The sequence below is a fragment of the Theropithecus gelada genome, chromosome 14, assembly GCF_003255815.1.
Source record: "Theropithecus gelada isolate Dixy chromosome 14, Tgel_1.0, whole genome shotgun sequence".
Classification (NCBI taxonomy): Eukaryota; Metazoa; Chordata; class Mammalia; order Primates; family Cercopithecidae; genus Theropithecus; species Theropithecus gelada.
This window is the reverse complement of record NC_037682.1, coordinates 116,779,264-117,067,621: the sequence shown is the minus strand read 5'-3', so window position 1 is coordinate 117,067,621 and position 288,358 is coordinate 116,779,264. Positions and strand designations below refer to the sequence as shown.

At 40.6% G+C, this 288,358-nt stretch overlaps 7 protein-coding genes, 1 long non-coding RNA gene and 2 pseudogenes across 22 annotated transcripts; 3 read left to right on the top strand and 7 right to left on the bottom strand.

The window, feature by feature from the left end:
- Window positions 1-19,298: 19,298 nt before the first annotated feature.
- PATE3 (prostate and testis expressed 3) lies at window positions 19,299-22,851 on the bottom strand. The gene is made up of 3 exons (XM_025358149.1): window positions 22,768-22,851; window positions 21,394-21,516; window positions 19,299-20,416 (listed from the first exon to the last, which is right to left on the bottom strand). The coding sequence occupies exons 1-3, from the start codon at window positions 22,814-22,816 to the stop codon at window positions 20,292-20,294; spliced, it is 297 nt and encodes a 98-aa protein (XP_025213934.1). The 5' UTR covers window positions 22,817-22,851; the 3' UTR covers window positions 19,299-20,291.
- A 16,033-nt stretch (window positions 22,852-38,884) lies between these two features.
- PATE2 (prostate and testis expressed 2) lies at window positions 38,885-40,425 on the top strand. The gene is made up of 4 exons (XM_025358277.1): window positions 38,885-38,936; window positions 39,083-39,106; window positions 39,688-39,816; window positions 40,172-40,425. Exons 1-4 carry the CDS (start codon window positions 38,885-38,887, stop codon window positions 40,306-40,308), a joined length of 342 nt encoding a protein of 113 aa, XP_025214062.1. The 3' UTR covers window positions 40,309-40,425.
- Window positions 40,426-71,893: 31,468 nt separating this feature from the next.
- Window positions 71,894-75,474, bottom strand: PATE1 (prostate and testis expressed 1). 2 transcript variants are annotated; one of them, XM_025357765.1, is made up of 5 exons: window positions 75,417-75,474; window positions 75,077-75,112; window positions 74,338-74,373; window positions 73,929-74,051; window positions 71,894-73,145 (listed from the first exon to the last, which is right to left on the bottom strand). In XM_025357765.1, exons 1-5 carry the CDS (start codon window positions 75,466-75,468, stop codon window positions 73,012-73,014), a joined length of 381 nt encoding a protein of 126 aa, XP_025213550.1. In that variant the 5' UTR covers window positions 75,469-75,474; the 3' UTR covers window positions 71,894-73,011. The 2 variants fall into 2 exon arrangements, with proteins under 2 accessions (XP_025213550.1, XP_025213551.1); XM_025357766.1 differs by lacking the exon at window positions 74,338-74,373 and having other exon boundaries at window positions 72,790-73,145; window positions 75,417-75,470.
- Window positions 75,475-147,918: 72,444 nt separating this feature from the next.
- Window positions 147,919-156,850, top strand: ACRV1 (acrosomal vesicle protein 1). Of its 6 annotated transcripts, none has more exons than XM_025356526.1 (6): window positions 147,919-148,315; window positions 150,753-150,821; window positions 151,032-151,211; window positions 151,272-151,313; window positions 152,647-152,766; window positions 156,466-156,850. In XM_025356526.1, the coding sequence occupies exons 1-6, from the start codon at window positions 148,264-148,266 to the stop codon at window positions 156,588-156,590; spliced, it is 588 nt and encodes a 195-aa protein (XP_025212311.1). In that variant the 5' UTR covers window positions 147,919-148,263; the 3' UTR covers window positions 156,591-156,850. The 6 variants fall into 6 exon arrangements, with proteins under 6 accessions (XP_025212311.1, XP_025212310.1, XP_025212309.1 ...); XM_025356525.1 differs by having other exon boundaries at window positions 151,032-151,226; XM_025356524.1 differs by having other exon boundaries at window positions 150,753-150,825; window positions 150,973-151,211.
- On the bottom strand, window positions 152,871-205,958 carry CHEK1 (checkpoint kinase 1). Of its 3 annotated transcripts, none has more exons than XM_025356511.1 (13): window positions 205,374-205,958; window positions 204,551-204,633; window positions 202,131-202,195; window positions 201,967-202,036; window positions 197,800-197,988; window positions 195,531-195,635; window positions 193,196-193,291; window positions 188,413-188,521; window positions 188,046-188,223; window positions 187,701-187,832; window positions 178,123-178,224; window positions 176,623-176,745; window positions 152,871-153,197 (listed from the first exon to the last, which is right to left on the bottom strand). In XM_025356511.1, the coding sequence occupies exons 2-12, from the start codon at window positions 204,555-204,557 to the stop codon at window positions 176,650-176,652; spliced, it is 1,149 nt and encodes a 382-aa protein (XP_025212296.1). In that variant the 5' UTR covers window positions 204,558-204,633; window positions 205,374-205,958; the 3' UTR covers window positions 152,871-153,197; window positions 176,623-176,649. The 3 variants fall into 3 exon arrangements, with proteins under 3 accessions (XP_025212296.1, XP_025212295.1, XP_025212294.1); XM_025356510.1 differs by lacking the exon at window positions 152,871-153,197 and adding an exon at window positions 203,569-203,792 and having other exon boundaries at window positions 176,226-176,745; window positions 205,374-205,774; XM_025356509.1 differs by lacking the exons at window positions 152,871-153,197; window positions 178,123-178,224; window positions 205,374-205,958 and adding an exon at window positions 203,569-203,792 and having other exon boundaries at window positions 176,414-176,745; window positions 204,551-205,032.
- On the bottom strand, window positions 182,435-182,571 carry LOC112607535 (annotated as a pseudogene).
- Window positions 205,959-211,786: 5,828 nt separating the features above from the next.
- On the bottom strand, window positions 211,787-241,440 carry STT3A (STT3A, catalytic subunit of the oligosaccharyltransferase complex). 2 transcript variants are annotated; one of them, XM_025356506.1, is made up of 18 exons: window positions 241,317-241,440; window positions 238,203-238,325; window positions 237,065-237,125; window positions 232,078-232,199; window positions 231,545-231,690; window positions 230,257-230,347; window positions 228,479-228,585; window positions 227,752-227,916; window positions 225,620-225,800; window positions 223,708-223,863; window positions 221,810-221,901; window positions 220,679-220,834; window positions 220,245-220,433; window positions 219,220-219,336; window positions 219,000-219,102; window positions 214,888-215,076; window positions 213,015-213,130; window positions 211,787-212,367 (listed from the first exon to the last, which is right to left on the bottom strand). In XM_025356506.1, the coding sequence occupies exons 2-18, from the start codon at window positions 238,288-238,290 to the stop codon at window positions 212,329-212,331; spliced, it is 2,118 nt and encodes a 705-aa protein (XP_025212291.1). In that variant the 5' UTR covers window positions 238,291-238,325; window positions 241,317-241,440; the 3' UTR covers window positions 211,787-212,328. The 2 variants fall into 2 exon arrangements, with proteins under 2 accessions (XP_025212291.1, XP_025212292.1); XM_025356507.1 differs by lacking the exon at window positions 238,203-238,325 and having other exon boundaries at window positions 212,087-212,367; window positions 241,317-241,368.
- A 226-nt stretch (window positions 241,441-241,666) lies between these two features.
- On the top strand, window positions 241,667-273,379 carry LOC112606281. The gene is made up of 4 exons (XR_003115622.1): window positions 241,667-241,816; window positions 260,784-260,902; window positions 263,841-263,992; window positions 273,369-273,379. It is a non-coding gene; the product is annotated as an uncharacterized LOC112606281 (long non-coding RNA).
- Window positions 249,341-265,042, bottom strand: EI24 (EI24, autophagy associated transmembrane protein). 6 transcript variants are annotated; one of them, XM_025356519.1, is made up of 11 exons: window positions 264,700-264,992; window positions 264,092-264,173; window positions 261,776-261,886; window positions 258,951-259,096; window positions 258,015-258,075; window positions 256,782-256,848; window positions 256,046-256,170; window positions 255,241-255,360; window positions 254,106-254,217; window positions 251,912-251,986; window positions 249,341-250,487 (listed from the first exon to the last, which is right to left on the bottom strand). In XM_025356519.1, exons 3-11 carry the CDS (start codon window positions 261,815-261,817, stop codon window positions 250,447-250,449), a joined length of 789 nt encoding a protein of 262 aa, XP_025212304.1. In that variant the 5' UTR covers window positions 261,818-261,886; window positions 264,092-264,173; window positions 264,700-264,992; the 3' UTR covers window positions 249,341-250,446. The 6 variants fall into 6 exon arrangements, with proteins under 6 accessions (XP_025212304.1, XP_025212300.1, XP_025212301.1 ...); XM_025356515.1 differs by lacking the exon at window positions 264,092-264,173 and adding an exon at window positions 253,005-253,116 and having other exon boundaries at window positions 264,700-264,886; XM_025356516.1 differs by lacking the exon at window positions 264,092-264,173 and adding an exon at window positions 253,005-253,116 and having other exon boundaries at window positions 264,696-264,817.
- LOC112607445 lies at window positions 259,552-259,651 on the bottom strand (annotated as a pseudogene).
- Window positions 273,380-288,358: the final 14,979 nt, after the last annotated feature.

The window sequence follows — 288,358 nt, the reverse complement described above, 5'->3', positions numbered from 1 at the left end:
TGCCACAGTGAAGGAGACATTCTTGAGTTCTCTACACATTGTCCCCTCCCCACTCAATACTCCAGTGTATTCTTTCCTGCCTAGACTTGGGAGGGTCCCTGACTTCTTTGGGGGTCATAGCTGTTACCCAATCAAGGGAGTAAGGTCCCCTGACAGAGGCCAGGACTAGTGTCAACTTTCTTCTCATGAGGTTTGCACCACTTCGATATAAATGTTTCCGGGTGGGAAGAGACTTCCGAAGCTGAATCACTTTCCCTAGTGCTGTTCTTTAAAGTGCCTCTCTTTTTCAGGGGTTCGATTTTGCAATTCCTGTGAACGCTTTGATGGATCCATTTGCCACGGTGGCATGAAAAGTTGCTGGAAGTTTAATTTATATTCGAAAAACAGGAGTTGTGCCACAGATCACTATTACTTTAGTGATCTCACTACAGGTAGGTGGGGGGTGGTGTTACAGAGAGACACAAAATATCACCAGTGGTGCCCACAATGCTTGGAGCCAAGTTGTGGAGGGAATCTGGAATCATGGGAGAGGGTGGGAAGTGGGATTCACCATACACAGACCTGGGTACGGGGGCCTGTGTGGGAGGCAGATGTCTTCTGCCTGGTCATGGCTAGAGAGACACAGACAAAATGCAGACACAGTCTGGGGGCTTAGTCCAGTCTACAGAAAACTGAGGAGGTATTGGAGAGAGGTCATTGCTAGGAAGGTGATGAAATGTGGCAAACTGACCACATTTGCCTTTCTTCCCTTTAGGGAGGTATCTGTTCCGTTATACAACACTGTCTTGCAGGCCCTGTGATGAGGGAATGTTCCAAGTATTCCACGACCTTCTGAGAGAAACGACTTGCTGCATTAATGAAAACAGGTGTAATACTGGCAGAGATAATTTAGATATTACGAGGGTTCTTGGAGCAGAGCCTCAGGATGCAATAGTGTATGATTCATAAAATTATGAATGATTAAGGTTGTTAGACTATATCTCCTTGTAGCCTTGGCCCTTTTTTTTACCCAATGGTAATACCATCATCTTACATTTTCCCCCAAACCACTCTCTTCTCTATTCCAGCATATCTACCTATGGAAGCTCTGTCTTTCCAGTGTCCCTGTTTCCATTAACAGGCAAAAGGGTAAATATCTAGCTCAGAGAAACCTCAACTCTGCCTTCTGGTTGGATTCCTCGGTCTTTGCTACCTGGTACCACCTGGCAGTCTCCACTTGCCCTTAAGTTCTGATGCTACACCTGGCCTGAAGTTAGAATTCTAAAGTATTTTGCAAAGGAAGCAAAGTAGTTTTGATGGTAGAGCTTCTGGGGGAAGATCAGGAGAAAGCAGATTGGATAAAAATAGGGAGAAAGTTACCAGAAATTTTGGGAGAATGATTTGAGAGGAGAGTAGGAAAGTATTTGATGCGGGGGGCGGTTGGAGGTAGGGCTTATATTAAGAAGGGGCTTGGGAAAGTCAATGTGAAATTAGAAAGCATTAGAAACTCTGACTTATGTGAAAGAAATTAGTCAATGTACTAGACGTGAGAGTCACAGTGCTTGTCACCATTTTTGGGAAACTACTGCACAGCTACTCCTGACAACACGGCTTAAGCTACAAAGTTTTAATCATCTTTCCTTGATCACACTTGGCTGAGTGTTTTCCAGTTACTCTGTCTCTTAGCATGTGCTGTTGTTTGAATATCCCCCTCCAAAATTCATGTTGAAATTCCATTGCTAATGTAACGATATTGGAATGTGGGGCACTTAAGAGGTGCTGAGCTCGTGAATGGATGGATGCTGTTATCATGAGGGTGGGTTAGTTATTGCAGGAGTGGGCTCCTGCTAAAAAGGATGAGTTTGGCCTGATTTCTTCTCTCTGTCTTGTGTTCTTGCTTGATCTTCTGCCATGTTATGATGCAGTGAGAAGGCCCTTATCAGAGGCCAGCATCGTGTTCTTGGAATTTTCAGACTCCAGGACCATGAGCTGAATAAATTTCTGTTCACTGTAAATTACCCAGTTCTGTTGTAGTGATAGAAAATGAATTAAGACAGCATGTGAGGGATGCCCAGTCCTCAAAAATATTCAAATATCACCTTGTATTCTACATATCCATTGATAAAAGCTGATTGTTTTTAATCTATTGGCACAGCCCTGTAACAAAAAATGTTAAGGAGAGATAAGACTTTCAGATCATCACTGTAGTTTTCTTAACAAAAATAAGTTATGAAACAACAATAATCGCTGAATTGTTATTGGTTGACTTTAGTTTTATATTTTAAAAACGATTTTAGCCATCCTATGTATTAGAATCTACAGGCACTATGATATGTATTTTTTAGCTTATAATTATATACACACATATGTAATATTATCCCAAGGTTAGTCTCATCCCTATTGATATCCAGGATTATGACTGCTTATTAGTTTGTGTAATGTTATATTTACATAAGTAGAATTAAATATTTAAATCTACAAATAAATTTAAACATATTTTAAATATGTGTATGATGGGATTTCTCCCAAATTTTATAATATTAGAATGAATACTATACATTAACATCTTGAGAAATAGAAAGTAGATTCTTTCATGCAGGGTTGATTAATTAGTTTAAATGGACAGAATGAAGATGCTGGCAGTAGGTTCTAAAAAAGCAATGATTCATGGCATTTACTGGCTCTGAGCCCAACTCAGCACCAGAGTTCCCTAGAAATTGCAGTCCTTGTGTCCTAGACTGCCTTTCAGTTTTACCTAGGACCCCGAAGCACTTTGGCTTGCAGTGTGGCAAGGCTTGCTGAGAAACTTAAGTTCTAGCTGCTGGGATGGGTGATTCCCCTCTGGCTATGGCTGGTCCAAATTGTTCCCTCTGTACACAAGTACTGGCTAAGCCCAGCATGGCTTTACTCTCCTCTGTGACAGGACAGCACTGAGTTCAATGCCAAGTCCCCCAGTTGCTGTGATCTCACTCCCCCAAGTGCACAGCGTCTCTGTGCCAAGTGGCCACTGCCAGAGGATGGGAGAATGGTGGTTTCAGCAATTCAAGACTATCTCTTCTATGCTATTTAATGCCTTTTTCAGTGATATAAAGTTAAAACCAGGTACCGTGATTGTTCGAACAACCTGATTTTTGGTTCTTGTGATGGTGTTTTTCTGTGTGTATGTAGTTGTTAAAATTTGGTGATCCTACTAGAGGAACAAATGGTGTAGGCTTCTTTTCTACCATCTTGCTCTGTCCTTCTCTGTGTATAATTTAAATGATCCGTGATTAAGTGAAAAATTTATTTTTATTTTTCTTAATTTTTTTTCTCTTGGCCAGGCCTGGTGTCTCATGCCTATAATCCCAGCATTTTGGGAGGCCAAGGCAGGTGAATTGCTTGAGTTCAGGAGTTAAAGACCAGCCTGAATAATATGATGAAGCCCCGTCTCTACAAAAAATACAAAAATTAACTGGGCATGATGGCATGCACTGTAGTCCCAGCTGCTTGAGAGGCTGAGGTGGAGGGATAGCTTGAGCCCAGGAGATTGAGTCTGCAGTGAGTTGTGATTGTACTACTGCACTCCAGCCTGGGTGACAGTGAGACACCATCTCAAACATTTGTGTGTGTGTGTGTGTGTGTGTGTGTGGATTTATGGATACAAGTGCAGTTATGTCACATGAAATATATTAGTCTGGGCTTTTAGTGTACTATTTGCTTATATATTGTGGTTTTAATGCAGATTTGTTGGGGCAGGGTAACCTGCCCCCGGCCCTCGGTCAGGGAAAACAGCTCCCAGTTGCTGTGAACAGCAACTGAAAAGAGGCTGTGAGTCATGAAGGCTGAAGTTGACTGCCTTAGAATTCTTGGGTTAATTTTGAAAGGCTTTGCTTAGAACTATCAATATAGTACTCTGAACTTTCAGTTAGGACATATTGGAGGCAGCAGTATAGTTTATGAAGCTCTATAAATCCTTTTGCAAAAACACGTAACACTAGGATAGCAAAGGGAACATGCCATAGACAAAATAAGGGTCCACCAGGGTTCCCTAAGCCTTGGATATCTCAGATATATGGGAATATGTCACTAAAATTCCTTTCACAAAATAGAACTTGATCCTTAGGAAGAAAGGAACTGTTAGTAGAAACAAAATTCAGCAGGGTTTAAAGACTGAGATTATCAGAGAACATGAATATATATATATATATATATATATACACACACACATATATTTTTTTTTTTTTGTGAGATGGAATCTAGCTCTGTCGCCCAGGCTGGAGTGCAGTGGCATAATCTTGGCTCACTGCAAGCTCCACTTCCTGGGTTCATGCCATTCTCCTGCCTTAGCCTCAAAAGGAGCTGGGACTACAGGCACTTGCCACCATGCCTGGCTAATTTTTTTGTATTTTTGGTAGACATGGGGTTTCACTGTGTTAGTCAGGATGGTGTGGATCTCCTGACTGCATGATCCGCCCACCTCAGCCTCCCAAAGTGCTGGGATTACAGACGTGAGCCACCGCGCCTGGCCAAGAATATAATGTTTCTGTATGTACACGTATTCTGTAGTTTTGAACATGGAGTGGACATAGAGCAGTAACACCACAATAGCAATGGGCACACCTAACACCTGTATTTTGGTTTCTAAATATCCTTTCCCATTAAGAAGAAGTAGGTAGCGCTCCTTGCAGGGAAAATACAAAATGAGCCTGGAATATTTAGGCCAGGGCTGAAATAAGTAAGTGTTCAAAGAATGATAGCAAAGGTGAAAGGGTATTGAATCAAGCTTAAAGGGACTCTCACTGGCCAAATTGAACATCAAACTAAATGTCATAATGATCAATATGACTCATTGAACAAAATAGGAATGATGAGTTTGTACTTATGTAATCAAATAAGTAGATAAGGAGAGGAAAAAACTTTTCCTTATAGTAGATTGCCAGATAATAAATTAGATTCCTTCTAATAAACATTGAAGGAGTATTGAAGTTGGAAAATCACCATCTGACAAAAATGCTAAGAAATAATTCATCAATTCAGGCAAAAATGCTAAGATTATCACTAACTTATTAGTGTTAACAGATGATAAAACTAGTAGGTGATAAAACTTGTTGATGAAAATGGAAAGATACTGGGACATTCACAAAGTCTGAGAACCTCACCAGAAAATAGTTAGCAATTACAAAGGGAAAATAAGTAATTTTATAGAAGAGAAATCATTTTAATTGTAATTAATTAACATCACTAGTAAAGAGATAAGATTATGTGCTCCTAGATAGAATGCACTGAGAACACAGCACCACTTTTGTGAAATTTTTGTCAAAGATCTATAATCTGTATCTAATCATGTAGACACATTGTGCAGGCCCAATTTGAGGGAAATTATATAAAATACCAGCTTATAATTTTAAAAGTATTAAAGCCATGAAAATAAGACTGTGAACCTATTCCAGATTAGAGGAGACTAAAGAGACACTGCAAATAAATGCAATATCATGATCCTAGATTGAATTATTTTGCTATGAAAAATATTACTGGGAAATTGATAAAACTTGGATGAGGTCTGTGGATTACATGATAGTTATTTGTCAATACTAATTTTGTGACTGTGATGATTGTATTATAGTTATAAGAAAAAAAATCTCTGTTTTTAGGAAACACATAGGAAAGAGTTCAGAAATGAGGCATCATATTAACTTGTATCAGTAACAAGTAGTTCAGAAAAGAGACATTCTTTGTAGTACTAGAAACAGTAGCTCTTCAATCAAACTATAATCAATCTAAAGTATATGATTTAGCTTAGAGTTTGGTTGTATTAAATACAATTTGAGAAAATATATGTAGAAAAACTTAGAATGGAGATGGCTAGAAAACAAACAAACAAAAACACTCTAAGAGATATGTTTGAAAATACTTGTAGAAAACATTTCAGAAATGAATACTGTTACTTCTGGCTTTTGGTTATAATGTGGTGAGTTGTTGGAAACAATGCATGCCTTTGAAATAACTAGAAAGATGGATAAAATAATAGTCAAATATTTATTATTGTTATGTTTTTGAGACAGAGTCTCACTCTGTCACCCAGGCTGGAGTGAGGTGGCATGATCTCGGCTCGCTGCAACTTTTGCCTCCAGGGTTCAAACGATTCTCCTGCCTCAGCCTCCTGAGTAGCTGAGATTACAGGCACACGCCACCATGCCCAGCTAATTTTTTGTACAAATGGTCAAATATTTTAAAATGATATGAGAGGTGTGTGGATTCAGAATGAAAGGAAACTCAAATTCCAAAAGGAAGACCCCCTTCTTAGGTGAGCAGAGACGAACAGGAACTTTAAAGATATCTGCCAAGACTTTTCACAGTTGACAGAAGAACAAGTTTGCCATAGACAGAGAGACTTTTTGAACTTAAACCAACCAAAGCTTCAAAATAGTCCTGACCCTGCTCAAATGTGATGTGATCTTGGTGATAAATTCCTCCATGTATCTGCTTCACAAAGAAAGAGTGTGCTCTCTCTAGGGGAAGATAATGCTTTCTACAATGTTGGGAATATAATAAAAATTTATGTGACGTATGAAGAAGCAGGAAAAAATAGGTGATAGAAGCAGACCAGATGTTGAAATTATGGCATAATGACTTCAAAATAACTATTAAGATATATTAAATGAGAGAAAAAGATGGGCAAGATGAAAATATAAATAATTTTAACAAAGAAATAGAATGTATTAAAAAGGACCTAATGGAAAAGTGACTAGCTAGATGACCATATAGGATCCTTAAATGATCACCACTTGCAGAAACATCAATTTAAACAACTATCCATCCATGAAAACACCTTGACAAGAGCTAAGGAATTCAGGTGAGAGATTATAGAACCTTAGTGGAGTACACAAATAGAAAAGATGGATTGAAGAGAGTGGGAAGAATAGTCTCACATTACCCATATCACTTCTCCCCCAAGCCCAGGCAGTACAACATGGAGAGAGATACCATCTGCATGGGGTAAAGAGAGTGAAATAAACACCCAATATCACTGCAGACCCTGTATGAGCCACTCCCCATACCCCATGAATGCCAGTATCAGGCTCTCCATGGCTTCAGGCTCTGGGCCAGCCTCCATGGACCTAGGCTCCAGGTTTGCACCCACAGAGTCAACCATCAGTCTGTCCCCCAACATCCAGACTATAGACTTTCCCTTGTGGCCTCAGGGCTCAGACTATTCCCTGCAGGCCCAGATTCCAGGCCATCACCTGCAACTCCATGCTCCAGGTTTGCCCCAATGCCATATTAGCCCCTGTGGACTCAGGTTCTATACAAGCTCCCACAGGCCCCGGCTCCAGGTCCACTCCAATGCCAGGCTGACTCCTATAGCCCTAGTTTCCAGTGGCACCAAGTTCTAGGCCTGCTTCAGTGGATCCAGGGTCTAAGGCCACTTGAGGAGACCTCAGCACTGGACTGGTCCACATGAATCCAGTCTCCAGGATCATCCTTCCAGACCAGATTTCAAGATGATACCTTCAGATCAGAACCTAGATCCACCACTATGGGCTTAGGCTTTATGCCCACTCCAGTGCTAGAATAGCCTCTGACCCAGGCACCAGGCATGCCCCAGTGGACCCTGGCATAAGGCCAGTGGACTCAGGACAAGGCCAATTCCTGTGGACCCAGGCACCTGACTCACCTCATTGTTAGGCCAGCCCTCTTAGAACCAGGCACCAAGATCTTCTACTTGGTAACCCAGGCACCAGCCTGGCACCAAGATCTTCCACTTGCTAACCTAGGCACCAACCAGCTCTCCTAAGGACTCATGTAATAAGTCTGCTCATAGACCCTGCCTGGCAGCATACCTAGAATCCTTGTATGTGTTAACTGAGCCAGTCTGTAAAGACTGGAAGAAGTGCATACTTCTTCAAATGCACAGACACCAACATAAGTCCACAAGAATCATGAAAGATAATAATAATAATAACACCAGCAAAGGCAAAACATGAAGTGTCAGTATATGACCCTAAAGTAATGGAGATCTATGAACTGCCTGACAAAGAATTTAAAATCATTATCTTTAAAAAACTGAGTTACAAGAGAACACAGAACTAAACAAAATCAGGAAAACCCAGTACAGGAACAAGATGAGAATTTCAACAGAGATAAAACCATGAAAAAGAACCAAACACAAATTCTAGAAATGAAGAATAAAATGACTGAAATAAGAAGTTGAATTGGGAGCTTCAATAGCAGACTCAATCAAGCTGAATAAATAATTGGTAATCTTGAAGACAGGTCATTTGAAATTACCTAATCAGAAAAACAAAAAGAAACAGGAATTTAAAAGAATGCAGAAAGCCTACAGGACATATAAGACACTGGCAAGGAAATTAATTCACATGTTATGGGAGTCCTAGAAAGCAGAGCAAAAGGAAAAGACAGAAAGCCTTTTTTTTTTTTTTAAAGAAATAATGATAGAAGCTGGGTGTGGTGGCTCATGCCTGTAATCCCAGCACTTTGGGAGGCCGAGGTGGGCAGATCATGAGGTCAGGAGATCAAGACCATCCTAGCTAATATGGTAGTGAAACCCCATCTCTACTAAAAATACAAAAAATAAGCCAGGCATGGTGGCAGGCGCCTGTAGTGCCAGCTATTTGGGAGGCTGAGGCAGGAGAATGGTGTGAACCTGGGAGGTGGAGCTTGCAGTGAGCCAAGATCATGCCACTGCACTCCAGCCTGGGCTACACAGTGAGACTCTGTCTCAAGAAAAAAAAAAAAAGATAATGATAGAAAGCTTCACAAATCTGAAGAATTAAATGAACATCAGATCCACAAATTCCAAAGAGCTGTGATAAATACAAAAAACCTTCTATGACCACATTGTAATCAAATTCTCAAGTCAAAGACAAAGAAAATTTTGAAAGCATTCAGAGAAAATCAACTCATCACATAGAAGGGATCCTTTGTAAGACTATTAATGATTTCTCAGCACAAAACTTGCAGGCCAGGAGAGAATGGGATGATATATTTAAAATGCTGAAAGAAAAAAAAAAATACTTGTCAACCAAACATACTATATTCAGCAAAACTGTCCTTCAGAAATGAAGGAGACATAAAGACTTCCCCAGAAACAAAAGCTGTAAGAGTTTATCACCACTAGACCTGCCTTAGAAAAAGTGCTAAAGAGAGTGCCTTAAATTGAAAGAGAAGGATACTAACATCATAAAAACATATGAGAGTATAAATCTCACTATAAAGGTAAGAATATAGTCAAATTCAGAATACTTTAATACTGTATTGGTAGTGCATAAATCACTTTGAACTCTAGTAAAAAGTTAAAAGACAATGACATTAAAAACAACTATAACTATAATAATTTGTTAATTAGTAAACAATGTATAAAAGATGTAAATTGTGCATCAATAAAATATAATGTGAGGGAAGAAGAAGATAAAATGTAGAGCTTTTGTATGCAGCTAGTTCAGATTTAATCTGATTAAAATAGACTGTTCTAATGATAAAATGTTTTATGTAAGTCTTGTGGTAACCAGAAAGAAAAAGTCTGTAGTAGATTCACACACACACACACACACACACACACACACACACACAGATAAAGGGATCAAGGCATATCACTGCAAAAAATCATCACATCATGAAGAAAGATAGGAAGATAGTACAATATGATGTTTGGATATATGTATAAATTGTGAAATGGTTAAATCAAATTAACTAACTTACCTGCCTCATATACTTGTTATGTTTTGTCATTAAAACATTTAAGGTCTACTTTTAGCAATTTGTAAGTATAAAATACATTATTATTAACAATAGTTACCATGCTGTACAATAGATCTCTGGAATTTATTCATCTTGTCTGACTGACATGTTGTAACTCTTTGATGTTTCCTGAAGCCAAGATTCCCCACACAGACTGTGATTACACAATCCAAAGACAGAGTGAGGTCTCTGTGCAAAAAAAATGACTGTAGAATTTGTGCATGGGATTTCTCTCAGATCTCCCAGTGTTTGTCTGCACTGTTTCCTTTGCTGCAGTGTCTTTTATCTTTAAATAAAGACCTTATTAAGTATGCTCTATGAATTTATATGTTCCACAGAGAATAAGTGTGTTCTATGAAGTCTGGTGATTCTTTCAAATATCTGAACTTGAGAAACCTTCGCAATGCCTCAAAGAAATACTTGATAACTTCCAAAAATAGAATTAACATAAGCAATATTCACTTACTACAGTGTGATAAACTAGTTGCTAAAAACCAATCCAACAAAGCACTGCAAGCTGGAAATGTAGCAACATACTGTTTAGTAACTGTTACGTAAACAGAAAAATTTAAGACAAAAATGCAGAACTTCTTAATAGCAAGTATAGGGAAACATAAAATATCAGAAATTGTAAAATATAGCCAAGGCATTTTTCAGAGAAAAATTCATAGTATTAAATATACATAAAAAGAAAAGGAAAAGAAACAACCAATACACCCGACTCAAAATAGTAGACAAAAAAACCCAAAGAAATAAGAAAGAAGAAAAGGCATAGCAAAGTAGAAACTAAAATCTATAAAAAGCAAGAAAGAAACTACATCATATTACCAGAGAAAGTCACCTTCACTAGGGGAACACAGAAAGGCAATAAAGAATAAGAGGAGACCAAAAAGCAACCAGAAAACAAATAACAAAATGGCAGGAATAAGTCCTTATCAATAATAACATTGACTGTAAATGGACTAAACTCTCTGATCAAAAGACATACACTGGCTGAATGGATGAAAATACAAGACTCATTGATCTGTTGCCTGCAGGAAACACACTTCACCTACAAAGACACACATAGACTGAAAACGAAGAGATGAAAAAAGATATTCCATGCCAATGAAAACCAAAAAAGAACAGGAGTTGCTGTACTTATATAAGACAAAATACATTTCCAGATAAAAACTAGCAGAGGCAAAGAAGAAGTGATATCATTATATCACTGTATAATGATAAAGAGGTCAAGTCCACAAGAGGTTATAATAATTTTAAATATTTATACACCCAACACTGGAGCACTCAGATATATAAAGGAAATATTATTAGAGTTAAAGAGAGAGATAGACTTCAATACAGTAATAACTACAGACTTTAACACCCCACTTTCAGAGCTGGATGGATCTTCCAGATAGAAAATCAACAAAGAAACGTAAGACTTAATCTGCACTACAGATCAATGAATCTAGTAAATATTAACAGAACATTTCATCCAAGAGTTGGAGAATACACATTGATCTTAGCACATGGATCATTCTCATCATACATTAGGTCACAACACAAGTTGTAAAACATTTTATAGAAATGAAATAATAGCAAGCATCTTCTCTGACCACAATGGAATAAAACTAGAAATCAGTAAGAAGAGGAAAGTTGGAAACTATACAAATACATGGAAATTAAACAATATGCTCCTGAATTGCACCTAAATGACCAGTGGGTCAATGAAGAAATTAAAAAGAAAATTGAAAAATTTCTTGAGACAAATAGAATGGAAGCACAATATACCAAAACCTATGAGATATAGCAAAAGCAGTACTAAGACAGACGTTTACAACTCTAAGTGCCTACATTTAAAAAACCTTCAAATGAACAAACTAACAATTCATATTAAAGAATTAGAAAAACAAGAGCAAACCAAACCCAAAATTAGCAGAAGAAGAGAATTAATAAAGACCAGAGTAGAAATAAATGAAATTGAAATTAAAAAATACAAAGGATTCATGAAACAAAAAGTTGTTTTTTTGAAAAGTTAAACAAAATTCACAAGCCTTTAGCCAGACTAAGAAAAAAGAGAGAAGATTCAAATAAATAAAATTGGAAATGAAAAAGGAGACATTAGAACTTATACTGCAGAAAATGAAAGGATAAGGGTCATCAGTGGCTAACAGGAGTAACCATATGCCAATAAATTGGAAACTCTAGAAGAAATGGACAAATTCCTAGATACATACAACCAACCAAATTGAATCAGAAAAAATCCAAAACCTGAACAGACCAATAATAAGTAATGAGATCAAAGTAATAACACAAAGTCTCCCAGTAAAGTAAGGAATAAGACCCAATATTTTTACTACTGAATTCTGTCAAACATTTAAAGAACTAATACCAATTCTACTCAAACTATTCCAAAAATTAGAGGAGGAGGGAATACATCCAAACTCATTCTATGAGGCCAGTATTATCCTGATGCCAAACCAGAGAAAGACATATCAGAAAAACAAAACTACTGGCTCACATATCTGATGAATATTTATATAAAAAAAAACTTCAAGAAAATACTAACAAACTGAATTCAACAACACATTAAAATACCATTGATCATGACTGATATGATTTGGCTGTGTCTCCATCCAAATCTCATCTTGAATTGTAGTTCCCATAATCACCATGTGTCGTGGGAGGTACCCAGTGGGAGGTAATTGAATCATGGGGGCAGTTACCTCCATGCTATTCTCATGATAGTGAGTGAGTTATCCTGAGGTCTGATGGTTTTATAAGGGGATTTTTCCCCACTTCAGTCTGCACTTCTCCTTGTTGCCACCAAGTGAAGAAGGAGAAGAACATGTTTGCTTCCCCTTATGCCATGATTGTAAGTTTCCTGAGGCCGATCAGCCCTGCAGAATTGTGAGTCAGTTAAATCTCTTTCCTTTGTAAATTACCCAGTCTCAGGTATGTCTTTATTAGCAGCATGAGAACAGACTAACACAGTAAATTGGTACCAGGTAGTGAGGCATTGCTGTAAAGATACCCAAAAATGTGGAAGTGACTTTGGAATTGGGTAACAGGCAGAGGTTAGAACAGTTTAGAGGGCTCAGAAGAAGGCAGGAAAATGTGGGAAAGTTTGGAACTTCCTAGAGACTTAGAGGACTCAGAAGGCAGGAAGATGTGGGAAAGTCTGGAACTTCCTAGAGACTTGTTAAATAGCTTTGATCAAAATGCTGATAGGGATATGGACAATAAAGTCCAGGCTGAGGTAGTCTCAGATGGAGATGAGGAACTTGTGGGAACTGAAGTAAAAGTCACTCTTGCTATGCAAAGAGACTGGCAGCATTTTGCCCTTGCCCTAGAGATCTATGGAACTTGGAAGTTCAGAGAGATGATTTAGGGCATCTGGCTGAAGAAATTCCTAAGTGGCAAACCATTCAAGAGGAAGCAGAGCATAAAAGTTTGGAAAATTGGCAGCCTGATAATGTAATAAAAAAAAAATTCTGGGGAGAAATTCAATCTGGCTGCAGAAATTTGCATAAGTAATAAGAAACCAAAAGGTAATCTCCAAGACAAAGGGAAAAATGTCTCTAGGGCATGTCAGAACCCTTCATGGCAGCCCCTCCCATCACAGGCCCAGAGGCTTAGGAGGGAAAAATAGTTTTCTGGGGTGAGTCTAGGGACCCCTGCTGTGTGCACTGCATCCCAGCTGCTCCAGTTGTGACTAAAGGGGACAAGTTACAGCTCAGGCCATGGCTTCAGAGGGTTCAAGCTCTAAGCCTTGGTAGCTTCCACGTGGTGTTGGTCTGGCAGGTGCACAGAAGTCAAGAATTGAGGTTTGGGATCCTCTGCCTAGATATCAGAGAATCTATGGAAACACCTGATGTCCAGGCAGAGGTGTGTTGCAGGGGTGGAGCCCTCATGGGGAACCTCTGCTAGGGCAGTGCAGAGGGGAAATATGGGTTTGGAGCCACAACACAGAGTCCCTACCTGGGCACTGCCTAATGGAGCTGTGAGAAGAAGGCCACCATTCTTCAGACTCCAGAATGGTAGATCCATTGACAGCTTGCACCATACGCCTGGAAAAGTCACAGACACTCGACACCAGCCTGTGAAAGCTACTGGGAGGGGGGCTATACCCTGCAATGCCACAGGGTCAGAGCTGCCTAAGGCCTTGGGAGCCAACCTCTTGCATCAGCGTGGCCTGGATGTGAGACACGGAGTCAAAGGAGATCGTTTTGGAACTTTAAGGTTTAATGCCTGCCCTATTGGCTTTCAGATTTGCATGAGTCCCGCAGCCACTGTGTTTTGGCCAGTTTCTCCCAAATAATAGTGGTTTTGAGGAAACTCAAAGAAATTCAAGATAACAGAGAGAAGAAATTCAAAATTCTATTAGACATCTTTAACAAAGAGACAGAAATAATTTAAAAGAATCAATTAGAAGTTCTAGAGTTGAAAAATGCAATGGACATTCTACAGAATGCATCAGAGTCTGTTAATAGCAGAATTGATCAAACAGAAGAAAGAATAAGTAATCTTGAAGACAAGCTATTTGAAAATTCACAGTCAGAGGAGACAAAAGAAGAAAAGAATAAGAAAGAAGGATTTCTGCATTAATTCCTATACCTTCTTTAAAGTCAGAATAGGTATCTTAGTTACTGACAGTTTTCAGGTTTTTTTCTCCCTTGGTGATGATATGTCATTCCGTCAGTGAAAAAATATTTTTCTCCCAGGGGTAAGAAAGGTATCCTAGTAATACATTATCTTCAATCGTTAAACAGTAACAGTCTTGACACTTATCTTAAAACCACCCATCTCTTATAACCAGAAAGGTTATCTTAGACTGTCCTTCACATTATACTTTACTTACTGCCTTGTAAGAATAAGAGTTGCTCACTGTGTTTATTTGCTGTCCTTCATATTCTCCATTGCACTGTTGGTGTATAATGTTAAAAAGAATTTCATTGAATATTATTTGAAGTATTACGAAAGGCAGCTTGCTTTTTAATCTATGCATCTTTGGGTTTTTTGAAGAAGAAATTTAATTCTTTGGTGTAAAAAGGAACTGTTAAAAGAGTTGGAAACTCTGCACCTGTGTATTTATATTTTTTAGCAATAAAGCAGCATGGGCTGAGAATGCAAAAACAACAACAACAACAACAACAACAACAAACAAAGAATGAAGCATGCCTATAAGATGTAGAAGACAACCTCAAAAGGGCAAATCTAAGAGTTATTGACCTTAAAGAGGAGGTAGAAAAAGAGACAGTGATAGAAAGTTTATTGAAATGGATAATATCAGAGAACTTCCCAAACATAGAGAGAGAGATTAATATTCAAATACAAGAAGACAATAGAACAGTAAACAGATTTAACCCAAATTCCCAAAGGTCAAGGATAAAGCATGAATCTTAAAAGCAGTAAGAGAAAATAAATCACATACAATGGAGTTCTAATATGTCTGGATGCAGACTTTAATATGTCCTGGATGCAGACCAGGACAGAGTCCTGGAGCATGAAATATATAAAGCAAATGTTATTAGAGCTAAAGAGAAATATCTCAATAAAATCATAGCTGAATACTTCAACATCCCTCTTTCAGCATTGGACAGATCATCAAAACAGAAAGAAACATCAGACTTTATCTGCACTATAGAACAAATGGATCTAATGGATATTTATGAAATATATCATCCAACAGGTGCAGAATACACATTCTTCTCAGCACATGAATCATTCTCAAGGATCCGTCCTATGGCAGGTCACAAAACAAGTCTTAAAACATTCAAAAAAGTTGAAATAATGCCAAACATCTTCTCTGAGCAAAAAGGAATAAAACTAGAAATCAGTAACAAGAGGAATTTTGAAAAGTATACAAACACATGGAAATTAAATAATATACTTCCAAATGACCAGTGGGTCAATGAAAAAAATTGAGAAATTGAGAAATGTCTTGAAACAAATAATAGACAACATACCAAAACCTATGGAATACAGTGAAAGCAGTACTAAGAGGTGAACTTATAGCTATACGTGCCTACATCAAAAAAGAAAAAAAAAACTTCAAATAGATGACCTAATGATGCATCTTAAAGAACTAGAAAAGCAAGAGCAAATCAAACTCAAAATTAGTAGATGAAAAGAAATAATGATCAGAGCAGAAATAAATGAATTTGAAATGATGAAAAACAATACAAGAGATCAATGAAACCAAAAGTTGATTTCTTTAAAAAGATAAACAAAATTGACAAACCTTTATCCAGACTAAGAAAAAAAGAGGGAAGACCCAAATAATTAAAACTAGAGATGAAATAGGAGACATTACAACTGATACCACAGAAATTCCAAGGATCATTAGTTGGTACTATGAGCAATTATATGCCAATAAACTGGAAAATCTAGAATAAATGAATGAATTCCTATGCACATATAACTTGCAAAGATTCAAACATGAAGAAATTCAAAACCTGAAGAGACCAGTAAAAAGTAACAAGACCAAAACAGTAGTTGAAAGTCACTCAGTTAAAAAAAGCCCAGGACTTGATGGTTGCACTGCTGAGTTCTACCAAACATTTAAAGAACTAATGTCAAATCTACTCAAACTATTCTGAGAAATAGAAGAGAAGGGAATGCTTTCAAACTTGTTCAATGAAACCAATATTACCTGATACCAGAACCAGACAAAGACACATCAAAAAAAGAAAACTGTGGGTAAATATCACTGATGAATATTGGTGCAAAATCCCAAACAAAATACTAGCAAACCTAAGTCAAGAATACATTAAAAGGATCATTCATCATGACCAAGTGAGATTTGTACTAGGGATGCAAGGATGCTTCAACATATGCAAATCAATCAATGTGATACACCATATCAACAGAAAGAAGGACAAAAAAGCATATGATATTTTCAACTGATGCTAAAAAGCATTTAATACAGTTCAACATCCCTTCATGTTCAAAGCCCTCAAAAAACTGTGTATAGAATGAACATACCTCAACATAATAAAAACCATATATGACAGACCCACAGTTAATATCATAAAAAATGAAAATAAAACCTGAAAACCTTTCCTCTTAGATCTAGAATGCCCATTTCACCTGTTATTCAACATAGTACTGGAATTTCTAGCTAGAGCAATTAGACAAGAGAGGAAAATAAAGGGCATCCAAATTGGAAAGGAAGAATTCAAATTGTCCTTGTTTGCAGATGATATGATCTTGTAGTAGGAAAAACCTAAACACTCCACCAAAAAATAGAACTGATAAACACACTCAATAAAGTTGCAGAATACAAAATTGACATTCAAAAATTAGTAACATTTATGTATGCCAATAGCAACCATTCTGGGAAAGGAACCAAGAAAGAAATCCAATTTATGATAGCCACAGAAAAAATTAAATACTTAGGTATGAACTTAAACAAAGAAGTAAAATATCTCTACAACAAAAAACTATAAAACACTGATGAAAGAAATCGAAGAAGACATTAAAAAATTAAATTATATTTCATGTTCATGGATTATAAGAATCAATAGTGTTAAAATGTCCATACTACCCAAAACATTCTACAGATTCAATGCAATTTTTATCAAAATCCCAATGACATTCTTTACCAAAATAGAAAATACTAAAATTTACATGGAATCACAGAAGACCCAGAATATCCAAAGGTATTCTGAACAAAAAGAACAAAACTGGAGGAATCACATTACCTGACTTCAAATTATAGTACAGAGATATAGTCACCATAACAGCATAGTACTGGCATAAAAACAGACACATAGACCTAGAACAGAATAGAACAGAATACATAGAACACATAGAACAGAATAGAGAATTCAGAAACAAATCCACACACATACAGCAAACTTATTTTTGACAAAGATGCCAAGAGCATACACTGGGGAAAAGACAGACTCCTCAATAAATGGCACTGGGAAAACTGGATATCCATATGCAAAAGAATGAAACTTGACCACTACCTCTCACCATAGACACAAATCATATCAAAATGGATTAAAGACTTGAACCATTAAATGAATGTAAGGAAACTTTTAGGAAATTCTCCAGGACATTGTTGTGGTCAAAAATTTCTTAGGCAATACCATATACGCGCAGATAATCAAAGGAAAAATGGACAAATGGGATAACATCAATGTAAACTTCTGCATATCAAAGGAAACAATATTAACAAAGTGAAGAGACAACCCACAGAATGGGAGAAAATATTTCCAAACTACCCATCTGACAAGAGAATAATGACCGGGATATATAAAGAGCTCAAACAACTTTATAGGAAGAAATCTAATAATCCAGTCAAAAATGGGCAAAAGATTGGAATAGACATTTCTCAGAAGAAGACACGCAAATGGAAAACAGACATATGAAAGTGTTCTGAACATCATTTATCATCAGAGAAATGCAAATCAAAACTACAATGAGATACTTTATCCCAGTTAAAATGACTTATATCCAAAAGACAGACAGTAACAAATGCTGGCATGGATGTGGAGAAAAGGGAACCCTCACACACTGTTGATGGGAATGTAAATTAGTACAACCACTATGGAGAACAGTTTGGAGGTTTCTCAAGAAACTAAAAATAGAGCCACCATATGATCCAGCAGTCCTACTGCTGGGTATAAACTTAAAAGAGAGAAAATCAGCACATTGAAGAGATATCTGCACTCTTTGTTGCAGCACTCTTCCCAATAGCCGAAATTTGGAAGCAAGCTAACTTTCCATCAATAGATAAATGGATAGAGAACATGTGGTAAATATACACAAGTGAGTACTATTCAGCCATAAAAAAAAGTGAGATCCAGTCATTTGCAACAATGACAACAATGGATGGACTAGAGGTCATTCTGTTAAGTGAAATAAGTCAGGCACAGAAAGACAAACATCACATGTTCTCACTTATTTGTAGGATCTAAAAATCAAAACAATTGAATTCATCATGAACATAGAGATTAGAAGGATGGTTACTAGAGGTTTGGAATGATAGTGGGGGGTTGGAGGGGAGGTCGTGATGGTTATTGGGTACAAAAAATAGAATGAATGAATGATATTTAGTATTTGATAGCACAACAGGCAACTAGAGTTAATAATAACTTAATTGTGCATTTAAAAATAACGAAAAGAATATAATTAAATTGTTTGTAACACAAAGGATAAATGCTTGAGGGGATGGACACCCCATTCTCCATGATGTGATTATTGTGCTTTGCATGCCTTTGTGAGAATATCTCATGTACCCCATAAATATGTACACCAACTATGTACCTACTAAAATTAAACATTTAAAAATTAAAACAGTATTATGGTGAGTAAAAGAAGCCAGGTTTAAGTGAATAGTTTCTGTGTGATTTCATTTATAATAAGTTCCAGAACAGTCATAATTGTTTCATGAATATAGAAGTGCAATGCTCATTACCAATCCCAAGCAAGGACTCCCACTTTCTGGAGAATAACAGGAATCAGCACTCTGCCCATCGGCAGAAACAGGAGTTCCACTATATTTTGGGCTACTATTTAGTTCCATCATGCTTTAGTTACCTATTTGTCTGAGTTCGATGAGACAGAACACACTGACACACAACAAGTTATGTGAAGTCTGTTTATTACTTAAAGATGGGCAGCAAACAACCGACAAATCTCTTTGAGCCAGGCCCCCAAGTCTCAAGAAAGCTGTATAGGGTAGATGGTATTTTGACTATGTTTGCCTCCTTTTGCTGAGGGATCCTGAAAGGCAGCCCACCCTAGGTTATATGCCTCAGGTGTCATCTGACACATGGGGCAAAGCTTCAAAGGACCTCCTGCTTCTACAGGGAGAGTTTGTGTCGCAGTGGGGAGGTGATAATGGAGGTGGGAGGTGATAGTAAAGGTGAATGGCAAAGGAGGAAAGGAAGAGAGAAGGTTTAGGAATGGGAGGGGAAGAAATGAGAGTTCTGATGCACCTTGAATGTACATCTCGATAGGAGTAGTAGCGGCTGTGTGAGAGCTCAGTGAACGTCACAGAGGCCAGGAAGTCCCTTGTTTGCTATCTGCTAATAACAGTGTAAGGATGTAGTTTGTAAATGCCAGGAAAATCACAATGGCTGAGTTTGAAGTGGGCACTGCCTGCTGGTAGAAATAACTTGGTGTCCATAGAGAAAAATCTTCAGTATCTGTCATCCATTTTATTGCTATTTCTGCTTAATCATTCTCCTGACATGGGAATTTTAGATAAAAATGTTGTGAATTTTTAGCTGAAGGCTTTCTGATGTACCTGAACTAGTTAAGCCAATTAGGATTCTAGAATGTCCCTGCTTTAAATTTTACTGTACAGGAACTCTTGGGGCAGGTTTCTTGGAGTATGGCAATGCCAATATTCCCGATAACAGGAGAAATCCATTGTTCAGAACCACTATTCTCTGACTGAGGGAGAAGCCAAGCTGAAGACACCAGAAAGGATGACACTAGCTTAGTCTTCTTAGGTTAATGAGAGGGCAGGGGTATTGTCAGGACAGACACGGAAGGAAAGCAAGGGCTTCAGAGTGTGAAGGATGAGCAACATTGGGGACGTTCCAAAACGAGACCTCAGGAGGGCAAATATCTTAGAGTTGGAAGTTACAGTAATTGTGGTTGCAGCATGTATGAACATAAGTCCGATTCCCAAGATCAAATGTCATGTCTCTGCAGAATTTCTGACACACCATGTATGATATCTGCAGAGTATTGCCTAAAATAGGAAAAGAACCACAGAAAATAAGCATTTGATTTAAGCTCTCCAAGGTGAGTAAAACCCAGCACTAGTTCTGTTGGTGAAAATTTAATCAGGCATCAGGGTAAGTTGAGGGATGGCTTCCCAGCTTATACTCCCTAAAAGCGCCCAGGCAGGGAGATACAGAGGTCACTGGTCAGCTGCAGGGGTTGTTTGCCTGAGGTCCCTGAAAATCCTCAACTCTGTGTAGCTGCTTCATTTTTCTCTCTTGCTAGATTAGCAACTAGTGATTTAGTGTCTTCAAAGTCAAAATCAGTTTGGTCATTAACCAGCCCCTCTTCATCCTCTCCTTCCACCACTCTTCTCAGCCTTTGGTAATCATCACTCTAGTCTCTACCTCCATGACATTAACTTATTTTTTAGCTCCTATACATGAGTGAGAACATGTGATATTTGTCTTTCTGTGCCTGGCTTATTTCGTTTAATATTATGACCTCGAGGCTTACCTGTGTTTCTGCAAAGGACAGAATTTCATTTATTTTTATGGTTGAATAATATTCTATTGTGTGTATATACCATATTTTCTTTATTGTATGTTTCAAAATAGCTAGAGGAGAACATATGGAATGTCCTCAATACAAAGAAATGATAAATGTTTGAGTTGATTAATATCCCTATTACCCTGATTTGATCATTACACATTGAAGGCTTGTATAAAAATATCACATGTACTCATAAATATGAACAATTGTTATGTGTCAATTACCCAAAAAAAAAATCTGGTTGGTCAATTTTCTTGGAAATATAGAATCCCAACTTCTCCCTCCTGTCTCATTGACTGAAATCATCTTCTGTCTGTATGCACAGGGACCTGTGCTACCATCTGTGCTCAGGGGCACTCTGCACTGGTTCCTCTCTTGAGATGTGAAATTGCTGAAGCACTATCCTAAGGATTCTAAGACTCTTACAATACCTTCCTTGACCCTCTAACTTACCCTGGTAGATCTTTAAGAGCATGCATGCCTCGTCCTTCTGAGCAGTACAGGCACCAAAGCCTCTTCTGCAGCGGTCTGTCCGTGTGCGAAGGTGGCATGTTATGCACCGAAGTGATGTCACTGCTGGAGAGAGCACAGAGATGGTGTGAGACCAGGCAAAAGTGGGGACTTGGGATGGAGCTGGAAATATTTGATGGAGGTGGGGAATGAATAGTGGAGGTGGCAGGCAGATGAAGAGCTCCTGGTTGGGGTATTTAGGCAGTAAACAGCTGGAGCTCTTATGAACTCCTCATTTCAGAGTTTTAATAAAAAGAAAATGTCACCATATGAATAAAAGGATTCTGATCCCAACTTTAGCCCTTTTAACCCGGATAACTTTAAGCAAAAAGTTTGCTTCCACGTCACTGATTTCTCTAGCTTAAAAATGGTGCTATGAATGCTAGCCTGGCCTATTAGAGATATGGGTGTGATAAGGAGGGTTAGGGCTTTAAAATATTTCATCCAAGCTATTGTTACTATTACTGGGTTTCTAACATTTGCCATTGTTTTGTGTTGTATATTGCTGCTTGGATATCGTTAGGTGATATATTCTGTTATTTTGAGCTTCAATCTGAATCTACATAAAGGCATCATCAATAGTAGTACCACAAGTGACACTTTTATGAGGTTCTGTGGGGTGAGCTATTCAAAATACAGGTTCAGTTTAAAAAAAAATCCCTGGTCCACCTGAATGAGAAAAGAAAGCAATGATTGAGCATCCCATTTGGGCCATGTTCTCTCAAGTTGCATCTGATTTAATCCTCACAAAAGCCTTGTAAGCAGGCACCATTGTCCCTATTTCTTGAATGAGCAACCAAAGGTACAGAGAGTTCGAGACTGTGACCACAAACCATGAAAAAAATCTGTCTGATTCCAGAGCATTCAGTACTTCCTCTCATAGAGTTACTTGTTGTAATATAAAGTCTCTGAAAAGGGTATGAAAAGCCATTGTTCAGTCCTAAAATAAACTGAAAATTATTCATTATAGACTGACAGCTCCCTCAACAAATGGGATATAGGTTTACAAATAAAAAGGATGCCCTAAGGAAAATCTTGCCAGGGCTTGGGACTATGGGGAATGAATGGTAGGGACCGAGAGAGAAAGTGGGTTAAAAAGGCAGGACAGAGGCCTGCCCACCTGGAGGAGAATGGCAGGAGGTTGAAAAGGATGGAAGAGTTGGCAGGGAAGGCAAAGGAGCATTCTGGAGGCTGGCTTCCCCTGGCTCATAAAAGTGGCCAAAGCTCAGCCCTGCATGGACACATGCTACACCTGTAGTTTCCCTGGAGCTCCCTAGATCCTGTCTCTCAAGTATACCCCTCAGGTCCGGGACTCACCCACAATGAGGCAGCAAAGGGGGAAGAGGAACAAGAAGTATTTGTTCATCCTGACCCGGAAATCTCTTGTGCAGGAAAAAGACGCTAGGGGCTGTAAGCACAGGTCTGTAGGCTCCAGAGAGGAAACCTTCTTCTTCATCATAGGCTAGTAATTATTCATGCCTGGGGAGAGCCAGTCACACAAGGTTTCCTCTTGGAGCTCAAGTTCATTGGCTGTCCTCCTCACAGCAGAGAATAAAGAAAATTAATAAATGTTGAGGTTTGCATGGAGCTAACCTTTGAAAAAACATACAGTTTTGATATTATTATTCTTATCCCAATTTCACAGAGGAGGAAACAGGTTTGTTGAGGTTCCAGAAGCTTATCCCCGGTCACATATCCAGTGACTGATAGTGCTGGTACTCGAAGTATGACTTCCTAATTCTAGAGTCCACACGTTTCACCACCATGATTCAGTGCCTCTCTGAGATTTATTCATGCATTCAACAAATATTTGTTGAGAAATTGTATATGCCAGCACAGTTACATGAGCGACACCAAGCAATGAATAAGGCAGACAAGCTCACCTGGCTCCTCACATTATGAGTAAGAAACCAGAGAGTGAGAGAGGACAAGATATATAGTCTGTGACCAAGCTTGACCTTCCACCTAGAACGTTTGATTCTCAGTCCCGAACTTTTACTTACAAGAAATCTGTCCTTCAAGGCCAGGGACTATTTACTTTGTGGAGCCATTAAATCCTCTCTAGAATTATTCCATGACTTGATCTTTAGCAAATTTATATTTTGAATCTGGCTAGTTTTTTGTTCATAATTTAAATGTCTGTCTTTATGAAAGCTAACTCAGTTAAGATTCGCTATGGGTAAAGTACTAGAAAACCATGGCCACTCCTGGCATTCTAAGTCTCCTAAACCACCAGCCAATGGCTGATGGCACTTGGTTAGAGATACTAGAAATATTCCATACTAAACTGCTTTAACATGTTCTTTAGTTGTAGGAACAATATCATTGAAACATATTGAGTCTGACATTTTTTAGACATCAGATGAAGATTGGGTAAAATATGATCTTTTATTAAGTGTCACAAAATTTACAATGTTTCTTCTCTATGAACAAACAGAGTATGGAGCCCACCTTTGCCTAAGAAGAGATCAAGAAGTCTTAGAGACTTACACAAGAGGGAACTGGTTCCTTTGAAAGAATTGATTCCAGAATGGAGAGTAAGGTTGTGAGGCCTTTGGATCTAGTTTTCTACTCTGCCATGTTTTAAAAGAGGGTGTTGAACACTGGATAGCATTTTTCAGAACATTCCCAGGCTTATCAAGAAGACAAACTTCTGAGCCTTTGGAGCCTGGGCTTACCAAGTTATTAGGGCATTTCATTTGTCACTTGTTTTCTCTGCTTTATCCTCTATTTAAAAATTACCTGCTGGGTATAATGTTCACTCTTCAGGTGTTGGATACGCTAGATACCCAAACTTCACCATTCGATGATCTGTCCATATCATAAGCCTGTGTATGTACTCCCTGAATCTATAAAAATAAAAATTAAACATAAGAAAATAAAGAGAAGGAGCAGTACTAGAATCAGAGCAAAAGAAGCAGACATTCTGCTTAAACTGAAGTGGATTTGCAGTTTCTTTTCTTCAAGTTTCTCCTTGGCAGATGCCTTCTGAAAGGCCAATTGTGTTTTGAATCTCCATTGTATCAATTATTTCCAGTTAAGATTGTAGAATTTTGCAACTCTACCCAAATGTTGGAGTCCTCTGACCTACTTCTCAGCCTCCCACAGTACCTCATCCATCACATTTTCTCTTGAAAACAACTTCTTTCTTCATTTATCATGGGGTAGGGGAGAGAAGGTGTTAGAACCTATTAATAGAGGTAGTGTGGCACAATGGAAACAGCATTTTCCTGAGAGTCTGGAGACCTGTGCCTGATCACTAGATAACTCATTGTGTCTTTAGCAAATTGTTTATCTGTAATATCAGGTTTTAATCATTTTAAGGACCCTTTAGAACTTTAACATTCTGTGGTTCCATGACATACATCATGAAGATGGGTAGCAGGTTCTGTTATTCTGAAGTTCCTAGCACTCTGCTTGGCACATGATACCACTGTCTGTGATGCCACTGCCATTGGCCACAGCACCCAAATTGATGTGCCCCCATGCCTAGAAGGCCCTCCACTCTGAATAGATGCTATTTGTTCTGCTCTGAGGAGAGGAACCAGAACATCGTGTCTTCGTGTTCATGGTCTTTCTTGGCTCTCTTGGCTCCAGGGTGGGTGGCTGAGATCTTCGTGATATCACAGATGAACAGTCCGGTGAACTTGTCTTTCTCACTGCTGCCTTTTATTTTAGGGGAATAGAATTGGCATAGAGTCAGGGATCAGGCTACTTTGTTCATGGGTTCCCAGGGGCAGCATTGGTTTTTCAGAGTGTATATGAGGAACAGAGTAGGAGATAATGGCCCTTTAAAAATATCTGGTGGAGGAGTGCCTACTTGCAGGGCCCAGGAAAAACACCTAGAGTATACATCTAGCCCTTCCTACCTCCAGTTGCTGGTGGAGAGAGAGGTGAAGGAAAAAGAAACAAAACCAGCGTGTATTGAATGCTTACTATGTGCCACGCACAAGGCTGGGCCCTTCTACATAGATTGTCTCATGGAGCCCTGGTGACAACATGGTGATGAAGTGTGTATCAAGGAGCAAAGCTGGGATTCAAACCTAGATCAGTGTCACTAAAATTCACGTTTCATTCACCATATTGCTGTTAATATGATGCTTCAGATGAAAAATCACAATGAATAATAAAAAGTTGCAAAAAGCTCTTTTAGAACATTTATGAACTGATTTTATACATGCAAGTATCAGATTATTTTTAGCTCCTTACCTCCATTCCTGAGCAAGGTTTACCAGTATAGGTCTAGTGTCCTCTTAGTTTCATGAATTCCATGAACTCTGATAGATAAATGTATATTTTTATTTTTTATTAACTTCTAATTGATGTGAATAATTTCTTTTTCTACTGAATATTGTCAACAAACTGTGAGTATTAGCAGTGCCTGAGACTTTGTTACCAACAGAAATAAGTGAAAGATCAGGAATTAAATGATTTCATTTGCATCTTTGAACTTGTTAGGACACAAAGGTCATCCTGGTTTTATTTCTGTGAAAACATTCTTGTGAATGGAAGTGTGAGGCCAAATAAAATGAAAGAGCATCTTATTTCTGCATGTGCTAGAAATGCATTCAGGATGTGGGTTATTTTCCTGATAAGAAAGCTCAATTAAAAAAAAAATGGCACACTTTGAAATGCAGTTTTGCTATTTTTACAAAACCCTTTTCTTGTGGCTTCTCATACATTTTACCAGCTTGCTAAATGAAAGATGCTCCACGCGATGAGCAAATTTTAGTAATCTATGTTAGAAACGGTTTGTGGATTGCAACAAAGGGACAATTTATTACTCATTTTCCTTCTCAAACAGAATAGTTGATTTTTTTATTATATACTTTAAGTTCTAGGGTACATGTGCACAACGTGCAGGTTTGTTACATATGTATATGTGTTCCATGTTGGTGTGCTGCACCCGTTAACTCGTCATTTACATTAGGTACATCTCCTAATGCTATCTTTCACCCCTCCCCCCTCCCCACAATAGGCCCCAGTGTGTGATGTTCCCCTTCCTGTGTCCAAGTGATCTTATTGTTCAATTCCCACCTATGAGTGAGAACATACAGTGTTTGGTTTTCTGTTCTTGCGATAGTTTGCTGAGAATGATGGTTTCCAGCTGCATCCATGTCCCTACAAAGGACATGAACTCATCCTTTTTTATGGCTGCATAGTATTCCATGGTGTATATATGCCACATTTTCTTAATCCAGTCTATCATTGATGGACATTTGGGTTGGTTCCAAGTCTTTGCTATTGTGAATAGTGCCCCAGTAAACATATGTGTGCATGTGTCTTTATAGCAGCATGATTTACAATCCTTTGGGTATATACTCAGTAATGGGATGGCTGGGTCAAATGGTATTTCTAGTTCTAGATCCTTGAGGAATCGCCACACTGTCTTCCACAATGGTTGAACTAGTTTACAGTCCCACCAACGTGTAAAAGTGTTCCTATTTCTCCACATCCTCTCCAGCACCTGTTGTTTCCTGACTTTTTAATGATTGCCATTCTAACTGTTGTGAGATGGTATCTCACTGTGGTTTTGATTTACATTTCTCTGATGGCCAGTGATGATGAGCATTTTTTCATGTGTCTGTTGGCTGCATAAATGTCTTCTTTTGAGAAGTGTCTGTTCATATCCTTTGCCCACTTTTTGATGGGATTGTTTGATTTTTTTCTTGTAAATTTGTTTAAGTTCTTTGTAGATTCTGGATATTAGCCCTTTGGTTGATATTTCTTCTAAAAATTTGAAGCAAAAAAAAGAAAAAAGAAAGCAATAAAATTTTTTTTAAAAATTTGAAGCAGTTGGCTGTTATTGAAAAGTCAAAAAACAACAGATGTTGGTGAGGGTGTGGAGAAGGAAACACTTTTACATAGTTGGTGGGAATGCAAATAAGTACAACATCTATGGAAAAGAGTATGAGTATTTCTCAAAGAACTAAAAAACAGAACTACCATTTGATCCAGCAATCCCACTATTGCCTAGTGATAGAGCCATAGTATTGGTGGTGATGCTGCTGTAAACAAACCTATTGCATTGCCAGTCATATAAACATATAGCACATATAATTATGTATGATGCATAATAGTTGATAATAAATGATTGTTACTGTTTTATGCATTTACTACACAGGCTTTCCATTCTTATTTTAGAGTGTACACATTTTACTTATAAAACAAAAAAGTTAGCTGTGAAACAGCTCCAGGCAGTCCCTTCAGGAGGTTTTCCAGAAGGTGGCATTGTTTTCATGCTCTGTGTATGTTCATGTCCCTGAAGACCTTCCAGTGGGACAAGATGTGGAGGTGGAAGACCTCTTGATGATATTGATGTGACACTGATGATCATGACCCTATGTAGGCCTAGGCTAATATGTATGTTTGTGTGCAAATGTGGTTTGCAAATATTTTCTCCCTGTATCTTGCCTTTTCATCCTCTTCAAGAGTTTAAAAAGTAAAAAAAATTAAAAACAGAAAAAAGGTTATAGAATAAGGTTATGAAGAAAGAAAAATATTTTTCTACAGTTGTAAAATCTATTTGTGTTTTAAACTGTTATTACAAGAGTCAAAAAGTTAGAAAAGTTAAAAAGTTTATAAAGTTAAAAAGTTATAGTAAGCTAAGGTTAATTTATTATTGAAGAAAGAATTTTTTTAAAATAAATGTACTGTAGTGTTCATAAAGTCTACAGCAGTGAATGGTAATGTCCTAGGCCTTCACATTCATTCACCACAGAGTAATTTCCAGTCCTTCAAGCTGGCATTTGTGGCAAGTGTCCTAAACAGGTGTACCATTTATCTTTTATAGCATATTTTTTCCTGTACCTTTTATATGTTTAGATACACAGACACTTAGCATTGTGCAATTGTCTACAGCATTTGATTCAATAGTGTGTGGTACAGTTTTGAGCCTAGGAGCAGTAGGCGCTACCGTATAGCCTAGGTGTGTAGTAGGCCGTACCATCTAGGTGTAAGTACACTCTATGATGTTTGCGCAAGGACAAAATCATCTATTGACATACTTCTTAGAACATACCCTTGTTGTTAAGCTATGTATGACTCTACTTCTTTCACATCTGTATATCTTCTTCAGTGAAATGCCTCTTCATGTCTCTTGTCCATTTTATAATTGGCTTATTTGTTCTTTCACTGTTGAGTCTTGAGAGTTCTTTATATATTCTAGATGCAAGTCCTTTGTTAGATACACAAAGGTTTGCAATGTTTTCTTCCCTTGTATCTTGTCTTTTCAACCTCTTCAAAGGGTATTCACAGAGAAAGGTTTTTAGTTTTGAGGAGGCCCAGTTAATCGGTGTTTTCTTCTATAAATTATGTTTTTGATTTCAAGTCTAAGAACTCTTTGACTAGCTCTAGATCCTGAAGTTTTTTTCCTATTTAAAAAAAAGGTTTTATGGCTTTTGTGTTTTACTTTTACAGGACATGTTTAATTAAAAAGTCCATTTCCTTAGTAATTGTAGGGCTATTCAAATTATCTATTTCATATTGGATGACTTGTGATAGTTGTGTTTTTCAAGGAATTTGTTCCATTTAGTCTAAATTATCAGATTTATGTGTATAGAATTGTTTTTGCTTTTCTCTTATTATTGTTTTGATGTCTGCAAGGTCTATTGTTATATTCCCTGTTTCGTACTGATATTGGTTAGTTGTATCTTCTCCTATGTTTTAATTTGTTAGTCTCTGATATAGTTTGGATACTTGTCCTCACCAAAATCTGATGTCAAAATGTAACCCCAAGTGTTGGAGATGACACCTCATTGGATGGATTTGTACCCAAGGTTTAAAATAAGCCATACCCTGTTTCTTGCAGTTCAATAGTTCTATATGTAACTTCCAACGAGTACCGCATAATAGAACTTTAATTACTGATAATTGCTTGGTGGCAAATGTGTGTCTTATATTAGAAACATTGCTTGAGAAGGCAGGATTCTTTCTATCAACCTTGGTTTAACCTGTGGGAATATCACTCACAGAATTGGTAGATATACTCAAGAAGTATATTGGGCCATGCAAGAAAATATACAAATCAAGGCTTTTGACGTTAATAACAAGTCACTAATGATGATTATATATTAGGTTTTGTGATGTAAGAATAAATCTGCCTTGGTTCCTGACACAGAGCTCCTAGTCTCTTGGAATTTTCTTGGTGACAGGCAAATCTTTTGTTCTAGTGAGGTGACTCTTGGTGGACTCCTGGATGCAGGCTGCTCACCAGAAAGACAAAGCCATGATTAGAAGCTTGGAACTTCCTCCAGAGATGGGAAGGGTACTGGAGATTGAGTTAAAAATTGATTGTCCCTGTATCATGAAGCATCCATAAACATTCCTAAACTATGGGGCTCAGAGCTTTCAGGTTGGCAAATGCATCCACATACTGGAAGAGTGGCGTGCCCTAACTTCATGAGTCACAAGATTCTGTGCTCAAGACCCTTCTGGACCTCACCGTATGTACTTCAACATATACATGCTGTTCATCTGTTTCTTTATAATAAACCTGTAAATGTAAGTATAGTGTTTCCATGAGTTCTAAAAGAATGTTTGCAGAGTAGTAAACATGAAGGAGTTGTGAGAATTCTTGATTTGTAGCCAAGTTGGACAGAAATGTGGGTTCCCTGGGCACCCAGTACTTGTAACTACGGTCTGAATTTGGGGGCAGTCTTGTGGGACTGAACCCTTAACCTGTGGTGTCTGCATTAAATCTGGGTAGTGTCAGAATTGAATTAAATTGTAGGACATCTAGTTGATGTCTGCAGAAAACTGGGGAATTGCTTGATATAGCAAACTCACAAATTTGGTGTCAGAAGTGTTGCAAGTAGAGAAGCAGGTTTTCTTTTAGCTATCGACTGGAAAAAGTAAAATAAAACTGAAGAATAGCTTTTAAATCATAAGGCTCTCAGAAAAATAACCTACCAAAACTAATCAATTTGTAATGTTGTTACGTATGTTGATTAAGAATAAATTTTTTGTATGATGAATTCTTATGTATGGCTAGCTAATCAATACTCTGCTTTGACTCTGCAAACTGCTATGGTATTTTCCAGTGCTAGTCACCTAAAGCTAATATGCTTAACATTTTAAAAATTCATTATATTATAACATTAATTAATTTTCCATTATGTAAACTGTTTTGAACATGCTGGATATACAGAAAATGAAAAACAGCTCAAAGAGAAATTAACACTGCAATGCAAACTGTACAGAAAATCTGGCAGTATAAAGGAGTATCAAAGGAGGATTGATAATCAGGAAACTGAATTTATTCTAACCTTACTGGTGAATGTTGAAAGATGTGACCAATCATATGTGCAAGATACACTGTCAAGGGCAACTATAGGAAGCACTTATAAAGAATTATGAAGAGTCAGAGTAGCCTGATAAAGAATCATGAAAAACGGGATGTCAGTGTAAAATCAATGTAACTACTGATGCAAACTGAATGTCTGTTGTTTATGGTTGCATAACAGCTGGTGACTTTAATCAGATAAACAGAGCTGAAAATTGGCTTTAGCCAATTGCTGGCTACTGGCAGGCATTTGGGGTATTTGCTTTGCTCAATAATAAAATCAGCTAATTCTATACTTATGAATTGGCATGCTCCTTTGAGTCTTTATTTAGTTTCTATCTAACAGTGAACAGTGGAGGAATCCAAGAGATAGCCCTGAGAGTGAGGCCAAGGTCTGATGCAACTAACCTGTCACAAGTAGGCAGGGCCAATGCCCCATGTAAAGTGGCTTCCTCTGCTGTGAGACAAATAGGTTGGGACATTTTTTGGCAGGAGTTAAGAAGTCTGGCACGCAATGGTAGCTTCTACATCAGAAATATAATTCTTCACTTTGTGTTTAGTCCATAATGGTGGATACATTGTCATGTCCAGTGCAATGATTTAGGTGACAATGGTGACAATTTTATCAGCAACTGGACTCCAGTTGGTCTCACCAGGGAATGAGCCCTTACCATGGGCATTTACATGAGTGAAGCAAATGGTCTAATTTGTTTTGCATCCTCACAAAAGGGTATCTTTAATCTGCTAGTCTCTAGTCTTCCAAGTAGCAGACAAGGTTGCTTGGATATTGTCAACAGCCAATGTTAAGTAAAAATTCAACAAGGATCTTTAAGAAAAGTATTGGCCAGAGTTATGAACAGACCCTTGAGTTTTGCCCACTGAGCAGAGAAACCACATATACGTTGAGTTTTGCATAGCTGGGATGGATACCACTGGGTTTCAGCTTGGAAAATCTCCATACTGATTTCCACAAAGGTTGTACTAAATTTACATTCTCAGTGACTCAGGCCCGTGCAATTACAGAAAGCTCTGTAAATTAAGGGATCCATTGAGCCAGTAGGTTCACTTCGGGTGGTAGAGGAGGGGGATGGCTGCTACCTTTACATCAAAGCTGAGATGTTATTCAGGCCAGGCCACCTGCATTCCTGAATGTACAATTTCCTTTGCTTGTTGAGGGTTTTGGGCCCTGGCCACCTGGTTGGTTATTGAGTCTGAGTTTTCCCACCCCAAAAAGGAAATAGCAGTCCAGAATGTTACAAGGCTTTCTTGGGTCAGGCATTCAATTTTATTTTTTGTTTTCCTCTTTTAAAAAAAAATTATTTTTATAGGTTTAAGGGGTACAGGTACAGATTTCTTACATGCATATATTGTGTAGAGGTGGAGTCTGGGCTTTTAGTGAACCCATCACCCAAATAGTGAACTTAGAAGTGAGAACATGTGGTATTTAACTTTGTTTCTAAGTTATTTCACTTAGGATAATGGGATCGAGTTCCATCCATGTTGCTACAATTAACAAAATTTCATTATTTTTTATGGCTGAGTAGTAGTCCACGGTATGTATGTACCATATTTTCTTTATCCAATTATCTGTTAGTGGACACTTAGGTTGATTCCATATCCTTGGTATTGTGAATGGTGCTGTGGTAAACATATAAGTGCAGGTGTCTTTTTGATGCAATAATTTCTTTCCCTTAGAGTATGTATCCAGTAGTGGGATTGCTGGATCATATGGTAGTTCTATTTTTAGTTTTTTGAGAAATCTCCATACCGTTTTCCACAAAGGCTGTACTAATTTACATTCCCAACCAACAGTGTATAAGCATTCCCTTTTCTCCAAATTCTTGCCAACATCTGTTGTTTCTCAACTTTTCAATAAAAAGTTTTAATTTTTTTGTGGGTACATCACAGGTGTATATATTTATGGAGCATATGAAATGTTTTTATACAGGTATACAATGCATAATAATCACATCAGGGTAAATGAGGTATCCGCTACTTCAAGCATTTATCCTTTCTTTGTGTTACAAATAACCCAATTACACTCTTTCAGTTATTTTAAAATATACAGTAAATTATTGTCAACCCGTTGTGCCATCAAAGACTAGATCTTATTTATTCTACCTAAACATATTTTTGTTCCCGTTGGCTATCCCTACTTCTTCTCTGACTTTTTAATAGTAGTCATTCTCACTGGTGTAAGATGGTATCTCATTGTGGTCTTAAATTGCATTTCTCTGATGATTATCAATGTTGAGCAGTTTTTCATGTTTGTTGATCAATTGTATGTCTTCTTTTGAATAGTGTCTGTTCATGTCCTTTGTCCACTTTTTAATGGGGTTGTTTTTCTCTTGTTGAGTTGCTTGAGTTCCTTATAGATACTGGATATTAGCCCTTTGTTGGAAATTTTTTTCATTCTATAGGTTGTCTGTTTACTCTCTTGATTGTTGCTTTTGCTGTTCAGAAGCTTTTTAGTTTAATAAGTCCCATTTGTTTATTTCTGTTTTCATTGCATTTATTTTTGAAGACTTGGTCATAAATTTCTTGCCTAGACAAATGTCCAGAAGGGTTTTTCCTAGGTTTTCTTCTAGGATTTTATAGTTTCAGGTCTTACGTTTAAGTCTTTAATCCATCTTGTGTTACTTTTCATGTATGATGAGAGGTAGAGGTCCAGTTTGATTCTTCTGCATCTGGCTAGCCAATTTTCCCAGAACAATTTATTGAATAGAGTGTCCTTTCCCTAGTGCATATTTTTGGTGACTTCTTCAAAGATCCATTGGTTATAGGTCTGTGGCTTTACTTCCGGGTTCTCTATTCTGTTCCATTGACCTATGTGTCTATTTTTATATCAGTACCATGCTATTTTGGTAACTATAGCTTTGTAGTATAGTTTGAAGTCAGGTAATGTGATGCCTCTGGTTTTGTTCTTTTTGCTTAGGATTGCTTTGGCTATCTGAGCCCTTTTTTGGTTCTGTATAAATTTTAGGATTGCTTTTTCTAATTCTGTGAAAGATGGCATTGGTAATGTGATAGGAATTGTGCTGCTTTGGGAAAATGGTCATTTTAATGATATTGATTCTTCCTAGGCATTCCATTTTCATGAAAGCTTAATAGCATGTCAATAGATACTTTTCAAAAGGCATGTAGCTTTGTCAGGGAGGTGACACCAATGAATGTCTCTGGGTGGAGGTTGTCTATTGGTTCCTAGAGTCTCCGGGTGACAAAATCAGCAGTCACAGAGGTGTGCAGCTAGAAGAGGTCATTAGGATTATGGGGCCCTCCAGGTAAAAAGTGAGACACAGCTGGCCCTACAGCTTCCAACGCAGCTGTAGGGGTTCCTGTAGCTGTTGTTTGGATTCCACTGCAAGTTTTGCCTAGACTCTATCCTTTGAATTTTTTTCCCTACAGGAAGAAGAGCAAATTGTTTAATGCAGACTTCTGGGGTTACAATAGCTACAAGGAGTTTGTTATTCTCAGGGGTGTAGAATACGCAAGGAGGAGGAGAAAGCTGCCTTGGAGGGATAACTGGAGAAGTGGAAGGCTTTTTGTCCCCTGTGGCACTTTGCCTCACCCACACAGGCCTCCCAGCATCTGAGGCTCTTTCTTTTTGTCTCCACATGAGCTGCCATAGTTTGTCCTGTAATTCTTGGTGCTTTCTGCTAATACAGTTATGTATTGCTGTGTAACCAATTTCTCAAACCTTAATGACTTGAAAAAGTAAAATTTATTATTTTCTGTTGGTCAGAATCTGAGTGTGTTTTAGCTGGGTCCTTTGGTTCAGTGTCTCTCCCAGATTGTAATCAAGTTGTTGGTTAGGACATAGTTCTTTCATGGCTCAACTGGGAAAGAATCTGCTTCCAATCTCAGTCACATAGCAGTTGGCAGGATTCAGTGATTCAGGGTTGTTGGAATGTGTTGTTAGGTCCTGGACTCCAGATAAGAACCATATCCCTGGATGATGCTTGGATTTCGGCCTGGTGAGACCCTGAGCAGAAAATCTAGTTATACTGTGTCCAACCTTCTGAATTATAGAAACTGTGAAATAATAAAATATGTGTTGCTTTAAGCCACTACACTTATAGTAATTTTCTATGCAACAGTAGAAAACTAATACAAGCAGATAACACGCGGGGGTTCCCTTACCTCCCACGAGTTTGGGTGCAAGCACTTGCTACTGGATTCCAGGATGTCTTCTATTATCTCTTAGTCCTGTCATGTGGGAGCCCTTGTCCTTTACCTTCCAGAGAGATGGTGTCTGTCATTATCTCATCTTCATCTCTCAAACTGTTAAGGACTATTAAGGGTCTGGATTTTATCCTACTTGCAAGCTACCAAGCTAGCCTGTTATTGTTTGATGGATGCTGGTGGAAGAAACAAAACCCCTGGGTTAAAAACAAAAAGGCCAGGTGCAGTGGCTCTGCTTATAATCCCAGCATATTGGGAGGCTGAGGTAAGCGGATCACTTGAGGCCAGGCCAACATGGCAAAACCCCATCTCTACTAAAAATACAAAAAATTAGCTGGGCGTGGTGGTGCATGCCTTTAATCCCAGCTGCTTGGGAGGCTGAGGCAGGAGGATCGCTTAAGCCTGGGAGGTGGAGGTTGCAGTGAGAGGTTGCACCACTGCTTTCCAGCCTGGGTGACAGAGCAAGGCTCTGTCTCAAAAACAAACAAACATACAAACAAAACCAAAACAAACTAACAACAACAACCAAAAACAAAGGATTTTAGCACTCACAGCAAAAGCAGAAGCCAGCGCTTCATGTTGATTTGCAGTACTCCTCTGGTTCCCTGAGTCTCATGGTGGGAAATATATGAGGCCCAGGTCAATGCTGTCACACTGTGGGTTTGTGGTGAAGCTTAGGAACACTATACTAGAGGAATCTACCAGTTGTATACTAAGTGGAATCAACCCTACTCTTTGTTACCACATTCTTCAAGGTTCCTCACTGCAAACATAACCCTGAGATATGGCCTGGGTGAAAAGCAGCCAGAGCCTCACATTTTTGGCATCCCCAGCAAGAACGTGCAGTGATGCTCTGGGCCCATGGTGCACTGCTCTCCCATACAAAAAAAGAAGCATGAGAGCAAATAATGAAATATTAAATTAAGAGAAAGAGAAAGTGAAAAAGAAGAAAAATTTAAAATCTAAAATAAATGAATAATGAAATTTAAAGACATAAAAAGTGAGTTTTTTAAAATAAAAAAGATTCACTATACAAATGATAGAAGCTCTTGAAAAAAAAGAAAAAGAACAGACAAGTATTAAAAATTAATAACCATAATAAAACTTTTCTGAAGAACAGAAACTTCCCATTGAAACAGCACACTGTGTACCTGAGAATACTGACAGAGTGATCAAAACAAACACGTGGCCTTGTAAAGTTAGTGAACTTAAAAAAAATCCTTTGAGCTTTTAAGTCAAAAGGTCGTACAACTTATAAGGGACAGAAAATTACTTTCAAGTGTAAAGAACATAAAGTTTTTTGACATACCAGAATTTCAGAATTATTATTTTTATAATTTCTTTCTGAACAATGAATCAAGAAAAAGTACTTCAGATAGACAAAATGACTAGCGAGACCTCAACATAGGACTGATGGTCAAGTTTAAATATAAACTTACTAGTAGAACAAAGACTAAGTAAAGATTAAAAGGCAGAGAGTGTAGTATGTAGTGACCATAGAGTTGGATAATTAGATATTGTATAACCATAAAAAAATGCAGGTGGTAGTGGTTGAGAAAATAAAGAGCATAGACAAAATTTTACAACTATTTTAGTAACCACCATTAGTGACGGTATTGTTATGCTGAGGCTTGTAGGTGTTCAATGTGGGATAAAGCAAATGATTGATTATAGGGCATTCTAATTCTATTGAATTCTAATTTCATTCTATCCTGTATATTCCATGTTATAATTCATATACATGTAATATTCTGTCTTACATCTTATATACCATATATATCATTCTAATTCTGTTCTAATTCTGTGTCCTTGAGAAGTAGAATTCTCAGTGTAAAACAAAAGAGGTACAGTTGTAATATAAAGTTAAAACTTTGCAGTCTTGAATTTCAATTGAAAATATCAACAGGAACTCACAAGGTATTTGTCATCTATTCATCTATCTACTTTTTTCCCTGAAGAATCCTAGAAACAAGGCCAAATGTGCAAGAAAATTCTTATGCAGTTACTGGGCCAAGATGACAATTTCTTTATAATTTTGAGAGCTATTGTCTAATTTTATTCTGTACTGATATATGAAGTTACAGACCTATCAGCAGTGTATGACAGTGCTTGTTTTACTCCAATCTTGCCAACACAGTTGTGTTATCAAATTCTGATTATTGTCAATCTGTTAAGTAAAACTAATATCTGAATTTAGTTTTAATGTACATGACTAAAATTAGGAGTAAGGGTCACCATATTTCATGTGTTTAAGAAGCATTTTTGGTTTTTTTGTTCTGTGAACTATGACGTTATTATTGACTGCCTCCCTCCCCTTTGAATTGTTAGTCCTTTAAAAATCACTTTCTGGAATATCTTTGTATAATAGGGAGATTAGCCCTTAGTCTGAGATACGAGTTGCAAATATTTTTAATGGTTTATTTGTTATTTGGGCTTTGCTTATGGATTTCCATTTATGTAGAAGACTTTTTAAAAATATAAGTAATCATTTTTTTAATGGTTCTATGTTTTGAGCCATATATAGAAAAGTAACCCTCACCCTAGACTATAGAAACTCCTTCCATTTTATTTTCTGGCACTTCACTGTTTATTTATACCCTCCAGGTGGACAGCAAGTCCAGGATATTAAACACAGTCTCACTGATTTTCTTTGTAAATCTGCCTAAGTAGCATAGCATTTTCCTGTGAAATGTGAAACACTCGCTACCTACTATCTTGGAACCCTTGCTGGAATGTAGAAAGTCTCATTTCTCATCTTTATTATAGTTCAAAAAACCAATCTAATAAAGTTGGATGCTCTGTGGAGAATGGACTGGAGGGATGCAAGGCAGGATATGGGAAGAACATTATTGATTCCTCTCACAAATATTTGTTGGGCATTTCCTTTGTTCCCAGCCTCTAGATGCCAAGTGTGCCATGATAAATCAAAGGAACTCCTTGCTTTGTTCTAGTGGAGGAGTAAAAAAGTGAGCCAATAGGAATGTAAGATCAGCTAATGAGAATTGCTATAAAACATAAAACAGGGGAAAGGGTAGGAAATGAAGGCTGTCATTTTCTAGAGATTGAGCAGAAAATGCTGCTCTGTCTGAGGGGGTGACATTTGAGCAAAGACCTGAGTGAGCAAGTGAAAAGCGGAGAGAAAGGGGATTGGAGAGGAGGCCATTGCTCATAATGAGGAAGCCGTTGATGGCTATGATAAAAACTCTGGATTTTCTTTCAAAGGTAATAAAAAGTCATCAGAGGGTTTTCAGCAGGGGTGTGGCATCTATGACTTGTTCTCTGACTGCTTTATGAAGAAATGATTGTGAAGGGGCAGGGGAGAAGCATGGAGGCCAAAAATAAGGCCATTGCTTTGTCCAGGCTAGACAGGATTATAGATTGGATTATGGTAATGGCAGTGGCGACAGAGAGTAATAAACCCATGTGAGAAGTTAGTAGGTAAAATGGATAAGACTTGCTGTTAGATTGCTCAATGAGGATGAAACACAAGAAGCTGTAAAGAATGCCTCCCAGATGTACTAAAATCTGCAACATTGTGAGGAGGGACTGGGCAAGACTGAATAACTAACTGTTGGGTGCTATGTTCACTACCCAGGTGATGGGATCATTCGTACCCCAAACCTCAGCATCAAGCTGTATACTACTGTAACGATCCTGCACATGTACCCCCTGAATCTAAAATGAGAAGTTGAAAATACTTTTTTAAACTCTGCAATATTGAAGTAGGAGCAGGTCTGGTAAATCAGGGACATTACAATTTCATTTTCATTAGAGGATTTGCACAAAATCAAAGTGAGTACCCTCTTTAGAATGCTGTGCAGCAATCAGATATGGTGGTTTGGCTCTGGGAACATTGTCATACTATCTGTCCCTGAAATTTTATGACTATATAATTTAGATGACTAGCTCAGATCACGAAAGAACAACTCGCTCCTTCCAGAGGAAGCTGCACCCGACAGAAGCTCCAGGATGCTTGTTCTCTTTCTGCTGAGCACAATCTTTCTGCTCTGCCCATATTGGGGTAAGTCCTGGAGACAGAGGGGAAGCTGGTGGTTGGTTAAGAGATGGACAGATGCTGGGGGAAGAGGAAGTTTTCAAAATTGGCTCTTGGGGCAGTGGCAAATGTATGTGAGATTATAACAAGGAAGGTTTTTCTTCTTTTCACAGGTGAACTTCATGACCGTGTAGAAGGTACAATCATGGCTTGTCTGAAGTCCTTGGTAAACAGGACTTCAGACAAGTTTACCTGTTTACCTTGGTAAACAGGTGATTTATGACATATTTAGGAGCAAACCTTCCCTTCATCTTCAGAGAGCCCTGTAAACCATTCTTATTATAGAATCCTAGGGGTTTCGCTTCCTGCCAGACCTGTTTTGTCCATTTCTTAGAGTAAGGAGGCTAAGATCCACTTTACTTTCTTTTACCTATTACTCGGCAAAATCATCAGGCTAGATAAGGGGTTCATTACTGGAGGTCCATGGATAAATTTCATGAGAACCTCCCGAAGTCGTATACAGTATTTGATTTATGTTTGCACAGGTTATCTTTCACAAGATTTTTTTAATTGGAGAAAATGTGTACAAATGTATTAATGTGTACATGGGGAGGACCACAGCATGATGATCCCTGTCTTTCTCAAGATTACCAGGAGTCCATGGTCCAAAAAATGTTAGGAACCACTAGGCAAGAGTAAGTTCCTGTAGTGAAGCCCCCAGCCCCAGAGAATGTTCTCAAGACTGCATCCTCTAAGCACCTCTTTTTGTATCTGACAGCGACTGAAATAATGTGTTATAAATGTAAAAAATATCATCTCGGGTTATGCTATGATGTCATGTCATCCTGCTCCCTGAAGCCTAAACAGTCCTGTGCAGTTGAGAACTTTTACGTCCTTACAGTTACAGGTAATGTGGAGTATAGAGTGACTGGAAAATCACCACCACCATCCCTGAGAAACAGTGGTGTTCTTTTGCCCTCAGAGTGAGTGGGTGAATGGGATGGATGAGTATGGGGTGGTCATGAGGGGATGGCAAAGACAGACTTTTCCTTAAGACCATATTGGGTGAAAAAGAGGCTGATGTCCCTTACCTGGCAGGGAATAAAATCTACTCTCTGGGTCAGCAATGAACAGACTCAGCTTTGGAACTCATTTGGGCCTAGAGAAAGGTTAGTGAGGACACAAAAACAGATTACTCCTAAGAATGCAGTGAAAGGAAATGAGGTCATTATGATCATATTTCCTCTTTTTTACCTCCTCAGGGCAGAGCCTGTATCATTATTCAAAACTGTCGTGTATGACCAACTGTGAGGAAATCAACTTCTTGGGGTTCTCGAAGAGGGCAGAGCTCATCTGTTGTAATCATAGTAACTACTGCAACCTCCCTGAGGGAGTTTAGCTCTGTGTATCTCCTGGATTTGGGGTTCTTTTTCAACCACTACCCTTTTTTTCCTCTTCCCTGAACCTGAATTTTGCTCTCTTCTTCTATGCAATGGTAGAGAGTGAGAAAGCCAGCAGAGCCTAGTGATGATGGAGCCCTAGACTCACTCTTTGCACATCCCTGTCACTCACAGGTGGGAGGGGTTTTGCTCTCCTTACGTGATACTGCCATGAATAAGCTCAGACTTAGTCATTTGTTATCTCCTGTATGAAAATGTGAACACTTGGGCCATAATAATCTCTAATTTGTACTGAGATTTCTGTGAGTATCCTGTATCCTCATCTACACTCTTCTCTCAGTTGGAATTCTCTTTGGATTAGCCCCGACACTTTCTAGCACTGTCTTTTTTTGCCCATGGGTTCTGGAGAAGGCTAACCCCAGCTTCCCAGTGTGTTGGCGGCATGGGCCAAGTCTTTCTCTGATAGAGCTCTTGGGGGAACCTCAGGGCAGAAAAAAAACCTGAACAGACAGGGATAAGGCATTAGAGAAAATTTCAGGGGGCATTTCAATTGGTAAAAACTAAGATCTGAGAGATAACTTGCTGTGGGTAGAATTGGCTTGAATTATCATTGCCCTGGCTGGCCAGGCAGCCTTGGGCACATGGTTGAACTAGGTGATTAGATTGGGAACAGAGTGTTTTTTTAAGGATGGCTAGTCAGGTTCTTCTCATGGGACTGAGAAAACAAAATGCTGATAATGTGGCAGGTGGCATGGTAGTTGAAGATAATAGGATGTAAATAGATACCATGAGGTAGCGTTCAAGTAACAGAGTGCCCTGTGTAAGAGGAAGTTATGAGTATGCAGAAAGTGTGAGAAAGGTAGCATATAGGGGTAACAGTGGTGGGAAGAGAAGCAGGCAGACACAGAGAGAAACAGATAGGAAGAGAAACTAAGTAGCATTGATGTTGAAGCACACCTGTGGCCAACGTGGCACGTTTTCCTTGGATACACACTAACCCTGGTGTTTCTGTCCTTATGAGGCTGACTGCAGTTCTTGGTCCTGGTCTTCCATGAGCTTCTTTCTCTTATATTATGCCACATAAAATTCTTACAATGAACCAACCAACCTTCTATCTGAGTAGTCTGGTATACCCTATCTTTGTCTACGTCTGAGAATATAATGCTTTCTGAGGAATTCTCAATTTGGATTTTGAAGAGTCAGGATGAAAGATATATGAAGACAGCTGTTTCACGGTAGACAAGCAAACTAGAAAAGCTAACGTAACATTAATATTTTAAGTTTGAGTTATGGGCTCTGGTTGTGTAAGAGCTCTCTCCCCATTGAATCATGGAGATGGTAGAAGTCAGTCTAGAAAAAGAAAAGAAAATATTGTTTAGCTTTGGTTTTCAAAATAGACTTTAAAAATATTTTTGAATCGATGTTAAACAAAGCCAAAGTTTGGTTTTGTGGAGCACGCAGAGTGTTTTAATTATAAAATCTTTATGTTTCAAGAGCACACTTTGGCATTCTCAGCATTATAGCGTTGAATTTGTCTTTATGTAGTGGATGATTTGGATTTGAATTTGGTGGCTTCCAAAATCCCCTTTGCTGATAAGTGCACCCAGTTGCATCATGTGTTGGCTTATGACAACTCACAGTTACTGACTTCTTTGGAGATTTCTCTCTACTAAATATTAATAGAAGCAGCCTTGCCCAGATGCTAAACTCACAACCTGCATATGGGCCTCAGCAAATGAATGGCTGGCCCCTTGTATTAAGGTAGAACTAAGTCTGTGGTGCAGTTTGTACCCCAGAGCTTTTTCACGGGATCCAACTAAAGCTAGTCTTCAGCTGAGACCATGTTTTTGTTAGTAATTCCCCCCTCACTTCCCTTCATTCCCTTATTCTCTAAGTTTTAAGCTGATGAGACCAAGTGTTTTGTCTCACTGTGAACAGAGCTCTAAAACAAAATGAGTTCAAGTTAGAAAACGAAGTTACATTTTGGCACTTCCAAGTAATAGTGTGTGTAGTGTCTAAACTAACTCTTCCTGAGTCAGGATAATCTTTCTTCTTAGGCTTCCTTACCGACTAGATAACATTTCTCTAACCTTGGAGAATATTTTCTGTGCCTTACCCTATCTTCGGATATTCTTCCCAGTTCCATTTTCTAACCTGATCAAACAAACGTAGCAAAAGTTAGGTGAAAATTTCTTTACCCACATGATAAAACACCAAGAATTTATCCTCTGATATGCACATGTTCTTCTTTCATATATATATATATAATTCTACAGATAATTGTTTCTTCAGATATCTTTTTAAAGGACAATGCTTTGGCTAACGATCTGTTACTTTGTAATTGACTGGTAAATAACTCACACAACCTTACCTATTAAACCAAAATAAATTTCACGTGTATTACGCATGTAAATGTAATAAAGAAAAGCTTGCTTTTTGTTGTGGCTATCATTATTTGAACTTGTAGTTATGTGCTAGGCACACGTCAAGCATTTTTAAGATATGATCTCATGTAACCTTAACTTCCCATAAAGTAGCTGTTATTACAAGACAGTTCAATAGATGAGAAACTTGAAGAACAGACTGGTTAAGTAACTTGTCAAATGTCACACAATTAAGCTTTCTAGTTACTATTGCTACATAACAAATTGTTGTGTTCACTAGTGCCATGGATCAGGAATTAAGAAAGTATACAGTAGGTTTGTCTGTGTGCTGTGATGTCTAAGGCCTCAACTGGGAAGACTCCAAGACTGAAAGTGATGAAAGAGCTAGAAACTGAAATCATTTGGAGGTGTCTCCACTCACATGTCTTTGGAGTTGATGGTAGTATAAGTTGTGATGTCACCTGGGGCTCTTGTCAGAACACCTACATGGAGACTCTGCATGCAGCCCAGGCCCCTTCACCGCATAGGAGTCCCAAACTTCTTGCATGGTAGCTTAAGGCTCTAAAGGTAAATGTATAGCTGACAAGAGAGGAATTGCGTCTCATTTTAGGGCCTAACCTTGGAAGTCATGCTTCATCACTTCTGCCATGTTCTATTGATTACAAGTGAGTTACAAGCCTGGCCAGATTCTAAATCTAATCTTTTGATTAGAGAGTAGTAAAATTGTAGAAGATCTTGTGGTATGGGAGCTATTGTTGCAGCCATCTCTGAAAAATACAATATGTTACAGCTAGTTAATGGCAAAGCTGGAATCTGATCCAGTATCTGTGTAATTCCAAAGTGCTCTCATTCTGTGTCCACTCTTATATTAGCAATATTTATAAATATTTATGTAATTTAATGGTAAACAAGGTTTTCTAACTATGACAGCCATCACAAAACAGGACAAGATCAACAGATTTGACTGCATACAAAAATAAATACTTAGTGAGTCAAAACCATCAAAAAAAGAAGATAAATTACTTCATGGAAAAAATATTTTTAATAAATAAGGCCGATAAATGGTTGACCTCCTTAGTATACCAATAGCACGTTCATATAAATTAAAACAAGATTAACTCTCCAACTAAAAAATAAACAAAGATGTTAACAAGTAATTCACAGAAGAAATATACATTGTTAGTGCATATGATAATATCCAATCTTATTTTTAATTTTGGAAAAGCAAGTTAAGTAAACAAAAAAATTTTAGCTTCTCATTATGATATTGCCAAAGATGAAAATGTACACTGTTGATAGGAATATAAGTGGTTTTCTGAAAGCAAATAAGAAAATAGCAGTATTTGTAAGAACTGGCATATATTTGGATCCAAAATTCTTACTACAAACTTAATTTTGGGGAAAGAATGAGGCAAAGTTAAAAAAAAATAAACACATGAAGAAGTTTCACAGCAGTGTTGGTAATGAAAGTGAAAAGGTAGAAATAACCAAAATTACTTAAATCAAACAAGATACATCCATATGCTGAAATACATCCATAGGAAGTGATGATAGTGTCATTGTGAAATTATCGACATGAAAGCATCCTAAAATATATTCAGTGAAAAAAAGAAAATTTTGAAATTCTGTTTTTATTCAAAACTTACTGTTTATCTCTCATCTGTCATCACGTCACTTCTCTTTCTCGCTCAATCTATAAACTTTTAAAATAACTTCAATTTTACCAGTGGAAAATTCCGGGTTTTGGAAACTGGCATCATGCTGTTTTCTGGCACATATATTTTTCCTCATAGAAATAAAACTGTGGACAAAGTCTCAGAAATTCAATATAAAAAGGCCTTGCAATAATCCACATGTTGGAATTGGTAGACAAGGAATTTAAAACAGCTACTATAAATATTCTCAGGGACTGAAAAAAAAGATAACTATGAATGGATAGAGAGGAAATCTCAACAGAGAGTTGGAAAGTATAGACCGACTTGAGAAAATTCTCAAAAAAATAGCAAATTAAATACATAATTGTATTAAAAATTATGCACCATGACCAAGTGGGATTAATTTATGGTATGCAAGATTGGTTCAACATTTAAAAATTGACAAATGTAATCCACCACAACGTGAAACTAAAGGAAAAAAATCATGATCATATCAAATGACGCAGAAAAGGCACTAAAAACATTCAACATCCCTTCATGATAAAAACCCTGAGACAGGTAGAAATACAGGAGAACTTCCTCTATTTGATAAAGAGCAACTATAAAAATACCCACAACTAACACTGTACTTAACAATGAAAACTGGACACTTTCCTCCTAAGATCAAGAACAGAGCAAGGATGTCCTCTCTCACCAGTTCTATCGAACATCATACCAGAAGTCTTAGCTTCTAAAGGAAGGGCAGACATTAGAGAAAGAAATGCAAATCAAAACCACAATGAGATACCATCTCACACCAGTTAGAATGACGATCATTAAAAAGTCAGGAAACAACAGGTGCTGGAGAGGATGTGGAGAAATAGGAACGCTTCTACACTGTTGGTGGGAGTGTAAATTAGTTCATCCCTTGTGGAAGACAGTGTGGTGATTCCTCAAGGACCTAGTACCGGAAATACCATTTGACCCAGGATTCCCATTACTGGGTATATACCCAAAGGATTATAAATCATTCCACTATAAAGACACATGGATACATGTTTATTGCAGTGCTATTTACAATAGCAAAGACTTGGAACCAACCCAAATACTTACCAATGATAGACTGGATAAAGAAAATGGGGCACATATACACCATGGAATACTAGGCAGCCATAAAAAGGAATGAGTCCATGTCCTTCGCAGGGACATGGATGAAGCTGGAAACCATCATTCTCAGCAAACTAACACAGGAACAGAAAATCAAACACTGCATGTTCTCACTCATAAGTGGGAGTTGAACAATGAGAACACGTGGACACAGGGAGGGGAACATCACACACCAGGGCCTGTCGGAGGGTGGGGGCAAGGGGACAAATACTTAATGCATGTTGGGCTTAAAACCTAGATGATGGGTTGATGGGCGCGGCAAACCACCATGGCACATGTATACCTATGTAACAAACCTGCACGTTCTTTCGTGTATCCCAGAACTTAAAGTAAAATAAAAAAATAATAAAAATAAAAGGCCAGAAAAATTGGCCAAAAAATCTGAACAGAAAAAGATATACACGTAGTAAATAAGCATATGAAAATATGCTTAACATCATATCTCACTAGGGAATTGCAAATTAAAACAACAATATTATGCAACTATACATTTTAAATGTTCAAAATCAAAAATATAAAAATAAAAAAACCCTAACAGTAGCAATTTTTGTCAAGGATATAGAGCAATAGGAAATCTCACCTGTTGCTGGCAGGAATGCAAAATGGTAATGTTGTATTGGAAGACAGTTGGTAGTTTCTTAGAAAGGTGATTATACTCTTGCTATGTCATTCAGTAATCATGCCTTTAGATATTTACTCAACCAATTTGAACAGTTCTGCCCACACAGAAACCTGCACACAAATGTTAAAATCATATTTATTCATAATTGCCTGAGACAAGAAGTAACAAAGATACCCATCAATAGGTGAATGGATATGTAATCTATGGTACATCCAAACAGTGGGATGCTACTCAATGATGAAAAGAAATGATCTATCAAGCTATGAAGGACATGGATACATTTTAATTGAATATTGCTAAGTTAACGAAGCCAGTCTGAGAAGGCTATGTACAGATGCTCCTCAACTTATGATGGGGTTACATCCTGTTATAACAATTGTAAATTGAAAATATTGTGAACTGAAAATGCATTTAAAACACTTAACCTACCAAACATCGTAGCTTAGCCTAGCCTACCTTAAATGTGTTCAGAACATTTATATTAGCCTATAGTTGGGCAAAAGCATCTAACACAAAGCCAATTTTATAATAAATTGTTGAATATCTCATGTAATTTATTGACCACTGTACTGAAAGTAAAAAACAGAATGGTTGTATGGGTACTAAAAGTATGGCCTTTACTGAATGCTTATTGCTTTCATACATCTTAAAGTTTAAAAAAAAATTGTAAGTCAAATCATTGTAAGTCTGGGAACATGTGTACTCTGATTCCAATTTTGTAACATTTTGGAAAAGACCAAAGTATAGGGTTGGTGAAAATATCAGTGACTGCCAGTGGATTAAGAGGAAAAAAGGGATTGAATAGGTAAAGTATAAAAGATTTTTTAGGGTGATGAAACTATTCTGTATGATACCATACCAGTAAATACATGACACTATGCACTCGTCAAACCCCATAGAACTTTACTGCACAAAGAATGAACCAATGTATGAGAATTTTAAAAAATCATTTAGGAAGTCAGGGGATTTCAGGAAGGAATACAGAATGTGACAAAAATGATTTAACTGTTACAAATGTGTGAAACAATCTCTCTGAGTTGGGTTGGGGGAAAACTTTCTGATCTGAGTAACTTTGTAAATGACTGGAGCCTATAAGCTTAAAGGCAAAAGAAAATGTATGCAAGCTCTGCACTCTAGTTGGTAAAGTCGTTTTCCCCAAGGTTATAGGTTAATAATTCTGATACTGCTATACAGATACACTGTAATTGAACTCCTAAGCAAATGAATGGGGGCTGGTGGAAGCCAGGTTTCTCACTGTTGGAGTTAGAAGTTACAGATAAGCAACAGAAAAATGCTAGAATGATCCACGAGGTAATGAATTAGACATCAGCATGAATTCATATTTAGTTACATAATATGCATATAAATGAAATAGAAATATGTATAAATATGTATATTTATGAGTTATTATACACACATATATTTCCTTGCTCTGTCAAATGAGGGCTTGGGTACAGTGACAGAAATAGTAATGAGAGCCCCTAGCACCCAGACTGTGGTGTCTAATACCATTCTCAAAAAAAAAAAAAAAAAAAAGAAACCAGAGGTCCTTGGAAAAATGGCTGATTGTAGGACTGGGGCAGGAAATTAAATGATGGGATAGATCAGAGGGAAATAGAACAAACTGAGAGATCTCCCAATGGCCCAAACTGGATCAATTTGAATGACAAAATAAATAAGCCTAAAGGTTAAGATACATTAGCATGAATACAAGATAAATGCATAAATAAATGATAGAAAAAAATAGGAGAGAATAAACAAATATTTTATGCAGAATATGAAATTATTTAGAGACTCTACCCTCAATGAGGTATAAAATAACCCCTTAAGTGTGGGCGGTGCAGTGACTCCTTTCTAAAAAGTATAGTATGAAAAGGGGGTAAAAGGAATAACTTTACAGTAGAGAAGCCTAATAGATTCTCAGCTGAATGATCAAGGCTGAGTTATAAGTTATATGATAAACTATGTAAATAATACCCTAGTATGATTTAGTCTTCCTCCCAAGAATGCATACTTCAGTATAATTATTAGAAAAGTATCAGACAAATACAAAACCTCTCATCAGTACCCTTCAGAATACTCAAAGTCATAAAAAAAACAATGAATTTTTCAGAAACCATAGTAATCTAGAGGGGCCTAAGGAGACATGACAATTAAATGTAATATTGTATCCTTCAATAGAAAAAAGACATTGGGTATAAGTCAAAAAATATGAATAAAATATTGACTGTAGTTAATAATAATGTGTCAATATTGATTCATTAATCATGACAACAGTATTATAGTCATGTAAGATGTTAACGATGGTGGGGGCTAGAGGACTTGGTGTAGGTATGTGCTATCTTCACAATATCTTCTCTGTGCTATCTTCACAATTTGTGAATCTAAAAATGTTATAGAATTTAAAAAGCTAAAAGTGAATGAGAAGTTAGAAATATTTTTAAAAATTGCTGAACCTTGATTTCAATGATTCCATTACTCAAACTTCACATATATATTTCTTTGAGCCAGAATCAGCTGTTTTCTTTTTTAAATCTGCATCTGATTTTTTTTTCTAATATAATTCTTTATTTTACAAATGTCCTATCCTCTTGTATCTTTATGATACTCGTGGTTTTGGCTTGCTTTCGACCCACCTTGATTTCATGACATGTTTACAATTTTGTCCCTGCTCATAATGGGTTATTTTCTGATACTCCAGTTGAAATTCCTGGGAGAAATGATCTGATTGTCCCAGCTCATTATTTGTTATACTTTCGTACATCCATTGCTAGTCTATACATTTGTCTGCACTTGCGTCAGGTGCCTGCTGTAGTGCGAAAGGCCATATGGTCGTGTCATGCAGGACATGGCTACACAGGGGCTGTGGCCCTCACAGATCCCTTTGGAAGGAGGCTTGGAAGACACAAGCAAGGATGGTCGAGACTAGCTGTCTCCTTTCCTTCTGTGTGTAGCCATCCTCTGCTTTATCTAGCAGCCATTGTTATAACTTTAACACATTATGAATTTGTTCTTATTTCTTACAAAGTTACATAAAAATGTACTCTCTCACTGTTCTCCATGTTATTAACTCCCTATTGAATTATGGCTAAGCAGTCAGCTACTGACAGCACAGCCCTTAAGAAACTTTGCTTCTTTCCTGCTAACAACTCATGGCTGCACTCTTCTGAGCATTGCTCTCAGACAGGAGGAGCTTCTCACCTGAAATGACTGGGAGGTTTGCCCTCTCTCCAAGGGTGCCCCACAGCCAACAGTTGACTGATATGTGCAAATAAAAGGGAAGTTAACTTGCACAAGTTCGAGCTGGGTATAGTGTCATTTATGTTTCAGACTTATCTTTTGGACAAAGCCTGACTTCACCTGAAGCATATCTTCTTCAAGCATCACCCCATTGTACCCTGTTTGCCTCATTCCCTTATAGTTTTCTCCTGAGAGCACTTCCTCACTGCGTCATTTGCACCAGAATCCTCTTCTCAGGTTCTGCTTCTGTGGAACCTGGCCAAAGACAGTTGGTAACAGGAGTGGTCACAAAAAGCAGGCCGTAATAAGGAATATTCCATTGGATTGTTCAACTGGCTAAATGTCAATGAGTACCCTGTGGTGGTAGGTGGAGTACTGACATTGCTGATATGTGGTAGCAGTGTGATTGTTAAAACTTTCAACTGTGGTGACCTTGGACTTAGAAGAGGTGGAAGAAGATGCATTTGCTTGTGGGTATCTCTGCCTCCTGGGAAATACAGAGATGACAGTGATGATAAGGACTGTGGCATTGGACGGCTGTTGCTAAGCACGACTGGAGCACCAAAGACAGAAAATGGCAGGCTCATATTTATTAATCCAATTTAGACCAAAGTGAGTCGGAGGCCTTTCTTGGCAGCATTTAGAAATACCTTTACTTCTTGCAGCTGATAATGAGGCATGGCATTCAACTCTCAGGATTGGATAACTTTATACAGAATGAAATTCTTAGCCCAGACAAGCCTCCTGAGCCAAAGTCAGGGCCCTCATAAGGAAGGAGTGTGACTCTGAGACTTGGGATAATGGGAATATCTGGATTAGTATACTTAACTCCTTAAGCCCTGAAATTCTTCTTTTGTCCCAATGACCATGCAAGAAGATAGCAGTCTTTTTGCTAGAACAGCATAGAAAGACCACAAAAATGTCTTACGGGATAATGCTTGACTTTCCCAGGATCTGCCTGTACTTTCTCTGCTGGCAACCAGAGCAATGAATTGGGTCAAAGCTCATCATAGACCAACTGGGGAAGTGCTGCTCTTTTTCAGGGAGGAGATCGGTTTGACACTGAAGGAGCTGAAGAGTCTAGCTAACATATTCTGGCTAAAACTAGGAGAACATACTCGGAAGTAAATCCTGAGGGTGCTGGATTGATAAGGATGGAATATGAAACCAAATAAGGGAGAAAGGGTGGCACTTTCCCATGATAAGTGCACTGGAGACTGATTGTTACTGATCCACCGATGGATGGCTCTTGAGACGCTGGAAAAAGTGTCAGCCCACATTAAATAAAGTAGAAATGCAAAAACTGCCTTGTCAGATTGTGGAAGAAGGGAACAAAAAGCTCATAGAATTCAGCATGTTAGAGTAAATCACTTAAGTAAGTTTGGAAGCATTACTTGCTGCCCTGTATCAAGGAAGTAAAAATCTGCAGGTGAAGGATTTGTCAGCATAATTGAGAAGATCACTAGTGACTTTCTTCTGTAGGTTGGAGCTGATGGAAAGAGGTGCTGCCACAGAATTGGGCTCCGTAAGAATGGGGAAGATAGGATCGCGAGCTAGGAAGAGCCAGGTGTCAGCATTTAATCATCAGATTCAAGGTGGGCAAAATTTCTGTAATGGGTAGCAAGACTGGATGGTAGCCATAGAATCCTGGCCCTTAGAACTCTACAGAGATAACGAATAAAACATGGTTTTCTTAGGAACAAGTTGTGTGCTCCTCTGAAAGTAGTGCTTAATACATATGATCAAAAGAAATAAAAAAATGAATGAGCAGAATATAGGCTTCAACTGTCGAATGACAAGTCACAATCCCTTGGCTAGTTTTCATACCTGAGCCAGTTCTCAGACCCAGGAACATTAAACCAATGACCATTATATGGTGTAGTGCCCCCGACAGATAGAAACGTGACTTTGGAAACATTGCAACAAGTTTGGAGATCCATTTGGGAAACGACTTGGGGGATTTGTGTTTGCTGCCCTGCAGCTTGACATTGTGTGCCTCTAGATGTCCTGATATCCAGAAGAGAAACCCTTTCATCAGGTGACTCAGTAGGTGTCTCACAAAACTTAAAGCTATGGCTGCCTCCTGGACAATTTGAGCTCCTTGTGCCGGTAGACTAACAGACAGAAAGCAGTTACTATGCTGGAAGGAGTAATTAGTCCTGAACATCACAAGAAGGTAGACTGCTACTATATATGAAGGCAGGAAGGCGTATATTTGGTGTTCAGACAAACATATTCATAAACATGTCCCACTGGGTCATCTTTTGTTATTCTCCTGCCCAGTGTGAAATGTGAATAGGAAAGTACAACACCATAGTCTCGTAAGTTCATACAGACCAGGAGCTCAGACCCCTCAAGGATAAAGGTCTGGGTTATCCCACCTGTCAAGCCACGTAGACCAGCAGAAGTGAGAGTGGTGTGGGTGAGGAGGGAGATAATAAATATACCTTATGTCCCCTTGACCAACCGCAGCAGTGGGGAGTAGTTCTTCCTATTAAAACATTTTCAAGAAATTTTGGCTAATATGGGGAAACTGCCTTGATAGATTAGTTTTTACTGTGAGAAACAAGTTGATCTCAGTGAATAAGGTATAGACTCTAATAGATGCAGTTGGAGCCCTGTCCAGGTCCTCTTTACTTGGCAGTGCTATAAATATTAGCTACTAATAGCTACCAGTGACACCCTTCTCTTGAGAATTGCTCTTGGATTAGGGGAGCCACCTCACCTAGAAATGCCTCTTGTTGTGGGTGACACACAAAAAATGACTGATACAGGGACACAAGAGGATGCCCCTTTGCCTAGAGATGGGATGAGCTTGTGCTATCAGTTATCCTCTGGCAAGCTCTGTGGGATGAGTCTGATGCTTCAGCTGAAACCACGTGTGTGCCCGGTTTCTCCGCCTGCCCTCCCTGCTTTCTTTACTCCTTTACAAGTTATTCCTGAAAGTGCTTTTTCAGTGAATCACTTGCACTAGAATTCGTATCTCAGATTCCACTTCTAGGTAACCAAACCTAAGATACTCATCATACTTTCAGTTAAACAGTCGAGCCCACGGGTCAAATCTCCCTCATTATGTGTTGGTCCTGTAACTCCTGAAAACACCTGTTTCAGTACTTTGCGGCATCCACCTTGGGCAGCACACCTTCTTCTATATTACCTGCGTGTCTCAAGGTTTTAGCCAGTCTTGAGAAACATGTTGGTACTCTTTGGGTTCAAATAGGAAACAGATGGCACGTTCAATAAGCATTTCGACAAGTTTTTTTTATGAAGGGCCTGATCACACAGGGTTATGCAGGGAATAAGGGAACCACAAGGAGAGTTCAGGGATCTGGAGCAAGAGGAGGTTGGATTTTCACCACCCTCAACCTAAAGGGATGAGGTGGAAAGGATGTTGCTGGGACTGGGAAGAAAGTGTGTTGAGCAGCGACTTCTTGTTGGGAGCATAGCCAGCCCGAAGCCAAGTCCTACAGCGGGAACCAGGAGACCAAAACCTGTGACCACGCACTATTCCCACTGGTCATTCAAACAGAGTCCAGAGGCTTTGGGGACCCAGTGATATAAGCCATATTTGATATGGGGCAGAGAGCAGGCTGGAGAAGGTAGGGAATGGGTGTGAAAGGGGTAAATGCAGGAAAGCCAGCACGCCCAGCACACCCCACCCGTTTTGCCTCTGAGCATCCATTCTTCTTCACCTGGGTGAAAGAAAGCACAAATTCTCATTACAATCATATGCTTGAGAGGTGATAGCAATTCATCATTCTGTCACCAAAAAGACCACGAAGCAGCCACCATCAGGGCTCTTGCTATAAAGCCGTGGAGTTCAAGGAAGGCAAATGAAATGACTAAACAATGTAAAAATCTTTGCTGCAGCCTCCACTTCCTTAACTGGCTGGGATGTCTGAGCTGACAGTCAAAGTGGCCCTCTTACACTTCCCACCCCATGCTCTTACTTCTGTAGCATCTTAGCTGGGCGGGGTTCTCCACCTGGGGGCATACCCTGGAGGATTGGATGCTTGTTCATTTGTCTTATTGCATCGTTACAGTTTTCTAATGAACAGGACTATTAGGCAAAGGAGTAATAAAAGGTGTCCCAGTGAATTCTCCGATTTTCAAATATTGTCTTTCTTGCCCCCATTGTGTAATAGAAACTTCAATTATTGTAATCAGAATAAATTCCTCAGTCAGTACAGTGACCTTTCTCTCCACCTATCAGACACAAATGGTTGAGAAATTTTGACATTCTGCTATCTTTACTCACTCATCCCCCCCTTCCCATTCTCTCTTTCTAACATAGAGCCACTCAGGCTTCATAGACTAATGGGCTGAGAGATCCCCTCTAAATCATGGGGCTATTTTTTGATATGTGTGTCTCAGGCTCAGTTGTTGATATAATAGGTGAAAGATAAAAGGAGTTTGGAAAAATCCCTTCTCAAAATAATTCCCCAACTTAAGAGGCTGCAATCATGTTGCATCATCAGATTTTAAATTTCAAACCCTGTTTATTACTGTATTATTTTAGGGTTTTTTTTTTTTTTTCTGTACCCAATCTTGTTTCACTCCTGAACAGAGAGATACCCAGGTTATACTAGCATCAGGATGGCTACTGTAAGACACAAAAGAGAAAAATCACATCAAAAATAAAATAAACCTTTCCTGTTACAACTTCTCGCAGTCTCAGAGGCCTCTAAGGTCCTGCCCGCAGGCCCTTGGCTGCTTGGCCGGACCTACTTCAGCACCTCCCGACAAGGCTGAGCTTGGGTTCAGAATGCCAACTTGAGAGTCTTCTTATCTTTCCTGCAAACTGAGAACTTAACTCTGATTTTTTTTTTTAATCTTGCTCAAATCCTAGCTAAGGGGCCTGGAGAATCTGCCCTACAAACCGTGAAGTCTCACCAGAGGGATTTGATTTCACCCTGTATAATGTGGCCTGCTTTCCGACCTGACTCTGGCACATCACATAACAAGGAAGGAAATCAAAATAGTTTCACCCCAAATATATTTTCTTGCCATATCTTGAAATTACCCTGCAACAAGGTGTTTCTTTTGGGAATAATCCATTTTCTATAGGGAATCCGCTTTCCCCCACTTTTTCTTTCTTTCAAGACCCAGGAAATAATCATCTAAGTACCCTTTTAAGCCCACAAGAAACATTTTACAACCTACTCCCTCTGAAGTCTGCTGAGAGCTTCCTCAGCACAGTAAAACCTGCTCCCCACAACCCTCTCTCTTAGCTGAAACATTTCCTTTCTGTTGATCTCAGGTCTTTAGATAAACTTAACCAATTGTCAACCAGAACATTTTTAAATCTACCTATAAGCTGGAAGCCCCCACCTCAAGCCGTCCTGCCTTTTGAGAACAAACTAATGTATTTCTTAAATGTTTTTGATTGAAGTCTCATGTCTCCCTAAAATGCATAAAACCAAGCTGCACCCCGACCACCTTGGGCACATGTTCTCAGGACCTCCTGAGGACAGCATCATGGGCCATGGTCACTCATAATGGGCTCAGAATAAATCTCTTCAAATATTTTACAGAGTTTGAGTCTTTTTGTTATAAAACCAACATAGTATTTCTTCTCTCTTCTTCTTGTTGAATTAACTGTGTTAACAGTGAGAATTTTCCAGGAACTCTTTTGTATCTCATGAAATGTAAGCTTCTACAATAATGTTTCACTGTTAAAAACCTTGGACGTCTTCTCCAGTGGGTCCTGAATCTCCAAACCGGGCTCCCCATGTTTCCCGTTTCCAAATTACTGCCTCTGCAATAACTCATTTAACCTCTTCATATAAGTAAAGATTTTTTTTTTCCTACTGAGGTGGTCAGAAAGTGAATATGTTTTCTCTAATACTATCTATGAAATCAGGTTTCTATTCCCAGGCTGATAAATGTTGGCCATCTACCCCAAGGCATTAGCTGCTTTGAACCCACAGGAAGGATCTAGGGCCAGACCTACAGGCTCTTTCTTATGCTTGGCTGCTCCTCTGCCCCAAAGGAGGATAAGCCTGTACGTTTCAGTGGTTTGATCCAGCAGCAGTTCAAAATACTCCTCTTCGAATTCAGTTTCTACACTTCCTGAAAACTCCCCCTTCAAAGCACTCTTCTTGCAAGCACATTTGAGGGAAAAGATTAGTCTTATTTTGCTCATGATTCACTTCAGTGCTATAACTGCACATCTCATTTCCATCACGAGCCCTGGTTCATTTACAACAGGTCACTCTCTGGGACTCAACAACTGTCCTTCTTGATATAATAAAATTTATTATGATTATAATTTTAATATTAAATAGATAACGAGCACTTTCTTGTGCCAAGTGCTGACCTAAGCCATTTATGCACATTATCCCATTTTATTTTTTCTACAACCTCATGAAGCATAGAGAGGTCAAGTTACTTTCTCAAAGTCTCATAAGTGGCAGAGCTGGAAACTGTAGGGAGTTTTATCCCAAATATGATGCTGCTGCCGTGACATGGGTCTCAGTAAAGAATTTAACTAGGAGGGCCCAGCTTCTCTATTTCCAACAGTACTATCATTCAGGGATGTATAAATGTATCAGACTTACTGAGCAGCTGGCAAAGGTAGAACTAAAATGCAAACTACACATTCAATATGACTCCACAGTCCGATGGAAAGAGAAGGAAAGTGAAATCTATCTCAGGTGATCCTCTTGTGGATATAACCCAGGTCCTAGCTTAGTTCCTCTATCCCCAAGTCTCTGAATCTTTATGCAAAACACCATTGTTTTCACTTATCTCTTTTGTTGTAAGTAGTATTCTCAGTACCTCAAGCCACTTCTCAATACCTAGCAGGTGGCAGGCATCCAATACACACTTGTTGAAGGAATGAACCCAGGAATAAGGTAAGGTCTGTCCACTTCCCAGAAGTCTGAGAGTGGTACTCAGTAACCCGTGGAATTTTACTTCCAAAGCAAGGAATTGATAAACATTGCTGCAGGTTTGGGGGGGCATGTTATTCAGGAGGACAGGCTAGCATGGGCTTTAGCTCTCCAAATTGTGCAAGGAGCAAGGATTGGTTCAGCTCTTGGACTCCTGTTCCTCTTAAGAGCTTCCCAGCAATACAAGGTGAGACAATGCCTCTTCCATCATGGGGTATCCAGTTGGAAACTGGCTTATCCCAAATGCAAACATCAATTTACAGAGATAAATATTTTGCTGAGTAAATTAGAACCTAATATAAGCCCATCAACCGTGAGGATGAAATTTGCATTAACAGGCTTAATTATTCATCCTCCTGCTTCAAGCCCTGCGCAGAGGTTCAGGGGCATAAGAATGAGACCATGGGTCCTACACTTTTAAGCAGCAAAACCTCTGTAATTTGATACTCAATGATTGACTTCACAAAGTCTGAGCTGAAGTTTTGAATCTACTACCTTTTTTTTTTCTTTTTTTTGGCATTGGGAAGACTACTATTTTAGACAGGAGATTTCTATGTCATTCTCTCTGTTTGAATAGGGATAGCAAGAGGATCACATTTTATTACATCCCCCAAGTAAACGAGGAATCAGCGAGGTGGTTGTGTATGTGTTGCTACATATGCAGGGGAAGGGGGTGGCAGGATGGTCGTTCTTCCAGATGCATACAATTTTGTGAAACACAGTGCAATGGTTTCTAGGTCATTTCCTTATCTGATGCATTGGAAACCTCCCTCAGAGTGCCTGCTTTAAATTCAGACAATTGAGTGTCTAAATGATAAGAAACTTCTCATCTTAAATGGCCTCCGCATAGAGGTAAAGGAACTGTTCTTAGCCAGTTCTCTACCTCTTCTATCCCACAGCTAGGATTCAGTGAGGAAGTGACTTCATTGAACAAGATAGCAAAGGCACTGCTAGTAAAAGAGGGCAGGAAAAGAGAGGCAGAGGCAGCAATGGCAGCAGCATGTGAAACCCTTGGAGGTCAAGCAGTAGAAATCTTGATAGCAGTTAAAGAATTTCCTGATTATCAGTAATCATTAAGATCATCAGTATGGTAGATAATCAGTAAGGCAGTATCAGGCACTGCTTTGCCTTCCCTTCCTCTGAGCATGACGTTCTCTATCATTCTCTTGCCTGGTTCCTGGTTCCTTCCACTCATTGTGGTGTAAGTAAAGGAGTTCTTGACCTTATCTAATAGAGTGTTATCTGTGAGTTTACATCATCTGGGGCCTCAGGAAACAACTGAGTGATAAATTTCCTGTCACAATGTGTTACAGCTTGGGAAATTTTGTCTGACTTGGACTTGGGTGCAGAATAGGTTATATCCCAAGAACATTGACCAGTCCCTCAAGGCTTTCTCCTTCCTTTTTCCCACAACCTCCTCACTCCTCAACAACCTACAGAAGACTACCTTTTCCTAGAAGTTTGGAACAGCTACAACGACACTTCTGAGTTGCCAGCAAATCTTCAAGAGTTGGGAACTCTAGAAAAGGGGAAGAGACACTAGGAGAGGCTCTCTAGACATTTCACCTGAGCTTCTTGGAATCTCTATGCATTCTCTAGATCTATTTCCTCAGTCTGTGGCAACGCAGAATTGTACATCAGAGTCTAGTTTCACTGAATCTCAACAGTAAAGCTCAGTGAATGTCCTAATTGCTCACCCACCAAGAAAAACCAGATAGTCTGCTCTGAACCTGAGCCTCTGACCCCAAAGGACATCTAGAAGAAACTGTTCTTGATCTCCTGCCCACTCCAACATGCAAGCCAAATCTAAGCCTTAGTGGTAGTTGACCTTTATCAGGCCGCTCCTGAAGCCACCCGACTGCCAGGCTCTTTCCCTTCCCATACCAGAGCATCAGCTGTAGACCCTAGCTCACTGCCCTCCCTGGGCACGTGACCTCTGAGAGTGGCTCTTGAAGCCTAAAGTTTCTGACATCTACCCTGGCTAGGGGATCAAAGCTACTGTTGAAAACAAGAAAAAAGAATGTATTCAACGATCTGTCATCAGCCATAGCATACAACACTTTTAATTTTGGCAGACGGGGTGAGCGTCTGCCTGGATCACCCTTGGTCTGGGAATATAGAGATAATGGATCCCACAATATCATGTTGGGTAGCACCACTTCCTATTCTTCCTGAATCACTTTTATAATAAATTTTTGTGAACCAAAGGTCAATACTGTCACTCTCATGTGCCTTATACAAAGGCTTTCTCAGGCAGGGGAGGACAGGCAGAGGTCACAGCTAGGGAGCTGCAGCATCCAGTCCCTCCTCTCCAGCCTGACTTGTCAGTGTCCCAGCAGCCTGCAGTGGGAAGGGCAAGTGAGGAGATCTGCTGAAGCTGCAGCCGTGGAAACAGCTCCAGAACTGCTATTTGGTGGTGACTTGCAGGAATCCCCCATCCCTATGCTTGTCACTCCCAAAGGTGGTGTGCTACCATCACACTGAGGGTGTGGAACGCAGGAGGCTGGCAAGCTGAAATAAGGCTGGAGGGAGAGACTCAGAAGAAAGCCCTCTCACCCTCAGAGACTGACATCCTGGTGACTCAGGCGAGGCAAAGCCATAGGAGCAGGGCTATAGGGCTCCTTTCACCAAGCTCAGTAAGTTATGCCCTATGCCGGGCATGTGGCAGGAACTGAACTAATGAAAGGAAAGGACTCAGAATTCGTATCTGACCCCCAATTCATACTCCATGGTTCCCTCACCTACCAACATGGCCTGTGGCCTGATAACTGAAAGGGCATGAATCAGGGTCTTCCTCCACCTTTATTTGGGTTGATCTTTTAATTGAGTCTTGTTTCTTCTGTGTAAATTAAAGGCATCTTACTATATCACTTCTATGCCTAACTCCTCTATTTTGTGCATAATAGTGCCTTCCATGGTACCTTCAAGGCTGTCTGAGGCTAGAAAGTTTGGGGGGCAGTTAGGAGGAGGGTAAATGGGGCTTGGTCAGCAGGCTGATGTGGATTGGCTATACAGAAGGATATGAAGGGTCGGGAGTTTCTGGGGGTTTGGGGATTCAGGCAAGCAGTCAGAGCAAGGTCCTGGGGTTGCTCTGAGATGCTAGAGGAAGATCAGGTCTGAGGCAAGGACATGGATCTACCAATCCAGAAGCTCAATAAACTCCATGTAGGATTAACCCAAAGAAATCCGTACTAAGACACATTATAATCAAACTGTTGAAAGCCAAAGACAGAGACTCTTGAAAGCAGCAAGAGAAATGTAACTTGGCACACACACAAAAATCCTCTGTAACATTATCTGTGGATTTCTCATGAGAAACTTTGCAGGCAAGAAGACAGTGGGGTAGTATATTTAAAGAATGGAAAGAGAAAAAAACTGTCAGCTAAGAATTCTGTATCTGATAAAACTGTTATTCAAAAGTGAGGAAAAAAGTAAGAAATTCTCAGATAAATAAAAGCTGAGTGAGTTTATTACCACTAGACCTGCCATTCAATAAATTTTAAAAGAAGTTCCTCAAGTTGAAATAAAAGTATGCTAGAGAGTTACTTGAAGCCTTATGGAAATATGCTGATGTCTAGTAAAAACAAATACATGGGCAAATATCAAAACTGATATTATTATAATTTTGGATTGTAACTCCACTTTTTATTTTATACAGATGAAAAGAAAATGAGTAAAATAATTATAAATGATGTTAATTGGTACACAATACAGAAAGATATAATTTATGACATCAATAACATAAAGTGGCAGAACTATAAAGGAGTAGAGTTATTGTATGTGATTGAACTTGAATTGATATCAGTTTAAAAGCCTTTGGAATGGACCAACCAAAGACCACAGAATTGTAGCACTGTCAGTATGCAACACCAGCCTGAGAGAGTTGCAGGCATGAGACTCCAGTCTATGAAAGCTTCTGGGTATACTGAGCCCAGCAAAGCCATAGTGGAAGGGATGTTTGAGGCCTTGATAAACCAAACTCAGTGTGCCCAGAATGAAGTTAAAGGAGACTATTCTCCAACTTTAAGACTTAATAATTTCCCTGTTGGGTTTTGGACTTATTGGGGACCAGTGACCCCTTTCTTTCTTTGTATTTCTCCCCTTTGGAATGGGAATTTCTATACTATGCCTGTTCCAGTATTGTATTTTAGAAGCACATAACTTGTTAATCTCACAAGCTCACAGCTGAATGAGTATTTGCCTCTGGTTGGAGCATGCCTTGAGTCTCGTCCTTATCTGATTTAGGTGAGATTCTGGGTTTTAGCCTTTTGAGTTGGTGCTGGAACAAGTTAAGACTTTTGAGGCTATTAGGATGGAATGAATGTACTTTGTTTGTGAGAAGAACATAAATTTTGGGAGGGCCAGGGGCTGAATGCTATGGTTTGAATGTTTCCTCCAAACCCATGTTGAAATTTACTTGCCAATGTAACAGTATTGGAAGGTGAGGCCTCTAAAAGGTGATTAGATCATGAAGACACTACCCTCACGAATAGATTAATACCATTATCATGAAAGTTGATTAGTTATTGCAGGAATAGCCTCCTGTTAAAACGAATTAGTGTGCCTTAATTTCCTCTCTGTCTCACACACCCACTTTCTCACCATGTTATGCCGTTTATCATGATGTGACACAGCAAGAATGCCATCACCAGATGTGGCCCCTTGATCTTAGAATTCCCAGACTTGAGAACTGTGAGAAATAAGTTTTTTTAAAAAAGATATATTACTCAGGCTGTGGCCTTCCATTATACCAGCAGAAAACAAAGACAAACAGAACACAAAATAAATGGCAAAAGTAAATCCTTTCTATCTGTATTTTCTTTAAATGTAAAAAGATTAAACTCCCCAAATGAAAGACATAGATTAGCAGAATGAATTTTAAAAACAAGACCCAACCATGTGCTGTATATAAGACACTCACTTTAGATCCAAGAACATGCACAGGTTGAAAGGGAATGAATGGGAAAATATTCAATGCAAATAGTAATCAAAATAAGACAGAAGCAGCTATACTAATATCAGACAATATAGACTCTAAGCCAAAACATTTTTTTAATTTTAGTTTTTTATTTCAATAGGTTTATGGGGAACAGGTGGTGTTTGGTTACACGGATGAGTTCTTTAGTGATGATTTTTGAGATTTTGGTGCTCCCATCACTGAAGCAGAGTACACTGTACCCAGTGTGCAGTCTTTTATCCCTCACGCCCCTCCAGCCCTTACCCTCCCACCCTTACCATCCCACTCTGATGATAGTTTCTTTTGCTGTGCAGCAGCTCCTTAATTAGATCCCATTTGTCAATTTTAGCTTTTGTTTCAATTGCTTTTGGTGTTTTAGTCATGAAGTCTTTGCCCATGCCTATGTCCTGAATGGTATTGCCTAGGTTTTCTTCTAGGGTTTTTATGGTTTTAAGTCTTGCGTTTAAGTCTTTAATCCATCTTGATTTAATTTTTGTTTAAGGTGTAAGGACAGGGTCCAGTTTCTGTTTTCTGCATACAGCTAGCCAGTTTTCCCAGCACTATTTATTAAATAAAGAATCCTTTCCCCATTGTTTGTTTTTGTCAGGTTTGTCAAAGGTCAGATGGTTTTAGATGTGTGGTGTTATTTCTGAGGTCTCTGTTTGGTTCCATTGGTTTATATATCTGTTTTGGTACCAGTACCATGCTGTTTTGGTTACTGTAGCCTTGTAGCATAGTTTGAAGTCAGGTAGTGTGATGCCTCCAGCTTTGTTCTTATTGCTTAGGATTGTTTCAGCTATATGGGCTCTTTTTTAGTTCCACATGAAATTTAAAGTAATTTTTTCTAATTCTGTGAAGAAAGTCAATAGTAGCCTTGATGAGAATAGCATTGAATCTATAAGTTACTTTGGACAGTATGGCCATTTTCATGATATTGATTCTTCCTATCCATGAGCATAGAATGTTTTTCCATTTGTTTGTGTCCTCTCTTATTTCCTTGAGCAGTGGTTTGTAGTTCTCCTTGAAGAGGTCCTTCATATCCTTTGTAAGTTGTATTCCTAGGTATTTTATTCTCTTTGTAGCAATTGTGAATGGGAGTTCCTCATGATTTGGCTATCTCTCTATTATTGGTGTATAAGAATGCTTGTGATTTTTGCACATTGATTTTGTATCCTGAGACTTTGCTGAAGTTGCTTATCAGCTTAAGGAGTTTTGGGGCTGAGACAATGGGGTTTTCTAAATTTACAATCATGTCATCTGCAAACAGTGACAGTTTGACTTCCTCTCTTCCTATTTGAATACATTTTATTTCTTTCTCTTGCCTGATTGCCCTGGCCAGAACTTCCAACCCTATGTTTAATAGGAGTGGTGAGAGAGTGCATCCTTTTCTTGTGCCAGTTTTCAAAGGGAATGCTTCCAGTTTTTGCCCATTCAGTATGATATTGGCTATGGATCTGTCATAAATAGCTCTTATTATTTTGAGATATGTTCCATCAATACCCAGTTTATTGAGTGTTTTTAGCATAAAGCAGTGTTGAATTTTATTCTGGATTGAAAATTCTTTTCTTTAAGAATGTTGAATATTGGCCCCCACTCTCTTCTGGCTTGTAGGGTTTCTGCAGAGAGATCTGCTGTTAGTCTGATGGGCTTCCCTTTGTAGGTAACATGACCTTTCTCTGGCTGCTCTTAACATTTTTTCCTTCATTTCAACCTTGGTGAATCTGATAATTATGTGTTTGGGGGTTGCTCTTCTCCAGGAGTATCTTAATGGTGTTCTCTGCATTTCCTGAATTTGAATGTTGGCCTGTCTTGCTAGGTTGGGGATGTTCTCCTGGATAATATCCTGAAGTGTGTTTTCCACCTTGGTTCCATTCTCCCCATCACTTTCACATACACCAATCAATCATAGGTTTGGTCTTTTCATATAGTCCCATATTTCTTAGAGGCTTTGTTTGTTCTTTTTCATTCTGTTTCCTCTAATCTTGTCTTCACGCTTTATTTCATTAAGTTTATCTTCAATATCTTATATCCTTTCTTCCACTTGATCAATCTGGCTATTGATACTGTGTATGCTTCACAAAGTTCTTGTGCTGTGTTTTTCAGTTCCATCGGGTCATTTATGTCCTTCTCTAAACTGGCTATTATAGTCAGCAGTTTCTGTAACCTTTTGTCAAGGTTCTTAGCTTTTTCCATTGGGTTAGAACATGCTCCTTTAGCTTGGAGGAGTTTCTTATTACCCACCTTCTGAAGCCTACTTTTGTCAATTCATCAAATTCGTTCTCCATCCAGTTTTGTTCCCTTGCTGGTGAGGAGTTGTCATCCTTTGGAGGAGAAGAGGCATTCTGGTTTTTGGAATTTTCACCCTTTTTGCACTGGTTTTTCCTCTTCTTTGTGAATTTACCTACCTTTGCTCTTTGATGCTGATGACCTTTGGATAGGGCTTTTGCATGGGCGTCCTTTTTGTTGATGTTATTGCTTTCTGTTTGTTAGTTTTCCTGTAACACTCAGGCCCCTCTCTCCAGGTCTGCTGGAGTTTGCTGGAGGTCCACTCTAGACCCTGTTTGCCAGAGTATCACCAGCAGAAGCTGCAGAATAGCAAAGATTGCTGCCTGCTCCTTCCTCTGGAAGTTTTGTCCCAGGGGCAGCCACCAGATGCCAGCTAGAGCTCTCCAGTATAAGGTGTCTATCGACCCCTGGTGGGAGGTGTCTCCCAGTCAGGAGGCATGAGGGTCAAGGACGCACTTGAGGAGGCAGTCTGTCCCTCAGCAGAGCTCAAGCGCTGTGCTGGAGATCCACTGCTCTCTTCAGAGCCAGCAGGGAGGAACGTTTATGTCTGCTGAAGCTGCGCCCACAGCTGCCCCTTCCCCCAGGTGCTGTGTCCCAGGGAGATGGAAGTTTTATCTATAAGCTCCTTACTAGGGCTGCTGTATTTCTTTTAGAGATGCCCTGCCCAATGAGGAGGAATCTAGAGAGGCAGTCTAATCACAGTGGCTTTGCTGTACTGCAGTGGGTTCTGCCCAGTCCGAACTTCCTGGAGGCTTTGTTTACACTGTGAGGGAAAAACTGCCTACTCAAGCCTCAGTAATGGCAGATGCCCCTTCCCCCATCAAGCTTGAGCATCCCAGGTCAACTTCAGACTTCTGTGCTGACTGCCAAGACCAGCTTGGTCGTGGAGAACCCAACCCAGTGGCACCAGAGGAACTAAAGACACACACACAGAAATATAGAGTGTGGAGTGGGAAATCAGGAGGCTGATAGCCTTCAGAGCTGAGAGCCACGAACAGAGTTTTACCCACATATTTACTGACAGCAAGCCAATGATAAGCATTGTTTGTATAGATTATAGATTAACTAAAAGCATTCCTTATGGGAAACAAAGGGATGGGCTGAAACAAAGGGATGGGCTCTGGCTAGTTATCTGGAGCAGGAACATGTCCTTACGGCACAGATCCCTCGTGTTATTGTTTGTGGCTAGGAATGCCTTAATCAGTTTTCCACCCTGGGTGGGCCAGGTGTCCCTTGCCCTCATTTGGATAAACCCACAGCCTTCAGTGTGAGTTTCAGGTTCATCATGGCCATCATGAACATGTCACAGTGCTCCAGAGGTTTTGTTTATGGCCAGTTTTGGGGTCAGTTTATGGGCAGATTTGAGGGCCCGTTCCCAACAGCTGGCAGTGAGAATTTCAAGCCAGTGGATACTCAGCTTGCTGGGCTCTGCAGGGGTGAGACCACTAAGCCAGGGCTTCAGCCCCCTTTCCAGGGGAGTGAATGGTTCTGTCTTGCTGGGGTTCCAGGTGCCACTGAGGTACAAAAAAACACTCCTGCAGCTATCTCGGTGTCTGCCTAAACAGCAGCCCAATTTTGTGCTTGAAACCCAGGGCCATGGTAGTATAGGCACCCAAGGGAATCTCCTGGACTGTGGGTTGCAAAAACCTTGAAAAACTGTAGATCTGGGCCAGATAGCACAGTCCCTCAAAGCACAGTCCCTTATGGCTTCCCTTGGCTAGGGGAGGGAGTTCCCCAGCCCTTTGTGCTTCCTGGGTGAGGTGACACCCCACCCTGCTTCTGCTTGCCCTCCATGGGCTGCACCCACTGCCTAACCATTCCCAATGAGATGAACTGGGTACCTCAGTTGGAAATGCAGAAATCACCCACCTTCTGCGTTGGTCTTGCTGGGAGCTGCAGACTGGTGCTGTTCTTATTCGGCCATCTTGCCAGCCACCCAAAACATTTCTTTTCTAACCTGGAGTCAAACTCTTACAAGATTTTAATATTGCTAATAGGTGATAAATGCACTAATTTAAGGTAGACTATAAAACCTCAATTATGACTACTAAAAGAATTATTAAAGAATATATAATTTAAGAACTATTAGGGAATATAAATGAAAAAAGAAATATTAGATAAATCCAAAAGGATTAAAAAAGATAAGAATGAGAAAATATTCTACAACTGCATAAAGCATGTAGTATTTTCTGTTATAAAGCAGATTCTGGGCCGGGCGCGGTGGCTCAAGCCTGTAATCCCAGCACTTTGAGAGGCCGAGACGGGCGGATCACGAGGTCAGGAGATCGAGACCATCCTGGCTAACACGGTGAAACCCCGTCTCTACTAAAAAAAAATACAAAAAACTAGCCGGGCGAGGTGGCGGGCGCCTGTAGTCCCAGCTACTCGGGAGGCTGAGGCAGGAGAATGGCGCGAATTCAGGAGGCGGAGCTTGCAGTGAGCTGAGTTCCGGCCACTGCACTCCAGCCTGGGCTACAGAGCGGGACTCCGTCTCAAAAAAAAAAAAAAAAAAAAAAAAGCAGATTCTGATAAATAGGTACATTGAGAACATTCAAAAGTATCATTCTTATGTTCCTATCTAGGAAGAGAAGTGTGTAAAAATATATCTTCTCCTTAGGTTTTTTCCTTACTAAAAGGGTCTTTCAAATACCTAGACATCAAAGATTGTTGCAATCTTCTATGAAACTGGATATTTTGACTAATAATTTGCTACCCTAGAAATAACTCTTAAACATAACTATTTTTCTGAAGAATGTTCTGTGTTTCCTTGTTAAGGTACTTGAACTTTGGCATTTCATTCTCCCTTGATGCATAATTTCCTTGGTAGACGAATGGCCCTTTCTCACTGGATGTGCTTAAAGGCTTGTCGTTGTCTTTGGTATTCACACATTCAATGTGTGAATGTTTTCTCCTATTTCTCTAACTTGTATTCTATGAACTTTTTGTTCTCCCGTCATAGTCCAAAGTTAGTAGAAGGAAGGAAATAATAAAGATCAGAGCAGTAATGAATAAAATAGAGACCAGAAAAGACATAGAAAAAAATCAATAAAACTGAGTTTGTTTAAAAGACAAAAAAATCAACAAACCTTTGGCTAGAATAAGAAAAAGAGGAGAAAAATAAAGAAATAAAATTAGAAATGAAAGAGGAGACATTACAACTGATACTACAGCAATACAAAGGTTAGTAAGTGTCTGCTATAAACAGTTATACATTAGCATATTGGATAATTCAGAGGAAATGAATAATTTTCAGAAAAAATACAACCTCCTAGAATTGAATCATGAGGAAATAGAAAATATGAATAAACCAATGAGTGAGGAAATTGAATGAATAATAAAAAATCTCCCATCTAAGTCCTCTTCTTTCTTACTGTATTCTGGAAGATATCCTCATTCTGATCTTCCAACTGCCTATCTCTGTTCATCTTTTAAGATCTATTTTAATATTCCATCTATTTTGTTTTTTATTTTATTGATTATACTTTATATCAAATATTCCTACCTATCTCTTTTTGATGATTTTTGTTTCAACTTATACTTCTAATTATCTGTAAATTTATTTTCATTCTTGTTTTGAATTCCTACTTCTAATAATTTGGCTTCAGATAGTACATCCTGTTTAGTACACTAATTTAGTGGCTTTTTAAAGCATAATTGTACTCTTCAGTTTATAATTATTTTTTTGTCTGTGGATTTCTATTCCTCCAGGGTTATCAAAATCTCCACCTGAAAATGGATTTTAGAAAGGCCAGATCCTAGTCCAACAGTCTTGGACAACAGTCGTGAGTTCAAAGAGTGGGGAAGGAATTAGCCCTAAAGAGGTGGTTTCCAGGGACTATGAAATAGTCAGTAACTCCCGTTTGCATACGTATTACCAAACAACTGTTTTATTCGAGATTTACCGTTAAACCCTTAAAGGGAAGTAGCATTGGAATGAGGCAGTTTTACTAAATTGTAATGTACAACTCCGGGGCTTTGAAATGAACAGACTGATAACTTCTGACCTGACAATATTCCCTGCACTCTTGCCCCAAAAATATAGTCTGGGCCATGCCAATTTCTGTGTTGAAGTAACAGGTGATATAGTCCCACAGAGATGTAAAAGATAAGTGAGCACACAATTTAGACAGCTCCCTAATACGCTGAGGTTATGGCCAACAGTACCACCACCCGCGGACCCACCCTGGCACAAACACACTGCTTCAGACGACTGAACACCTCCAGCCAGAACTTCTCAAACTTCTCATGTTTTGTTGATTTATAGAAACCCAGTTTCAGAGCTTATCTAGGACTGACTTTAGAAGAGAGAGACAGAGATCATGCTATATCTTCATCTCTTGGGAGCCAAATAGCCTGCCTTCTGTTTTTTTGTTTTTTCAAGACAGAGTTTTGCTCTGTTGCCCGGGCTGGAGTGCAGTGGCATGATCTCGGCTCACTGCAACCTCCGCCTCCTGGGTTCAAGCAATTCTCCTGCGCTAGGCTCCTGGGTAGCTGGGACTACAAGCACGTGCCACCATGCGCAGCTAATTTTTGTATTTTCGGTAGAGATGGGGTTTCACCATGCTGGCTAGGCTGGTCTCGATCTCCTTACCTCAGGTGATCTGCCTGCCTCGGCCTCCCAAAGTGCTGGGATTACAGTCGTGAGCCACTGCACGTGGCCTGCCTTCTGTTCTTATAATCTCATAAGTCTGTGTATGAGGAGAGAGTTTACTATCCTCCAAAATAGAAAGCTGAATCCTTTTTTAAAAATTTTATTTATTATTATTACACTTTAAGTTCTAGGGTACATGTGCATAACATGCAGGTTAGATGTACCTTGAAACAGAACAAAACAAAACAAAACAAAGAACACATGGGCCACGATGATTTCTAAAGGGCTAAAGAGAATCACTGAATTCACGAGAAAAAAGAAACAACACTCAAAGGAAGGGGTCATGCAGGGAACTTCTTTACTCAGATGGTTTGCACCTCCTGTTCCCTTTACCTGGAAGGAAGGTGCTTTTGGTACATGGTTGCCCCCGACCGTCTCCCTCTTGCCCTGACCTAATAGGTTAGCCCACGGTTCTAAGCTTGAACGTAACTTTAGAAAGAGCTTTCCTAAGACCCCAGTTAGCATTGTCTTCTGTTTTTATCACCCTGTATTTTTTCCTACACCTGTTATAGTTATTTCTTAGTTATTTGTGCGTAATCATTAAGAGTAAAGACTTGAGACAAGCAGCCTAAGTTTGACTCTTGCCTCTGTCATTCTCTATTTAAATGACTTTGGCAAGTAATTTAATCTTCTCTAATCAGTTTCTCTAACAATGGGTCATCAAGTAATCATGATACCTGAGCTGCCCATCATGAACTGGGTTTTCTGGGTCATGAAGCCATAGATTGGGCGTGTTAGATAGCAATCTGCCACTAAGGAGAAGGCAACAAGAGAACAGGTTCAAGCCAGCCAGGATGGCACAAGTTAATTGCATGAGCAGGTAGTTCTGCTCCATTGCCTTCTCTCTTCTGTTGCACACCTGTGGCCTCTTAGTTTTCTGTTTAATAATGAACTGATTTGAGACAGGAGAAACTGGCATTTACAAATGGGTATTCTGGCAACAACTGGGAAGTGGACTCCCTAAGCATTAAACCACAATCAAGGGTGTCTCATCCATTTCGTCTGGACGGGTCTACATTAATTCATGGCTAGTTGCTAACAGCTTGACTTCTGTCATGGTTAGAATTTATTCTCACTGGAATAAACAGATATTCGTGCATACAGATGTTCCTGTTAATAATGCTTCTGCCACCATCATTAACTGTGGACTTAGGGAATGCTTTATTCTCCATCAATGTGTTTTAAACACAGAATTATTTCCACCCAAGAAACTTATTTCACCACAAAGAAGTAGAGCAATATGTTCATGCCCATGGAAATCATTTATCTTACCATGCACCCCATCATCAGAAGCAACCAGCCTGATGGAATAATGGAATGAATGGTCAGATGAAATCTCAATTTAGGCCGGGCGCGGTGGCTCAAGCCTGTAATCCCAGCACTTTGGGAGGCTAAGACGGGCGGATCACGAGGTCAGGAGATCGAGACCATCCTGGCTAACACGGTGAAACCCCGTCTCTATTAAGAAATACAAAAAACTAGCCGGGCGAGGTGGCGGGCGCCTGTAGTCCCAGCTACTCGGGAGGCTGAGGCCGGAGAATGGCGTGAACCTGGGAGGCGGAGCTTGCAGTGAGCTGAGATCCGGTCACTGCACTCCAGCCTGGGTAACAGAGCAAGACTCCGTCTCAAAAAAAAAAAGAAATCTCAATTTAACTATAAGTTGGGGGCAAACACTCTGAAAAGATTAGATTATATCTTAGAATGCAATATATGCTCAGAACCAGCAACTAATGTATAATTCTGCTTTTCCCATAGTCAGAGTACACAAGTCCAAGAATCAAGATGTAGAAGTGGGAATAAATTCTCCCATTCCTGCAACTGATTTTTGTTCATTTGGAAGTCTTAGTTACTAAGGGAGAAATGCTTCCACTATGGAACATAACAATACTTTAGTTGATTTGAATGCTAAGACCATTTTGGGATCCTGATGCCTCCATGCCACAATATAAGCATAGAGGTTATTCTACAGGCTGAGAAAACTGATCCCCATTATTAAAAGGGAATTGCATGGCTGTTGCACAATGAGGTAGAGATGACTGTGTCTGGAATACAGGAAATTCTCTGAAGTGCTACTTTATTCTTCCTGTCCAATTACAGTAAATATAAAGCTCTGAAACTGAAAAAACAAATCCAGGCCATTGAAAATGTGAACCTTTCAAGAATGAAGATTTTCATCATCCCACCAGATAGATAATGCTGACCCAGTGAGGTTCTAGTAGTGGAAAACAAAATATAGAATTGGTAGCAGAAGAAGGAAGTTATAAATATTGCTTGCAGCCTCATTAGCAGTTAAAAAAACAAACAAACACTGGGTACCTAGGCATATCTTTTTCCTTTCTTGTCATATTTTCTTCTTGTTTTCCTCTATCTCTTTGTTATTTTGCATAAAATTATTGATGGTAGTTGACAGGTGGAATTGATTGAATTTCAAGAGTATTTAACATTGCATGGAAATGAATATCAAGGATATCACTCTGAGATAGAGATGACTTTAGGACTCTTGTGTCCTTATTTAGAGAAAAAATAAGAGTATCTTTACTTGTATCCATACAAGTATGGATAATGCATCTCTTTAGGCAAAAGCAGGAAGTTGCCTTTCTTGTTTAATGGAGTCCAAACACATAAAAAGGTATGCACAGATGTTGAAAGGTCAAAGGCGTGATTGAACTGGTATTAAATGATTGTCTCTCAGTTTTAAGTTCACATTTCTATATTCTGCTTTATGATGGTGGTTTTTGCAAGCTAGATCCTTGTTAAATTCTGCCAATAGGGGGTGCTGGAGGGAGACTGGCAAGCTGGACAAGGGATGCATCTTTTCCTGTTTCTTCTTCCTCTCAACAGCTTTTTACCTGGGCAGTGGCAGTTGGCTTCAGAGCTACAGTTGGTTTTGTTCCATGGTTTTCCCCCAACACTTTCAGAACCAGCTTCCTGGTGCCCCACAGAGATACCAGCACCATCTGAACAGTTCCCCTTCCCTAAAGGTATGCATTTTATTTTCACGGAGGTCCTTTGTTCCTGAGATGTTTGGGTTCTGGTTCCAAGGGATCCCTCCCTCACACTTTTTAATTAATTAATTAATTAATTTTAGAGATGGGATCCTCCTTCATCACCCAGGCTGGAGTGCCACTGTACAATCATAGCTCACTGCAGCCTTGAATTCCTGGGCTCAAGAGATCCTCCAGCTGCACTTCCTTTCCCCACACTTCTAAGGTCTAATTAGTCTAATTACCTTAATTACCTTAGACCTTAGAAGTATGGACGTCCCACACTTTCCTTGTGTTTCCCTAGACCTACAGGTTTTAGGTGTTTCTTGCAGTTTCTGTCTTTGTTAACTCAATATCTCCTTTTGGCTTTTTGTGTCCTTTAATACCTGGTTAACCACTCTTAATTTTAAAGCCTCTGTAAAAAATAACTGGTGCTGTTTTTGGTTTCTGACTGACCCACATGGAGAGTAGTATGACTTTCAGATTTGTGTGAAGAGTAACTGAGTCAGAAGATAAAAAGTGTTTATAGCAATGCCTCTCATATAGTAATTGTCATATAAGTGGAAGCTATTATTATTATTTACTTAAGATCTGTCTTTCCCATTAGTTTAAGCTCCATGAGGATAGGGATTATGATGCTGTATACATACTAGGGTCTAGCAGTACCTGGAACATAGTAGGCTTTGAACATATGTTTGTTAAAGGAATTAGGAAGAGGTTGGAGGAGAGAGAAAGAAGGATACGCAATTTGGGTATAGAAGAAAGGTAGCTTTCTTTATATTTTTATTATTATTTTTATATAATATAATATAATTCATCACTCTTTCTGGGCTTCATTCCACAAGTTTCATTAGAAATCAGCCTCTACCCTTGTGAACATGTTCGGTCAAACTGCCATTTCTCTCCAGGGTGTTAGAATTATACAGAGTGGAAAGCTCAAGTGTGTGTGAGATGGAGGTAAGGGTGGGAGAGGCATCTGGGGTCATGGGGCATCTGTTCACACAAGTGGCTGATGCGATGTCTAGTGGCCAGACTCAAATGGCTTCCTCAGACCGCACAGTTCTCAGCTTCCTCCATGCCATGCTCTAGGCATGGGAATATTTGTGTTCCTGCTGGTGGTTCTGTCCCCTGGAAGTATCCTGCAGTTGTTCCCTGTCTAGAGGTTGATGCCTCCTTATGAGTTTGCCAGGGAAGCTGGATGCAGGTACTATCTCTAGAATCTCATAGACTTCTCCTGCTTTTATTCTCCAACCACTAGTCCCAAACAGATCTGATTCTAGAAGGCAGACAATCTTTCTCTGTTCATGGTTCTGGTGCAGCTTCCTTTCTATGTCCCAATCTTCTCCTCACCCTGGGATGAACATTCATGAACAAACTCCAAGAAGACTTGAGCCACTTCTTTTTATGTTGCTACTCCCCGTCCCTTCAGACCACAGTTATGTGCTTTCTTTGGAGTGGGATAAGCAAGATAACACAGAGAGAAAAAAATGTGAAAAATATTAAAATACCCTGCCACAGAAGGAAGGAAAGCAGCAGAGGAAAGACGAAGGGATTCTTTTTTGAAATTAAACTATCCTTTTCCTTCTTTTCTGAACAAACGGGCTATACAGTGAAAGCGCAAGGGTTTATGGCAACCTGCAGGATATATTGATCTTGTTCTTGCTCTCAAGGTTATTTATTTACTTATTTTAAGGGATGAGACAGAGACTAGAAAAGGAGAGGGACTTTCCTTTCATGTGCAGAAGATGGAGCCATGTCTTTGCAATCCTCTTCTGTAGTGTGCGTGTGTGTGTGTGAGAGAGATTTTTTTAATGAAAGTCATTGTGAAGAGGCTGAGGCAACAACCTCACCCAGAAATTGGAGTCACAGAAGAAGCATTAACTTCTAAAGGTCTTCATTGCACAGGTCGTGGCTCCTGCAGCAGCTGAAGCTCACAAAATAGACACTCCACTTTATGCCTTTCACGTCAGCACAGTTCTTCAGGCAGTCCTTGAAGGTTAACCAGGGACTACCGTCCCCTGTGGAAGGGATTAAAAACAGATCAGAAAGCCTGGCCATGAAACTTCTGCAAAAAAACTTTTCTCCAGACCACACCAACATATAGGGAGAATCTTGTGTAGTTCAAAGCTCCGTTATTCAAATGTAAAGAACTGGAAGATGTTGCAAGTTGGGGGTTTCCCAAAAGAAATGCAGCGATGGAGCAGTCTAAAATGATTACTGGGGGTAGGGCAGTAAGGAGAACAGTAATTCAGGGAATGCCAAAGCTGGGTGTTTCTCTTGAGACTCTTAACACTGATTTAAGTGAGGGTTATAAATGCCAAGAGACAATTTAGCACAAAGGGTGGAAAAAGAGAAATCATGATGTCTTGTCTTAACCATCCAGGGCAATTCAGCCACAGTCTACTGATGACGCTGGCGCTTCTATTTCCACAGTTTAGAACCAACTGTAAGGAAACCCAGACAGGCACAAGAGGCACAAGGACCAAAAGCCCCCTCCTCTCAACAACTCACTGTTACCCATTGGGCATAGATTATACCTATTCTGTCACCTCGATTTATTCTCCTCTGTTTTCTTCAGGCTTCTCAAAATACTAATTCCTTAGCTGTAGGCCCCCACCCTCCTTAGTGACCACTTCCATCTAATTTTCATTACGGTATATGATGCGGATGAAGGAATCAGCCATCCCAGGTGTGAGACTGTCTATAGTAAAAGTAAAGTAAGGTCTCCCCTTTCCCCTGTGGCTGATATGTCCCTGTCTACTTCCTCTACCCATTCTTCTTTTCCCCAACCCACAACTTACTTTTGGAAATCCTTCCAACCATGCAGGCCTCTTCTGTTCCTGCTGTGCATATTCCTCTTCCTCTGGAGCAGTTTTCTCCCGGGAACTGGAGGTGGCACATCCTACACTGAACAATTTCTGTCACTTGGCCGGAGAGTGGGGAGAGAGATTGAGAAACAATGGCACTACCACAAAAGAACCCCTCTCCCTTTTGGGGTTAGAAGTCTGCCTGGAGCCAGAGGACTTTGCCAGAGCCCATCAAGCGTGAACATCTTCCTCTGCGGAAATACGCTAAGCCACGAGAGTGACTGAGGTTTATGGTCTCAGGAATGTTAGCCTGAAAAATGGGAGGGGAAAGAAAGGTGGAGGAACAAGGAAAAGTGAAACAGTATCAAGACTGAGATGATCAGCGGGTCCTCTTCATACTTACGAGGAAATTCATATTCCACAGTAGCTATTTCATTGTCTGTACTGGCAAAGAGAAAGAAAACACATCTGAAATATGCCTGAGATTTACTCTTGTATTGGGTTGTTATAATCTGCCCTTCGGGGTCCATCCTGTACTCTTAAATTGGAGCCATTCCAGGACCTCTGTCCCCCTAATGACTAGTCACCTACTGGGCATCTCTGCACCTCTTCTCTCCTTCTAAATCTCTTCACCTCTTCGAGGCTTCTCAGATTCATCTAACCATTCCTATAGGATGCAGCACAGACCAGAAGGAGAAAGATAAGTGCACATGCTTTTTTGCTTCATTCCTTCTTTTTAATTGACTCTGTGTGGCACAGTTAAGGTAAGAGTCTTAATTGACTCTTACCTGTGGGTGCCTGGAATCTGACAATGGGGACAACCTGAAATTCCTGAAGTTGTCATGCTTTAGATTTGGCCAAGCAACACGTGAAAAGCCAACATTCCACTTCCTCCTTTCCCTTTTCCTTGCCCTTCACTGACACTCACTCCTGACCTTGTCCGTTGATGCTAATGTTATTTTGTCAAATCTAAAATCAGCTCCCATCCCAGCTGTGTCCTGCTGGAAGGGGTTGTTGAGTGTTGGAACTCAAGGTCTATTTCTATTTTTTTTTTTTTTTAGCCCCTGGTGCTCACCTCACCCCACCCATCTTTTCCTCCTCAGACCTGCCCCTTCTCATACCACTTATCTATTTCTACTCACCTGCAAATTTTCTCTTTAAAAATGATCCAGATACTGCTGTTGAAAAAAAAAAAAAGATACACTGTCTGCAGACTTCATTTTCCAAACCCCATCTCAAAGCTTCTGTGAAATCCACTCGATTCCTCTCTAATCTGCCTCTTTCCCCCCATAAAGGAAGGGAGAAGAGCTTTAGTTAAGGTCCTGGGGATACGACATACCCCGGGTAGAAGGCATAACATTAGAGCAGAAGCTCGTCATGTTTCTGTTACGATAGGACTTCCATGAGAAGGCCTCTGCCATGAGTGTTCTCACCTGTTCCTAAATTCAGGATTCTTACCAGCTGTCAACCCTAGGGACTCACCCCTAAAGCAGCAGAGCAGGATGGGGAGTTCCAGCAAGAGGGACTTGTCCATTTTGGAAAGAGGGAGGGCCAGGCTATAGCAGGAAGATTCAAGAGTGCCTATTTATACCCCTGCAAAGTTGGGCTTTCCTGCGAAAGGTTAGGGGTGGGGATGTTGTGGAAGCTCTTGGAAGGCATACGCTGCTCCTAGGGAAATCAATGTCTCTGTAATTTCTCTCCCTTGCAACTTGGTGGGAGAGGGAATGGCTAGGTCAATCCTGAATCTGATTTATTCCAGTTCTACCACTCAGGATTTTTGATGCCAGGTTCTATGGTCTTTTCACTATACCGTACTGTAAAAGAATGCAAAGATAAAAACTGGGCTGGATAGGTAGAATTGAGAGTCATCTACATCAAGACATTGATTAAAGCTGAGAGAATATGTAAGTATAAATCATTGGAATGCAGAAAGGCAAAAAGAAGGCTGAACGCAGACTTAGAAATACACACCTCTAGGAATACAGAGAAAGGTTAGGCTCAGAGGCATACAGAGGGTTCCCATGAGGAGAGTAAGGTTTCTCACTGTCAATCATCCTGGAAAGAAGCAGACCCTAGGGTAGAAAATGAAAGCGAGGAGGAAACTGTTTTCCTTTCTTGGGGCTTCCTCGTGGCTGCGACTTAGACTTTAGTTGGGAGAGAGAGATTTAAGACTACTTCATCTGGAGAAAGGTAAGCTGGTCCTTCTCACTCGATGGCAGGCCAGGGGATTGAACCCGTGGATTCTAAGAGGAGCCATATCTAGTATCTCATTTTCTTCAGTTGTTGCTATGCATTCAGTGCATTGTAATGAATGTTGCAGCTTAGTCTTCATTGTCATTGTAGAGAACCGACAGAAGAGCCTGTGCCCATGCTTAGGGCAAAGCATGTATTGCTAGGAGCATCTTCTCTATATGAGAAGAAGAGCAGCAACTGGAAGGAAGCAGGTTGCAGCAGGGCACGATGCAGGTCTACAGCCAAGTGGGATGGTGGTCTAAGCAAGATGTTGGCTGAAGTGGTTGGGGACAGCAAGAGTAATGTATAAAAGACTTTTGCATCCATCATATTTTGGAGGTTATTATCACATGTCAAAAGATCAAACTGGCATTTCCATGCACAGAGGAAGAGACTTATATACTAACTCCTGACCTGGCACTGACTGCGCTGATGAAGTTTTAAAATAACACCATGAAGTATTAATGTACTACATACACACTTGTGCACACATATGCACATGCGTACACACACATACACACATGCGTACACACACATACACACACACACACACCTGCATGCACACATGACAGCATCGATTTTTGTGTTCTGCGTATTCATGGACAGAAGTCTGCCTTTCCTTGCTCTCATTTCCCTGAACTTTAGCATCTTCCCTTGCATCTTTACATTCCTTTCTCTTGCCTTTTGAGATTTCCCCTCCTTTCCTTCCAGGAACCCCATAATTATTTGCCTAATGGCACCCATAAGAAAGGAGGAAATGTTCTCTTCTTCCGCCCTGTCAGAAACATCTCCTTACCTAATTACGCCTCTATAATGTTATTATAGCACTTCCCCTACAGCAGAAATCTCCTCCTCCCAGCCAGTGATTTGTACTGATCCACCTGTATTCCTTGCTTATATTTGAACTCCTTTATCGACTTACCCCTAACATCTCCTCAAATGTATGAATACTCCCTAGCCTCCTGGCCCTATACCTGATTTTCTTTTTTTTTTTTTTTGAGACGGAGTCTCGCTCTGCCGCCCAGGCTGGAGTGCAGTGGCCGGATCTCAGCTCACTGCAAGCTCCGCCTCCCAGGTTTACGCCATTCTCCTGCCTCAGCCTCCCGAGTAGCTGGGATTACAGGCGCCCGCCATCTCGCCCGGCTATTTTTTTTGTATTTTTTAGTAGAGACGGGGTTTCACCGTGTTCGCCAGGATGGTCTTGATCTCCTGACCTCGTGATCCACCCGTCTCGGCCTCCCAAAGTGCTGGGATTACAGGCTTGAGCCACCGCGCCCGGCCCTGATTTTCTTACTGAGTCTCACTCTGCTCCTTTTCTTTGTGATGCTAATCCTTTTACTTTTTGCCTTAAGGGACTCCCCACCACCAAATTCTTCTTATGTCATAAATTCCAGACCTGTGGCCAAAAAGTATTCAAGAATCCCTTTTGCCTTATTGTTTTGAACCCTATGGAACTTTGTAAAGCCCTTTATTCACGATCCCTCCTCTCTAGCACAGAGTTCGGGAGACTCAATTAGTCCAGAAGAGTAAGCCCTGGCTTATACCTCAACTCTGAGAGTGATGAGGTACTTAGTTTACGTCTCTGTGTGCGATTAGAAGATGTTTAGATTATGGCTGAGAACTTTTAGTTTGCATCTCCAATGTTATCCTGCAAATAAAAAAAAATGATGATTTTTGAATGGAAATTCACCTTCCAATCAGTTATTAATTTTAAAAGAAATAAATCTACGCTTCACAGGCGATACAGTAACACACTCTGAGTTTCACTGGTAACTGAGATGTTTTTACATAATAATCATTTGGAATATATTGACTGGGTTAGTGATGAATATCAGGATTTGAAGAAAGACATCTCAGCTTAGGCAGACCTTACATATGAGGAGGGTAAACCAGATGAACCACAGTTATGGTTCCACTGCAGCACCAGTGGCCAGGCTCCTGGAGTTTTCCTAATACCACAGGACTTACACTAGTAGTGTGCAGAGAGGGGCCAGTTCTTCTCTGTCAGGCTTTGAAGGAATGGTCAGATCAGAATAGCCTGTTCTTTTCCCTCAGGCAAGTGAACAGCATAGCTCTGGGTGACTTAAACTAGATGAAATCAGAGTCATTCTATCCTCTTGAGGGACATGAAAGATGGAGGAAATATTCAGACAATTTGGGCAGATCCAAGAAAGAGTTTCTAGGAGCCATTATGGCTCTGGGGAGCCTTTCTGTGTACGTTCTTTGCTACCATGAAACTTTCCATCTCTTAAGAATTTCTGTGAATCTCAGAATCTCTCAATATGTCGACAGTTCCCCAGATAATTTCTTTCTATTGTACTGGGGGTTGGAGAAGATATCCTGGACATTAAAGTGACCAGGGAGGCAGGTCTGGGATTCAAGAGTGAAGAAGTAACCAATAATTTATTTATCGTTCCTATTGTAGCTTGCAGATTACATAAAAGTCCTGGATTTTAATATTTTGTACCAACAAACCTAGCTATCCCCCTGAGAATTCTTTTTAAAGGTGACCTCAGCTGAGGAGAAATTAGGGACTCCTCCCCTACTTTGTATGGTAAATTCACAAGTATGTGAAGGCCACTCCCAGAGACTTCCTCTCAAAATGCCAGTGCACTCAAGGAGGCATGTAGCTACCAGTATTGGTGAGCTTACTACATACTTGCAAAGTGTCTTTCTGAGACAATAAAAATACTCTTTCTGTGTTTAGAGAGGCTATCTGTGGCCAGTTTGCCTAAGCAGTTTCTCCCTTGTTATTTCCTCAGTGTGTGTGTACATGTGCATAGGTGTGGGATTTTCATATTGGTGAAATATAATTTGCATACCAGAAAAGGCATAAGATTTAAATTAATATTTTGAACTATTTTAATTCAAATTGTGTAACTACAAACCAGGTCAGAAAGTTCAATATTGCTCAAACCACTGAAAACTCCCCATCCCAAGTGGTCCTCTCTAAATACATTGTTTTTTCCTCATCTGCTGGGAAACACTATTCTTTCTTTTATGAATTCTAACCATTGTTTTCTGTTGCAGTTTTACCACACTATATTTTTGCCTGTTTTATTATTTTTTGTATTTGAGATGGAGTCTCACTCTGTTGCCCAGGCTGGAATGCAGTGGCACGATCTTGGCTCACTGCAACCTCCACCTCTCGGGTTCAAGCAATTCTCCTGCCTCAGCACCCCCCACCCATGCCACCAGTAGCTGGGTTTACAGGTGCATGTCACCACACCCAGCTAATTTTTGTATTTTTAGTAGAGACAGGGTTTCACCGTGTTAGCCAAGCTGGTCTCGAATTCCTGACCTCAGGTGATCCACCCACCTCGGCCTCCCAAAGTTCAGGTATGAGACACCATGCCTGGCCACCTATTTTAAATATTGATGTAAATGGAATCATACAGTATGCATTCTAGGAATTATTCATGGTTTTGTATAAAGTTTTACTTTTTGCAATATATTATGGTATTTAGTTATATGAATATTATGATGGAGAACTTTCCAGTACTGATGGAAAACATCAGCCCAGAGATTCAAGAAGCCCAGAAAGCCCTAAGCAAGAAGAACAAAAAATGCAGCATGATAGTAAAATTTCAGAAAGTCAAAGAAAATCATAATATGTTAAAAGCAACCAGAGGACAAAGGACATAATACATTCCAAAGAACATTAGATTGACGGCTGAATTCTCAGTAAGAAGGAGGCTAGATGTTATGGGATGATATCTTTAATATGCCAACATATAATTGTATATCCAGAGAAAATATTCTTCTGTATTAAAGTGAAATAAACACATTATTAAGCAATAATAATGCCATTAACAAACTTGCACTTATTGGGACTAAGAACTATCAATAAATAATTGTTGAGTTGAATTGATATGTTAATTTGAATTAATCAAGACTGGAGGGCAGATCAGGTTCCAAGATGGCTGAATAAGAACAGCTCCAGGCTACAGCTCCCAATGTGAGTGACACAGAAAGTGGGTGATTTCTGCATTTCCAACAGGTACCAGGTTCATCTCACTGGGGCTTGTCGGACAGTGGGTGCAGGACAGTGGGTGCAGCCTACCGAGCGAGAGCCGAAGCAGGGCGAGGCATCACCTCACCTGGGAAGCACAAGGGGTAAGGGAATTCCCTTTCCTAGCCAAAGGAAACTGTGACACACAGAACCTGGAAAATCGGGTCACTCCCACCCTAATACTGTGCTTTTCCAAGGGTCTTAGCAAACAGCACACCAGAAGATTATATCCTGTACCTGGCTCGGAGGGTCCCATGCCCAAGGAGCCTCCCTCATTGCTAGCACAGCAGTCTGAGTTCTAACTGCAAGGTGGCAGCGAGGCTGGGGGAGGGGCGCCCGCCATTGCTGAAGCTTGAGTAGGTAAACAAAGCGGCCAGGAAGCTCGAAGGGGGTGGAGTCCACCGCAGCTCAAGGGGGCCTGCCTGCCTCTGTAGACTCCACCTCTGAGGACAGAGCATAGCCAAACAAAAGGCAGCAGAAACTTCTGCAGATTTAAATATCCCTGTCTGATAGCTTTGAAGAGAGTAGTGGTTCTCCCAGCATGGAGTTTGAGTTCTGAGAACGGACAGACTGCCTCCTCAAGTGGGTCTCTGACCCCTGAGTAGGGTAACTGGGAGGCACCCCCAGTAGGGGCAAATTGACACCTCACACGGCCAGGTACCCCTCTGAGACGAAGCTTCCAGAGGAACAATCAGGCAGCAGCATTTGCTGTTCAGCAACATTCATTTTTCTGCAGCCTCCACTGCTGATACCCAGGCAAACAGGGTCTGGAGTGAACTTCCAGCAAACTCCAACAGACCTGCAGCTGAGGGTCCTGACTCTTAGAAGGAACACTAACAAACAGAAAGGACATCCACACCAAAATCCCATGTGTACGTCACCATCACTAAAGAACAGAGGTAGATAAAACCACAAAGATGGGGAAAAAACAGAGCAGAAAAGCTGAAAATTCTAAAAGTCAGAGCGCCTCTCCCCCTCCAAAGGAACACAGCTCCTCGCCAGCAATGGAACAAAGCTGGATGGAGAATGACTTTGACGAGTTGAGAGAAGAAGGCTTCAGACGATCATACTTCTTCAAGCAAAAGGAGGAAGTTCGAACCCATCTCAAAGAAGCTAAAAACCTTGAAAAAAGATTAAATGAATGGCTAACTAGAATAACCAATGTAGGGAAGTCCTTAAATGACCTGATAGAGCTGAAAACCATGGTGCGAGAACTACGTGACAAATGCACAAGCTTCAGTAACTGATTCGATCAACTGGAAGAAAGGGTCTCAGTGATTGAAGATCAAATGAATGAAATGATGCGAGAAGAGAAGTTTAGAGAAAGAGTAAAAAGAAAGGAACAAATTCTCCAAGAAATATGGGACTATGTGAAAAGACCAAATCTACGTCTGATTGGTGTACCTAAAAGTGATGGGGAAAATGGAACTAAGTTGGAAAACACTCTGCAGGATATTATCCAGGAGAACTTCCCCAACCTAGCAAGGCAGGCCAACATTCAAATTCAGGAAATACAGAGAACGCCACAACCATACTCCTCAAGAAGAGCAAATCCAAGATACATAATTGTCAGATTCAGTAATGTTGAAATGAAGGAAAAAATGTTAAGGGCAGCCAGAGAGAAAGGTCGGGTTACCCACAAAGAGAAGCCCATCAGACTAACAGCGGATCTCTCAGCAGAAACTCTACAAGCCAGAAGAGAGTGGGGGCCAATATTCAACATTCTTAAAGAAAAGAATTTTCAACCCAGAATTTCATATCCAGCCAAACTAAGTTTCATAAGTGAAAGAGAAATAAAATTCTTTCCAGATAAGCAAATGCTGAGAGATTTTGTCACCACCAGGCCTGCCCTACAAGAGCTCCTGAAGGAAGCACTAAACATGGAAAGGAACAACCGGTACCAGCCACTGCAAAAACATGCCAAAATGTAAAGACCATCGATGCTAGGAAGAAACTGCATCAACTAACGAGCAAAATAACCAGCTAACATCATAATGACAGGATCAAATTCACACATAACAATATTAACCTTAAATGTAAATGGGCTAAATGCTCCAATTAAAAGACACAGACTGGCAAATTGGATAAAAAATCAAGACCCATCAGTGTGCTGTATTCAGGAGACCCGTCTCACGTGCGGAGACACATATACGCTCAAAATAAAGGGATGGAGGAAGGTCTACCAAGCAAATGGAAAACAAAAAAAGGCAGAGGTTGCAATCCTGGTCTCTGACAAAACAGACTTTAAACCAGCAATGATCAAAAGAAACAAAGAAGGCCATTACATAATGGTAAAGGGATCAATTCAACAGGAAGAGCTAACTATCCTAAATATATATGCACCCAATACAGGAGCACCCAAATTCATAAAGCAAGTCCTTAGAGACTTACAAAGAGACTTAGACTCCCACACAATAATAATGGGAGACTTTAACACCCTAATGTCAACATTAGACCAATCAACAAGACAGAAAGTTAACAAGGATATCCAGGAATTGAACTCAGCTCTGCACCAAGTGGAACTAATAGACAGCTACAGAACTCTCCACCCCAAATCAACAGAATATACATTCTTCTCAGCACCACATCGCACTTATTCCAAAACTGACCACGTAGTTGGAAGTAAAGCACTCCTCAGCAAATGTGAAAGAACAGAAATCATAACAAACTGTCTCTTAGACCACAGTGCAATCAAACTAGAACTCAGGATTAAGAAACTCAATCAAAACCACTCAACTACATGGAAACTGAACAACCTGCTCCTGAATGACTACTGGGTACATAACGAAATGAAGGCAGAAATAAAGATGTTCTTTGAAACCAATGAGAACAAAGATACAACATACCGGAATCTCTGGGACACATTTAAGGCAGTGTGTAGAGGGAAATTTATAACACTAAATGCCCACAAGAGAAAGCAGGAAAGATCTAAAATTGACACCATAACATCACAATTGAAAGAACTAGAGAAACAAGAGCAAACACATTCAAAAGCTAGCAGAAGGAAAGAAACAACTAAGATCAGAGCAGAACTAAAGGAGTTAGAGACACACAAAAAAAAACCCTTCAAAAAATCAATGAATCCAGGATCTGGTGTTTTGAAAAGATCAACAAAATTGATAGACCGTTAGCAAGACTAATAAAGAAGAAAAGAGAGAAGAATCAAATAGATGCAATAAAAAATGATAAAGGGGATATCACCATTGACCCCACAGAAATACAAACTACCATCAGAGAGTACTATAAACACCTCTATGCAAATAAACTAGAAAACCTAGAAGAAATGGATAAATTCCTGGACACATACACTCTCCCAAGACTAAACCAGGAAGAAGTTGAATCCCTGAATAGACTAATAACAGGCTCTGAAATTGAGGCAATAATTAATAGCCTACCAACCAAAAAAGTCCAGGACCAGACGGATTCACAGTCGAATTCTACCAGAGGTACAAGGAGGGGTTGGTACCATTCCTTCTGAAATGATTCCAATCAATAGAAAAAGAGGGAATCCTCCCTAATTCATTTTGAGGCCAACATCATCCTGATAACAAAGCCTGGCAGAGACACAACAGAAAAAGAGAATGTTAGACCAATATCCCTGATGAAAATTGATGCAAAAATCCTTAATAAAATACTGGCAAACTGAATCCAGCAGCACATCAAAAAGCTTATACACCACGATCAAGTGGGCTTCATCCCTGGGATGCAAGGCTGGTTCAACATACGCAAATCAATAAATGTAATCCAGCATATAAACAGAACCAAAGACAAAAACCACATGATTTTCTCAATAGATGCAGAAAAGGCCTTTGACAAAATTCAGCAGCCCTTCATGCTAAAAACTCTCAATACATTCGGTATTGATGGAATGTATCTCAAAATAATAAGAGCTATTTATGACAAACCCACAACCAATATCATACTGAATGGGCAAAAACTGGAAGCATTCCCTTTGAAAACTGGCACAAGACAGGGATGCCGTCTCTCTCCACTCCTGTTCAACATAGTGTTGGGAGTTCTGGCCAGGGCAATCAGGCAGGAGAAAGAAATAAAGGGTCTTCAATTAGGAAAAGAGGAAGTCAAATTGTCCCTGTTTGCAGATGACATGATTGTGTATTTAGAAAACCTCATTGTCTCAGCCCAAAATCTCCTTAAGCTGATAAGCAACTTCAGCAAAGTCTCAGGATACAAAATCAATGTGCAAAAAATCACAAGCATTCTTATACACCTATAACAGACAAACAGAGAGCCAAATCATGAGTGAACTCCCATTCACAATTGCTTCAAATAGAATAAAATACCTAGGAATCCAACTTATGAGGGATGTGAAGGACCTCTTCAAGGAGAACTACAAACCACTGCTCAACGAAATAAAAGAGGACACAAACAAATGGAAGAACATTCCATGCTCATGGATAGGAAGAATCAATATCGTGAAAACGACCATGCTGCCCAAGGTAAATTATAGATTCAATGCCATTCCCATTAAGCTACCAATGACTTTCTTCACAGAATTGGAAAAAACTACTTTAAAGTTCATATGGAACCAAAAAAGAGCCAACATTACCAACACAATCCTAAGCCAAAAGAACAAAGCTGGAGGCATCATGCTTCCTGACTTCAAACTATATTACAAGGCTATAGTAAACAAAACAGCATAGTACTGGTACCAAAACAGAGATATAGAACAATGGAACAGAACAGAGACCTCAGACATAATACCACACATCTACAACCATCTGATCTTTGACAAACCTGACAAAAACAAGAAATGGGGAAAGGATTCCCTATTTAATAAATAGTGCTGGGAAAACTGGCTAGTCATATATAGAAAGCTGTAACTGGATCCCTTCCTTACACCTTATACAAAAATTAATTCAAGATGGATTAGAGACTTAAATGTTAGACCTGAAACCATGAAAACCCTAGAAGAAAACCTAGGCAATACCATTCAGGACATAGGCATGGGCAAGGACTTCATGTCTAAAACACCAAAAGCAACGGCAATAAAAGCCAAAATTGACAAATGGGATCTAATTAAACTAAAAAGCTTCTGCACAGCAAAAGAAACTACCATCAGAGTGAACAGGAAACCTACAGAATGGGAGAAAATTTTTGCCATCTACTCATCTGACAAAGCACTAACATTCAGAACCTACAAAGAACTCAAACAAATTTACAAGAAAAAAAAACCATCAAAAAGTGGGCAAAGAATATGAACAGACACTTCTCAAAAGAAGACATTTATGCAGCCAACAGACACATGAAAAGATGCTCATCATCACTAGCCATCAGAGAAATGCAAATCAAAACCATAATGTGATACCATCTCACAACAGTTAGAATGGCAATCATTAAAGATTCAGGAAACAACAAGTGCTGGAGAGGATGTGGAGAAATAGGAACAAAAGACTTTCACACTGTTGGTGGGACTGTAAACTAGTTCAACCATTGTGGAAGACAGTGTGGTGATTCCTCAAGGATCTAGAACTAGAAATACCATTTGACCCAGCCATCCCATTACTGGGTATATACCCAAAGGATTATAAATCATGCTGCTATAAAGACACATGCACACATATGGTTATTGCGGCACTATTCACAATAGCAAAGACTTGGAACCAAACCAAATGTCCATCAATGACAGACTGGAGTAAGAAAATGTGGCACATATATACCATGGAATACTATGCAGCCATAATAAAGGATGAGTTCATGTCCTTTGTAGGGACATGGATGAAGCTGGAAACCATCATTCTCAGCAAATTATCGCAAGAACAGAAAACCAAATACTGCATGTTCTCACTCATAGATGGGAATTGAACAATGAGAACACTTTGACACAGGAAGGGGAACATCACACACTGGGGCCTGTCGTGGGGTGTGGGGAGGGATAGCATTAGGAGATGTACCTAATGTAAATGACGAGTTAATGGGTGCAGCACACCAACATGGCACATGTATACATATGTAATGAACCTGCACGTTGTGCATATGTACCCTAGAACTTAATGTATTATTTTAAAAAAAAGAAAAGAAAAATAGGTGAAGAATATGGACAGGCAATTCACACAAAGAGGAAATGCAAATAGATTTTAAGCATACAAAGATATTTTCAACCTCATTTTTAATAAAAATGTTAATTGAAACTTAAAAAAAAAAAAAAAGACTGGAGGACAAATGTATCCATTCAACAACTACTGTAGAGAAGAAAGAAAAGATTTCCAAAGTGATCTTCTTTGGTTCCTCAGGCCCACAGAGTCCCTACACTGCCAACCTCCTTAGTGCTTCAGCCTGGAGTTCACCAAACACAAACTCCAAGAATCTTCCTCCATGGCCAATCTTCCTGAATGCATGCGCATTAGTCCAGCTGTTCTGATTGAATCCAGAGGGACACAGATGTGTTATCTTTGGGCCAGCAGTACCTTTGGTACTTAAGAGGTTCATTAAAAAATCACCCAGAGACATCAAGGATGATGCACAAATTCAGTGCCAAATTCTACTAAGAGATCAATTAAAATGAAACCTAGAAGGTGACAATATGATTGAGGACATAGAGCTCATTCATGTCCACAGTGAGAACAGTAAAGGAAAGAAGGGGAAGCCAGATGAAAGGGAATAAAGAGTGAATTGTCTAGCAAAATACGTTAGAAAATAAAGTTCTAAAAACCATAGAGTGTAAAATAGATGAGGTAGCTAGGAATCAATCTAATGCAAGCTGTACAACTTCTCCAAGAAAATATCATAATTTAAAAAAACTAAGATCCAAAAAAACCAAACAAGTTATTACAGAAACTTTTGTTTTGAAATCGCAAGAAGTTACAAAAAATGGCTTCTATGTACCAGTTTTCCCAATGATAACATCTTCAATAACCAATACATTTTCTAAACCAGGAAATAGACCTTGGTACAATACTATTAACTATTAACTTATGGACCTTATTTGAGTTTCTTCAGTTTTTACACATACTTTTTTGGTGTATATTACTACGAAATTTTATCAGTTGTGTAGGTTTGTGTAAAATCGCTAAAGCAGGATACATAACTGTCCATCACCACATAAAGGGAACATTTAGTATGCAATCCTTTGGAAGTGGATTTTTTCATTTGGCATAATAGCCTTGAGAACCGTCCAATTGTTGCAAGTATCAATAGTTCATTCTTTTTATTGCTGAATAGTATTCCATTGTATGGATGTACCACACTTTGTTTACCCTTTTACCCTTAGAGGAATATCTGTGTTCTTTCTAGTTTGAGGATATTACAAAGAAAGTTACTATGAACATTTCTTTCTAGGTTTTTGTGGAAACATGTGTTTTCTTTCCTCTCAGGTAAAAACATTATACTGAGTGAAAGAATATACACACAAAAAGTGCTTGATTCTCTTTGTTTGAAATACTGTAGTAGTCAAAATTTATCTTAGTGACAGAAAGTAGAGGAGTGGTTACAAGGGATGGAAGGTAAGGTTTGATGTTGATTGCAAAGGGCATGAGGATGCTTTTTGAGATTATGGAAATGTCCTATATCTTGATTATGGTGGTGGTTACACAGTTGTACACACTGTCAAAACACAATGAAATCTACACTTAAATGTGTTCATTTTAATATATGTAATCTCTACCTCAGTAAAATTGTTTCAAAAATGTTTTGTGTATGAATCTAATAATTTTTCCTTGCATTGTTCATATATGTTTTAGGAAATTCTCCATATACATTTTGCACTTCTCAAATAAACTAAAAAGAGAAAGAATAAGTTGGGTGTTGGTAGCCACTCGTGCAGGGTCATGATGTTGCCTGTAGGTAATGAATTCTCACTGAGAAGAACTTCCAAGCCACAGAAAACATAAGTATTTTTTCCTTTTTTGATCTTGGAAGCTTAGGGAAGATTTTCAGTTTTGAGAAAAAAAAGAATGAGGTCACTTGAGTTCAAACTTCCGTCCTGTTAAAGCTTTGATTAGCATTCCATCCTCACATAGAGGGATTAAAATCACACTGTGGTGGCAATAACAAATGGCCGTGAAGAGTCAGCTTGCCTTTCAGTACTAGAGTGTTCATACAGTGCCGCTATAACTAGTGTGTGGAACAACAAACACCCATTAGACTGACAAAACATGGCATGTTCAAAGGGTAGCAGTGTCCCAGCCACTGACACCTCTAACTTATCATATATCTTTTAATTTTGTGCTCCTTTGCATTGAGAAATATCAAATACATATGAAGTACACAAAACATATGTACATTTAAAAAGCTATAAATAACATTTATGCAGTACTTACTAAGTCCGCTGTTATGTCTTTATTTTTATTTTTTGCTTAACGTTTTTTCTTGTTTTCAGTACATGTCAAAAAATTTTTATTATTCTTGAGTGTAATATCAAGAAACAAGCTTTTGCAATTTTATACACAACTATTTCTAATTACCTGTTGCTTATTTATGTGAAGTTGAAAACACGGTGTAATTTTTGATATTCTCTCTTCCTTCTCCTTCCTCACACTAATGTCTTATTAATATTATTTTAAATTGATGAATCATAATTGTATACATTTGTGGGGTTCAATGTGATGTTTTGATATATATATACAATGTGGGGTGATTAAATCAAGCGAATTAACATCACCTTGCTTACTTATTATTTTCTATAGTGAGACACTTGAGATTTACTCTCTTAGCTATTTTGAAATGTACAATGCATTATTGTTGCATATAGTCACCTTGCTGTGCAATAGATCTCAAAACTTATTCCTCCTATTTACCTGAAACTTTGTACCCGCTAATCAACAACTCCTCATTCCTTTCCTCCTCAGTGTGTCAGCCTCTGGTAACTATCATTCTACTCTCTACTTCTACGAGTTCAACTTTTTAAGATTTCACATACAATTGAGATCATGCGGTATTTGTCTTTCTGTGCCTGGCTTCCTTCATTTAGCATAACGTCCTTCAAATACATTCATGTTGTCACAAATGATAGAATTTTCTTCTTTTTTGTAAGGCTGAAGGGTATTCCATTGTGTATGTGTGTGTGCATGTGCATCACGGTTTCTTTGTCCATTCACCTTTCAATGGACAGTTAGGTTGATTTCCTAGTTCATCTACTGTGAATAATGCTGCAATAAACATGAAATTGCAGATATCTCTTTGAGAAACTGATTTCATTTCCTTTGAATATGTACCCAAAAGAGGGATTTCTGGAACATATGGTAGTTCTATTTTAATTTTATGAGTAACCGCCATAGTGTTTTCCATTATAAGGATACTAATTTATATTCCCACTAAGAGTGCACAAGGGTTCCCTTTTCTCCACACCCTCCCCAAAACTTACCTTTTGTCTTTTTGATAATAGCAATTCTAATAAAAGTGTGAGGTTATATCTCACTGTTGTTTTGATTTGTATTTCCCTGATGATTAGTGATATTGAGCATTTTTTCATAACTTTCTGGTTATTCGTATGTCTTCTTTTCAGAAATATCAATTCTGATCTTTTGCTCATTTTAATTAGGTTGTTTGTTTTCTTGCTATTAAGTTGGTTGAGTTTCTTTTAAATCTTGGATATTAACTCCTTGTCAGGTGTAAATGCTTTATAAATATTTTCTCCCATTTTGTAGATTGTCTAATTACTCTGTTGTTTCCTAGCAGTAAAGAAGCATTTTGATTTGATGCAGTCTCATTTGTCTATTTTTATTGCCTGTGCTTTTAGGATCATATACAAAAGTAATTGCCCAGACCAATGTCAAGAAGATTTTTTTCCTCTGTTTTCTTCTGGTAATTTTACAGTTTTAGGTCTTATGATTAAGTCTGATTTTAGGTCTTATGATTAAGCCACTCCCTTCCTTGCTTAGAAAACTTTTTCTCAACCTCACATCTTGGTATAAATGTTTGTTTTTCAGCACTCCCCCTCTGACCCAGTTCCTCCTTTGTGTTCCCATAGCTTAGTCTAGAGCCGTGATATGGATATAGTCAGCATTACCTTTGACTCCTTTTCCTCCCTTGTTCCACATTCAACCAGTGACAGAGTCTAGTCTATTGAGCATTCATCACATCACTACTATCATTCTCCTCTCCATTCCTGCTATTGCTGTTTTTGTTATGGCTTCTGTGTTGCTCACCTGGAGCCCATTCTTTTTTCAATATGTAAGCATTTGCTGAATTGAATCAATTAAAGTAGAGTCCTGTGAGCCTTGGGTTTGTGCAGGGCAAAAGGCAGAGAGCTCATTTGCTCTGCTCCTCTGAGTGCAGGAAGGAGAAGCTGGGATGCTGGAACTACTTGCAGGAATGAAAGAATAAGGCACTGGAAGCTGGAAGGAGATTTTTTCTAAGCACTAAACTTGAAAAAAGGCTCAAAGAAAAGAATAAAATGATGAAACTGCAGAAGGAAGTTTGTATAACTAAAACCAAGAAGAGGAGGCCCTGAAAGAAATATCTTCCCTGGCCATGACCTAAAGCGCCAAGGGAAGTTAGATTGAATCCCTGTTCTCAAGGACAGGCAAGAATGTAGTGAGTCTTTCTGGGAGCTTCTTGAAGCTCTAGACCGGGTGGGAGGCGGGTGTGGAGAGAGTAGTTCAGTAGTTCAGACAGTAGTCCTGATAAGCCCGGGACCATTGTTCCAGAAACAGCGTGGGTTCAGTGCATGGGGTTAGGGGAATAGAACATCATCTTCTTGGAGCCTTGAGCTGAGGTAGATTTTTATCATTAAAGTGAGATGGGCAGCAGATGAGAGGTGAAAAGCTCAGTCAGGTGAGAAGACGGAACAAGGCACTGGAACGATGCGGCACCAGAACTCTTGGCAGCATTTGGAGGGTGGTGGAGAAGAAAGAGTACTAGGACATTTAGAAGATGTAACAATACTAAGAAAAAAAAGCTCTTATAATTTCAAAGGCTGAATCTTGTGCCAAAATGATAAAAAATCAAAGGTTATAAAAGGACGCAGCCTTTTCTCCAAGTTTTAGATATTTTCTAAGGTTGTATGCTCACACACGCTGTAAGAAAGTGAAATTTTTGGTAACACTTCCACACTCCCTTCCCCATCCCAGAAAAGCTTCTCCCCGAAAGAGAGAGCTAGGATGCATGTCCAAAGGCACTCTTAAGGAAACTCTCCACTTGGGCACCACTGAAGTACCTGGGTCTCCACAGTTTTAAAATTGATGGAGTAGTGAAAATTTTAGTATCACAAGTACAGTTGGGGCATAATTTGAACTTTGATATGGGTTTTTTTTTTTTAATTGTCAAGTTATTTTTTGGTTCTCACTACTTGCCAGTCATTTACCATTCTGTCCCCTGTCCCACCTCCCACCATTCAGGGTCACCACTCTGGCTTTTTGAGGTGTTGGCATGGCAGCCCTCTTTTGGGCACTTCATTCATTCTGATGCCCTCTTGTCCTCCGAGCTGCTCCTCAGAAGACAATCAGCAGGCACAAATCTAACTCCATTCATTCAGGAGGATTCTTAGCAGGCAGCTCAGCCAGAGCATAGGCAACAATCTGAAAACCAGACATAAAGCACTGCACTTATGTGGCACAGCATCTATGCAGGCAGATGCATAAAAGTTGTACAAAACAACAATAACAACAACAATGTTAACTATAATAATACCTGATGGCTTGAATTTCAGGTTAAAAATTTTTCTTTATAGTACAAAAAACCTGAGGCTATATCATTTACATGACTTGCTCAGTCCTTGCCTTTTTTGCCCTATTATCTCTTCCAGTTACGTCATCACATAGCTCTAAATACCCTCTACAGGCTGATGACCCACACATCTTCATCTTCCTCTCTACTTCCTCTTCTGAGATCCAGACTGCCGTTTTTTTTAAATCTCCATACGAATATGCATTTCAAGCTTGTTCAAAAAGCCTGTTTCTCATCTGAAAATGGGGATAATAATGCTGTTATGATCTTTAAATAAGACATGTAAACTGTAGCGTAGTGCCTGACACATAATAAATGTCCAATACCTGGTCGCTATTTTATCATGATTACTGTCATTACATTTTATGGCTGGACCCAGATGCCACACAGCCTGATCCTCCACCCTCAGAGTCACCCTTTGTGTTAACAACTTCCACCCTTCAGCATTGTGTTTTCTAAGACAAAGTCCTAGAATGCTGAGATTCACACTAAACATGTCTTAAGTAACTTAGAATGCTCCCTGGGGGACCCTGAGTCAAATTTTTTTTTTTCTTTTAGTGGAGGGGAGAGTGCCGGAAGTTTCTGCTCAGCATCTTGCTGATGTCACCCCAGATCATGAATTACTTTATCAAATTTCTTTCTTAGCAATAGCAACAGCTTAAGAAAATGTCACTATTTTCTGGTGCCCAGAGGAAGCCCTAAGAGCTGGAAGAGGAAATAGTCCCTCTCATGTGGTGATCCTGATGTCTCCTGAGTTTCCGATTCACTGAGGGCTGGTGGACGCGGACACAGACCTAGAGCCCCGAGTTCAAAGGCAGTTGGTCAAGCCTCAGACTTGGACTTCTGAGAAGATTCCTGCTGAGTTACTTCTCTCCTGGCTAAAGAAGGTTGCATTTTCCCCACTCATCCTCTTCCTTCTCTGTTTCTCAGAGAGTCCGCCATAAATAGTATGAGGTAGGGAGAAATTTGATCTTGGGGTAGTGTCAGGCTGTGTCTGGGCAATAAACACTATTTCAAAGGTCCACATTCATTTCCAGTGTGCCCCTCGGTCTCAAATTATGTTTAAGACTGAGCAGGTTGTGAGGTGTGGTTACCCAGCACTGGGCTTGGAGTCCTGAAACCCTCAAGCCACACCTTCTCAGACCTCCGCTTCCTCATGCTGAAAATGACCACCACATTGCCTTCCTCACGGGCTTATGGTTGGGAAGAAGTGTACAACAAGATAGATAATGTACATACAATAACTTTTTATAAATGTTGGCTGTTGTTATCAAGCAGCTCCTGCATTGTCTCCTTACCGTTGTTCTGGTCTTTGGAATCCAGGAGTTTGAGCCCACTGAATTTTATCCAGTAGTCAGCCCTTTCCCTGTCATTCTAGGCCTTGCTTCCAGAGCCCCCAGTTCTTTCCCAGGAAATAAATGCTTGTGGAAACGACCAACTTCTAGCATATGGGGCGTGAGAGCAGTCCTTCCCTGGTTCTTACAGAAGAACAAAAGCTAGGAGTGGGGAGTGCGTATTGGCAATGAGGCTTAAAGAGGAAAGCTGTTCGAGGGGCTCAAAGGGGAAAGAGTAGTTGCAGGACACAAAAACAGAAGAGGTGTTTTTCCTCAAAAGGCAGAGTCCTAGGATAGGCCACTTCTTTTGCAAGTCTGCCTGATCTTATCCCTAGCATTTTCATCCCAACTTTCTTTTAGACAGGAAGTCAGGGTGCAAAGCCTTTTTACCACTACTGCCTTACCTATAACGTGGTATCCAGCATTGTGAAGAGCGTAAGCAGTAGAACCAGTTAGACTATGGCCCAAATCTCAGCTCTTTCATTTATTGTCTTAGTTTATTACTTATACATGGGGATAATATCACCTAATTCTCAAACTTGTAGGAGCTCATAGTATGGGCAAGGTGCCCCGACAGTGCCAGGTGAGGCTACAGCAAGCACTCAGCTCTTGGCTAAAACTGTAAATATGGTTCTGTCACCAGAACATAATCTTGTTACACAATTCTGCTTGATCCTGCTTCTCATGCTGCTGCCAGACAGTCACAGGCAATTTCCTAGCATGTTTCACATCCTGGAGTGGCCCTTTCTTCTGCCCTCGGTCCATTGTACACTGATTAGTAACATTAGATACATGCCAGGAACTATTGTAATGGCTTTACATAACATAACTCAATTACTCATCTGAACAACCTGATGGAGGTGATACTGTTCTCTCCATTTTACCACTGAGGGAATTGAACCTTAGAGAAGTTACTTGCTTGTCTAAGATTACAGAGCTATTAAGAGGGATTCAAAGGTGACATGCGTGGCTCATGAGGGGATCTTAACCAGTAAGCTGCAGGCCTCTCGCCTCCCCCTTTTAAAAAGCAAAGCAGGGTCATCCTTTGTACTTGAGTTTCCTTTGTATTTGAGTTTCCTTTGTATCCTGAGTTTTAGAATTGCTCTCACCAACAATTACATCCCTGGGTTTTTTGCACACTTTTCTGCCTCTATGGCTTTCCATGTAGAAAACAGTGCTCCAGAGTATCTCAATATTCAACTTACTGACATCTGCTCAGACATCAGAGAGTTATATATGTGCTTCAGAAAAAAAAAAAAGAGGAAATAGAAAAAATGCTGGAAGGGTCCCTGTTGTTTCTGAAACACTGAGCTGGGTGCTTTACATATGGCAGGTGCTGGCACAACAGTTAATAGCTAGGTGGATTGTTGAGACAGGCCCAAGTTCAAATCTTAGTTTTGCTCCCTAGTACTTTGACCTTGGCAGATCACTTAGCCTCAGTTTCCAAAACTGTAAAGTGGGTATAATGATACCTCTAGGAGAAAATATTCTAGTGTTAATTTCTCAGAGTTTTATTCAAAGACCTGCATCAGAATTAATGGAGGAATGACCTTGGCCATCCAGAACTAGAGGACATGTGGGACGGAAGCAGTATAACTTACTGTGATGCTCACACCAAGGGTCTTCTTGATCATAGCAGAATCTTTGGAAGAATTTTCACTAGAATACAGGACACTGACTTTTCAACTATGGCCCTTTACTAGAGCCACTAAAGGAGGGCAGAACTGATCATTTGCTAATCCCTTGAACTGTGGGAGAGGACTTATTTGACATACTATATCCATATGTGGGATATAGGGACAGTCTTAGAAAAAAATGATTTCTTGTTGTTTGAAAGATTACATTAGCCAAGAAAAGAGAAAAGGGGTACATTGAAAGGCCCCCAAGGTTCAACGTTGTTTTAGGTCCAGTCAATTTTCTGTTACTGTCCGTTTCTGTAACAGAATACCTGAATGGGGTAATTTATAATGGGGAAAGAGTAGTTGCAGGACACAAAAACACAAGAGGTGTTTTTCCTTAAAAGGCAGGGTCCTAGGATAAGCCACTTCTTTTGCAAGTCTGCATGCTCTTATCTCTAGCATTTTCATCCCAACTTTCTTTCAGAAATGTATTTCTCACAGGTAGAGGCAAGTGGTGAGAGCCTTCTTGCTGGTGGAAACTTTCTGAAGACTTCTGAAGCAGTGCAGGGTTTCACACGATGAGGGGGCTGAGTGTGCTAATGTGTTCACTCACTTCTCTCTTTCTCTTCTTATAAAGCCACCAGCTCCCTTCCCATGATAACCCATTTTGAACAGTGATCTCTTAAGGGGGCCACCTCTCAATACTGCCATATTGGGAATTAAGTTTCAACATGAATTTTAGAAGGAACATTCAAATCACAGCATTCCACCCCTGGCCCCCCAAAACTCATGTCCTTCTCACATACAAATACAGTCATTCCACCCTGACAGCCCTAAAGTCTTAACTCATTGCAGCACCAACTCAAAAGCCCAAAGTCCAAGGTCTAGCGTCTCATCCGTGAACCTGTAAAATCAGAACAAGTTATCTCCTTCCAAGATACAATGGTGAGACAAGCCTAGGATGTATATTCCCATTCCAAAATGGAGAAGTAGACAAGAAGAAAGGGGTAATAAACTCTAAGCAAGTCCGGAACCCAAGAGAGCAGACATTGGGTCTTAAGACTCCAGAATAGTCTTTTTCAATTCCATGTCTGGCAACCACTGCACACTGGTATGAGGATTGGGTTCTCAAGACCCCTGTGGCTTGTGACTGAACTCAGTCCACCCAGTTTTTGCAGGATGGCATTGCATGCTTGCAGCTCTGCAGTTCTAAAGTTTTGATGGCAGTCCTGCTCCAAAGCTCCATTAGATATTACCCAAGTGAAGACTCTTCGTGGTCATCTTGCTCCCATGGCTCCACTAGGCATTTCCTGAGGGACTCTCTGCAGCAGCTCCAACCCCACATTTCTGCTCAGCATTGCTGTAGTGGGGGCTTATCTGCAGTTGATCCTTGTCTGTGACAGGTCTCTGCCTGGGGGCCCAGACTTCTGACAATATCTTTTGAAATCTGTGTGGAGGCTGCAAAGCCTCTCCGCAGCTCTTCTCTTTCTGCAAGGCTGCAGAATTAGCACTACATGGACACCAGCAAGGTTTAGGACTTAGACCTTCTGGAGCTATGGCATGAGCCAGATCTGGGGCCGCCTGAGTCACGGCAGCTCCAGGAGCAGAGCCCTCATGATCCAATCACCTCTTAAACTCACCATCTTTCAGTACTGCCACACTGGGGAGGAAGTTTCCACATGAGTTTTGGAGAGGACATTCAAACCATAGAAAATGTCGATACTTCTTTCTAGGTGTGTGTTAGTAGTTGGGTCTTTTGAATTTCTGTCATTCTACAGAATAGATAATTGAGTGAAATTAACCTGGAATATTTTTTGTCTTAGTCAAAGATTTTTATTCTCTTTAGAAAATATTGATAACAATAATGACTATGCACTTACTCCGTTGTCAGTACTATAATACATTAAGTCCTTACAACACCAAACCATAATAAACAAACTCATATAGGTGCTTAGTATGGTACTTACTATGAGAGATGATGGGCAGTTCCTAAAGACTCTAACAACCAACGGTCCCCCCAAAAGAAATAAATATGCCTTAGGTAGATAGTGACTTTGTAGTTAAAAACCTCGCACACACACAAAAAATACAAATAAAAACCTTCTCATAGGGAAAGGCCGGATGACTTCACTGGTGAGCTCCATCAAATATTTAAGGAAGAAAAAATACCAATTCTATAAAAAGTCCTCCAGAACACTGAAGAGCAGTTATTTTCGCCATATCTCATTTTATAGGGCCAACATTACACTGATACAAAACTAGATAAAGACATTACAAGAGAAAAATCTAATCTGTGACATGGAAAGCCTGCAAATCTCTAGAACTTTGCACGCACCTTTCTCTTAGAGAATGCCACTCACCTTAATTTTTCTTAGCTAAGTCCTACAATTCCTTACATTATATCTTCTGTATAAGCTATTGTTCTCTCATCCTAGTCAATGGTGACTGATTTCTACTCTGAATTACCTTTAGTCTTGTTCGGTGGGCTATAGTGTGAAATTTTCTGAAATGAATTGGGTTCTATAGCTGTAGACTGCAGAATAGGCTTGAAGAGAGATGTTTTTAATTCATCTATGTAGAGGTGGAAATATTTGAAAAGAGAACAAACTAGAAAACTAGCAAAATAAGCTACTTTCAGCCTAGCTAAACATATTGAAGCTTAGACTTGGGTTGTGTCTACAGAAATGGTCCAAGCTGGGCATGGTAGCTCACGCCTGCAATTCCAGCACTTTGGGAGGCCAAGGCGGACGGATCACTTGAGGTCAGGAGTTCGAGACCAGCCTGGCCAACGTGGTGAAACCCTGTCTCCACTAAAAGTACAAAAATTAGCTGGGCATGGTGGTGCATGCTAGTAATCCCAGCTACTCAGGAGGCTGAGTCAGGAAAATTGCTTGAACCTGGGAAGCGGAGGTTGCAGTGAGCTGAGATCACGCCATTGCAGCTAGCCTGGGTGACAAGAGCGAAACTCCATCTCAAAGAAAAAAAAGAAAGAAATTGTTCAAAAATAATTTAGTCAAAAGACATGGGAAAGAAGAACAAGTGGACTTAATCAATGAGTATTAGAGCGAAGAGAAAATGATGCAGGAAGAAGAAAACATGTTGGGGTGTTTGCAACCTTTAAGATGCCTTCCTTTTGTGTAGGTGCCATGACTTCCTTAATACAATGTCTTTGTTTATATTTCCATAGGTAAAATTGAATGGTTGCAAATTGATTGCCAATTCTCTCCTTAATTTTTCATGCCTTCAACTTGTCCCAGCTGTGGATTGGTGAGTATACTGTTTTTAGATTCCCTATACTATTGCTGGTCACCACTAGGAACAATCTGTTATGGCTACATCTTGGGTCCCCTGTGCTGCACCTGTTTATGAATTTGTAGTCTCCAACTCCATTCTTATAAGGCATACTGAAACTCTGAGGTGAGCTTGTTCCTCATCTTCACCTGAATGGTCTCTCCCTTCATCAGCCCAGTGTTGTATGATATGGCTGAATCAGGAATCCCAACACAGCATGTGGTGTGCCATGCACTTGTGTGCCTGTGACATGAAGCTGTAACATCTTCCCTTGACGCTAGGGTTACCTCTTCCCTATACAAAATTCTTGATCAAGGCTGTGGGTTGACTTTGGAATAGGGAGAGGAAGCAGAACACCCACTCTCTTAGGCAGGGCTTCCCAATACAGGTAACTAAACTACAGCTTTTGTAGCCCAGCACACACCTCACAGGAAACTAGGGAGGAAATTGCAGCTTCACCTCCATCCCACATCCTGTTGGGTGCACCATCACTGAGCCCTTTCTGCAGCTGATTGCCTGCTGCCTCATTCTTTCCCTCTAGTACATATATGCTTTCTCCAGCATATATGTACCGGCTCCTGTTCTTCCTGCTCCCAGGAGCTCTCCTGGTTTTGTGCTGGTCTCCCATGAAGGGTGAGTCCCACAGTAGGGAGGCAAAGGGAGCAAGGTGATGGGGTCAGGGAGCAATGTTCTGAAAGTCCTGATCCTGAGGGGCTGGAGCTATAGGGCCAGTGTTTATTGAGTCCAGGTTCCTGAGTCTGTGGCTGGTGCAAATACCTTTCCCCACTATGGAGGACCTGCTGCTGGGGACCCTGCTGTTGCTGCTGCCCACCAAACTGTAACTACAGGAATGGTGTGAGGAGGGATGCTTGAAGGGAAGGGGTGATAAAACAAATAATTCAGCACCTATGGATGTGTAAATTGGAGAGCAATAACATGATTTTCTCTCAACAGGGGTTCAGGTCTTGGTAAGTAACTCTGAAGACAAATCCTCTTCTTTCCTTTCCCATGGATACTGGGTCTTCTTTCTCAGTCAAACTTGCCCAGTGCTACCAGCAATGAAATACCCAGCACAGTGTCCCCTTCAGAAACACAGCTACACGCTGTGCCTGTAAAGAGGAGGGGAGAGGGTGTCCTGGTAGTCCCATGATGCCTAAAACCAGATTCTCTGATAGACCTGGGCTCTGCTGAGATAAATCTAGAAGAGAAGGTCCTTGGAGGTCCCCAGAAGTCTGGCTAGGGAAATCTGGAAGGTCCAGGATAGCAAGCCAGATACCTTCATCAGTATTTCTCCTCTCTTCCCTGACTACCTGCCACCCCTGGTCTTATGCTATGGTTTTGACATAATATTCAGAACCTACAAGATCTATAATTTGCACCTCCTGTGGTGAATTTGTTGACAAGACCTGCAGAAAGAATCCAGGTTCCTGTCAATCCAAACATCCTGACTTTGCATGCCAGACCAAAGAGGTGTATATTCAACATTTCACTGGAGGTGAGTTAGGGGTAGGAGTAAGGGGAGGGATGGGAGACTGAGTTTTATCACTCGACCTGGGGGGGAAAAAGCGCTCCATCTGGAGTCAGAATTCTCCAGCGCCGCCAGCTCTGGCTTTACCTCAGAGCTTAATGGTCTTGAACATGTTACTTCCCTTCCTGGAGTTCCAATTTCTCATTTGTACAATGATTGGGTTTTAATAAGTGATCTCCTGATTCCCCACCGGTCTCTGATTTTCAGTGACTTATTTCCTAATACAGCATGGCTGAGACAGCTCCTTTGCTGTAAATGTGTTGGAGGTAGGGGTGAGTTGCCCCGGGGGAAGGCTGCTCCTTCCGTGGAAGGGTCTTCAAGTCTCAGCCTCTCCGTGAGGGGAGGGGAGGGAAGAGAAGGGCGGCTTACTCAGCCATATCCCCTGTCCCATCCCAGATCTAACCTGAAGCCTCTGTTACTCTCCTACTCTCTTCAGAATACGTGTACCAATATTCAGTCCTGGGCTGTCCAAAGAGATGTGTGGAATACATACGCTTTGCCAGGAGAGAGAAAAACGTGTTCTTCTGTTGTAATGGCAACTACTGCAATAGCTTGCCCGGAAAAGATAATGCTTCACTCAGTTCCATCCCCCTACAGAAATTTGCCTGAGATATTCAGCTGATTTGCAGAAACCTCCTTCTGACCACGTCCTGCCTGTTCCTTCCTGAACAAATATCAAGATCCAGAAATGCCTTCACTCTTAACCCCCGCTCACGCAGTCTTTTGAGAGCCGGGAAGCCAGGGAGAAATGAGTTGTGAATAAAGAAGGAAGGAGGTGGATTTTGAAATGCTGCCAGGGCCTGCGTCAGAGCCAATGGGAAAAGCATGCGACTTTGCTGCTCTGGCTGGGAGCCAAACCTCGAGTCCGGGGAGGGGGATGGGAAAGAGGAGCAGACTGTGCTGGAACGTCTACACCCCAAATGGGTAACAGTAACAACTCTAATGAATAGCATGACCATACACAAGGGGAATCACAGACTATTTTTATGGTTGATCAGATAAGAAGGACGGGACACCAAGTAGAGAATGGTCTGACAAAGTCCCTAAATTATTTCCTAAATCCTGTTAGGTCCCAGATACTCTAGGCCTGGGTATGTTCCAGAAATAGGGTGCCCTAACAAAAACGGCCTGGCTTTCCGCAAGGGGGTCCTCTGCCTTGGGGCTGGTTAGCATGGGGAGGTATGATGAGGAGAGGGGAAGGAAAAATTTCTGGTTATTGTAGTACTTAAGTATTAAGGAACACAAATTCTGAAGAGGATTGCTTGAGTTTGACCCTCTCGCCCCAACTACCTTTCCCTAGAGTTTGCCAAGTAACAAGACAGCTCTTCCCCAGAAGTGGATATTGGTCACATTTTTAGTATCAGTCACCCATAATTTACTGTTAGCTCTGTGAAAAGAGAAATCCTTCGATGCTCAACTGAAGTCATGTGTTCCTTTGACTCATGTTCAGCTAATATTTTGGCTGATTTTTTTTGAATGCCAGAAGCTAAACAACAAACACACAAAAAGCCAACACACACACACACACACACACACACACACCCATCTCTTCTAGTCTTTGCAGAAGTGGCTTTTCCACACTTGGAAATTGGCCTTTCCTTCCACACTTAGCTCGGCTTGTTCTGAGCCTAGGGGTCAACCCAAAGTGAAAGCTTAAGGTCTTCTTAGTTTTTTCTGAATGTGTGTTTTGCCTTGGTTATGTGTATATGCGTATGACTTTTGAAATTCACCTGCATATGTGCTTGCTTTTTTTTTTTTTTTTGGAGACAGAGTTTTACTCTTGTTGCCCAGGCTGGAGTGCAGCAGCGTGAACTCGGCTCGCTGCAACCTCTGCTTCTGGGGTTCAAGTGATTCTCCTGCCCCAGCCTCCAAAGTAGCTGGGATTACTGGCACTCACCACCATGCCCAGCTAATTGTTGTATTTTCAGTAGAGACGAGGTTTCACCACGTTGGCCAGGCTGGTCTTGAACTCCTGACCTCAGGTGATCCACCCGCCTGCTTCTTAATTTTCAAATTTTCCTAAGAATCACACTGCAGCATTTCCTCCAGGCCTTAAAGTCTTTTGTATGTCTCAACCTGTAATCGCTTGCCCCACAGGTCTGTGGGTGTTTAGTCTCCCTTGCAGTATTTAGAAGCATTGCCCACTGCTGTTCCTGCTGGTGTTCTGAGCTAGGTGAAACACATGTGAACAACTCACATCAGTCCTTCAGGTATCCCTCTGACAAGTTAGAATAAACGTACACAATAATTTGAAAATAAGGTTTTCGGCCGGGCGCGGTGGCTCAAGCCTGTAATCCCAGCACTTTGGGAGGCCGAGACGGGCGGATCACGAGGTCAGGAGATTGAGACCATCCTGGCTAACACGGTGAAACCCCGTCTCTACTAAAAAATACAAAAAACTAGCCGGGCGAGGTGGCGGGCTCCTGTAGTCCCAGCTACTCGGGAGGCTGAGGCAGGAGAATGGCACAAACCCGGGAGGCGGAGCTTGCAGTGAGCTGAGATCCGGCCACTGCACTCCAGCCTGGGCGACAGAGCGAGACTCCGTCTCAAAAAACAAAAACAAAAACAAAAAAAACCAGAAAATAAGGTTTTCTCTGGCTCAAGAGGGAACTGGGAACTGGCCTGTGCTGCTTCAAGACCCAGACGGCTGCCTCGCTGGGGAAGGGCTGGGAAAAGGGTGAGTAAAAATGCCACAAAATTTTTCTACCATTTTAAAGACTTTTTTGTTTTTGAGACAGCACCTCACTTTTGTTGCCCAGGCTGGAGTGTAGTGGCGTGATCACAGCTCACTGCAGCCTTGACTTCCTGGGCTCAGGTGATTCTTCCACCTCAGTCTCCCAAGTAGCTGGGACTATAGCCACACACCACCACGACCAGCTAATTTTTTGTATTTTTAGTAGAAACAGGGTCTCACCATGTTGCCCAGGCTGTTCTCAAACTCTTGGGCTCAAGTGATCCACCTGCCTCAGCCTCCCAAAGTACTGGGATTACAGGTGTGAGCCACCGCGCCTGGCCAGATTTTTTTTTTTTTTTTTCTCTTGATAGGGCATTTACTTGGTTTCTGTAAACCATTGACTATTTTCCAGAGCTCCAACATAGTTGGTTCTGACAAGTTATGCTTGTTTTTTTAATGATTCTGTAAACCAACAAGGGCTTAGAGCTTCCTAATTTGCCATTGTATAGATATCATTCGCTAAAACAAAGCCAGTTTAAACAATCAATAAATTTTTCAGCTAAATAACACAAGAAGTCCAACAGGATATAGGACCATAAGGACAGCTTCATCAGCATCTCTATTTTTCTGGGATTCTTCTAGGTCTGTTTTTATTTCTGAATGGGTTCAGACTTCTCTTTGCCTTCCTTCATCATAGCAAAATCTCTTTGGCAGTTCTGGGTCCCATACCTGAACCCTACAGCATCCAGAGGAAGAAATTCTCCATGTTCCTAGTTTGTCATCCAAACCCAGGGGATTAACTCTAATTCAGTGGTGCTTACACTTGGGTCTGTGACTTCAAAAGATCTGTAAATTTTCTGAAATCATAATGTAACTGTATTTCAGGTTCAGTTACTTGCCAGTTGCAGAGTCCAATTAACAAAAGCAAGGTCTGGTATAAAGAAAGTGACTTAGTATTCCAAATCCAGCTTAGGGAAAGAAGTATGGGATTCCTCCCTTAAGGGTGCTGCTTCAGTTTTGGGGCAAAAAGCAGGGGCTTTTAAAGAGGAGAACTTGACACGAATGGCATGCAGGGGCAGGGGCGCGCAGGTGGGGGTCTGCATGACTCACTTTGGTGCCTTATCTGCTGGGTGATTGAACTGGTGCCATCATGGGTAGAAGTAGGTTGTAAAGTGGCTGTTGTCTCAAGATACTCTCCAGGTAGGAGAGAGTTTCATAGCAGCCACGTTTTAGGTTGTAAATTGACTATTGTCTCTTGAAGTAATGTCCTGGTGGGAGAACTTTCTGCCTCTGGTGCTTTTAAGTAAGCAGCGGTTAGATAAACTTGCCCTGTAGGGGTGTCTAGTGAAGGCAAGAGAAAGGTTATAATTGCATTTCTAAAGAGATAAGTAGGAAATGGAGAACTGAAGAGAAGGAGGAAAGGGAAAAGAAGAAAAACAATAATTTAAAACCCTCATTCTCTTTAGGTTAGAAAAATGGGGGTGCCTGTTTACAATTAGAGTCTGATTAGTCCAGCTTGGGTCACATGCCTATCTCAAAACAAACTAGAAATCCAAAATGTGGTGATGCTTTGAGCCATGGTCTTTGTTTCTCCCGTGAAGACTGGAATGACATACCATACCTTACGTGGAATGACATGGGTCCTGGATATCAATCTGACATCACTGGGAAGAGAGAAGGGAAATCATTCCTGGGTCCTACAGAGTTGTCCACTGCATGCTCCTACATATTATCCAAATGGAGAAGTAGCCTGCTTGAGTTACTGTCCTGGATGAAATAAACAGTCACAGACAGAACCTCCATTTTTAAAGTGACCTTTGATAATCTCCATTCTGGCCAGTTTTCTGTTGAAGAACACCCTAACAGTTTCACAAATCTAGGACAATCTCAGTATGTACATAAAATGGAACCCTAAATTTGGAGAAAATAAAGAAGAAAAAAGTAAAAAAAGAATAAAGAAGAAAGCATATCACCCAACACTTAGCTTCAATCTCTCATAGCAGCTTTATCTTCTTATACTCCTTCTACCCTCCACACTTACCCCCTCATGTGTGTCAGCGCCTTAGCACATGTTAAAAAGTATGTTTGGCATTTCCTTCCGTTTTGCTATGACTGGTAGGTTTTTATTCCTTCTCTAAGATTCAGTTAAATATCAATCTTCTATGACCCCTTCTCCAGCTAATCCAAGTAAGCAGAATAATGGCATCCTTTGGGTTCCCCAAGCAGACTCTTCATTCCTCTGTTTGAGCACTTAATCTTATTGATATGTGATGATTCATTGTGATGGCATTTACCCCACTAGATAATCTAGGTTCAATCTCCTGTGTAATCACTGCAGTGTCTGGAACAAATTGGATGTTACATAACTGTTTATGTTAGTAATTGAATAAATTACAGTAACATGGCAGAGTTCCTGAGGCTGCTTTGACCTGGATGGGGGCATCATTCTTCAGCATCTTATACTTAGGTCTCTCAGCATTTTTCACATGGCTTGAAGCTATTTATTTAGTGTTCAAAATAAGTATTTATGAGCCTTGACTAATACATTTAATAAATAAATTATTAAATAAATAAGTGAGGGAGAAAAGACCAATCTCTTATGTAGAATTCTAAGTAATTTATGCTCAAGGGGAGGGAGCATAACTCTTCTCTGTTTAAGTGTGGGTGGCACATGGTGATTTTCTTCCAGAGAATACAGTGTGGAAAGGGTGGGGGAGTAATTTTTACAGTGGATAAACCTGATAAACACTACTTCAGCTGGGTGATCGAGGTCAACATCATCAGTGGTGAATCATGTTCATATTATGTACCTTTGACGTGACGTGATGAAAGCTGCACTTACCTCTGTGGTCTTCTTCCCCCAAACTCATAACCCTTGCCTAATCATGAAAAAAAAAACAAAACATGAAACAAAAAAGTCTAATCAGGAAAAAAAGAAAACTCCAATGGAGGAACATCCTACAAAATACTTGACAAGTATTCTTCAAAACTGTTAAGGTCATAAAAAACAAGTAAGGTCTGAGAAACTGTCACAAGCAAAGAGAAGCGTAAGGAGACATGACCACTATATTTAATGTAGTATCCTGGATGAGATTCTGGACTACAAAAATAAAGCCATCAGGTAAAAACTAAGGACATCCAAGTATACTACTAACTTTATTTCATAATGATGTACCAATATTGGTTCATAAATTGTAACAAATGTACTATGCTAATGTAAGATGTTTATAATAGTGAAAGCTGAGTGCAAGGTACATGGGAACTCTATGTATTATCTTCTTAATTTTTCTAAAATGTTCATATCTCTAAAAAAAAAATAGTTTGGTCAGGCATTGTGGCTCACACCTGTAGTCTTAGTTACTCAGTTGGCTGAGATGTAAGGATGGCTTGAATGGGGAAGGTGGAGGCTGCAGTGAGCCCAGATTATGCCACTGCACTCCAGCCTGGGTGAGAGAGTCATACCCTGTCTCAAAAAAAAAAAAAAAAAAGTTTCCACAAAGAAAAATTCTGGCTTCAGGGTGTCTTTTAATAAAAATGTGAGGAAAAAATGAAACAAATTTTTCAAAATCTTTCAAAAGTAAAATAAAGGGTCTACCTTCTAAGTTATTCTACAAGGCCAGCATTACCCCGACGTCAAACCAGATAATGACATTAGAGAAAAAAAATCTACAAACCAATATTTTATAATAAACATAAAAGTATTTATGTAGTTTGGTTAGTTTTTCTTCTAAAAGTGATCATATATTTTATATCTGTGGCAACAGTACCTTGTCAAAAAGCAAACCATGAGATACAAGCTTAGCGTACTTACCATGTACAAAATTCAGATTGTTGCAGCAAAACTAAAATAAAGAACACATAAAATTTACTGTCCCTATGTTGTTACCTGGGAAAATGTAAACACGAACCAAGGTTTATAAATAAAATTTGTCAATAATCTCACTAACAGATATTTTTTCTGAAATGCTACTTGTGAAATCCATAAAAATTTGAAATACTATGGAGATATATGTTAGTTCTATTCAGTTATTGTGAGTAAAACTGAAAGGCACCATATTTATCCAAAAATTATTATGATTATTATTATTTGACAGAGTCTCGTTCTGTCACCAGGTTGGAGTGCAGTGGTGTGATCTTGGCTCACTGCAACCTACACCTCCTGGGTTCAAGCGATTCTCCTGCCTCAGGCTCCCGAGTAGCTGGGACTGCAGGTGCTCAGCTAATTTTTGTATTTTTAGTAGAGATGGGGTTTCACCATGTTTCACCATGTTGGCCAGGATGGTCTTGATCTCTTGACCTTGTGATCTGCCCACCTCGGCCTCCCAAAGTGCTGGGATTACAGGCGTGAGCCACCGTGCCTGGCTCAAAGATTCTTAGTATTAGTTCAATTGTATATTTAGTGTATTCTGAACATAGAAGAATATTCTTCATTTACTTGTAATGACGTAATTACAAGTAGTTCCAAGTAATTGCAATTATTAATGTAATTTTGAGGTTATAACTATTTGAGATTATTTAACATTTTTCAGAAATTGAAGTGTAATCTTATACCTGCATCTAAGGAACAATGAACAAAGTGTTTTAAATTCCAAGTAATTTCCTTTAATGTCCATTTTACTAAAATATTATTCCCTTTAGAAAAAGGAATTCTTTCAAATTCCATGTGTTCTTTTCTTTAAAAAGGATATCTATTATTCATATTGTATTCTAAAGACATAAAATATTCTTGTTCTTAAAAATATTATTTTAATAAATTATATCTTCATTAAATAGGAGGTTAATTTAGTGATATCTGCATATAGCATATACATAAAGAAAAGAAGCATATACATAGTGTGAAACAGGCATGTTAAGTCAAATCAATAAGATGAAATGTAATATCTAAGAAGCCTAGAAGGAGATAGGAGAGTGCTTTCAAATTGAGCCCTCTTGGAATTTCAAAGGGCTACCTTGGTATGTACAGTCAAATCTCTGTATTTGTAGGGTCATGTTGCAGATTCGCTCAACTACAAATTGAAAATATTCAGAACAAAATAACAATACAACAAAAAATGATACAAACAAGAAACCAACACATCATAACTATTTGCATAGCATTTACATTGTATTAGGTATTATAAGTAATCTAGGGGATTTAAAGTATAAACTATGTAGGTTATATAGGTGACTTAAGCATCTGTGGATTTTGGTATTCATGCAGTGTCCTGAAACCAATCTCCCAGATACTGAGTGGGGACTGTACTATTTGCTTTCTAAAACATGTTCTGAGTTAACTTCTTTATCAAACACAATTCATGATTTTACATAACAGAAAACCATCATATTCTGGATTAAACATTTGGGGGATTTTTTTATCCGACAATTCTGGAAATCAAAGGGATAGAGGAGTTTAGAATTGGGTTAGTCCAGGAGCTCTGGGACTTCATTTTGCTGTGATTCTCTCAGCTCTGCTTTCATCCTGGAAAAAGAGCAGTCCTTCGACCTCTGTTCTTTAACAGTAGCGAAATGGCTACAGCAGCTGCAGAAAACGTCATCCAAGAAGGACTACCTTCATGCTGGAATTTTTCTCCCTTCAGATCAGCTTAAGTCCCATTCTCGTCTCTAAACAAATCTCTTGGCCAGAAGATGGATGACTGTCTATATCTTACTTCTTGTTCCACTTGTGGAGCCTGAGGTGGACTCAACCTCCCTGGAAACATATGGGGCTCTTGGGAAGAGTGAATGGAAATGGGGCCTATGAAAGCAATCAATAGGTGTCCAGTCAAATTCCACAGGGACTGTCATAGTCACTTCTCTGGGAAAAAAGACCTGTTAACAAGCCAATGTTCATAATCGAGAGGCATTATGAGGGAATCAACGGCTTTGCTTTAGGGCGGGGAGCATTCTTTCCTGTACATCCATATTCCTGGACAATGATTATCCCTCGTGTTTTCCAATATGTATGTGTAGTTCCATGTGCTACAGTTGAGCACTGTGGTGCATCAAAAACAAGTGTAACACACACATCACTGCAGGGGTGAAATGTCTTACAGAGAAACATCGTAACATCTGTCACCGAAGATATATATTCACTGGGGGAAATACTTCAGAGCTGTGCATGAGTTGGGAGCATAAATTGTTAGAAAGAAGGAGAGGAAAGGGGATACACATGGCCAAATCCTTCAAGACCTTATCCCAGCCTAACTGAGCAGGCTCATCTTCTGGACTCCCTCTACCATTTCTATCTGATTGACTCTTATCCACCTGCTGCCATCTGGTGAGTGAGCTTTAATATGCCTTACTGTCCTGGTACATGTTGTTTCCTAGGCTTATAATGCTCTTTCACTCCTTCTTGCTTTGTGGCTTCTGACTTCTTCAAAACCCAGTTAAATTACTGTTCTTTCTGGCCCCTGCCCCAACTGACCTGAGCATTCAGAATAACCCTCCTTTCTAGGTGGCAAGAGTAGCCACTTCCTTCCTCTAGAAAGGCATGCAATAGATTTATTATTTTTCACATAGGGAAGCTCCTTACACTCATCCCCTCAGTGCCTTGCACAAAGTAGATATTAAGTAACTGTATTTGGATGATTTGGTGAATTACAGTAAGATGACTGAGTTTCTGAAATCTACTGTGACTACTCAAAGGAGCTGCTCCTTTAGCTTCTCATACCTAAGTGCTCATATCTAGCACCATTTATGTGGGATTGCACGTACTTTCTTGATGTATGTCATTCTCTTTAGACTATCTCTTTCCCTTGAGACAGCTCAGAAGAAAATAGGTGATGTCTCATCTCCTGCTGTATTCTGAATGACCAACAGGGCCTAGTATGCACTTGGTATACATCAAAGCTTCTTGAGGGGATTGCTGAATGAGCATAACTGATCCCTTCACCCACAAAGTGAGAGGCAGCACAGTGTAATGTTTAAGCCAGTGACCTTTGGAGGCAGGCTTTTTGCTTTCCAAAATAACCACTGCCACTCACTAGCTGTGTGACCTTAGTTAGGCAAGTCAATTAGTTTCTTATGCTTCAATTTCCCAGGATCGCCACCTTGCACTCAAATCCTTTTGTCACTGTCTGTCATAGAGGAAAATACCATACTAAGATAAGCACTGTTTATGGGTTTTCTCTGTTTCTCAGCAATATCTTATTTTAACCTCCCACTACTCTGTTCCCACAAATAACTGTAGCAGGCACTTACGGAGCACACGGTAGGTTCCAGACACTCTTCTAAGCACTCTCATGGATTATCTCATGTAAACTCCATTACACTCTAAAGCAAGTGGTTTACATTAAGCTGATTTTATATTTAAGTAGGCTAAGCACAGGGTCAGGCTAATTTGCCAGAGCTTTCCCAGAAAATGTGTGCTTCATTTTGGACTTAAATTCAGGCAGTGTAAGCCAGAGCCTGTGATCTCAACTAGTGCACCATAGTACATGAATCCAAATTGATGTCTTGCCCCATTATCACTGACCACATATTTATAATGAACCCAAGAGTCCTCTCCACAGGCCCAGTGGGGGTCAACTTAATACACATTAAATGGTCTGGCCCTTTAATGTGTACCTCTAAGTTCTCCAGCTCTACTCACCAACCCCTTACTTCCAGATCTCCAATGATACTCTAAAATTTTTATTAAAATACATATTCAGTGGGAATAAGGAGCAATAGTGGTGAAAAAGAATATAGAAGATAACTAAAGAGAAGAAAATAGGGACAAAGGAAAAGAAGGAGAGAAGAGAGGAAGCCAGGGAGGGAGATAATGAGGCAGGATGAAGGGAAGGAAGAAAGAAAGAAAACAATCTAAAAAGCAAAGTAGAAAGGAAGGGAAGTGAGAAGTTAGGAGAAAAAAACTACTAGAGTAAAAGGTCTGGTTATGGAGAATGTAAAATGGAACAGGCACTTTGGAAATAGTTTGGCAGTTCCCCAAAATGTTAAGCATACCATTGCTGTATCACTCTGCAATTCCACTGCTAGGTATTTACTGAAGAGAGAGAGAGGGAAAAAACATGTCCACACAAACACTATTACGAAAATGTTCACAGGAGCATTATTCATTATAGACCCAAACTGAATATAACACAAATAACTATCAATGGATCAATGCATAAATAAAATACAATGGAATATTATTTGGCCATAAAAAAGAACTAACACCAACGTGGGTGAACCTTGAAAACATTTTGCTTAGTACAAGAAGCAAGTCACAAAATATCATGTAGTGTATGATTCCATCCATCTAAGGAGTCCAGAATAAGTAAATCTATAGAAACAGAAAGTAAATTAGTGAGTTCCTAGGTCTGGAGAGTTTGGAGAAAAATGGGATCTGGCTGCTAATGAATACAGGGTTTCACTGGGGGGAGAAAATGTTCTAAAATTGATTGTGGTGGTAGTTATATAACTCTGTGAATATACTAAAAACCATTGAATTGTAAATTTTAAATGGGTGAATCATATGATCTACAAATTGTATCTCAACAAAGCTTGCTAAAAATATCTCGCTTTCACCTTGGTTCAATAGTCTCTTCCTTTCTCAAAGTCTACAACATCCTTGTCCATTTGTCTGTGCTATCATCTTCCTTCTGCATCACAAAGGTATTTGTGAAACCCAGAAGCAGTTCTATACATACTAATGGCGGTAGCGGTTGCGAACAGGCTTAAGGAAATGTGTTGTGTGGCACATGGGCCAGACAAAGTCAAAGGAACTGACTTCCCCAGGTGATGCTTAAGGAACACTTTAGTCCAGGATAAATACGAACTTTGAAGAGGAGAACAGGGATAAGCGTGGGGAAAAGGAGGAGGTGCCAATACAATTTGACTCCAGTCTCACACTGTGTAATTGCATATGGCTTTGGGAAGGAATTGCAGAAATTCTGTGCTTTATAACAGGTTATCCACCGTATTATGCCTTTAGTCAGAGTCTCATCATTACGGCAACAGCTCCTCACATAGTCTCCATCCTCATTGGAATATTCCTGTGGAAGAGAAAAGCAGAAACAGGTTTGTTTCCCCCAAAACCAAGTCTGCAATGAGCTATGAATATTTTACAGGAAAGGGGATTTCCATAGAAGATACAACGCCATAAAGCAGCCCTGCTACCCTGAAGAAGCAACATCCTGTCATGGCTGCTTCTCCCAAGACTTCCTAATGCTAGGAAATTACACACTTGGAAGTGAGATGCGGTTCTAGAGATGGACAGCACAGCAACCCCTCCCTCTCAGCCAGACAGGCACCAAACACAGGCTGAAAACCTGAGTTCCAGGCTCAGCAGTAAAGAGTAGCAGTGTAGAGTGGTGAGCAACATCAAGTTCCTGCACTCAAGCAGCAGGGGTTAGGGAATGATGGCAATTAGAACACACCATGGTAGATGCTATGGGATGGACATGGCAGGGAGCCTGTGGGAGCGCAGGGAGAGAGGGTCATGTGGATAAGGAGAAGGGTCCAAGGAAGCTTTCAGGGCCGGTGATTCTAAGCCGAGACAGAAGTTTGATCAGCATTATGCAAGTGGAGCAGATGCCACCAGGACGCATTGTGAAAAAAAAAGCATGTGTAAAGATGCTAAGATTTAAGCACCTTTAGACCTGGAATAACACTGAGGGTAGGGCTCAGGTGACTCATGAAGAGGTCAGTACAATGGTGAGGAATAGTCCCAGTCCACTAGTCCCCCACTACCCTTGACTCAACTTTAGAGTTCCCCAAAATAGAATGACAACATCCAAGGCTCAGAACCTTTCTTTCTGATCTAGATTCACTCCCTGCATCCAGTATCCTGTCTTAAAGGAAGGTGGTTTGAGCCCTGAAAAAGAAAATTTCCACAATACTCCACCAGAAGCCCTGATCACAGAACACACTTACCGTGACTTAAAAAAGAATATATTTTAATAGACCCACAGAAACCATTAGGAACTTCGCATGTTCGCATCTTACTCCAGCAATTCCCATTTCTGTAGAATTCACATTCACTGCGCCGTATAGCTAATGCTGCAAGAAGAAAAACTGTTGAGTAGAGAAGGGAAGCATCACTCTGTTTGGTGCCTGTCTGGCCGAGAGGGAGGGGCTGCTGTGCCGTCCATCTCTAGAATCGCATCTCACTTCCAAGTGCGTAATTTCCTAGCATTAGAGACAGCAGAGATGTATTGGGAACTCCATCAATGTTCTGCCCTTGGGCTTAGTTCCAGACATTAATACATCTTAGAACCTCAGCCTGAGCAGGAGGAACTGGGGAGACACTTAATTCTTTCCTGGCAGGCAGCGAGACTCAACACCACCTTCAACTTACATTTTCTTGCTTGCTGCAGGAATTGCATATAAAATGGAGAGCAGAGAGCATTTCTATGGATATCAAAGCCTAGGCTGAAGCCTCGGGGGTGTGATTGAGACGGACAGTTCTGGCTGACCAGGAGCCCCTGCAGCCTTACTCTACAAATAACCATCATTTAGGGGGGTAAGTAAAGCTTACAGATCAAATTGGATCTCCAGTAAAGGCCAAGGGCTAAGGAAGGACCCAAGCGGAGTAAGAGAATTTAAGAAACAAGATGACCAGGGCTGCAGACTTGTGTGTGTGAAACTGGACCTCATTCCTCAGAGAACAGTTAGAGCTCACAGAATCCAAGCAGATAGGTTCTGCTTAAATATGCCAAGGTTAAGCCTAGGCCGATAAGTTAATCATTGCCAAACCATCTCTCAAAGACTGACCTTTTTTTTTTTTTTTTTGACAGTCTTGCTCTGTTGTCAGGCTGGAGTGCAGTGGCGCGATCTCGGCTCACTGCAACCTCTGCCTCCTGGGTTCAAGTGATTCCCCTGTCTCAGCATCCCAACTAGCTGGGACTACAGGCACGTGCCACCATGCCCAGCTAATTTTTTGTATTTTTAGGAGAGATGAGGTTTCACCATGTTGGCCAGGATGGTCTCGATCTCGTGACCTCGTGACCTGCCTGCCTCGGCCTCCCAAAGTACTGGGATTACAGGCTTGAGCCACCGCGGCCAGCCAGATTTACCAATTTTTATGCAGAACAGAAAGAGACCCAGCTTCAGTAGTTTTTCCATTCTGCCTCAGCTGATTCTTGAAGCTGATTCTGTAAGAGAGCATGTAGCATTGGAACTGCTTAGTGGTAGAGAATTGTCTGCTAAGATCAGCCTTCCAGCCACTTTATAATGCACTCAGCCAAGGATAGTGACCAGTAGGGACAAGAGAGGAAGGGAAAAGAACAAATGTAAACTTTCCACTCACCACAACACTTCAAATCCCTCCTCTGTTATCCATTATTTCCCTCCTGCCTGCCCTAGGACATTGCTCTAGGCTGCCACAACTACAGGTGACAAGGACGGTACTCTCAAGTTAACAAATTTTTGTGGACGGCACACTAAGTGCCTTGCTTACTGGGGCAAGTTATGCCTGGTGTTGAACATGAGATACAGAAGAAATATTCCTCCACTAAAGCAATTTTCCACTTAATCAGAGAGTGGGGAAAGATTGTAGATAAATCAAGATGAGATCACTACAGAGTCAAGCTGTGTTCCCCAGAGACTCTAGTACAAACAGGGTGATCCAAGCGGGATTTTCTCAACAATGTGGGGGTGAGTTACATCTTAAAAATGGTCAAATTTAAAGAATAGAAGATGGAATATCAAGAGAAGGTTAAATCCTCTGGAGATGATAGCAACTGGGATATAAAATGACCCTTTGAGCCACTACAGCAGTTCCCTACTTTAATCATCTTGCTGTTGATGCCTTGATTCTCTGGGATTGGACTTCTGGTTCCTCTTCCCCACAACTCATATGCATTTTCAGACTTGAGGATATGTCTCCATCTAGCTCTTTCTCGCTTTGCTAGAAGAATGAAGACTTAGTGACTCAACAGGGTGGTCCAGGGATAGGTAAGATATTTTGCACACTAGTGCCACTCCAATGTCTCTGGGATGTGCTGGCATTCTCTGACTTCTTTATCCACATCTATTCTCCAACATTGAAACCATGGACTCCTTTCTCCCAGCCTCCTGAAGCACTCTATTTCCTGTACTGATCACTCACTTGAGGGTAACTAGATAACTTGTACTGAAAAACGCCACCCACACTTAATGTCACAGAGCATTCCCTTCTCTCCCCCGATCAGCCCCTCAGGAAGAGTAACACTTCCCTAGGTACAAAAAGTCCTTTGTGGATGCAGGACTGTGACGGAGAGTGACTTCTGAGAGAACCCACACTAGGTCAAAGCTAACCTCAAAATTAAAAAAAGACTCCAGATGTGAAGAGTACATGGCTCAGGTACAGGCCTGTCAAGAAATATTGGACATGGTACAGACATTTAACAGGACTTTCTTGCCCTCCAGAGCCAAGGAATAAAATAAAAACTACCAAACACTATAAAAGTCTACTGAGATAACAAAAGCAGCACAAGCACTAAATACATTAAATAGCAAACTAGTCATATGTGAAGAGAATCAATTCACAGAGCATGGAAAAAAGAGAATAAAATTGAGACTCAGTTATAAGGGCCTAGATTTAAATCCTTGCCTTTCCATCATTTAGGACTGATTTTTCACTTTGAGATATTTTTAGAATAATAGGTTTTTGCTTACTTTAAAAAGGACTCTGAGTGCATGTTAAAAGTAGAATACAACTCCATGTCCACATGCAAAAAAAAAAAAAAAAAGAAAAGAAAAGACACAAACCTTACACTCTTCCTATTTAACTCAAAATGGATCATAGACCTAAATATAAAATGAAACACTATAAAATATTGGAAGATAACATAGAAGAAAATCTAGATGACATAGGGTTTGGCTATATAAAATGACTTTTTATATATAAGACCAAAGGCATAATACCTTAAAGAATAATTGATAAACTGGACTTCATTAAAATTAAAAATTTTTGCTCTGCAAGATACATTGTCAAGAGAATGAAAAGGTGAGCCATGGACTGGGAGAATATATTTGCAAAAGACATCTGATAAAGAATTGTTATCCAACATATACAAAGAAGTCTTAAAAATTAGCAATAAGGATACAACCTGATTTAAAAATGGACTAAAGACCTCAACAGGAACCTCACCAAAGAAGATATACAGATGGCAAAGATGCTCCATATCATATGTCACCAGGAAAATTTAAATTAAAACAAAAATGAGATTCCACTACACACCTATTAGAATGACCAAAATACAGAACAATGATAACAGCAAATGCTGGTGAAGACGTGGAGCAACAGGAACTCTCATTCATTGCTGGTGGGCATGGAAAATGGTATGAATGCTTTGGAAGAAAATTTGGTGGTGTCTTACAAAACAAAACATAATTTTATCGTATGACCCCAATGATTGTGTTCTTTTGTATTAACCCCAAAAAGTTAAAAATTTGCATCCACACAAAAACCTACCCAGGAATGTTTATAACAGCTTTATTCATGATTGCCAAAACTTGGAAACATGACGTCCTTCCATAGGCGAAGGAATAAATGAACTGTGGTAGATTCAGACAATGAAATATTTATTATTTAGTACTAAAAACAAATGAACAATCAAGCCACGAGAAGACATGGAGGAAACTTAAACGCATATTATTAATTCAAAGAAGCCAATCTGAAAAGACTACATACTGTATGATGTATGAAATGCCAAAACTATTGAGACAGTTAAGAGTCAAGAAGAGAGGGATAGATAGGTGAAGCAAAGGAAGCAAAGGGGAGTTTTGGGAAAGGAAAACTGCACTGTATGATACTATAATAGTAGATACACATTAGTCGAGATCCATAGAATGTACAGTGGCATTCTACAATGACACAGAATGTACAGTTCACCAAGAGTGAACTGTAATAGAAACCATGGACTTCGGGTGATAATGATGTGTCAACATAGGTTTATTGATTGTAACAAATGTACAACTCTGGGATGTTGGAAGTGGGGAGGCTATGCTTGTCTAGGGACAGAGGGTAAATGAAAATTCTCTGTACATGCTATTTAATTTTTGCTGTGAACCTAAAACTGCTCTAAAAATGAAAGCATATTTTTTAAATGCATGTAAATGGTCTAGGAACTGACATTAGCCAGATAGCAGACTAGGAAGCTCCACACCCTCATTCACCCACGAAAACATTAAAACATCAACAGCAACTAGAGACTAGCTAAAATAATTATATAAGAGCTCTGGAAAACAAAGACACATAGCAATCAAGTGAACACTCACTCAAGAAAAAACTACATTCAAATGGCAAAAATATCTGTGGTGTTTTCATTTGCTCTTGCTATTCTCTCCTCAACATGATGACATTGGGAGAAGCAGCCCAGTTTTCATTTCCTTCCCTCACCTGGAGAGAGCACAGCAGGCCTTACTCTGTTCGTATTTTTATGCTGGAAGGCAGCATGTCTAGGAACTAAGGCTGAAAACAGCCAAAGAAGGTAGTGGCGGTCACTTTTCATGATAGCGGCAAGGTGACTTTAGACCTATGGACATCTAGGGAAAGAGATTGTGGGTGAAAGAATATAATAGAACATTTAAATGCCCAGGAAAAAGCTGAGGGAGACTTTTTGGGAAATGAAAACATTAAAAGCAGCTGTGTATATAGAAGAATAGAAAAAAAAGCACATATACAAACCCAAGGAAGACACACGCCCAGAATAGATTTGAGGAAACCTTAAGTCTTCAACCCAGGTTTATACTAAGGATCAAAACATTCCCTGCTAATTACTAAATATCTTTCCTGTCGGTCTGCAAAGACCAAAGTGGCTGTTTTCTTAAAAGTCCGTTTTTTTAAATAACAGGGCATACAAAAAACCATGAAAACATGGCCCATTCAAGGGAAGAAAATAAGTCTCTAGAAGCTTTCCTTGAAGAAACACAGACATTGGGCTTAATAGAAGGACTTTAAAACATCTGTATTAAACGTGCTCGAAGAGGAAAAGGAAAACACAAGCAAAAAACTAAAAGAAATTGAGAAAAGTATACATAAACAAAACGACAATATTAAAAAGAAGAGAGAAAATATTAAAATATCCAAACAAAAATTGGAGCTGAAAAAAATGTCTAAATTGAAAACTTCACTGGGGAGGATCAAAAGAAAATTGAAACAGGCAGAAGATCAACAAACTTGAAGATAGGTCATTTTAAATCAATGAGTCTGGGGAGCAAAAGAATAAAGAAAAGTGAACTGAGGCTTAGAAACTTGTGAAAAATCATCAAGCAGACCAATATATGCATTATTGTAATCCCAAAAGAAGAAGAGAGAAAGAGACAAAGAGAGTACATTGAGAAATAATGTCTTAAAACTTCCTAAACTTGAGAAAATACGTTGTTCTACAAATCGAAGAAACTCAACAAACTCTAAATACACAAACCCAAAGAGAGACCCACACTAAGACACATTATAATCAGACAACCAGTACTGTCATGCATTGCTTAATGATTGGGAAGGGTTCTGAGAAATGTATTATTAGGTGATTTCATTGCCAGGAGAAGGTCATAGAGTTTACTTACACAAATCCAGATGGATATTCTGCTACACACCTAGGCTATATGGTATAGTCTATTGCTTCTAGGTTACAAACGTGTACTGCATGTTACTGTACTGAATGCTGTAGGCAATTATAACACAATGATAAGTATTTGTGTATCTGAACATAGAATAGGTACAGTAAAAAATACAATGCAAAAGATAAAAAATGGTACACTTATATAGGGCACTTACAATGAATGAAGCTTATGGGACTAGAAGTTGCTGTGAGTGGCTCACCAGTGATAGTGAATGAATGTGAAGGCCTAAGACATTACTGTATACTACTGTACTTTTTATAAACACTGCACACATAGGCAACGCTAAATTTATTTAAAAATTTTTCCTTCTTTAATAATAAATTAACTTTAGCTCATGGTGCTTTTTTAACTTAATAAACTTCATTTTTTTAACTTTCTGAACTTTTTGTAATAACATTTAGATTCAACATGAACTCATTGTACAGCTATACAAAAATATTTCTCTTATATCCTTATTCTCTAAGATTTTTTCTATTTTTAAACACTTTTGTTAGAAACTAAGGTACAAACACACACCTTGGCCTAGACCTACACAGGGTCATGATCATCAATATCACTTTCTTCCACTTCCACATCTTATTCCACTGAAAGTTCTTCGTGGGCAATAACATGCGTGGAGTCACCACCTCTTATGGTAACTACGCCTTCTTCTGAAGTACCTCCTGAAGGATCTACCTGACATTCTTGAGGAGGTGTCACTCTTTTCAAAAATATGTCCATGATGGTTTGCTTGCTTGTTTGTTTCGCCATAGATTTGCTTGTAAGCAGGTGGTGCATCATGAACATTCCTCCCTATTAATCAAAATCTTTCAGTTTTGGGATCCAATATTTCAAAATTTTTATAGGGCTTTTTGAGGTCTGCCATAGCTTCTACTAAACCTTTAACTGTGGATTTTGTGGGGAGTTCTTTTTCTTCTTCGGTACTTCTTTCTTTTGCCTCTTCTTCAGCTATTCATTTCTGTTTCAGTGCAATTATAACCTTGTGGGACCACTGTTGTATATGTGGTCCATTGTTTGCCAAAATGTCATTATGCAGAACATGAATGGATCTCTATGTCCAGAAAAACTATCCTTCAAGTTACTGTCTAGAGAACTTTCATTTCAACTCAAAAGACTACAGAATTTTTTACAGGTTAAGTCTAGTGCTAATGAATTCTATCAGCTTTCATCTGTCTGAGAATTACTTAATTTATCCCTTATTGTAAAGAACAGTTTTTCCAGATACAGAATTCTTGGTTGAAAGTTTATTTGAAATTTCAGTGTTGTTTTTTTTTTTTTTTTTGGTTTGGTTTGTTTTTGAGATGGAGTCTTGCTCTGTTGCCCAGGCTGGAGTGCAGTGGCGGAATCTCGGCTCACTGCAAACTCTGCCTCCTGGGTTCACGCCATTCTCCTGCTTCAGTCTCCTGAGCAGCTGGGACTACAGGCACCCGTCACCACGCCCGGTGAATTTTTTGTATTTTTAGTAGAGACAGGGTTTCACCGTGTTAGCCAGGATGGTCTCGATCTCCTGACCTCATGATCTGCCCGCCTTGGCCTCCCAAAGTGCTGGGATTACAGGCGTGAGCCTGCGCCCAGCCTTCAGCATTTTAAATATAACGTCTCACTGTCTTCTGGCCTGCAAGGTTTCTGCTGAGATAGTTGATGATAGTCTTATTGTGGATCCCTTTTGTGTGATAAATTACTTCCCTTGTGCTTTCAGGATTGTCTTTATTTTGACATTTTGATTCTCAGATTTGTAGATTCATGTCTTTCCTCAAATTTGGGGAGTTTCTGGCTATTATACTTCAAATAGTCAGCTTGACAGTGTCCCATAAGTCCCTTAGGCACTGGTCAGTTTTCTTTCTTTTAACTCCTCAGACTGAATAACTTCAAATTACCTATCTCCCTGATTGTTGATTTTTCTCTTTGTCCTCCTGAATCAGCAGTTGACTCCCTCCAGTGAATTTTTCAATTCAGTTAATGTATTTTTCAGCTCTGGCATTTCTATTTGATTCTTTATAACAATTTCTATCTCTTTGCTGATATTGTCATTTCATTCATACATTGTTTTTCTGATTTCTTTTAGTTCTTTGTCCATGCCTTCCATTAGCATTTTGAGCATATTTAAAACAATTTTTTAAAATATTTTTTTTCTAGCAAATCTAAGGCATATGCTTCCTCAGGGATGGTTTTTGGAGATGTATTACGTTCCTTTGAATGAACCATGTGTTGTAGACTGGATGTTTTTGTTTCCCCCATATTCATATGTTGAAATTCTACTCTCCAATATGACAATATTAGAAGGTGGGGCATTTGAGTAGTAAGTAGAATTAGGTAAGGTGATGAGAGTGGAGGCCTCATAAATGAGACTAGTGGTTTCCATCTTGCCTGAATTGACACGAAGATAAGGAACAGTGACATAGTTTGGATCTCAGGCTGGTGGGAGCAGCAGAAGGCAGTAGTGGTGTCATGGTGGTGAAAACTGCAGGGGACTATAGAACCAGGAATGCCTGAGGGCAAGAGAGTATGGGCAGAGGAATATGATAGAATATCCAAGCCCTTTAGAAGCTGGAATGAGACTCTTTGGAAAATTAAGACATTTAAAAGCAGCCTTAGATATGAGGGAAAATTTTTAAAATGTACACAACACATGGCTAGACAGGGCACATCTGGAAAATATCTGAGAAGGCCATGAGCCTCCACTCAGGGCTGATCCCAAGGTGTGGAGGACCACAAATTAGTTGTCTTTCACACCAATCTTCAAAGAGTAGGAGGGAGGGCCACTTTCTCAAATGCCCAATTTTCTTTTCTTTTTTTCGGAGACAGAGTCTCGCTCTGTTGCCCAGTCTGGAGTGCAGTGGTGCAATCTGGGCTCACTGGGTTCTGGAGGTTGGACGTCTGTTTTATTGGTTTTGCTTTCAAGACAGAGTCTTGCTTTGTCACCCAGGCTGGGGTGTAGTGGCGTGATCTCGGTTCACTGCAACCTCCGCCTCCCAGGTTCAAGCAATTCTCCTGCCTTAGCCTCCTGAGTAGCTGGGATTACAGGCCCCTGCCACCACACCTGGCTAATTTTTATATTTTTAGTAGAGACAGGGTTTCACCAAGTTGGCCAGGCTGGTCTCGAACTCCTGACCTCATGATCTGCCTGCCTTGGTCTCCCAAAGTGCGGGGATTACAGGCATGAGTCACGGCGCCCAACCTTGAATGTGACTTTTTCTTAACTTGGGTGTTTTCTTCATAGTTTTAGATCTTGAACTGGTTTCCAGATCTACTATGAAGATATTTTAGAGCATTGAGCAAAGTACCAGATTCGCTTATGGAGAAGTCATTTTTAGCGTATTATATATTCCCCGCAAAATATTAAAATGTTACAACTTTCAATTTATTTAAATTTGTTTTAAGTCCTATTTCATCTTTCACATAAAGTTCATTTTTAGATAGTTTTAAAAATTCTGAATATTTTTACTTGTATTATTATTTTTTATTTCACTGCTCTTGGCAAAACAAGAAAAGAATCAGAAAAGTTCTGATTCTTCACTTTGTATTCAACCTCTGTCTTGATTTTTTTTGGCATTCCAATGGACTTTCAGACTTTGAGAACTTTCAAATATATAATTATTACCTGCAATTCATGAGTCATTCTCCTCCTTTCCAATTTTTATACCTCTGATTTTTCTCTCCTGTGTATTTGTTTGGTTTGTTATGTTAGACAAGAATGGTTAGTGGCTTTAGACATTATTTTAATAGAAGGCATTGTGCTTAATGTTTAATTATCTTTAGGATAATTTCTAACTTTTTAAATAGTCTTCTAAATTTTATTTACTAACATATAATTTAATTTTTTTCATGTTTTAAAGAGGATTGACATTATTTTCATTTATGCTCCTTTGTCAAATAAATTGGACAACTTCCCATATTTACTAATCATATAAAAGGAGCTGACAAGCTTTTCCTGTAAAAGGGCAGGAGGCAAAGAGGCAAAATTGAAGTAAGTTACCAAATTTGGCAATATTTTATAGGTACACATATAATTAATTTCCACAAATTTTTTATTGATGAAATTCAAAATATAATAAACTCTGAGTATAAATTTTGTAATAAAAGTCTGCTACTAAGAAGAATAAAATTCTTTTGGGGAGTAACATTTCACTTATTTGGGGTTCAAAATTAGTATTCCCTATCATTCGAATTGATTGTAAATTTCATCTGTCAATGCTAATCTTTGATAATAAGATTTTATTTATTTTGTTTTTAAAAATATCTTTTCACTCAAGTACATGCTGCCAAATACTGATATTAATCCACAGCCATATGATTTTAATTGAGATATTTATTGTTTGCAATACATTTATAAATCTTTCTGTATACTTACTTTTTAGAATGTTACTGCATTATAGATTAATGAACTCCCAGTGCTTTTACTCAGTTAATCTCACGGGGCTCCCTAGGCAGCCAAGAGGTTTTGGAAAGGGGTGACCTCTTTCCAGCACCATGGCATCTGGCAAGAGATTATTACAAGATTACGTAAAATTTGTAAATGAGGAGTATGTTGTCGATATAACCCCAAAATTACTAACATTTTATGATGTCCTTAGTAAGTGTGTCCAAAAAGTCTCCTTGGAGGAGAATGACATCAGTGTCATGTCGTTCCTGCACTTGTGGGAAAAGGTGGATGTCGTTAAGATCTTGTCTGCAAAGGTAGAGCACTCAGCCTCTACTCAACAGGGTATGCTAAAATGCACAGAAAAGCAGCAACTCAGTTTGCCCCACCACTTACCAGTTTTGCCCTGCCCACTAATCAAGTCTGCGCCTTGGCACTTGGAGGGGAGCAACACATTGATTGCTCCCTTCAGAGGAGACTTTTATCAAGTTAGCTAGTCAGTCAGAAAATGGGAGCCCCAGGAGTCCATCTTCCTGGAATCTAGGCAAGTAACAGCTGAGAGCAGAACTCAGAGAAGACTCAGCTTTGAGTTCTTAATTTAGAATGGAAATCTATAGCAACACCTGACGAAGCAGTTACACCAAGTTCAAGTGTGTGCCAGCAGGTGGCAGCACCTTCCCAGGAGGCTTCTGCCTGCTGCTGAAACGAGTTTGTAAACCAAGAGCCGGCCCAGCAGCTTATCATTCCGTTCCATTCCATGTTTGGCAAATCTAGGGCAAACAACCCTACTCACTGTGCCAATTGTTTTGAAATGTAAGTTTTGTCATTATTCAGGAAAGTTGAGGCCAAAAAATTCGAAGATGGTTGCCCCCGAAAACATAGTTCGTTACTCAGTTTCTGAGAGGACGGAGCACGCCACAACCATGCAGGGACGCCTGGAGTAACACCACCAGGGACAGTCAGGAGGCAGAGCGCGCAAGGGGAACACATGGGTTAGAACCTGTTTTGTGGTTTTTATGGGAAGGAATGGGGGAAGGCAGGGTAAGCAGGTTTAGAATGGGCTGGTTTGTATACTTTCACAAAACGATGACATTGCCAGGCACATGACCCGAGAGTGATTAGGGCAGAGAAATAGAGGCCCAGGATGTACGATCTCGATACAGGAGGTGGTGGGGTGTGTGCACTCTGGACTGGCTGGTTTTCGTATAAACAGTGTGCTTGCAGGCGAGTCCTTTACTAGCCCTAGGAAGTGGCTAGCCCTGGGTGGGGGCAGTTTCTCCATGTTCAATAAGGCCCCCAATGTCAGAGCATCAGATTACAAAGACATGTTTAATACAGATTGAAACTAAGTTGGTATTCATTTGAACTGCGTTGTTATAAATTGAGATGTTATTATAATCCCCAAGAAAAACAGTAAGAAAACAACTAAATATATATATTTCCCTCTATATGTAAAAGACATGAGAACAGAAGTGATACACTAGAAAATATCTAGCACAAAAGAACACAGTAATTCAGAAATTTAATAACAAAAAAGAAATGAGGTAAATAGTAAACCAATAGGTAAATGGCAGAACTAAGACTTTTTTTAAAATCAGAAAGTACATTGAATTTAAAGTGATTAAATTATTTAATTAAAAGGTAGAAATTGGGAGAATTGATTTAAAAACCATGACCCAACTATATACTGTATACCAGAAACTCACTTTAGATCCAGTTACAAATAGGTTGAAAGTAAAAGGATGGAAAAAGTTATTCCGTGCAAACTGTAACCAAAACCGAGCTGGAGTGATTAAGAAGAGCCAAAATAGACATTCAGGTAATCATTGTTATGAGACAAAAAAGAACATTGCATAATGATAAAACTTTCCTCCTATTGAGAAGATATAACAGTTATGAAAATATATGACTAACAACAGACCCCAAAATTTTAAAGCAAAAACTGACAGAATTGTAGTGTAAAATAATAATAGTTGAGGACTTCCATATGCCACCCTTAGTTATACATAGAAGAACCAGACAAAACATAAACAACGGAAAGAGGGCCTTAACACACTGTAAAGCAACTAGATCAAACAGACATAGATAAAACACCACCCAACAACAGCAGCAAAAGTACTTTCTTCCCAAGCACACATGAGTATTCTCCATGATAGACTGTATGTTATACCACAAAACAACTCTCAGTCAATTTTAAAATACTGAAATCATACTAGTATCTTGTCTGACCACAAAGAAATCAATTTAGAAATCAATAAAAGAAGCAATTCTGAACAATTTACAAATATGTGTAAATTAAACAACATGCTCTTAAACAACCAAAGGGTCAAAGTAGAAATTACAAGGAAAATTAATAAATACTTTGAGATTAAATCATAACAAAAATACAATATATCAAAGCTTATGGGATGCAATGAAAGTAATGCATGGGGAAATTTATAACTATAAACATTTACTCTAAAAAAGAGAAAGAATTCAAATCAATAACCTATCCTTCTATCTCAAGGAAGTGTAAAACAGAAGAGTAAACTAAATTAAAGTCAGCAGATGAAAGAAAATAATAATGATTATGGTTCAGATAAATGAAACAGAGAATAGAAAAACCAAAGAGAGAATCAATGAAATCAAAAGTATGTACTTTGAAAATGTCAGTTATACTATAAGAGAAAATCACATTGGCACTGTGTCTGATTAGGCAGAAAACACCAGGATTCCTTAAGTGATCCTTGAGATGCTAATTGTTCTGCCTTGTGACATTTGCCACTGTGCCCTTTATTTTATTTTATTTTTTAATTTATTTTGGGATGGAGTCTCATCCTGTTGCCCAGGCTGGAGTGCAGTGGCACGATCTCGGCTCACTGCAACCGCCACCTCCCGGGTTCAAGCGATTCTTCTGCCTCAGCCTCCTGAGTAGCTGGGATTACAGGCATGCACCACCATGTCTGGCTAATTTTTGTATTTTTAGTAGAGACAGGGTTTCACCATGTTGGCCGGGGTGGTCTCAAACTCCTGACCTCAGGTGATCTGCCTGCCTCACCCTCCCAAAGTGCTGCGATTACGGTCATGAGCTACTGTGCCCAGCCCACTGCGCCCTTTACAATGATGTGGAAACCTCAGGTTTGTGGACAGCACAAGTGGAATGATATTTCGTGCTTCCCTCTGCCAGGCACATCAGCTTGGTGCTTTAGATGTCAGTCCAAGGCCTTGCTAGCTTCTTTCCTGCTGCACAGGGCAGAGTGTGTGTGCGTGGGAGCTGGAGCTCTTGCACTCCCCAGGTTCTCACCTCCATTTCCTCCACATGCAGTAGGTAAAAGAGGTCGGAGCCTGCAAGGTCTGCATTTTAAGGACTCACACATCGGGCTATCAGAAATTTACACACCTATTAGTTATTCTGTTTGTTCTAAAGGAAATGTGGGTATCTCTCAGGCCAGGAGTTAGTGACTAGTTTTCACTAGACAGCAGGTTAATATCTGGATCTCATTTTGTTTTTTAATTTAAAAAAGAGGATTAAAGGGAACTGATTAGGTTTGCTCAGTGTTTTAGCCTAATTCCAGGGCATGGAAGAGGGCTCTAGGTAGGAAATAAATGTTTTTCTTATGATTTGTAGCTCCCTACTGTGCCTGACTTGGTGCCTGTGTGAGGATTAAGCCCTTAGTCTGCGCATGCAATTATTCAAATGACAAGTTAAATTTGCTTTTGTAATAATGATAAAAGTTGTCATCTTCTCTTTTAAAAAAAAAATCAGTAAAATTGACAAAACTTTATCTAGACTGACAGATAAAAAGGGAGAAGACTCAAATTACTAAAACCAGAAATGAAGTTGGAAACCTATTACTGACCTTACAGAGATTTAAAAAAAAATGCTCGTGAGAAAATACAATAAACACACTAGACCAACCAGCGAGATAACCTAGATGAGATGAGTAAATTCCTGGGAACACATAAGCAACCAAAACTGACTCAAGAAGAAATAAAAATTCTGAATAAACTTATAACAGGTGAAGAGAATAAACCAAAACCCAAAATCTTTCAAAAAGAGAAACATAAAACCAAATGACTTCACTGGTGAAGTCTATCATACCTTTAAAAAATAATCACAGGCCACGCGCAGTGGCTCATGCCTGTAATCCCAGCACTTTGGGAGGCCAAGGCGGGCAGATCACCTGAGGTTAGGAGTTCAAGACCAGCCTGGATAACATGGTGAAACCCTGTCACTACCAAAAAAATACAAAAATTCGCTGGGCATGGTGGCGGGTGCCTGTAATCCCAGCTACTTGGGAGGCTGAGGCAGGAGAATCGCTTGAACCTGGAAGGTGAAAGGTGCAGTGAGCCAAGATCATGCCACTGCACTCCAGCCTGGGAGACAGAGTGAGATGCTGTCTCAAAAAGAAAAAAAAATAATTCACACCATTTCTTCTTAAATGCCTCAAAAAATGAAGGAAGGGAGACAACTCAGTTTATTGTATTAGAGCACATAATGGTAGATGTTATGAGATGGACATGGCACAGAGCCTGTGGAAGCATAGGCAGGGTTGTGGGTCATGTGGATAAGGAGAAAGGCCAAAGAAAGCTTTCAGGACAGGTGACTCTAAGCTGAGACACAAGTTTTAACAGCATGAGACAAGCAGAGCAGAGGCCACCAGGATGTAGTGTGAGAAAACAGCACATGTAAAGACCCAAGAGTTTAGAGCCTCTGGATCCTAAAACACAGAGACGTTAGGGTTCTCAGGAGGATAGAAAGGATAAGAAAGATTGTGGGGAACACCTCCGGGGCTACTCGGTCCCCTGCAACCCTGGACTCAATTTTAGGTTTCCTAATCATGATGACCCCATCACAGGACTCATCTCTGACCTGGATGGACTCCTTTGTACAGGCACCATGTCTTTAAAAAAGGTTTCTTAAGTCCTGATGGAAAAGGGAAATTTACCACAATTCTCCACTAGAACCCCCCTGGTTGCTGAACACACTTATGACTCAATGGCCAAGCAATGATTTTTTTATATGTATAGGATTCATCATCTTCAGTACAGCATGTCAGCATCTCATGCTGACATTTTGCTTTTTTTTTAAAACACACACACACACACACACACACACACACACACACACACACAAAACTACATATACTATACTGAAAAGCTAAGGCTGCAGGAAAAAAGACTGCTTTGACGGGAGAAATGAAGCATCACTGTCATTACCCAAAGAGAGCAGAGATCACCCTAACTGCCTGGGAAGCGTGCCAATGATCTGCCCTGGGAGGTTCCTGCCCCCTGCCCCCAGGTATTGACAGATAAGTCTTAGAACCACAAACTCAGCAGGAAGATAATCTAATTCTCTCCCTCCATTAGACAAGGGAACAACTGACTGTCAGACAGGGGGTCTGAACACTGTGCACAAAGCCAGATCTCCTATGGCTTTCCACTTGCATTTTCTTGCCCACTGCAATGATCAGCACATAAAACGGAGAACACAGAGCATTTTCTGGATTATCAGAGCCTAGACTGAAGCCCCAGGGATATAATCAGGGTGAATAGTTCTTAAGCTGACTAGGAGTCCTTGTATCCTCATTCCACAGATAAACCATAATTTAGGGACAAAATAAAGCTTAGAGGTCATGTCAGATCCCCAGTGGAGGCCAACAACTAGGGAAATGGAGTAAGAGGAATATGTGTAAAACTGGACCTCATTCCTCAGAGAGCAGTTAGAGCTCATAGAACCCAAAGAACTGGGGAAAATATAGGCTCTGCTTCAATCTATGTCAGTGTTAAACCCAGGCTGATTCATTAACCAACATCAAACCGCTTTCCAATGATTTGCCAATTTCTATGCACAGCAGAAAGAGACTTAACTTCAGCAGGTTTTTTATTCTGCCTTGGCTAATTCTCAAAACAGATTCTGTTACAGACCAGATAGCACCTTAGCTGGCAGGTCATGGAGCACTGGCTGCTAAAATCAGGCTCCCAACCATTTTACAATGTACTCAGCCAAGGGACAAGACAGCCAGATGTCAGATCTCAATCTAAGCGATTCACTTGTGTCAATGCTAGGATCCCTCCTCCATTATCCATTCCTCTTCTCTGCCTCTTCTCACCCTTCATTGCTCTAGGCTGCTACAACTGGATGTGAACTAAGGATAATCTCACCATTAGTGAATTTCTGTGGAAAGCACACTACACTATCTACCTCACTGGCATATGGTAAGACTGGATGTGTAAAAAGAAATAGGAAAGAAACATGCCCTTCTCTGTCAACTCTCTTACTAACAGGAGGGAAAAAATGATGATAGGCAATACAATGAGAACATCACTACAGAATCAAGATGTGTACACAACGGACTCCTACATGCACAGGCAGAGAGAAGGGAGGCTTTCTCAGTGTGGAGGAGCCTGGAAGATGATTAAGATTAAAGAAAAGAAAAAGTGTTTGAGTGGGAGTCGGACTTCACTGGAGAATAAAGATGGATTAGATTATGCCAGATGTGATAGACGCACCCCAGAGCTAAAGCAGTAGTTCCCTTACGATTTGTAACCTTTGTTAATTGAAACCATGGCACAAAAATTCAAGCTTGCTACTTCTTCCCAGGGCTATCTAGAATTAGAATTCTTGTCCTGCTCTCAGCCACTCTCAGATCTTCTGTGGGTCCTGGGGACTTGTCTTTATTCTGATCCTTTCTTATCTTCCCAGGAAAGTGAAGACTGAGTGAATGCCAGTGTGCACCAGGGTACAGATAAGAGACTTTACACATCATTGCTGCTCTAGTGTCCCCGGGACCACTGTTAGCTCCGTTTTCTTTATGTACCTCTGTTACTGGCTCAATCAAACCCTGAAGTCATTTATCTCCAATGCCATCTCTGATCACTCATCGGAGAGGAACTACATATGCTGAACAGATACCCATCACCTGAAGCCCTCAGAGCATTTCCTTTTGCAATCTTGATTAAACTCCTCTGGAAGATTAGCTCTCTCTTGAGCCCTAGATACTCTCTGTAGCTTCAGAGGTCAATGTTTATCTGAGTTCATGAAAGAAACAGGACTATGAGTAGGTAGGTTTCATATTATTGCTTCTGAGGGCAGCCAAACCCCAGCGTGGAAAAGGAATCTATCCATGAGGTGCCCATGGCCAAGTATACATCTGTTAGGGAACCTGGGATACAGCTCAGCCATTTGTCAAGACTTTCTTGCCTCGAAAGTAATGAAGTAAAAGACATTCAAGTATCCAAAGCATCTACTGTGTTCAATAGATGCTTTGGATGCTTGAATGTCTTTTACTTCATTACTTTTGCAGGCATTAAAACTTGCAATGACAAACTAGTCATGTGTGGAGCACATCAATTCACACAGCATGGAAGAGGCCAATGAATCTGATATTCAAAGTAATAAGGACCTAGGCTTCAATCCTTGCCTGTTCGTCATCGGAGAGTTCATCCAAAGCTCACCTTTGTTTTCAGATATTTTTAGTTGAAACTAACGTTCATTACACAAATAACTATATGTACGTTTAAAAAATACAGAATACTAAAAATAGTCTAAAATACCATGATCTTACCACTCAGAGAATACTATTGCAACATTCTTCTTAAATAAATGGGGATATAGATATAAAGATATAAATAAAGATTAAGTAAATGAGATCCTTTTAAGATGCCGTTGGATTCAGTTAGTCATGAAGTCTTCGTCCATGCCTGTGCCCTGAATGGTATTGCCTATATTTTCTTCTAGGGTTTTTATGGTTTTGGGGTTTGCATTTAAGTCGTTAATCCATCTTGAGTTAATTTTTGTATAAGATGCAAGGAAAGGGTCCAGTTTCTGTTTTCTGGATGTGGCTAGCCAATTTTCCCAGCACCATTTATTAAACACAGAATCCTTTCCCTACTGCTTGTTTTTGTCAGGTTTGCTGAAGATCAGATGGTTGTAGATGTGTGGTGTTATTTCTGAAGTCTCTGTTCTGTTCCATTGGTCTGTATATCTGTTTTGGTACCAGTACCATGCTGTTTTGTTTACTGTAGCCTTGTAGTATAGTTTGAAGTCAGGTAGTGTGATGCCTCTAGCTTTATTCTTTTCACTTAGGATTGTCTTGGCTATATGGGATCTTTTTTGGTTTCATATGAAATGTAAAGTAGTTTTTTCTAATTCTGCCAAGAAAGTCAATGGAAGCTTGATGGGAATAGCATTGAATCTATAAATTACTTAGGACAGTATGGCCATTTTCACAATATTGGTTCTTCCTATTCATGAGCATGGAATATTTTTCCATTTGTTTGTGTCCTCTCTTATTCTCTTGAGCAGTGGTTTGTAGTTCTCCTTGAAGAGGTTCTTAAAGTCCCTTGTAAGTTGTATTCCTAGGTATTTTATTCTCTTTGTGGCATTTGTGAATGGGAGTTCACTCATTATTTGGCTCTCTGCTTGTCTATTTTTGATGTATAGGAATGTTTGTGACTTTTGCACACTGATTTTGTATCCTGAGACTTTGCTGAGGTTGCTTATCAGCTTAAGGAGCTTTTGGGCTGAGATGATGGGGTTTTTAATATATACAATCATGTCGTCAACATGACAATTTGATCTCCTATCTTCCTATTTGAATATGCTTTATTTCTTTCTCTTGCCTGATTGCCATGGCCAGAACTTCCAATACTATGTTAAATAGGAGTGGTGAAAGAGGGCATCCTTGCTTGTCCTGGTTTTCACAGGGAATGCCTCCAGTTTTTGCCCATTCAGTATGATATTGGCTATGGGTTTGTCATAAATAGCTCTTACTATTTTGAGATATGTTCCATAAATACCTAGTTTATTGACAGTTTTTAGCATGAAGCAATGATGAATTTTATCAAAGGCCTTTTATGCAACTACTGAGATAATCATGTGGTTTCTGTCATTGGTTCTGCTTATGTGATGGATGACATTTATTGATTTGTGTATGTTGAACCCAACCTTGCATCCTAGGGATGATGCCAACTTGATCATGGTGGATAAGCTTTCTGATGTGCTGCTGGATTTGTTTTCTCACTATTTTATTGAGGATTTTCACATCGATATTCATCAGAAATATTGGTCTCAAATTTTCTTTGTTTGTTGTGTCTCTGCCAGGTTTTGGTATCAGGAAGATGCTGGCCTCATAAAATGAGTTAGGGTGGAGTCCCTCCTTTTCGATTGTTTGGAATCGTTTCAGAAGGAATGGTATCAGCTCCTCTTTGTACCTCTGGTAGAATTCGACTGTGAATCCATCTGTTCCTGTGCTTTTTTTTTTTTTTTTTTTTTTTTTTTGGCAGGCTATTAATTACTGCCTCAATTTCAGAACTTATTATTCGTCTATTCAGGGATTTGACTTCTTCCTGTTTTGGTCTTGGGAGGGTTTATGTGTCCAGGAATTTATCCATTTCTTCTAGATTTTCTAGTTTATTTACATAGAGGTGTTTATAGTATTCTCTGGTGGTAGTTTGTATTTCTGTGGGATCAGTGGTGATATACCCTTTATCATTTTTTATTGTCTATTTGATTCTTCTCTCTATTCTTCTTTATCAGTCTAGCTAGCAGTCTATCTATTTTGTTAATCTTTTAAAAAACCCAGCTCCTGGTTTCATTGATGTTTTGAAGGGTTTTTCATGTCTTTACCTTTTTCAGTTCTGCTCTGATCTTAGTTATTTCTTATCTTCTGCTAGCTTTTGAATTTGTTTGCTCTTACTTCTCTAGGTCTTTTAATTGTGATGTTAAGGCATCAATTTTAGATATTTCCCGCTTTCTGATGTGGCATTTAGTGCTACAAATTTTCCTCTTAACACTACTTTAGCTGTGTCTCAGGGATTCTGGTACATTGTCTCTTTGTTCTCATTGGTTTCAAATAACTTCTTTATTTCTGCCTTAATTTTTTATTTACGCAGTAGTCATTCAGGAGCAAGTTGCTCAATTTGCATGTAGTTGTGCGGTTTTGAGTGAATTTCTTAATCCTGAGTTCTAATTTGATTGCCCTGTGGTCTGAGAGATTGTTATGATTTTCTTTCTTTTGCATTTGCTGAGGAGTGTTTTACTTCCAATTATGTGGGCAATTTTAGAATAAATGCTATGTGGTCCTGAGAACAATGTATATTCTGTTGATTTGGGGTGGAGAGTTCTGTAGATGTCTATTAGGTCCACTTGGTCCAGAGCTGAGTTCAAGTCCTGAATATCCTTGTTTATTTTCTGTCTTGTTGATCTGTCTAATATTGACAGTGGGGTGTTAACATCTCCCACAATTATTGTGTGGGAGTGTAAGTCTCTTTGTAGGTCTCTAGGAACTTGTTTTATGAATTTGGGTGCTCCTGTATTGGGTGCATATATATTTACATAGTTAGCTCTTGTTGCATGGATCCCTTTACCATTATATAATGCCCTTCTTTGTCTTTTTTGATTTTGTTGGTTTAAAATCTGTTTTATCAGAGACTAGGATTACAACCCCTGCTTTTTTTTTCTTTCCATTTGCTTGGTAGATATTCGTCCATCCCTTTATTTTGAGCCTATGTATGTCTCTGCATGTGAGATGGGTCTCCTGAATACAGCACACCAATGGGTCTTGACTCTTTATCCAATTTGTCAGTCTGTGTCTTTTAATTGGGGCATTTAGTTCATTTACATGTAAGGTTAATATTGTTTTGTGTGAGTTTGATCCTGTCATCATGATGCTGGCTGGTTATTTTGCACATTAGTTGATGCAGTTTCTTCATAGTGTCATTGGTCTTTATATTTTGGTGTGTTTTTGCAGTGGCTGATACAGTTTTTCCTTTCTCTATTTAATGCTTCCTTCAGTAGCTCTTGTAAGGCAGGCCTGGTGGTGACAAAATCTCTCAGCATTTGCTTGTCTGTAAAAAATCTTGTTTCTTCTTCACTTATGAAGCTTAGTTTGGCTGGATATGAAATTCTGGGTTGAAAATTCTTTTAAGAATGTTGAATATTGGACCTCACTCTCTTCTGGCTTGTAGAGTTTCTGCAGAAAGATCCACTGTTAGTCTGATGGGCTTCCCTTTGTAGGTAATATGACCTTTCTCTGGCTGCTCTTAACATTTTTTCCTTCATTTCAACCTTGGTGAATCTGATAATTATGTGTTTGGGGGTTGCTCTTCTCCAGGAGTATCTTAATGGTGTTCTTTGCATTTCCTGAATTTGAATGTTGGCCTGTCTTGCTAGGTTGGGGATGTTCTCCTGGATAATATCCTGAAGTATGTTTTCCACCTTGGTTCCATTCTCCCCATCACTTTCACGTACACCAATCAATCATAGGTTTGGTCTTTTCATGTAGTCCCGTATTTCTTAGAGGCTTTGTTTGTACTTTTCCTTTTTCTTTAAAAATGTTGAATATTAGCCCCTACTCTCTTCTGGCTTGTAGGGTTTCTGCAGAGAGATCTGCTGTTAGTCTGATGGGTTTCCCTTAGTAGGTAACCTGACCTTTCTCTCAGACTGCCCTTAATATTTTTCCTTTGTTTCAACTTTGGAGAATCTGATGATTGTGTATCTTGGGGTTGCTCTTCTCAAGGAGTACCTTAGGGGTGTTTTCTGTACTTCTTGAATTTGAATATTGACCCATCTTGCTATGTTAGGGAAGTTCTCCTGGATAATATCCTGAAGTGTGTTTTCCAACTTGGTTCCATTCTCCCTGTCACTTTCAGGTATACCAATTAATCATAGATTTGGTCTTTTTACATAGTCCCATATTTTTTGGAGGCTTTGTTCCTTTTTTTTTCTTTTTTTTCTAATCTTGTCTTCATGCCTTATTTCAGTAAATTGATCTTCAATCTCTGATATCCTTTTTTCTCCTTGATCAATTCAGCTATTGATATTTGTATATGCTTCACAAAATTCTTGTGCTGTGTTTTTCAGCTCCATCAGGTCATTTATGTTCCTCTATAAACTGTTTATTCTAGTTAGCAGTTCCTGTAACCTTTTATCAAGGTTCTTAACTTCCTTGCATTGGGTTAGAACATGCCCCTTTAGCTCAGTTCGTTATTACCCACTTTCTGAAGCGTACTTCTGTCAATTTCAATCTCATTTTCCATCCAGTTTTGTGCCCTTGCTGGAGAGGAGTTGCAATCATTTGGAGGAGAAGAGGCATTCTGGATTTTTGAATTTTCAGCGTTTTTTCAGTAGTTTTTCCTCATCTTTGTGGATTTATCTATGTTTGATCTTTGCACTGATGACCTTTGGATGGGGTTTTTGTGTGGGGGTCCTTTATGCTGATGTTGATGTTGTTTCCTTCTGTTTGTTAGTTTTTCTTCTAACAGTCAGGCCCCTCTTCTGCCGGTCTGCTGGAGTTTGCTGGAGGTCCACTCCAGACCCTGTTCACCTGAGTATCACCAGTGGAGGCTGTAGAACAGCAAAAATTGCTGCCTGCTCCTTCCTCTGGAAGCTTTGCTCCAGACGGGCACCAGGCTGATGCCAGCTGGAGCTCTCCTGTATGAGGTGTCTGTTGACCCCTGTTGGAAGGTCTCTCCCAGTCAGGAGGCATGGGGGTCAGGGACCCACCTGAGGAGGCAGTCTGTCCCTTAGCAGAGCTGGTGTGCTGTGCTGGAAGAATCCCCCTTGTCAGGATCAGCTGCTCTCTTCAGAGCCAGCAGGCAGGAATGATTAAACCTGCTTTAGCTGCACCCATAGCCACCCCTTCCCCTACGTGCTCTGTCCCAGGAAAATGGGGGTTTTGTCTGTACACCCCTGACTGGGGTTGTTACCTTTCCTTCAGAGATGCCCCACCCAGTGAGAAGGAATCTAGAGAAGCAGTCCAGCCACAGCCACTTTGCAGGGCTGTGGTAAATTCCTCCCAGTCCAAACTTCCCAGCCTCCTTAGCACTGTCAGGGGAAAACCACCTACTCAAGCCTCAGTAATGGTAGACCCTCCTCCCCTCCACCAAGCTCAATCATCTCAGGTTGACTTCAGACTGCTGAATGGCAGCCAGAATTTCAAACCAGTGGTTCTTAGCCTACTGGGCTCCATGGGAGTGGGACCCACTGAGTGAGACCACCTGGCCCCCTGGCTTCAGCCCTCTTTCCAGGGGAGTGAATGGTTCTATCTTAAGAGCTAGGGTTCCAGGCGTCACTGGGATATGAAAAAAAACTCCTGCAGATAGCACGGTGTCTGCCTGAACAGATGCCAGGTTTTGTGCTTGAAACCCAGGGCCTTGGTGGTGTAGGCACACGGAAGAATCCCCTGATCTGCAGATTGTAAAAACTGTGGGAAAAGCATAGTAACCCAGCTGGGTAGCACGTCCCTATGGCTTCCCTTGGCTGGGGGAGGGAGGTCCCCCAGCTCCTTGCACTTCCTGGGTGAAGTGAAGCCCCACCCTGCTTCTGCTTGCGCTCCATGTGTTGGACCCACTGGCTAACCAATTCCAGTGAGATGAACCGGGCACCTCAGTTGGAAATGCAGAAATCATCTGCCTTCTGCGTTGGTCTCACTGGAAGCTGCAGATCAGAGCTGTTCCTATTTGGCCATCTTGGGCCCTCCTCCATAATATTTCTCTTTAATGATTGTTTTGAATATTTTTTAAAGCAACTTTTAATTTTACAGTAATTCTAAGTTTACAGAAAAATTTCAGACATAGCTCAGTTTCCTCATACTCCCCATTAGTGCCCCCTATTGTTAACAGCTTACATTAGAATGGTCTCTTTGTCCACAAAAAATGAACCAATTTTGATTTGTCTATTATTGGTAACTACACTCCACACCATATTCAAATTTCATTAGTGTCTTATTTAACATTGTCTGGAGGAGAACTTCCAGGGCAACACATTGTTTTTACTCATCATATCTCCTTACCCTCTTCTGGGCTGTGGCAGTTTCTCAGACTTTCTTGATGTGGTACTGTCCCCTTTCCCCTAGGGATGTAGCTTCCTGAGAGCCAAGTTGCAGTGTTTCTTATTTCCCTTCTGGATCTAGCCACCCAGCAGAGCTACCAGGCACCAGGCTGGTACTGGGGAGTGTCTGCAAAGAGTCATATGATGTGATCCATCTTCAGGTCTCTCAGCCATGGAGAAACCTCCTCCAGTGGAGGTAGCTGGGCAGTGAAGTGGACTCTGTGAGGGTCATTGGTTGTATTTTTGATAAGTGTACTGGTTTTGTGTTGGTTGGTCTCCAGCCAGAAGGTGGCACTTTCAAGAATGCATCAGCTGCATTTCATAGGGAGGATACCAGTTTGCCCTAGGGTTTCCTTTGGATAAGTATTCAGGTTTCTCAGATGGTGGATAGGACCATAGAGCTATCTTTTGTCTTCAGCTACCAGGGTCGGTAGAGAAAGACCATCAGGTGGGGGCAGAGTTAGGCATGTCTGAGCTCAGACTCTTCTGGGATGGGGCTTTCTATGGCTGCTGTGGGGTTTGGGGGTGACCAATGGAGTTATGTTTCCAGGGCAATTATAGCTGCCTCTGCTGTGCCACACAGGTCACCAGGAAAGTGGGGGAAAGCCTCCAGCCACAGGCCTCACTCAGCTTCCCTGCAGCCTGCAGCCTGAAAGGCCAGTTTCACTTCCACGGTGCCCCACCAACAGCACTAAGTTTATTTCCAGGCAGCCTCTGGGCAGGTCTGAGAACTTGCCCCAGGCTACAAGCCTCTCAACTGAGAAAGCAAGCTGTCCCAGTTCCTCAGCTGTCCCACGGAGCCTGCAGCAGCAATCTACCTTTTTCAAAGGGCCTGTGGATTCTCTCAGCTTTCCTGGTGCGTTCCTATGGTGGTTCATGGAGCAAAAGTTCACAATGTGGGTCTCCACCTACTATTGTGTCCAACCAAGTGGTTAGTCCTGCCTCTTATCTGCCGTTTTCCCTGAGTATCTAAAATGTTTAATTGTAGTAAAAAACACATAAAATTTACCATTGTAACCATTTTTAAATAAACAGTTCAGTAGTGTTTATTCATATTGTTGTACAGCTAATCTCCAGAACTTTTTGATCATCCAAAATTGAAACTCTATACCTAGTAAACAACAACACTCCTTTTGCCCTTTCCTAGCCCCAGCAACCATCATTTTATTAACACTTTCTGTTTTTGTGAGTTTGACTACTTTAGATATCTCATATAAGTAGAATCACAAAGTATTTGTCTTTTTGTGGCTGGTTTATTCCACTAGCATAATGCTACAGCTTGTGATAGGATTTCATTCCTTTTTAAGGCTGAATAAAATTATACAGGATATATAAACCCCATTTTGTTTATCCATCCATCTGTCGGTGGACACTCGGGTTGCTGCCTTCTTTTGGCTATTGTGAATATGCAGCTATGAATATGCATGTGCAAATATCTCTTCAAGACCCTGCTTCCAATTCTTTGGGATATACACCTAGAAGTGGAATTGTTGGATCATATGGTCATTCTATTTTTAATTTTTGAGGAAACGTTGCACTGATTTCCACAGCTGCTGCACCATTTCACATTTCCACCAACAGGGCACAAGAGTTCCCATCTCTCCACCTCCTCCCCCACGCTTGCTGTTTTCTGCCTTCTTGATAGTAACCATCCTAATGGCTGGGAGGTGATAAAAGGCAACTTAAAAAACAACAAAAAGCCCTCTCGGCCCTGCCTTCATCACCATGATCCATCTGTGGTTTCTTCTGGTGAGACCAGGCATAGGTAGACCCAGATAAATTGAGGCTGGAATATTTGCATTAGGATTATTATCATGGACACTGTCATGGTTATTACTGATATTTTAACATTTACTAACAAAGTTATGACTTAGGGCCTACCTCACAATGCCTCATCTAACCTGCTTTTCCTTTCATCTCCTATCTCATCTCAAATTTCCAGAAAAAAATCTATGGAAAATATTTAAATTTGACATTCTTAAAGAAAAGTACAGTTTTAGAACATTTTTCTAGTGAGTTAGGAAAAAATTTTAAACATAAGCCACAGAAAATGAATTAAATTCATTTTTGTTAGTTTTTTCAACAGAAATATAACATACTCCATTTACTTTGTTTTAAATATTAAATGGGAAACATAATAATTTTAAAATGCAAATAATAATTTCCATTTTTGCAAAATGAACTGCAGAAAGACAAAGAAAAAAATGGCTAATGGCAGAGACATGAAAAGAAAAAGAAACAGAAAGAAAGAGAGAGACGAGGGCCGGGCGCGGTGGCTCACGCCTGTAATCCCAGCACTTTGGGAGGCCGAGGCGGGTGGATCACAAGGTCAGGAGATCGAGACCACAGTGAAACCCCGTCTCTACTAAAAATACAAAAAATTAGCCAGGCGTGGTGGTGGGCACCTGTAGTCCCAGTTACTCGGGAGGCTGAGGCAGGAGAATGGCGTGAACCCGGGAGGCGGAGCTTGCAGTGAGCCGAGATCGCGCCACTGCACTCCAGCCTGGGCGGCAGAGCGAGACTCCGTCTCAAAAAAAAAAAAAAAAGAAAGAGATAGACAAAATTGCAGGATATATTAATTATAGAATGGGAGAAAAAGGTTATGCATTGAGAGAGATAACCAGATGATGACAAAGACTCCTACAGCCAAAACAAGAGAAATTTTACATTAAAGGAATGTGAAAAAATGAGAAGACACACCTTCTTTTGCTTAAAAACATATTAAACTCATTCTTTCTTAAAAACTTGACTCCACTCTCTCCATTCTTCCTACACTTCTTGGAAGAGCTGCGCTTACTCACCATTTCCTCCTGTCTCAGACTCTTCTTTCCTCATCCACTGAAATGCGGCTTCTGTCCCACTTCCCCAGTAAGGCTGCTCTACCCTGGACTCCACGTTGTCCGAGCAGAAAGTGATGCAGCTGAAGGCTGGCTCTCCTCCTACTTCTCTGACCACCACTCAACAATCTTTTGGAGAGAGATCTTCACTGCCTTTGTATTTGGGTGGTCGCTAGTGTCTATGATTCATCCACCCCCGTTCTCACTCAACTCATTGGAGACTTCTTTCCATCTCGTAACAGGCTGTCAGTAGGTTCTGGGTGTGTAGGTGGTATCTAAAGCTAATGATCCCACTGGTCTGCCCCAGGCCTTGATACCTTCCTGGACGTTAAGCTCTCTCTGTCCCTCTGCCAAGTGGACATGTTTTCCTGAGTTTTCCCCGACCCTTCTGCCTCCTGGTGTATGAAATGGAGCCTATCACCTTTCCGTGCCCTCTATAGTCACTTCTAAGTTGTTGGTACTGGAAACTGGGTAGTTAGTCAGTCAGATTAATGCAGGAATGGTGAGGGCTGAGGAGATGCAAGCGACACAGGGCTGCTGGAGATGAGCAGACGTGAATGAAGACGAGAATGAAGCGAGGGTTAATCCGCTTTGCATTGTTATAAAGGAATACCTGAGACGGGGTAATTTATAAGGAAAAAAGGTTTATTTTGGCTCATGGCTATACTGGCTGCACTAACATGGCACCAGCATCTGCTTGGCTTCTGGTGAGGCCTCAGAAAGCTTTTATTCACGGCAGAAGGCAAAGGAGGAGCAGGAGGGGCCACATGGTAAGAAACAGAGTAAGAAAGGAGAGGAGGTGCCAGTTTCTTTTAAACCACAGCTCTCATGTCAACTAATACAGTGAGAACTCACTCATTCCCATGAGGAGGATATCAAGCCATTCATGAGAAATCTGCTCCCATGACCCAAACATCAGGCCTCATCTCCAATATTGGGGATCACATTTCAACATGAAATTTGGAGGGGACAAACATTGAAACAACATCAGAGGATGAACTGAGAGTGTTTAGCACAAGAAGGATGGAGCCAGTAGCCCAAAGAGAAGTGAGGAGGGATACTTGGAGGGCACTCCAGGATCCTGCAGGCTCAGCAGGAGCACGTGGGGAGGGGGAGCGCACCAGAGATACTGGCACAGAAAGAGGTGAAGGGCATACCACCACTGCCAAGGAAGTGTTGGTCAGTCAGTCCTCATGGTCGTTAATTGTCCTTTATTTCTATTACAGAAGTGTTGATCTTTACAGCAAAAGGTTGAAACCTTCAGGTCCGTAAGATACATACGTGAAGGCACACATGTGTTTAAGCAGTCCAATTCCGTGTGATTATAGAACCACCCGCCTGGAAGACAGGCATTCACATTTAGTGCCAGATTTAGTGCCAGAAACAATACTTGTACCTCAAAGTGGGGGGACCTTCCCCATCCATGCCACGTCTGGTCCCCGAACGCATTCACCACCCAGCAAGGCTCTCTCAGACTGGCTCACAGCATTACCTCTCTCAGCAAAAACGAAGAAATCCCTGGTTCTGCATCCAGAGCCACGGTTCACAGTGCAGTTGCCCTTGCCTATTAGACAATGGCCCCTCTTAAAAAGCTTGCACACCATGCACATTGTGGCATCACCTGTGGAAAATAAACGTGAAGGCTGTGCCCAGGGCTGAATGGGCTGAGACCAAGGTGGGGTAGGCCACTATTAGGGCCCAGGAGTTCAAGGGCATTAATAACCCTAAGAACATCTCCCAGCATAATCTTAGAAGGTGGAAATGTTCCCATCAGATTTTGTCCATTAGTTCCTTAAGGAGCTGGAGATTTGGTACAGTGACATAATTTTATTGAAAATAAAAGAAAAGGGCCGGGCGCGGTGGCTCAAGCTGTAATCCCAGCACTTTGGGAGGCCGAGGCGGGTGGATCACGAGGTCAGGAGATCGAGACTATCCTGGCTAACATGGTGAAACCCCGTCTCTACTAAAAATACAAAAAACTAGCCGGGCGTGGTGGCGGGCACCTGTAGTTCCAGCTACTTGGGAGGCTGAGGTGGGAGAATGGCGTGAACCCGGGAGGCGGAGCTTGCAGTGAGCCGAGATCACGCCACTGCACTCCAGCCTGGGAGACACAGCGAGACTCCGTCTCAAAAAAAAAAAAAAAAGAAAAGAAAAGGTATCCATTTTACAGTAGTGCCATTGTGCAGAGCACAATCAGAGCTTCTACATACAACTTCTCTGAGGTTGATGATCTCTTGGAAAATGAAAGAGGCATAAAGACTGTGCTGGCTTCAAGGAAGGGAGGCATTCTCCCAAAATTTCCCACCACACCCTGCTAAAGAGGTATCTGACATCCAAACATATCTAAGTGAAACTTGCCATGGAAAGATTGTACAGGATATTTGCTATGGAAACATTGGTTTAGGATGAGCCCTCCAGTGACTTCTACCTACCAGACCACTGTCCCTAGGTTGCTTCTATATAGAAAGCCTTGAGCAATCATTGGCTCTGCCACATAATCCCAGCCAGACAGCCTCAAAGCCCCGTGTTCAGAAGCACAGGCCAGCCTTGACTTTCCCAAGTGAGTGAGACCTCGGGAAGAGGCCTGACCTCTTGCCCTGGTAGGAGTTGAGGTGGGGACAGCAGAGAGACGCCTCCAGTTCTTGTTGGTCAGCTCATCCCAGAATCTTGGTGTTGACCTCCTCCCCTGCTGGCCAGACCATCATCTTCAGCCTGCTCCCCAGCTCTCCTCGCCCCTGTCCTCACCTCCTGCCCCCGCCAGCCCAGAGCTCACTCCCACCTTGGAAGAACACAAGAGGAGAAACCCCCAGCAGCAGGAGCATGAGCAGGAACTTGTCCATCTCAGTCTAGGAGGCCAGAAAGACACAGCAGGTGGCTGGAACCAGGCAGCTAAGTGCTCAGGAAAGGCTAAGACAGGTTGCTTCAGTGCGCAGATGACAGCAGACTGGAGAGTCTGGACTGAGCTGCTCCCAGACTGTGGGCAGAAGCTTCCTTTTACACACTTGCCAGTGGGTGTCTCACCACTGCCCAGGCTCGGGAAAGATTTCCACAGAGCCAGCCCCTTTGGAGCTGCCAAGAATAAAGGACATCCCTGAAGCCCCTCCTGTTCCTCATAGGTGAAGTCCAGGTCTGTCACTTTTCTTTCGACCCTCTCTGTGTTTGAGCTTATGGTCAGGACCACAGCCCTCCCATTACTGAACTGGTTTTGGCAATGCTGGGAGTAGTCACAATAGCAAATACTTATTCAGTATTATCTATATAGCAGGATCTGCATCTGCTATTACCATTCAATATCTCACTTAAGATATGTCTTGAGTCTATCATAAACACATCAAGTACACAGCAAATGCTATGTAAACAACAAAAGTAACAGAGGCCTTACAGGTGATAGATTATTTTGCAAAGTAAGAAACAATTCCTGCTACTTTTGATACCCTTATTTTTCAGTCGCTGAAACACAGAGGTATTGGAAGCAAGCTGGGTTTATGTAGATAGAGGCTCTCACTTACTGCTCTAGCACTAGGCTGGAAGGCTCAGAATTTCCACACACAATACCTGTAGGGCCTGGACTAGGGTGTGACAGGTAAGACACTTAGAGTACAAAATACTTTTCACTTTTTTTAAATTACAATTTTCTACTGATATTCTCTAAAGTGTCTTTAGCTGATTCATCATGCTTGATAAAAACAGTCACGCCTCTAGATACTCAGCACTCCTGAGATCTAGCCAAGGAGAGGAAGAGCATGGAACAAGACCAGGGTTATTCAGCTTCGGTGCTGGAGAAAATAATCCAGGTGGGAGTGGCAGGCTCTCTGCTCCATTAGACAACCCTTCATGGGTTGACCTTAACAGTCAGATCTTCAGTGAACCAGAGCGCTCTGCACAGCATGTGCTGAGTGGGCAGAGCAGGCACTCAGAGGATACGTACTGGTAGGTAAAGGATGATACCACCTGTGAATTAATGCAGGATGGTCTGCTGGAGCAGAAAGCAGTGCTGGAGAGGAAGGGCCAAGAACCCCCATGCACCCATAGACAGAGAGCCTGCCTGCTGTCTACACCTTGGGTGCACAGCTGGGATGCACGAGCGCTCCCCTTCCCCATCCATGGAAGACAGGCTTGCACTGCAGCACTGGAGGAGTGGGGTGCATGAACAAGTGGTTCCATGTTGTACCCAGACCCCAAATTGACTCACTTTGCTGTGTTCCCCTGTTACCAGGATGCTCAGCACGCCTCGCACACAGTGGCTGAGGAATGCCAGGGGCGCTCATGATTCCCAGTCGTACGTCACCCTGTCATAATTGTGCCAGAAAAGGAGCTGTGGATGGTGTAGAAAACAATGGAGATGGGATACAAACAAATTATTGCAGATTCCAAAGAATAAATTTCTTGGACGCATCAACTTACTAACACCTCTCTGTGATTTTTGCAGACTTAAAGAATGTGTTATTAACAAATATAACACAAAATGTGATTTTGGAAAAAAAAAATATTATCAGCTGGAGAATACAGGAAGAGAGGTTGAGAAAAAGAAAATAAGGATCTGGTCAATTTTTCCACTGGAAATTTATGCTTATTGAACATCCTAATGGTGTTTCTTCTGGAAAACATAGTGGTGGTTCCTTTCCAATGGAACAATTTAACCTGGTATATCTGCTCTGTCCTGGCTGTTCGTTGTAAAATAAAATCCTGGGTTTATGCATTTCTGGGAGTTGGTTCCACTAGGAAACGTTTATGACAGCTATTGCATAAGAACATACATGGAGATGTTCAAAGACCAAAATTAGTTCCACTTATATATTAAATTTACCCTGAGAATCATGTGGGGCTGCGTCCCAGATTCACAAAGTTGGCAGAGACTTAGCTGTTCATCCTAATTCTTGCCTCTGTCCATGCTTCATGATTAAGCCCCTTTACCACCCCAAAGTGTCCCAGTCCCCAGGGTTTATCACAGGACCAACCTACTCAGAGGTCGCCAGGCACAATCTCTCTCCCACTGCAGGAACCCCCTCCTCTGACCACACCAGACAGGGAATGTCCAGACCCACCACAAGCTTCCAGGCCCACGCCAACCCCCACCGTATCTTCCGGTGATGTGTCTACAGTGAGACTCACAAGAGGAGTGCCCTGGCCAGAACACAAACTCCAGAATCTGACACGTCTGGATTTGAAGACTGGTGCCAGCTTTTTAAAATTTTGAGGCCCTGCCAGGTTACCTTATCAAGGAAAGAAGATAATAACAGTTCTTAAGTCCTAGAATGGATGTAAGGAAAAAATATACAAATATCTACACTGAAAATTAGGTTCTTAGCACAATATCTAACACAGTATAGTAATATAAGTCTTGGCTCCATTATTTGCATATGTTTCTTCCATTTCATTGCTGACAATATGAATTCCACTTAAGGAAAGTTGGATTTAATGTTGGAACTGGGAGGCACCACAGCTGACATGCAGTGACACCTGTTCTCTCTGCCTGTGCAGTTAGGCCCAGTCCGCAGTCCTAACTTCACCCCAACACATATACACACACACACACACACACGTGCGCGCGCGACAAATGCCTCCTTCCCCAGAGACATTTGTCCCCCACCCCAATGTTACACAAGGAGCATCGCTGTCTTTGCCCAAAGGCAAGTCAGGCCCCAGAGCCGCCATCTCCCACCACAGATTCCCTTCTCTCACTCCAGCCCAAGGACAAATCATAGCAGCCACAAAAAAGGGGTGGGGGATGCTACTTCGCAAGGGAATGAATGGGCTGCCCTCACCACTGGCCTTCCATCCACTTCCAAATTGCCGCCCTGGCTGTGCATCCCTTACGATATGTTCTCATGGGGACTTGGTGTCATCCTCCTCCTCAGTTATGCACACAGTATATTTGGATGGAAGAGCTGCTGATTCTGGAACCATCAGTATAAATCACCTGCATGCAGGTTATGACATCTGTCTGGCTTGTTCCACCCACTCCATGAGCACAATCACTCCCCCTACCGCTGCCTGGACCTCCACCATGCACACCACCACTAACCACTCTACCATGTTTCCCTGTGTCCTCTTGTCTGCACTGCTCAGAAGCCAGGATAGTGGGAGGTGGGTTCAGCGCATGGATGAGTGATGTAGACAGCAGGGAAGGATATGAATCTAGGGCAGAAAGCACTGGAAAAATCCAGACTCCAAGTCTTTGTGTCAGTTTCTCAGGTGACATCAGTGTACGGTTTCAAGGCCAAGCAGCCAGATCCCCCCACAGTGTCCCTCCCTCTATCCCTTTTGGCATCACCCCATGCTCCATGACCACCCCACACGTAGAGGCCCTGCACTGGGGAACACTCCCAGGAGCCCAGCTGATAGAGGGAGTTGCCAGGCAGCCCTGTTCACCCCCAGGAGCAGGGAGCAGTGCCGGAGCATTCCTGTCTATCACAGCACTGAGAATTGAGCTGCTCTGCCCATGCGTGGTCCCGTCACCTATCAGTGTTGGGTGAGGCTAAAGCTGGGCCATGGAGCTGGTCTCCTGCTGGGAAGACCTCATTTCCTGAGGGTGATAAACACGATGCTGGTGCTGGTGGCTCTGCTCTGGGTGGATAAGGAGATCTCTTACTGTCCAACCCACTCCATCCCAGAGCTGTTGTGATCTACAAGAGTTTGATGACAGTCAAGAAGATGGGCTGGTGTTATTGCTTTGACTCCTCAGGAATTTGGGACCAATCCAGGACCCACATTTCCACACAAGTCCTAACTTTTGACTACCCAAGAAAGAGTTGTTATTTAAAATAAACCCACTGCATGTTATTATATTGTATAAAATACATGCTGAAAAATGCATAGATAGACAGGGAGAGAAAGAGAGAGAGAGGACTAGGCCATGGTTGCCTAAAACGAAAGCAGAAGCATAAGCCATGCACCAAAGAAATAGATAAATTGGACATGATCAAAATTTAAGATGTTTTGCTTCAAAGGCATCATCAAGAAAGTAAAAAGACAATCTAAGAATGGAAGAAAATGTCTTCAAAATCATATATCTGATATAGGACTTGTATCTAGAATACATTATGAAAAATTTTCATTATTCAACAATTTAAAGCACAATTAAAATGGGCAAAGAGTTTGAACAGACATTTATCCAAAGAATATACAAGAATGGCCAAAAAGCACGTGAAATAATGCTCAGTATCATTAGCCACCAGAGATTTGCATATATATATATACACACACATATATGTGTGTGTGTGTGTGTGTGTGTGTGTATATATATATATATATTTTTTTTTTTTCTGAGATGGAGTCTCGCTGTGTTGCCCAGGCTGGAATGCAGTGGCATGATCTTGACTCACTGCAACACCTGCCTCCAGGGTTCAAGCGATTCTCCTGCCTCAGCCTCCCAGAGAAATGCATATTAAAACCCCAATGAGATACCACTTCACACCCACTAGGATGGCTATTACAAAAAATACAGGTAATAACAATGGTTAGCCAGGATGCGGAAACATTGAAACCCTCAGGCACTGCTGGTGAGAATGTAAAATGTTGCAGCCAATTTGAAAAACAGTCTGGACATTCCTCAGGAAATGTTAAAGAGTTACCAAATGACTTCGCAATTACACTCCTAGGTATACATGCAAGATACAGGAAAACTTTTATCCAAGATCTTGCTTTCTTCAACTGACCAAGAACCTTAATTCAGATTCTTTTCTATAGATTCTCTTACATGATTCTCTATAAATTCTCCTCTATGAGGCAGAGAGAGGCCCCAAAAGGCAATTCATTCATTCCTTCATTCAGGAAAAGCTTAGCAGGCATGCTGCTAGGTACTAGGACTACAACAATAATCAAGACAGGGTCTCTGCCTTTAAGCTTAGAGTCCAATGCGGGGTACAAACACGAAACAAATAATTATAACAGTGATAAAGTGTTAATCCAAACTGCATCACTTTGTAACTCCCCGCCCCACCACCATTTTGCAGACCTTGGCTAAAGTGAAGCATTCCACGGGGGTTTGGGCCCTTAGAAACAGCCTGTCCAACTGCCTGCCTGACTTTATCACCTTCTGCTGGGAAAAAGTCCAAGGAACATCAGCCTCATATTCTGTGGGAACAAGGGTCAAACTGCCTCATTATGGGAACATCTTACCAACATCTTCCCGGGCAGCAAGCCATATTGCCCAGACCCGTCCTGCTTATACCTACAAGTACCCCAGCCTGTAAGAAGCGGTGGGCACTGGCATTAAGCTAGTCCCCCACCTCTGTAGGTCTTATGCTAGACAGAAAGCCTGGATTTGATTTAGAGCTGCCACTCTCTCTTTCTTTAACCCTCACCTTCCTTTCAAAATGTAACAATAAGTACATCTATTCTAGATTTAGCATTCAGTGGTATATAAAACAAAGTTGTCCAAGAGAGCTGGGCAGAGAAGTGGTAAGAAATGGAAGCTACCAGATCTTTGAAACTCGATCCCCCATGAGTTCTAGTTTTACACCAAGTGGATGCCTCACTGCATCCATCTTCTCAGCTTGGTCACCCGTTTGGTAGAAGTTGCAGCTCGAAACACAGCTTTCTACTGTCTCTTGACTTCTTTACTCTGCCTGTATCTGTGTAAACTCTCCTCAGTTACCCATTTGAGATTGCCACCTGTTTCCTGCTAAAACCATGGCTGATAAAGGTCTGTATGAAAAGACTATTTACAGAAGTGGGCAAGGTTAAGGAAACAAAAAAAAAAAGAGGGAAGTTTGGGCATCCAGGTCTTAGCAACAGCAGGAAACCATTATCATCCCTAGGCCTAAGAGGGCAGGGGGAGAAAAACATATTACTATAGCATGGATGAGAGCTGGAGCCATGGAAGAGAGGACACCCAACAGAAGCTGTCATGTAGTCTCAGCCAGTGTCAACTGTGGCAGGAAGGGAATAGGAAGAACAAATATTCCAATCTCTCTCTCTTTCTCCCCATTCCTCCCTTCCCTCTTCCTCTCCCTCTCTCTTCTCCCCTCCAGTCCTGTATAAACCCAATCTGAAGCCGAATTCAGCTAGCATTCAGGTGATAAAGTCAACAGAGGTCAGCCTTCCAGGGTACAGATCAGAGCCAAGAAAGGCTGATTTAGAAAGCCAAACAGAAAATAATCAACAATCACACTTCATCATCAAAATCACTTTTAAAGAGAGTAGATATCTTTTAAACTTTATTACAAAAAAAATATGCTTTTTGGTAATACTTTTTTTTTTTTTTTTTTTTTTTAAAGATAGGGCACATAGCCCCAACACACCACCCTGCACACAGAAAATACTCATTGGTCTTCACTAGTGAAATAACCAATGGATTGCTAAGGGCCAACTTGCCTGAACAGGCTACAGAAGAATCTCAGAGCCCAACCCATTGTGAAGAAACATGTGCTACTTCTGAGGTTCTAGAATTCCCAGAAGCTCTGCTTCTGCACTGGGAGCTTTTGCTCGCAGTTTGCTTCATAGCTCTGTGAAGAAGCTGTGGCCCACACTAGGATCCCCTCTTTTCCTAAACCGAGATGAACATGTTTCTCTTACTAATGAGTCTTTATCTCCTTGGATCTGCCAGAGGTGAGTGTTCGATCTAGGCTTCAGGTAAATACAAAAGGGGTCTCCCTTAAGACATTTCAGGCCTTGAAGAAGGAAGACCAGTCTCTCAGTCATCCAAACCAATTTGAGTCAGAATCAAGAGCAGCTAAACAAGTCCAACTCTGAGAGCTCCTGAACCATTTGATTTCTCTAGTCACAGCTTTACAGTCAGAGGGTCCCACTGGCCTGGCACAGTCTTGTTTCTACTTATTTTAGCCACTCAACATTTATACCTGATGCTGCATGAGATGAAAGAATAGGCTTAGGGGTTCTGAAGAAGCCCAATGAAGGTCTGTCCCACCAATTAAATGTGAGGGATCCTTGTGTGGTTAATGTGCCAAGGAAAGACAGAGATGGGAAGATGTGATATGTTCAGAAAACAATCTCAGAACACGACAGAGCTATAGGCCAGAGACTTCATAAGTCTCTTCTTCATGGCTGTGTTCTATCAATCCAGTTTTCTGTATCACCTCTTCTTTCGGGATCCCCCATTCATGGTGTGCTATGTTCCCTCCTGCCTCCTACAGAAGAAAGAGGCCATGAGCTCTGGGCTTTTAGTGAAATAACAATGTATTTTCTATAATGATGAGTGTCAGAGGTTTTGCTTTTTGCTTTGTTAGACCTTCAAAAATTGACTCAAAAACGTAGATACACAGCTACCAGGTGATAGTATGTGCCAGTCACATGGTGACACAAGACATAAACTATAAGATCAAGAAATTAGCATGATTTTTCATGCTCCTTCCTATATCAGAAATGCTTTATCAAAACTTTTGTTAATTATTGAAAAATCAGTCAAGTAGACAGCATTTATGTGATAAGTTTAAAAAATAAAAACCTCCTAAAAGCTTTACTAAATCTTACCTTTCCTTTATCAACATATTCTCACCCTAGTCATTTAGAATGTCATTGATTATAAGTACTGCACTGTGCCAAGAAAAATGTATCTATCACAAGATTCTTAGAGTTTGAGTACTCTGGGGTTTTAGACTACCTCAGCCTCAAAGATCCAGTAATTCCTCTCAGCTTTTGGCTAGAATTAAATAACTTGGTTGTTGTAGTCTACTTGTCTACTCTAGGTGGCTCAGTTTAATTAAAGAATGATAATCAAATTACCTGTTTGCTGCTTCTGTTCACTTAAAATACACTTAAGGAATATTTGTCTGACAGTCGATGATGAGACACACGGTGGTTCATGCCTTGATCCCAGCACTTTGGGAGGCTGAGGCGGGTGGATCACTTGAGGTCAGAAGTTCCAGACCAGCCTGGCCAACATGGCGAGACCCCGTCTCTACTAAAAATACAAAAATTAGCCAGGCGTGGTGGCGTGCACCTGTAATCCCAGCTACTTGGGAGGCTGAGGCAGGAGAATCACTTGAACCTGGGAGGCAGAGGTTGCAGTGAGCCGAGATCGTGGCACTGTATTCCAGCCTGGGCAACAGAGCAAGACTCTTATCTTTGAAACGAAAAAAAAAAAAACAAAAAAAAGAGACGGATTAAAGGTAGAAGAAACTGGCCAGAAAAAAATAACCATCTAAGAGTTCTGTAATTCTCAGTGTGCAGTGGGAAGAAAAGAAAAATAAAATTCATCGAGTATTAGGCAATGGTGCACTTCACAATTAATTTATCTTATTAAGTACTCAGGACAACTCCATGAAGTGAATGTAAATGGTATGTCACAAGGATACAATTCATACATATGTGTGTCTATATATATATATAAATAAAATATGCCTAGATTTTTTTTATCTTAATAGCTTATAGCAACTTTGCCCTCTGAATCCCCAACCTACATGGCTTGGGGAGTGAGTGTGAGAAAAAACTTGACATTACCAAATACAGGTGACTTAATCCCATCTGATAATTTTTGTGGGCTCATACTTGTCATCTAAAGTTTACCCTGTCCAAAGGTTAACTCCTCCACCCTTAATTTAGGTTACAGATACTCAGGTATTGAAAACTACTTGCTTTCTCTCTCCCTCTTCTATCTCCACTCTTGTCTTTCACCCGTAGAGGAATGAGAGGGAGGGTTGGTGGTGAACTTCTGATTCCATCAGTGATGTTACCTTGACTTCCTGATGCTGACTTTGTCAGGGAGCCACATTCATTTTCCTTCAGGTGCTTTTGGTACAGGGATGAGTGGATTCTCCTACGTAGTTCTTAATATTGGGGAACTTAAGATTCTTCCCTTCAATCCCAGAGGTGGCCTCTTTGTGTTTCACTAAACACTTCTGTCCTCCATGGCCTTTTGGGGTACTTAGTTGATTTCTCCCAACATCTGCAGTCTTCAGGTGCCTGATCTAGGCCCATAGGAAACCTAGGAGTCTCATAACATTAGCCTAACTTCATAGGAAGATAGTCTTTATCCCAGTGTCTCTCTCAGCTTCACCATCTCTCTTCTGTTCCTTCTCCATCCCAGGAACATCAGGTCAGTCTGATGAGTCTTCTGGCTCCATAGATCATCAAACTTCAGTTCAGCAGCTTTCAGGTGAGTTCTTTTCACTTGAAAACCCTTCTGATGCTGAGGCTTTATATGAGACTGCTTCAGGCCTGAACACTTTAAGTGAGCATGGTTCCAGTGAGCATGGTTCAAGAGAGCACACTGTGGCTGAGCACACTCCTGGAGAACATGCCGAGAGCGAGCATGCTTCGGGTGAGCCTGCTGCGACTGGACATGCAGAAGGTGAGCACACTGTAGGTGAGCAGCCTTCAGGAGAACAGCCTTCCGGTGAACACCTCTCCGGTGAACAGTCTTTGGGTGAGCATGCATCAGGTGAACAGCCTTCAGATGAACAGCTTTCAGGTGAACATGCCTCCGGTGAACAGCCTTCTGGTGAGCACGCCTCAGGTGAACAGCCTTCGGGTGAACAGCCTTCAGGTGAGCACGCTTCAGGTGAACAGTCTTTGGGTGAGCATGCTTTGAGTGAAAAGCCTTCAGGGGAACAGCCTTCAGGTGCACCAATTTCAAGCATATCTACAGGTGAGCCACGTTGGGATGGGTGCCAGTCATTGACTTAAGGTGGGAAATGGGGAACACATCAAGAAAACCCAATTTTAGGGAAGGAGTGCAGAAGAAAGAATTGTTAACACTTCACAAATAGCTCTCTCGAAGACTCTCTAGGTTTCTTCACAATCATACCAAGAGGCAGGATCTAAGTTTTGTGGGAGCCTGAAAGCTAAACGATATGGAGGGCCCTCTATAAGAAAAATAAAACAAATACAAAATGCCAGTACCCCTCCAACTTCACTCTCCATAAGAAATTATGAATACACAGCCCTTCCAACTTCCCTGGAAGGGGCTCATGAAAGCGCAGAGTTCTGAAGACTAACCTTCATTAGCTTTATGCTAACCCTGCCTCTTAAACCATGTTAGAATGCTGTAACTTTACAAATTCGGTAAAGAGATGTGTGCAGCTGGTGGTTCTTTTTGTTTGAACTTGGAATGTAAAGCTATTTTCTGTTAGATCCCGAAATGAGTTCCTAGGACAACTGCTAGTCTGTTCCTCTTAATTAAAAGGGTTTGTTCTGGGAAAGAAAACAAGACCTAAAGTTTGATGCCTCAAGTTATTACCAGACATAGTTCACATTTCACTCTATTGTATACATATAATTATTCTAAATTTTCAGATGAAAGAGGCAAATGTAATATGTCCAATGTCACATGGCTAGAAAGTGGCACACCTTGGATTCAAACTTAAGACTGTGCAAAGCCCATCATCTTTCCCCTTCTTTATGCTTCCCAAACTGGGGGATTAGCAGTAGAGACAGTAAAAGAGACAACATGGGACGTATTTCAAAGAGTGTGCCGTTAGTGACCTTCAGTAAGGGCAATCTGAAAATGGAGAAGGACGCAGACTCTTCACGGGGTTTGCAATGTTAGAGCATTCTAACATAGCTTATTAATCGGTCAACTATGACTCCAGGTGTTTGTGCCTTGTGGGTGAGAGTATGGTGGGGAGTACAAAAGGGAGATGAAAATCACACATAGATTTTACTCCTACGGTGTCACATGACAGAGGGCATCTAACGATAAATGCCCAGGAAGTCAATGTGGATATGGACTGAGGTAAAAATATTAGAGAGAGACATTTGGGATTCATCAGCAATGAGGGTCAGAGATGAAGAAGTAAGAATGACGGAATTTTCTCTGGCACAGGTCTATCAGACACAGGGCCCTCAGATCCCCAATAAGAACTAAGAAATAAATGTGTAGTATCCATGCCACCTATTGCCCATTACCCCTCCCAGATGTGAATCACGGCTACACATCTGGTCCACAAAGAAATGTCACCAGGCTTATCTTAAATTTTCAGGCACAATATTAAATTGCTACACATGTGCTTATATGAATGATCAAGGAAGATGTCTTCGTGGAGAGGGAACCTGCATCACTCAGAATTCCCAGCAATGCATGTTAAAGAAGATCTTCGAAGGTATATGGGGACTTCATGAGGCAATCTCTGCCTAAGAACACATCAACTTACTTCTGACAGGGGGCAGTTGGAGTGACAGGGGCCCAGGAAAGAATCAAGGAACCTGAAGATTCAGAACTTTATTTTTTCAAGGACTAAGAACAGAATCCCTTGCTGGGCGAGGTAGCTCATGCCTATAATCCCAGCACTTTGGGGGGCCAAGGTGGGAGGATCACTTGAGGTCAGAAGTTCCAGACCAGCCTGGCCAACATGGTAAAACCCCATCTCTACTAAAAATACAAAAACTAGCCAGGCGTGGTGGTGGGCACCTGTAATCCCAGCTACTTGGGAGGCTGAGGCAGGAGAATTGCTTGAACCCAGGAGGCGGAGGTTGCAGTGAGCCGAGATCATGCCATTGCACTCCAGCCTGGGAGACAAGAGTGAAACTCCAACTAAAAAAAACTAAAGAAAGAAAATAAAGAATAGAATCCCAGGTTGAGAGGAAGAGGTACATGCCCTTCCCATTAGGCCTAAGAGAAGGCAGGGAGACTAGCTGTCTCTTCCTATTAAAGCAATGTGTCGATTGCCCCATGAGCCATTGAGACACTGACTGTAAGCTACAGCTATATATTCCTGGGACCGAGCACAATGTAAAGTGTATGGTAGGGATTTAGTAAATACTGAATGGATAAACAAATAAACAACTGTCTACAAGTCTGTGTTCACAGGTTACCAGACCTGTCCGAGTATATTCCCACACCTCTCCACCCATATTCTCAGTTCCTCATCCCTAAAACAAGGGGTCCTGGTTATTTCCATCCCAGGAACCACACTGCCTGACTCCTCTTGTAGTTTTTCTTCTCCCTCACTAGAAATGTCATTTTCCCATTTCTACACGCATGCATTCATCCACCATCACTCGGAAAACATTAATGACACGTACCATGAGCCCCTACAGAAAGATGACTCAAATATAGACTGTGTACAAAGAGATTATTATGTTATAATGTAAGAAATAAGAAATAATATCACAAGGGAGAAAATGGTGTCTTAAGAAAGGCACGTATAAAGTGCAGAGAGTTCAGGGAAAGGGAAGATTAGAGGTGTAGAGAAGTATGGGGAGAAGGTGGTATTCAGAAAAGGCTTTGGGGGAACATTTACGATTTGGGCCAGTAGTCCTCAATCTTGTTTGCACATTACAATCACCTGAGCAGCTTTTAAAAAATCCTAATATTCAGGCTACACCAAAGCAATTAAACCGGAATCTCTGGGGATAGAATCCAGGCATCAGTATTTTTTAAAAGGCTCCTAGACAATTCCGATGTGCAGTCAAGATTAAAGAGATACTGATTTAGTCATACAGCAATGGGTGATGGGTATTCCAGAGACAGGGAATTCTGAAAGCAAAAGTCAGAAAAGTGCAGGATGTAAATAGGAAAAAGAACAAAGAATTTTTCGAGGATGGTGAGCAGAGACATAGAAGATAAACTTGGAAAGGTTGACTGGAGCCAGTTGACACAAGAGCTTCGGTGTCAGTTAAAGAGTTTGAATTTAATAGTTCTCCTTTATTTATTGCTCCCAGACAGTATGAGATACATTTTAAAATACACTTTCTCATTTAATCCTCACAAAGTAGGAATGTTTTATTTCTGTTAACAGAAAGGGAACAAATTTAGAAAAGAGAAACAGCTTGCCTAGACATGTTACTAGGACTAGGCAGAGCCAATAGCCCATCCAGGTTGGTCAAAGCGCTTCTTCAGGAAGATTACCTTAGAAGCAAGTTACAGTGGACACAAGAGAACCTGTTAAAGGGCTATTGTAATGTTTCAGTAAAAGGTAATAGGAGTGACTGATGGAAAGACGTATTAACATCTCTCCCATGTCTTTTCACTCATTCTGCATCCCTGTTTACACTCTACACTTACTCCAGCTACGCAAGTCACCATTTCCTTAACAGTTTCATGTTTTCATGTTTTTTCTCCAATTATGCTTCAGCCTGAAATTATCCTCTTTCCCTTCTATACTAATCAAAATGCTACCAGTTCTTCATAGCTTAGTTCAATATCACTTCCTTCCTAAGAATTTCCTTGATAATATGCCCCCCTTAATCAAAATACCAAAATTAATCACTTATTTGCCAGCATAGCATATAACATGGTTTTTCCATTTCATGTCATAATTGGCTATTTTTTTTTAAATCTCTCTCAGCTCTTGACATCAAATGATGTTATTAATCTTTGCATTCTCCAGAGTCTAGCATAGTTCCTTACTAGGTCCCTTAATTTTTTTTTTTTTTTTGAGATGGAGTCTTGCTGTTTGCTCAGCCTGGAGTGCAGTGGCATGATCTCAGCTCGCTGCAACCTCTGCCCCCAAGGCTCAAGCGATTCTCCTGCCTCACCCTCCTGAGTAGCTGGGATCACAGGCGCCTGCCACTAAGGCCGGCGAATTTCTGCAGTTTTAGTAGAGACAGTGTTTCACCATGTTGGCCAGGCTGGTCTCGAACTCCTGGCCTCAAGTGATCCACCCACCATGGCCTCCCAAAGTGCTGGGATTACAGGTATAAGCCACCACTCCCGGCCAAATGTTTGATAAATGGAAACTGAGTGACAGAAACAACCTAGATTACAAGTAGAACTGACAGAACTTCACAACAAATTGGATGGAAAAAGCAAAGGGAAGAATCAGAGATGACAGAGGTTTTGAAGGAGTGGTATAGGAAGTATATAAAGGAAACTCACAAGAACAAGCAGGTTTGGGGAGGAAGGTAATGAGTTTCATTTTGCGCGCAGTAAGTTTTAGATGCCCTTAACATATTGGCATGGAGGTGATCATCAGTTAGCTGGTAATGTGAGAATTCAACTTGGGAGAGCAGAAATAATTGGATCCAGAGGAGTAGATGAGCAGTGGGGAAGACCTCATCAGGAGCAGAGAGTATCAAGAAGGGGTATAGTTTCAGGCCAGGTGCAGTGGCTCACGCCTGTAATCCCAGCACTTTGGGAGGCCAAGGCAGGTGGATCACAAGGTCAGCAGTTCGAGATCAGCCTGACTAACATGGTGAAACCCTGTCTCTACTAAAAATACAAAAATTAGCCAGGTGTGGTGGTGCGCCTGTAGTCCCAGCTACTCAGGAGGCTGAGGCAGGAGAATCGCTTGAACCCTGGAGGCGGAGGTTGCAGTGAGCCGAGATTGCATGACTGCACTCCAGCCTGGGCGACAGAACGAGACTGTCTAAAAAAAAAAAAAAACGAAACACGGTGTAGTCTACACTATGATATGCAAGCAAAGAGGTTAAAAAAAGTCCTGAGAAAAGGCTGCAGAATTTGATGAATAGATCTCTATGACCTTTGAGAGAGAATTTTCAGCATAGTAGGGTCATGATTCCGTGTGTGAGGGGCCAAGGTGAAGGGATAGGCAGACTCTGGGAAGGCTGTAGTGAAAGGAAGGATAGTGCTAGGAGAGTAGCACAATTAAGAGAAAGTATTTTAAATTTGTATCCTTGTAAACCAAAAGGAGTCCATTGAAAGAGACTGATAAGAAAGGAGTGGGCAACTGACGGGGGGCAAGGTCCCAGAGGAAGCAAAGAGAAGAGGAGAAGGGATAATGTACAAGTGGAGGTCTTGGCCATCCTGCATGGAGACACTGAGCATCACAGATAAAGGCTAAGGTTGGAAGACAAAGAGGACAGTTTTCTGCTCACTAGTCTGTCTCTGTTCCTTTCAGGTGGAAAACTCCAATTCATGGTTCAAGGGTGTGAGAACATGTGCCCATCTATGAACCTCTTCTCCCATGGAACCAGGATGCAAATTATATGCTGTCGGAATCAATCTTTCTGTAATAAGATCTAGAAGTCTGGGCCTTTGCTTGTTTTGACTCAGGCAGTAAAAAGTCTCTATCATTCTATTTGGCTCATTTTATATTTAGTTCCTTCCCCAGTCAACAACTGACCACGTCTGCCTCTGCCTGAGCATTAGGATGCTCAAACATCCTATCTTTCTTCTTCTATTCATGCTTTTATCCATTCTTCTCTGTCCTATCTTCCCTGCTCCAACTCTATCTCTCAATATTCCTGATTTTTTTTTTCAATAAACTTCACATCGTTAAAGCACACAGGCTCAAGACAGACTTTTTTTTCCTCCATTAATCTAGTAGTAGGGTCAACATGCAGCTTCCTTCCACGCTGACACTAAAGTGGGTGCATTTTGTAAGCATTCTATATTTATGAAAGTAAAGGAGTCTCCAAGGACAGAGACAACAAAGAGGAATGCAAAGTAGGTATTAATCTTTTACAGGGTGTAAACAACGTTGCAGGTACTTCTGACACCCCTACTTTTCTATCCCTACACACTCTTCCGTTTATTATGGCATACAAAAACTCAACACTTCTTTGGCTCTTGAGAGTTTCCAGTCTTCAGTAGTCCACTACTAACGTAGTAATAGTACAATGATTCCTTATTTGCTATATATTATAGCAGTTTATAATGCTTAAATAATTTTTTTCACACACAATGTTACTGAATCATCTATTCAGGACAGGAAGGCAAATGGAAATACTAAACCGTCCCTCACTCATATAAGTGTTATGTTCTTCAAGGTGTTTTCATATACATGGTCTCATCTGATCCTCAGGAAAGAGCCCAAAGGGGTAGACAGCAAAGATCATCCTTTTTTACAAATAAGGGAATGTGACACAGAGATGTTTCCTTTATTCATACTCCCTGTTGTTCCAAATTTACCAAGGTTACAGAGCTAGAGAGAGGTATAGGCAGATTCCACAACCAAATCTGCATGACCTAAATCTAAGCCGTCTCCACCACAATGAAAGTAGCCAGAATGGTTCTAAGAACCCTTAGAACAAGGCCGGGCGCGGTGGCTCAAGCCTGTAATCCCAGCACTTTGGGAGGCCGAGACGGGCGGATCACGAGGTCAGGAGATCGAGACCATCCTGGCTAACACAGTGAAACCCCGTCTCTACTAAAAAATACAAAAAAATAGCCGGGCGAGGTGGCGGGCGCCTGTAGTCCCAGCTACTCGGGAGGCTGAGGCAGGAGAATGGCATAAACCCGGGAGGCGGAGCTTGCAGTGAGCTGAGATCTGGCCACTGCACTCCAGCCTGGGCGACAGAGCGAGACTCCGTCTCAAAAAAAAAAAAAAAAAAAGAACCCTTAGAACAGTACAACAAGAAGTCAAGTCAATTTTACCATATATAAAATTTAAAATTTTAACATATATACACATCATGACCCCTTCCCAAAAATATACTGGTAACAAGCTCTTCACTGGCAATAATGGTAAACTGGAAGAAAATGGAACATCTTCAAACTTCCGAATGAAAATTATTTTGAACTTATACCCATATCCCTAGATAAAATAGTATAGAAAAATAAAATCCCCAAACCAGGAACTAAAATCCCAAATGAATTTTCAACTTGGCCAGAAGGGAAATGAAAGCTTGCCAACATCGTCAACACTAATTTCTCTTCCTTTGAAGGGAGAAGATAATAGTCTATTAGGTATAGGTGATGAGAGAAAAATGTAAGTTCAAACATGTTGTTAAAATTTAAGGAGCCAGGCATGATGGCTCACATCTGTAATCCCAGTGCTTTGGGAGGGTGAGGCAGAAAATCATTTGAGATCAGCTTGGGCAACACAGCAAGACCCCATCTCTATAAAAAGTTTAAAAATTAGCTGAGTATGATGGTTCATGTCTATAGGCCTACCTACTTGGGAGGCTGAGGTGGGATAATCACTTGAGCCCAGGAGTTCAAATACAGCCTGGGCAACACAGTGAGACTCATCTTAAAAAAAAATTTAAGGGTAGGAAAATTCTGGCTTCCATTTATAGTGGAATAATTTGAAGTAACCCTCTCACAGATAACAATTATATGTTCTGGACAAAACATAAAAAAATGATTTGAAAGCTCCTCCAAACCACTAAAAAGAGAAGATGTGTGAGCTTATGCTTGAGGTTACTTCTCAATCCATGCATCACAGGCTGGCAAAAAGCCACTGGTTTGAGGTTTCAGAGAACATAGGTTGGGGCTAGCAGAGCAGCTGCAAAATTAGGGGGTACTCCCGAAAAGAAGACAGCCACAGAGAAGCCTCTAAATGTGAGGATAACCTCTGACCAAATTCTTGTCTGGTCACTGACTCCAAGAGGCTCAAAAACAATAACATCACGGCCGGGCGCGGTGGCTCACGCCTGTAATCCCAGCACTTTGGGAGGCTGAGGCAGGCGGATCATGAAGTCAGGAGATCAAGACCATCCCGGCTAACATGGTGAAACCCTGTCTCTACTAAAAATACATTAAAAAAAAAAAAAAAAAAATTAGCTGGGCGAGGTGGCGGACACCTGTAGTCCCAGCTACTTGGGAGGTTGAGGCAGGAGAATGGCATGAACCCGGGAGGTGGAGCTTGCAGTGAGCCAAGATCATGCCACTGCACTGCAGCCTGGGTGACAGAGCGAAGACTCCGTCTCAAAAAAAAAAAAAAAAAAAAAATCTGAAAGCTGAAAAAACAGGGCAGAGATTTTAGCTTCTGTCCACATTAAAGGAGACAGACCTAATGGAACAAAAGTCAGTACTCTTCAGAGGAACATAAAGAGCCCAGAATCTCTACAATTCCTCATTTACTATGTCTACTATGTAATAAAAAATTGTTATACATAGAAAAAGCAGGGAATTGTGACCCGTAGCCAAGAAAAAAAGCAGTCTATAGACCTTAACCCCCAAATGAATCACAGGTATTGGAATAAAGTGAACAAAGGCAATAAACAGCTATTACATTCAAGAATGTAAAGGAAAATAGTGTCATATGAATAAACAGGCAATGAATCTTAACATAGATACTGAAACTATAAAAATGAACCAATGGAAATTATTGTATTTATTGTACTAAGAAGTGCAGTAATTGAGAAAAATCCCCACATGGTTTAATAGCATATTGGAGACCATGTTTAGTCACCAAATTTGAAGACAGATCAATAGTAACTATCGAATCTGAAGAACACAGGAAAAGAATTAAAGAAAATAAAGCTTCAATGAATTGTGGAACATAAATAATAAGACATTGTAGTCAATAAGAAAGAGATGAGACAGAAAAAGGCATTTAAATAAATAATAACTAAATTTTGCCAAATTGGGTGAAAAACATAAACTTATAAATCTAAGAAGCTCAATAAACCCAAGCCAGGATAAATACAAATAAATATACCTAGGCACCACCAGGCGCAGCGGCTCACGCCTGTAATCCCAGCACTTTGGGAGGCTGAGGCGGGTGGATCACGAGGTAAGCAGTTCGAGACTAGCCTGGTCAACATGGTGAAATCCCATCTCTACCAAAAAAATACAAAAATTAGCCAGGCGTAGTGGTGGGCACCTGTAATCCCAGCTACTCGGGAGGCTGAGGCAGGAGAATCACTTAAACCCAGGAAGTGGAGGTTGCAGTGAGCCGAGACCGTGCCATTGCACTCCAGCCTGGGCGACAGAGCAAGACTCCATCTCAAAAAAAAAAAAAAAAAAAAAAGACATTATTAGAACTGATAAAATTCGAATATGGACCTTGAACTAGACAATAGTGTTATATCAATGTTAAATACCCTCATTTCCGTTAACTAAACTAGGTTGTCTATGAGGTCTTTTTATTCTAAGGAAATACATATTGAATTAATTAGATATTAGCAACTGAGACTTAATGATGAGACTTAACTGAGACTTAATGATGGGATACATTATTTGGACTAATCCTTACAATGAAAATAGTAACTTAAAAATCAGCCGGGTGTGGTGGCTCAAGCCTGTAATCCCAGCACTTTTTGGGAGGCTGATGTGGGCGGATCACTTGAGGTCAGGAGATCGAGACCAGCCTGGCCGACACAGTAAAACCCTGTCTCATCCAAAAATACAAAAATTAGCCGGGCATGGTGGCACGCACCTGTAATTCCAGCTACTTGGGAGGCTGAGACACAAGAATTGCTTGAATCTGGGAGGCAGATGTTGCAGTGAACTGAGATCATGCCACTGCCCTCCAGTCTGTGTGACAGAGTGAGACTCTGTCTCAAAAACAAAAAACTTAGTACTGGAAGTCCTAGCCAGAGCAATGAGGCAAGAAAAAGAAATGAAAGTCACTCAAATAGGGAAAGAAGTCAAACTATCTCTCTTTACTGACAATATGACTCCATACATAAAAAACCCTGAGAATCTGACACAAGGCTCCTGGAATTGACTAAATAAATGTACAACAATCACTAGCATTTTTATAAAACAATAGTGTTCCAGCTGAGAACCAAGTCAAGAGCACAATCTCATTTACAATAGTCATAAAAAATATGAAATACCTAAGAATTCATCTAACCAAGAAGGTAAACGATACAAGTTCTCCTACTGAAAGAAATCAGAAACAACACAAATAAATGGAAAAATATTCCATGCTCATGGATTGGAAAAATCAATACAGTTAAAATGGCCATAATACCAAAGTGATTTGCGAAGACAACACTATCCCTACCAAAATACTCATATCATTTTCCACAGAATTAGAAAAATTTATTCTGAATTCATTTGGAACCAAAAAAGAGCCTGAATAACCAAAGCAATACTAAGCAAAAAGAACAAAGCCAGAGGCATCACACTGCCTGACTTCAAGCCATACTCTAAGGCTACAGTAATCAAAACAGCATGGTCAAAAACAACAGAGGTCGGTGAGGCTGCAGAGAAAAGGGAACACTGTAGCTGGGAATGCAAACTAGTTCAGCCACTATGGAAAGCAGTTTGGCGATTTTGCAAAAAACTTAAAATAGAATTATTCAACCCAGAAATCCCACTACTAGGTATATACCCAAAATAAAATATTCTGCCAAAAGGACACATGCACCCATATGCTCAATGCAGCACTATTCACAATAGCAAAGACATGGACTCAACTTAAGTGCCCATCAATGGTGGACTGGATAAAGAAAATATGGTATACATTCACAAAGGAATAATATGCAGTCATGAAAAAGAATGAAATAATGACCTTTTCAGCAACATGGATGGAGCAGGAGGCCTTTATCCTAAGTGACCTAATGCAAGAAGAGAAAACCAAATACAACATGCTCTCATCTGTAAGTGGAAGCTAAATATGGAGTATACATGAATGTAAAGATAAGAACAATAGACAGTGGGGATCAATAGCTAGGAGAGAGAGAGAGAGAGGGGAAAGACCTGAAGATCTGTTGGGTACTATGATTACTAGCTTGGTGAGAGGATCACTGGGACCCTAAGTCTCAGCATCGTGAAATTATCCCATGTAATAAACTGGCATGTGTACCCTTTAATCTATAACAAAGATAAATTTTTCTTAAAAAAAAAAAAACAAAACCAAAACAACAACAAAGAAGTTGGCTGAATGGATTGAAAAAAGAAATCAAGATTCAACTACATCCTGCCCCCAAGAAACTCACTTTAACTACGAAGATACATATAAACTGAAAGCGAAGAGTTGCAGAAATATATGCCAAGTAAACAGAAAGCAAAAAACAGCAGGAGTACCTGTATTTATATCAAATAGACTTTAAGTGAAAACTGTAAAAGGAAATAAATAACATCCTTACAGATTGTTAAAGAGGTCAATATAGCAAGAAAAATAAAAATAGTAAATATACATGTACCCAGCACCATAGCACCTAAATATATAAAGCAAATATTACTAGATCTAAAGGAAGAGACCGACTGCAGTACAGTAATATTAGGGGCCGTCAAAGACCCACTTCGGCAGTGAACAGATCATCCAGATCATCAAAGAAACATCAGAGGTAAATTACACTTTAGACCAAACAGATCTAACAGACATTGATAGAACATTTCCTCCAACTACTGCAGAATACATATTCTTGTCATCACATATGGAACACATTTCAAGTCAGACCATATGAGAGGCCACAAAACAAGTCTCAACAAATTCAAAAAAGTCAAAATCATATCAAGTATACTGCCCAACCACACTGGAATAAAACTAGAAATCAATAATAAAAGGAACTTTGGAAGTTGTACAAATACATGAAAATTAAACAATGTGCTTCTGAAAGACCAATAAGTTAAAAAAAAAATTAGAAGTAAAACTAAAAATTTCTTAAAACAAATGAAAATGGAAACACTACATCAAAACCTATGGGATCCAGCAAAAGTCGCGCTAAAACGGAAATTAGTAGCAATAAATGCTTACATAAAAAAATAGGAAAAAAACCCTAAAAATGCACCTCAAGGAACTAAAACAAAGAAACAATTTTTTTAAAAAAAAATCAAATCCAAAGTTAAGAGAAGCAAAGAAATAAAGATCAAGGTAGAAATAAATAAATAAATAAATTTAGACAAAAGTGCATAAGATAAAACAAAAAGTTGTTTTTTGGAAAAGATCAACAAGATGCAAGAAATAAAAAAAGAAAAGAAAAGAAAAGAAAAAAAAAAACAGAAGTGAAGACCCAAATAAATAAAATCAGAGATGAAAAAGGAAAAATGACAACTAGTACCACAGAAACACAAAAGATCATTAGTCATCATGATAGTCATCATGAACAACTATATGCCCAAAAATTGGAAAAGCTAGAAGACATGGATAAATTCCTGGATACAAATAACCTATCAAGATTGAACCATGAAGAAATGGAAAACCTGAACATATCAATGATGAGTAGCAAGATCAAAGCAGTAATAAAAAGTCTTCCATCAAAGAAAAGCTCAGTTTTCTGTCCTTGCGATAGTTTGCTGAGAATGGTGGTTTCCAGCTTCATCCATGTCCCTGCAAAGGACATGAACTCATCTTTTTTTATGGCTGCATAGTATTCCATGGTATATATGTGCCACATTTTCTTAATCCAGTCTGTCATTGATAGACATTTGGGTTGGCTCCAAGTCTTTGCTATTGTGAATAGTGCTGCAATAAACATACGTGTGCATGTGTCTTTATAGCAGCATGACTTATAATCCTTTGGGTATATTCCCAGTAATGGGATGGCTAGGTCAAATGGTAATTCTAGTTCTAGATCCTTGAGGAATCGCCACACTGTCTTCCACAATGGTTGAACTAGTTTACAGTCCCACCAACAGTGTAAAAGTGTTCCTATTTCTCCACATCCTCTCCAGCACCTGTTGTTTCCTGACTTTTTAATGATCGCCGTTCTAACTGGTGTGAGATGGTATCTCACTGTGGTTTTGATTTGCATTTCTCTGATGGCCAGTGATGATGAGCATTTTTTCATCTGTCTGTTGGCTGCATAAATGTCTTCTTTTGAGAAGTGTCTGTTCATATCCTTTGCCCACTTTTTGATGGGGTTGTTTGATTTTTTTCTTGTAAATTTGTTTAAGTTATTTGTAGATTCTGGATGTTAGCCCTTTGTCAGATGGGCAGATTGCAAAAATTTTCACCCATTCTGTAGGTTGCCTGTTCACTCTGATGGTAGTTTCTTTTGCTGTGCAGGAGCTCTTTAGTTTAATTAGATCCCATTTGTCAATTTTGGCTTTTGTTGCCATTGCTTTTGGTGTTTTAGACATAAAGTCCTTGCCCATGCCTATGTCCTGAATAGTATTGCCTAAGTTTTATTCTAGGGTTTTTATGGTTTTAGGTCTGACACTTAAGCATGTTCTCACGCATAGGTGAGAACTGAATAAGTGGAACACTTGGACACAGGGTGGGGAACATCACACACCAGGTCCTATTGTGGGGAGCAGGGGAGGGATAGCATTAGGAGATATACCTAATGTAAATGACGAGTTAGTGGGTGCAGCACACCAACATGGCACATGTATACATATGTAACAAACCTGCACGTTGTGCACATGACCCTAGAACTTAAAGTATAATAATAAAGAAACAAAACAACCAACCAACAACAACAACAAAAAAAAAACAAAGAAAAGCTCAGGACCTGATGGATTCACTGCTGAATTCTATCAAACATTTGAAGAACAACTAATATCAATTCCACTCTAACTACTCAAAAAAGCCAAGAGGAGGGAATACTTTCAAACTGAATTTACCAGGCCAGCACTACCATAATACCAAAATCAGGCAAAGACGTAACATAAAAAGAAAATTACAGGCCAATATCCCTGATAAATATAGATGCAAAAATCGTCAACAAAATACTATAAAACAGAATAAAAAAATGCATTAAAAAGATCTTCCCCATGATCAAGTAGAATTCATCCCAGGGATGTAAGGATAGTTCAACATATGCAAATCAATAAACATGACATATCAACATCAAGGACAGAAATCAACACAACAACAACAAAGAACAAAGCTGGAGATATCATACCACCTGACTTCAAATTATACTACAAAGCTATAGTAACCAACAGACCGATACCAGAATACAGATACATGTGTAGACCAGTGAAACAGAACAGAGAACCCAGAAATAAATCCACATTTTTACAGCTAACTCATTTTCAACAAAGATGCCAAGAACCTACGCTGGGGACAGTCTCTTCAATAAATGATTCTAGAAAAACTGGATATCCATAGGCAAAAGAACGAAACTAGATCCGTATCTTTCACCATACACACACATAAAAACAACTGAAAATGGATTAAAGGTCTAAATGTAGGACCTGCAGCTATAAAACTACTAGAAGAAAACATCTGGAAAACACTAAGAGGACACGGGTCTGGGTTTCAAAGGTTTTTCTGTGGAAGACATCACAAGTACAGGCAACAAAAGCAAAAATAAACTGAATTATATCAAGCTAAAACATTTCTGCACAGCAAAAAAAAAATCAGAATGAAGAGACAACCAACAGAATGGGAGAAAATATTTGCAAAGTATCCATCTGACAAGAGACTAATAACCAGAATTCATATGGAACTCAGACAACTCAGTAGCAAATAAAACAAATCTGATTTTAAAATGGGCTAAAGAACTGAACAGACGTTTCTCAAAGGACATACAAATGGCCAATAGGTATATGAAAAAATGTTCGGCCAGGCGTGGTGGCTCACACCTGTAATCCCAGCACTTTAGGAGGCTGAGATGGGTGGATCACTTGAGGAGTTCCAGACCAGCCTGTCCAACATGGTAAAACCCCGTCTCTACTAAAAATACAAAAAATTAGCCAGGCATAGTGGCAGGCGCCTGTAATCCCAGCTACTTGGGAGGCTGAGGTAGGAGAATTGCTTGAACCCAGGTGGAGGTTGCAGTGAGCTGAGATCGCTCCACTGCACTCTAGTCTGGGCAGCAGAGTGAGACTCTGTCTCAAAAAAAAAAAAAAAAAAAAAAGTTCCACATGACTAATCAGCAGGGAAATGCATGTCAATACCACACTGAGATATCTCTCCTGTTAAAATGGCTATTATTCTGGAGGCATCATACTACCTCACTTCAAACTATACTGCAAGGCTACAGTAACCAAAACAGCATAGCACTAAGTACAAAAGCAGACACACAGACTTGTGGAACAGAATAGAGAGCACAGAAGTAATGCTGCACACCTACAACCATCTGATCTTTGACCAAGTTGACAAAAACAAGCAAGGGTAAAAGGACTCAAACGGAAAGTGGATTCAAACAAGCAATGGAAAAAGGACTCAATAAATGATGCTGCGATAACTGACTACCCATATGCAGAAGACTGAAGCTGGACTCCCTTCTTGTACCACAAACAAAAATCAAGTCAAGATGAATTAAAGACTTAAATATAAAACTAAAACCATAAAAACCCTGGAAGATAACCCAGGAAATACCATTTTGACATAGGCCCTGGCAAAGATTTTATGATGAAGACATGAAAAGCAATTGCAACAAAAACAAAAATTGACAAATGAGACCTAATTAAACTAAAGAGCTTCTGCATGGCAAAAGAAACTATCAACAGAGTAAAGAGACAATCTATGGAAAGGAAGAAAATATTTGCAAACCACGCATTCAACAAAGGTCTAATACCCAGAATCTACAAGGAACTTAAATTAACAAGAAACATAAATATACAAAAATAAATACAAATTAAAACTGCTCTCTAATATTAAATTTTAAAAAAGCAATTCAGTGAAGGAAAGATAGCCTTTCAACAAGTGGTGGAGCAACTTAAGATTCAGAGGCAAAAAAATGGAATTCAATCTAAGGTTCATACCTATATGAAAATTAATTTGAAACGCTTTAAACTGTAAAAATTTAACAAAAAACGCTGGAAAAAATCTTCAGAATCTAGGCTTATTCTAGGATAGACACCAGAAACATGATCCATATAAGAAAAAATTGGTAAATAGGATTTCATTGAAATTAAAAACTTCTGCCCCATAAAGCACCCTGCTAATAGGATAAAAAGATAAGCAACAGAATGGGAAACTGTATTTACAAACGACATATTTGACAAAGGACTAGTATCTAGACTACATAAGTAACTTTAAATACTCAGTGTAAACAAATCTAATCAGAACACTGAAGAGATAGTTCACCAAAGATACATAGATGGCAAACGAGTATATGAAAAGCTGTTCAACATCATTACCCACTAGGGAAATGCAAATTCAAATCACAATGAGATATTACTACATGCCTATCAGAATGGCTAAAATAAAAAATAGTGACAACACTGGTGAGGATGTGAAAAAACTGCATTACTCATATATTGGTGCTGAGAATATAAAATGGTACAGCCATTCTGGAAATGAGTGGCAGTTTTTTCAAAAACTAAACACATGACTACCATATAATTGAGTAGTGCCACTCCAGTACGTTTATCCCAGAGAAATAAAGACTATATTCACACAAAAGTCTGTAGGTATCTGTAGCAGCTTTAGTCACAATAGCAAAAAAGTAGATATAACAAAGATGTCCTTCAACAAGTGAATGGTTAAATAATACCATTGATACCACATAGCAATAAAAAGGAATGAATTTGATACAGGCTAACAACCTGGATGAATCTCCAGAGAATTATGTTGAGTGAAAAAAGCCAGTTCCAAAAGGTACAATACTGTGTGACTTTATTTATGTAACTGCTGTGGTCTGAATGCTCATATTCCCTTCCCCACAAATTAATATACTGAAACCTAATTCCCAATGTGATAGTATTGCGAGGTGGGGACTTTGGGAAGTGATTACGTTACGGGGCAGGACTTTCCTGAATGGAATTAGTGCCCTTAAAAAAAAAGGCCCTAGTTGCCGGGCAGGGTGGCTCAAGCCTGTAATCCCAGCACTTTGGGAGGCCAAGACGGGCGGATCACGAGGTCAGGAGATCGAGACCATCCTGGCTAACCCGGTGAAACCCCGTCTCTACTAAAAAATACAAAAAAACTAGCCGGGTGAGGTGGCAGGCACCTGTAGTCCCAGCTACTCGGGAGGCTGAGGCAGGAGAATGGCGTAAACCCGGGAGGCGGAGCTTGCAGTGAGCTGAGATCCAGCCACTGCACTCCAGCCTGGGCGAGAGCGAGACTCCGTCTCAAAAAGAAAAAAAAAAGGCCCTAAAAAGCTGCCTTGCCCCTTCCACTATGTGGGGACACGGTAAAAAGGTGACATCTATGAGGAAGAGGCCCTCACCAGACATGGAATCTGCTGGCACCTTGAACTTGGACTTCCCAGACTCCAGAATTGTTAGAAATAGATGTTCGTTGTTTATAAGCCACACAGTTTACAATGTTTTTGTTCTAGAAGCCTAAACAGGCTAAGATACCATTTTTATAATGACAAAATTATAGAAACAGAGAAAAGATTAGTAGTTGCCAGGAAGTGGGAGGAAAGTGACTGTGGCTATAAAAGGTATCATGAGGAATTCTGGTGGTTATGGAAATGTCCTATCTTGACCTTATCAATGCCAATATCCTGGTTATATTATTTTATTGGATATCAGTGGGGAAAACTGAGTAAAAGGTGCATAGGATGTCTCAGTATTAACTCTTATAACTATACGCAAATCTACTATCTCTTCAAAGATATGTATGTACATATATTTACACAGAAACACATATATATTATCAAAATAGACAACAATCGTATATAAATTATAAAAGTGTAAAGATCTTTGTCAGAAAGGACAAGAGACTGACCTCAGACTATAATTAGTATGCGTATTGTAATATCTAGAGTAACCCTCCAAAAAAAAAACCAAAAGTATATAGATTCCAAACTAGAAGAGGAGGATAAATAAAATGATTTTTAAAAAATACTAAGCAAGGTTGGGCACAGTGGCTCACGCCTGTAATCCCGGCACTTTAGGAGGTCAAGGTGGGCAGATAACTTGAGGCCAAGAGTTTGAGACCAGCCTGGACAACATGGTGAAACCCTGTCTCTACTAAAAATACAAAAATTAGCCAGACATAATGGCACACACCTATAATCCCACCTACTGGGGAGGCTGAGGCACAAGAATCACTTGCACCTGGGAGGCAGAGGTGGCAGTGAGCTGAGATGGCACCACTGCACTCTAGCCTGGGTGACAGAGTGAGGCCCTGTCTCAAAAATAAAATACTAAGCAAGACAAAAAATTTTTTAAGAAGGCAAGAAAATAGTAGAAAAGAATGCAAATCCAGTGGAACCAAAGTAAGATGATAGAAATAAATCCAAATATATCAGTAATTACAGTGAAAGCAAATGGAATAAATGGTCCATTGAAAACCAAATACTGTCAGATTGGATTTTAAAAATAATTAAGAGGGACATTTTACACATGACTTAGAAAGGTATAAGTAAAAAGACAAAAAGTTATGCCAGGCCAGGTGCGGTGGCTCATGGCTGTAATACCAGCACTTTGGAGGCCGAGGTGGGTGGATCACCTGAGGTCAGGAGTTTGGGACCAGCCTGACCAACATGGAGAAACCTCATCTCTACTAAAAATACAAAAAGTAGCCGGGCGTAGTGGCGCATGCTTGTAATCCCAGTTACTCGGGAGGCTGAAGCAGGAGAATCGCTTGAACCCAGGAGGCGGAGGTTGCAGTGAGTCAAGATCACGCCATTGCACTCCAGTCTGGTCAACAAGAGTGAAACTCCATCTCAAAAAAGTTATGCCACACAAACTTTTTCTTTTTTTGGTTAATAAATCCTTCATGGAAATCATATAAATATTAGCCAAAAGAAATCAAGTGGGGCTAGATTAATACCAGATAAAGAATAAGGCAAAAGTATTATTATATCTATAAAGAAGTTACTTCTAAATAAATAAATGGTTTAATTCACTAAGAAGATATGACAAGTATGCATCAGTATATAACCTAAGGAAATAGTCCCAAAATGTATAAAGCAAAATTAACAGAACCTAGCCAGGCATGGTAATGTATACCTGTAGTCCCAGCTAGTTGGGAGACTGAGGCAGGACAATCGCTTGAGCCTAGGAGTTTGAGTCTAGCCTAGGCAATATAGCGAGACCCTGTCTCTTAAAAAAAATAAGAGGACCACAAGTAAAAATACACAAATCCGAATTATAGTAAATTTGAACATGCTTCTCTAGTAATTCATTGAATAAGCAGTAAGGATATATAAGATCTGAATATGATTAACTCAGTTGATTACATGGAGATATATAGAAGCCTGTACCGAACAATTGTAGAAACTATCACCATCAAGCAATTCTACTCCTAGGTACATACCCAAGAAAACTGAAAATGTGTGGACACACACCAAGTTGTAAAAGAATGTGCACAGCAGCCTTATTCATAATAACCAAGAAGTAAAAAGAACTCAAATGTCCAAATAATGAACAGAATGTACAGTACACACACACACGAAAATTATTCAGCCATAAGGAGTCCTGATACATGCTACAACATGGAGAATCTTGAAACCATTAAGTGAAAGAAGGCACACACATGTATTATACAATTCTATTTATATGAAATGTCTGGAATAAGCAAATCCATAGAGACAAAAAGTAGGTTAGTATTTTCCAGAGACTGGAGGAAGAAAAAGTGGGGAGTGACTGCTAATGAGTAGCAGAGGTTCTTTCTAAAGTGATGAAATTGTTTTAGAATTTGAGAGTGGTGATGGCTGCATAACTTTGTGAACATACTAAAAACCACAGAAGTGCACGTTAAAGGGGGTACAACACTTTAAAAAGTGAATTTTAAGGTATGTGAATATCTCAATAAAAACAATTTTTAAATAAAAACAGGCCTGGAAAATCAGAAACATAATTCTAAATAATTTCTGGATCAAAAAATAAATCATATAAAGATCTGAGAACTACAATGTAAAAATACAGAAAAAAGTCATAAAAATATCAGAAAAAGATTGAGCTGGATAACAAAAATAGTACACATAAAAATTTGTGGCATGAAGAAAAATGGTACTTAGGAAATTTATAAAATGCCTATATACAAGATATAATTAACACAGGACTAGTATCTCGAATGTATTTATAGGATATGTAGAAGATAGAAGAAAGACCTGAAACTATCATAGCAATCAAACTCACAAATCTAGATTTAGGAAAATCAGAGTAAACCAGCTGGATTCTTCAACCAATAAACTGCAAGAGAAAAAAAAGAAAGGAATAAAGAAGGAACTTATAGACTAAAAGCAACTTAAAAGACATCAATCGATTATTATTATTAAACTTTATTTGGATCTGATTCAATACAAAGTATAAAAAATAATTAAAACATTTGAACACTTGATTGGATACCAATGAAGAACAGTGAAAAAATAATGATCTTTTCAATAACCAGTGCTAAACTGGATAGCCATATGAAGGAAAAAAAATGAAACCTCATCTCTACCTCACATTCTACACAAAAGCCAATTTCCGTTGAATTATAGACCTAAATGAGCCAAACAATAGGCCAAGCAGGCATGGTGGCTCACAACTGTAATCCCAGCACTCTGGGAGGCCAAGGCAGGAGGATCGCTTGAGCCCAGGCATTCGAAACCAGCCTGGGCAACAGTGGAATCTGGTCTCTTCAAAAAATAAAAAATCTGCTGGGCATGGTGGTGCATGGCTATAGTCCCAGCTCAGAAGGCTGAGGTGGAAGGATCACTTGGCCCAGGGAGGCCGAGACTGCAGTGAGCTGTGATTGTGCCACTGCACTCCAGCTTTGGAGACACAACAAGACTCTGTCTTAAAAATACAAACAAAAAAAGCAAAAGCCATAAAGCTTTTAAGAAGATTCATGACTACATGCAAGAAAATCTTCATGAGTTGGAGTAGTGAATGACTCCTTTAATACAAAATATAGAACACTAGACAGAGGAAAAGTCTAAATAGTACATTAAAATTACAAATGTCCATGAAGAATGGAACAATAAGCCACAGAATAGAAGAGTATATATATTCAACACATGTAAATTAACAAAGGACTAGTATGCTGAACATATGAAGAACTGAAATTAAGAAAAAGTAAAGGCAATTAGAACAATAAGCAAAAGACTAGAACAGGCATGTCATAAAATGCTCAACCTCATTTAAACTTAGGAATAAGCAAATTAACACCACACATATATCATTACACAGCAACAACTTGTTAAAACTAGACCAGACTGGGCAACATGGTGAGACCCTGTCTCTACAAAAAATACAAAAATTAGCCAGGTGTGGTGGCACGTGCCTGTAGTCCCAGGTACTTGGGAGGCTGAGGCAGGAGGACTGCTTGAGCCTGGGAGGCTAAGGCTGCAGTGAGTCATGTTTGTACCACTGCTCTCCAGCCTGGACAACAAAGTGAGGCCCTGTCCCAAAGGAAAAAAAAAAAAAACACAATAAAAACAAAAACAACAACTTATACTGACCACACCAACTGTAGGTGAACATCTGGAATACTAGAAACACATTCTGTTGCTATGAACATTCTTATACTTTAGATCATTCCAAACTGTTTTTCCAGTAACTGTACACTTTTCTCCTATGGAAACACTAATTGGTACAATCACTTTAGAAAAAGTTTGCCATTATTCTATCCTAATACCCAGCTATTCCTCTTCTGGATATATACCTTAGACTCTAGGACCTAGCGAAACAAAATGAACATGTACAAGAATGTTCTTAGAAGAATTTTATAATAGCATCAAACTGTACACAATCCAAATATCAATCAGCGGCAGAATAGTGGGATGTTCATAAATACCATCCCATATAAAAATTAAAATTAATGAATTCAATATGCACAAAAGCATGGCTATAAAGAAAAATCAACATATGAAAAATACAGCAAAAATCATATAAAGTTCATTAATAAAAACTATATCTGTTTAAAATACATAAACTAAATGATATTATTTGCATAAATAGCTGAGAAAACTTTAAAAAATACCAAGGAAAGGATTATCACCAAAGTCTATTTTGTGATTATTTCTGGGAGAAGGAAGTGAGTTGTGGCTGGGAGACTGTATACATAAGTTTTTAAGGGTCTATAAATGATCTTTCTACAACTGAGTTGTGGTTAAGTGAATGTTAACTTTACAACTGCACATTAAACTGTTCATATTTTATGTACTTTTATATAATTATGCTTAACAACCACACACACTGTACACACTATACACACACACACAAACAAGCATAGGTTGATTTTTCTATCAAAATTTGAACTGTTATCTTCAGATAGTAAATTCTACCCATTTTTATTTTTAATAATAGGAGTAAATACCTTCCGACAACAATATAATGAACATTACAGGAAAATTAAGGCAACTTATATTTACAGAATGCCTTTCTGTGTAAAACAGGACACTATACTCTTCCTACACATTAAAGCATTAAAGATTAACTCTAAAAGGTACTTGTTATCAGTCTCTTTACTGAGGCAATTGCCAGTGTTCAGATAAATGTCAGAGCTAATCCAAATCCGAAACTTGAAATTTTCCCACCATTCTATACAAATTCCCAATGCAAACAGTTTACTATCCATCTATTCATCTTCCCCTTACAATATGCTGTGGCATCTTCCTCATGGGATGGTCAATTAATTTATTCAACATTCAGTCATTCAGTCAACAAATACTTCTTTAGCACCTATTATATTCCAGGTTCTGTTTTTGTATAAGTTATACAAGGATGAAAAGGAATGGCAAAATCTAAGCTTACATTTTGGTTGCGGAGGCAGGCAATTAATAATTTCAGACAGTGATCAATTCTATAAAGGAAATAGAATAAAGTGACAATGACTCAGTGGTAGAAACACTGGGGCTGAGATGTGAATACTCAGTCAGCCGTGCAAACTACTGAAATGGGTTCCACACACAGGGACCACTAAGCATCAAGGCCCTGGAGGGAAATGTGCCTTAGCAGAGAGAAGGCAGGCAACTCTGCCTAGAATCCTATGTGCAAAAAGGACAGAGGGTGAATTATGGAGGGCCAGGTTAAGTCATAGCAGAAAGTTTAGATTCTAGCCTAGATGCAATAAGAAGCTATTTTAAGTTTTTAAGAGGGCCACAGGAAAATTTATATTAAAAAAAATTTTTAGGGGTTATAAAAAGAAAAGATTCCTTCAGAAGAAGGGAGTTGGCAATGGCAAAAGTGAAAGGGTAAAGACTAGTTTTTATCACAGAAATCCAGGGAGGAGATTAAGGAGATTAAACAGGAGTGGCCAACAATGAAAACAGACATAGACAGCTTCCAGATATATGCTGAGGATAGATCAGATCAACTGAGTGCTGATTTCTTTGTTGAACAGCTATTTATTCTATACTGTAATATTATCAGGCACATTTCTAGGTGCTGGGTATACGGAACTGAATAGGAAGGAAAGGGTCCCTGATCTCAAGGAGTTTATATATTAGGAGCTTATATATTACATATTCCAATGGGAGAAGCAGAAATTTAATAAACAAAAATATCCTATGTCAGGTAAGAAGTATTATGATGAAAAACTAAAGGAAAAGGAGAGACAGAGGCGGTTATTATTTTAGGTAAGTCAGGGAAAGACTTTGCAGAGGAAGTGACATTTAAGCAGATACCTAAAGTGAAGCACAAGCCACGCAAATATTTGGAAGTAAAGTACTATAGGTACAGGGAACTGCAAGTGAAAAGACCCTAAGGAGGGAATGTGCTTATCTTCTTGTGAGAAGAGCAAAGCCAATGTGGCTAGAACAGAATGAACAAGGAGTGGAGTGGCACATGAAGCCAAAATAGTGGCCAGGAGACAGATCACATAAAGCTGTATAGCTTATACACCGCAACAGATCACATAAAGCCGTATAGCTTATACACTGAGACAGATCACACAAAGCCGTATAGCTTATACACCGAGTTTTGAATTTTATTTTAAGTGTGATAAAAAGCCATGTGAATTGAGAACAGGACAAGGGATATCTGATTGACATTTTAAAAGGATCATTCTGCTTTTCTGGAATATAAACTGCTGAGGGATAAGTAATATAAACAGAGAGATGACAGTGCCTTCAACTGGAGTGGTACTAGCAGAGGTGTGAAGTGGGACATATTTTGAATGTATTTGTTAAACTGAATAGATTCTGCTGGACTGAATGTAGAAAATGGGGGGAAAAATGAAGGATGACCTAGGGTTTTGGTTTAAGGAACTGAGGAGCTGAAGTAACATTTCTGAGAAGGAGAAAACTAGGAGAGGAACAGGTTGGAGAACAGGAATCAAAAACTGTTTTTGGTCACGAGATGCCTACTAGACATTCAAGTGGAAATGTAAAGTAAGTAAAAGGCTAGAGCTCACAGAAGAGGTTCAAGTCAGTGACTTGAACTGTTTTTGAAAGATACTGACTCAGATAATTCTCAAGAACAAAATTTCTCCCATATTTGAGAATTTATACTGACTCAATTCTTAGGCATACCCTAAATAGTTCAAATAAATAAAACAGGTTCAAATTTATTCTTCCTAAGGGTATACTCCAGTAACACAATTTGCCAGTATAGATTAATATGTGATAAACTCTAATCATAACATTCTACATGTTCTTGGCTTCAGATTAAAATAACTGATTAAGTTTATAATGTTTTACAATTTTAAAAATGTTTACTCATCCAAGCTGGAGTGCAGTGGTGCAATCATAGCTCACTACAGCCTCAAATTTCTAGGCTCATGTGATCCTCCTTTCTCAGCCTCCTAAGTAGCTGGGACGGCAGGCAGGGTCCAAGGCTTCAACCTAATTATACCCCAAAGTTAATACAGATTTTATTAGAAAAACAAAGTTTTTGTAAGTCTAATAGGTAAAGGAACAAAGAATCAGATCTATTTTGCTTACAGCTTCCTTACTCTTCCCTTCCCTCTTTTATTCTTTATCACCTAAAAGCTTGGTCACTAGTAAGTTCAAAAGGTTAGCTAAAATATGGCTATGAAAGTAGAAAATACAGAAAAATATTTAAGATGTTCAACAGTAATTTTTAGAGTAAGGTTAGTTAAACACTAGAGTTTATGCTCAACTTCTCCTTGAAAGGCCGAGTATTTATTTTACTAACTACACTGGAAATAATGCCTACTTGCAACTTTAATTAATCATTATAATTCAAAAACAGGTTTATATAACTGGCCAGGCCCTTTTGAAAATATAAGTACAAATCTTGGGGATATGTTTTGAAGCTGGCTTCGCTTCACAGACTGATAAATCTGTCCAAAAGTCACAAGAATTATGTCTTTATTGGTTCATCTTACAATTAAATCAACATGGAAGAAATATGTACTTTTTGGATTAAACAAAATGTTTTGATAAAAATGGGATATGTGTGTACAAAAGCTGGAAAACTCATGTCCCCTGAAACTTGGTTTCCACAAGATGAGTTTCAAATTCAGATACTAAACACACATGAATAATCAAATGAATTCTACTCATCCTTTCCCCAAAGTTGCGCTTACAATTAAGATATAGGTATTATTTGTATGCAGAACAAACAAAATAAATTGGAAGATGTTTGGCTAAAGAGGGAAGTGAACACTCAGGAACTACTGTTTGCAGTTTGCAGAATAGGATAATCTTCTCTAGGAAGAATAATGTCAACATAGCAGCACTATATTCACCAGGATTCCCCAGAGCCAATGGTCCCATCATGTGGCAGGAAGCCAAACCTTCTGGCTGCTCACAATATCAATCAGCTTCCCTTTAATCTTCAGGAAGTGTCTCTTGAACTCCAATCCATCACCCTATATTAGAAATAATATTAAAAAATAATGTCAAAACAAAAACAAAAACAAAAACAAGATTATGCCCTAAAATCAATCTCTTTTTAGTGGTAACAAGAGACAAACATCTTTAGATATGTCTAGCTACAATTTTCTTTTAGGCCTGTTTAGGAAGAACAAATATCCTGGCAGAGAAAATTGTTACACAAATAATTCTGATGTGGTTTCATGCCCATCACTGTTCCTACTGCACTGAGCTCAGACAGCAGATAAAGGTGGCATCCTATCTGTTTCAGGTGTTGGTATATCTGGACCTAAGTCATTACAATCCATAGGCAGTGAGGGTTTGGAAACTAACGATAAACTATACAACTAAACTGAAGTCTTGTTGTCATAACGCTATTGAACAAAACCAGCAGCTTTAGTTATGAGAAGAATTTCATTATACTATGACCTTAATTTAATTCCATAGCAAGCATCTGAAAAACAGTATTGCAGCAAATCTCTAATACAAAGAGTACTGCAGCAAATGCTCCAACATAGCAGCTACTCCTCCAACCCTCTTTAGAGTCACACACAATCTCTCAGAAAATAGAGAAAAATGTTATTTTGGTTTTATATATCAAGGGCTGTAAAACTATAATCTTAGAATCAATAATTTCTAAAGAAATAATCAGAAATATGAACAAAAATCTATGCATAAAATATCAATCACAGAATTATTGTAACAGGTAAAGGTTCATTAAATTATAATGAAATATTTGCAACAAATCATAATTTTTATTAAAAGACAAATTAAGAAAAATATTAAAATGCTTCAAAATATTAATGGTGATCACTGAAAATTTAGAATTATTTTTATTTTCTCATTTTTTGTTTGTCTACATTTTTCACAAAAGCAGAAACTTTTTTTGAAACAGAGTCTCACATTGTCACCCAGGCTGGAGTGCAATGGCACTATTTCAGCTCACTGCAACCTCCACCTCCTGGGTTCAAGTGATTCTCCTGCCTCAGCCTCCTGAGTAGCTGGGATTACAGGAGTCCGCCACCATGCCCAGCTAATTTTTTGGTTTTTATTGTAAAGATGGGGTTTCACTATGTTGGGCAGGCTGGTCTCAAACTCCTGACCTCGAGATCTGCCCGCCTTGGACTCCCAAAGTGCTGGGATTACAGGCGTGAGCCACCATGTCCAACAAAAACTTTTATAACAAGGAAAACGTCATTTGAAAAAAACAATGTTTGGGAAAAACAGATAACAAAAACACATGCTGTAATACTAAATGAAAAAAGCAAGTAACCTTCTGTTTACAAATGTCACATATATACAAACATGATGCCATTAAAAAAATTCACATAGAAATATTTCCACAGAAAAAATACAATAAAACATAAAAATACCTTAGAAAGCCGGAAGTCAACCAATATTTTATCATCCATTTCTAACAAATTCACTTTGAAAATGAGTTTATTATTTCTCCTATCAGTTGTTGATACAGTAACCTAAGGCAACAAAAATAAGGTTAAGCCACATGGGTGAGTAGATAATAAACTAGTAAACCCACCATGAAGAACAGAATGGAAGTTCCTCAAAAAAACTACAAATAAAACTACCTATATGTTCCAGCAATCCCACTAATGAGATGTCATCCAAAGGAAAGGAAATTATATGGAAGAGACATTTGCATCCCTACAGCATTATTCACAATAGCCAAGATATGGAATCAACCTAGATATCCAACAAGAGATGAGAGTAGGCCAGGCACTGTGGTTCATACCTATAATCCAGCACTTTGGGAGGTCAAAGCAGGAGGATCGCTTGAGCCCAGGAGTTCAAGACCAAGCTGGGCAACATATCAATACCTCATCTCTACTAAAATTTCCAAAAAATTAGCAGGCATGGTGGTGCATGCCTGTAGGACCAGCTACTCAGCGGGGCTGAGGCAGAAGGGTCACTTGAGCCCAGGAGGTTGAAGCTGCAGTGAGCTATGATTGTGCCAGTGTGCTCCAGCATGGTTGACAGAGTGACACCTGTCTCAAAAAAACAAAACAAAAAGCCAAGCAAACGAATGAGGATAATATGATAAATATATACACAATGAAATACTACTCAGCCATATAAAGGAATGAAATCCTGTCATTTGCAGCAACATGGGTGGAAATGGAGGACATTATGTTAAGTGAAATAAGCCAGGAACAGAAAATTAAACATCGCATGTTCTCACTCATATGTAGAAACAAAAAAACAGTTAATTTCATAGAAGTAGAAAGCAGAACAGAGGATACTAGAGTCTAGGAAGGGGAGAGGGGAGGGAAAGATAGAGATTCATGAAATAATACAAAATTACAGCTAGATAGGAGTAAGTTCTAGACCACTGTAGGATAACTATCCTTAACAATAATAGAGTTTCAAACAGCTAGAAGGATACTGAACATTCCCATCACAAAGAAATGGCCAATGTTTGAGATTATTAATACGTTAGTTATCCTGATCTGATCACTATACATTATATGAATCAAAACATCACTATATACCTCATGAATATGTACAATTGTATCAATTTAAAAAAACTTGCTGGCTACCTCCATAACAGGAGTAATATTAAGTATGCTGATAATCTCACTCATTCCAGAGCCTCTCTTCTCCCAGTGGGTATGTATGTCCCCAACCCAATCCATCAACAGGGGTGCAGCTCCTAGGGACTGAGTGTATATGAACTCATAGCAATAAACCTTACTGTATTGTACCAAAATACCACTGAAAGGAGAAACAATCAAAGATGAAAATAAAATGGGAGGAAAAACAAGATTATTAAAACGTAAGAAAGAAAAAGGCCTGACTTGTGGCTGAAAAGCTAGAGCAGCAATTAGAAGACGGCAAAGGTCTTGAGAGGCCTTGCAACTTCCACTTTCAGTCTTTTAAAACGTTCCTGTGGAATGTAAAGACGCTCAGCCTAGCTGAATGATGCGGAAAGAAAGGCTCAGCTAACAGCCAGTGCCAAGACTCCAAACATGGGAGTAAGGATGTTTTAGACCACCAGCCACAGTAAAGACATCAAATGATTATAGCTGGATGAATAAGCCCGATCAAGATCAGCAGATCTGCCTGAAAAACACAGCCCAAATTTAAAAAGTATTTGTAATAATTCTTACTTCAAGAAACTATGAAAGCCGGGCGCGGTGGCTCAAGCCTGTAATCCCAGCACTTTGGGAGGCCGAGACGGGCGGATCACGAGGTCAGGAGATCGAGACCATCCTGGCTAACACGGTGAAACCCCGTCTCTACTAAAAAATACAAAAAACTAGCCGGGCGAAGTGGCGGGCGCCTGTGGTCCCAGCTACTCGGGAGGCTGAGGCAGGAGAATGGCGTGAACCCGGGAGGCGGAGCTTGCAGTGAGCTGAGATCCGGCCACCGCACTCCAGCCTGGGCGACAGAGCCAGACTCAGTCTCAAAAAAAAAAAAAAAAAAAAAAAACTATGAAAACACACAACTATACTATGACTGTGCAGCACTGAAATAACATACTATGTTCTGGGAAAATTAACACAAGATATTCAACTCAACACATCTGAATTAAGCTCTTAAACTTCAAAGACAAAAAAAAAAAAAAATACTTCAAAGAACTGAGAGTGACTGAATCAAGGAGTGATGTCAGTGAAAATGGCAGAGAAAAGAACTCCAGAAGTCCATTACTCCACAAAAGCAATTTTAAAAACCTGCCAAAACCTGTCAGAATCAACTTTTTCAGAACATTGTAAACTAACTAAAAGTTTGCAGTAACTTATTCAAAACAAGTGAAACTCAGTAAGAACAGTGAGCTTTCTGGTATTGTAACTTACCCTGTTCCCATCCCCTGCTCCTCACTCAGTAGCAGCCTTGAAAATAACGGTCCATATTTCAGGTATAGGTCCAGGTAGGAGCAGAATAAACCTCACTTACAAACTATCTTAAACCGATCTGACCCTCTAAAATGACCTGATCAAAAGGCTTGTCCTGGCCAGGTGCAGTGGCTCATGCCTGTAATCCCAACACGTGGGGAGGCCGAGGCAGGTGGATCACCTGAGGTCAGGAGTTCGAGAACAGCCTGACCAACATGGTGAAACCCTGTCTCTACTAAAAATACAAAAATTAACAGGGTGTGGTGGCAGGTGCCTTTAATCCCAGCTACTTGGTAGGCTGAGGCAGGAGAATCGCTTAAACCTGGGAGGCAGAGGTTGCAGTGAGCTGAGATCACACCATTGCACTCCAGACTGGGAAACAGAGCGAGACTCCATCTCAAGAAAAAAAGGCTTGTCTTTATTTCGCCTTTGTAACTGTAACTCACCTTGCGCTAAAGCTGCTCCTGGGTAGCGTTTGTGGAAAACACTTACAGGAAAATGCTTTAGTCTCTGTTGCCTGAAGCAATGATAGCAACTGGGGCAAACAGACTACCCAAGACGTTTGGAAGAAGAGGTTAGGGAGTGAGATGTTTCTGAGCAATAGGACTCTGAAAAGGTCCAACATATTCCTGGGAATGTAAAAAGACACACCCATGACCAGGGCAGTACACGTGCTTAGGAAAGAGCTGAGAAGACCCCGAAGCTCTACATGTGCCCTAACTTTGCATTTTGCACAGGCAAATAGTGAAGGCTGAAGCAACGTTGTAAACTTCTCGGTTGAGTATTGCAGGTGTGCCCCAACACAAATACAGAACCCCTCTGCAGAATTTTTTGTTTTTGGTACACAGAATTTAAGGAAATCTCTGTCCAATCATTAGCTGACCACTACAACTAATGGGACAGAAACTGCACAGTCATGCATGACAAACAATACCAACTTTAAAAAATTATATCAGAAAAATCACTAGGGCCGGGTGCGGTGGCTCCCACCTGTAATCCCAGCACTTTGGAGGCTGAGGCGGGTGGCACCTGAGGTCAGGAGTTCGAGACCAGCCTGGCCAACATGATGAAACCCCGCCTCTAATAAAAACACAAACAATTAGCCGGGCATGGTGGTAGGCGCCTGTAATCCCAGCTACTTGGAAGGCTGAGGCAGGAGACTCGCTTGAACCCACGAGGTGGAGGTTGCAGTGAGCCAAGATCACACCATTGCACTCCAGCCTGGGCAACAAGAGTGAAGCTCCATCTCAAAAAAAAAAAGAAAAAGAAAAAGAAAAAAAATCACTAAAAAAAACAACTACATCAAGCAGTAACAAACACTGGCAAGAGGGGAAACTCTGACTTCTAGAGTTGCCACATATTGCCACAATATGTCCAGTTTTCAATAAAAAATTACAAAGCATGTAAGGAAACAAAGTATGGCCCATATAAAGGAAAAAGAGCAACCAAAACTGTCCCTGAGGAACATAAAGAAAGAATAAAGAAAAGTGAACAGAGTCTAAGAACTGTGGTATGACAAGTATCCCAACAATACACAATGAGTCCAAGAGGGAGAGGAGAGTTAGGTACAAAAATATATCTGAAGAAATAATGGCCAAAAACTTCCCAAGTGTGATTAAAAACATTAATTTACATATCCGAGAAGCTCAATGAACTCCAAATAGAATGAACAAAGAAATTCACACCAAGATACATCATAGTCAAACCGTGGTCAACAGAGAAACATAAAAGCAGCAAGAGAGCAGCAATGTCTCACATAAAAGGGATCCTCAGTAAGATTAACAGCTGACTTCTCATCAGAAACCACAAAGGCTAGAAGGCAGTAGTGGCATAATCAAAGTGCTGAAAGACAAAAGTTATTAAGAATTCTATATCCAGCAAAACTACCTGTCCAAAAAGTGGAAGATAAATTAAGGCACTTTAAACTAATAGATACTACATTTGATCTTAGCCAAAAGGCTGAGAAGCGATTTTTTTTTTGAGACAGTCTTGCTCTGTCACCCAGGCTGGATAGCAGTTGTGCAATCAGATCACGTTCACTGCAGCCTCAATCTCCCATGGCTCAGGCTATCCTTCCACCTAAAGCCTCCCCAGTAGCAGGGGTTACAGGCGCACACCACAACGCCCTACTAATTTTTTAAATATTTTCAGTAGACATGGGGTTTCACCATGTTGGTCAGGCTGGTCTCAAACTCCCGGCCTCGAGTGATCTGCCCGCCTCAGCCTCCTAAAGTGCTGTAATTATAGGTGTGAGCCATCACACCTGGCTAAGGTACTTTAGATTGAAAGACACAAATAGGCTAAAAGGAAAAGGAAAAAAATAAAATAGAGCATGGAAACAATAACCAAAAGAGAGCTGGTAGCTGGGTATGGTGGCATATGCCTGCAGTCCCACCTACTTGCGAGCCCAAGGCAGGAGGGTCACTTGAGCCCAGGAGTTTGAGGCTGCATTGCACTATGATCGTACTGCAAGTAGCCACTACACTCTAGCCTAGGCAACATAGTGAGACTCCATCTAAAAAAAGGAAAATACACAAGATAGCTAGTAAGCTGATATGGATATACTAACATTAGACAAAATAAACAGACTGATGAAAACTGTCAATTTAGCTGGGCATGGTGGTGCACACCTATAGTATCCACTACTCAGGAGGATCACTTGAGCCCAGAAGGTCAAATCCAGCCTGGTCAACACAGAGAGACTGCATCTCTACAAAAACATTTTTAAAAAGTTAGCTGGTTATGGTAGTGCACACCTGTAGTCCCAGTTACTTAAGAGGCTGAGGTGAGAGGATCACTTGGGCACAAGAGGTCAAGGTATTAATATATAATATTAATAAAGGGGAAAAAATCCACATGATTATCTCAATAGATGGAGAAAACATTTGACAAAATCCAATACTCTTTATCATAAAAACAAAAACCCCACAGCTAACATCATACTTAATGCTGAAAGACTCAAAACTTACTCCTAAGATCAAGAACAAGACAAAGATGTCCACTCTATTTCTGTTCAATATAATGTTGAGAGTCCTAGCCAAGACAACTAAACAAAAAGAACTAAAACGCATCTGGGTTTAAAAAAAAAAAAAGGTAAAACAATTTCCTGTATCTCTATGGATAAACAATGTAATCTTTTTTTTTTTGAGATGGAGTCTCACATTATCGTCCGGGCTGGAGTGCAGTGGTACGATCTTGGCTCACTACAACCTCTGCCTCCCAGGTTCAAGCGATTCTCCTGCCTCAGCCTCCCGAGTAGCTGGGATTACCGGCACCTGCCACCACGCCCAGCTAATTTTTTGTATTTTTAGTAGAGATGGGCTTTCACTATGTTGGCCAGGCTGGTCTCGAATGCTTGACCTCGTAATCCACCTTCATTGGCCTCTCAAAGTGCTGGGAATACAGGCGTGAGCCATCACGCCCGGCCAAATAATGTAATCTTAATATATAAAAAAACCTAAAGAATTGGTCAAAAAAACTACTGGAGTTAATGAATTCAGCAAATTTTCAGGATACAAGATCAATACACAAAATTCATTTGCATATATACTATCAATGAACAATTTGAAAATAAAATTTAAAAATTCCATTTACATCAGCATCAGGATTTAAAAAAAAAAAAAAGAATAAATGGGATTACATTTAACCTAGGAAGTGCGAGACTTGAACATTGAAAACTACTAAATATTCTTGAAAGAAATTAAAGACCATAAAAAAATGGAAAAAAAGGCCCCATGTTATTGGATTGGAAGAGTTACTATTACAGGTTTAGCATCCTTAATCTAAAATCTGAAATTCAAAATGTTCCAAACTCCAAAACTTTTCGGGTGCTGGCATGATGCCACAAATTGAAAATTTCATACCTGATAAGTTTGCTTTCTGATAGTTCAATGTACAAACTTTGTTTCATGCACAAAATTATTTAAAACATTGTATAAAATTACCTTCAGGTTATCTGTATAAGGTATATATGAACCACAAATAAAATTATTCATGTTTCAACTTAAGTCTCATCTGTAAGTTATCTCAATATGTATATGCAAATATTCCAAAATCCAAACAAATGTAAATCCACAAAACTTTTGGACCCGAGCACCTCGAATAAGGAATACTCAATCTGTACTAAAATGGAAATATTCCCCGGGTTAATCTACAGATTCAATGTAATCTCTTTTAAAATTCCAAATTTTTTTCTTGCAGAAATAAGATAATCCTAAAAGACAGAAAAACAAGGGGCCACAAATAACCAAAATACCTTGAAAAAAAGAACAAACTTGGACAACTCATACTTTCTAATGTCAAAACTCACTACAAAGCTACAGTAATCAAAATAGTGTGGTAGTGGCATAGCATAGACATATAGATCCATGAAATAAAGAATTGAGTCCATGGGGGAAGAAAAAGAAAAGAAAAGAAAAAAAAAAGAATTGAGAGTCCAGAAATAAACCCATACATCTATGACTGATTTGTTTTCAGCAAAGGTGCCAAGATCATCTCATAGGAAAAGATGTCTTCCACAAATGGTGCCAGAAAAACTGAATATTCACATACAAACATTTGCATTTGGACCCTACCTCATACTATATACAAATATTAACTCAAAATGGACAAAGACCTAAATGTAAGAGCTAAACTTTAAGACTGTAGTCCCAGCTACTCAGGAGGCTGGACTCCTAAAAGAAAGCATAAAGTATAAATCTTTACAATTTTATATTAGGCAACAGTTTCTTAAATTTGGCACTAAAAGCATAGGCAACAAAAGAGAAATTATAGATCCACTGGAATTCATCAAAATCTAAAACTTGTGTACATCAAACACTAACAAGAAAATGAAAAGAATGGGCGATTTCTCCCACAGAATGGGATATTTGCAAATCAGGTATCTGACAAGGTTCTAGTGTCCAGAATGTACGAAGAACTCTAACAACTCAACAATAAAAACAATCCAGTTAAAATATGGACAAAAGATCCAGATACTGTTATAAAGAAATGGCCAATAAGCATGTAAGAATATGCTCAAGATCATTAGTCTTTAGAGAAAGGAAAATCAAAAGCAAAATGAGATAATATTTCATACACACTAGGATAGCTATAGCAAAAAGGGGAGGCAATAAGTGTTGGCAAGGATGTAGAGAAATTGGAACTCTCTTACATTACTGATGGAAATGTAAAATGGTACAGATGCTTTGGAAAAATCATTTCGCAGTTTCTCAAAAAGTTAAATGAAGAGTTACCATATGCTCCAGCAATTCTACTCCTCCATATATATCTAAGAAATTAAAAACATATGGTCACACAAAAACTGGTACAAGATTGTTCATAGCAGTATTATTCATAAAGACCAAAAAGTAGAAACAACCCAAATGTCCATCAATGGATGAATGGATAAACAAAATGCAGTACATACACACAATGGAATATTATTCAGTCATAAAAAGGAATAAAGTACTGATAAACGCTATGAACCTTGAAAACATTATGCTAAATGAAAGCAGACAGACCCAAAGGACTACATGTTATATGATTCCATTTGTATAGAATGTCCAAAGAGGCATTCCCTGAAGACAGAAAGTAGATTCGAAGTTGCCCGGGAATGGAGGAAGAAAGGAATAAGGAGTGACTGCTAGGTGGTATAGAGGTTTTGTTTTTTTTTTTTCCCCTGTGGTGATGCAATGTTCTGGAATTAGGGGCGATGGTTGCACAACTTTGTGAATATGCTAAAAAGCACTGCATTTTACATTTTAAAATGGTGAAAGTCATGATTCTTACGTTAAGAAAATTTTATCTCTGAGTCGACCTGAGAAAAAGTGAATCACCTATGTGAGTAAGAAGACTATCAGGCTGACCTCAGATTTTTACACAGTAACAGTTCCCCCAAACTTTTAATTTTGAAAACTCAAATCTACAGAAAAACTGAAAGAAGAATACAATAAATAACCATATACTCTTCATTGGCCTTATCTACTAGATATGTGGGTGTTTATTTGCCTTTATGTAATTGTTTGCCCTTTATTTTTTTAAATTTTAAGTTGAAAGAAGATACCACTTCACTTCAACTTTGCTTCCACATGTTTCTCCTTGGAACAAGGGCATTCTCCTACAAACCACAGTATCATCACACCCGAGAAATCTGATGCTGATACAAAAACATTACCTAATATACAGTCCATATTCAAATTTCCCCAATTGTTCCAATAATGTCCGTTGTAGTTTTTTTTTTTTTCCAAATACATGATCTAGTGAAAGACCCTGCACTGCACTTAGCTATCAGGCCTCTTTAGTCTCCTTCAATATAAAACAGCTCCCCTATTTGTTTTTCATTGACATTAACATTTTTTTTGAAAAGCCTTAAAGACAGTTTAGAATATCAATGTTATAACTATGCTCTAATAATATAAACAATAAAAATTGACGGGTGCAATCAAGGGAAATGCAAGAAAGTGTGGGATTGCTAATGTATTCGTCTTTCATGGTAGGCAGTCAACCATTATTGTCTACAGTTTAAGTATATACAGTTTTTAAGAAAATAATAATTCCAGCTCCCTAACATTTTTAATAACAATTAAAAGTCTTTTAAGAAATATTATTTTAGGCCAGGCACGGTGGCTAAAACTAAAAAAAATAATAATAATAAACAAAACTTAAAAAAATATATTATTTCTTAAGGTAGAGAACATTTAGTTTCTTTTTCAAATTAACTAATTACTTAGTATTTTTATGTTTGTTTGGTTTTTTTGAGACAGAGTCTCACTCTATCACCCTGGCGGGAGCACACTGGCAGGATCTCGGCTCACTGCAACTTCCATCTTCCAGGTTCAAGCAATTCACCCGCCTCAGTCTCCCGAGAAGCTGGGATTACAGGCATGCACCACTATGCTGGCTAATTTTTGTATTTTTAGTAGAGACAGGGTTTCACCATGTTGGCCAGGCTGGTCTCGAACTCCTGACCTCAGGTGATCTGCCCACCCCGGCCTCCCAAAGAGCTAGGATTACAGGTGTGAGCCACCGCTTGTATTTAAAAAATATACTAATGATAGCTTTTACTCAAATATTTCAATTTTTCTTCAGGAAAAGGTATAATGAAAATCAATGAAACACACCTGATTCATACAACTCTTCTTCCATTGATAGCCCAACTTCTCACAAGTCTCTTTCAAGCATTGATAAGATTTGTCTGCATCCAATTTGGTAAAGAATCGTGTCATTCTTTTGACCAACCGCTGCCAGGGGTTCTACATGTCAAACAGAAGACAACTGAATAAATCCATTATGACTAAAGACAGTAATATCATAGCTATTTAGTCTGACTTAAAAATTCTTCCTTGACAAAAAAATACATGTGATTTAAAAGTTATATATCTAAGATTTACACATTAAAAAAGGACTTTAAGACAATAAAAAATAAAGAGCTGCCATTATTTATTAAAAAAATGAAATTCCCTCACCTGTGAGGATCCTGGGGTTCCAAGTAACTGACTATTCAGAAGCATATGATCAGGACATGCGGGCTGGGAAAAGCTGATCCCTTGTACCAATTTATCAATATATGAGGGACTGGTATCCCATAAGGAAAGACCTGTGCGTGGTTCTGGCTGAGAACTGGAGTACTTCACATTTTCTTCACTAAGGCATTAAGACAGAAGGAAACATACATAAAATAAAATCTATCAGGCCTTTCTTATATCACACAAAAGTTCTCTTGCTTACAGTATTATGTCCATTAATGTTGAATATTATGAAAAAACACACACATGTATTATTCTTCATGGGGGATACTACAATCAAAAACTACTTAATCTTTATCAGTCTTACCTAGAAGCACTGTTTACTGGAGAGAAGTCCAAATTGGATTGAATGTGCTTAGAGAACCCACTGGGAGACTCTGACACACCACCTGAAGTGACTCGGGGCCTTTTTGCCCCTAAAAAAGAAAACAAATACAAATGCTTTCAAGTCTTCTACGCAAATAAGTTTTTAAATTAACTCAACTGGCAACTTGAAGAAGTAAAACTATGTCTAAATCTATTTATTTAACACAAAATTTTTATAAGATATAAAACAAAGCCTTCCTATATGATTTTATAAAAAATGTGGCCAAGTTATAAAATTACTAAGAATCATTTGTCCAATTACGTATTTACAATACCTAAGTATGACCTGTAGGCATGTTCAAAGTGTGGAGTATGCGCAGACCACAATCTTTTTTTTTTTGAGATGGAGTCTTGCTCTGTTGCCCAGGCTGGAGTGCAATGGAGCAATCTCGGCTCACTGCAAGCTCCATCTCCCAGGTTCATATTCTCCTGTCTCAGCCTCCTGAGTAGCTGGGACTACAGGCGCCCGCCACCACACCCAGCTTTTTTTTTTTTTTTTTTTTTTTTTTTTTTAGGAGAGATGGGGTTTCACTGTGTTAGCCAGGATGGTCTTGATCTCCTGACCTCGTGATCCACGCGCCTCAGCCTCCCAAAGTACTGGGATTACAGGTGTGAGCCACCGTGCCTGGCCCAGGTCACAATCTTAATGGCATCTTTTGTGGGGAACAGAACAATGTTCTATGAAGACGACAGACCTGGCTAAAGGACTAGAACTTTTTAAAATAAAAAATAATTTATGATAATAGCAATAAACATTATGAATCTGTTCTAGCCAAAACTCTTTGATTCCCTGGAAAAGCTTTACAAAGAAGAATATTATATGGAAAATGACACCACTGTAAATTTATGGTTACAATCCCTAGCCAAACCTCAATATTGCCAGATAATTCTGTTTCTCTAGTTTCTTTTCCTTTTCTCCATAAGGATCACTTCAAAACTACACTTTTCTGTAATTTCCAAGACTACCATCCAGTACCTACACTACCACCTTCCATTTCAGAGAGAAAGCCATTAGACAGAAACTACATCAACTTATCCCTATCAAATCGAAGTTACTTGTATTACTATACATCGTTTCATCCCTTCCATTCTCCTATCGAATGTTCATCTCTCTACTTGTGCTTTGGAGTCTATACCCTTCTACCTCCTCAGGGATCTTGATCCTGTTACTTATTCCCTTTCTCTTAGACTGTCAGCCTCTTCCTCTCTACAGGATCTATACCCAAACCACTTAAACAGGCTTAAGTTTCTTTTTTTTAAAAACATGCTTAAGGTTTTTTTTTTAAACCTGCTTTTTATTTATTAATCCATCCATTCAAATATTTTATTAGGTCTACTCTGTGCCAGGCATTATTCTAGGTATTAGGTATTCAGCAGTGAGCAAAATAGAAAAAAATCTTTGATCTCTTAAATCTTACATTCTACTGAGGAGAGACAAAATAACGTAAAATAAATTCAAATAAAGTTAAAGATAAGCTAAATGATGGTAAGTACAATGGAGGAAAATAAAATGAAGAAATGCGTTGGATTGCATATGTCCACAAGATAGTGAAAATTTTAAAAATTTAAGAAATGTGTTAGAGGGAAGGGGTATCATTTTAAATAGCATGGCCAGGAAAGGCTTATTGGAAAGATGACATTGAAGTCAATATCCAAAGAAAGAGAGAATAAGACATGCAAATAAGTCCTGTTGGAAAAAGCATTTTCAGGCATAGGGAACAGTCGTTACAAAAACAGTGAGGTAGAAGTATGCCTGGAGCACTTGGAGAACAATGAGAAGACTGATATAGGTATGACCAAGGGGGAGCAAAGCAGAATTGAGGTCAGAGAAGTAATGTAAGGGACAAAACTGTGTAAGAACTCACAGGTCATCAACTGACTTTAGCTTACACTCTGGGTAAGAACTAAAGCATTGGAGGTTTTGGGTAGAACGGTGACATATTCTAATTTATTTTTAAATCAGAACACTCTGGAAAGGTATCATAGTAGTTTGGAATGATAGGGTTGCCGTGGAGGTGAAAAAGGTAATCAGATTCTAGAATTTTAGAGGTTAACAGAATTACCTGGTGGACTGGATGTGAAGTAAAAGAGAATGAGAAAAACGAAGGATGATTCCAAGGTTTCTGATCTGCATAACAAGAATAATGCAGTTGCCATTAACCAACAAGGGAAAGACTTTGAAGAGGAATGGATTTGAAAAGAAAAGAACAGTAACTCAGTTTGGAATTCATCAAGTTTGAGATGCCTCTTAACATTCAAGTGGAAGTTCAGAAGGCAGTTAAGACATGTAAGTTTGGCCGGCGCGGTGGCTCAAGCCTGTAATCCCAGCACTTTGGGAGGCCGAGACGAGTGGATCGTGAGGTCAGGAGATCGAGACCATCCTGGCTAACACGGTGAAACCCCATCTCTACCAAAAAAATACAAAAAACTAGCCGGGCGTGGTGGCAGGCGCCTGTAGTAGAGTGAGACTCCGTCTCAAAAAAAAAAAAAAAAAGACATGTAAGTTTGGAATTTAGAGGAAAGGTCTAGGTTGATATAAATGTGACGACTATCAACATACAGTTTTATTTAGAGCCATGAAACCAAGTAATATTACTAATGGAGTGAGTGCGGAGAAGAAAACAAAGGAGATCCATAGATTCAGCCCTAGAAAACTCCAATAGTAGGAGGCTGAGTAGATGAAAGAAAACCATCAAAAGAGACTGAAAAGGAGTGACCAGTGAGAAGGACGAAAATCAGAAGAGTGTAATGCGTGGAAGCCAAACGAAGAAAGTGTTTAAAGGAGAAGGGCATGATCAACTGTATAAAATACTGATGAGATAAAACAAGAGGTCTGAGAACTGACTACAGTAGTCCCCACTTACCCACAGAGGGATATGTTCAACTGGATGCCTGAAAGTACAAATGGTACCAAACCCTATATATGTTCTTTCAATCTAATAACCAAAACAGCTACAAGCAGGTAGCACATGGAACGTAAATATACTGGAAAAAGTGAAGATTTTTGGGTATTTTTCTCCTGCTACAAACCATTGTGCAGGTACAAGTGTGGAGTACGTAGAAAACTACTAGATTAAACCCAGAAACTACTTACTGGGTTTTACCCACTAAATATGATGAAGAGAGAAAGGGACAAGGAAATTGAAGATGATGAATGCAAAGCAGTCATTTAATGACTAACCTAAAGATTTAAGATAAGTAAAGATGAAATCAAGGACCTAGAGAGGGAGCAGGTAAGAGACTGAAGAGATAGAATTAATTAATTGGAAGTGCAGATAGAGTCAAAGGACTGTTTAAGTCAGAATATTAAGGGAGGAAGTCAGAAAAATTATACTGGTGATCAGTGCAGAGCGTTCAAAGACAACATCACTACAGGAGAGAAGGTCAAGTAACAGTGAAGTCAGGATATTAGGAGGATCATCCAAATAAATATTTAAATCACCAAGAATCATGACGAAAATTACATCAAGGGTCATTATGGAGACTATGATAGTATGGCAGAAATTTTAATTGGGGGTTCAAAAGTTAGAGGGGAGAGACATACAGGAAGATGTGAGAAAGTAACAATGAAAAATAAGGAGGACACCTGTGCCATATCCAGATCAAAGGACATGAGGGTATGGGAAAGAAAATACCTACCACTTCAGAGGAAGCAGCGTCCTCAAGGTAGAATTGGGCTTTAGGTTAGAACAACGAGAAAGAAACAGGCAGAGAGGTATTAAAGAAGAGTGAATTTTTAAACATTAACTCTTTTCTGTCCATGAGGACAGAGTTAAACATTAATTCTTCTTTAATAACTCTCTGAATGTTTCTCATTCATAATCTCTAGTCATTGTCCTCTCTCCTCCCATTCACAGCCTAACAGTCCTATCAATACTAGTTCTTAAATTTCTTTGGGATCATCTCATTTCTCCAATACCACTGCCCTAACCTACTCCAAGCCATCTTACCACAACTAGACAACTAGCAGAAAAACCTACGGTACCCTGAATCTTTCCCTATTCATAAAAAACAATGGGGGCGGGGGGGAAGGTCGTCAGAGAGATATTTTTAAACCAAAGATATGACTATGTCACATTCTTGCTTAAAATCTCCCAAAGGTCTCCCCAGTGGTCTTAAGTTAAAAGCCCCGAATCCTTAACATGGCTTACAAGGTCTTCTTCCACAAACGGGCCACTAGCGACCTCTCTATCCTCATCTTAAACCTCTCTTCCTCTCCCACTTCCCTGTTCACTCATTTATTCAACAAATATTTAATGAGTGCCTATGGTGCACCATATACTGTGCTAAGCACTGACGATGCAATGATGAACACAGCAGACATGGCTCGTGCCATACTGATCTTTCAAGTTTCTCAAATGCATCAGACTTTCAAAAACCTAAGAGTTTTCAAATACTGCTTCCCCTGTTCAGAATCAAATCTGCCACTTACTTTGCCTGGCTAGCTTCCCTTTAATCTTCAAATCTTAGATTTAATGTAATTTCTTCAGGAAGAAAAGTCTTCCCTGTCCCTTAGACTTGGTCAAACACTTAGCTATAGTACCCTGACTTTCCCTTTTATAATTATTAATAAACAAAATTATTTTTATATTTTTTTCCTACTAGACATTATAATCTCCATGAGGACAGAGATCATAGCCATGATGTGTTGTTGACTTGTGATAATGACTTTGCAATTACCTTTCCTTCCACAGAAAAACAAACATGTAGTTTAAGGATATTACCTTTCTTGAGGGGTTTGTTGTACCATCTATCTTTTTTGATGTCTGGAATGGTAATTCTTGCTGATGGATTCTCAACTAGGATTTTATGCAGCAGAGCTAAAAACAAACATTAAGACAACATTCATGAAAGCGTCATGGAGATTCGAGAAGCCTATGGCTTGCGGTAAGAAACATATTTTCTGTTGGCCTACTTATGTCTAAATATTATTTCTGGGGAAGAGAAAGAATTAAAGCTACTAAATTATTGCTTTAATTTCATGCAGTTTTTCTCTGCTGCTGTCTATATCTTGGAATAGTCTTCCCTTGATCTGATTCTCAATTGTTTGCAACTGAGAACAAGAGCCAGGTGGAAATGTTTCTCCTCATGTGACAAGATTAACAAAAAGATACAGAAACCCCCTTATATCCATTTTCAATACTGAATTTCATTACTTCAATGTCATGTTCTCACGTGACCCCCTTATTCAGTTTTATAATCAACATTTACTTACCAATAACTTTTAAAGAGACAGTATTAACCATCCTAAGGTATCTTGATTTTCTTGAGAAAAAATTCATATATCTCCCTACACAAAAATTATTTCCTAATGGACCAAAGATTTAAATGTAAAAATGAAGCCATAAAACCATTAAATGAAAAAATAGGGAACTTTTAAATAGTAGAGGTAGAAGACCTTTCCAAAGACATTATAGTCAGGGACCACAAAGGACAAGATAATAGATTTGAATGTCAATATAGCAAAACAAAATGAAAATAAATGATAAGTATTTGTGAAAAGTATTTGTAACAAGTGCAAAGGTCAATATATTACAAAAAAAAAAAACAAACAAACTTCAAACTGGTAAGAAAAATATGCTTGACAAAAATGAGCAAAATAGACAAAAAACTAACATATAAATAAAGTGTATACAACTTCATTAGTATTAAATTTAAAATAAAAATAAAAGACTATCGGCCGGGCGCGGTGGCTCAAGCCTGTAATCCCAGCACTTTGGGAGGCCGAGATGGGCGGATCATGAGGTCAGGAGATTGAGACCATCCTGGCTAACACGGTGAAACCCCGTCTCTACTAAAAATTACAAAAAACTAGCCGGGCGAGGTGGCGGGCGCCTGTAGTCCCAGCTACTCGGGAGGCTGAGGCAGGAGAATGGCAGGAACCCGGGAGGCGGAGCTTGCAGTGAGCCGAGATCTGGCCACTGCACTCCAGCCTGGGTGACAGAGCGAGACTCCACCTCAAAAAAAATAAAATAAAATAAAATAAAAGACTATCATTTAAAGGCCTGTTAGTTTTTTTTTTTTTAATGTAAATTGATGAGACTGTGATGAAATGGTTCAAACTTTCAGGAAGCAATTTGACAAAATAAGCCATAATAATAAAAACTACATCTTTCATGCTGCAATTTTGCTTCTGGGGATTTCAATGAACAATTTAAGGGTATGTGTCATGATTAAGTTACACAGATACTTATATCTCTTTTGTATCTGTGAAAATTTAGAAAAATCTCCAACAAAGTGATTAAAAGAGTATCATAAGGCATATCCACATGGCAGAATATCATCACAGCCTTTAAAACAACGATGTAGACCTACAATTATAGTCATGGAAGAATGTTCACTGCACATGAAAACCAAAAGCAGTTACAAAATATTAGTGTGATCTCATTTTGTATAAAAACACATATAAATAATATACATATATTCATTTTACATACTCATGGGCCACATTAATGATGTTTCAGTCAAGAATGGACCACATGTATAACAGACAGTCCCATTAGATTATAACACTGTATTTTTACTATACTTTTCCTATATTTAGATACACAAATACCATTATGTTACAATTCCTTACAGTACTCAATAGAGTAACATGCTATAGAGGTTTGCAGCCTGGGACCAATAGGCTATACCATATAGCTAGATTTATAGTAAGCTGTACTATCTAGATTTATGTAAGTATACTCTATGATGTTCACACAATGATGAACTCACCTAACGAAACAACTGTTAGAGTGCATCCCTATAGTTAAGCAACAAATGAGTGTATTTGTAACAAAGTATAGCACATGTGAAAACTTTTTTTTTTTAAGTAAAAAGCCACCTAAGAGCACAGATTCAAGTTGCTCTGAATATACACTCCCCAGAATATTTTTAAAAATCTATGGCAGAGTTCTGGGACGAAAGAGTTATTTTTTCCTTAATTTTTACTTATAGTTACCAATTTATCTACAAGATTCATGAATTATTTCTAAGTTTAAAACAAAAAAATAAGAAAATATTCAAATAGCACAAGACTTCAAGAAATCAGTACTCTTTCACTCAAGATACCGTTACCTAGAGGAGCAGAATCGATTTTTTTCCAAGGGTTGAGGTATGTTTTTTTTTCTTTCCAGTCAGAATATTCCTGACAGCTGTCACTGGGTTGGTCCCATGGCAATTCTAAAAACAAAGCAAGTCCCAGTTTTTTTTAATGTTCAGATTTCAAGGAAAAATGGTAATATAAATCCATGAAAAGTTTCCTTTGAATTAATTCAATATGGTTTTCAAACTAAGAATCCCAACCTGGCCACTGCACTCTAGCCTGGGTGACAGAGCAAGACTCTGTCTCAAAAAAAAAAAAAAAGAGAATCCCAACTTAGAAACTTTAGAGGCACTTCAAAGATAGATGAATCAGAGCAGGTATGGTAGCTCAGGCCTGTAATCACAGCACTTTGGGAGGCTGAGGCAGAAGGATTGCTTGAGCCCAGGAGTTTGAGACCAGCCTGGGAAACATAGTGAGACCCCATTTCTACAAAAAAATAAATAAAAGTAGCTGGACGTGGTGGTGTGCCTCTGTAGTCCTGGCTCCTGAGGAGGCTAAAGTGAGAGGATCACTTGAACCTGAGAGGTCAAGGCTGCAGTGAGCCAAGATCACACCACTGCACTGCAGCCTGAGCGACAGAGCAAGACTTTGTCTCAAAAAATAAAATAATAAAAAAAACCAGATGAATCACTTCTTGCCCTAGTCTTGTTTTCAAAAATGTTTACGTGATTCATAGGAGAGGTAAGTGTTGTGAAATTTCGTAACTATGCATGCCTCATCTTAAAAAATCTTTGGGATTATAAATAAGTTACTATTTGCAATGTAATAAATATTTGTGTCCCCCTCAAAAGTCATGCTGAAATCCTAACTCACAATGCAATGGCATTTGGAGGTGGGGCCTTTGAGAGGTAATTAGGTCCTGGGGATGGGATCCCTCAAAAAAATGGTATTAGTGCTCTTATTAAGACCTTATTAGTGTCTAATAAGGGCTCGTGTGCCTGGCCAATATTATGCCTTCATAGGCATATGTAATCCCAGCACTTTGGAAGGCCAAGGTAGGCAGATTACTTGAGCCCAGGAGTTTAAGACCAGCCTGGGTACCATGGCAAGACTGTCTCTAAAAAAAAAAAAAAACACACACACACACAAAAAATAAGCCAGGCATGGTGGTGCACGCCTGTAGTCCCAGATACTGAGGGGACTGAGATGGGAGGATCGCTTGAGCCTGGGAGGTCAAGGCTGCAGGGAGCCTTGAATTGTGCCACTGCACTCCAGCCTGGGCAATAGAGTGAGACCCTGTCTCAAAAAAAAAACCACAAAAAACAAAACAAAACAAAAAACAGACACAATGTCTCACAACATCTGGTCATTTTAAAAAAACAAAAAAACCAAAAACAGCACTTTGGGAGGCTGAGGTGGGTGGATCACTTGAGATCAGGAGTTTGAGACCAGCCTGGCCAACACGGTGAAACCCTGTCTCTAGTCAAAATACAAAAATCAGCTGGGGTTGATGATGCGTGCTGGTAATCTCAGTTACTCAGGAGGCTGGGACAGAACTGCTAGAATCTAGGAGGTAGAGGCTGCAGTGAGCTGAGATCGTACCACTGCACTCCAGCCTGGGTGACAGAGCAAGACTCTGGTCTTAAAAAAAAAAAAAACAACACAATAGGACCTGCTTCTGCTCTCTTGGCTGTCCACCATGAGAGAGCACAGGAATACAGCCATCTGCAAATCAGGAAGAGGGCCCTCACTGAAACATGACCAGGTTGGCACTCCTAATATCATACTTTTAGCCTCCAGAACTGTGAGAAATAAATTTGTTGTTTATAAGCTATGCAGTCTATGATACTTTGTTACAGCAACCTAAACTGATCAAGAGACTATTAAAATACTACTCTAGAAGCTGGGTGCCATGGCTCATGCCTTTAATCCTAACAGTTTGGAGGCCAAGACAGAAGGTTTGCTTGAGACCGGGTGTTTAACACCAGCCTGGACAACACAGCAAGACCCCATCTCTACAATACATTTTTAAAACTTAGCCAGATGTCTTGTGGCAAGCACCACTGGTCCTAGCTACTTGGAAGAGTGAGGCCAGAGGATTGCTTGAGCCTAGAAGTCTGAGGCTGCAGTGAGCTATAATAGCTCACTATACTCCAGTTTGGACAGCAGAATGAGACCCTGTCTCTTAAAAAGAAAACAAAAACTATTATATAAATATGAATTCCTTGGTTTATTTCATTTATTTCAGTATAACTAATCTGACTTTTTATAGGAATTTTACCATGATTAAAGAGCTCTTACCTCCAGCGAGCATTGCAGTAAGTACTATTCCACAAGACCAAACATCAACCGGTTCTGCATGAAATTCTCTTCTCTTCAGAAGTTCTGGAGCAACATATGGTAAAGTACCACACATCTTGTTCAACAAACGCTCACGATTATTATACCGAAATACTGTTGCCAAGCCAAAGTCTGAGATTTTGAGGTTATCTAAACCAAAAGAAAAAAAGACGGCACTGAATAAAAATGTTTTGCAAATAGATAAACTTACAGGAATTAAGTTTTATTGAAAAAAAAAAATCACTGGTGTTACTTAAGGTTTGTAGAACTTCTCTTAAAATAAGCAAAATAGACCAAATTTAAAAAAATATACATCATCATCTATGCTAAAAGTAGAAAAAGGCCTCATCTCTTCTATTAACTTAAAAGAAGTATAACCAACATGCAAAGCAGTCTGGACCAGATTAAAGCAAGAGGTTGGAGTCAGAAGGTGCTGCCCTTCTGGAAAGGAGCACTCTAAACCTGAGCTGAAAGCAAAGCAAGGCCCTTCATCAGGTAGGGTGGAAGGCAGGAAGGAAACATCAGTAATACTTAGGCACAACTTTCTCAGCAGCAAGCAAACCCAGCTGGCAGAAGAAAATATGTGAAGACAAACCAAAATTTAACAAACCACAATAATTTTTTTCTTTTTCAAAGTACGGAGTCTGAGAAAAAGAGGAAAAATTCTGTACAAAAAAAAATTCAGAAGATCAAACATACACCCTAACTTCCCATCTTCAACACACAAAAACTGCAGGCAGGACTTAACTTATATTTAGTGAAGATCTACTATAACTTAGTGACAGACACTATGCCAGCCAATGCAGGTAGCAGATAAATCAGTGAAGACAATAGAAAACTGTTATGAAGGTTATAAAAATATAGAGCACTACAAGATCTTAGAGCAAAGGAATCTAACCCGGTCTTAAGAGTTAGAAAAGGCCTTCTATTATCCGAGGGCAATCTGGCAAAACATACTAAAATGTGAAACATTCACTCTTTGAACTAGCAATTCCCACTTCTATATCCATAGAAATAATCCCGTAAATTCACAAACATAAGAATATCCATAGCAATATTATTTGTAAATAAATGTCCATCAATAAATGATTAAATCTTACAATACGTTTGCACAATGGAAAATGTGGAGGTAGGTTTTGAAAAAAATCAACAAGGTATATCTATACATACTGACATGAAATCGTGCATAAGTGGGACAAAAAGGCTAACGGCATAAAAAATATTATAGCATGACCCAATTTTTATATTGGCCCTTTACACAAATTGATAAAAGTCATCACTGTCCTATTTTATTTTTTAAGTTAGAAGCAACTTAAATGTCTCAAAATAGGGGACTGATTCTTTAAAAATCAAGTACATTCACACAATATGTAAACCAATGAAATGTTTACCTCTATCTGACTGAGGAGGTAGCTACTGTGACTATCCTTTTTTTTTTTTTTTTTTTTTTTGGTTGAGAATGGGTCTCACTCTGCTGTTCAGACTAGAGTGTAGCAGCGTGATCACAGCTTACTGCAGCCTTGCCCTCCTAGGTTGAAGCGATCAATCCTCCTGCTACAGCCTCCCCAGTAGCTAGGACTCCAGGTGTACACCACCATGCCTAATTTTTTAAAAAATTTTTCATAAAGACAGGGTCTACGTTGTCCAGGCTGGTCTCAAACTCCTAGGATCAAGTAATCTTCCCACGCCAGCCTCCCAAAGTGTTGGGATTACCGGCATGAGCAACTGCATCCAGTTATCTTTTTAATAGCTAAATATGACACTATCTGGACAAACCACCAAGATTGAGTTCCAAATTACTTATAAGTAGTAATCACTTAAAATACTAATGGATAACTAAAATATTCTTTTGACTTCGTTTTGTTATGTCTGCAACATAATACTGAGCTATGTTACAGAATTGCACATAATAAAATTTAAATTTAGGAATATGTTTAGCTCTTAGAAAAAGAAAGGAAGAATATATTTGTGATGAAATAAACAGGAGGGTGTTAAATACTGGTAACATTTTATTTCTTTTTTTAAAAGACTCCTAAATATTAAATAGAAACAAAGAATTATATCTTGTATACTAATACAAGATATAAGGAATAACAATGTAATAAACACCCACTCACTTTAGAAAACAATGTTCTATTTCCTTTGAAATCTGTAAATACTTCCTTACATACATTCCCTCCCTTACCTTCTTAGAGGTAACCACTATTCTGAATTTGGTTTTATTACAACACCCTTGCTTTTCTGCGTGTTTTCTTCCTCCATGGTTACATCCTCAAACAATAGGCCGGGCGCGGTGGCTCACGCCTGTAATCCCAGCACTTTGGGAGGCCGTGGTGGGCGGATCACGAGGTTAGGAGATTGAGACCATCCTGGCTAACAGGGTGAAACCCTGTCTCTACTAAAAATACAAAAAATTAGCTGGGTGTGGTGGCGGGCACCTGTAGTCCCAGCTACTCGGGAGGCTGAGGCGGGAGAAGGGCGTGAATCCGGGAGGCGGAGCTTGCAGTGAGCCGAGACTGCGCCACTGCACTCCAGCCTGGGCGACAGAGCGAGACTCCATCTCCAAAAAAACAAAACAAAACATCCTCAAACAATATACTAGGTTTTACATATTTTTGAACTGTGTATAAATAGAATCAGACCATATGAATTCTTTTGCAACTGTCTCTTTTTGCTCTACATCATTATATACCTGAAATTCATCCATGTCACTGCTTGTAGATATAAGGCATCCATTTCATAATTTATTGTTGATAGGCATTTGGGTTATTTAGTTTTCTGCTATATTAAAAACATTGCCACTGTGAGCATCCTTATATACAAATAATGTTGTCTTTTTAAACCAGGTGGATTGATACATATCTATTTACATTTCATTATAATATTATACATAAGAATTTTTGTGTATCTGAATTTTTTAAGTTTTAAATAAAGATTTTTATGTTATAGAAACTCAAAGTAAAGGGGTAAAAAGTAAAATCCATATGCAGGTAAGAAAATAGCATGTATAGGTTGGGTGCGGTGGCTCACACCTATAATCCCAGAACTCTGGGAGGCCAAGGGAGGCGGATCACTTGAGGCCAGGATCTCGAGACCAGCCTGGCCAACATGACAAAACCCCGTCTCTACTAAAAATATAAAAATTAGCCAGGTGTGGTGGCTCAGGCTTGTAATCCCAGCTACTCAGGGGCCTAAGTCATGAGAATCACCTGAACCGGGGAGGCAGCGGTTACAGTGAGCCGAGATCATGTCTCTGCACTCCAGCCTGGGCAACAGAGCAAGACTCTGTTTCAAAAAAAGAAAGCCAACCATTTGTTAAGCACTATTCTAATACTAAGAATAAAACATCAAACCAGACAACAACTGCCTCATACAGCTGATATTTCTTTTCGATTCTGACCCTATAAGCTAAAGCTTTCGCTATCCATCCTTCTCAATTTGATGACATCCAGAAAATATAACTAAATTTCTTATCTATTTATCCAAGTCATACATAAAAAAAGAGTGAACAGGACAAGACTAAGGTCCAGGGTATTCTACAGGAACTTCCCTTTATTAATGCATTAAAGAATTATTTTAAACTATTCTTGGCCAGGCATGGTGGCTCATGTCTATAATCCCAACACTTTGGGAGGCTAAGGCCGGTAAACTGCTTGAGTCCAGGAGTTCAAGACCAGCCTGAGCAACACAAGGAAACTCCATCTCTACAAAAAATTAAACATTAGTCAGGCATGGTGACACCTGCCTGTAGCTGGTCCTAGCTACTCGGGAAGCTGAGGTGGTAGGATTGCTTGAGCCTAGGAGGTCAAGGCTGCAGTAAGCCCTGATAATACAGTATACTCCAGACTGGGCGACAGAGTGAGATCCTGTATCAAAAAAAAAAAAAAAAAAAAAAAGATTATTCTTATACATATAGTGAGCTAGGCTTGCACCTAGGTCAGGTTTCTCTACCTGATCCGCAATTGTATTGCATAATGAGACTTGTGATTTCCAAATATACTAAGTCTCCAAAATTTCCTTGATTTTTCAGATTTTGTCTGGAAATTCCAATAATGCAAAAGACTTGATTTTGCCTTGTATGGCTATGTTAAAATAACTTAGGTACCAGTGATAAAATGCTAAACTTACCCCTTTCATCCAACAGAAGATTTTCTGGTTTAATATCCCTGTGAGTTATTCCAATACCATGCAGATAAACCTAAGAGGGATGCAGAGGGAAACACACTAGAATTTGGTAATGTAATGTATTCATACTAATTTTAAATAAAAGGGACATGGACAACTATACCTACCACTCCTGCCATGAGTTGATGGAAGAACCTCTGAGCATCTTGTTCAGGCATGCCTATGTCTGGCTCTAAAACAAGTATGAAAGTAAGTTTATTGACTAAATATAATCAGGTAGCAACCACATAGCTTCTTAATTTGAAGCTTAGACATTTACAAATGTACTTAGGCAAACAGAAGCAAATGCCAACAAAAGATTCAGGAGTCCACTAACACATAGAGGGCTTAACTCACATTTACCTCTGTTAGATGGCAAAAGTAGTATTACAGAAAAATTATAGAGAGAAAAATCCATATCCAAATCAAGAATGTAAGCCATGCCTTGAAAGCCCCTGCTTCCTCTTATACTAACCCTGATTCAGTAACCTTCAAATTCTCCCCTATTTCTTCTAAATGCTATGCTAATTATTTTTCTCATTCCTGAAATATAATGCCAAAGGGGAAGTCTGGGCAAATCTAAGCCAATTTCACTAAATATTTTAGAGATTATACTTCTTTCATTATTTAACTTTTTTTAGAGATAGGGTCTTGCTCTTTCACCCAGGCTGGAGTACCCTGGCGTGAGATCATAACTCACTGTAACCTGGAACTCCTGAGCTCAAGCAATTCTCCTGCCTCCTGAGTAGCTAGGATTACAGGCATGTACCACCACACCTGGCTCAGATTTAAACTTCATATAGTCTCACAGTACAAAACCACGAATGCCTGTGAGGTCCTTCATGAAACACAGTTTCATTATGAAAATTCTTTTATCAGTTATCTTTTTATATTTTGATCTCTCTCATTAACTCCATTTCTTTTACCCTCAACTCTCTCCCGAGTCACACTGGAGATCCTAGTACCTCTTTATCAGTTTTTAACTTTTAATACAATAGCTTTAAATTATAAATTTACATCCAGATTTATTTTATGTACTTCTCAGTGTTCTGAAATATCGGTCCTTTGATTCTACATAGAATGTTTAAGTATTAATAGCAAACACAGAATTTACTTAATATACAAAAAGCAATCCTAGAAAATTCTCAATTATTTCATGTGAACCAAGAGGAAACAGCATGCTATTTTAGATCTGTAAATGTATACAATGATTTCATATAACTAGAATGTCTACAAAGAAAAAATTGTGTAGGCAATACATTGCATTTAGGATACACTGCATTTATGATGTACCATAAAACTACATTTTGTCACTCTTAAATTCTGTAAGACACCAATCTTAAACCAAAATCACTTATATAACTTGGGAAAGAAGTTTTCTTTCATTGACTCTATATATGCTTTTATGTATTAATACCAGTAGGAAAAATTTTTTAAAGATAATTTATTCCAATTTCACTGTTGCATGAGCAATTTTGAAAGGACAACGACCAAATAGCATGCCCAAGATTTAAAAAACAAATTTAAAAATTTGTTTAAAATAATTATCTTAAATTTCTTCCATACCTATTCTGTCAAAAAGCTCTCCTCCACTACAGTACTCCAGAAATAAATATTGGATGTTGCCTTCTCTCCTGTGACCATAGAATTTTACTACATTTTCATGATTTAGCATTTTATTGATACAGATCTCTTTCTTAATATTTTCTGGACAGTCTACGGCACGCTTCATATCTACAATCTTCACTGCGACTGCTTCTTCAGTTACTCTATTCACAGCAAGTTGAACTCTAAAAAGGAAAAAAGTTTTAACATTACAGAATTCCATTTCTTCTAAAACTTCCAAAGATTAAACATGACGCATCCAAAACTATTTTACCTTTATTACTTTTTCCACAAAGGAGAAACCAAGGAAGTGGTTTCTGCTATGTTCTCAACAGACACTACTCCTTTCTAAAATGTGAAATACAATAGCTAACCCTCCAAACACGTCATTATGCTGTCACACAAGTCATTTAATAAACGCTTCATAAAATAGACTGAGGTAATTCTAAGCCACATCACATATATACATGTTCTACTCACATACTTTTAAGAGCATTAATCCCATATTATATGTGCTTGTGTAACTGTCCTAAGCTCCTATGGGGTAGATACTATTATTGCCACCCTAAAGGTGGTGAAGGAGAGGTACACAATGACATTAGGAAGCTTGCCTAAGATCACAAAACAATGACCAGTATGTGACAGAGCAAGGATCTGAAACCAGGCAATCTCCAGAGTCTGCTCATTAATCACGATGCTTAAACTCTGAGAAGCAATGTGTGGGCACGAAAACAGTAACTTCGTGTCCCTTCCATCTCTTTACAAAGAAAACTTTTTTTTTTTAAGGGAAGGAAAAAAATATTAATCCTAGCAAAAAGACTGTGTAACTTCAGCTGCGAAAAATCTTGGATCTCAAACATCTACTCTCTAAATCACCAGAGTATGAGACTCCAAAACAATGAATATGCACTCAGAAGACGAAGGCGAGGTTAAAAGAACTTACTCTCCATAGGCACCTTCTCCCAGGGTTTGCACCAAGTCCCAGTCTTCCACAAAGGGCACTGCCATGACTCCACCGGAGCTCGGCTGTAAAAGGCAGGAATCCAGAAAAGATGGAAAGTGAGTGTAAGATCACCTGTGAAGCCACTGCGCCTCGCCTCTCCCCAGGATTCCCCACGAAAAATAACAGCTCTTGCCTTCCCCTTATATCTCATCCGCATTTATCCAAGTCTTTCAACCACGAACAACTATTCTAAACTTGGCCATTTTGTCGTGTAAATCACAATCGCCATTTCCACGCACACCGAAGGTTGAAATTCTGCCCTCCTCAGGCCTCAGAGGAAATTAATCGTTGTGGTGAAGAGGTGAGAGACAAATGCTTTCCGGTGAACGACTGGGGAAGGAGGAGGGACAGGTGGGGGTCTGGGGAAGAAAGAAAGGGGATAGAGGGAGCGGAACCGGGCAGAAGACGCCTGCGGCAGCGCCTCCTCCCAATTGCTCAGTTCCAATTCCCATCCCCATCCACACCCCTACCCGTCCCAGAGGCTGGGGCGGGGCCAAACTGCCCGGAGAGGCGGAAGGAAGGGCTGGGACCCTTCCTTGGGGTTCTTAGCTAGCAGTGTGTTAGTCCCTCCTGCCCCCTCTCTACAACGGGAATCTCCTGGTACCATTCCTCCACTCTCCGAAACCGCCCCTCCGCAGGAGTCTCTCCAATCCCCTGCGCTAGTCAATGCTAACTTTCTCCCACCGTGCCCTCCCTCGCTAATCTAGACCCCCGAACTCCTTCTTTAGAAGCCTTTCCTACTCTACCGGCCGCCCCTGCTCACCGGACTATCCTTTGCCCACCACTGCAGGAATCCAAATGCAGCGCTTTTCCCGCCAAAACTTGCTGGCGTCACGCTGCCGCAAACTCGCGCACCCGTGCCGTAAAGCAAGACAGCGCGCGTTCCCGGGTCTTGCCTCTGACTGTCGGCGGCTCCAAAAGACTGACGCCGAGAGGTTGCCGCTCCCGCCCAGAGTTGCTTTACAGTTGGGGAGAGATTCTGGCTGAATAGCTTTAAGGACGGCGGACCGCATCGGTGCGAATTGAGCTCTGGGCCCAAATATGAAGTGGCATCCAGCGTGAGGCTCGGCTGGGCGGTGCTCGAGCGTCTCTGGGTGAAGCCCAGGCCTCCATGCCGCGGGGTCGCGCGACCGTCCGCGCTGCGCTTCCAGGCGGGTCTGCGGGCTTAGCTCCTGGCCGCTCTGGGCCTGAAAAGCTGCACTACTACCTGCGGGAGGCCACCGGACAGGACTGTGAGGATCACAGTCAGTGCTGCAGAGTGCTTTGTGAACTTCAGAGTGCTGTACCCGTGGTGCTGGAGCCGAGAAACTAGCAGCAGCAAGAGAGCTGACTGTGAAGAAATGAGAGGAACTCCGTGTTGGGAGCGAGAGGCATCGAAAGGACTGGCCACGCAGTCAAGTGTGTGTGGCGGGGGAAACTTCCCGGAGAAAGAAAGCAGTTTATTTTGGAGCTTGAAGTCGGGATAACCAGTTTTGCCTTTTTTCTGTGAACCAGCTCCAAAGCAATGCTTTAGTTCAGCCCAATCTTTTTGCAGGAAGACCATCTGCTTAGCTTAGTTCTACAAAAGTTTTCATTTTTAATGTGCAAAAAACAGGCGGGGAGAGCCAAAATAAATTTTACAATGCAAATTTAAAAGCCGCGAACGTCATTTAAATAGAAAAGTAAATCTGAGGAAAGAGACTCGAGAACAAAATAGGAAAAATTGAAATAAGTATTCTCTGACAGTAAACTAGACTGGAACTCAAGGATATGCAGGATCATCTCCATTACATTCTCCAGCACTGGCCGGGCGCAGTGGCTCCTGCCTAGAATTCCAGCACTTTGGGAAGGCGAGGCAGGAGACGGCTTGAGGCCGGGAGTTCAGGACCAGCCTGGGGAACATAGGGAGACCCCATCTCTACAAATAAATTTTAGGAATTAGTTGGGCTTGGTGGTGTGTCCCTGTAGCCCTAGCTACTTGGGAGGCCTAGGCAGAGCAATCGTTGGAGTCCAGGAGTTAGAGGTTAGTGAGCTATGATAGCACTACTGCACTCCAGCCTGGGCAACAGCATGATTCCGTATATATATATATTTTTTATGTTTATATATTTTATATATATTTTTTTCTTAGTCCTTAAGACTGGGCCGCATACAAACACTAAGTATAACTAGCTATTATAATAGTAACAAAGTAAAACAAATATAAGATGTTACTTAAGGCTGGGCCCGGTGGCTCACCCCTGTAATCCCAACACTTTGGGAAGCTGAGGCGGGTGGATCACCTGAGGTCAGTAGTTCAAAACCAGTCTGACCATGGTGAAACCCCCGTCTCTACTAAAAATATAAAAATTAGCCGAGCGTGATGGCGAGTGCCTGTAATCCCAGCTACCCAGGAGGCTGAGGCTGCAGTGAGCCGAGACTGCGTCACTGCACCCCAGCCTGGGCGACAGAGCAAGACTCCCTCTAAACAAACAGCCAACAACAAAAACACACATTTCTTTTAAAGAAGCAAAATCAGGAACAAAAATCAAGGAAAAAGCTCTCAAAATGCTTATGTGTATAGTTTTGAATCATGACATCACAGATTAGGCTTTATGTAATCTTTTTACAGTTTGTTGTTTTTGGAGACAGGGTGTTTTGCTCTGTCACCCAGGCTGGAATGCAACTGGGCAGTCTTAGCTCACTGCAGCCTGGAACTCCTGGGCTCAAGTGATCCTCCTACCTCAGCATCCCAAGTCGCTGGGATTACAGAAGTGAGCCACAAGGCCTGGTATAAAAATAAAAGCAAGTTTTTAGATCATTTATCCCATTTTCTCTTGTTTCTTCACTGTGTGCTGAAAACAAAGAGTATGAAGAAGAGGAAGACCTGCAAATTTCCTGTGTGTCCGATGGAGTCTTTTTAGCCTGAAAAAAATAAGATATACAGACTCCAGGAGAATACCAGTGAAAGACAGAATACATGGAAATAGCCTCTATTCTCTTCTGAAAGCTTACTAAAATATTTTAATAGTAAAGGAAACCAATATTTAAAAGAACCCGTAAGAACAGAGTATGAGTCACATTTTGGAAAGTAGAAAGCCTTTAGATGAAGGATAATGAAGATGAATCCCAAAGCTAGCAATGGAAAGCAGAATTAACATCACAGAACTCTCAGAAAGCTCAAGTTGAACTGGTGATACCAGGTAACTGAAGATGGAGGTAAAAATGGGACTAAAAGGGGTAGGTTTAAAGGCTACATAAAAAGCAAATAGATCCCTGTACCCTTCCCTTTCTGTGTAACCAAGGAATTGTCCCTCCCCAAAGCTCGTATAAGATTTAAGCGGGTAAATGCATAATATGTGAACTGAAGACCATTAGGCACAGTTAAAAGCTTGGGCACCTTACTGAAAACAGAGGGTTTAAGTTTAAGTTTTATCCACTGAAGGTTGAGCCTGTTAAAACTTCTTTCCCTACTCTACTCCCAGAAAGCTGACTGCCTGGCTTACATCCTTGAGTAAGAGAATGTGCAAGCCTTCTCAAGGGAATCTTACCTATGTAAAAGATAAACATCTAAAATATCAGTATCATGGATTTCCCAATGTAACAGCCCAGCCAGATCACAGTAGACTGAAACCCACATTATTAATCCCCATCAACCCTACAAACAGACTTTTCAATCAGCTTTTTTGGGTCCCACTTTTTTTTTTTTTTTTTTTTTTTTTGAGACAGAGTCTTGCTGTCTCCCAGGTTGGAGTGCAGTGGCATGATGTCTGCTCACTGCAACCTCCGCCTCCTGGGTTCAAGCAATTCTCATGCCCAGTAGCTGGGATTACAGGTGTGTACCCCATACCCAGTTAATTTTTGTATTTTTAGTATAGACAGGGTTTTGCCACGTTGCCGGGCTAGTCCCGAACTCCTGGCCTTAGGTGATCTGCCTGCCTCGGCCTCCCAAAATGCTGGGATTACAGGCGTGATCCACTGTACCCAGCCTAGGGTCCCACTCTTAAAGAGGAGCAGACTAGCAAGAATTTGAGAAAGTCTTTAATAGGAAAGACATCAAAACAAAGGAACAGTCAAACAATGACAAAAAACCCAACCCCTCTGGGCATTAAAAATATAGAAGAAAAAAAGGAAGCTATTTTAAATAGATAGATTAGAAAATAAAGTTGAGGAAATCTCTGAGAAGAAGAGTAAATAGAAGAGTAAAATATAAGACTATTAGGAGATAAATTCAGGAAGTCCACCATCCAAATAACCATTTTCCAGAAAGAAAAAGAGGGTTGGGATTTCCATCCTCTTTCCTCTCTTAATATCTTGCATATATAACGCAAGAATATTTTCCAGAACTGAGGAACTTGACTTTCCATACATAAAATTCCAAACTGCTCAGCACAATAGGTGACCCACTCAAGACACAACATTGGGAAAATTTCAAAATATTATAAAGAGAAGATCCTAAGAGGTCTGGGTTGAAGGTGAGAAGGAATGGATACATTAAAAAAAAAAAAAAAGGAACAGCATTACATTTCTCAACATATGAAAGATAGGTCAATGCCTTCCTAGTCCTAAGGAAAAATCATTCCCAGTCTGGAATTCTGTACCCAGCCAACCTATCAATGGAGTATGACAAGAGACACGAAAAGTTCTCAAGAAATTTATCTCTCACACACATTTTCTCAGGAAGGCACTTAAAGGTGATAAATCAAGAAAGAAGTCAGGAGATTAACACACAATGTGACAATGAAAAGACAGATCAACCCAAGAGGTGTGCAGCAAACCTTGAGAGTAAACCAATCCAAACGGAACATCATGAAGAATTTCAGCCGGGTGCGGTGGCTCACGCAGCACTTTGGGAGGCTGAGGCGGGCGGATCATGGGGTCAGGAGTCCAAGACCAGCCTGACCAACATCATGAAACCCCGTCTCTACTAAAAATACAAAAATTAGCCGGGCGTGGTGACGCACGCCTGTAATCCCAGCTGCTCGGGAGGCTGGGGCAGGAGAATCACTTGAACCAGGGAGGCGGAGGCTGCAGTGAGCCAAGATCACGCCACTGCATCCAGTCTGGGTGATAGGAAGCGAGACTCTATCTCAAAAAAAAAAAAAAAAAAGAACTGTAATAGATAGCATAAATATGTCTGTTCATAGAAGTGAAAAATAGGATGGTGAAAAAGCTAATTCTACAGTTTCCTTACCACAGATTCTACACATGATGCCTAAAATTGAAATACCAAACACAGAAAAATAAAGCAATTATTTATGGTATTGAAAGTAAGTAATGTGAGAATCAGAGTTTAAAGTGGTTGCCACTAGGGAGTAGAAAACAGCATTACTGCCTTTTAGAATTGAGTTTTTGTTTTATTTTTTTACGACAGGGTCTCACTCTCTCTCCCAGGCTGCAGTGCATGTGATCTTGGCTCACTGCAACCTCCACCTCCCAGGCTCAAGGAATCTTCCCACTTCAGCCTTCCATGCAGCAGGGACTACAGGCACGTGCCACCATACCCAGCTAGTTTTTGTATTTTTTGTAGAGATGGGATTGTGCCATGTTGCCCAAGCTGGTCTTGAATTCCTAGGCTCAAGTGATCTGCACACTTCAGCCTCCCAAAGTATTGGGATTACAGGCATGAGCCATTGCACCTGGCCTAGATTTGAGTTTTTTATACTAAGTGCACAATAACAGTGAAAATGAAAAGTACACTTTTAAAAAAGATAGCTTCATGTAGCCTAGAAAGTAAAATTAAGATCCTCAGAGCGACAACTATAGAGACAAGTTAAAAGGTTATCCTATTTATAGTATAAAGGAAGATCATTAATAATTTCTAACTGGTATTAATCATATTGATAAATAATTCAGAATAACCTCCTCCACTAAAGATGAATTCTTTATATAAATCAAGTAATGTATTTACATATAGTAAATCAAATCTTAAGTCTAAAACCTCACCTAATTCATGGTATATGAATTAGTTTGGAAGGCTAAGTGCCCTGGCTATACAAATATACAACAGTGTATCCTTTAGGAGCACCACTATGACTAATCTAAAAGTTATACAATTCCTCCTGTTTCCTTAAATGGGTAACACTAAACAGTTAGCTTTTATTTTATTAATGACTTAGGGTTTATATACATCAGTGATATATGTCATAGGCTCTTTGTCCTGACATTAAATGTCCTCAAGGACCACTGTGCTTTCCAGTTAAGTTTTTTTGTTTTTTAGACAGGATTTCACTAGTGCCCAGACTGGAGTACAGTGGCACAATCACAGTTTACTGTAGCCTCAACCTCCCAGGCCCAAGTGATCCTCCAGTCTCATCTTCCCAAGTAGCTGGGACTACAGGTGTATACCACCATACCTGACTAATTTTTATTTTTCATAGAAACAATCTCCTTGTGTTGCCCAGGCTTAAAACTTTTTAAGAAGTTTCTCCTGGCCGGGCGCGGTGGCTCAAGCCTGTAATCCCAGCACTTTGGGAGGCCGAGACGGGCGGATCACGAGGTCAGGAGATCGAGACCATCCTGGCTGACACGGTGAAACCCCGTCTCTACTAAAAAAATACAAAAAACTAGCCGGGCAAGGTGGCGGGCGCCTGTAGTCCCAGCTACTCGGGAGGCTGAGGCAGGAGAATGGCGTGAACCCGGGAGGCGGAGTTTGCAGTGAGCTGAGATCCGGCCACTGCACTCCAGCCTGGGCGACAGAGCGAGACTCCGTCTGAAAAAAAAAAAAAAAAAAAAAAAAGAAGTTTCTCCTCTCTTTTCTTGCAGGCAGGCTGGCACTGCTCTCTAGGGACCTGTTACTAGCAATGCTTCCCTTTTTAATTTGTATCTTATTTGGAAAGAGCTTCAAAATTAGGTAATTAAACTTGTTAGCAATATACAATAGCAACAAATAGGCTAAGACTAAGGGAAAAAGAAGCTCACCTTTGAATAACCACAAGAGTTTTGAGTAAAGGGTCATTCCTGTGTCATGAATAAGTGAGAGTGCTGAAAAGTTCAATTTCAAATTGATACGTATGATTATATTTAAGCTGATTCAAAAACACCTACTGACCATCAAGCTCTATATGTAATGCTGGAAGAGTTTTTCCTCTCCATTGATAAACCAATAATTTCACTGTTTGTCTTGAGTCTTCAAAACTGCTGATTTATAAAGTCAGAGAGCATCTAAGGATAAGAGACATGGAGAACAGAGACATGGTAGCAACACACCTGCCTTTCTAGCCCAGAAAGGCACTCTTCTGGTCCCACATTTATTCATTCAATAGAAATTTATTGAGCCACGCTATTTGCAAGGAATTGTACTAGGTGCTGCAATGCAAAGAGTATGACAAAACTGTCTGTAGATGTAGGATCTGAATTGGTCTTTGATAGTTTTCCTGATTTGAGAAAGACGTCTCTATTTGGTAATTTAGGGAGCTAAGAGAATGGACAAGGTCTGCTTATGTCCTTCTGGCAACCTAGGATAGTTTTGCCTTCCTCAAATCAGTTGTCAGTCAAAACAAATAAGGCACATTTTTAAAAAAAATTCCCCCCTTTAATTGACCAAAGTAAAGCCATGACATTTCATTTGGTAACCTGTTTAGAATTATAAAAATCATTTCATTTGGCCCAGCCCATACTGCCCAGGACAAAACTTTCAGACAATTCTAATGCCATCCAGCTTTGTTCTTACAAACTGCATATTAAAAAAAAAAAAAAAATCTTCAATGTCCTAAATGTGATGTGCCCAGTGCAAAGCATATCAGAGCTGGACGTGACATTTATGTCCTTGACAAGCCTCGATTATCCAGGTCCTTTACCTGCAACATAAAGATGTCAGTTTAATATTTACAATCAGATCAACTTTGGAGAAATTTTCTACTAAAATGGATTCACCTAAAGTGGGTAGGATTATGTTGGGTTCTACAGCCTGGTTTAGGGCTGTGAATAAACAAGCACTGATTAGAGACTAGATTCTCTCTGCTTAGCCTTTTGGGATACCTCTGGGAGGAGCAATATTACTGATCTACCCTCCACATAGATCAAGGGTTCTCAATCTTTTCTTATATGAGAGATATACTCCTATGTGGTTCTATGTGACTCTATATACCTTAAGTTCTTCAGAGAGAGAAGAAAATGTAGTTAAATACAAACATGTGAATTTTTTCTCTATTTCCTGCACTCTCCCCACCCGTGAGCCTGATAATCACAGAAACTGGTTGAGTCAAGCCCCAGGTGGAAAAATATTACTGCAACAACTGCCAAAATGACGGCAGACTGGGATCATCTACTCTCTAAGAACAATCTAAAATAAAAAGTAAAATTTTCAGTGAGTTTGCAAGCTACTTTTCAAACACAGGTGTCATGAGAAATTTCCCTACTTGAGAAATATGTGGCCCATTTTATAAGCACTGAAACCAATCTGCAAAGTAAAAGTTGCTTTTTGAGACATATAGCATCTGCTTACCTTGTATATCCTGACCAGCCAATGTTCTGTGGTATACGCTTCCTCCAGGACATCAAGCTCAAAGTCTTTATTCCCAATCTCAGCATTTCGGACACGGTCAAAGCCTGGAGGACGCTCTAGAGAGGGATGAAAAAGAACACACTTCTTTCTACAGTGCTAATTTCCTATAGAGACAGTATATGGATTCAGTACACCATCTACTAATTGAATGATTATTCCTCAGCCTGCAATTTGGTGAGAGTAGAGCCCGCAAAAAAGAGCATCAGGTAGTAAGGGCAAATCAAGTGTTACTCTAACTTAAGTACCAGGCAAGATGATGCTTGCCAATGTCTTATCTCTAATCAGACAGACATAGGGAGCCGACTTCCAAGGCCCTCTATTCCTGAGGATTGTCATCCACAGCCTCTAACACATTAGCAACCCTTGCATGGATCAGAGAAAGAAGCCTACCAGAAGTCAAAGACCTGCATTCATGTCAGAAATTCTCCCTAGTGCAGAACCAAGAAATTGAAGTCAGAAGGAGAGACTTAACCTAATCAAATAACTCTCAATATAATCATCTGAAGATATGAAAAGTCACTTTCTCACCCTTTTGTTCCTGTCTTCACTATAATACCCTTAAGGACAATAAAAAGTAATGGTCAAAAGCACAGAATTTGGAGCCAGTCTTTGTCAGTTTGAATCCTGACTTTGCCATTAGTTGTGTGACACTGGACAGTTAAATAACCTATTTGTACCTCAGTTTCCTCATACTTAAAATAACAGGCTGGGTGCGGTGGCTCACGCCTGTAATCCCAGCACTTTGGGAGGCTGAGGTGGGTGGATGACTTGAGGTCAGGAGTTCGAGACCAGCCTGGTCAACATGGTGAAACCCCGTCTCTACTAAAAATGCAAAAAAAAAAAAAAAATTAGCTGGGGGTGGTGGAGCACACCTGTAATTTGTAATTCTAGCTACTTGGGAGGCTGAGGCAGGAGAATCGCTTGAACCTGGGAGGTGGAGGCTGCAGTGAGCCAAGATCGTGCCACTGCACTCCAGCCTGGGTGACAGAACAAGACTTAATATCAAAAAAAAAAAAAAGAAAACAAAAATAACAATAGCTAGGTGCAATAGCTCATGTCTGTAATCCCAGTATTTCGGGAGGCCATGATAAGAGGATTGCTTGAGCTCAGGAGTTCCAGACCAGCCCAGGCAACATAGTGGGACCGCATCTCTACAAAAAGTTTAAAAACAGCCAGGCATTGTGGTGTGCACCTTAGTCCCAGCTACTCAGAGGCTGAAGCAGGAGGACTCCTTGAGCCTAGGAAATCAAGGCTGCAGTGAGCCATGATTGCACCACTGCATTCCAGCCTAAGTGTCAGAGCAAAAACCCTATCTCAAAAAAATATACAAACAATAAAGATAATACAACAATAATATCAGTATATGCCTTTTGGGCTGCTGTGAGGATTAAATGAGTTAACAGACACAAAGCACTTACCAGTGCTTGGCATATGGAAAATACTGTGTATTAGTAATCACTATTATGACTATTGTTAATATTTTTTTTTTTTTTTTTTTTTTTTTTTGAGACGGAGTCTCGCTCTGTCGCCCAGGCTGGAGTGCAGTGGCCAGATCTCAGCTCACTGCAAGCTCCGCCTCCTGGGTTTACGCCATTCTCCTGCCTCAGCCTCCCGAGTAGCTGGGACTACAGGCGCCCGCCACCTCGCCCGGCTAGTTTTTTGTATTTTTAGTAGAGACGGGGTTTCACCGTGTTAGCCAGGATGGTCTTGATCTCCCGACCTCGTGATCTGCCCGTCTCGGCCTCCCAAAGTGCTGGGATTACAGGCTTGAGCCACCGCGCCCGGCCTGTTAATATTATTATGAATCACTCACTGGCTTCTGTGTAAACCTGTCCAAAGCGGTAGTAACACATCTTGTACATGAGGCAGTTGAGCAGCACTGGAGAACCTTCACGGTCCACACGGAACTCCCCAGTTGGAGTATAATAGTCATTCTCCTTAATATGTTTGCCTGTATCTGTGCTCCCTCCAATCCGGACCATCCAAAGAAACTTGTTGATATCTAGGAGAAAAAAAAAAAAAAAAAAAAGAACTGCTGCATTACAAAGGTTGCTGGAGTTAAAGCAGGTTAGTATTTCTAAGAAAATTCCTCAACATTTTTTAAATGGGGATTGGTATCATTTACCTCTAATTTATAAAAATAGTGAGGACAACATATGAGCAACACATTTTTCATCAAAATATACAACTTTTCTGAGAAATGATTATACTCCTGAAATCCTATGCTACTAGTCCAGACTTAAGCCACAATTGAAATTGGTCCTATAGATTAGCTAGGGCTAGGCTATCAAATGTAGTAGCAATTAGCTACATATAGCTGCTGAGCAGCTGAAATGTGGCTAGTCCAAATTAAGATGTACTGTAAGTATAAAATACACACTAGGTAAGTATGAAAAACACACTAGATTTTGAAAAGTTAGTAAAAAAAAAACCCTAAAAGGGGGTATACTGGTTATATATTAAATAATAATGTTTTGATATGAATATTCAGTTAAATAAAATTATTAAAATTACTTTCACCTGCTTATTTATACTTATTTTGATATGACTAACATAAAGCTTAAAATGATAACGTGGTTCTCATTATTTCTATCAGACAGTGGGCAGGGCTGATCTAAAGAGTAGTAGCTTTACCAAAAAGGTAGACAAGACATGAATGTTCTCCTTCTTGACCAACAGTTGCCAAGTTATGGACCTCCAAAGCATGTATATGAGAAGTCAACATTTCTGTGTCAAACACACTCCCATGCTTGATAAATACTGATACAACCATCAACTCGTGATATCTCTTTTAAGGTTCATCATTCACTGTATTGCTTGCATAGACTTTAGGGAAATCAGTTGCTACATGTTTCACTGGATGGTTAGTATTAAAAATATTTCTAACCCACACACACACACAAAATAAGATTCCTATTGCACTACTGCAAAGAGTTCTAGGGGATATCACAGTGGTTAAGAACAGACTCTGGATCCAAACTGCCTGAGTTTGAATTCCAGCACTGCCAATTCTAGCTAGGTGACCTTGAGCAAGTTACTTAACCTCTCTGTGCTTCAGTTTTCTCATCTGTCAAATTAGAAAAATAAGAGTATCTACAACAATAGGGCTGTTATTATGAGTAACAACACGTAAAGCATTTAATAAGTTGTTTGTCACATGGTAAACATCCAATGAATATTACTGTCTTCGTTCAGTGAATGTATTCTTACCTTCATCTTACAAATGGAAAAACAGGCACAGAGACTTGCCTAGATCATAGCGTCAGAAATAGGAACAAAAATAAACCCCCAGAACCTCAGCTCAACTATCACAGAGCAATAGGATTGTAGCCGCCTGGCAGGTATGTCTGAAACAAAAACCTCACAAGCTCTATGAATGGAAGAGTGAAAATAATAGGAATGGCTGGGTGTGATGGCTCACACCTGTAATCCTAGCACTGTGGGAGGCTGCAGTGGGTGGATCGTTTACGCACAGGAGTTCAAGACCAGCCTGGGCAAAGTGGCGAAACCCAATCTCTACAAAAAGTACAAAAATTGGCCGGGCATGGTGGTGTATGCCTGTAGTCCCATCCACTCAGGAGGCTGAGGTGGGAAGATCACTTGAGCATGGGAAGCAGAGGCTGCAGTGAGCAGAGACTGTGCCACTGAATTCCAGCCTGGGTGACAAAGTGAAACCCTGTCTCAAAAATAATGATGATGATGACAGGAACTGCATCAAGGAAGCCCATTGCTCAAAAGATATGGTTGTTTTCAAAAAATAAGTTAGGTCAGGCCCAACTTTTTATTTTTATTATACCTCTCAAATGTTACAGAACTCCTATTAGTAAAGCCCAATTAATAATTTGACCTTGAAAAATAAATTCAGTGGAACAAATTAATCAAAACAGTTGGCCTACCATATCTGTGGGTTTGACATCCATAAATTCAACTAACCTCTAATCAAAAATATTCACAAAACAAAAAAACAGATGACGGCATCTGTAATGAAGATGGATACTTTTTTCTTGTTACTGTTCCCTAAACAACACAGTATTAACAACCATTTACCTAGTATTAGGGATTATATTACAATCTAGAGAGGATTTAAAGTATGTAAGAGAATGTATGTATATTATATACAAACACTAAACCATTTTATATAAGGGACCTGAGCATCCACAAATTCTGGTATCCTGGTGAGGGCTGGGGGTGTCCTGGAAACAATCCTCCATGGATACAGAGGGACAACTACACTATCTTCTTTTATAACTTCACATACATGTTTTCATGGATCTAGACAGTAACAGTGTTTTGCATTTTTTGTTTTTTGGTTTTTTTTTGAGATGGAGTCTCGCTCTGTCACTCAAGCTGGAGTGTAGTGGTGCAATCTCTACTCACTGCAACCTCTGCCACCCGGGGTCAAGTGATTATCTGGCTTCAGCCTCCCAAGTAGCTGAGATTACAGGCATGTGCCACCACACGTGGCTAATTTTTGTATTTTTTTAGTAGAGACGGGATTTCATTATGTTGGGCAGGCCGGTCTTGAACTCCTGACCTCAAGAGTCTTCCCAAAGTGCTGGGATTACAGGCGTGAACCATCGCACCCAGTCTCTGCATTATTTTTCAATGGTTATCTTATTATCTTCTTTAAAAAATAAGAAGTCTAACTTACATATCCCCTCCCACCAGAATATAAAAATTCACAAATGCTCAAGTCCCTTTTATAAAATGGTGTAGTATTTGTATATAACCTATGCACATCTGTCCATATACTTTAAATCATGTCTAGATTACCTATAATACCTAAATACAGTGTAGATGCTATGTAAATAGTTGTTATACTGTATTTTTTATTTGTACTATTTTTATTGTTGTATTATTTTTTTTTTCCACAAATATTTTCCATTTGTGGTTGGTTGAACCCACAGATGCAGAACCCACAGATATGGAGGGGAAACTGTATACACAGTATTTAGAAATATGCACATAAAGTACTAGAAGAAACAGCTGCAGGAATAATTGCTTCTGGTGACTGATGTTAAGGGTGCTTAGATTTTGGGGCAGTGAACTATCACTTTTTATTATAAACCTTCAGAACTGTTTAACTTTTTTTTTTTGAGACAGTCTCGCTCTGCTGCCCAGACTGGAGTGCAATGGTGCAATCTCAGCCCATTGTAACCTCTCCTTCCCAAGTTCAAGCGATTCTCCTGCCTCAGCCTCTTGAGTAGCTAGGACCACAGGTATGTGCCACCACGCCTGGCTAATTTTTGTAGAGACAAGGTTTCACTATGTTGCCCAGCTGGTCATGAACTCCTGACCTCATGTGATCCACCTGCCTCTGCCTCCCAAAGTGCTGGGATTACAGGCGTGAGCCACCACACCCAGCTGTGAACTGTTTAACTTTTTAAAGTATAAACAGGCATTACATTAACTTTTAAGGCAGCTAACTATATTTGGATGTTTCTTCTAAAAATCTTTGTGCCAATAATCATACGGCACATGGTAACTCCATTTTACACATACTTTATATATATTTTATATATATATATATAAAATGTTCTTTCTTTTATGTCAGGCCATATAAAACATTGCTAAGCTGGTCGATGACTATATGGCTTAAAACCACTAAAAAAATGCTAATACCTAAGTTTATTGTCATAAGCCTGATGTTCAGCTTGCTTTTATTACTGGTTGTGGAACTACTTCTACGCCTTAGACAATCATATAGCATGCTGTACCTACACAAGAATTGTTTACCTTTATGTCCTCTTGTTGTAAAAAGAAAAAAATCAAAATACCCAAACCTCAAGTTGCAAATACTTAGGAACTTCCCTTGAAAGAAAAATATCTTCGTAAAATATTAGTAAAAGTACAGAAAACTAGGAGATTCATCTAGTTTTCTTAGAATCTATGTCCTGCAGCTAGAAATAGAATCAAGTATATTACCATCAGAGGAATACCCAGTGAGGCCTCCAAAAATGACCAGCACATAACTGACATCAAGCTCCCTCATGATCTCATAGGCTTTTTCCTCTGTGGACGCCATTGCCTGGAAAAACAAATGTACAATTCTCAGAGCAAAATCCCAAGTCATATTATCCCCTCATGCAGACACATTTCCCACTAGACCTTGCACACCAAATACTCAAAGATCCCTTTATCTTACCTGCCCTACTCGAGAAATATGGGTATTATTCCATGTGTTATTGTCCACTAAAATTGTTCGGTTTGCCATAGCTGTAATCTGATAGCCATAATCCCACCAGGACATGACCTTCGCATCCTGAAAGTAGAATGGGAAATGGAAATAACAGGCTTCTGTCTCTAAAAGTCAAATGCAATAGAGAAGGCAGCTTTGGTCTGACAGAAGTGACACCTGGCTAACTAATCAATTTCTTCACAAAGTAATGCATGTCAAACCAGAAAATAAATCCTGGCACCTGGTCTTCCATTTATATAAGATCATAAAATCTCAGCACAAATAACAAACCAGCATTGCCTACACTTTCATCCCAGGTCACTTTACACAAACATCATGAGGTGGGAGGTGTGGGAGACTGTGCAATATAGCCACATCAATAGCCTAGTGTCATTAGATAATTTTCTTAAATAGCCTTTTAACAGAATCACAAAAATCACTTATTATAAAGATGGGGTGGAAACTCAAATCACAGGATATGATGGACAAGAATTAAGACTCTTAAAAGTTTTTATTCCTAACAAATTGTCTCAGAAACGATATTCTTAATAGTTATTGTAAAGGAAATCACTTCAGATTCTCAAAAGGTATAAATTAAAATGTTAAAAGCAGTTATCATAAGCTGATCACTTTACACAAGATTTACATCTTTCTTCTTGCTTCAATTTTCTGATTTTTCTAAAGTGAACATGTATTATTTATCTATAACTTTTTTCTTCTTTTATAACTGGGATGTTCTACCTCATGTTAAAAATCATCATATCAATAAAAGTGTCCATGCAAAGTCTAGATAATTACTAGTAAGCATTAACTATAAAAGATCCCTGAATTGAATGGAGGTTCACCTTTAAGGCTCATTCAAGACTAGAGTTGCAAAGTTCCAATTTCACCAAGTTTCCACCCATCTAAAAGCTATATGATTCACTACAACATCAAATGTCTCCTCCCCCTTTGCCCCTAACCCACAATTCCCACTCCTCCCAAATCTTCACCTCTGGAGTATTGTGACGAAGCCAATAATATGCTTCTCGGAAGTCATCAAATATGATCCTACTGCCATCCCCACCACGGGCAGACAGTACAATGGATGGAGAAGAGTAGGCCTCACTGGTCACCCACGTTGAATGAAAGGTATAGGTGATAAGAAAGAAAGCCATGACCAGTATCATCCCACTTGCCACCTAAACAAGGAAAAAGAATTAATTGTGTAGTTAACCAAATTAAATTCGTACAACACAGGACAACTTGTTAGACACATTCATTAATAGAGATGAGATTGATCAAAATAAGTCAGAGGCTCTATGAGTTAATTCTGACCACCTATGATAGTGCTCCACTTTACTCCTCCCACCCCCCACCACCCACGTACACACATACACACACACACACAGAGTTTCCCAACTCTACTCTTAACATTGCTTCTCACTTCATTCTTAATAGGGTAGGTAGAATCCTGTTGCTTCTTGCTCTTCTTGTCTGGACGACTTATGTCCAGATTCTTCATGTATGTGGATAGCACCTGGGAGACTCCAATGCCGGAGAGAATGCACATAACAGGTGCCAACACTAGCATTAGACGCACCTAACAGAGACAGGACACATGATCAGTCTAATCAGTGTTACACAGTTTACAGATTTCAGCCTATTAGTAGATCAAGACATCAATTTAGGGGTTTTCATCAAACATGACTTCCATAAAAAGTGAAAGAGAAAATACTTGAAATAGTTACAGTACAAGCATATATTTCTTAAACTGTATTTCAATTATATGCATGCACATATGTATATGTGTCTTGAATAATAATGATATAAAGCATATTTCATAACTGTGGTTTGAGACCAAAAAAGTATGAGAAGCACTATTTTACTACAATATATAAAATCCCTCCTCTCTGGCTGGGCACGGTGGCTCACGCCTGTAATCCCAGCACTTTGGGACGCCAAGGAGGGCAGATCACCTGAGGTCGGGAGTTCAAGACCAGCCTGACCAACATGGAGAAACCCCATCTCTACTAAAAATACAAAACTAGCCGGGTGTGGTGGCGCATGCCAGTAGTCCCAGCTACTTGGGAGGCTGAGGCAGGAGAACTGCTTGAACCCAGGAGGCGGAGGTTGCAGTGAGCTGAGACCATGCCATTGCACTCCAGCCTGGGCAACAAGAGTGAAACTCTGTCTCAAAAAAAAAAAAAAAAAAAAAAAAAATCCCTCCTCTCTTTTAACAATCTAGCACTGGGGAATACTCCCACGCCTTCAAGAAAAAACTATCATCTCCCATTTTAAGACACCCAGGGTCATATTATCCAACAAAGTGCAAAAGTGCTTCTATAATACCAAGTTATGAATCCAAGAAAGTTGGACCCCACAACCAGAATGTATGAGTGTCCCATACATTCCTAGGAAGGATCAACAGCAGCAAGCAGCTTTACAACTCATTCCCTCAAATGCTCAGAGGGAAGCATGTGCACAATCATCAGTACTTTCTGAATTCTGCCAGGCAGATAAAAAAGCACCTCAGAGTTAGAGTGAAAAAGTCTACCAGACTGAGGGCAGTCCTCACCATTACAGCTGAAAAGTACATGCTGGTCACACCATACATGATGATAAAAATCCGGGCATCAGACAGGTTGCTAAAGCAGTAATAGAGGCCAACTACAAAAGAGGGAAGGAGAAATAAGCAGCTGAGTCCTGTAGGTTGAAACCTACAAGGGAAAGTGTCTTCATTATATGACTGGATGATTCCACACATTTAACCCAGCAATTCCACTTCCAGGAATTTATCCTAAAAAAACAATCATAGAAACATGCAAAGAAGTTCACTACAGCACACTTTAAAGTAGCAAAAAAATCAGAAACAACCTAAATGTCCAACAACAAGGAGCTAATTATAGTATATTTATAAAATGGAGTATATTAAAATATTGCTGTGTGAGATTATGGACTACTTGCCTTCTTACACATCTTGACACATCTCTGTACTTAAAAAAACTACTAAATGATATATTTTAAGTATTTCTATAAAATAATACTAAGTAACAGCGAAATGTGATTCTTTATGAAGTGAAAAAAAATCAGGGAAAAAACTATGATCTCATTCTTATTTGATAAATATACATCAAAATGTTAACAGTGGCTAGAGATGGGTGATAAGAACTCCTGAATATTTACCTTTTTTGAGATGGGGGTCTTGCTGTATAACCGAGGCTGGTCTCAAACTCCTGGGCTCAAGTAATCCTTCTACCTCAGCCTTCCAAGTAGCTGGGACTACAGGTGCACACTACCCTGCCCAGCTAATTTTATTTATTTTATATGTGTGTATGTGTGTGGGTATGGGTGTGTGCGTGCATTATTTTATTTTATTTTATTTTTTAAGTAGAGACAGGGGTCTCGCTATATTGCCCAGGCTGGTATTGAACTCCTCGCCTCAAGCAATCCTCCCACCTCATCTTCCCAAAGTGCTGGGATTACTGATGTGAACTACAACTCCAGGCCTGTTTTTGTTTTTTTAGATGTGGGTCTCACTATGTTGCCCAGGTTGATCTCAAATTCCTGACCTTAAGTGATCTCACCTCAGGCTCCTAACAGGCTAGGATTATAGGCATGAGCCATTGTGCCCAGCAACTTTTTCTATTTATTTATATATATTTTTTACAATACACAAATTACTTTCACAATAAGAAAAAAGTACAAGTTGGCCAGGCACAGTGGCTCACACCTATAATCCCAGCACTATGGGAGGCCAAGGTGAGCAGACTGCTTGAGCCCATGAATTCAAGACCAGCCTGGGCAACACGGTGAAACCCCATTTCTTCAAAAAAAAATAAAAAATTAGCCAGGCATGGCGGCATGCACCTGTAGTCCCAGCTACTCAGGAGGGTGAGGTGGAAGGATGGCTTGAGCCCAGGAGGCAGAGGCTGCAGTAAGCTGAGATCGTACCACTGCCCTCCAGCCTGGGCAACAGAGCAAGACTCTATCTCAAAAAAAAAAAAAAAAAAAAAAGTAAAAGTTATTTGAGAAAGACCACTAACACTGGTAAATTCTAAAACACATCTGGATTGGCCAGAAGTTAAGAGATTGATGAGGCTTTACAATCAGCAGTACTCATTATAGGACTTCAATACTGCCAAGAGGAAAAACAAGGGTAAAGGGGAAGGAGTATGATAGAAGTACTCAAACAAAACCAACCCTGAGTAGAAATTACGGTTAAATTTTAACTTATAACACAAATGACAAATGAACAGAAAACTGTGAGGCTGAACTTGCCGATATCTACAACTGTTGAACTTCTGACTTCTGCTCAGCTTCATACATGAGAAAATTTGCTTAGCTGTCTGTCCTCTGTATTACACAACATAAACAGGCAAAGAAAAACAAAACACGAATGAGGGTAGCTTGCAAATGTGGAATCAAATCGTGATTCTTACGAACAAGGCCATTTCAGAACACAAGGCCACATACCTGGAAACATGAAGACGAGGAGCTGTAGGTCAAAATAGTATGAGGACCAGGTTGTGGGCTGATGCTCAGACACAGAAGCAATGATGGGGATGTTGTTCTTAGCGTAAGAAGGATCCAGCAGTGAGTAGAAACGCCCCGTCCAGGGAGATATTTTTCCTGGCAGCAAAGAAGCAATACATATTCCACACATACTCTTCAAACAAATATCTAATCCAAATTAATCACAACTTCCCATTTCAATAAGATTCTCAGTGACAGAGAAGGATTAGGTTTTTGCTTAATTGCCACCAATACTTAGAGAGTTCTGCCGGGCGTGGTGGCTCAAGCCTGTAATCCCAGCACTTTGGGAGGCCGAGACGGGCAGATCACGAGGTCAGGAGATCGAGACCAGCCTGGCTAACATGGTGAAACCCTGTCTCTACTAAAAAAAAATACAAAAAACTAGCCGGGCGAGGTGGCGGGCGACTGTAGTCCCAGCTACTCGGGAGGCTGAGGCAGGAGAATGGCGTAGACCCGGGAAGCGGAGCTTGCAGTGAGCTGAGATCTGGCCACTGCACTCTAGCCTGGATGACAGAGCGAGACTCCGTCTCAAAAAAAAAAAAAAAAAAATACTTAGAGAGTTTCACTCCTTCCTTTCTTTCAAACCTAGGAGTACTTTTGTCAGCACTGCCAGCAGAATAAAGCCAGGCTGTATATAAACTTGGAGAGAATAGAGGCAGAAATGCTGCCTGAAAGGGTTTTAGGCCAAATTTGGTCAAAGCAAGGCCAACTGTAGAGATTAAATCAACTATATCCTCGAGTCCTGCTCTGAATTAGTCAATAGATAGACTTGAGCAAAATCAAATTAATCTCTGAGAAATCAAAGTAGGGAAAAAGAAGGAAAATTTGGCTTTCTAACCAACTAAACAGCCACGATTTAGTTTCCATGGTATTAGATGAGTGCCACCTTGGAGGGTATGATAAGCAATATAATGACTTCTCCCACCCAACCAATAGGAAAGAAAAAAAAAGAAAGAAAACGGAGAAGATTTGCAAGGTAAGATCTAGTCCTTTCGCCAGGTGTGATTAAGAGCAGCTCCAACAAGACATTCTCTGCTATGCTGAATCCAAACACTGGGTTGAAAAGTGGATTGAATGTAAAATTGTGGGATTGTACATGCTTCAGATAAAAAAAGAAATAAGAAAAAAAGAATCTTGGCCGGGCGCGGTGGCTCAAACCTGTAATCCCAGCACTTTGGGAGGCCGAGACGGGCGGATCACGAGGTCAGGAGATCGAGACCATCCTGGCAAACACGGTGAAACCCCGTCTCTACTAAAAATACAAAAAACTAGCCTGGCGAGGTGGCGGGCGCCTGTAGTCCCAGCTACTCCGGAGGCTGAGGCAGGAGAATGGCGTAAACCCGGGAGGCGGAGCTTGCAGTGAGCTGAGATCCGGCCATTGCACTCCAGCCCGGGCTACAGAGCAAGACTCCATCTCAAAAAAAAAAGAAAAAAAGAATCTTTTGTGGTCAGAAAATACCCTGTCTTTTGGAGTTTACTCTATGTCTGTACCCATCTGCATTTAATAGTAAAAGTTCTGAGCCTTAGCGGGCGCGGTGGCTCACGCTTGTAATCCCAGCAATTTGGGAGGCCAAGGCGGGTGGATCACCTGAGGTCAGGAGTTTGAGACCAGCCTGACAAACATGGAGAAACCCCATCTCTACTAAAAATGCAAAATTGGCTGGGCGTGGTGGTGGGCACCTGTAATCCCAGCTACTCAGGAGGCTGAGGCAGGAGAATCGCTTGAACCTGGGAGGCGGAGGTTGCAGTGAGCCGAGATTGTGCCACTGCACTCCAGCCTGGGCAACAAGAGCGAAACTCCATCTTAAAAAAAAAAAAAGAGAAAAAAAAAAAAGCTGTGAGCCTTCCCTACCTGTCAGCATGAGGAGAGCTCCCACGGTGAGAAGGACAAAGCCTACCAGAGAGATGACACTCCGGAAAAGAACTTCAAATTGTTGTGGATTCAACTTGCTGCGCAGGTAATCCACAAAGGCATGGATCTGGCAGAGACCAAAGACCCCAAAGGCTGCCATGTGCTCTGATGAAAGGACAGGCTGTAGGTAAAAGGACATGTATGTTAATATTAAGGAAAAAAATGAGTAAGTCCAGTGCAGGCCTGCATTATTCTTATCTAGTTCAAACTAAATGATCAAATGAGTTCTGAGGCCCCAAAGGACTCAGGGCCAATCTAGGGAAGGGTTTAATTCACCAGCCATATTTTCTACAGAATATTTGGAGCCCCCTAAAGCATAAGATACACTATCATTGTCACATATCTGGCTTTTGCTCAGGTTATTTCCTTAGCCTAGACTGTAATTTTTTCCAAATTCCCATCCACTAAAATTCTCATCATTCAAGGTCCAACTCAAATATCATCTCTTCCTAACCTGCCAAACTGAAATCAATCACTCCTCTCTATGTTCCATGTCACATTAGTTCTCTTCTAGCACTTAATCATTCTTTGCCTTAAATGGGTGGTTCTCAAACGCTAGTGGGCATCATAATCACCAAGGGGGTAGGAGTGTTAAAACACAGATTGCTGAGCCCCACCTCCAGAGTTTCTGATTCAGTAGGTCTGTGTTGGGGCTCTAGAATTTGCATTTCTTTCTAACAAGTTCTTAGCTGCTGCTGCTGATGATTCAAGAACCACACTTCTAGAACAGTAGCCTATCGGATATAGACAGCTGCATGTATTTCTTTCCCTGCAAGAAGACCAAAACTTCCTTAAGGACCATAACTGTATTTTTATTCTTTTTACATTTTCAAGTGATTAGCAAACTGCATATACAAATGCTTTTCAACTTATGATTGGGTTACATCCCAATAAACCAATTTTAGGTTGAAAATATCATAAGTAGAAAATGCATTTAATACACCTAACCTACAGAACACCACAGCTTAGCATAGACTACCTTAAACATGCTCAGAACATTTAACATTAGCCTACAGTTGGGCAAAATCATCTAACACAAAGCCTATTTTATAATAAAGTGTTGAGTATCTCATGTAACTTATTGACTACTGTACTGAAAGTGAAAAACAGAACGCTTATATGGGTACTGGAAGTACGGTTTCTACTGAATGCAGATCACTGTCACACCATTCTAAAGCCAAAAAATCCTAGGTCACACTTCGTAAGTTGGGGACAATCTGCAGTAGGTGATCAGTAAAGAAATACTTGTTGACCTCTAAATAAGGTTTGCACTTTCATAATTTCACAAAAGAAATCAAACATGCCACGTTATTCTCTGATTTAGCAGTTGTCTGTTAACTCTATGGAGCACTGTGGTTAAAGGTTTGTGCTTTCGTTCCTGAAGCACTTACAATTAGATACCATTAAGATCAGGATTCTCTGCTACTACATGGGGCCATTTGCATTAAAAGAACTGGAATGCCGGGCGCGGTGGCTCAAGCCTGTAATCCCAGCACTTTGGGAGGCCGAGACGGGCGGATCACAAGGTCAGGAGATCGAGACCATCCTGGCTAACCCGGTGAAACCCCGTCTCTACTAAAAAATAGAAAAAACTAGCCGGGCGAGGTGGCGGGCGCCTGTAGTCCCAGCTACTCGGGAGGCTGAGGCAGGAGAATGGCATAAACCCGGGAGGCGGAGCTTGCAGTGAGCTGAGATCTGGCCACTGCACTCCAGCCTGGGTGACAGATCGAGACTCCGTCTCAAAAATAAAAATAAAAATAAAAAATAAAAATAAAAAAATAAAAGAACTGGAAATTTTAACTTTGATCACTCATCTAAACTCTACTCAACTAAATATCCCTCCCCTTCCCACAAACTTAAAGCCAAAGTAAGAGCCATGAAATTCAAACTCCACGGAGCAAATATTAGCACACTCCTGGATGTAAACTTTAATGACCAATAATTCTGTTGCAAGTAGTTCAATATAAAAGCTGTAAGTCATACTCTTCTTAACAGAATCTAAGATAAATCAGTCTAGTTGGGGCTGCATAGAAAAAGTAGAAGCTGAAAACCCTACTTAGTCAAGGGCTCACCTGGAAACCCACAAAGGAGATCTGCATAGAAAGTATAGTGCCCAGGCAGTAAACAGTACAGTAGGCCACGTAGATCCGGTGGGAGAAACGGCCTGTGAGCATCAGCACCAGGACATGGAGAGGAATCAAGTTGATCAGGAACACATAACCTCCCCATGACGAGACCTATGATGGAATAGAGAAAAACAGTTCCTCTGAGTACGCCTCCTCAGACCACCACCACTTATATTGTAGGATATCACCTATGAGTTTTTAAAAAACACTTATAGTAACTATAACTTTATTTATGCCAAATGGCTTAAAGAGTTCAAATAACTGATATTTTTAAAGAGGAAAATCAAGTCCTTACATGTATAGGTTATATAAAATAAAATAAATTTTAAAAAAGAAAATATAAAATCAAGTTCAAATCCATCACTATAACTCAATCTCCTGCTCCCTCGTGGTTGCTGATGTCATGATCACATAACGAGAGGGACCCAAGCCTCAGAATGAATCTAAATGCAATCTACTGTAAGGTCATACAGAGGATTTAGGGATATGCGAGCAAGTAGAAGCAATTAAGGAAGTCTACACATATACGTTAAGTATGAACAGAAAAAATATATTGGAAAAGAAAAAGTTTAGGGGAACCTACCAGAAAAGAAAGTTGGTCAAACAATAAGTACCAATAGGAAATACAGTATTTAGAGAACTTTAAAAAGTAAAAACATGTAGAAAAAGTTACCATGTAGAAATAAGCAAGGGCACACTTAGCTGCCCAACAGATGGAACCAGTCTTTACTGCCTTGATCCACATGTAGTAGGTGAGTAGCATGCAAAAGATGGCAATCCCTGCAGAAAGCACACATCAAAATTCAACAAGAGGCCAGGCTAGTATAGTGATTAAGAATACTGTTCTGGAACAGACTGCCTGCATCTACTACCAAGTAATAGTGTAATTTTAGGCAAATTATTTACCTCCTTTTGTTTCAGTTTCATGTAAAAAGAAGTAATAGTATCTACTTCATAAAAGTGTTCTGAAAACAAATAATAATTAATGCCTGTAAAGCACTTAGAAGAGTACCTGGCATATAATAAACATTAAGTAAATACTGGCCCTTATTATCATTCTTTCCAAGCACTAAACATACTGCTTCAAGTATAGTTCTTTTTTTTTTTTTTGAGATGGAGTCTTGCTCTGTCAGCCAGGCTGGAGTGCAGTGGCCGGATCTCAGCTTACTGCAAGCTCCGCCTCCCGGGTTTAGGCCATTCTCCTGCCTCAGCCTCCCGAGTAGCTGGGACTACAGGTGCCCGCCACCTCGCCTGGCTAGTTTTTTTGTATTTTTTTAAGTAGAGACGGGGTTTCACCTTGTTAGCCAGGATGGTCTCGATCTCCTGACCTCGTGATCCACCCGTCTCAGCCTCCCAAAGTGCTGGGATTACAGGCTTGAGCCACCGCGCCCGGCCTCAAGTATAGTTCTAAAGACATCCTATATTATCATTCATCATCCTGCCTCTACGTCTTAACATAAGCTAATACTCATGCCCCAACTGCCTCTTTCATTGATATCTGCCTAATGAAGTCCCAACTTCAGGACCCAGTTGAACCTCAACCACTTCCAAAAAACCTCCCTTGATTCCCGAATCTGCTTTTGTTTTTTTTTCATTAAAAAAAACAAAAAAAAATGGGGTCTTGCTCTATTACCAGGCTGCAATCACAGCTCACTGCAGCCTCAACCTCCCAGGCTCAAGCGATCCTCCCACTTCAGTCTCCAGAGTAGCTGGGACTACAGGCGCATACTACCATGCCCAGCTAATTTCTTATAGTGACAGGGTTACCCAAGCTAGTCTCAAACTCCTGAGCTCAAATGATCCACCCACCTCAGCCTCCGAAAGTACTGGATAACAGGGCGTGAGCCACCAAGTTCAGCCCCAAATCTGAATTAATCTGTCACTACATTCCTGAAATACTCTGTTCAAATTTCTATCGTAGCACATAGTATCATCTCCTGTCCCTGGAGTTATATTTACATGTCCGTTTTAATCTTCCTTACGAGATTATGGGCCAATATAACCTTATTCATTATCTATCTCTTTAATTTCTTATAATTATGCACAAAATAATCTTATTCATTATCTATCTAACACTTAATACTATGTTTTCCCAATAACATTCAACAAACGTATGTTGAATTGAAAATAGGTCAATAAGTCATTAAAATTTTAAGGACATCTATTCCCTTTATGTAGGAAAATAAAGCAAATTATTATAATGTTAAAACAACAGTTAACTATCTTATGAGTGCAGAGATGAACCAAAGACTTGTAAGAAAAGTTACCAACTACCTTTCTGGAAAGGATGATGGGAAGAGAACATGAACTTGTCCAAGATCCGTTCCTGCCCATTTCTAATCTTCTCACCCAGTTACCACTTTTATTATTGCTAAACCATAGATTGCACGTTGTGAAGCTCTGTTGGATAATCAGGTGAGAAGATCTTCTTCAGCATTTTAAAAGTCTTACCTTCATTATCATAGGAGCCAGCAACAGATCGGGAGATATATCCAGGAACTACAGCAATCATGGCAGCAGCAAGAAGCCCAGCCCCTGCATCCTGTAAGAAAAAAAGGGTAATGAGACATTAACACCAATACAATGCTGAGAAACAGAGGATCCACTAGTCCATTCTGTTTATAATGGACCCAGAAAACGGCCCAACAATTCTGAAGGTAGATGTGAGATGTCAGAAATGCTAGAAATGCTCACAGCACAAGAAAACTAAAAACTTCATGACCAATTCCCCATGGTGACACCAAACCTGACACTGAGAACACATATGCTGAGGACAGACAAATCAAGAGAGATGTCAAACATCAATACTGTCCCAGAATGGGCTGTTTGGCTACCAATCTCCGCAAGCTTGTAAGTCTCTAACCCTAACAATATCTGTACATCATTGGAACACCAGTCACACCTCTAAAAGCCATGCAAGGACAATCAAAGGAAGAAAATTATTATTTCGGTTAAAAAGCCAACAAAGGTAAGTGATAATCTACCTAAACTGAAAATGCCAGGAGCTTAGGCAATAAAGCTTAAAGATCACCAGGCACCCTTTGAGCTTGGGAGAAAGGAACAACAGATATAAGCCACATTCCAAAAAATAAAGACTTGTCTGTTTAAAGAGTCAAATTTGGGAAAGGGCAGCAAGGAGAAGGATGGAAAAGTTTTCCAAACTAAATTCAGGCTTCCCAAACCCCCAGTAGTTTATCACCTCTCAGGTGTCTCTCTAATACCACAGCACAAACTAAGAATAGCACCCAGGGAGCCAAGGTCAGCAATGCTGAAACCTGGAAAAAGAGAGTCAGCATTATGGAGTCTACTAAGGAAGCCAAGTGGCTTAAGAATTTTAAAATAATTTTTTTTTAAATCAACAAATAATTGCCGAGTACATTCCTGGTAGGAAAAACTAACCATTTTGGAATGTTTCATGTTGGTGTTTTTTTCCTCTCCCTTACATTGTGAGGACTTCAAAATCTAAACCTCACATTTTGCATTTTAAATGTTTTCTTCTTTATGTAGCAATTTACGTTTCACTTTCAACTGTACTCTCATGAGGACAGTTGCTAATGATTAAAAAAAACACATATTCCAGAAAGGGGTTGGGGTGAACCCAATTAATTTGGCCCAGTAAAAGCTGTCTTTACCCTCTGGCTCCCTGCCTTTCTAAGGCTCTGTCCCCCACCCTCCAGCATCTATTAGAGAGGCTCAATAACATTCATTCCCAAGCCTCCTGTCACCCCAAATCCTTCACCTTGAGCTCTTTGGTAAGGTGGTACGTGACGATGGTGGTGAAGGAGGAGAAGAGAGGGGCCAGGAACACACAGACATTCCGAATGTCGATGGTGATGTGGAAAAAATGGAGTACATGGTAGATTGCAGCAGAGGTGATCATTAAACCTGTAACAGGAAGAAGAAACTCCATTAGGTTGTCTTACCAGAACTTAAGGGAAAAAGAAAGGGAAAATCCCAGATACAATAAAGTGACTACGTAAATCTTGACAAATCACCAGAAATACTAACATAGCAACTGCAGTAAGCCTATAAATTTCTCTCATAAGGATTCAAATCCGAAGTCTAGAACGTATAAAAACCACCCATCTCCACTCTACTACAAACGTACTCCTGTCTATATAAGATGCACTTTTAGGAACCTGTAATCAGGATGAAATTACAAGTGTCACAAGACAAAGCTATTAGAAATAAAAGAAACTGGTTCTCTACCATACAAATATTTCTGGTTTTGTTTTTTGGTTTTTTTTTAAAAAACATATCTGATCTCCTCACCTGGGTAAATTGTTCCTCCAATGATTCGTCCCAAAGGGTACCAGGCCCGGTCATCAAACCAGTTATGGAATTTATAAAACCCCTCCTCAGCCAGGAACCTGGTAGTCCGATAATTAAAGTACCTATAGCAAGAAATAAACTTTATTGTGAATTTGTGGTGAATTTTGCTCCTCAGGGTACACCATTGAGAAATTCAGCATTACTCAATGAAAAACCAGTTTAGCATCAAAAATTGTGCCATGAAAATAATTTTATACTACCATAAGTCTGTTCATTTCTATTTCCATGCTTGTCTCAACTAAAGCACTGCTTCTCTCATAAGGAAATGAGCCGGGTGCAGTGGCTCACACCTGTAATCCCAGCACTTTGGGAGGCCGAGGCAGGTGGATCACAAGGTCAGAAGTTCGAGACCAGCCTGACAAACATGGTGAAACTCTGTCTCTACTAAAAATAGAAAAATTAGCTGGGCGTGGTGGCATGTGCCTATAATCCCAGCTACTCAGGAGGCTGAGGCAGGAGAATCACTAGAACCTGGGAGGTGGAGGCTGCAGTGAGCTGAGATCACCACTGCACCCTAGCCTGGGCAACAGAGCAAGACTCCGTCTCAGAAAAAAAAAAAAAAAGGGAAATGAAACTGGAACCTAACATTATAACAAAGCAATCAAATAGGACACTTCATCAAGTTGACATGTGGTAGGCATTAGGACCAGTCAGAGAATTCAAGCACCATGAAGACAAAGCCACTGAGATGTAGGCACTAATAGATTTTGGCTTTCTTATTCTTTTTTTTGAGACAGAGTTTCGCTCTTGTTGCCCAGGCTGGAGCACAATGGCGCAATCTCGGCTCACTGCAACCTCGGCCTCCGGAGTTCAAGCCATTCTCCTGCCTCAGCCTCCTGAAAGTAACTGGAATTGCAGGCGCTCGCCATAACGCCCAGCTAATTTTTGTATTTTTAGTAGAGACAGAGTTTCACCATATTGGCCAGGCTGGTCTTAAACTCCTGACCTCAGGTGATCCACCTGCCCCGGCCTCCCAAAATGCTGGGATTACAGGCGTGAGCCACCACGCCTGGCCAGATTCTGGCTTTCAAGTGACAGGAACATATTTTTAAAAATCTATACTGCACACAAAGATACATGGATAATTTTGAGTGATGAGAATCTTTAAAGATGTTGGTATACCACCATATGCAGGATGAAAAAACTTTAACCTACTTCATAACACAATTTTCTTAATCAGTGTTTAAGCTTTTAACAAGGTCTACTCATGCAGTTATCTAAAATGCTTCTTATGTCACCTATAGAGTAGCATAAAAACAGATTACAGCTGGGCATGGCAGCTCATGCCTGTAAGCCCAGCACTTTGGAAGACTGAGGCGAGAGGACCCCTTAAGCCCAGGAGTTCAAGACCAGCCTGGGCAACACAGTGAGACCCCATCTCTACAAAAAAATTTTTAAAAAATTAGCCAGGCATGGTAGCACACACCTATAGTCCCAGCTACTCAGGAGGTTGAAGTGGGATGACTGCTTGAGCCCAGGAGGTCAAGGCTGCAGTGAGCCATGATGGCAATACTGTGCTCCAGACAGGGCAACACAGCAAGACCCTTTCTCAAAAAAATATAGAAAGATACAGATACATAGACAACATGAAAAATATTTGATATAAAATGCTTAAGAGCTATAAATGGAAAGATAGTTCTTTAGGCCCCAAATATATAAGTCCTTCTCTTAAGTTTCTCATTTAAAAAGAAATAAGGCTGGGTGAGGTAGCTAACACTTGTAATACCAGTACTTTGGTAGGCCAAGGCAGGTGGATCACTTGAGCTCAGGAGTTTAAGATCAGCCTGGGCAACACAGCAAGACCCTGTTTCTAAAAAAACACAAAAATCAGCAGGACTTACTGGCGTATGCCTGTAGTCCCAGCTACTCGGGAGGCTGAAATAAGAGGATCACCTGAGCCCAGGCAGGTTGAAGCTTCAGTAAGCCCTGATCATGCCACTGCACTCCAGCCTGGTGACAGAGCAAGACTCTGTCTCAAAAAATAAAATTAATAATAATAATAATAAGGCCAGGCGCGGTGGCTCACTCCTGTAATCCCAGCACTTTGGGAGGCCGACGTGGGTGGATCACCTGAGGTCGGGAGTTCGAGACCAGCCTGACCAACATGGAGAAACCCTGTCTCTACTAAAAATACAAAATTAGCCAGATGTGGTGGCGCATGCTTGTAATCCCAGCTATTCGGGAGGCTGAGGCAGGAGAATTACTTGAACTGGGGAGGCAGAGGTTGCGGTGAGCTGAGATCATGCCATTGCACTCCAGCCTGGGCAACAAGAGCAAAACTCCATCTCAAAAAAAATTAATAATAATAAATAAAAATAAATTAGAGGCCGACGTAGTAGTTCATGCCTGTTATCCCAGCACTTTGGGAGGCAGAGGTGGGTGGATCGCTTGAGCAATAAGTTTGAGACCAGCCTGTGTAACATGACAAGACCCAATCTACAAAAAATACAAAAATTAGCCAGTTGTGGTGGTGCATGCCTGTAGTCCCAGTTACTCGGGAGGCTGAGGCAGGAGGATCACTTGAGCCCAGGAAGTTGAGGCTGCATGAGCCATAACTGAGCCACTGAACTTCAGCCTGGGTGACACAGCAAGACCCTGTTTCCAAAAAAAAAAGGAAGACAGACAAAAATAAACAAAAAGAGTCTCAAACTAGAGATAGTTTAATTACTTTGGATAATCATGATTAACCGTTCTCTCTGCCCACCTCTCTAACCCTATTTCCTCCTTGGTCAGTCAAGTTTTGAAAGCTGAAGTAAACAGAAGCAAGAGATGGCAGAAATCTCTATCCTTCTGTTTGTCACTGATGTTGTTTTGGTGACTGTCAGAAACAGAAGAGATGAGGGTTGCAGACATCAATGTGTCAGAATTGTGTCCTTTACCTACCAGTAGGAGAGGCAGAGTGAGAGAGGAAGTGTAAGTTAGTAGGAATAGATCTGGACTGCATTCACCACTCTGGGAATCAGTTTCCTCCTCTGCAAAAGGAAGCGTCAAGTCCCTTATAGTTCCTAACAGCTCTTGACAACAAAGCAGATGCTCTTGCTTATCTAACATCAATATTTGCTCATTCAGAGGGTCTGAGAAAGAAGCCTAACAGATTGGGATCAAGAAACAAAAGGAGGCTGGGCATGGAGGCCCATGTCGGTAATCCCAGTACTTTGGGAGGCCGCGGAGGGAGGATTGCTTGAGTCCAGGAGTTTGAGACCAGACTGGGCAACATAGTGAGACTCCATCTCTTCAAAAATTTTTTTTTAAATTAGCTAGGCATGGTGGCACATGCCTGTGGTCCCAACTACTTGGGAAGCTGAGGTGGGAGACTCACTTGGGCCCCAGAAGTCAAGGCTGCAGTAAGCCGTGATCACACCACTGCACTTCAGCTTGGGTGACAGTGTCAGACCCAATCTCAAACAAACAAAAAAAAAACAAAAGGACATGTTTCCTCATTCATGAGAAAAAATATAAACTCAATTTGGGAGGCCCCAAACAGAATACTGTAATGTCTCCAAAATGCTTTCAAGTATCTACACAAAACAAAATCATAAATTTGCAAACAGATGCAGGCATTTTCAATCAAAATACTCCACAAGATTAAATATACTATTTTTAAGATATCAATAATATTTCAAGAACCTAAAATTTTGGCCCTCCAAATTTGTTATAAGCCTTAACTTTACGCAATAGAACACAGTGATTCCAGTCTCGAGTCAGACACACCAACATTCAAATCAACATTCAGTTCCTCCATGTACTGAATATGCAACCTTAGATGACCTTAGATGACCACTCCGGCCTGAGTCTCCTCATTTCTTTTTTCTTTTCTCTTTTTTTTTTTTGAGATGGAGCCTTGCTCTGTCGCCCAGGCTGGAGTACAGTGGCATGATCTCAGCTTACTGCAGCCTCCACCTCCTGGGTTCAAGCGATTCTCCGGCCTCAGTCTCCACAGTAGCTGGGATTACAGGCACATGCCACCACGCCCAGCTAATTTTTCTATTTTTAGTAGAGATGGGGTTTTACTATGTTGGCCAGGCTGGTCTCGAACTCCTGACCTCGTGATCCACCCGCCTCGGCCTCCCACAGTGCTGGGATTACAGGCGTGAGCCACCGTGCCCAGTGGAGTCTCCTCATTTCTAAGAAGGGAATAATAGTACCTACATCTCAAAGGGTTGCTGAAAGGATTTACAGATAATCTGTAAATTAGTGCTTGGAACAAAATGAATGCTTAGTAAATGCTAGTTATTAATACCACTAAGAACTTCCACCATATCTTTTTCATCTAATGAACAAAATTCCTAATCAAACTGATAACTTGAGTTTTTTCATTGCCCTAGAATTTAACTAAGAAGCCTAATTTCTATTACATAAATTGCTAAACAAACAAGCAAACAGCAAAATGTCATGAATCTCAAGTCCATCATTTGTGATTCTCTTCTGAGCCTGGAATACACACCAGGACCCTTTCCTTCAGTCTGCATCACAAACTTTTACCAAACTGAGCAGCCAGAATTCTTAGCCTAGCCAGATCTTAAGTGATAGGCAGACATACTAGCAATGCCTCTCACATTTTTTGAGTTTCAGAGACTTACTTGGTCAATTCCAACACTTTTTTTTTTTTTTTTTTTTTTTTTGTAGAGATGGGGTTTCACCCTGTTGCCCAGGCTGGTCTTGAACTCCTAAGCTCAAGTGATCCCTCCACCTCCGCCTCCCAAAGTGCTGGGATTACAGGTGTGAGCCACTGTGCCTGGACTCCAACATATATGCTTTAAAAGGAGATAATTATATCCTTTGGAAGAGTTTAAGCTTTTTTTTTTTTCCCTTAAATGTACTGAAAACACATCTGTATCACTGAGGCCTGACTGAAATTTGAATCTAAAACCCATGAACCTGAATGCCTCCCAAAGTAAATAATACCAGATCAAGCAAAGGTACTCACGGATCAAACTCATGGATAACACTTTCAAATCTCAGGACAGCAAAGAGACGAGTGGAGAAAGCTGCAAAAACCAGAGAGTTAATATTTTACTGGTAATATGTCATGAAAGAACAGCAGATATAGTGTTATAATGAAGACAGTATTATCCAGTAGAGAGGTCACAGAAAATACAAAATAATCCCTGAATAAAGTCTTTATTCCATCTCTCCCCACATAAAGGAAACAAGAGAAGTTAACTTTCCCCTGACAATGGCATCTACATTTTCCACTTTCATAGGTCACAGTTAACTAATCATAAAAGCCTGTAACATTACATTCACCTACTAATACCAAACTCAACTTACATGGTCATCTTTTATACACGTTGACTCCCCCACCACACACACATAACTAACCTTAACCTTGGAGCCAAGTAATAGGTATGGCAAGCAAAATTATACCTAGGACTCATGAAGAGCCAGAAAATCTAAAATACAGAGTAAACACTCAAGAAACTTTCAAAAATATGACAGAAGGCACCTAAATTGAAGATAATTGTCTTTTACAAAAATCAGTTATCCACGGGTCCCCAATATCACTTTCTGCCCTGTGAGAAAATAGAATTGGCACAGCATGCTTCCCATTCTTTCACAGATGATCATAGCCCTGACTCTTTTTTTTTTTTTTTTTTTTTTTTTTTGAGACAGTCTCGCTCTGTTTCCCAGGCTAGAGTGCAGTGGTGCAGTCTCGGCTTACTGCAACCTCTGCCTCCCAGGTTCAAGTGATTCTCGTGCCTCAGCCCCCCAAGTAGCTGGGATTACAGGTATCCACCACCACACTCAACTAGTTTTTGTATTTTTAGTAGAGACAAGGTTTCATCATGTTGGCCAGGCTGGTCTCAAACTCTCAGCCTCAAGTGACCCACCCACCCCAGCCTCCCAAAATGCTGGGATTACAAGCGTGTGCCACCATGCGTGGCCCATAGCCCTGACTTTTATATTCCTTCTATTTTGCCTTCATTAAATTATACTGATGAGGAATGGAAAAACATAACAATCTGCTAAAAAGAACAAGGCATTTAAAGATAGCGATTTTCAATTTTTTTCTAGACTTTCCTCTTTCTATCCCCAAAGAAAGGGAGGTTCACATGCACACTCACATAATACAGCAGCCATTGACAGAATGAGAAGCTTCAGAAGTGTGTCCTGCTTCTCATAGGACAATCGCAAAAATCCGAATTTAGTCATCTTAACATGAATGGGTGGCCACACACGACGATCAGCTAAAATGAAAAAGTCAAGACCACAAGATATTGAACACCTTCAATTTACTAGATTTTCATATTTTATGATGAGAGGGAATCATAAAGGACATAGAAGCTAGCAAAAACACCAGAGAGGGTCAAAGCTAATACTAATATCCAAGCCTGGCCTAAAGTATGATCAACTTGCAAGGAAGTAGGCACAAGTCAGGTCTATGTGTCAAGACTAAAATAGAGTGGTCAGAATAAACCATCCATAATTCTATTTCCCACTCCTTCACAGCTAACTCCTTCACAGCTAACAAGTACATAAGCACAATTAGCAATAGTTCAGTACAAGGAAGAGATGAAAAAATAAATAGGAAGATTGGAAATACTGAAAAATAATAAAATGGCAAAAGAGAGCACTCAGGAAAAGGCAGGACTGTATGGGGGGGAAAAGCAGGAAATAAATATCGAGACCAGAAGTGCAAGCCCCAGCAATTTCCGAGGCTAAGGAGGGAGGATCACTTGAAGCCAGGAGTTCAAGACCAATCTGAGCAATACAGTGAAACTCCATCTCCACAAAAATTGTTTAAAATTATGCAGGCTTGGTGGTCTGCACCTGTAGTCCCAGCTACTCAGGAGACGGCGGCAGGAGTTGGAGGTTGCACTGAGCTAGGATCACACCACTGCACTCCAGCCTGGACAACAGAGCCAGACCTCGTCTCTTTAAAAAGGAAAAAAAAAAAAAAAAGAAAGAAAAAGTGAAAGCAGTAAGAGGAAAAATAGAGGTCACGACTGAATCAACACAATTTCGAGCCCTAAATTTAAACTTCAACTGAATGGCTATAAACTTTTTTCTTTTCCAAATCCCAGTGGGGCTGTCGGGTCAACTAAGAGCATAACTGATAACTAAGGCAGGTACAATCATGCACTCAAGAAGAGGAGGAGGTACACAAACACAGACCCACTGCGCTCTCAATCCCATATATCAGACTGTAACAGCTGCTCAGATCGATACCCGTTTCCAATCATCTGTCTCAAGGCATCTCTGTAACTGACAATGCTGATTTAAGAGATTCATTAAATTACACACAGATATTTGATGGCATCAGATGATAAGCTAGAGGGAAAGAAAACGAATTTTTCCTACTGAAGCAGAAGAGTCGGGGGCTAAACAAAGTAGATTAAAATGTTTGAACTGCAAACAAAGTAGATTAAAATGTTTGAACTGTGGACAGTTCAAAATGGAAATCACATGACAGATAAGAATTACTTATATAGCAATATAGCATTAATCTACCATAGGTTAGTTATTCTTGTATAAGACAGTACTAGACAGTACTACCTTTTTTTTTTTTTTCTTTTTTGAGATAGAGTCTCGCTCTGTCGCCAGGCTAGAGTGCAGTGGTGCCATCTTGGCTCACTGCAACCTCTGCCTCCCGCGTTCAAGCGATTCTCCTGCCTCAGCCTCCTGAGTAGCTGGGACTACAGGTGCGCGCCACCATGCCCAGCTAATTTTTGTATTTTTAGTAGAGAAGGAGTTTCACCATGTTGGCCAGGGTGGTCTGGATCTCTTGACCTTGTGATCCGCCCACCTCAGCCTCCCAAAGTGCTGGGATTACAGTCAGCGTGAGCTACCACACCCAGCCCTACCTTCTTAAATTACAATGTGATCAAGGGCTAAGTTATAACGATTATAACAAAGGATATCGTTCAAGACTTTTTGCTTTTATTGTTTTTGATTGACACGTAATTGTACCTATTTATGGAGTACAGTGTGACATTTCTGTACATGTATATAATGTGTAATATCAAGTCAGTATAATTAGTAGATTCATCACCTCAAACATTTATTTTTTTTTGTCTTAGGAATATTCAAAATCCACTCTTCTAGCTATCTGAAAATATACAATAAATTGTGTATTTTTGTTAATTATACTCCTAATCATAGTTATCCTATAGAACACTAGAATTTATTCCCCCTATCTAGTTGTACTTATGTATCTGTTAACAAACCTTTGTCTATCCTCCCCCATGAATCTTTTTTCCCACTATTATTAGAATAAAGGAGAAAAAAAAAAACCCACATACTGGACTAGGTGGAAGGCGTATAGAATGCTGGCACCAACACTGAGAAGTCAAGCATGTTTTCCATAATTAACTGTCCCAGAAGAGCAGTTTTAGAAATGTGTTTAAGTATAGTCCCAAAGGGAAATCTTATTTTGAAACTAAAAATAAAGGCCTAACTACTCCAGGAGGTCAGCAAACCAGCCATATCTCTCAGGGTTTGCAGCTGTTTTCTGGAATGCCTGAAATAGGAACAAACTTAACACCACTGCGTTGATATGAGCCGCACACCAAAATGAGACTGCTAGGACCTCTACTTGAAAACTGAGTAAAGGAGCTAGTCATTTAGGGCAGGGCCGTAAGGGAGATTTCATCTCGTGCTCTTTGGTCACTTTCGCACACGGCCAAGCAAATAAGAGCAAAGACACCTTTCTTAAAACACTTACCAATCTGCTCTCCTCAACTGTGCTCTGCAAAGTGTGGCATCTCCTGCCACCCTAGCTGTAGTTTCCCAGACTGCAATTTCCCCAGCCCCGTTTCCCTACACACGTTTCCACACCCTCTCACAATCGTTTACTCTCTTCTCCCTCCTGGTCTCTCCAGCGGGTCCCACCTCCCTCTTCTTCCCGCCCTCAAAGAACTGACCATCTCTGACAACCCCCAGCGCGACCCTCATCACCCCAGCATCCTACGCGCCCTCCCCTCCATAACTAGTCCCAGGACCCAGTCTTTCCCACGCTCTGTCCCCAAGATCCACCTTACCTTCCCTCCCCAGACCTTCACATCCTTCCATCCAGGAAGCCCCCACACCACGCCCCACGCCCCCTCCTCTGCAAGGCCCTAAACTCTGCTCTCCATCCCCACTTAGAGTTTTGCCCCGTGCACACTTCGTTCAGCCCCACCAACGCCATGGACTGCACCTGCCGCTGATTTTCAAGTTACGTTCTATGGCCTTCTCACCTGGCCGGCTTTCCTAGGCGATCCGCTGGGCTCCCTCGGCCATCAGTTCAGCGGCGCACCCAACCCTGGCAGCAGCCGGGTCCGCCTCCCCGACCGCTCCCCCGTTGGCTGGCTCCAGGCCAATTCGACGCTTCGGGAGAGCGATAGGATCTGGGAACTGTCTGTCAAACTCGGAGGCGTAAACCGAACCGCGATTCCAGTTTTTAATTGGTCATTACAGCTATCGCTTAGCAGTCTAGAGGCGTGTCTGCGTGCTCCCGCCGAGCTGTCATAGGCCGGCGCGTAGGAGTCAAGAGCGCGGAAAGAACGTGCCCCAAGCAGTTTGGTTGAGGGCCGAGGAGTGACGTGTCGGTCGGCGGACCCACGGGGAGTCGCGGTGGAAAGCAGTGGCCCGCTGACTCCCGTCATGTGACAAGAAGCGGAAACTACGCTGAAATAGGCCCTTGCTCCAAGTCCCAGTAACTCGGAATGCGGAGCCGCTGGTCTCCCTCTTTTTTAAGGTAGAAGTTGTTACGTAATACAAGGTGAATGGAGAGGAGGGAAGCATTTCAAACGCTTCCTGGTCCAGACTGCGTCTTTTGCAGGATGTGCCTGATAGTTGGCTCAAGAGCTTTTACAGTGCTCTGGTAACTGCGATGGACCTGGGAACCTTGGCAGAGTTCACAGCCCCTAGCTTTGTGAAAGAGCGTGCCTAGGCGTAAAGGGGTTGTCGGGGCTAAGCTGGAGGCGTCTCCACTGCCGGCTGAGACAGCCACCGCCACGGAGGCACAGCCCTCTCCAGCAGCAGACGGGCTTCCTCGGGGGACCGAGAGGCAGCCCGGCCATGCTTAGTCCAGCCCTTTGTACGATACCCGCCAGAGAGCCGCTCTCCCTATTCTAACTTGTCTGTCTTCTCCCGCACCCAACGCGCTCCCCGACCCCCAATAACGTTGCTGAGGGCAGAGAAGGGGACGAAGTTTCAGCGGCAATTCCATCATCTCAGACTCGCACGTATACACCTTTATCCTCAGGCACTTCTACTCCCTGCGCGCCTTGGTGAGCCAAGACTACACCAGAGAGAGTGGGAACGTCCCGCAGCTCTTCCAACTTGTTGCCCCTGCCACTCACGCAGCTTCCTATTTACTCTCCCCTGAACGGAACCTACCGCTTATTGAAAGGTCATTATTTAAATCAGTGCTTTAGAATCACATGCATTTTTTAAAAAATTCACATGATCAGGCTCGCCCCAGGACGTTATGATTCAATAGATCTGCTTTTTTTGTTTTGTTTTTAATAGTAAGTGTTTGATGTAATTTTACTTCAAAAAAAGGAAACTGAAGCTGAGCCTGAAGGAATTACAGAACTTGAAGTAAATGCTTCTTCAAAATAAGAGTTTTGGTCGGGGGCGGTGGCTCACACCTGTAATCCCAGCACTTTGGGAGACCGAGGTGGGCGGATCACGAGGTCAGGAGATGGAGACCATCCTGGCCAACATGGCGAAACCCCGTCTCTGCTAAAAATACAAAAATTAGCCGGGCGTGGTGGCGCGTGCCTGTAATCCCAGCTACTCGGGAGGCTGACGGAGAATCGCTGGAACCAGGGAGTCGGAGGTTGCAGTGAGCCGAGATCGCGCCACTGCGTTCCAGCCTGGCGACAGAGCTAAACTCCATCTCAAAAAAAAAAAAAAAAAAAAAAAAAAATTTTTTTTTTTAAAAAAAAAAAAAAAAAGCAGGGCTTGGGGGGCGGGGAATTAAAATTAGAAAGATTGTGTTCAAGTTTTTTTGTTTTTTTTTTTTTTGTGTAAGTAGTATCCTAAGAATATTAAGGCCGGTCGCGATGGCTCACGCCTGTAATCCCAGCACTTTGGGAGGCCGAGGCGGGTGGATCACCTGAGTCAGGAGTTCCAGAACAGCCTAACCAACATGGTGAAACCCCATCTCTACTAAAAATACAAAAATTAGCTAGCTGGGCGTGTTGGCGGGCGCCTGTAATCCTAGCTACTTGGGACGCTGAGGCAGGAGAATCGCTTGAACCCAGGAGGCAGAGGTTGCAGTGAGCCGAGATCGCGCCATTGCACTCCAGCCTGGGCAGCAAGAGCGAAACTCCGTCTCAAAAAAAGAAAAAGAATATTAAGATGTTAGAGTTTTTATTAATTTTTTCAAAGTAGGCTGGGCGCGATGGTGGACTCCTGTAATCTCAGCTACTCAGGAGGCTGAGGCAGGAGAATTGCTTCAACCCGGGAGGCAGAGGTTGCAGTGAGCTGAGATCGCGCCATTGCACTCAGCCTGAACAACAGAGCAAGACTCCATCACCAAAAAAAAGAGAAAGTATTAAACATGTTTCTTAAAGAGAATAAGCTTCCAAGTGATGAAATTAAGTCAACCTTTTTGAAAGTCACAATGTACTGTTAAAGAACAAAGTTTGAAAATCTAAGCCTATTTTTAGGATGAGTCTTTGATACCAGCCCATGAGGAAAGGCTTACTTGTGAATAAAATCAAAGGAAAACAAACTAATAGGAAAATCTTTATAATTATTATAAACAAACCTTGAGGTCCAGGCGTGGTGGCTCAAGATTGTAATCCGAGCACTTTGGGAGGTTGAGGTGAGAAGATGGCTTGAGGCCGGGGGTTGGAGACCAGCCTGGTGAGATGCAGTGTCTACAAAAAATAATTTTTAAAAATTAGCTGGGCATGGTCGTGCTGGCCTGTAATCCTAACTTCTGAGGAGGTTGAGGCAGGAGGATTGCTTGAGCCCAGAAGTTAGGCAGCAATGAGCTATGATCACACCACTTCACTCCAGCCTGGTCAACAGAGTAAGACAGACCCTGTCTCTAAAATAAAATAATAAATAGACCAGGCGTGGTTGCTCATACCTATAATCCTAGCATTTTGGGGGACCGAGGCTGGCAGATCACCTGAGGTCGGGAGTTCAGGACCAGCCTGACCACCATGGAGAAACCCTGTCCCTACTCAAAATACAAAAAGCCAGGTGTGGTGGTGCAAGCCTGTGATCTTAGCTACTAGGGAGGCTGAGGCAGGAGAATCTCTTGAACCTGTGAGGCAGAGGTTGGGGTGAGCCAAGATCGCACCATTGCACTCTGGCCTGGGCAACAAGGGTGAAACTTTGTCTCTAAATAAATAAATAAATAAATAAAATAAACCTACAGTTTATACATGAACTATAGTGTATCAGTTAATCCTCCTCCCTCCTGATTTATAAGCCCAAAAGTTTTGAACTGGTTGTTTCAGAAAGCAATGCTTTTACTATTTCATCAGTTGCTTAAAAGGAATGTTTTGATGTAGAAGTTAGAACTTTTTTGTAGAGCTTTTGGTCATTCTTAAAGTATTGGTTTATCTTTCTTGTATATCATTGATAAACAAAACTGATGCCTTCGTCTCATTTGTAGCACAGCAGAGTAATAGTATCTGTGTTCTTGAAGCTGTTCTCTCCAGAACCCATGTTTCTAAGTGTGTGTGAAGTTGTATTACTGGGATTTCCCCTGAGTGCACTTCTGGATCCCACTGTTTTATGTTATTTGGTTGGGTGTTTTGTCTTAATAAGACATCGTTCTTTTTTTTTTTTTTTTCATAGATTATCATCTGATAAGACATCTTTCTATTTCTTAGATTTATTTTTCACTTTTGATGAGTTTTTTTTTTAAGTAAGTGTTTTAGAAAAGCTGAATGGAAGCAAACATTGCCGTTTCGTGTTAGAAAATATCTGTATTTTGTCCTTAATAGCATGGCTAGGTTTAGAATTTTAGGAACAAAATTGGGACCCACCCACCCCAATTGCACACAGACACAGAAAAGCACACTTTCAAGGCATTGTGACTATATTGTCCGTGATCCACTGTGCCTTGAGAAACCTGATGCCAGTCCAAGTCACATTCCTTTATGGGTAATCTATTTCCCTCTCTGATAAATTGTCTTTCCTTAGAGATTTCATCTATGTGTTTCGTCTTCTTTCATTTTTTTCTGCTTTACATTTGGCAGGCCCTTTCAGTCTGAAAGCTAAAATTTGTATAATCAGTTCAGGAAATGTTCTTTGATTTTATTTATCTCCATTTTTCTATTCTCATTTTCTGAAGTTGCTGTTGGACAAATGTTTTATCTCCTGGTTCTTGGAAGGCTCTCCTGTTCTTAACTTTTTCTTGATCTTTTTGCTGTATGTTCTGGAAGATTTCCTCAATATTATCTTGCAGTTCACTAATTTAGCCTCCTCGGTGTCACTTTTTTTTTTTTTTTTTTCCTTGAGACAAGGTCTTATTCTGTCACCTAGGCTGGAGTGCAGTGGCACAATTTCAGCCCACTGCAGCCTCAACCTCCTGGGCTCAAAGGATCCTCCTGCCTCAGACCTTGAGTAGCTGGGACTACAGGCGTCCGCCACCACGCCCAGCTGATTTTTTGTATTTTTAGTAGAGACGGGGTTTTACCGTGTTAGCCGGGATGGTCTCTATCTCCTGACTTTGTGATCCGCCCACCTCAGCCTCCCAAAGTGCTGGGACTACAGGCTTGAGCCACCGGGCCTGGCCAGTGTCACTTTTATAAGCCATCTCATTTTAAAAAATTTCCGTAACTGTTTTAATTTCCAAGAGCTTTCCTATTCTGTTCTTTTCACAATAATCTGTTCTTATTTTGTGGATGCAGTAGCTTCTGAAATCTCTGTGAAAATAGTTATTAGAATTTCTTAAATTACCTTTTGTTTCCACAATTACTTAAATTTCCTCCAGAGCCAGGTGTTGTTATTTGTGTTTTGGAAAAGCTGCTGAGCTGATTGCGATGTTGATTCCTCGTGAAGAGGAATGATTAGAGGAACTTACCTAAATGATTAAATGGTCATTGTTTTTTTTTTTCTCTAGGTCTCAAAGCACTACAGAACATTTAAATTTGAAATCAGAATGAGTACAAGGAGAGGCTGAACACATGGCCTAATTGCTCATCTTACTCAAAGATTCCCTGAATTCCAGTGTTTTATCCAGCTTTGAGACCTATGGAAAAATAGCTAATCATGTAATTCTTGAAATTTTTGCATATTCATTTGCTTGTCAGTTTCTCTTACTGGACTGTCAGGTCCTAGAAGGCAGTAATCATATCTTTCTGGTTCACCCTTGAGTCCCCAGTCCCTTGCTCAGTACCTGACACAGAAGGTGCTCAAATACTTGTTACATGATTAAGTCATAATTCCCTCACTTGATCCTTCAGTGGTTTTGCAAACTCATTTTAGGTCCATCCAAAATTTGTACTGGTGTATGGCTCTCATTGTTACAAATGTGTAAATTACACTGACCTGAAGTCAGCCTCCTTTTAACTCCTATAGGTTATACAACTTAGGCAGAATATCATTTTTTTTTTATTTTGAGATGGAGTCTCACTCTGTTGCCCAGGCTGGAGTGCAGTGGCACAATCTCAGCTCACTGCAACCTCTGCCTGGCAGGTTCAAGCGATCCTCCTGCGTCAGACCCCTAAGTGGCTGGGACCACAGGCGCGTGCCACCTCGCCCAGCTAATTTTTTGTATTTTAAGTAGAGACAGGATTTCACCATGTTAGCCAGGATGGCCTTCATCTCCTGACCCCGTGATCCGCCCGCCTCGGCCTCCCAAAGTGCTGAAATTACAGGCATGAGCCACCGTACCCAGCCCAGAATATGTTAATAAAAGGTGGGATGACTGCTAAACTATCCACCCCACTACTGATGAACAGATAACCTTCACCAAAGCAATCTCAATAATGGAGGTAAACACACATAAAGGAGCATAATGAACATACTACTGCTATAATCAGAAAATAAAGTAATATTTGTGGGTGGAAAATGAGACAGTGAATAGACAACTGTAGTTGCTTTTTCTCTCATAGATGCTATCCTTTTATTAAGTGCAGAGCAGTTAACACATCTGTACATGAATGTGTCATTTAAGTTTCTAGCAGACTTAATGTACTCAGATCTAAAGCATCTACTTTCTAATTTTGAGAGTTGCTATAACAGACAACTCAGCTCTATAGATAGAATAAAAAGGGTTGTGTTTTCTATTACATATACCTGTCCAAGCTGTGATGTCTATCCCTTAAAAAGTGCTTCTGGGAACAATTCCTCAGATCCTACTGGTTTTGTGATTCAAACTCAACCAAATATTCATTTTTAGTTTTGTGAACTCCCTTGTTTTTGGTTACTAATTATTAGTCTGCTTCAAACAGGTATTCTGAACTTGGCAAAAATAGAGTCTAGTCTCTTTTTGACCCATTTCCTAATCACTGCTCTCAGTGACAATACCCTCGTGAAAGGCAAGAAAAATTTACATTGCTTTGTGTTTATAACTCATTTGAGATTGTCACATTTCTCTTATTGCAGATAAGCCTAATATAGCCTTTGTACAAAAGGCTGGACTGCTCAACTATGCTAATAAAACTCTGGAGGTTCCTCACTTCCAGTCATTTAAACTTTTACACATTTTCGATAGCCAGGCACAGTCCTGGGGATAAAAATCATACACCTTCATCCACTCAACTTCCCTGACCCTTTTTTCACCTCCCAAGACAGAGTCTCACTCTGTCACCCAGGCTGGCGTGCAGTGGTGTGATCTTGGCTTACTGCAACCTCCACCTCCCAGGTTCAAGTGATTCTCCTGCCTCAGCCTCCCGAGTAGCTGGGACTAGAGGCGTGCGCCACCATGCCTGGCTAATTTTTGTATTTGTAGGAGAGATGGGGTTTCACCATGTTGGCCAGGCTGGTCTTGGACTCCTGACCTCATGATCCACCTACTTCGAGCCTCCCAAAGTGCTGGGATTACAGGTGTGAGTCACCATGCCCAGCTGCCTTCACCCTTTTAAACTAAACTGAGATGTTTCTATTTTTTTTTTTTTTTTCCTGATAGTTTATGAGATGCTTCTAAATGGTACAGGTACAAATTTCAGGAAGCAAATATGTGATTGCTTAAATAACTAAGCCTACTTTTTTAAAACTTAGTTTTAAGAAACTAAGCTTAAATAAGGCAATCACTCATCACAAGTTGATGAAATACTGAAGTCTTCTACAAACCACACCCATTAGCAATCTGGAAGTAGTTCTCTGCAATACTATTGTTAAATGACCAGAGATGTCATAGGAGAATGTTGGGAGTATACCTTACTTTAAACCATGTCTTTTACAATTTTTTCTGCCGAAGCTGGAAAGTGTTCACATCCAAGATGCCCACCATTTAAAAACCCTCCTTCCATCAACTGCATAAACCTTCAAACTTGGTTTACAACTCCCAGCAATTTTTTTTAACTTTTTTTTTTTTTGAGATGGAGTTTTGCTCTTGTTGCCCAGGCTGGAGTGCGGTAGTATGATCCCGACTCACTGCAACCTCTGTCTCCTGGGTTCAAGTGATTCTCCTGCCTCAGCCTCCTGAGCAGTTGGGATTACAGGCATGTGCCACCATGCCCGGCTGATTTTTTGTATTTTTAGTAGAGATGGGGTTTCACCGTGCTGGCCAGGTCTTGAACTCCTAACCTCAGGTGATCCACCCACCTCAGCCTCCCAAAGTACTGGGATTACAGGCGTGAGCCACCATACCCGGCCTAACCTCTTATATATGTAATAGAGACGGGGTTTTACTATGTTGCCCAGACTGATCTCGAACTCCTGGACTCAAGTGATCCTCCTGCCTTGGCCACTGCCAAAGTGCTAGAATCCCAGCCATCAGTTACCACGCCTGGCCCCAGCAACAATTTTTAATTCCATATTTTGTCTTGCACATAGTAAAGGTCTCTGTTAACCAGATGTTTACTGGCTTCCCTCGATTAATATTCAATACACCAATATCTAGGAGGGTCTTTCCCATTGCATGAATACACAGTAGCAATGTACATATAGACTTTAGAACAAATAACAATCTGAGTCTTCCACCAAATATAAATGTGATTACAATCATATAATCCAGCCTTTCTCAGGGAACATTTTTCAGGGCTAATTCCTCAAAACTACTAAATTATCCAAGACAAAGTCTTATATTCCATGAATACATTTCTCAAGATCATGATTTGCAAATTCAACCATTACACACTTTGTGGGAAACCAGCTCACGTTTAATTGTGACATTTTAAAATTGTACAAGTATTTTGACATCTGCCCCCCACATTTAGTCTCTTAAAATGACAGGAAAACAACCAATCACAGGTTTAATACATTTACCCCTTCAGTTCCTATTTGCAGCACCCAATATTCCTTTGAAATATGAAACAGACCTGGCAGTGGCCAATAGTAAATTTCTGCCCACCGCCTCCCACCCCCAACGGAGTTGAAAAGTTCAGGTTTAGTGTTGTTGCAGTGGCACTTGTCCAGAATTGGTACCTCCCCATAGTTGGGGGACTTTAAATGTACCAGTTAAAATAGCTTTTTCCCCTTCAAGGGGAAGAAAGAAAATCACTCCTCAAAACCCAGCAGAACTGGCTGTGAGGTCTTTCCTCCTATCTCATCTCTTCAGGGTTTTTTTTTTTTTTTTGCAGTGGAGCAAGAGAGACCAAAACCTAACCTGAGTTACAAGAAACAAGACAGTAATGGCTATAAAGGGAGTGACCAGGAGCAACTAGGACACTCCTTTACCTCCCATATCCAATGTATGTGCTTCACAGAAAAACAACAAAAATAACAAATCCACAAAATACAACAGCTAGAATTACAAAATCCATTCATCCAAGGGTGGTAGAAGGCAGGATGGAAAGGTGGAAGGGTAAATGGCACAGGGAGAAAAACAAAGTATTCAAATCAGTCCAGGCACAGGGACTGGCAAATGCTAGAAAATAGCTGCAGAAAAACTTGTGGTCCTTTCAGACTCACGGTGATGTTAAAAATCCACACACTGGTGTCAGGGAACATTCTGCCTTACGTGCACCAGAGACAAAAATTTCAATTCCTCAGAGAGAAGGGAATACGCAGAGGGCCCTTGGCAGAGTGGGTCCTGCCTTCCCTGGCAGGGGGAGGTGAACAGGGAAAAGAGCTGCCACAGCTTTCTTCCAATCCCGCCCATCCCCTTTGGATGGCAGGCAACTCAGTGGCCTGCAGCAGCCTTCAGTTTGGCAGGTGATGGATGCGGTGAAGGGAACTTCTCTGCAGAAGTGGAGCTGCTCAGGGCCGACTGCAGATAGACTGTCTTGTGGAAGAGTCTGTTGCTTAAGAAGACCACCAAGGAGAAGAGGCGCAACTGGAAGAGACTAAAAGGCAAGAAACCCAACCTGTTAGCTCCCCAGTTACTCAGAATTATTTCTGTTATTTGACAACTTGACATTAAATTTAAAACTACAAAGGGAAAGACAAGACAAATGAAACTTGATCAAGGAAATACAGATATTAGATACACGGATGGAACAAGCAACTAAAGAATGCATTGGAGGCCGGGCGCGGTGGCTCAAGCCTGTAATCCCAGCACTTTGGGAGGCCGAGACGGGCGGATCACGAGGTCGGGAGATCGAGACCATCCTGGTTAACACGGTGAAACCCCGTCTCTACTAAAAAATACAAAAAACTAGCCGGGCGAAGTGGCGGGTGCCTGTAGTCCCAGCTACTCGGGAGGCTGAGGCCGGAGAATGGCGTGAACCCGGGAGGCGGAGCTTGCAGTGAGCTGAGATCCGGCCACTGCACTCCAGCCTGGGCGACAGAGCGAGACTCCGTCTCAAAAAAAAAAAAAAAGAATGCATTGGAGCTGGGCGTGGTGTCTCATACCTGTAATCCCAGCACTTTGGGAGGCTGAAGCAGGTGGATCACTTGAGAAAAAAATTAGCAGGGCATGGTAGCATGCACCTGCAATCCCAGTTACCCAGGAGGCTGAGGCAGGAGAATCGCTTGAACCTGGTAGGCGGAGGTTGCAGTGAGCCAAGATCGCGCCACTGCACTCCAGCTTGGGCGACAGAGCGAGACTCCGTCTCAAAAAAAAGAATGCACTGGGCCCTGCTGCTGCCATGAATGTAATGCAGTCACCAGCGTTGAAGTATTATGGCTCTTACAGGAAATAGTTATACTTTAGATTAATTCTGATTTGAGAAGTACTTTTCTATGGCTCACTTCGGGGTACAGGCTTCAAGCTATGTCTGAAGGTGTCATATGCTATCTGTGGTTGCAGGAAGAAGAGTTTCAAAACAAAGTCAAATATTCCTCTTAAGATAAACAGTGAGCTCTGCTGTATAGCAAGAGCATACAAAAACCCAAAGCAGACCTAAGTCTCTAATACAAGTATCCACACTGACTTAACCAAAATTGATCAAAGATTGATTGAGCTTTTCTTTGAAGTGATAAAACTTTTAGAATGCTATTGTTATTATTGCTAAAAACTTATTTTAAGGTATATTTTACTAGTGTTATCAATAAACTCATGTGGCCAGGTCATACGGCCCTCTACTTGAATATGTATAATGAGGTCAATTTTGGAAGTGTGTATATATATACACACACACACTCATGTGCATATATGCATGGAGAAAAGTGTGGGTTATATACCAGAAGTGTTTCTGTCTCATTAAACCTTACATTAAGATTTTCCTACAATGTGAGAATTTTTTTTTTAAAGCCTCACTGACATAACTGTGGTGTTACAGCCCCAATCCTTTACACCGCAAAAACTTCATCACTGGCTAATACTTACTACGCTTTGCCAGGGGTCTTTGCTTCATTGGCGCTGATAATGAATAAAGGAAAGAGGATAGAGAAAAGGCAGCCACTGTTAAAAAAAAAAAAGAAATAATTAGTCACCTTCATAACAGCCATGACTTTGAAGAAGACAGAAGCTCCAAGTTCTTTTGCTTCCAGTGTAAATATTATGGCTTGATGAAACCTCAATATTTCAAACTTTTTTTTCTTTTTTTGAGACGGAGTCTCATTCTTGTCACCCAGGCTGGAGTGCAGTGGCAAGATCTCAACTCACCGCAACCTCCGCCTCCTCTGTTCAAGCGATTCTCCTGCCTCAGTCTCCCAAGTAGCTGGGATTACAAGTGTGCGCCACCATGCCCTGCTAACTTTTGTATTTTCAGCAGAGACAGGGTTTCACCATGTTGGCCAGGCTGGTCTCGAACTCCTGACCTCAGGTGATCTGCCCACCTCAGCCTCCCAAAGTGCTGGAATTACAGGCGTGAGCCGTGGCGCCCAGCCCATCAAACACATCTTTCAAAAAGAACAAGAAGATTTTTTTAAGCACTGGGCATGTTTAATATTGCTGCAGGGCCGGGTGTGGTAACTCATGCCTATAATCTGAACACTTTGGGAGGTCAAAGTGGGTGGATCACTTGAGGTCAGGAGTTCGAGACCAGCCTGGCCAAAATAGTGAAACCCCATCTCTACTAAAAACACAAAAATTAGCCAGGCGTGATGGTGGGTGCCTGTAATCCCAGCTACTTGGGAGGCTAAGGCAGGAGAACCAGTTGAATCCGGGAGGCGGAGGTTGCAGTGAGCTGAGATTGCGCCACTGCACTCCAGCCTGGGTGACAGAGTGAGACTTTGTCTCAAAAAAAAGAAAAAAGAAAAATTGCTCCAGGAGGCAACATAGAAAAATAATACGGGATAATGGGATATAGGGACATTCAGACTAGATCTTCATGCTAACAAATGCAGAAACACCCTGCAGGTTTCCTGACGGACAAATGACAGTGTGGAATGCGAAACAGAACCAAGCAAGCAAAAGGTACTGACTTCATGAATTTTTATTTTTACTAGTCTCCTTCAAATCCCTCTAGCCAAATTACCTGATAATATATGAGGACTGCATTGCTGTGAGAAAAGCCAAGGGCAAACCAAACCCAAAGTAGTAAGGCCAATTCCTTTCTATGTTAGACAACCGCTGGTGCATTTCAATTCCTAAAACAAGAAAGCCAATACAATTAGATATTCTATTTCCTTTTAGTCAAGTGACTAAATAACTATGGTAGACAAACCATGAGCTTTAGGTACAGATTTATTATTATTATTATTATTTGAGATGGAGTCTTGCTTTGATACCCAGGTGGGAGTGCAGTGGTGCAATCTCAGCTCACTGCAATCTCCACCTCCAGATTTCAAACGATTCTCCCACCTCAGCCTCCCGAGTAGCTGGGACTACAGGTGCCCGCCACCTCGCCTGGCTAATTTTTGTGTTTTTAGTGGAGACAGGGTTTCACCATATTGGCCAGGCTGGTCTTGAACTCCTGACCTCAGGCAATCCGCCTGCCTCGGCCTCCCAGTGTTGGGATTACAGGTGTGAGCCACCACACCCAGCCTAGGTACAGATTTAGAACAGAGTTACAGCATATAAATTAGAAGTGTACAAATCCGATATAAAGCATGCAAAGTTTTTTAGAATTCCATAATCATAACTTCAAAGCTGACAGGCTAAGTGAATTAAGAATTTCAGCACCAGCATCCTTTGTCAGGATTAGTCTGGAACTAAACAAGATAGCAAATCAAAAGGATGCCATTCTGTAAGTATCAGTTAACCTCTTTCAACCACGCACACCCTGGTAAATACTTGAAGGTCTTTCTAAAACAACCCCAAAAGGATCCAGATGCTGACATCAATTTGATTTCTCTAATTTAGAGCAACTCGTGCTCATTTATGCCATCTTACAACCCAGTCAGAGATATACCATGTTAAGCATCAAAAAGATAATGCTATACTACCACATCCCCCAGCCTCAAAGTTGAGAGTTAAACCCACTAAGCCAAAGGTAAGCTCCCTCTTGCCAATGAGGCTGCTTCCCTCAAAGGAAGGTTTGCTAAGAGCCTGACTATTGAGTAGTTTAAGAAGTCTGCTTAGCAGTAGCATTTTCAAACTGGGCCTCCATTTTCTGGACTTCTTTAGATGAACTTACCTTTATTGAACCAACGATATTCAAAGCAGTACAGTGAGTAGAGAAGGGACATATGCAGGAGACTAACCAGCTGACCGACGAGATGGATGGGAAAGAGACTCACAAACATTCCCTGAAGAACAAATATGGAAAATCTTAATCCCAAGCCTCGGAAACCTAGCACCATTCACCTGCCACTCTCCAATCATCACTGTTTGAGACAGCTTCCTAGCTGCCTCTCAAGTTTGTAAAAGGCCGGGTGCAGGGTGGGCACAGTGACTCATTCCTGTAATCCCAACAGTTTGGGAGGATGAGGCGGGAGGATCTCTTGAGGCCAGGAGTTCAAGACCAGACTGGGCAACATACTGAGACCCTGACTCTACAACAAAATTTTTAAAATAAGTTGGGCATGATGGCATGTGCCTGTAGTCCCAGCTACTCAGGAGGCTAAGGCAGAAGGATTGCTTGAGCCCAGAGTTTGAGGCTGCAGTGAGGTATGATTGTGCCACTGTACTCCAGCCTAGGTGATAAAATAAGACCCTGTCTTTTCTTTTTTTTTTTTGAGACAGCTTTGCTCCTGTTGCCCAGGCTGGAGTGCAATGACACGATCTTGGCTCACTACAATCTCTGCCTCCTGGGTTCAAGTGATTCTCCTGCCTCAGTCTCCGGAGTAGCTGGGATTACAGGCATGTGCCACTACACGCAGTTAATTTTTGTATTTTTAGTAGAGACGGGGTTACATCATGTTGGCCAGGCTGGTCTCAAACACCTGACCCTAGGTGATCCGCCTGCCTTGGCCTCCCAAAGTGCTGGGATTACAGGCATGAACCACCGTGCCCAGCCGACCATGTCTCTTTAAAAAAAAGTTAGGCATAACTATAAAAAGAAAAAAACAGTTTCCACCTGGCAGGACTGGAGAATAACCAGAGTAGCAGAAAAGGGCAGGTAAATTCATGTTTCTTATAATTTTATAATGTAATTTTAAAATTCTCATTTCTGTGAAAAAAAAAAAAAAAGATTTAAAAATCATTACCTCCCACCAGCATATATATAATACTCTGCATAAATATAATACTCTGTCTTTGTGAAGCTCCCACTAGTGAAACAGCTTTTCTTTTTAATAAAGCTGCCCATATGCCCAGAAGGTCAGTCTCACCTGAATGAGGAAAAGAGCCTGCAGCAAAAGGTTGAAGAGCATGTCAGCAATTATTTTGCTGACACTAGGGAATGGGTGAGGCTTCCTCCCTGATACCTCAAATGCCAGGTCAGCTATATCCTGTAACAGAGAAAGTGTACCAAAACATGAATTAAATGGCCTTGATATACATCCCCAAAGCTAAGGCCACTGGTCTGCCACTAGAGATGCCAGTTAAGAAAAGGCTTATTTAAAAATAAGCTGGGTGTGATGGCATGTGCCTATAGTCCCAGCTACTCAGGAGGCTAAGGTAGGAGGATTGCTGCCTTATGCAGTGGCTCACGCCTATAATCCCAGCACTTTGGGAGGCCAAGGTGGGCAGATTGGGAGGTCAGGAGTTTGAGACCAGCCTGGCCAACATGGTGAAACTCTGTCACTAACAAAAATATAAAAAAAAATTAGCCAGGCATGGTGGCGCGTGCCTGTAGTCCCAGCTACTCGGGAGGCTGCAACAGGAGAACTGCTTGAACCTGGGAGGCAGAGGTTGCAGTGAGCCAAGATCCCACCACTGCACTCCAGCCTGGGCGACAGAGACTCTGTCTCAAAAAAAAAAAAAAAAAGAGGCACCAGACATCTGCCAATGAGATGCTGAGACAATAATTCCATTCTATAAGAACACAAAGATCACCTACTGGCTGCTTGGCTAAGAAACATTAAGGCTGAAAAACAGGTCCCCCTACATGCCCACTAACTTCACAGGCTGAAACTTGTCACCTGTCAACCAATCATGCTGTGGGACCCAGACTCCATTCTGCCTTGGACCTACCTGAAACCAAATGGCATTCACCACTTTGCTGAGCACAAACAAGGGGAGCACCCAAAGAGCACTGAAAATTGACGTGAGGAAGAATTCCAGCCACGACCAAACATCTCCATGTAGTGATGGGTCACCTAAGAAAGAGAAAACGAGTTATTAGAAATGGAGAAATGGAAACACAGAAGACCAAATGCGGAACCCCCATCTCGTGACTATTCTCTGTCTCCTCCTGGATCTTTCTAGTTCTTGCCAGCACATCACTATACCTATCTCAATGAGTCTAACTCATAAAAGACACACCACATTCTAGCCACAATTCCAATTCAAAGAAACCATAGATATGTGCTGCTTATGTTGACACAAATCTGCTTACATGATGGTAACGAGATGCCACAGTGATTACCAGTACACTATTTGCAGGATACCATCTGGGTTTCAATTTCAGCTCTGCCACTTACTAATGGTTTAACCTAGGTAACTTCCATTTCCTCATTCATAATGGATAGAATAACAGTATCCATCATAAAGGGCTGCTGAAAGGCCTGAGTTAAAAAACAGCGAACACTCTCATCTGAAGGCTCTAGGAGAATAACTAAATATACATTTTTAAAAAGAATAAAACAACAAAAAAGAAAATAAACAGTGAAAGCTCCTGGTACACAGGAAATGTTCAGTAAACTGAGGGAAACTGAAACATCATCTCCTACTCTGTCCCCAACAGTAAAGGAGCGGGGTACATACTTACCGATAATTCGGGCTGTTACTGACTGAAGCACAGGAATAAATACTCGATAAAACAAGAGGAGACTGAACTAAAGAAAAGAAGCAACAAGGCAAACATCAAAATCCAGTCTTTAAAACGGGAGCTTCAAGTTTTAGTGTAATGATTTCATAGATGGGAGTGCCTTTTATAAATCAGGAGGCCTAGGCCAGGTGCGGTGGCTCACTTTGGGAGGCTGAGGCAGGCGGATCACTTGAGGTCAGTTTGAGACCAGCCTGGCCAACATGGTGAAACCCCGTCTCTACTAAAATTACAACAATTGGTCGGGTGTGGTGGTGCACACCTGTAATCCCAGCTACTGGGGAGGCTGAGGCAGGAGAATCGCTTGAACCCGGAAGGCAGAGGTTGCAGTGAGCCAAGATTATGACACTGCACTCCAGCCTGAGCCACAGAGTGAGACTCCATCTCAAAACAATAAAAAAATAAATCAGGAGGCCTGAAAAAGCATCAAAACTGGATCTATTTCTGTTTCGCAACACCCCAACTGAGATACAAACTTGACACTACCTATAAAACAATGAAACTTTTGGGGGCATAGAGGAACATTTCAAGTAGTATTCAGGCCAAAATACAGGCATGTACTAAGTACACAGGAATACATATTAATTAAATTTAAAGCTAACATCTGAAAACATCTGTGAATTGTTTAGATTAAGATGTGATGAATCACTCTAAATTCTAAGTCAAAAGAAATATTTATCCATTCTTCAAAGTACTCAAATTTCAGTTAAGCCTGCACTGGGGTTCTCAGTTAATAGTAGGCAATCTTTTCTGCGATAGGTTTCAATGCAAATTAGTTCTTGTTGATCACCATAAGCAGAAGCAGGGAGAACCTTGTTCTTGTCTAGCCGTATCTGCCCTTCCCCTGATTCCCCATAGTTGCTGTTAGCATTTTAAAATGTCTAGACAGCGTCAAGAGAAACTGCTACCTATAACACTTGTGAATGAGTCATTTTAGAAACAAAAATACAAGTGTATATTCAGGGCTAACTGTGACGTTTGCTTACATACAAGTGTGCTTTCTCGAGTGGGAATAAAATCACTGCAGATGCACAGACTCCTGAGTTATATTCCTAAGTGTACATCAGCAGATGAAAGCTATTTGTCTTAGTGTTTCAAGAAAACAGTTCATAGCTATCAACCCAGCAACAATCTGAAGATGCTTGTAAGGCCCCTGGAATTTAAAGAAGAACTTACCCAGAACACTCCACCATTCCAAGCACAACACTGGAAAATTCTACTAACAATACGTGGCTCACTGGAAAAGATCACATGTATTTAGTTTATAAGGCATCAGTTATTTCCTAATGGTCATTCAGTAGTTCGTTTTATATCTTTTGTGGGTACTGTATTATTTTTCAGTACCTCATGTTCTCCCAATGTTCTAATGTCAGTCAATGAGAAAAGAATAAAAAAATGGTCAAGTGCAGTGGCTCATGGCTGTAATCCTAACACTTTGGGAGGCTGAGGTAGGCGGATCAGCTGAGGTCAGGAGTTCGAGACCAGCCTGGCCAACATGGTGAAACCCTGTCTCCACTAAAAAATACAAAAAATTAGCCAGGTGTGGTGGTGTGCACCTGTATTTCCAGCTAGCTGGGAGACTGAGGCAGGAGAATTGCTTGGACCTGGGAGGCAGAGGCTGCAGTAAGCTGAGATTGCACCACGGCACTCCAGCTTGGGTGACAGGGCAAGACTCTGTCTCCAAAGAAAGATACATATGTACATATATATACACACACACATATTTTTTATATATATATATTTCTGGGAAACCAGCTTTTAAAAGAAAAATAATTTAAAGTCTGATGTTGGAAAAGATTAAAAGAGAAAGTGTGGGGCTGGGGTTCTTCTATTAATACATAAATCCACACAGGCTTCCCTAGAAGTATCTATCAAACCAAATAATATTTTTTGGTTCTCTATTCAGCATTCTGATTTAACACCATGACATTTTTAGCAAGGATGATTGTTAGACTCTAGTTTAAGTCAATGTTGGCGGTGGTGGGGGGGGAATCACTTGCAACATTTTTCTGGGAAAAAGCACAAAAGAAATGAAGTGGTACGGAAACATTGAGTCACTATGTAGCGTCTTCCCTCCCTTGGACATTTTGGTATCAGGCATGCACTCCTTACCTCTCTTGCTTCCGCTCTATACTCTGGGCTCTTCTCTGTGCCAAGACACTACTTGCCCTTCTTCGACGCTGCTCCTCTCTCTTTTGCTGGATTCGAGCATCTAGCTTTGAGATGGTACAAATACCCCAGATGGAGTCTTTGATTCCCTATAGAAAAGGATATCATTATCATTATCATTATTATTATTATTATTTGAGACAGGGTCTTGCTCTGTCACCCAGGCTACAGTGCAGTGACTCAATCATAGCTCACTGCAGCCTCCAACTCCCGGGTTCAAATGATCCTCCTGCCTCAGCCTCCCAAGGAGCTATGAATACAGATGTGCACCACCACACGTGGCTTTTAAATTTTTCTTCTGTAGCGATGGTGGTCTCATCATGTTGATCAGGCTGGTTTCATACTCCTGGCCTCAAGCAATCCTCCTGCCTCAGCCTCCCAAAGGCTAAGAATTCACTCATGCATCCATCTCCCACCCATGTACTGAGTATCTTCAATAAGCTGTATATTGTCATATAGAAGTGTTCGAGAAGCTTATAACTTAGTAGGAGAAGCACACAAGTAAACCAAAAAATTACATTGAAGGTTTTTTTAAAAAATGTTTTTAAATATGAAACATTTCATGAAGTTGTGTGTCGTGCACAGGAGCCACGCTAATCTCTGTATTGTTCCAATTTTAGTACATGTGCTGCAGAAGCAAGCACACATAGTTTAATAAGTGCCACAACAGATGTATGGCCCAAGTAGAGTGTTAGCACTGGGGCATTCAACTTCATGAGAAGGCAGAAAAAGTTATTCTGGAAGCAATGGCCAAGCTGGATTTAAGAATGGATAGCATTCTCGCCTACTGTTATCAGACAAAACGAATTTTAGAAATAATAGCTGGAATACAGAGAAATGGGCAAGTTGATGTATTATCTGTTGACAGGAGCATAAATTGGCACAGTGTGCCTTTGATCTTTTTTGTCTGAGTAATTTTTACTCCTGATTTTGCTTTTAACTCAGGAAACTCCAACTATCTAAGATAATTAAGTTCAAATGGCTGAGGGCCTAGGACATCCTAGGATGATAGGATCCCCACCTCTAAGACATCTACAGTCCAGTGGGGCAGAGAAACATGTAAATAGCACACTGTAGAACCAACACAGGGTTGAATTTTTTTTTTTTTAAACAGAGTCTTGCTCTGTCGCCCAGGCTGGAGTGCAGTGGCATGATCTCGGCTCATTGCAACCTCCACCTCCTAGGTTCAAGCGATTCTCCTGCCTCAGCCTCCTGAGTAGCTGGGATTACAGGCATGTGCCACCATGCCTGGCTAAATTTTTTTTGTATTTTTAGTAGAGAGGGGGTTTTGCTATGTTGTCCAGGCTGGGAGGGTTGAAATTTTATAGCCCATAAATGGCAAGACAACAAGGTAAAGATGTTAAAAGTAGATCATATGCTGCTGGGCATGGTGGCTCACACCTGTAATCCTAGCACTTTGGGAGGCTGAGGCGGGCAGATCACCTGAGGTCAGGAGTTCAAGACCAGCCTGGCCAACATGGTGAAACCCCCATCTCTACTAAAAATACAAAAATTAGCCAGATGTGGTGATGTGTGCCTGTAATCCCAGCCACCTGGGAGGCTGAGGCAGGAGAATTGCTAGAACCCAAGAAGTGGAGGTTGCAGTGAGCTGAGACTGCACCACTGCACTCCAGCCTGGGTGACACAGTGAGACTCTGTCTTAAAAAAAAAATAGTACATCATATGCATAAAGTCTTTTTAGACCTTGTAGGATACTCTTTCAATCTCTTTTTTACTCAAAAGTAATAACCTTTTTACTTTCTTGCCCTGCTAGAGTGCACTGGTACCATCATAGCTCACTGCTGCCTCATACTCCTGGATTCAAGCAGTCCTCCCTCCTTGGTCTCCCAAAGTGCTGAGATTACAGGTGTCAGCCACTTCCCCGGGCCATAAAGGTAACCTTTTAAACTCTCTCACTAAAGAATGAACCTTCCCACTCCAAGAATTGGCCTCTCTCATGCTAGTGGATATATAAGAGGGGGTTACAACTGGGACATTATTAGGCTTCAGACATACATTAAAAGTAGCAGACTTTTGTGCTATTGGTAATTTGGATGACTGGGTCCTAACCAGATCTTTACAGGGCATTTTCCTAGAGTATCCCCCTCACCTGCGCAGTTTGTAGAATGGGGAGAAAAAAGGTTCCAGCTGGGTGAGTGGCTCACGCCTTTAATCCCAGCACTTTGGGAGGCGGATCACTTGAGCCCAGGAGTTTGGGACCAGCCTGGGCAACATGCCAAAACCCCATCTCTACTTTAAAAATTTTTTAAGTATACGAAAAATTTGGGGGAAAAAAAAAAAGTTCTCTAATTTAAATTTGAATTAATTAGTTTAGGTGATAGTACTGTATCAATGTTCATTTCTTAGTTTCGGCAAATGTACCACGGTTATATGTTAACATTAAGGGAAGCTGATGAAGGATATACAGGAACTCTCTGTACTACCTTATAACGTTTCTGTGAATCTAAACACATTCCAAAATAAAAAGTTAAAAAAAAAAAAAAAAAGCTCTGAAGCCAAGGTGACCAGGGTTCCAACCCAATACTGGAGACATCCACTGAGGAGGTCTTCCAAGCACCTGCAAGAGTGTCTACAAGATGTAGAACAATACCTGTCTCTTAAGTAGTGTGGTCTAGAATAATAACCTGTATGTAAAGAGCCCAGGAAATATGATAAATATTCCAAAAACCCTACAGGATTTCCTAGATGGTTCCTTCAGCAAAATAAAAACGCCAAGAGATGAATTCCTATAAACAAGATGTACTCACTCTGGCAAGGTCCTGGAGAAAGGTTTTGACACTGTCAGCCATTCTTCACCACCAAACTATCAGCTACACAGAGGAGAGAGAAGTGTCCCCAAATCTCTCATCATGAAGGATCTGGAAACGGATGGAACATAATGGGGGCAAAATATTTATTTTAAAGATAAGTTACTTCCTGCACATTTCCACATGATGACCTCACATACTTGTAGCTCTATAGAGTGAATCAAGTGAAGCTATTCGTGTACAGCTGAAACCTAAAATCCCTAATTTTTTTCTAAACCACTCACCACCCTTTCATTTTTACAAGCGGTTTTACAGTTTACACCATTTCATTTTTACATTTTACATTTTTACAATGTGCTCTTGACCAGTAACCTCTGAACCTCAATGCCCCTAACTATCCCTCCTACACATTCTAAGCACTTTTGAGGGTTTGGAGATGGATGATAATTACATTTCAGTATCTTAAGCAATTTTTATGTTTGCTGGATACCTTCAAATACTTGAATGAAAATACAAGAGTAAGATAAAAGTTCTTACAAACATTACTACATACGTGCTTCAGTCATACAGAGCCCTCGGGCACACAGTAAGGTTTAAGGTATGACACGAAATTGGCTACCAAAACCTCCAAATAGGTCTTTTTAATGGTCTTTTTGTTTTGTTTTAGTTTGGTTTTGAGACAGTCTCGCTCTTGTTGCCCAGGCTGAAGTGCAACACTCGGCTCGGTTCACTGCGACTTCCACCTCTTGGGTTCAAGAGATTCTCTTGCCTCAGCCTTCCGAGTAGCTGAGATTACAGGCACCTGCCACTACGTCTGGTTAATTTTTTGTATTTTTAGTAGAGATGGGGTTTCACCATGTTGGCCAGGCTGATCTCGAACTCCTGATCTCAGGTGATCCACCCATCTCAGCCTCCCAAAGTGCTAGGATTACAGGCATGAGTCACCACGCCCAGCTGGTCTTTTCTATGTTTTCTAATTTTAAATATATACAGATATAATTTTAATAAACATGCAATAAATAGTGGAATTTAAACTAGGCCTCAAAAAAGTTCATATGTATAAACAGTCTTTAAAACAGTAAGGCTTTCCCATTTTATTTCTCAGGTGAATGGGGTATCTAGTTTCAAAAATTAAGAACTTGAGAGTTCATGTGTATAAATTTAATATACTATTCTCTCATTTAATCTATGGTGACTTCTAAGATGAATAGAAAACCCACTTTCATGCTTTTTTTAAGAACTTGATATTCTAAAGTTCTCAACACTGGTATGACCATAATTCAAAGACAGAATTTCACAAGCAGCTTGTACAAACCTTAAATTTCAAAATAGAAGCACACTTTCCCCGACCTTTAACCACTTCACCAAACTGCTCATTGACCCAACTGGACTAATGCCATTCAGAACTGGAAGAGCAGGGGATATGGCTGTAGGAAGGCAATTTGCCCAACACTGTATATACCCTCTGCTCCTTAGGTCAAATCCTATACAGATGGGCTCACTTCGGAAAGAAGTCTCTAGGGTGAGAAACTTCTGTTAATACTCCCACTATTCCCTCCTGAAAACAAAGACCTCAGAGTTCCAGTCGCCGAGGTACAGCCATACAGACGTGTTCTCAGGGTTGAGGTGAGGGCGGCTGAGCTAGACGACTAGCAAATGCTCAGTGATATGCACGACACTAGTTTGTAAAGACTCACAGATCCACTCCCTTAACCTGCCACTTGCTCATCTGGAAATTAAGGGTACTAAACTTCTTCATAGGTTTCTTGCATCTAATAGGGCACAACAGCATAAAAACACTTAAAATTCTATATAAACACAACCCCACTAAAGTGAGCCAGCTGGGAGGTTTAGGGAAGCCCATTACTTGGCTTGGATTTCTCACAGGGTACTGACAGGGAACCTGAAACATTCTGCCTCAGTCCACAACAGCTGTGTCATTTGATCCCTGACCAGCTAACACCTGGTTTCTGCATGTACCAAGTGGCAGGACACCTCCTAAGAGTGGCCTATGAAGGGTAAATCACTTCACTTTTATACTTAGATCCTAACATTCTTCCTACAGGAATATTTGGTGAATTACCCAGTCTAACAAAAAGTGAGACATGGGGAAAAATAACTTGCCACAATTTGAGATCACACACAGAGACTGAATGACACAGGGGGAATCCTACAGCTGAGCTAGACAGATGAAGATGAATCTGGTTCATTTAACAGGTGAGAGAACCGAGTCTCAGGAGTTAAATGACTTGCCCAGACTGACAGCAAATGAATGGTAGCTACAGTGAACCTCAGAACCCGGGGTCCTAATGTTACCTCGGTCGACTTGTTTTTAAGCTTTGCAATTTTTTTTTTTTTTTTTAACACGAGCATCCCATGGACAAATAACCTCTCAAACCTGGAAATACAAATGACATTAAATTCCTAACACTCATTAAAAGCTAATAAGCATCTGTTGAGGCACAGTCCTGCACTTTTATTTGTAAGTCACTAAACCCAAGTCTCGGCAAGCAGGAAGCTGTCGCAGCCCACTCCAGGTACAGGGAAGGTAAACATCCTCACTTCCCACGGGGCTCCACGGGCTGCCTCTGAGTCCACGGGTCCATTCGGGCCCATCTCCCCACAGCTCCTAGGCAATTCGGCTGAAAACTGGTCTCCCTCCTTAGGCACAACTGTGCACGAGGTGCGGACCACGCACACCTCCGGTCACACAAGGAGCTAAAGATAGCCGCGCCCCACCTGGAGCAGCCTCGCCCGGGGATGTGCCTGGTCCCGTCCCGCTCCCTCCGGCCCCTTCCCGCAAGGGGTCCTCGCGGGTAGTCCCACCAACCCATGCTGGGGCCCTGCCTGCCCTCCCGGCCCCTGCCACTCAGAATGGGCGGCGCGGCGGTCCCGAGGCCTGGCTTGGCTGATGCCGCACCTACCCGCAGCTCCGCCGCCGCGGCTCCGGCCCGGCCCCTCGCCCACCGCGGGCCTGCTCCGCCGGGGCGCTTCCAGGGCCGGGGCCGCTGCGCCCGCACTGGGCATGCCCGGGCCGCACGGGGCCGCTGGGAAGTCGGGCGGGCGCGAAGAACCAGCCGGCGCGACGAGGCGGGGCCCAGAGCTGAGGGGCGGGCCGCGCGGAGCGACGGAGACTGGGAAATGTAGTCAGTCCGGGGTCGCGCCTCGAGCTGCGTGAGGGGTCGCCCGGCTCCCAGCTCCGCCTGGCGGCAGAGAGGACCCCTCACCCCTCCCGGTCGCCTCCTCCCCGATCCCGTTCTCACAGATCTCTCCTGTTCTTTGCCCTCCCCCATTGACCCCACAGCGCTGCTTGCGTTTCTAAAATCCTGTGAAATACTAGTAACAGGAGCGCAATAAAATACAGAGGGCACCTTGGTTTATTTGATTGCAGATTTTCTGTAAAGTTTACTAAGAAATGACGGGTTTAAATCAAGCTTCACTCACTATAATCCGGGACAGGACAAGCTCCCATCCAATTCGGCTGCATTATGTGTGTGTAATCTGATGGCAAAGGAGTGGTTGAGATGAAACGAGGTAGAGAATCACTGTTCTCATCTCCATCCCACAAGTCCAGTTCTACAACAGGAAGGGCAGTTTCTTGGCGTGGAACTGGAAAGGAGGCAAAGTTCTACCTCTCCCCTTTTAGGGGGTTCTCCTCTGGGGCTGAGCATTAAACTGACAAGATAGATTAACAAGAGAAAAACTGTGAGGAAAAACTCAAACCGTTTTTCCTCTGCTCTCACACCAACATGATCAACACAGAAGAGTTCTGTGATCAAATGTGTGGGGTTTTCCCCCACACCCCAAGCAGGAGACACCAGCTGGGTGTGCCCTAATTCAAGTCCATTGTGATGTATTTTCTGGAGATAGCCTCAGATCCCGCAGGTTGAAGGCTCAGTCCCAAGACTACTCTCCCCTTCAGACACCAGTCATAAGTTCAGGTACCCTGAGCTTCTGACCAACAGGTTTCAAGCTGGGGCTCCAACCATCCACCCTTTGGATTTCATTAATTTGCTCGAGTGGCTCACAGTACTCAGGGAAATACTTACGTTTCCTGGCTTATTAGAAAGGATCTTAAAAAGGGTATAGATGAAAAGATGCATAGGATCAGTTGTATGAGAAAAGGCAGGAGTCTTCTTCGATGCTCTCCTCCCACACTCCACGCTCCAGGAATGTCTTTGTGTTAAGTTATCCCTCCAAATCCTGTCCTTTTGGATTTTTGTGGAGGATTCATTAAATAAGTACGATTGACTAAACAATTGGCCATTGGTGATCCATTTGACATTCAGCCCCTTTCCCCTCCCAGCGACGGGGGATAAGGATGAAAGTCCCACCCTGTCCAGAAGTTATCAATGTTTTTTGTTTTTTTTTTTTTGTAGAAGGAGCCTTGCCCGGTTGCCCAGGCTAGAGTGCTGGAATGCCATGGCATGATCTCGGCTCACTGCAACCTCTGCCTCTGCCTCCATGCCTGGCTAAGTTTTTGTATTTTTAGTAGAGACAGGGTTTCACCATGTTGCCCGGGATGGTCTCAAACCCTTGACCTCAGGTGATCCACCTGCCTCAGCCTCCCAAAGTGCTAGGATTACAGCCATGAGCCACCATGCCCCGCCTAGTTTTTGTTTTTTAAATTGTTTTAGTTAAAAATAATCTTTGTGGGCCGGGAGGATGGCTCATGCCTGTAATCACAGCACTTCGGGAGGCCAAAGCAGGCGGATCACCTGAGTTCAGGAGTTTGAGACTAGCCTGGGCAACTTGGTGAAACCCTATCTCTACTAAAAATACAAAAAATTAACTGGGCATAGCTGAGCCTGGTGACAGGCACCTGTAATCCCAGCTACTCTCGGGAGGCTGAAGTAGGAGAATCATGTGAACCCAGGTGGCAGAGGTTGCAGTGAGCCCAGATCAGGCCACTGGACTCCAGCCTGGCTGACAGAGTGAGACTCCGTCTCCAAACAAAACAAAAAATAATAATAATCCTTGCCCCAAAGTGGTATAATTTGGGGTGGCATATTCTCCCATCCTTCAGAACACCAAGCCTTACCTATAACCTTTTCTCCCCTATTCCCAACCTGTTATATCCATCTCCATTTCCTTTTTCCACCACTCTGGCTGTGCTTAGAGCTACTAGTGTTAGGATCACCTATTAGAATAGGATTTTTTTTTGAGATGGAGTCGTGCTTTGTCACCCAGGCTGGAGTGCAGTGGCGCAATCTTGGCTCACTGCACCCTCCATCTCCTGGGTTCATGCAGTTCTCCTGCCTCAGCCTCCCGAGTAGCTGGGATTACAGGCATGCACCACCACGACCAGCTAATTTTGAACTCCTGACCTCAATCCACCCACCTCAGCCTCCCTAAGTGCTGAGATTACAAGCATGAGCCACCGCACCTGGCCTAGAAATCAGATTTTTTACAACTAAAAGCTGTTTACTGCAACCTCCACTAGGGGTGAACCAGAAGCCCAGATGTTAAGTGACTTAACCTGAAGCGAACAAATACCCAGGGTTCCTGATTCTCCTCCAGTTCCGTGCACTGGAGAGGCGTTGACTTTTACACCCTAGCCCAGCATCCGGCCACATTCCAGAAACTACTCCCCACTCCTAGCCTGCTGAAACCTATGTTCTCTTTAAGGAAGAGAATACTCAAAATTAAAACCAACCAGATTAGAGAAGGGAATGAAGGATTCAGAAGAGTCACAAAAGGTAAGTAGAAGCCCGGAAGTAAAGGATCAATCTAAGATTTATGTATGGAAACTCCAATAGGGAGGAGGCCTTTTATCTTGTTTGTTTCAGTCATGGGCAGGCATCTCATTTTCACTAAAAACAGAGCTAGGAATAGCCTTGCAAATGTCCCATTCTCATAAATCTATCCCTTCATTTACTCCTCCACTAAAGACATTATAAAGAGGAGACATTATTAAAATTTCCTTTTGCCCAAATGAGTAAATCTCTTCAACTATTTATTACAAAGAACTATAATTAAATGATTTTTTTTCTTCTTTTGAGTTTTTAATCTTATTTTATTTTATTTTATTTTTGAGACAGGGTCTCACTCTGTCACCCAGGTTGGAGAGCAGTGGCATGATCTCGGCTCACTATAGCCTCAACCTCCAGGGCTCAATTGATCCTCCCATCTCACCCTCCCAAGTAACTGGGCTACAGGCACATGCCAGGGCACCAGGCTAATTTTTGTATTTTTAGTAGAGGCGGGGTTTCGCCATGTTGCCTGGGCTGGTCTTGAACTCTGAGCTCAAGCAGTCCTCCCACCTCTGCTTCCCAAAGTGCTGGGATTACAGACATGAGGCACCATGCCCAGCTGCTTATTTTAATCAAAATGAAAATTCAGGCTGGGCACGGTGGCTCATGCCTGTAATCCCAGCAGGCATGAGCTACCTGGGAGGGTCGTTTGAGCCAGGGAGGTGAAGGGCGTAATGAGCTGTAATTGCATCACTGCACTCCGGCCTGGGTGACAGAGCAAGACCCTGTCTAAAATAAAACTATATTAAAAAATAAAATAAGGCCGGGCACGGTGGCTCATGCCTTTAATCCCAGGACTTTGGGAGGCCAAGGCAGGCAGATCACAAGGTCAGGAGTTCAAGACCAGCCTGGCCAACATGGCAAAACCCCATCTCTATTAAAGATACAAAAATTAGCCAGGTGTGGTGGCATATGCCTGGGGTTCCAGCTACTCAGGAGGCTGAGGCAGGAGAATTACTTGAACTCAGGAGACAAAGGTTGCAGTGAGCCGAGATCACACCACTGTACTTCAGCCTGGGTGATCGAGCAAGACTCAGTCTCAAAAAATAATCATAATAAATTTTAAAAATAAAATGAAATAAAATAAGTGGCTGGGCATGGTGGCTCATGCGTGTAATCTCAGCACTTTGGGAAGCTGAGGCAGGCAGATCACTTGAAGCCAGGAGTTCGAGACCAGCCTGGCCAAGATGGTGAAATCCTGTCTCTGCTAAAAATACAAAAAATTAGCCGGGCATGGTGGCACATGCCTGTGGTCCCAGTTACTTGGGAGGCTAAGGAATGAGAATCACTTCAACCCAGGAGGCAGAGGTTGCCATGAACTGAGATTGCAGTACTGCACTCCAGCCTGGGTGACAGAGCAAGACTGTCTCAAAAAATAAAATAAAATAATAAAATAAAATAAAACAAAACAAAACAAAATAGAACAGAATAAGGAATCCATCTACTAAAGCTTGGAAATCTTGTTACAAAGAGACCTAAGTGGTTTAATGATAAACTGACTATTGTGCTACTAATTATAATACTAGCTCTTCCTCCAAGCTCTATTCTTTCTCAAGAGTGCCAATTTAGAAAAGATTTTAGACAGAATTTAGTTGGTATGAGTTTATTCTGGCTTACTTCGTGGGAGGAAATCTTTTAAATCTCAACAGTTATAACCACATTTAAAATAAAAACCAATAATACTTAATACCTTGCATTTTTAAAGAGCTCTCACATACTTACGTATGATTAGATGCTATTTGTGGACAAGTAGAGGATGGTATTATTTTCCAAATTTCACAAATGAGGAAGTTTGTGGCAGAGCACTTAACTGAGAAGACGTGATCTCCAGTTAAGCTATGAAACTTAGTTTCATTTATTTATTTATTTATTTATTTATTTATTTATTTATTTTTTAGACAGAGTCTCGCGATCTCGGCTCACTGCGAGCTCCACCTCCTGGGTTCACGCCATTCTCCCATCTCAGCCTCCCAAGCAGCTGGGACTACAGGTGCCTGCCCCCCACGCCTGGCTAATTTTTTGTATTTTTGGTAGAGACAGGTTTTCACCATGTTAGCCAGGATGGTCTTGATTTCCTGACCTTGTGATCCGCCTGCCTTGGACCCCCAAAGTGGTGGGACTACAGGCGTGATCCACCGCGCACGGCTCGAACCTTAGTTTCTTTAACACAGGCTGCTGAAATAAATGGTATATATATGAAGGTGTTTTCTAACTCTATGGATATATGATTTAGTGAAATGGTAACAATACTAGATCTAGTGATAGTGACAGGAGACAGCCAAATGCCTAGGCAGTTAGGGGTGGGTCCCCAGTGAAACCCTACCTCCAAGCCAAAAACAGTTTAAAGCTTGAAAACCAAGCTACAAATTAAGTCCTCGGACCAGATTGAGAACTTGTGTTCCCATTTGGCATCCTTTCTTCTGATTGATCCCCACCCTTCACCTATTTTACATATACCTACCCTTTCCTGATTGATTTTCTACACTGTCATGCCCACCTTTGAGTGACGTCTTTGCTTCAACCTTTTTTGTGTAGTCACAAACCAATCTGCACATATTGCCCATCCTGTGCCTATAAAGACGCCAGACTCAGTCAGTAGAGCAGGAGACAGCCTGACTTTGGGGAAGATGACCTGTCCTTCCTGTCCCTTCTCCAGCTCCCCTCTCTGCTGAGAGTCATTTTCATCACTCAAAAAAAATTCTCTGCCCTCAACATCCTTCTTTTTTTTTTTTGTTGAGATGGAGTCTTGCTCTGCTGCCCAGGCTGGAGTGCAATAGTGCAATCTCAGCTCACTGCAACCTCCACCTCCTGGGTTCAAGCGATTCTCCTGCCTCAGCCTCCTAAGTAGCTGGGATTATAGGCACCCGCCACCATGCCCAGCTATTTTTTTGTATTTTTAGTAGAGATGGATTTTCTCCATGTTGGCCAGGCTGATCTCAAACTCCTGACCTCAGGTAATCCACCCACCTCAGCCTCCCAAAGTGCTGGGATTACTGGCATGAGCCACCGCACCTGGCCTGCCATCCTTCAGTCCTCCATGTGACCTCATTCTTCTTGGACACCGGACAAGAGCTTGGGACCCACCAAGTACAGGTACTCAGAAAGACTGTCACACTGGTCCTTTGCCCTAGCCAGCAGAAGGCAGCTGCCCCACATGACAAGGCAAGGGGCCAACTGAGCTACTAACATACTGCTGTTTGTGAATGATGAAACTAAAGGAGCATTGTAACACCCACTCTGAGGCTTCAGGGTCATGGGCACCTTCACCTGGGCACTGCAATGTTCCTCTTGAGGTGACATGCCTGGTCTGGCCACAGGCCCCACACAGAGCTTGCTCCTGTGCCAGTGCCCAGAGTGGCTGGCTGGATCTTGAACTTGCTCGCTCATGTGCTCCCTCCCACAAGTGGTTGAGTGTGGTGGGCCTAGTAGACAAGGTGCCTCCTTCCATGAGTTTGTTTAAGGGTCCAAGAAAAATCCTGCATCATTAGGAGCCAGATCTCCTAGCTTCCAGCCTTGGAATCTTCTAGGGGAGACAGATACTATGATTTATTAAGCATCTACTATACCAAGCCTTTTATATTTATTATTTCAACAACCATTTAAGTGTTGTAACTAAAAATTATCACTATTATTATTGCTTTATTTTTTTGAGACAGGGTCTCACTCTGACACTGAGGCTGGAGTGCAGTGGCATGATCATGGCTCACTGAAGCCTTGACCTCCTGGGCCTAAGCAATCCTCTTGCCTCAGCCTCCCGAGTAGCTGTTGTAGCTGATTTTTTTAAAAAAATTCCATGCCTTCCTATTAACAAAAAAAACTCCAACCAGGTTTGTCTAATGCCCAATTCCATACCCTTTCCTTTACCATATTTGTGTTCCATTATGGATCACAAAAGTCTTCTCATTTAAATTTAGGTTGTATATTGTCATTATTAAAGTAGTGCTTCTCTTTGTTTTGCCTGTGGTTGCTAAAAGAAAAAAAGAGAGAGAAAGAAAAAAACCAAAGTGTTGGCCAGTATGGTGGCTCATGCCTGTAATCCCAGCACTTTGGGAGGCAGAGGTGGGTGGATCATCTGAGGTCAGAAGTTTGAGACCAGCCTGAACAACATGGTGAAACCCTGTCTCTTCTAAAAATACAAAAATTAACCTGGTGTGGCTGTGCACACCTGTAGTCCCAGCTACTCGGGAAGCTGACACAGGAGAATCACTTGGACCTGGGACGCGGAGGTTGCGGTGAGCAAAGATTGTGCCACTGCACTCCAGCCAGGGCACTAGAATGAGACTCTGTCTCAAACAAACAAACAAAAAAAACACAACAACAACAGCAACAAAAGATTGCCGTTCCTTATGGGTCTTACAGATGCAACTCCCTGCTGGGAACCCAAGCCCTTTTTTTTTTTTTTTTTGCCAGGAAAGGTAAAATCATCTGCGGATAGAACATAAAAATGTACAGGTTAATAGAATTATGAAATTTAAGATGTTTAAACAGGGTTTAGGTAACGTAGTTGTAATCCCTTTACCTAAATGTCTTATGAAAATGGGTATCGTATCTAGCTGGGGGATGTTTCCCCTACCTAGTACTATAAAACCGAAGGCATGTATATCTCCTCTTTTGAAAAATGTTAGTTGGACATGTTAATGGGAAATAGTAAATTCACCTGAGCCCACAAAGTATAGAGTAAAAGGTAGAGTGCTAGTTGGGACAAATCATCCCCTTCATAGCCCTTTGTGGAGTGTTTATTGGGGATAATGGCAAGAAACAAAACAAAACAAAAAATCCCTTATGAGTACTTCCCAATGACAACTACTGGACTAGAGAATTTCCACTTAACGTGCATATACTGCCTTGCTGTGAAACGTTAACTGAAGCTACCCCTATGCTAATTGAAATAATGGTGCCCAAAAGAGTTCCATGATAAAATAAAATCTTGCCACCTGGGGATACAAGGAGGAGATACTTATAAGCAGGGAGCCTCTTTCTCCCTAGGACTAATTCTAACTATGTGTGTGAGGAGCTGCTAAATTCCGCAGTGCCTGATAGACAGCTCTCATGAGCTGTTTGGCTTATGAAGGGCATTTCCAAGGTAAACAAACATCTTGTTGGAAACTCCTGACCTCAAGTGATCTGACCGCCTTGTCCTCCTAAAGTGCTGGGATGACAGGCATGAGCCACCACACCCGGCCAGGAACAGCAAATTTGATAAGGTTTCTCAAACAGTCCTATGATTCTGCAGGAGGGAAATTCATGTAAAAGGGGACCTCTTAATCCCCAAATTTCCCATGACCTGGGTAATAGGCATCTTCAGTGGGAGGATATCCCAGTTATCATAAAGCCAGTCAATGCTCGCATATGAAGCATATTATTCAATCACTGCTTCATCTGGGGGACTTCACTTGGTATTTTATAGGGAGAGCTGGGTAGTCCCCTTCATAGGGCAAACAGACCTTACAGTGGCATTTGTCTGGTCCAGTAGCTGATCATTCTTTCAGGAATAACCTCCTGTGCATTTGGATTACATATACTTATCAGTGCTTGTTCAATAGTGAGCTGTGGGCTCTGCATTAATCCAAACAACTTTTTCAATTCTGTAGCATTTAAAATTAAGGATTTTACCCATAAATTGTTTCTTTTTACAATCGACTATAGTAAAGATTTTTTTTTTTTTTTTTTTTTTGAGACGGAGTCTCGCTCTGTCGCCCAGGCTGGAGTGCTGTGGCCGGATCTCAGCTCACTGCAAGCTCCGCCTCCCGGGTTCCCGCCATTCTCCTGCCTCAGGCTCCCGAGTAGCTGGGACTACAGGCGCCCGCCACCTCGCCCGGCTAGTTTTTTGTATTTTTTAGTAGAGACGGGGTTTCACCGTGTTAGCCAGGATGGTCTCGATCTCCTGACCTCGTGATCCGCCCGTCTCGGCCTCCCAAAGTGCTGGGATTACAGGCTTGAGCCACCGCGCCCGGCCTTATAGTAAAGATTTTTTAAGAAACTGATGATACCAATCTACAAAATGGAACCATTCCTTTACATTATACCCTCTGGGTTTGTTTTGTTTTGTTTTGTTTGTTTGTTTTGAGGTGGAGTCTTGCTCTGTCACCCAGGCTGGAGTGCGGTGGCACGATCTCAGCTCACTGCAACCTCCACCTCCCAGGTTCAAGTAGTTCTCCTGCCTCAACCTCCCAAGTAGCTGGGGCTACAGGCGCCCACTACCACGCCCAGCTAATTTTTGTATTTTTGGTAGAGGTGAGGTTTCACCATATCAGCCAGGCTAGTCTTGAATTCCAGACCTCGTGATCTGCCCGCCTCGGCCTCCCAAAGTGCTGGGATTACAGATGGGAGCCACCGAACTCAGCCTACCCTCTGGTTTTAATAGTTACTTGGTTTTGCCGTTCACCCATATTGACTGTCTTCTTGGAAGCCACAGGTCTTAGAGATAAACTTGTTTCCCTGTCTTAATTGTTTTTTAACCATTACTTTTACTTGTATACTTTTTCCTTCAGCTTAAAGTGACTCAAATTATTTCTTAACTAGAAAGAAACACACTTTTTGTTTTTTGCAAAATCCTTATCCTTGTGTTTTAGAAACTTCACCAAAAACATTTTTTGTGCTCCATTTTAATTTAGTAACCCAAATTTCCTATGGAAAAAAACCCGAGGTTTTAACATAATATGACTTTTTTTTTTTGAAACGGAGTCTCGCTTTGTTGCCCAGGCTGGAGTGCAGTGGTGCGATCTCGGCTCACTGCAAGCTCTGCCTCCCGGGTTCACACCATTCTCCTGCCTCAGCCTCCCAAGTAGCTGGGACTACAGGCGCCCGCCAGCACACCCGGCTAATTTTTTGTATTTTTAGTAGAGACAGGGTTTCACCGTGTTAGCCAGGATGGTCTCGATCTCCTGACCTCATGATCCGCCCACCTCGGCCTCCCAAAGTGCTGGGATTACAGGCGTGAGCCACCACGCCTGGCCAAACTTTTTTTTTTTAAGGCAGAGTCTCACTCTGTTGCCCAGGCTGGAGTGCAATGGCAGGATCTCAGCTCACGGCAACCTCCACCTCCCGGATTCATGTGATTCTCTTGCCTCAGCCTCCTGAGCAGCTGGGATTACAGGCATATGCCACCACACCAGGCCAATTTTTGTATTTTTAGTAGAGATGGGGTTTCACCATGTTGGTCAGGCTGGTCTCGAACTCCTGACCTCGTGATCCACCCGCCTCGGCCTTCCAAAGTGCTGGGATTACAGGTGTGAGCCACCATGCCTGGCCCATTATCATTTTTTTTTAACGATGCTTCCTGGCCGAGTGCGGTGGTTCATGCCTGTAATCCCAGCAGTTTGGGAGGTCGAGGTGGGTGGATCACCTGAGGTCGGAAGTTCAACACCAGCCTGACCAACATGGAGAAATCCCGCCTGTACTAAAAATACAAAATTGGCAGGGGGCGGGGGGTGGGGTAGTGTCGAATGCCTGTAATCCCAGCTACCTGGGAGGCTGAGGCAAGAGAATCGCTTGAACCCGGAAGCTGGAGGTTGTGGTGAGCCAAGATCACGCCACTGCACTCCAGCCTGGGCAACAAGAGCAAAACTCCATCTCCAAAAATAAAAATAAAATAAAATGCTTCCCATCTAATTTAGCATGTCAAAATCCTGTTTACCTCTCTTTTGGATGCTTCAGGGGCCCTCTGTAATATCCCAGAATTAGAGGTCAGGAAAGATAATTTTGAAGATGAACTTTGATTTCAGGAGGCCTGTCAAACATGTTAAAGGTTTAAAACACTTGATATTATAAAGTAGGATTCCAGGTCACAATAAGTCATTCATTTAGTCAAAATGATGACTCAAACATTTTTAAAAAGCGAAAACCTTTACTAATTGATGGAGGGAAGATTTAGCTTTCCAAACAATCTGTCTCTTGTCTTTCCCTTGTTTTGCCTGTTGTTTATTCAAAAGGCAAACAAAAATCTTTCATTATCCTTTAATATTACATGAAAATCTTGTTCAAGAGAGAAAGCCAAATTTCATCCTTGTATAAGTGCACTATTAATGTCAACTCAATTTTTTAATAAAACATTATAGAAAAAACTATTCAGTCTTTATTTATTTTTTTATATTTTTTATTTTTTTGAGACGGAGTCTCGCTCTGTTGCCCAGGCTGGAGTGCAGTGGCACGATCTCAGCTCACCTCTGCCTCCCAGGTTCACACCATTCTCCTGCCTCAGCCTCCTGAGTAGCTGGGACTACAGGCGCCTGCCACCATGCCCAGCTAATTTTTTTTTTTTTTTTTTTGGTATTTTTAGTAGAGACAGGGTTTCACTATGTTAACCAGGATGGTCTTGATCTCCTGACCTCGTGATCCGCCTGCCTCAGCCTCCCAAAGTGCTGGGATTACGGGCGTGAGCCACCACACCTGGCCAAACGTTAGCAAAAAATGGACAGCTATTCAGTCTTAATCAATTTGACCGTAAGGTGAGATTCTCATAAACCTTGTATAACCCTTTACAAATTGTTGTTAAAGAGTAGATCGGTGCTCTCAGAAAACCCTATTTGGCTTTCATTCCAATGTTCAATTTAAATTTAGTCAATATGTTCACACATAGAATTTCTTTCACAAGATTAATTTTTCACAAACCTTCCACAACTTGCTCAAACTTTTAGCTTTATCCTACATAATTTAAAACCATCCTTTAACCCTGTAGACTAGGCAAAAATTTACATTCCCATGCCTTCTTGTAATCTTTTACTAAAAGCGCATTTCAGTTTCCTCACACACCTTTCAAATAAAACTGTTTTTTCCCACAAGTCTCAATTACATGTTACAATGCTAACTCTTACCAATTTTTTTTTTTTTTAATGAAAAATCTGGTAAGTAAGTAATTGTAATTATGTACTAGGTGTGGAGCCCAGGACACCAGACAGAAGTACACATAAAGTCTGACTCTTTCCAGCATTACCAGGTGGAATGGCTAACTACACATGTCCTCAGGCCTTACGTAGAATCTAATGGCTCCAAAGCAGGTAAGTTGAACAATTTTCAAAAGTTAAAGAAGCAGTTTATTACCTTAAAAAATTTAGCAAATCTATGGCCAGGCGCGGTGGCTCACACCTATAATCCCAGCACTTTGGGAGGCCAAGGCGGGTGGATCATGAGGTCAGGAGATTGAGACCATCCCGGCTAACACGGTGAAACCCTGTCTCTACTAAAAATACAAAAAATTAGCTGGGCGTGGTGGTGGGTGCCTGTATTCCCAGTTACCTGGGAGGCTGAGGCAAGAGAATGGTGTGAACCCAGGAGGCAGAGCTTGCAGTGAGCCGAGACCAAGCCACTGCATTCTAGCCTGGGCGACAGAGCGAGACTCCGTCTCAAAAAAAAAAAAAAAAATTACTTCAGATCCCACTTTTTTTTTTTTTAAATGAACCCTGTTTACTCAGCTTCAACAATTTTCAACATTTTATGAATCTTCTTTCATTTATCCTCCCCACCCTAAGGTTTGTGGGAGTCTTTTAAATGCAAATCCTAGATATTGTATAATTTCCTTTTTTTTTAATACTTTATGTTCTAGGGAACATATGCACAATGTGCAGGTTTGTTACATATGTATACATGTGCCATGTTGGTGTGCTGCACCTATTAACTCTTCATTTATATTAGGTATATCTCCTAATGCTATCCCTGACCCCTCCCCCTACCCCACAACAGGCCCCGGTGTGTGATGTTCCCCTTCCTGTGTCCAAGTGTTCCCATTGTTCAGTTCCCACCTATGAATGAGAACATACGGTGTTTGGTTTTCTATTCTTGTGATAGTTTGCTGAGAATGATGGTTTCCAGCTGCATCCATGTCCCTACAAAGGACATTAACTCATCCTTTTTAATGGCTGGATTCCATGGTGCATATGTGCCACATTTTCTTAATACAGTCTGTCATTGATGGATATTTGGGTTGGCTGCGAGTCTTTGCTATTGCGAATAGTGCTGCAGTAAACATACATGTGCATGTGTCTTTATAGCAGCATGACTTATAATCCTTTGGGTATATTCCCAGTAATGGGATGGCTGGGTCAAGTGGTATTTCCAGTTCTAGATCCTTGAGGAATCACCACACTGTCTTCCACAATAGTTGAACTAGTTTACAGTCCCACCAACAGTGTAAAAGTGTTCCTATTTCTCCACATCCTCTCCAGCACCTGTTGTTTCCTGACTTTTTAATGATCGCCATTCTAACTGGTGTGAGATGGTATCTCACTGTGGTTTTGATTTGCATTTCTCTGATGGCCAGTGATGATGAGCATTTTTTCATGTGTCTGTTGGCTGCATAAATGTCTTCTTTTTCTTCTTTTGACAAGTGTCTGTTCATATCCTTTGCCTACTTTTTGATGGGGTTGTTTGATTTTTTTTCTTGTAAATTTGTTTGAGTTCTTCGTAGGTTCTGGATATTAGCCCTTTGTCAGATGAGTAGATCGCAAAAACTTTCTCCCATTCTGTAGGTTGCCTGTTCACTCTGATGGTAGTTTCTTTTGCTGCGCAGAAGCTCTTTAGTTTAATTAGATCCCATCTGTCAATTCTGACACTGTCTACCTGGAGATGGCATTAGATCCCACCGGTTGAAGGCTCCATCCCACAAGACTGCCCACTACTTCTGATACCAGTTGTAGGCTCCATATTGTTTTACTTGTGCTTCTGACCAGTCAACAATACATTGGGCTTCCCAAAACCCTCTCAGTGGGTTTGATTTATTTGCTAAAGTAGCTCACAGAACTCAGGGAAATACATTTACTGGTTTATTATAAAATATATTACAAAGGTTACAGATAAAGGGATGCATAGGGTGAGTTATGGGGGAAGGCACATGGTGTTTCCATGCTCTCTCTGGGTATGGCACCCTCCAGGAACCTCCATGCATTTAGCTATCCAGAAGCTCCCTGAAGCCAGCTGTTCTGGGTTTTTATGGAAGCTTCATTGTGTAAACATGATTGATTAAATCATTGGCCATGAGTGATCAACTTGACCTTCAACCCCTCACGCCTTCCCAGAGGTTTGGGGGTGAGGTTGAAAGTCCCAACCCTCTAATGATGCTTTGGTCTTTCCAGTGACCAGCCCCCATCCTGAAGTTACCCAGGGCCCGCCAGTCACCAGTCAACTCAATAGTATACATAAAGACACTGATGACTTTGGAGGTTCCAAGGATTTTAGGAGTTGTATGACAGGAGACAGGAACAAAAACCAAATATATATTTCACAATATCCCATAAAGCCTCAAAAGAATTGGAAAAGAAATTCTGATCCATGCTACAATATGAATAAACCTTGAAAATATTATGCTAAATGAAAGAAGCCAGACACAAAAGAACACATATTGTATGACTCCTTTTTTTTTTTTTTTCTCTTAAGACGGAGTCTCGCTCTGTCGCCCAGGCTGTAGTGCAGTGGTGTGATCTCGGCTCACTGCAAGCTCCGCCTCGCGGATTCAGGCCATTCTCCTGCCTCAGCCTCCTGAGTAGCTGGGACTACAGGTGTCTGCCACCACGCCTGGCTAATTTTTTGTATTTTTAGTAGAGATGGGGTTTCACCGTGTTAGCCAGGATGGTCTCGATCTCCTGACCTCATGATCCACCTGCCTCGGTCTCTCAAAGTTCTGGGATTACAGGCGTGAGCCACCACACCCAGCCCCGTATGACTCCTTTTATATAAGGTACCTAGAATAGTCAAATTTATGGAGACAGCAAGAACAATGGTGGTGTCCCCAGGGCTGGGGCAAGGGGGTAAGGGGATGTTATTGTTTAATAGCTACAGATTTTCAGTTGGGGATGATGAAAAGTTCTGCAGTTGGATAGTGGCTCTGGTTGTACAACAATGTGATGTATTTAATGCCACTAAACCATACACTTTAAACTGGTTAAAATGGTAACATTTTATGTTATATATATATTTTAACAGTTAAAAACAAAAAAACAAAAAAACAAGGACAGGCATAGTGGCTCAAGCCTGTAATCCCAGCACTTTGGGAGGCCGAGGTGGGCAGGTCACTTGAGGTCAGGAGTTCGAGACCAGCCTGGCCAACATGGTGAAACCCCGTCTCTACTAAAAATACAAAAATGAGCCAGGCATGGTGGCACATACCTGTAATCCCAGCTACTCAGGAGGCTGAAGAAGGAGAATTGCTTGAACCTGGGAGGCAGAGGTTGCAGTAAGCTGAGATCACACCACTGTACTCCAGCCTGGGTGACAAACCGAGACTCCATCTCAAAAAAACACCAAAAACCAAAAAACAAAACTAATAGCCATTTCCCAAACACTACCAGCCCAATCTGTTGATAGCATGATGCTGAGTTTACTATTTACCACAGTAAGGAAGAACACCACCTGAACAGAGCTTTGGGAATTCTCAGAAGGGGAAGGTAAGACCAAAATTTATTGATCTAGTAACTGGCCACTGAATATTAAAACATTTTTTATTGAGAATTGGAAGTTTGGTTTAAGGCATTTCTTTCAATACAGGGTTCTTGATAAGGGTTGAGTAGGAATCATAATACAACTGTAGGAGTGAAGGAAATATTTCCCTCCCCCTACAAAGGTTTGACTCTGCTGAAATTAACTGACAATAGATTAACATGAGAAAAGGCATGCAAATTTATTAATGTGCATAAGAATGGGAGTCATACAAAATATGAGACTCAAACAAGGACGAGATTATTGAGGCTTAAATAACCTCTTCAGGGGTGTGCAGTGGTATACACCTGTAGTTTCAGCTAATTGAGAGGCTGAGGCAGGAAGATCCCTGGAGCCCAGGAAATGGAGACCAGCCTACTCAGCAAGACCCTGTCTCAATAAATAAATAAATAAGAAAAGTTGCATGCTGGGCTTAATACCTAGGTGATGGGTTGATAGGTGCAGCAAACCACCATGGCACACATTTACCTATGTAACAAACCTGTACATCCTGCACATGTACCATGGAACTTTAAAATTAATAGAAAAAGAAGGAAAGAAAAAAGCAAATCCTCTTCACAGGGGAGAGGAAAAGGAGATGTATAGATGATTTTGAGGGGTGGTAAATGATCTTCAGTGAAACTTGTCATGCGCATCCATGTGAAGAGACCACCAAACAGGCTTTGTGTGAGCAATAAAGCTTTTTAATCCCCTAGGTGCAGGCGGGCTGAGTCCGAAAAGAGAGTCAGCGAAGGGAGATAAGGGTGGGGCCGTTTTATAGGATTTGGGTAGGTAAAGGAAAATTACCATCAAAGGGGGGTTGTTCTCTGGTGGACAGGAGTGGGGGTCACAAGTTGCTCAGTGGGGGAGCTTTTTGAGCCAGGATGAGCCAGGAAAAGGACTTTCACAAGGTAATGTCATCACTTAAGGCAAGGACCGGCCATTTTGACTTCTTCTGTGGTGGAATGTCATCAGTTAAGGCGGGGCAGGGCATTTTCACTTCTTTTGTGATTCTTCAGTTACTTCAGGCCATCTGGGCTTATTCGTGCAAGTCACAGGGGATGAGATGGCTTGGCTTGGGCTCAGAGGCCTGACAAAACTTAATGAACCCAAAGAAGAGACAATGGACTGGGACAAAGTTCCTCTGAGTTCTTGGGGAGGTGGTGGCAAAGTTTTGGAAGATGAGGGGCAGAACTGCACTGTGAACAAGGGTTGTCTTATGCAGATAACGTCTCCCAGGTAAGCTCTTGGAGCTGTCCTCAGAAGAAGAGAGGAGGAGTCTGTGTAGACATGGTGATGACTTTTAGTCTCTTCACTTTTCTGGTGGTTTTTCCTGGTTGAAACGCCTAGGCTAGGAGGTCTTAAAACAATTGCGTCCTTTTGGATAGAAATTTCTTCTGATGGCTAACCTTTCCTTGTTCTTTAATGAGATTCTTAGGACAGGAGGTCTTAAAACAATTGCAGTTCTTTTGGATAGAAATTTCTTCAGTCAGGCCAGGTGTGATGGTTCATGCCTGTAATCCTAGAACTCTGGGAGGCCAAGGTAGGTGAATCACTTGAGGCCAGGAGTTTGAGACTATCTTGGAAAACATGGCAAAACCCTGTCTCTACTAAAAATACAAAAAATTAGCCAGGTGTGGAGGTGTGTGGCTGTGGTCCCAGCTACTCGGAAGACTGAGGCACAAGAATTGCTTAAACCCAGGAGTCATAGGTTAGAGTGGGCTGAGATCGTGCCACTGCAGTCCAGCCTGGGCAATGGAGCAAGACTGTGTCTCAAAAAAAAAAAAAAAAAAAAAAAAAGTTGAAATGTTCTTTTTCAGGTAAAGAAATCTCAGAGGGAATCTCTCTCTGTGCTTGGGGCTAGAGGAACAAGAGAAGGTTAGAAGGCCTTTGATTCTGAAGCAGCTTCTAAGATCTTCTAATTTCTTTTGATTCACAAGTGCTCAGTATACCAAAGCACCTGTTAGTCTGTTTTCACACTGCTATAAAGAAATACCTGAGAATGGGTAATTTATAAAGCAAGAGGTTCAACTGACTCACAGTTCCACATGGCTGAGAGGCCTCAGAAACCTTACAATCATAGTGGAAGGCAAAGGGGAAGCAAGGCACGTTTTACATGGTGGCAGGAGACAGTGAGCAAGCACAGGAGAAACTGCCACTTTTAAACCATCAGATCTCATGAGAACTCATGCACTATCTGAGAAAAGCATGCAGGAAACCGCCCCCATGATCCAATCACCTTCCATCAGGTCCCTCCCTTGACACACGGAGATTACAGTTGGAGATGAGACTTGAGTGGGGACACAAAGCCATAATTTAGAATATTTAGCACCATACTTTAGAATATTGTTTTATGAGTCCCATACAATGGTCTAGGATTGGTGGAAACAACAAGGCAAGAATTTTAAGAAGAATTTTTTTTTTTTTTTTGAGACGGAGTCTTGCTCTGTCACCCAGGCTGGAGTGCAGTGGCGTGACCTCGGCTCACTGCAACCTCTGCCTCCTGGGTTCAAGCAATTCTCCTGCCTCAGCCTCCTGAGTAGCTGGGATTACAGGCACCTGCAATCATGCCCGGCTAATTTTTGCATGTTTGTAGAGATGGGGTTTTACCATGTTGGCCAGGCTGGGCTTGAACTCCTGACCTCAGGTGATCCACCCGCCTCAGCCTCCCAAAGTGCTGGGATTACAAGTGTGAGCCACCATGCCGGGCCTTAAGAAGGATTTAAAGAATACTTTTTCAAAAAATAACTTCGAGATGTAACTCTCATACCATACAATTCACCCATCTACAGTATACAATTCAGTGGTTTTTAGTATATCCATAGAGTTGAGCAACAATCACTATAAATTTGAGAACATATTTTTCATGCCAAAAAGAAACCCCCTATACATTTGTGGTCATTCCCCCTTTACCCAAACCTTTCCCATGACCACTACCGCTAGGCAGCCACCAATCTGCTTTCTTTTTTCTTTTTTTTTTTTTGAGATGGGGTTTCACTCTTGTTGCCCAGACTGGAGTACAATGGTGCAGTCTCAGCTCACTGCAACCTCCACTCCCTGGGTTCAAGCGATTCCCCTGCCTCAGCCTCCTGAGTAGCTGGGATTACAGGCATGTGCCACCACGCCCAGCTAATTTTTTTGTATTTTTAGTGGAGACAGGGTTTCACCATGTCGGCCGGGCTGGTCTCAAACTCCTGACCTCAGGCGATCTGCCCACCTTGGCCTCCCAAAGTGCTGGGATTACAGGCATGAACTAACACATCGGACCCTACTTTCTTTTTTAAATTAGAGACAGGGTCTAGCTATTTTGCTCTGGTCGGTCTCAAAGTTATGGGCTCAAGTGGTTCTCCCACCTCAGCCTCCCAAGTAGCTGGGATTACAGGCGTGCACCTCGGCACACAATATATGGTCCTTTGTGGCTGGCTTCTTTCACTTAGCATAATGTTTTTCATGGTCCATACATGTTATATTATGTATTAGCGCTTTATTCTCTTTTATTGCAAAATAATATAATTCAAAGAATTGTAAGGTGTAGGCTCTCTATTGATGCTTTTTTGATGCTTTCTGTTGAATAGTTGATGGGTCTTTTAAGAAATTCCTGTAATGCAGAATCTAACCATTTGCTTGGGCAGGTCAGGAAAAGTATGAAATGCTAAAAAGACAGTGAAGTAGCAGAGTCTTTTTTTTTTCCTGTAGATCTCCTCTGTGCTCAGCAGAGTCTTTCTGTAGGCAATCCAGTATGGTTTTGGTTCTCAGTGATCAGGCTGAGGGAAAGAGGAGAGGACTGCTGTTCTCAGCATTCACTTCATAGGAATAATGCAAATAAAATATTTAAAATGGTGCCCGAAATATATAAGTTACTGAGTAAATGTAAATAGTAATTACTATCCATATCTAACATTGAAAGGCAAATTTCTTTTGATGTGCTTTTTGATGTATAGAGGCATAGTTGAAAACTAAAATGAGTCTATGTTCAAACCTTTCCTGAAATAAATGTTTACCCTCTCAATTTAACTGAGAAGGTTTGCAGAGCACTGGAAAAAGTCAAGGTCTAGAACTGCTCCTTCTTCTTTTACCAGAAACAGAAAGATAATAGTGTTAAAAGATGTTAAACGAAAATTATAGGAGGCTATCATTTTGGACTAAATTCCTCCACTAGGCCCTAACAGACCAAACTAAAAATTAAAATGAAGTCATCTAAGCTTGCCAAATTGAAACTGACTTGTTATTTGGTCTTTTGAGAAACTGGGAGAAAAAGATTACAGACTAGTTTCCCAAACAGGCCAGTTTCATTTAAAAAAATAAAAAATTTTTAAATTCTCGAGTTTGTACTGGAGGAGAACCACTGGCAAAAGGCCAGTTTCCATCTTCAGTAGGCATAATAACGAAGTTCTCTGTGTTTTTGTTTGTTTTTCTTTTCTTTTCTTTTCTTTTTTTGAGACAGAGTTTCGCTGTTGTTGCCCAGGTTGGAGTGCAATGGCGTGATCTCGGCTCACCACAACCTCTGTCTCCCGGGTTCAAGAGATTCTCCTGCCTCAGCCTCCCGAGTAGCTGGGATTACAGGCATGCGCCACCACGCCTGGCTAATTTTGTATTTTTAGTAGAAACGGGGTTTCTCCATGTTGGTCAGGATGGTCTTGATCTCCCGATCTCAGGTGATCCACCTGCCTTGGCCTCCCAAAGTGTTGGGATTACAGGCATGAGGCACCGTGCCTGGCCCCCTCTGTTTTAATTTTTACAAAAAAGAGTAAAATGAAGTAACCTGATGTTAACCAGTCAATTATCTTTCTATTTTGTCTCCCTGTCCCTGCCTCAGCCTCCCGAGTAGCTGGGACTACAGGTGCCCACCACCACACCCAGCTAATTTTTTATAATTTTTAGTAGAGGCGGGGTTTCACCGTGTTAGCCGGGATGGTCTCCATCTCCTGACCTCGCGATCTGCCCGCCTCTGCCTCCCAAAGTGTTGGGATTACAGGCATGAACCACCATGCCCGGCCCTTTTCTTTTTTCTAATTTAGACAGAGTCTCGCTTTGTCACCAGGCTAGAGTGCAGTGGTGTGATCTGGGCTCACTGCAACCTCCACCTTCCACATTCTAGCGGTTCTCCTGCCTCAGCCTCCTCAGTGGCTGGGACCACAAGCTTGCGACACCACGCCCAGCTGATTTTTGTATTTTTAGTACAGATGGGGTTTCACCATGTTGGCCAAGATAGTCTCCATCTCTTGACCTCGTGATCTGCCTGCCTCAGCCTCCCAAAGTGCTGAGATTACAAGCCTGAGTCTAGCGTACCGGACCTTGATCTTTGTTTTTGCTTTCTTCAGTCCTTTATTCTGTCTATAGAGTGAACCTCCTCTGCTCCACTCATTGGAACACTAATTCTACTTTATGGACTAATGTGTTGTCTGATTATAGAATTGCAATAACCCTAATTGAGATCTTTAAATTTGTTGTAATTTTCTCTCTTGACAAGGATAAATTCCAAAGAAGGTAAAATTGAACTATTGTGCACATAGTGAGGAACTTGTTATGAAAAACAGAAGACATTCCTATCATTTAGGAAATGCCAAGAGGTTTGAGAGCTCTGTGCCAGGAGCTGGTGACAGAGAACACATGTATCTGATACCTCGGGTTTACTCTAAACAATGGCTTGTTTTCCACTGAAGAAACCCAATTAATCTTTTTTGCTTATTCCAAGTTTTCTTCCAAATGCTAACATAACTTATTTATTTATTTATTTATTTATTTTTGAGACAGAGTCTTGCTGTGTTGCCCAGGCTGGAGTGCAGTGGTGCAATCTTGGTTCACTGCAGCCTCTGCCTCCAAGGTTCAAGCAATTCTCGTGCCTCAGCCTCCCAGGCAGCTGGGTTACAGGCGCATGCCACCATGCTGGGCTAATTTTTGTATTTTAGTAGAGACGGGGTTTGGGGTTTCCCCATGTTGGCCAGGCTGGTCTTGAACTCCTGACCTCAGGTGATCTGCCCACTTTGGCCTCCCAAAGTGTTGGGATTATAGGTGTGAGCCACCACATCTGGCCTAGAACTTATATTTATTATTGTCCCCATTTAGATATGATGAAGTTGAAGCCAAAAAGTAATTACTTGCCCAGGACAACATGGCATGATGTTGGGGGATTCCCCTTCCATGAATGTTTAGAAAAGCAGTCTCCCTTATCCCGTCCTTTAGCTTGACAAGATCCAGGAAATTAAAGAAGCAATACATTCATGGCAGAATTAAAAATAAAGGTTCTGGACTGAATTTGCTGAGCCCAAGAATTAGAAAAGGTTTAAAGGAATTTCTCTGAATCTTAATTACAGATTCAGGTTAATAGGCTTTGTTTGACTTTTCATGTTAAGTTATTAGAGCCATTAGAGTTCAATAATTTGCTGAGACCTAAATACATCCTTTTAATTTTTTATTTTCAGTTTTTCAAAACAGCTTTGTTGTGATAATTCACATTCCATATATTTCACCCACTAAAAGTATATAATTTAGGCCAGGCACAGTGGTTCACTCCTGTAATCCCAGCACTTTGGAAAGCAGAAGGATTCTTTGAGGCCAGGAGTTTAAGACTGGCCTAGGTAACACAGTTAGACCCTGTGTTTCCACAAACAATAAAAAAAAAAATTTAATGTATAATTCAATGGTTTTTGGCATATTCAAAGAGTTATGCAATCATCACTATGATCTAGTTTTATTTTATTTTTTAAAATATGCATAAATAACTTTAATGATCTAATTTTAGATCATGTTTTTTGCCTCCAAAATAAACTGTCCATTAGCCATCACTCCCATTCCTATCTCACTGCCCTAACCCTAGGCAAACATTACTTTCTCTTTATTTTATTTCATTTTTAGACATGATCTCAGTCTGTCGCATAGGCTGGAGTGCAGTGGTGCAATTGTGCCTCACTACAGCCTGCAAGTCCAGGGCTCAGGCAATCTTCTTACCTCAGCCTCCCAAGTAGCTGAGACCCCAGGCACATGCCATCATGTCCAGCTACTTTTAAAATTTTTTGTAGAGACAAAGTCTTGCTTTGTTGCCCAGGCTGGTTTCAAACTCCTGGCCTCAAGCGATCCACTAGCCTCAGCTTCTCAAAGCATTGGGATTACAAAGGTGTGAGCTACCACACCTGGCCCAAACACTGCTTTCTCTATAGATGCCTATTCTGGACATTTTTTAATTGCTTGATGGGGTCACCTTGCCTACTACACTGACAAAACCAATTCACTGAGACTGTGGTATTGTAGTAAAGAAAGAGTTTAATTGACACTAGGCTAGCCATGTGGTAGACAGAGTTATTAGTCAAATCAGTTTCCTGGAAGGCTCAAAGGTTATGGTTTTTCAAGGATAGTTTGGTGGGCAGGGGGCTAGGGAATGAGTGCTGATGATTGGTTGGGGAATTAATCATAGGGGTGTGGAAAATGGTCTTTGTGTGCTGAGTCTGCAATTGGGTTGAGGGCTACAGGACCAGTTGAGTCATGAGTCAGGAGTCTAGGTGGTGTCAGTCTGAAAAACATCTCAAAAGATTCTACAACAGTGACGTTATCTACAGAATTTTGTTATGTTGAACTTTCTGCTTTTATTAGCTATCAATAAAAAAATGGGTGTAGCTGTCAATAAAAAAATCCCAAATAAAGGAAACTGTGTTTCAAAAATGATGTTCTACAACTATGTGAGACAAACCAGTAACAACAAAAACTGTATATTTTAAAAAGAAGAAATAAATAATTTGATTTGGAATTGTGAATGATTCTTTTTTTCTTATTTACTTTATTTTATTTTGGAGATGAAGTTTTGCTCTTGTAGCCGAGGCTGGAGTACAATGGCGTGATTGCTCACTGCAACCTCCGCCTCCTGGGTTCAAGCGATTCTCCTGCCTCATCCTCCCGAATACCTGGGATTACAGGCATGTGCCACCACGCCGAACTAATTTTTGTATTATTGGTAGAGATGGGGTTTCACCATGTTGTCCAGACTGGTCTCCAACTCCTGACCTCAGGGGATCCGCCTGCCTTGGCCTTCCAAAGTGCTGGGATTATAGACATAAGCCACCATGCCCGGCTACTTTTTTTTTTAAGTTTACACTAACATATAGTTGTTTCTATTTGAGAAAAACAAACTGAGTTAAAAAAAAAAAATGTGGCGTGGCCTAAGATAGCCTACCCAGGGAGAAACTCCAGCAGGAGAAAAGCAGTTTCTCTGACAAGTTATCCAACTTAAGAGGCAGCAGGGCATGACTTGCATTTTGCCAGTTTCCTTAATAGACAAAGAGCACAGATGTATTAGTGTATTTACGTATTAACATGATGCTCACAATGCGGTGTCTATGTGGACCCCATACAAGGCAAAACAATGGACTTGAACTAGTGCCAGGTGCCTCTCTCCCTAGGTGTAGGGGAAGGAGAACTTGAATAGATGCAGCAG

What these genes read in the sequence shown, in the direction of transcription:
- PATE3 (XM_025358149.1), bottom strand. Translation starts at nt 22,816, where the DNA reads ATGAACAAATACTTCTTGTTCCTCTTCCCCCTTTGCTGCCTCATTGTG. An exon ending in CCTTTGCTGCCTCATTGTGG is followed by an intron (nt 21,517 to 22,767) that starts GTGAGTCCCGGA and finishes TGCTCTCTCCAG; the next exon opens with CAGTGACATCACTTCGGTGC. An exon ending in GCTCTTAAAGATCTACCAGG is followed by an intron (nt 20,417 to 21,393) that starts GTAAGTTAGAGG and finishes TTCCTATTTTAG; the next exon opens with GCAATACTCTGCAGATATCA.
- PATE2 (XM_025358277.1), top strand. Translation starts at nt 38,885, where the DNA reads ATGCTTGTTCTCTTTCTGCTGAGCACAATCTTTCTGCTCTGCCCATAT. An exon ending in TCTGCTCTGCCCATATTGGG is followed by an intron (nt 38,937 to 39,082) that starts GTAAGTCCTGGA and finishes TTCTTTTCACAG; the next exon opens with GTGAACTTCATGACCGTGTA. An exon ending in TTACGTCCTTACAGTTACAG is followed by an intron (nt 39,817 to 40,171) that starts GTAATGTGGAGT and finishes TTACCTCCTCAG; the next exon opens with GGCAGAGCCTGTATCATTAT.
- PATE1 (XM_025357765.1), bottom strand. Translation starts at nt 75,468, where the DNA reads ATGGACAAGTCCCTCTTGCTGGAACTCCCCATCCTGCTCTGCTGCTTT. An exon ending in TGTGGAATATGAATTTCCTC is followed by an intron (nt 74,052 to 74,337) that starts GTAAGTATGAAG and finishes TCTCCGGCCAAG; the next exon opens with TGACAGAAATTGTTCAGTGT. An exon ending in GGTTGGAAGGATTTCCAAAA is followed by an intron (nt 73,146 to 73,928) that starts GTAAGTTGTGGG and finishes TCCCTTCCACAG; the next exon opens with GGGACGGTAGTCCCTGGTTA.
- ACRV1 (XM_025356521.1), top strand. Translation starts at nt 148,264, where the DNA reads ATGAACATGTTTCTCTTACTAATGAGTCTTTATCTCCTTGGATCTGCC. An exon ending in AATTTCAAGCATATCTACAG is followed by an intron (nt 151,314 to 152,646) that starts GTGAGCCACGTT and finishes TTAAATTTTCAG; the next exon opens with GCACAATATTAAATTGCTAC. An exon ending in GTTAAAGAAGATCTTCGAAG is followed by an intron (nt 152,767 to 156,465) that starts GTATATGGGGAC and finishes TGTTCCTTTCAG; the next exon opens with GTGGAAAACTCCAATTCATG.
- CHEK1 (XM_025356510.1), bottom strand. Translation starts at nt 204,615, where the DNA reads ATGGCAGTGCCCTTTGTGGAAGACTGGGACTTGGTGCAAACCCTGGGA. An exon ending in GGAGAAGGTGCCTATGGAGA is followed by an intron (nt 203,793 to 204,550) that starts GTAAGTTCTTTT and finishes TTTCCTTTTTAG; the next exon opens with AGTTCAACTTGCTGTGAATA. An exon ending in ATCAACTCATGGCAGGAGTG is followed by an intron (nt 202,037 to 202,130) that starts GTAGGTATAGTT and finishes CATCCCTCTTAG; the next exon opens with GTTTATCTGCATGGTATTGG.
- STT3A (XM_025356506.1), bottom strand. Translation starts at nt 238,290, where the DNA reads ATGACTAAATTCGGATTTTTGCGATTGTCCTATGAGAAGCAGGACACA. An exon ending in CCTACCCTATTAAGAATGAA is followed by an intron (nt 220,434 to 220,678) that starts GTGAGAAGCAAT and finishes TTCCTTGTTTAG; the next exon opens with GTGGCAAGTGGGATGATACT. An exon ending in ATATTTCTCGAGTAGGGCAG is followed by an intron (nt 219,103 to 219,219) that starts GTAAGATAAAGG and finishes TTGTTTTTCCAG; the next exon opens with GCAATGGCGTCCACAGAGGA.
- EI24 (XM_025356515.1), bottom strand. Translation starts at nt 261,817, where the DNA reads ATGGCTGACAGTGTCAAAACCTTTCTCCAGGACCTTGCCAGA. An exon ending in GGAATGGTGGAGTGTTCTGG is followed by an intron (nt 256,849 to 258,014) that starts GTAAGTTCTTCT and finishes TCTTTTCTTTAG; the next exon opens with TTCAGTCTCCTCTTGTTTTA. An exon ending in CAGTCCTCATATATTATCAG is followed by an intron (nt 251,987 to 253,004) that starts GTAATTTGGCTA and finishes TTTTTTTAACAG; the next exon opens with TGGCTGCCTTTTCTCTATCC.